We start from the raw sequence: 288,358 nt of genomic DNA on the forward strand, positions 1-288,358 counted from the left end.
GAAGCCCAGGCATCCTTCAGTGACTGATTGAGTTCTTCAATTCGGTTCATATAATCCTGCTGAGTCAAATTCAGTAGCTCCCTTTGGGATCCCTGTGAATAAATCATAGGGGAAATGTAACCAAGAATTACACCTAATTTAACCATCCAACAGAAAGAACATCAGTTCTAAGCTAAGCATCAGTTTCTAAACCTCTCTTTCTTTCCATTCCTATGTTCCCTTCCCATTAAATAGCATTTATTCTTAACCAACATGGCTTCTGTTTTCTTCAAAGAGCATGCTGAATTACACTGGTTATGTGAGTAAAACATGTGCTCAAAATAATAATACTACCACAAGACCAGAAGATGAACCTTGAGTAGGAAGTTCCTGAAATTGAAAAGGATGTTGGCATTCCTAACAATGGGGGTAGATAAGAAAAACTTCAAAAGTCTTCACTAGCCACTCAGGTTCTATTAAGCAGTGAGAATACAGTTACTATTAAATTCAGGCAGTTTAAAATAATTTAGCAATGAAATTACTACCTCATAGTAGAGCAAAGCTGTTGAATAAGCAATAGAAAGTAATGGATTTATCTAATAACATGTAATCTGGAAGCTTTCTGCAAGAACCTAATAAATGTTGCTTGCCTTCTTGATCTCAACTTGAGCAATGCAAGAAAAACTAGAGACTATGTAGTCTAACTTCTTAATTTCAAAGATAGGAGACTGTGGTCAGAAGGGCAAACAGAATTGCTTAAGACTATACTACATACTACCCAGGGGCACCAAGACTTAAAACTAGGTACTCAAGTACAAATACAGGGTTCTTTCCACTACACCCTGCTGCCCATATGCTAGTATGAGTCATCAGACACAGGAATTCCACGCCAGAAATCCTTGAGTATATTCTCTACAAAAAATGCCTTCCTTCCACATGGGTCTATCTTTAGTTTCTATGACATTGTAAGGTGACAAAGATGTTGTACATACAGTTTTAAAGGCAAGTAAAAGAGATGATTAACAAAGGGAAACAATACACAATAAAAAAAAATCAAACCACTAAGAGAAAAGTGGATTTAGGATGATTCACTCCATGAAAAAAATGTAAGATTAATTATTAGATCCTGTATCTATGATAGAACTTATATGTGAAAGTTACTAAAATATTTGTGCAGAACTTTATTGCCATTTAATGAATTGTGAACATTAAAACAAATGAAAGTTAACATGAACAAATACATTTTACTTGATATTGGGAAAGTATTATTAATAATATTTCTGTAATTTTTTTAACACTGATAACCCTGTATGCTAGGTTCTACAAATATTATCCACATTTTGCAGATGAGGAAACATTCGCAGAAGATAAGCTTGCTAAAAGTCAAGTTTCCACAGTAAATCTTGAAAGTCAAACTGCCCTGAGGTATAAAAACTAAGTTAAAGTCAGTTGACTAAGACAAATGATATGAAGATTCTCTTAAATGTACTCTACTAGACTTCTAATTTCTGTATTAGAATACGATACTACATTCTACTCTAAAGGCCATGTTTTGGATAATGGTAACTATAGATGTGGCCACATAAATGAGTGTGTCACTTCCATGGAAAATGGAAGGACTTCAACCAGAGTAACTTCCACCTAATTGCCAAAGTGATAGATGCCATTGATATCATTGCCAATGACAGATGTATCATTTCCAGATATATTACAAAGAAAAAGGTATACCATCATCAGAGCATACTCAAGTTAGAGGTCCCAGGAGCTTCTAAATGTAGCTCTGGCCCCTCCTTTACTGGTCAGCATCCATGACCACTTTATACAGAGTTCCTCAGATCAGAGATCAAGAAGAAATCAAAAAGATGAGGGGCAGCAAGGTGGCTCAGTGGAGAGAGAGCCAGGCCTAAAGATGGGAGGTTCTGGGTTCAAACTTGGTCTTACACATTTCCTAGTCGTGTGACTTTGGGAAGGCATTTAACCTCAATTGCTTAGCCCTTTTGCATTGGAACCAATACTTAGTATGGATTCAAAGACAGAAAGCAAGGATTAAAAAAAACAAAAACAAAAAACAGGGGGTAGCTAGATGGCTCAGTGGATTGAGAGTCAGGCCTAGAAACAGAAAGTCCTAGATTCAAATCTGGCCTCAGACACTTCCTAGCTATATGACCATGGACAAGATCACTTAACTCCCATTGCTTTGCCCTTTCCACTCTTCTGCCTTGGAACCAATACACAGTACTGATTCTAAGATGGAAGGTAAGGCTTTAAAAAATAAAAATAAATAACAAAAAATATTCTTCATTGGAAAGAATCACCAAAAATCTTTTTCTCTTCTCATTGCCAGCCCTTTAGAACCAGCTCACCTCCTCCAGATCATCCAGTTCCTCCAGCCTTGTCCTGACTTTCTCAGACACTGCAGATGAAGAGGTTGCAGTCTTGCCTAGACATACAGAGTTCAATGTTTTAGGACAGTAAGAATTTCATAAATTTTTATCATTTAGGATTTTTTCCTACTAAGATCATGCCTAAAACAGAAGAATGTCTGCTGCATTCTGAGTAAAGATACTGAAATTTCTAAATGTTTGTTTACAAAAAAAAAAAAATCAAGACTCTGGAGGCAATTTACCTAAGGAATCAATATTTCATGAGGAAAATTTGAATTTACTACCTACCAGTGACAGCATCGCTGAGTAGCCTCTAACAGAATAAGCAACTACTACCTGATTTCATTCCATTCAAACACTTTCACTGAATTGAATATTTATATAACATTGCACTCCATCATTTGCTCACTCATATGAAAAGGCCAAACTAAATGGTGATGCAAATTATACATTGGGTTACTCCCAGGAATCAAAGTAAACTGAAATGTCCCCTTTTAGTGCACACAAAAATTGCTGCCCTAGTGAAACTATTATTTCACTGATTGATTTATTCATTCAACAAGAACTTATTATGCTCCTTCTGCATGAGACAAAGTATATTCAGTTGTATTACTTAAAAATAGGAAGCAGGCTTTCAAACATCTTCAGTCCAACAATACTAGATCTAGGGGCTTTTAGTCTGTCAGCTTCCTTCCCCAAATGGTGAGAAGTGATATGGCTGCCATCTCAGCCCAAGGCAGAACTCCTCTTCAATGCCTCATCCCCCCTTTTTATTCTTTCCTAGAGCCCCCAACCTCTCCCTCAACTCAGGAGTTCAGTAGTCTCATCGAACCTGCCTTAACAAGTTTATCAGACTCTAGGAGGCAAACGATAAGTAAGGTCAATTAGAAAAGGGTTACTGGCATTTCTTAAAAGGAACAAAGTCTCAACCAAAAAGAATCTCCTTCCTCTCCCCTTGAGGTCAGTGGCTATGTTTCTATCCCTCAGGCCAACCAATGTGTCATCCAACCAATAGGTGCCCAATAAATGCTTGTAGAATTGAATTACATGGTAGAATTTCAGGTTTAAACAAGTAAATTGGAGAGCTATTCCTGCATGGGTATTCTATGAAATAATTTAGAACTAAATAGCATCTTATATTTTCTTTCTTTTTGCCTAGGGTTGAGAGTCATGGAAGAGAATGAAAACAAATGCTTGTTGTGACAGCTAAGTGGGTCAGTAAATAAAGAGCCAGGTCTAGGGATTAGAGGTCCTGAGTTCAAATCTAGTCTCACAAATCTCCTAGTTGTGTGTGACTCTGGGCAAGTCACTTAGCCCTAAGTGCCTAGCCCTTACCAGTCTTCTGCCTTGGAACCAATACTGAGGATTGATTCTAAAACAGAAGGTAATGGAGGAAGGGAGAAAGGGAGAGGTAAGAAGGAAGGGAGGAAGCAGTACTTGTTTATTTTTCAAAAATGAAATTTTATTTAAATTATTTGATGTCAACAACAAACATTTATTAAGCACCTAATCATTCATTCATTCAATAAATAATTACCATATGAATGTCTACTATACATATAATGATCTGACAAATTAAGAAAGCATACAAGTTAGGGGATAAGGATTATTTCTTTTGTAATAATATCCCCACTCCAACAGAATAGGGCATCAATCAAGAAATGAGTAACTAACTTACCTTTCTCAGATCCCATAAACAGATTCTGTAGAGAAATAACATCAGTTGTTATAATGAAAATCAGACATTTATGGAACTGTAGAATCTGAGTCAGAAGGGAGGTCTGAAGCCACATAGTGACAAAGTATCATCTTTACAATATCCTTAAGTAGACAATCACAAAAGACTGAAACCAATTAGAAAGCTAATTCTATGGAGCAGTTAGGTGGCTCAGTGGATTGAGAGCCCTGCCTAGAGATAGAAGGTCCTGAATTCAAGCTGTGTGACCTTGGGCAAGTCACTTAACCCCCACTGCCCAGCCCTTATTCCTCGTCTGCCTTTTTTTCATATTTAATTGATATTTATTTCAAGATATGCCATGTCAAAAAAAAGCTGGCCTTTAACAACAATAATGCATTATAAAAGCACTTTCCGTTCCAATTTTCTTTTTTTTTTTTAATTTTTAATATTTAGTTCCACAATACAAGCATTTGGGACCTATTTCCTAGTAATGGAAGTGGATCTGGGGAGGAAGGAAGTAGGTAGAGAGTTTCCCAGCTGGTTAGTTTTGAAGAACAAAGGACAGACTTGGATGATGTTTCACTGAAATTTCATCTTTACTATATTACTAAGTAATGTTTACAATGGATTCTGGAATTGTAACTGATTGTAATTGAATTGTAATTGATCTGCATTGTAACTCTCTTTCTACAGTGTATTTACAAACATGTTTATTGACTACTGGAAGGTAAGGGTTAAAAAAAGTAGTTGCAATATCACACGTCTAAAAAAAGTAATATTAACTGCATTAAGTTATGTTCTAATATACTAACATAATTATCTAATATATTGGCATATTAATTTCATATTAATATAACAAAAGTTAAATGAAATAATACTCTTAAAAAAATTTAACTGCCAAAAGAGTAAAGTTAGGGACAAATAAGTGGGAAAATGCTACATTACAAGTGTGTTCTTTACTCTGCCAAAGCTTTTTGATACCGAGGTTCTAGAAGACCTGACCAATCCTTTTTCTCCACAACTCTAACACTAATGACATAACAAACTTAGAGGAACTCAAACAAACTAAAGAGAAAGAAGGCTTAAATCCCAAGACTACATCAAGACAAAAAGGACAAGGCAACTTACAATAGAGAGTTTTTCTGTTGTTGTGTATCTGGCAAGGATATCGCCACGTTTGCATGACCAAGGTTCAAAATCAGGTCCCACTGTGGAATTATCATCTCTATCTCGTTTCTTTCTTGAGCTATCCTATGAGGAAAGGTATAAAAGGACTCAAAAGCAACAGATAAACTCAAAACAAAAAAAATCTTTCAAAAGTCCTACCAAAGAGGTAGTTCATTCCTTGTGCAAAAGAACTTATCTTAGACTTATCTGAGCTAACACAGACATGAGCAGAACTAGGAAAATAATGTACACAATAACAGCAATATTAGAATAATAATCAACTTGAAAGACTGTTCTGATCAATATAATGACCTAGGACTATTCCAAAGGACTCATGAGGAAAAAAACTATCCATCTCCAGAGAGAGCTTAATGAACTCTGGGTGCAGTGTAAAGCATATTTACACCCACTTCCTTTATTTTTGTCTTTTTTTTTTTGGCGTTTCTAATATGGCTAATCTGAAAAAGTCTTGCATGACTTCATATGTATAATGGATATTGTATTTCTTGCCTTCTCAACATAGGAGGGAGGTAAGGAAGGGAGGAAGAGAATTCAAAACTGAAAATTAAAATTTTTTTTAAGTGATTACTCTGAATAACAGAAAAATGTTCATTGGTTTACAACCTATTATTGATTGTTGTCCTGTGTATCTTTCTTTTTTTTTTAAACCTTACCTTCTTTCCTAGAATCAATACTACGTATTGGTTCCAAGGCAGAAGAGTGATAAGGGCTAAGCAATGGAGGTTAAGTGTTTTGCCCAGGGTCACACAGCTAGGAAGTGCCTGAGACCAAATCTGAACACAGGGCCTCCCATCTCTGGGCCTGGCTCTCAATCCACTGAGCCACCTAGCTGCCCCCTTGTGTAACTTTCAACAGATTAGCTTTAAAAATATAAAGAATATTCCTATTCATCTGCCACTGTACAGAGTTGGAGAAAAATTGTGAAAACATGTTAACTAGGTTCACTACAAATTTATATTTTATAATCTCAATTGAATCCCCACTGCAGCAAAGCAATCTTTTTATACCACCCTAATGTGATTCACTATCCCACTCACGATAGCAGCTATTCCAAACTTTTTCAACCTTTCTCAAACCTCTTACAACATCCTCTCTCCCATACTATTAGCTAAGAACCTCAATTCATACTTAATTGAAAAAATAAGGTCATTCATTGAGAATTCTCCATTACCCTCTCTCTCATCTCATATCATTATTGCACCTCCCTCAAGTGAAGATGTTGCCCTTATTTATCTTTGCCAAAGCTAACCCCACTCTACGTGCCCAAATTAATCCATTCCATCCTATTTTTTCCAGAAGATTGTCCCCTTCATCATTCCTACTCTAACCAATCTTCCATGTCTCCCTATCCCCTAGCTACTTCCTACAAACATATCCATTTCTCTCCTATACTTAAAAAAGGCCTCACTTGATCTATCCATCCCTGTTAGCTATCTTCCTATATCCTTCTCTTCCTATTTCTTTTTCTTCTATACTATCTTGATTAATGAACTCATCAGCTCCCCTAGATTCAATTATCATCTCTATACAGATAATTCCCAGATTTGTTTATCCAGTTCTAACCTTTGCTGGCCTTTTGTCTTGCATCTCCAACTATCTATTGGACAACTTCAGCTGGATGCCCCATAGACATCTCAAACTCGACATGTCCCAAAACCAAACTTGTTATCTTTCCTCCAAACTCTCCCCTCTTTAATTTCACTATTACTATTGAGGGTGCCACCATCTTCCCAATCACTCAAGCTTACAATGTAGGTTTATTGATAATAATTCCTTCTCATTTACCCCCTTATCCAATCCAACCCCAAAATTGTTTTTTTTTTATCTTCACAACACCTCTCCTACTCATCCCTTTCTCTCCATTGACACAGCTGCTTCCCTGACACAAGCCTTCATCACTTTACACCAGTACTACTTCAATAGTTTTCTGGTTGGTCTCACTGACTCCAGTCTCTCTGCCCTTCAATCCATCCTCAATTCTGCCGCCAAAACGATCTTCCTGAGAGGTGGGTCTGACTATGTCACTCTCCAGTAAACTCCAGTGGCCCCCTGTTAAGTAAAAATTGATCTGGAGGCTTATTACCAGATTTATAAAGCATTTATTAGTAAAGAGAGAGAGAGTGAGAGAGAAAAAGGGAAGACCATTCATTCAAAGGTGGAAGTGAAAAAAAAAAGGCCCTTCTCCTTCCTGTGCTCACTTTTTAAATTCCCTTTGCTCCTCCTTCTGCAAAGACATTGTACTAGCTCTGGCACATTGACGATCGGTATGCCCACACTGATGGGGAAGCCAGGAGTACAGCCTTCAGATGCCACATGACTTTCTGACTCCTATGTACTGTCACTAGGGTGTTCAAGACCCAAACCCTTAAATAATTACTTCACACAATCATTAAAAAGAAAATACTCAGATTTTTAAAGCTTCTCATAGCCTGACCCCTTCCTATCTTTTCCAAACTTCTTACACTGTAGGAGTTTCCCTATACTCCACAGTCCAGCAATAGTAGTCTCCTTGATGTTCCTGAACAGGTCACTCCATCTCCTCGCTATATTTCTTTTCACTAGCTGGCTTCATGCTAAGAATGTTCTTCCTCCTCTTCATCTCCAGCTCCTAGCTTCCCCATTTCCTTCAGGTCTCAGCTCAAATCTCACTTTCTATAAAAGGATTTTCCCAGGCTTCGTGCCTTCTTTCTCAGATGTTCTCCAATTTGCCTTCTCCATATCATGTATATCTGTCACTATTCACATACTATCATTCTCATTTGATATGAGCTCCTTGAGGGGAGGGACTGTGTTTTACCTCTCTTTTATCTACAGATTTAGCATAACGCCTGGCATCTAGTAGGTATTTAATAACTATTTGCCGACTTGTGTATTGACATTTACATGGTGCCTAAAGGTTAATAAAAGCACTTTCTCTGATTTGAAACCACAATGTTAAGGTTTTTTTCATATTACTTTTTTCATATAAAAATATTTCCTCAGGGGGCAGCTAGCTGGCTCAGTGGATAGAGAGCCAGGTCCAGAGATAAGAGGTCATAGGTTCAAATCTGGCCTCAGACACTTCCAATCTATGTGACTCTGGGCAAGTCACTTAACCCCCATTGCTTAGGCCTTACCACTTTTCTGCCTTGGAACCAATACATAGCATTGATTCTAAGATGGAAAGTAAGGGTTTAAAAAAAATAAATAAAAGTATTTCCTAAAAATGGAGAAATGCCAATGTAAAAGAACTCTTTCCTTCATTAAAAATAAAAAGAACATTCCATTACCATATTAGCTGTAGCTGTCATTGGATCTGCTGTTGCTGCAAACATGGAGAGTGGATCAGTACCATCAAGAACACTGCTCAAAGGGTCCACCATGGAGCTAGAGGAAGAGGAGGAAGTAGAAGAAGTACTTCCTTTCCTCCCCATTTTCTTGGTCTTTGATTCTGTGACCTGTGGGAAAAATTAGATTTTAACATTCTTACTAAAAGAACAATAAAATGATGATCATTTTCCCTTTTTTAAAGAATGTTTTATTTTCACTTATGAAATGAATAGATGACTCAGTTGTACTAGTTTACTACTTCTGTCTGAGCTTGTTAATTTTTGTTTAAAAAAATTTTTTTAAACCAAAAAAATCATTAAAAATTTAGCATTGTTGTTAATAATGAACATTCTGCTCTGAGTATACTAAACCAGCTATTTCCTTCAAAGTCATCTCATATTATGATCATATTCGCAGACATTTTTAAAGTAGTATGTAGACAAAGCCTGTCTACATGGGACAAACAATAGTGAAATTCCCTCTTAAAAACAGCTAGAGAAAAAGTTCCTTACTTGAGACAAGGCCTTAACCATGATCTTTCTTTTCTAATTGGAGAAACCAAGAAGAAACTAGATTCATCCCTCCTCCACCCCTGAAATAAATCAAATGTTCAAGTTAATTCTACTAATATGAAAGGAAATAATAAGCATAGGCAATGCAAGCAACAAAATAAAAGTCAAATAACACAGAGATGCAAGTGATGATCCAGGACCAACTCCCAATAATAAACAAGAAAAGACAAAGAAAGGTGGCAGCCAGTAATTTCAGTCAATGAGAATACTCATCACACATGACAAACTTACAGTTATAGGTTTCAGTGGATGATAATCTCCAAAATCCAGGGGTACCGGCTCTAACCTACATGATTCCAATTCAGTTTTGTAGTTTCTCTGCCTCGAATGCCTGTTAAAGATATGTATGCATAATCCAAGCAGTTAATAAAGCCCGGGTAAATAAACATATCTTGCTGGAGTTATTAGAATGTGAGGGTGTTACACCAGGAAGAGACCTGAGCAAACATCTATCTTAATCCCCTCATTTTTATAAGTAGGGAAAGTGAGGTTTGAGAAGGAATGCCCTCTTCATTATTAAAAAACTGATTATTGGCAGGGGGATTATTGTCTAGGACAGTACCTATCTTACAAGGTTTTTACGTCTCTTGCTTGAACTATCAAATGATCTTGTTCCTATTAGATTTCCATTTACCAAAAAAAATATAAAGAAGAGGGGTCAGCTAGGTAGTTCAGTGGATTGAGAGCCAAACCTAAAGAAAAGAGGTCCTGGGTTCAAATATGGGCATGGACACGTCCTAACTGTGTGACCCTGGGCAAGTCACTTAATCCCCCATTCACTTTTTTTCCCGTTTCCTTCCTGTTCTTCTACCTTGGAACTGGTACTTGTATCAATTCTAAGCAGAAGAGAGGAAGGAAGGATGAAAAGAATGGAGTGAGGAAAGAAGGAAGGAGAAAAAAAGCAATGCAGCAAATGAATTCCATAGATCAAAATATGTCACATCCTTAAATTTAAAAAAAATAGTTTATTTTTTTAAAGCTATAACAAGTTTCTAAGAATTGAAAGGTACTTTTCTGCACTTAACTGTAAAACAGAAAGCTCTTTCAGAGAATTTTCATAACATCAAACATTGCATTTAATAGTTATTAAAAATAAACTCAAAAGTAACAAACACACTGACACAAAAACATATAACCACAATCTCAAGTATTTTAATGCATGAAATTTGTCCATTAACACTTCTATTTTTTAAGCTAATTCATTCTATTTAATGAGGCAACATAGTGTGGTAGAGAGAATGCTGGACGGTGAAATCTAAATGCTATTTTTGAGTATCTCTCCTACCAACTTGATAATCTTTAAAATCAGAAACTATCATAAGATGCTTAATGGTTAAATGTCCAACCAAGTATAAAATTATACATAAATCCGAAATATTACTATAGTCACATAATCATCAGACATGGCAGAAATCTTGATAGGATCCCTATGGCTTTGACTTCAGGCTAATACCTAAGCCATTCTAGACAAAGAAGTCTATTTCTTTTCATCTAAATACTGAAGAGAAGCAAATTCTTCAGCCATAAGCTCTAGCATTTCACAACTGGAGATTTCCTGAGACACCTCAGGCCAGGGAAAGAGAATAAAACTCAATAGGCATACCAACCTGTCCTTTTTGTTTTCTTAATCTCCAATTTCCTGTTCTCTCTCACAAGCTGTAGTTCTTTGAATGTTATTATTGTCCATTCTCCCTCAATCTTTTTCACTGGTTAATTCATTAGCTTTTGTATGAACTACTCATAACTGAACTCTTTAAAAGGTCACAGTCATTGTTGTGCCCTTCATTATTTCATAGAAATTATGCCATTTGTAGTAATGAATGAAATGGAAGATAGAATAATTCCTTTACATAGCATATTTAAATGTTATTTTCTAAAGAAATTAATTTAAAAATCAGTTTCTAAAGAAAAGAGAGGGATAGTTACTGGTATAAGAAACTCTTTTTAAGACTTGAAAATGAACAGAACCAACCAGCATTGGTCAAAGGAAAGGTACTAAAATCACAGTCTGAAACATGTTTAAAAAACAACAACAACAAAAAAAAAACTTTTATCTTCTTAGAATCAATAGTATTGGTTGTGAGACAGACAAGTAGTGAGGATTAAGTGACTTGCCCAGTTTCACACAGCTAAGAAGTGTCTAAGGCCACATTTGAACCCAGGACTTCCCATCTCTAGGTCATCTAGCTGTCTCTATATGAAGCACTTTAAAAACAAGCTAGGAAAGGAAGAGTAAATGGGAGGATGTGAATGTCAAAAAGTTTGAGAGCCCTAAAACAGAGATGCACTACAGTGTATCAGAGTACAGCTGCTAGAGTAGAACTCAAACAAGAAAATCAGAACTTAGAATAGCAAGCACCAAAGCCAGGGGTGGGTAACAGACAATGCAAGATGCCTAAAAATAGAATGTAATTCAGTAGAGGAAAGGAAGTGTAAAGTGGTGGGCTAACTAATTGGACTTGGAATAAGAAGATCTGGGTTCAGATCCTACTTCAAAAACTTACTACCTATGTGACCCTGGATAAATCATTAAACTTCTCTGGGTCTGTTACTTTAAATACAAAATGAGGATAAAACTAGTACCTACCTTACAGGGTTATTGTGAAAATTAGGCATAGAGACCCACTCTGTGATTTTATTGGTATGGATCAGGAAACTCCTTCTAACAATGCAGGTCTTAAAGTTGCTTAAGGCAATGAGAAGCCAAGTGACTTGGCCAGAGTCACAGCCATTGCAAGGTAGAACTGGAATTCAGGTCTTCCTGGTCTTCAGGCCAGGCTCTCTATCCATAACATCAAACTGACTCTTTATGAGGATCAAATGAGATCATATATATGTAAAGTACTATATGAATGCGAGCTAATATTTGGTCACCATTAGCACATATTATTACACTTTGGAAAATGTCTAATCACTGATTATAGTTCCTTAGAATATTTTTATAGATGAAAAAATAATCCCCAAAGTTAGGGAAATATATTGAAATAATAGGTGGCTTTAACACATTGTTCTGCACACAGTAGGAGTGTTTAAAAGTTTCATCAAGCCTATCAACACAACAATTCAACAAAACATTTGGTGACAGATTTACAAATTTCCCCTAAAGGCTGACTTTTGACTACTTTTTAAAAAAAATGCTTTAATCTTATTTTCCTCAATTATATATAAAAACAATTTTTAACATTTTCCCCCTTAATTTTGGGAACTTAATTCTAACTACTTTTGAAGTATTGAGTGTATTCTTTGTTATTTCATCAATGAAGAGAATTGCTAATAAGAAACATCTCTTAGCAATGAAGAGTGTGCCCTTTTATGTGATTTCTCTAGCATCAGGGTGTTCCTTAGATCACTAAGCGGTGAGTTTGCCCTCAAAATCATGTAACTAATGTGTGAAACAGAAGGAAGGCACAGAGTCAGATTGTAGAAGGTCTTGAACAACAGACAGAAGAATCTGGCCTCTATATGGGAACTAATAGGAAATCACTGAATATGTGTAACATAAATGAATGGATGGATGAAGTATTTTTTACTTTGCTATGCACTGGGGAGACAAAAAGAAAAGTGAGACAGTCTCTGCTCTCAAGAATCTTACATTCAGGGGCAGCTGGGTAGCTCAGTGGAGTGAGAGTCAGGCCTAGAGACAGGAGGTCCTAGGTTCAAACCCAGCCTCAGCCACTTCCCAGCTGTGGGACCCTGGGCAAGTCACTTGACCCCCATTGCCCACCCTTACCAATCTTCCACCTATGAGACAATACACCGAAGTACAAGGGTTTTAAAAAAAAAACAAAACTTACATTCTAATGGGGAGACAATACATATGGAAGGTTTCAGCTAAAAGTCAGATGGAAGGGGGCATTGAACCAAGGTCTTTCTTGATTCTAAGTAAGATTCCAACAAGTAGCTCTCTATCTACTACCCCAACCTGCATTTCCAGACCACTAAAGGCTATATACAATACTCAGTGGGAATCTGGAAAGCAGAGTCAATAAAAGCAGAAGACATGTATGACCTAAAGTTAAATCTGTGTTCTTTTCTTCCTCATACAGTTGTCTTATGATCATCAACACCTGTGTAAACATTATATGAAAACAGCTGGACCGTATGGTGAGTGATTTTGCACACAATCTGTCATCCAAAATGAAATACAGATACTTCTCATCAGGAAAAAAATCACAATCTTCTATATCAACTTTCCCAAATCATCATAGCTACCTCTTGAATACATTTACTCCAACAAGCCTTTAAAGTTCTGTGTTCTTCTAAGAGACATAAAAGCTAAATTTCTTCTTTGAAAAAGAAAAAAGCCATGATTAAACTTACTAAAGTATTTTATGAAGTATTTCTTTTCTGGGAAAGATTTTTTAGAAATATAACGTGGTAGGCAATGTCTGCTTTATTTCTCATGTAAGAAACATGTTCTCCTTTCTGAGTTTTCATGCACACCTTTGCTGCTGCCTATCCTGTCTTCCACTATTTTCTCTGTTTTGCTCTACTAAGATAGTATTCCTAAGATTAGTAAATTTAAATATTTCTTACTATTGCGGAGGTTAACTTGCTTTTTGTAAGCTAAACATCACCCTCCACTGGGTAACTGAATACAGTATATAAAAATTTGCATAGCTGCCAAGCAGCTGATAAAAGATATGTTATTACAGCTTAATTATCAATGTTTCTTTTATTACAAAGATGACTTCCTATTTTAAATGCTATTTGAGTCAGAAACTACAATGTACATGTTCTATTGTGGTTTACTATTCTATTTCCTCAAAATTGAACTGTTTCAATCTACTAACAAATATTAATAGGAAAATGTCCCAAGTGATCTTTTTTCTCCATCCCCTTGTACTGTTGTTTTATTTTTAAAGACAGCTACATAACACTACCCTTAAAAGTCCTCTCTCTCTCTGTAGGAATGAGAAAAATAAATGTTGATAATTGAAAGGTATATAGTAAGGAACTGATGTTTGAGGTGAGCTTTGAAGAAAGCTCAGCATGCTATGGGAATAAAGAATTTTGAATAAATTTAAAATGAGCCTGTGCAAAAGCATGGAGATGGGATATCATGTTTGAGAAACTGCAAGAAGGTTAGTTGAGCTAGACCTTAAGAGTAGGTAAAAGTGGATAATTTGTAATAAACCTGAAATAAATTCTGGGACCATATTGTGAAGGGCTTTAAATGTCAAATGAGGTTTTATTGTATCTTAAGAGGTTAGGATTAGGAGCAACTGGAGTATACTGAACAGAGAGTGATGGTAAAACCTGTGTTTTAGGAATAACTATAAATATTAAAGCTATATTTATTTACAAGATAAATATAAAAATATTTATAAAATAAATATAAAAACCATATTCAGTTATGAGCTAAATAAAATTTAAAACTATAAGAAAATTAATTAAAAATAAATTTTTCTTCTTAAAAAAGTATATATTTACACACATATTTATGTACATGTAATATATAAAAAAATTTTTAAAGTCTGACTTTTCCCTAGTTTTTCCCTAATTGATTTCTTTGGGTTAATTATTGGACTACAGATGTTTTGGTAATGATGGATGAGCATTTCACCTGTAATTGTTGGGATCCAGGGTACATCTACTCCTGTATCATGTCATAATAACTAGTACTAATACCATATATACCAAGGCTTTCAAAGCAATTTACCTTTGATTGTCTCAACAATCCTGTGAGGCAGGTGCTATTATTGTACTCACTTCACATATAAAGAAACTGAGGCAAACAAGATAAATGACTTGTCTAAAGTAAGTTCCTGAGGGTCTTTTCAAACTCAAGTCTTCCTAACTCACCTCTCTACACACTGTGACAACTAAGGCAGACAAAAATATGCCAAAGTTTACTGCAGGATTAAAAAAAAGTAAGGGATAAATATTCTGGATCAGAAATCTCTTCACCTACACGTCATCATGTATCCTAATATGACAAACACTAGAATTGATTGGGCTGACCTTGGGCAGTGAAAGATAGTAATAGGAATGGGACCCTCATACTCTGAAGTCCTGCATTTCTCACTAGTTAGCATTGTTTAAATAACAAATGCAAAACCTGTAGTTTCACCATTAGTCAAGCATGATTTGCAGATTGATCAATTATCCACTCTGTACTATATCTATAATATTCTATACTGAGCATCAACTTTGTGGGTAATCTACTTTATTATTTACTCTTAGTAATAATTTAGTCCTTAGAACTGAAAGACATAATTAATTACCTATAGTGGTCCACAAAGTAGCACATTCCCCCCACGTTCTCATTGTAAAAGGGCAGCAAGATCTCTTCCATGATGACAAGGTGGACAAATGGGGGAACATGGAACCTGCACACTGGGCACTCTGGCATTCAAGAAGAATCCCCCAAACTTGCGCATGCTCCTTATTCCCTATGACAACAAAACCCCAAAACACATTTCCACCTGAATTTGGAAAAGGAGATGACAAGCTCCCAGACTCCAATAAATATGCCAACCCTGACTCACAGGCTGTGGAAGCTGTCACTCTACAGAGAAGCTGCTACTCCATACTATCAGCTCTAAGGAGGCTCTTCTACTAGTCCCTGAGCTTATCCATCCACCCTAAGGCTACCTGATTAGCCCCCAGACCAGTATTGGGCAACCTTTTGAGCTTGGTGTGTCAAAATTCGCCCAAAAAAAACGAGCATAACTCAGATGGTGTGTCACTTTGAGAAAAAAACCATAATTTCACAATATTTATAGTTTAAATAACAAAAATGTATAATTGTAATATATAACTGTATTTAATAAACCAAAATAGGTAAATTAATATAGGTAGAATTGTCATCTAGAGTGCAGAGTGTCTACACTACACTACAGCAAATGTTTCATCCTCGGCATGCAGCCCCGTACTTCTCTGTATGCGGCAGCGTGTCATTGAAAATGGCTACACATGCTGACACGTGTGTCATAGGTTTGCTATCACCGCCCCAGACTATTTCACCAGCTATTAGGCTATTATGCTGCCTTAAACTTCTTCAAATAAAATTCTTCTTTTACTTCTGGATTGAAGGAAGTTTGAGTCTCCCATTCTTGGGGGGAGACCCTGCTACAAATTTGGGTGTGTTTCTCCCACAACAGAATGAGCTACTCAATCCAAGCAGAGGGCTGCAGGAATTTTAACTCACAATGCCTCAAAAAAAAAACACCACCATTTAGCTTCAGATCAAAGGGAAAGAGCCATCCCCTCAAAAATACTATGGCCATTACTATTGACACATCTCCCGCCCAAGAGAAAAGTCAACAAGCATTTATTTAGTGCTTACTATGTCCCAGAAAATCAATCAACCAACGATTATTAAATGCCTGCTATGAAGAAGCACAGTTTTAAGAACCTAAGCTCTTTGAAGGGATGGGGCTATTACTAATGATGTTCCAGCAGTTAGGTGGTACAGTGGATATACTGCCAAGCTTGAAGTCTGGCCTCAGATACTCATTAACTGTGTGTCCCAGGGCAAGTCACTTAACCCTATTTGCTACAGTTTCCTCATCTGTAAAATGATCCCAGAGTTAGACACAACTGAACAATAATATTAGCACCTGTGTGACTTTCGGAACTAAATTTCCTTACAGTTCTTACATGCTATGATGAGAGAAGGGAGGGAGGGAGGGTAAGGAAGGAAGGAATAAACTTAGCCCTCCTAACAATACCAAATCCTCCAATCTAAGATGCTAGTTAACAACGTGTCCCTCTGGACAAGGGAGAAAGAGGTCCGTGTGATGTCACATTAGGGAAAAAAAAGGTTAGATTTGAAGGAGGGCCTGGGTTCAAATCCTAGCTCAGGCTCTTGCTAGCTGCGCATCCTTGGTCAATAGACCTCCATGGGTCTCACTTTCCTAATCTGTAAAATGGGGTGAGAGGTTGCCTTAGTTATCCTCCTCCGGTTTCTTCCGGCTGTAAAGTTCAGAGTTTAGGAAGGTCCAGAGGGGAGTGAGCAAAACGTAGGAGTGGGGAGGATTCTGTCGTGGTGGCAACGCACAGCGTCGCCTACACCTCGCGGCCGTTCTAGTCCCAGCTCTCCTCTGACCCCGCAACTTAAGACCCTCCCATCCTTATCCCCATATCTAGAGAACAAGAGGCAACCCGTTCATTCCAACCTCCCGACAGATCCGCCCGGGTGAGTTTCCAGCTTACCACGGAAAGGCAGCCATCTTCTCCCGTCACATGATCGCCTCCGCCCCGTGCGGCCTCTCCCTCTTTAACCCTTTCCTGGCGCCATCTTTGTGAAGGGCAGAGCCGTCACCCCGCTGGGCTGAAGCGTAAGAGGCGCCTCCCGGGCGGATGGCTGCGCCCTCTAGGGAACGGGAGAGGAATACTTCAGGAGAAAAATTAACAGTCCGAACCCAGGGAAATGGAGCGGAGAATTCAAATTATATATTGGCTTTGGCAAGAATTCATACAGAAGGGAAGGCTGTGCAGCGTAAACTGTGCTGTACTTAAGGATGGGAAAACCTGTGTTTATGCCTGATTTACCTGCCAGCTTGTGTGACCGTGGGCAAATCACTTAACCTCCCTCAGTCTGAGTTTCCACATCTGAAAAATGGACATAACAATAGCATCTACCACCCAGGGATGTTCTTAAGAGGAAACGAAATTACATAGGTATAGGACTTTGCAAATATCTTAAATCTACATAAATGCTAGCTTAGTTTAATTAGCGCGTTTAACAATATAATTAGTATGGGGGGCGGGGGGGGGGGGCGGAGGGGAGAGGAGCAGCCATGTGATTCAGTGGATAGAACATTGGGTCTGGAATCTGGGAGACCTGAGTTTGAATCCTACCTCAGGCACTTACTAGAGCTGTGTAACACTAAGCAAGTTACTTAACCCCTGTTTGCCTCAGTTTCCTTATCTATAAAATGGTAATAATAATAGTATTTACCTTCCAGAGTTGCTGTCTAAGAAATAAGAAATAATAATGTATGGAGCTTTGCAAATATCTTAAAGCCCTATCTAAAGACTAGCTCTAATTAAGTTGTGGAAGAGAAGAGATACCCAGATATTTAGGCTGGTAGGTGCTTAATTTAATTACTACTCTTAACAGTTTTAATTAGTATTCTTAACTCAGGGCAGCTGGATATTACAGTGGATAGAGCATTGGGGCTTCGAGTCAGGAAGACCTGAGTTTGAGTTCTGCCTCAGGAACTTAATAGCTATGACTGAGGATGACACTTAAATCATGTTTACCATGTTTTCCTCCTCTATAAAATAGGGATATTAATAGCATTTACCTCCCAGGATTGTTGTGAGGATGAAATGAGATATCTGTAAGACACTTAGCATAGTGCTTGATACTATATAACCATTAGCCATTATTTTTATTATTGTTGTTAATAATAATAAAATTGAATGTAAGTGGCAATTTATACTGAGAAGCCTAGACATAGGGGTCAGCAACTGGTTTCTATTGCTAGTATTTAGACAACTTAAAATAAATCACTTACCATTCTTTTGCCTTGGAACCACTATACAGTATTAATTCTAAGATAGAAAATAAAGCTTTAAATTTTTTGAAAAAACAAAACAAAACAAAACCTTAGATCTAGGCCCACCTAGAAAAATGAGTCCTAGGAAAGATAAATAACTTGTCCAAGTTTAAACAAGTAGGAAACATCTCAGGTAGAATTTGAACCCAGGGCTTCTGATTCTAGAACCAGTGACCTTTTCCATCGTTATACCAGTCAGAGAAATGCAACTCAATTTAAAAAAGCATGTATTAAGTGTCTGTTATGTGCTAGCCTCTGAGAATCCAAAACCCCAAAAGTCTCTGCCTTCAAGGACCTTAGATACTCCTTGGGGACAACCAACATGTAGTTCATCCTTCATTTTGAAGACAACCAATGACACTGAGGAGTGAGATCTTGACTTGGAATTGAATTGGATTCAAGTGAGGCAGAAATGAACAATCAACCTCACTCTCTCTTCCAGAGTCACCCAAGTCCAGTGACAAGTCCAAAGTCAGGGTGGCTAGAGATGGCCCAAGATGCAGTGACTGACCTTGGCATCTTCCATTTTCAACCAAACTCTAAGCGATTCCCAGCACCTGCTTCCACCACCTTCATGGCCTTTAGAATAAATTGTTCTCATCCTCCCACTTGGCCCAGGGAACCCTTCATATGTTTGGAGTGGACTTCCCCCTAGCTCACTGACTAGTGTGAAGCCCGTTTCTTCCCCTTGACCTGGGTTAGCCCATCTGCTGAGATAATTTCATTTATTTATTTTTAATTATATATTTAAATTTTTTATTTTATTCCAGTGACAAATTTACATGTGAGTTTTCCAAGGTTACATGATTCATGTTGTCTCCCTCCCCTCTTTCCTCCCCCACTCCCAGAATGACAAGCAACTCCACTGGGTTATACATGTATTATCACAGCTGAGATGATTTTACCAGGGTCTGGTGATTGTGCCTCCTCTAGTTCTTGGAGTCACAGGTGACAGCTGAATGAAAAAAGTGGATGAACAGTCTTGAACACTCCATACACCCCCATCATACTCGGGGGAAACCTCTAAATACAAACTAACGTAGGGGGGTAGGTGGAGACACTAACAACTGAGGGAATCGGGGAAAAGCCCCTTTTGAGGGGAACATTGGAGGTGAGCCTTGAAGTGATCAAGAGGTTTCCAAGAGAGAAGTGAACACAGAGAACATTAAAGGATGGAGATGGAAAGTTGTGGGGGCAATAGGAAGTATTGAATAGGAAGGAGAATTCTGCCTCACTTAAATCCAATTCACTTTAGCTGGGAGCATGTACAGGAAATATGGGAATCTATCTTGAAGGAAGACTAGCCACTGAGACAGGGCAGCTAGGTGTCCCAGTGGAGAGAGGACTGGGTCCTAGAGTCAAGAAGACCTGAATTCAAACTTGACCTCAGATACTGGAGCTGGAGAAGGAAATGACAAATTGTGTGTGTGTGTGTGTGTGTGTGTGTGTGTGTGTGTGTGTGTGTGTCTTGTCCCATGTGACTCCTAATGACCACAAGAATGGCCTCTGACATGGACTGAGGTTGTCTGTCCAACTAGGGAGACCCAGAAAAAGTGATGTCACTGTTATAAGTTATGGATCAAGAAAGTTTGCTGTCTCTTGGCTAGTGAAAAAAGGAGGTCAATGGCAAAGTCATATTAGCTAAGTGACATACCATATGATTATGTGTCTTTTTCTCTTCAACCTGCTTTCACTATTTAATATATAATTATAAATTAATATACAGAGAATTTTAATCCTAACATTTGTAGGCAGCTAAGTGGCTAAACAGATGGCATGCCAGGCCTGAAGTCAGGAAGTTGCATCTTCTTGAAATCACATCTGTCCTCAGACACTTATTAGCTGCGGCAAGTCAATTCTTTTTACCTTAGTTTTCTCATTTGCAAACAAGCTGGGGAAGGAAACGGGTAACCGCTCTGGTATATTTGCCAAGAAAACTCCAAAGGAAGGGGATGTGGCAAAAGAGGGACATTAATGCATTGCTGGTGGAATTGTGAATCGATCCAACCATTCTGGATGGCAATCTGGAATTATGCCCAAAGAGCACTAAAAGACAGCCTTGCCTGCCCTTTGATCTAGCCATACCACTGCTGGGTTTATACCCCAAAGAGATCATAAGGAAAAAGACTTGTACAAAAATATTTATAGTTGTGCTCTTTGTGGTGGCAAAAAACTGGAAAATGAGGGGATGCCCTTCAATTGGGGAATGGCTGAACAAATTGTGTTTTCTGTTGGTGATGGAATACTTTTGTGCTCAAAGGAATACTGAACTGGAGGAATTCCATGTGAACTGGAATGAACTCCAGGAATTGATGCAGAGTGAAAGGAGCAGATCCAGGAGAACATTGTACACAGAGACTAATACACTGTGGTAAAATCTAATGTAATGGATTTCTGTACTATCAACAATGCAATGATCCAGGACAACTATGAGGGATTTATGAGAAAAAACTGCTATCCATATTCAGGGGAAGAACTGTGGTAGTAGAAACACAGAAGAAAAACAACTGCCTGATCACATGGGTGGATGGGGGATATTGACTCAAATTGGGGATATTGACTCAAAAAGAGCACCCCAGGACAAATATCAATAATTGGAAATAGGTCTTGATCAATGACACATGTAAAACCCAGTGGAATTGTTCATTGGCTATGGAAGGGGGTTGGGGAGGGAGGGATAGAACATGAATCCTATAACCATGGGAAAATGCTCTAAATTAAATAAAATTTTTAAAAGAAAAAAAAAAAGAAAACTCCAAATGAGTTCCCAAAGAGTCAGACACAACTGAAACAAGCGAAAAACAGTCTCTAAGACATCCAGAAATTCACAGAGCAAAACACAGATTCAGTAATAAAACCATGGCTTCAAATGTCTGTACTCCAGCGTCCAAAGTTTATGCAATAAACAAGAACTAAAGGTCCTAATGCAAAAGAACAAATTTGACCTCATAGGTATCACTTTAAACTTGGTGTGTTAAAATCCATGATTACATCAGAGTTCTGGAAAGACCTATCTTATTCAAAAGAAATAGGGAGGATAAAAGGGGAGGAGAAGTAGCATTGTATATTAAGAAAATACATATGAGGAAATCTAGCAACCATGGGGGGGCACATGACAGATTTTGGGTAAAGGCTAAGGGAGACAGAAACAGACATGATTTGGGAAGTAGAATATTATATAGACCCCTTGGACAAAACTAGGAAATGAGGAGTTTTAAGAAACAGACCATAAGCCTAGCACAGGCATGATATAATAGTGATGAGAGATTTTAATCAACTAGACATCAGAACACTGCCAAAAGTAGAACAGCTAATTATTTCTTGCCTTTCCTTAGTGACAATTTCATCCTGCTAAAAGTGGAGGCACAAACAAAAGGAAATTATGCTCTGGATCTGACTCTCAAAAATAGGGAAAAGGGCAGCTAGATAGCACAATAGAGAGAGTACCAGGTCTGGAAAAAGAAATACTCCTCTCCCTAAATTCAAATCTTGCCTCGGACACTAATTGTATGACCCTGAGCAAGTCACTTAACTCTATTTGCCTCAGTTTCCTCATCTGTAAAATGAGCTGGAGAAAGAAATGGCAAACCACTCCTGTACTTTTGCCAAGAAATCCCCAAATGGGGTAACAAAGAGTCAGACACAACTGAAAATGACAATGGGGAGGAACTTTGCTAGGGAGGAAATGACCAGGCTATCCTAGTTTGTGATTGAGAAGAAATTATTCACTCCAGATTTCAGAAAATCCAATTTCAAGAGGTTTAGAGGAAAAGTAGGATCCAATGGAGCAAACACTTCATAGGAAGTCAGTCCAAAGATGGATGGGAGATGTTAGACTGTAAACAACTGAGGGCAGCTTGGATATTCCTAAACTGTGTATATCTCCTCTGTACTGAGCACAGTGCTTCTCCCAGTAAGAGTTTATTATAAATAAATGTTTGCTGCAGTTTGAAAGAAAAAACAAAAACAAAGATGAGTAGGAGAGATACAAGAGCGAAATTCTGATGGCACAAAGGGAAATAATTCCAAAAAGGAATAAAAATGAGATTTTTCTGAAGAGAGCAAGATGGGCACACAGGTAACTTACCAACCAAGGTAAATTTTTTGGAGAAAAATAGTACAGAAAATGGAAGCCAGATCAAGTTAACAGAATGAAAATGAATATAGCACTTTCTTTTAAAATAGCATCAGGTGCAACCATTCTGGATAGCAATATGGAACCATGCTCAAAGGGCCATAAAACTACGCATACCCTTTGACTCAGCAATACCACTTACTGGGTCTGTATCCCAAAGAAATCAGAAAGCAATTATGGCTACTGCATCAAGAATAGGTCATTCCAGAGTAGCAGCATGCTAGTAAATATTTAACAACTGGCTCTCTAGGAGAAAAAAATTATATGCACAACACACTTTTAAGTTTATTTTGAAATGTTAACATTTTTTTCCATTACTTCCTTAAGTCTTTACCATAAACAAAAAAATAAACCAAGCCCTGAGTTTGCAGATTTATGAGGTATAAATACTCATGCTTAAAATTTAAACACCAGCTCTCTGGTATGAGCTCACTCTTGCACTCTGTGCCACACTAACCTTTATTTTTTTGGAGGGGTGCTAGGATTACTGAACTAATGAAGAGAGATGTGGATATGGTTTACCTACATTCTACATTTTCGGAAACTTTTAATGATGGATCTCATACCATTCTTGCAGGTGATAGAGTTCTGAATAAGAACTGGGCATTTACTTCAGGAGGAGGTTGAGAGCTTGTAAATCTGGAAAGGGTGGAGTGTAAACTGAGGCAAAAATGAGTAGACAGGTATGGTTGCATGGGAGATAAGTCCTGTTTGGCTATTGCAGGGAGAATGGGATACAACCCATCTTTCCAACTTCCAGTTGGTTGATCACACACTCCTTGGGAACATGGTATGATCCTTCAGGGGTCTCACTAGACTAGATTTAAATTAAGTTAAATTTAAATTAAATTAAATTTAAAGTCCCATCCAAACCTAAACCTATGATCCTATCCTTCCCCACCCAATGAGCCTTCCTTTATAATAAATATGGAAATAAAAGTTTTGTAAAACCAACACATTGTCCACATATGACAATAATATGTAGCATTCACACTCATAGTCTCTCCTCATCTTCAGAGGTAAGAGATGTACTTCCTTATCTCTTCTCCAGGGCCAAGATCGGTGGTCATGATAATTATACAACATTCATCTTTATTTTGGTCTTTTTTTTTTTTTTTGGCACCATCTCTCATTTTCATTAGTCATTAGCTCTCCATTTTGCATTTGCTGCATTGCCAGGTTTCAACTCCACAGAACAAAATACCTAAATTTCCTGTCTTTGCCCTTCCCTTTACCCTGTTTCCCTTTTCTTATCTTCTCTTTAGATTGTAAACTTGGTAACTGAAAGAATTGTCTTTTTATTAAATCTAGCAAGTAATAAGTACTTAATAAATGTTAACTGGATTGGATTAGTTCTGTATTGGTAGTCATTGTTTTTATGGATAATCTAGTCATTGCTATAGTCTTTAGTTCTTTACTAGTTTACTTCATTGCATCAGTTCATTAGTTTTCCATTGTTTCTCTTAAATTTCTCATATTTATTGTTTCTTTGGTCATAATAAGATCCTATTATCTTCATGAGTTTATTCATTCCTCAATTAATGGGCACCCATTTTGTTTTTAGCTATTTACTACCAAAATAAGTGCTGCTATGAACATTTTTTGCATATAGTGGACTTATCTTTCCTTCTATTTCTTTGGAATAGTATAGCCAATTATTAAAAAACAAACAAACAAAAAAAAAACTCTTACCTTCCATCTTGGAATCTATACTGTATATTGGTTTATAAGGTAGAAGAGTGATAAGGGATAGATTGCTGACTTGCCCATGATCACATGGTTAGGAAGTATTGTAATGGAGGATTACCAGGGAAGTTAACTAAATTATCTGTGGGTTCACAATGGGGTGAGGGAGAAAGGAATGACAGATGGACAGGACCGAACAAGATTGGGAGACCAGGTTTTACTGCTGAGGAGGTGACTGCTACTGAAGTGGCAGTTGGGCCCAACTGCCACCCTGCAGTATCTAGTCTAGGCCTATGGAAACCAGCAAGTAAAAGGCAAAGGGTTTATAACAGTTTAATTGTGGGAAACAATCATAAAGGATGGGAATAAAGGATTCTACTCTTACAAGCTAAGAGCAAACCACAGGGTCAAGGGAGGGACTTATCTACACTAACTGAGACCTAAGTGGATATCCTCGCAGTAGAGTCCAGAGATGTTTTCAGGATGCCAGGAACCAACTCCTCCAGAACTGATGGTCCAAAGTAGCCCAGTAGGGAGAGGAAGTCTGCAAGCTGTCCACTAGATCACAGATTACTCCCTACTCAGTGCTGTCATGCAGGATAGATGTCCTCTGCTTCCAACCTTCACCACACTCCAGGATCCCAGGGAATCAGGGTGCAACTCCACTAGCTCTGAGGTCTCCCAGGGAATCAGTTACTACTTGTCCCAACCACCATGGAGTCCTTCTCAGAGAGTAAGAAGCACATTTCCTGCTTCTTCATTCCATCTTGGAATTCTCCAGCCCTTCCTGTTAGGACTAATACTAATACTAAGCTAATAACTAAATAATAATCCTCACAACAGTATCCACCTAACTACACTGAGTAAATTGTTTTCCAAGATTCATAACCATAAAACCATAAAGCATCACCAGGGAAACACTTGTGTATGTGTGTATGCATACGTGTCTGTTTGGAAACAGCTCAAAACTGTTAAAAGCATTAAGCATTAGGCAATTTCCTAAATGCAATCTAACCTACTATTTCTCTAGTTCCAACTAACGTGCAAAGGAGGGTCAAACAACAATCACTTCTTTCATTCTTTCTTCCTTTCTTTCTCTCCAGAAACCCTTACCTTCTGTCCTAGACTTGATACTAAGAATTGGTTCCAAGACAAAGGAATGGTAAGGGCTAGGCAATAGCATGGAATGGAAAATACTTGATAAAATAATTTAAACCATACGTAAAGATCTCTGTGGGCTTCAGTGACTTAAATTAAGTCTATGAGACCTGTTTTATAATATTGTTTGGAGCTATCATTCTCCTGTGACATTTTGATTTGTATTATATTTATTTGCATATGTGTTGTATCCTCTCTGCTAGGAGTTGGAACTTCATCATGGTATCCCCATGGCATGTATGTGACACACTTGTTTTTGCTGAATTAAAAAAAGCCAACAAACCAAAAAAACCCGACCCCATAACTTGGAAAATTAGAGATGGCTCAAAGAACAATGGAACAGAGAATGGTGGGTACAATTAGACTGAACCATATTAACAATCATGATTTAGATGTGATAAAAGGCATGAAAAGACATTATGGAAGATGTGACCAGAAAAGATGCTGAGAAGATAGAAGGGCAGCCCAAGATGTACACTGTGACAGGATATATACATGAACAAAAGGAAGGAAAATATATTAGGTCAATCTCTTATAAACCATTTGTGGAAAAACAAGAATATCATTGGACTAGACAGGATAAAGGGGTTAGACATCAAACAGTGTAGAGATTTTATCTAAGTTTATGAAATATGGGGCAGCTAGGTGGCTTGGTGGATAGAGAGCCAAGCCTAGCGATGAGATGCCCTGGGTTCAAATTTGGCCTCAGACACTACCTAGCTGGGTGACCTGGGGCAAGTCACTTAACCCAGTTTTGTTTTTTTTAATTTTATTCTTACCTCCATTTCTTTTCTCCTCAAAGTTATACTTCAAAAGATCTGTGATGAGTATACTTCTTCCATTAACACTGATTACAACCTCTTCACATTTTAATAAAATCTCTGTGGTTTAAAAAAAAACCCATCTGTTGGGTCAACCTTCTGATGATGACTTCTTCTCTCTAAATTTAATCAGATTGATAAATAAGAGCAAATTCAGCCCCTCTCTGAAGCTCCTTTGGCTTGTTGACTGTTTGCCTTGCCTTTGAGAACCAAGGATTCACTGCTAAACTATCATGACACACTTTAGCATGATAATATTCCTTAATGTTTCTCTTTCTGATTGGTTATAATTTTATGATGTGGGTGGGTAGTTTAACTGAGGAGACCACTAACAATTCCTAGGAAGTCCAATGAATCCTAGGAAGCTCAAATCCTCTTCCAAGTTTTGGCATAACTTCCAGCCAGCAAGGACTTCAGAGATCATCTAGTCTAACCTCCTCCTTTTATAGAGGTCAAAACTGAGGCCCAAAGAATTGAAGAGAGAAGCCCAAGGTAACACAAACAAGTAGCAGAGCCAGGAATGGAACCCAGATCTTTGGACTCTAAATCAAACACATGCTTTCATACTATGCAAGGCTGATTAAAAGAAAGTAATTTTCATTGGATATTTAATCCTATTTTTGAAAATTATATTTGTATTCTGATGATTTGAAAGGTTTTGACAAATATAAGTTTTTATACTAACCCCTTAAAGTGGCACTTCATTTTTCCCCTAGTAATAATTAAAAAACAATCTGGATTTTTAAGGATGAAAAGTTTATTTTGCTGCTTGCCTAGAAGCAAAGCTAGTGAATATTACTGCAAGTACAAAAATAAATATAATTTAAATCAATAGGCATTCCACTCGAAATAAAAAAACTGAATAAAAAATAGTATACATAAATAAAAATCCATCAAAAGCACAAAAAAGTATCTGGCACATTTTAAGAGGAAGATCCATGAAAATTAAAATTCATAGATAATAGTAATATAACACATAAACTTTTTAAAATTAAAAGATAATCAAGGTGTTCAGCTTTATTCTAAGACTACTTAAGTTTCTCTAAAACATATTGCTTATCTTGCTGCACACAAAACAATGAATTCATCTTTACCAATGGAGAGACCTACAATGATAAATAAGCAAATATCCTGAGGTTTTGATTTTTATAAAACAAGGTTTATCATATTTAAATAGTAAACAATTTGATATGTTTCACTTATTAATAAGAAATCTAACTAGGGCATTATGCTGGCTCTCCTGTAATTTTCTGGTTCACTTAGGCAATAAATTATGTAAAAATCCCAAGAATGATAATCAAGTTTATTCCCAGAGAAATTGTTTTCTGTCTACTGTTGGAGGCAAAAAGTGATTTTTAAATGGAGCAGAAAATTGGAGAAAACCAGGTTTCACTTAAATAGACTCTGCTTTCAAAACTACCAGTATTCTCTCTAAAACACAACACAACATCTCTCTAATTCTAATCTGAAAGATTAAATGTCCGCATTTACATATGAGAAAAGCACAAAGACTTTTCCTTGAGAGTCTAGAAAAAAGGCTTAATAAAGAACCAAAGAAATTCTCTCAAAAAAAAAAAATGTTTTCTTGGCTCCTGCTATTCTGGGTGATATTTATTTCAAAATTTTAAATTTTACTTGTATGTGTATAAACAAACACACAGTTATTTGTGTATATATAATAATGTGTGTATATATATGGACACGCACACATTAATTCATACATTAAAAATAAACCCCTATTTGAAAATTTGGATTTATTAGATACAGCCCTTCGTTCTCTCCAAAATTAAGCATCCTAGAAAAAGCAGAATGTCATAAAAGGAGCAAGATGGTTGGAAAAAAATAATTCTGCCCAAATAGAAAATATGCATGCAATAACTTGTATGTTTTTCCCCCTAAACTACAGTAGATTTTGTACATTCCTAAATATTATGTAGTCAAGAAGATTGTGCTATCTTCTCAAAAACTTCTTTTTCCATAAAGGGAAGTGACAATCCTATGAAAATGCTTTGAGAAGTATTAGTAATATATAGGGAAAAATTTAATATTTGTTACTGGCATACAGGTATCCATAAGAATAGCAATTAGGCATATGCGACCAAAAACAATATTCCAAAGTTTCATTCTATGTTTCATCCAATTTATGCTCTCTAAACCAGAGTTTCAGTTATGTGTGTTAGTCCACTGTAAAATTTACAATTTGGGACTCGACTGTAATGAAAATTGTTTTTAAAAGTTAAAAAACCCACAAAATATGCTTTTACATTATTCTCCCCTGGAACAAGGTATCATGAAATTTGTTTACCAAATATTGTACAGATAAGTTCCTTATACATAAAATGTGTGTGTTTTAAGGACTGATAAAAATTTTGCCACATCTTTTCAATCTCCTTCCACAAAAACAGTTCAAATATCCTTAAAATCTGGAAAATATACATCTTCTGCAAGCCTATACACATAAATATCAAAATTGGGATTACATAATTAAAGCATAGATATGAAGTATTTTTTCCTGGATTAAGTCTTTCCCTACCTAAACGTAATATTACTGGGAAAAAAAAAAGGATTTAGTGTAGGATTCCTTTGCATCACTGAACAGTTCTCAATCTTCTATTTCACTTTTTTAGGTAGAGAAAAGTACATGAGCATAACCAACATTGTTTTATCCTAGCGAATGCTGTCTTCTTAAATTGTCGCAACATTTGGCTGCTTTCTTTGGGTTTTTCCTGCATATGCTCCTAAAAATAAAGCAAAACCAGTTATTTTTTCTACAAATTATTGCTTTCTAAATTATACTTTATGTAAAAAACTATCAAGTTAAGTGTAAAAACTAAAAAAATTTCTTTGACAGCATTTTGAAATATTAGAAGAGTGGGAAAAACAGCTTGCCACGCTCATTAGAGTATTAGACTTGGAGACAGGAAGACCTGGGTTCAAATCCCACTTTGGACACTTAAATAGTTGTGTGACTATGGGAAAGTTATGTAATCTCTTTAGCTTAAATTCTCTATGACTGTAAGTTATCCATGGCTTGCAATCTGCAGGCATGGAGAGAATTTTCCCAATGGGAGTTTCCATTGTGATTAAATCACAAGTCTTTGATGTGTATGAAATTCTTTCTTTCTTTCTTTCTTCCTTCCTTTTTTTTTTTTAAACCCTTACCTTCCATCTTAGAACCAATACTGTGCATTGGTTCCAAGGCAGAAGAGCAGTAAAGGCTAGGCAAGGAGAGTGAAGTGACTTGCCCAGGGTCACACAGCTGGAAAGTGTTTGAGGGCAGGATTTGAATCTAGGACTTCCCATCTCTAAGCCTGACTCTCAATGCACTGAGCCACCCAGGTGCCCCTGAAATTACTGATTTCAAATGACTGATGAAGATCATTTAATGAGCCTACATAAGCCTCATAACTTTTACTACTACAGAGTTTACATTTTTCCATTTGGGATTTCTACTTCTGTTATTTTAGGAATATATTACAAACACAACACATAAAATTCTACAGTGACAAAAAAAAAAGCATACATTATCCAATATAGGACAATACTGCATGAATTAAAATAAAAATATGTAATTCAGAAAATAAAAATTAGAAATAGGGAAAGATTACCTTTTTAAAAGACCTATACGAACCCCAGTATAAATGAATTCAGATAATATATGAATCAAAAATAATCTAATATCATTGTTTATAGAACAGAATATTAAGAGTAAGGGAAATAGTTAAAATTAATTTTAATATGATTAGGTACATGACAATTTTATATCTCACGGTTGAAACTCATCTGTAATTCAGTCATAATACAAATATATATCATTGTAAACACTTCATGGTAGACAATAAGCTCAGTAACAAAAAATACATACACATATATATACATATGTCCAAATATATCTAAAAATACATATTATTGAGTACTGTCTGATATGCACTTAAGTAATTAGGTGGTATTAAATAAATGTAAATGCTACAAATATGATGAATCTAAAGTGACAGTCAAACATTTGGAAATGAAATGAGAAGGAAGATAATAACAACATGGGAAAAATGCATTGTGATCAACTAGAATATTTGATTGAAAAAAAAAAAAAGAAATGATATGCTAGAATCTGGAAGTACAACACTACACATCTCCCCGGACTTCCCTATTTCTAAGAACTTTCAATGGCTAGGAATTTGTTAAAATTTTTGCTTTTTATATCGTAGAAAGAACTATGCCACTGCCATTAAAAATAGCAGAAGCTGCATTAGTCATTTTGCGAAAATTTTCCTGATTTTGGCCATCATTTTAACTATCAGATTCTAACAGTACTTGAAGATAAAGTAATATTCAATATGAAATTCCCTTTAAAGTAACCCCACTTACTATAAATTACATGATTTTAAATGGCTCTGTTTTAAAATGGATTATGCTACATAAGCACCATTAAAGTTATACTCACAAGTATAAGTCAACAGACCTGGCTGGGTTTTGAGGCCTGGTGCTGCTACTAACTAACTGTGTAACTTTGGATAAGTCATTCCCCACCCCCTCTGCTCCTCAGTTTCCTCATCTGTAATATGAGGGGGGGTCAGATTAGACAATCTTTCTAAGATCTCTTCCAGATGTAATATTCGCTGATCAGTTAGATATACATAAATGTGGATTCATCTTGCAAAGTTCTCTCTTATTTAATGTTTAATGCATACTTATTAATATAACATAAAAAAACTTATATTGCTCATTTTTTCTTAATTGATAATAGACTTTATTCCTAAATAATGAAAATTTTGTGCCTAGGTCAAATTGTATGCTCGTTGGAGTATTAGTATTTATTCCACATTACATGTTAGAATTCACTTTAATGTATTAATAAAGTTATTTTCAATAGTAACATGTAAATTAATTTAGTGAACAGTTCCTAAATATTTTGTTAAGATCTAAATATGAAACAAAACTAAATTTTATAAGCTCTTTGGATTCATTTGAATATTGTATTTATCTTCTTGCCACCATTTAAAAAAGAGCTCTGAAACAAGCCCCCTATAATATATTTGAGAATAATTAATCGGAATTTCTTTGTTTTGTATAAGCAAGAAACCAAAAAAAACAAAAACAAAAACAAAAAAAACCCAACTCTTCCCAAATGATCTTACAGTTGGAGAAGATGGGAAGAGAAAAAACAATTATCTCCTTTTTAAACTACCAAACTATAAGCTCATATACTTCCCCACGTTGAAACAAGAGACATGCATAGATTTAGGACAGCTGAGGCATAGCACTGCCATCCACATTAAAAAATGTACTCATTTTTAAAAGGGGACAATATAATTCAGATTTCATGCTTTCTTCTGAACTAAAAGGTTTACATGATAGACTATGGATAGAGATGTTTCCAGAAACCAAGATTATAATCATGCATTTCCTTAATTCTTCACCACCCTCTCAACCCCACTAAATTGCAAATACATTCCTTTGATAAGGAATGATTTACTCTACATGCCAAAGTTATAGTGGCAAGAAAAAGAAAACAATATATTCCACTTTGATGACCTGGATTTGAACAACTTACTCACTTTTTTTCTAATAAATGAGATTCAGAAACTCATTTTCTACACACCTGAAACAGGCACTCTGTTAGGCATTCTGTTGTCTGAGGACTTCTCTCTACTTTGCTCAACCCCCTTCACTGATGTCTTAGGGGTTCTAATTGAATATAGAAAAGTTAATAAGCCACACATTAAAGTCTAAATGCTGCAACTTACAAAGAAAACAAGCATCACACTGTTCAGTAGAAATAGCTGAAAAAGGAACACAGTAGCAGTCAGAAACCCTGGAGGGAGCTATACTTGTTCTTGAATGAGAGCATATAATCCACACCCCACAACCATATAAAGTGATTGCTCATACATCACACATCACTTTGGTTATGCTGACTTATATACCCCAACTAGTCTTAATGCTGTTGAGATGGCTAATATTTCATTGTAGTTAATGAAACTAAAAGCTGTATGAAGTAAATGCAAAAAAAAATGGCAAAACATGATAGGGAAGACACAATACACAAACAGTATGTCCAATTTACTCTTAAATTGTTTTCTAAGATAAAAAAAAATCTAAAAAAATTTAAACATAATTGTTACAGAATAGTGATCACATTGCTAAAGTATTTGCATCCTTTATCATGAATATGTTGGAAATAGTTTCCTCTCATAGCTGTCTTATATTTTAAATATTTTCAAACACAAACAAAACAAATACATAGTGATCTTACCCTTGTCTACAGAGTGGCCTATGAATAGGAGCATTTTGTCCTTGACTTGGCTGAAGTACTCTGTTAAACAAGAAAATAAGACAGTTTACTAAAAATAAATTAAAAAAAAAATTAAACTTGGCTTTTTTACATCATCTTTCAAATGTCAAGCTTCTTAAAGGAAAAGAATAGGAGCTAATTGTGTAACAAGTTTTCCTTGGATATGTCCATATAGTTTCACTAAATTCATAAACGGGAGCACCTTTGTGAAATATGGCAGACCCTATCTACTAAAAGATTAGGCTTATAGTTAACTGTATGATAAAAAAGGATGCTTTCTAAAGTTAGCAATTGTCCCTTGCTCTTTTGGATGACTAATTCAGTGCTTAAAAAAAAAACTTCTCAAACCTGATAGAAAATGTTATTCTCAATTTATAATAAGGGAAAGCAAGTTAGAAATTTTAAATGACTTTCTCCAGGCCGTAAAAAAAAGGTCATATCAAAGCAAGCCTGGACCCTAGATTTAAGTCATGACATATCTGACTAAAATTTCCACCAGGAGCAGCATTTCCTAAAGACATCTTCACTATGTTCTCGCTATTACTTGGTAACTCTGATCGGTAGCTATGAACATATGATGCCATTCTTATGTAAACCAAATCTACAGTCCTTTATAAAAGTGGGTAATATTCTATTAATGGAAGCAGACAGAGAAGGAGATGAAGGAAGGAAAGAGGGGAGAAGGAGGGAGGAAGGAAGGAAAAGAAGAGATTCAGGAGAAAATAATTCCTTCTCACAGGAGAAAAAAAGCTTCTTAGAGGAATATCTTCAGTTACTTTTACTTACCTTGTTTCAGAAGGCTTTTGTCTGATAAGAATTTTTCTATTTGGCATTCCCATTTCAGCGACCCTAAAGAAGAAAATATAGGCACAGAGTTTATTTGAAGAAAAAAAAGCATACCCATAAATATCAAATAGGGCAGCTATGTAGCACTGTGGATACAATACCAGACCTGGAGTTGGGAGGACCTGGGTTCAGATATGACCGCAGACATTTCCTAGTTCTATGATCCCTGACAAGTCATTTAACCTTGTTTGCCTAGCCTTTGACCTTCTGTCTTAGAAAGCTTAATAGAACAGAAAGTAAGGGTTTAAAAAACATATATATCATAGATAAAGTTAAGAAAAAAACCCTTAACGAATCATTACTATCATTCTCAAAAAGCACCATTCAAAACCAATTACATTTCTTCATATCAAAACCATATAAGCTGAGACAATCTTCTTGTAAAAGAAAAAATTTTTAAAAAACCAGTAAGATTTTGATATTCATTTCCCTGAATGGCCTTTTCTCATTAACTTTTTTAAATTCTGGGAATCGGCAAACAGAATATCTAAAAGCTGGGGCATCCAATATAGGGACCAATCATTTACATACTAAGGTGATACTGAATACTAATACTAAAGTTTCAATCTCCCAAATTAGCTACATATGTAAAGTTATCAGGCAACTACTAGGAAAACCAAATAAACAGAAGCCAGAAGTAAATAATATAGTGCATGTAAAGTTGGATTCAGATTTCACAATCTTATTTTAATAGGCATGTCTTCTATGAATGGCTTTAGTCAGCTGGGGAAAATGATTGGTCCTTAATCCCCTAAATAGAAAGAACAAAGTGGAATAATGGCAGACCAAAAGTAAAGATTATTTCATTCAAATGGAAAAGAAAAAAAAAATGAGATTATGTCAATACTTACTTCATGTACTTCTTCCTATCCAGAGATTTCTGTGTTGCAGCTGAAAGAGATGCTCGTGGGTTCTTCATTTTATCCTTTATATTAAAAAAAATTTTGTGATAGGATCAATTCAGCATTTGTGTCCCTATACCTGGGAATTTATCAATTTTCACTGAAATAATTTTAAAAATAATTATTTAATCATTTACATGTAGCTGATATAATCTTTCTTGATGAATTAGTCTGCTGGTTAACTTATTTTGGGACATGATTTAAAAAATTTTTGTTTTCTATTAGCATGCATTCAGGTTTTGTTCACCTCTTGTCAGCCATCAGTAGACAAATTCATTCAGAATCAGACACTGAACTACTACTTAAAATTACTACCATTTTAGATTGACTTGGGTCAGACATTCTGCTCTGCTCTCCTAATTACCTGCAAGTATAAAAATTCCATGGCAAGTGATGATTAGAAAAATCAATTAAATTAGGCAGATTTTTCTAGGTGTCATAAAAGAAAGTCAATGAAAGTCAAGTTTAAAATCTCCTAATCCTGATAGGTAAGAGGATTATACTATATATCTCTTTACATCTGTATAGGTAGCAGTATACCTGGCATTCTTGACTGCAACCTATACCTGAAGGCCTTTGAGAAGAGCTCAGGTGCCATTCGATGAGAAATAATGTTAAAATTCAGTGTTTTCATTACATAAAAAAATTACATTAAACATACCATTTGCCTAAGCATTTTTTCTTTACGCACTTCTCGATCATGATGTAAAATAGACATTCTTTCTGTTGCATCCATTATGAAGAATATGTCATGAATATCAAATAAGGCAGCTCGAAGCTATTTGTGAAGCAAGAAAAAAATTGTATCATCTTAAATTTGAGCTAAAAAATAACTTAGTAGTATATGTTTTAAGAATTTTTAAAAGCATTTTCAGTTAGTGATATGTATTCTTGAATCATAGAAATAGTTCAAATAAAGATGTGAACTGAAATTCTAACTAATTCAACAAAGTAAATTCCAAAAAATAAGTAGAAGGAAAGGTAATTTCCCTTAACCAATGATTAGTTCCATGAAAACATTTGCAAGAGATATTTAAAGAGCTAAATTATAAGTGTAAGTTACATTCTTAGCAACTAGAATTTAGGTTTTAAAAGCTACAGAGACCTAAGGCAATGTAACCTTTGTAAAGGTAATAATTAATTCCCCTGCCTTATAACTTTCCTCTTTCCCCACTCCAGAAATTTTTTAAACCTGGCAAGCAGAACAGTATCTATGGCCTTCTGAATCACCAGTATCTGACTAGGAATCTGGAATCAAGGATAGAAGAGAGGGGAAAGGAGGGATTCCCGTAATGGTCTTTGAGCACCCTCCACCACCCTTAAACTTTACACGGTAGTGCTTACTAGTTCTCTCCTTTCCTTTAGGAGCAGGAGTCCCACAGGAGATTAGAGGGCAGGAAGCTCAAAGCTCCTGGGTGGCTGTTCTATGGTTCCAGTATTAGACTCAAGAAAAATGCTTCATGTTCCCACTAATTAGAGAAAAGCCAGGAGTTGTGTCTCCAGGAATCAGCTGCTACATTTTACTACATTATTGTGAGGTTTGGCAATAACATATTAGCCATGTTATTGCAAAACAACCGGGAAATGTTATATAGCCGTGAGATGAACCGATGGCACACAGAGACCTCTCCAAGGACAAGCACAGGCCCCTGGCTTGGCCAGCTGGGGGCATGGCCCCACCCCTGAATGCAGAGGGTAGGGCATTCTAGCCTCTCTCAGTTCCAGGTGTGGCTGTGCCCCTCTGCCCCACTCCCTAGCCTCCCCCAGCTGGGCAGCAGGAGCCCAAGGGGTGCAGTTGGTCTAGGGCTGGTAGCCTGGCTCTACCCCAGAAACACAAGGGAAGAGAATGGGGCACTGGAGCCTCCCCTGGGAGCTTGACCCCGCCCATGAATACAGGGGTGGGTGGGGCATGGCACACACTGGGGAGGAGGGTGGGTTCTGGGGTCCCTAAAAAGTCCCAAAAGGTTCTCTTATCACTGTTATAGGGGGCATACTTAGAAATGATTCCTATACATGTGTGTACGTGTACACACACACACACACACACACACACACACAATTACCTGAGCTAATACTCTTTCTTGTAGAGAAGCATCTTGTGCTGAAACAGATCCTCTTTTTAATGGTGCTTCTGACTGAAAACTTCTTATGAACTCCATTGTATCCTGTAAGAATTAAAGCCATTTTGGAAAAGAAATCTATGGATATTCACAGGATTTCTGAAGTTCCCCCTCCTATTTTCTTCCTATTTCTTCCATCTATAGTACTGAAATCACTCAGGTTTCATTTTACTATATGAAGAATTATACCCTGATCTACTCAAAATTAGTCACAAAAATGAGGTCAAATTATGTTTACCATGAAGAATGATAAAGAACAGAATGCATTATTTAATTTTAGATTGTAGAACCAATGAATTCTCTAAGCAACAATGCACAAATAGTTACCTATGAGACTTCATAAATTAAGTATTTCATCTGAATTCTAATCTTATCTTCCAATTTGCATAAGTCAAAAGATTAAGGGTAGAAAGAAGAAAAAAGGAAAAATACTTACATAAAAATAAAAAATATTTTACCAATGCCCTTACTTTTACTGTTTGCCGGAGATGTTTCACTTTTTCTGTCTGTAGGAGCCTACGGGTAAGAAATCCTTTTGCCACTGCAGTTATTTTGTCAAATTTTGCTTGTACTTCTAGACTAAAAACCTTTAAGAAATAAGGAGAAAATTTTTTAAGATTTTGTATTATAGAATTGTTTCTTAGCTTGTAGGGAGGTATTGAAACAAATTTTTTTGTTTTTTACATAGTTTCATAATGTTAAGCATTTTAAATTGGTACTATCAAACTATTCATGTTCATTTATAGATCCTAAAAGAATAATGTAGCTTCTGGGGCAGCTGGTGGCTCAGTGGATAGTCAGGCCTAGAGATAGGAGGGCATGAGTTCAAATGTAACCGCAGATACTTCCTTGCTTGTAACCCTGGCCAAGTCATTTAACTCCATAGCCTTATTACTCTTCTGTCTTGGAATCAGTACTTAGTATTGATTCTAAGAGAGAAGGTAAGGGTTAAAAAAAAAAAAAAAAAGAACAATGTAGCTTTTTTAAAAGTAGGTAACTAAATTTTACTAACCTGAGAACATCTATTTTTGCCCCTTCCCAGAGGCCTTGTTACTGCGATTTTGGGCAAACCACTAGTTGATGATCCCCAGAGGTAGAATGGTACTTCACTTGTAGAAGCAAAGCTATGTTGTAGGGTAGAATTTGTAAAAGCTAGATAAAAGGTAAAAAACAAGAGACTATATTCAAAACTACAGAAGTGCTATACATTTACCAGCACCAATCAGTATAGATACTGTGGGTGGAAATCACAGGTGTACAAGCTTTGCACTTGCCAAGAATAATAAGCCCCTAAATCCTGAACCACATGTAGGTTTTTCATTTGGATTCACTTTTAAGTTGACACAACAGATGGAACTTTAAAATATGCACACACACAAATAATAGCATCGCTTGAAAATAAAGACATGAGAAAGCAATCACAAGGGGACAGGGTGCTGGATATGGTACAATATAGTGTAAGAGTACTCTGAAGATGACAAATTTTGTTTTTATTTGCCATATGTCACCTGCCACATGAATGAACACAGGCTGGGAAACTTCCCTCACTAAAATGATTACTCTACATTCAAACCCCTACTTAGAAGGACCTGGACTGTTGCCAGCATTTCATTTCTCACTGGTTACCAAGCAGTTGGCAGATGGTGGTAACCTAGGAGAGATTTCATCTAATAATATTACTTTAAAGACCTTTCTACCACTTTCTGTATCATGTAAAGCAGGAGGAATTTAAAGAAAGGAAAAGGCTTTAAATATTTACCAGAATTATTTGAATTGGCAATATGGAGGGTGTCCACTTGCGACAACATTGTTTCTAGTAAGCCACTGTCACTTATTTTTCGCCATTCTAATTCCACAGCTTTGTTATGTTTCACTTCAGGTGTTTCTGCTGTAGTTTCCTTCTTCTCTTTTAGTATTCTCTCCTGTTCTTCTATTTCCTGCAGATTAATGATCTATTACAATATGCCAGACCTCATGTTCCATCACATTTCCTTTATAAATTAATCATTCTATCAATATAATGCAATCTATTTTTCCTCTGATACAGATTTAACGATTGCAGGATATTTAAAGTAAATTGAATCCAACAGGTATTTATTAGGCACTTATAATGCACTGTGTTAGGAGTAGGGGACACAAAGAAAAAACAAAATAATCCATTCACTCAAGAACCATACATTCTTTTGGTGCAATTGGGGTGGGGGGGGTGAATAAAAAAATGTACACAAGTCAGTAAATACAAAGTCATTTGAAGAGGGAAAAATACTAGAAACTAGGTATGAAGGGGGTCAGGAAAATCATGTTGAGAGAGGTACCTGAGCTGAGGCTTAAAAGAAAATAAGGACTCAGAGATAGAGATGAGAAGAAGTAAATATCTGCCTGTGCAGATTTACTAAGATAGAATGTTGAGGACTAGGAAAAGTCAAGAAGCAAGTAATATGAAATAAGGCCAGAAAGGTAGGTTCAAGTGGCAGATCGCAAATTCTAGGCTGAGAATCTTTTATTTTATACTAGAAAGAACAGGGAAACATTAAATGTTTTGGCATGAGGAGGTGACATAGTCATATTTGTCCCTTAGGAAGATTATCTTGGCAGTTGTGGGGACTAGAGAGATGTGGGAAACAAAGAGATCAGTTAAGATGTTATTATAATAGTTAGTGTGTGTGTGTGTGTGTGTGTGTGTGTGTGTGTGTACGTACGCACACAGGGCAGGGCATGGAGAACTAGGATGGTGGCTACAAAAAAAGAAAGATCTCAGAGATGATATAGAGGTAGAACTAGTTATGTGCATTTATTATCTCTCCTTCCTACTACCACCCCATAATTTAAAAAAATATAATAAACACATATAGTATACATAATAAAAACAAATAATTAAATTAAACAAAGTATATAATTATAATAATAAAATATACTTAATCATTTTAATAAGAACAAAACCCTCACAAAAATATGTATACTCAAGCAAAACAAATTCACATAATAGCCATGCTGCATTCTAGATTTTTAAGGTATGGAAGTAGAATTGATAGCACTTAGCAAGTGATTAGGTACAGGGGGGGTAAGAGGGGTAGGGGAAGGGAGGTGACAGAGAAGGAAGAAATTAGGGATAGCTATATAGATATAAGAGTTAATTGAACAGAAACAAAAATTAGACCCACACAAAAGAATAACTTAGTAGACGGTTTTGGAATTGACACAGCTAAAGCAATGTAATGTAAAATGTAATGTAATGTAAAGCAATGTAAAGTAATGTCTCTGACATTAGCTAATCCTGTGATGGTGAACCTATGGCACATGTCAAAGGTGGCACACAAAGACCTCTCTGTAGACATGTGTAGGTGCCTGGCCCCACCCCCAAATGTAGGAAGTGGGGTATTCTAGCTTCTCTCCACCACAGCTCAGCTCAGCCTTGGGGTATGGCCATGCCCCTCCACTCCAACCCCTAGCCTCTCCCAGCTGAGCAGCCATGCCCCTCAGGACCCGAAACCAAGCAGTTGTGTGGAACAACAGCATGAAGGCCACGCCCCTCCAGTCCTAGGAGCATGGGTGCAGCCAGCCCAGGGCTGGTAGCCTGGCCCTGACTCCCAAATGCAAGGGAAGGGAATGGGGCACTGGAGCTTCCTCATAGAGCTCAGCCCCTCCTCGAAATGCAGGGGTAGGTGGGGCACTGCACTCAGTCAGGAAGTGGGGCATGGCATGCAATGGGGATAGGCATGGCACTGGGTCCCAAAAAATCAAAAAAGGTTCTCTATCATTGAGCTAGGCTGTTTCCTGGATAACAGATATAATGTAAGAATCCTAGACCGAAAAGCTGCAATAGCTTATTCTCTACTAACAAAGCCTTTGCCATCCCAGGCTCACTTTCACACCACATGGAGGTATTGGAGACAAGGACTTTCCTTATTTAATAAAGGCAGAGGAACAGCTAAATGACTCAGTGGATAGCCAGGCCTAAAAACAGAAGGTTCCGGGTTCATGGAACAACCTCCAGGAATTGATGCAAAGTGAAAGGAGCAGAATCAGGAGAATCTTATACACAGAATCAGGCACACTGTGGCACAATCTAACATAATGGACTTCTGTGCTAGCAGCAATACAATGACCCAGGATAACTATGAGGGACTTCTGAGAAAGAATGCTATTCATGTTCAGAGGAAGAACAGTGGGCGGAGAAACACAGAAGAAAAACAACTGCTTGACCACATGGGTTGATGGGGAGATGATTGGGGATGTAGACTCTAAATGATCACCCCAGTGCAAATATCAATAATATAGAAATAGGTCTTGATCAATGACACATGTAAAACCCAGTGGAATTGAGCGTCAGCTATGGGAGGGCAGGAAAGAACATGAATCTTGTAACCATGGAAAAATGTTCTAAATTAATTAAAGAATTTCCAAAAACAAACAAAAAAATTAAAAAAAAAGTTAGAAAAAAAAGGTCCCAAGTTCAAATCTCACCTCAGACACTTACTATGTATGTGACCTGAGTAAGTCCTTAACTTCAGTTGCCTAACCCTTACTGCTCTTCTGCCTTGGAATTGATAGTATTTTTTCTATGTCAGAAGATAAGGATTTAAAAATAATAATAGCAGAAATAAGAGTTTAGATCAAGCATTAAGCAAACTATGCTTTTGACATATTCTACATTTCCCTTTAATTCTCAGATATCAAATCATTTGATATACAACTACTTTTTAAACCCGTACTTTCTTTCTTAGAATCAATACTGTATATTAGTTCTAAGGCAGAAGAGCAGTAAGGGCTAGGCAACTGAGGTTACTTGCCCAGGGCCACAAAGCTAGGAAGTGTCTGAGACCACATTTGAACTCAGGATCTCCCATCCCTAGATCTGACTCTCAGTCTACTAAGTCACCCAATTGTCCCTATACAATTTTCCCACAAAAATGCTACAAATGTGCCAAAATCAACCAGCACTTCTACCATTTACATTTTTAAATGCTAAAGGCTCTAAATATGCTAAAGTTCACTTAGCAACTCTACACACTTGTATTATGATTCTTCACCTTTTGTAATTTCTCTTGCTCTTTCTCCTGCTCAGCTATAAGTATTGATAACTGCTGAGCATGCTGTTCTTCAAGTCTCTTCCTCATTTCTTCAAAAGCCAACATCTTATTTTTTAGCATTTCTTCTCCCTCTGCAAAGAAACATACTCTCAACATTTTGAAAACATTGCATTCTTAAAATAGGACATTTCTTCAATGTCATTTCTATTTGTATCACAGCATCAAGTACTAGATCTTCTCAAATTACACAAAAGTACATGTCTCCTCACTTTCTACCACTTTGTATTTCGTCACTGCACTCCATTTTGATGCTACTTAATAAAGATCTATAACACTTTCTTACTTCTTTATCTGCTCATCTGATGGTTTCTACCAATGTCAGAATTAATGCAAAACATGTACTATCATAATTATGACAAATTAATCTACTAGAAGATACAGTCTCCATAAATGCATATGCACGAAAGGTGGAACCACATGAATTTATTCCCCTATCTCCTTTCTCTCTCGTTCTCCTCTGGGATTTGTTATTATTGTTGTTTTCAGTATATTACTTCAAAGGTTAAAGACTTCAGTTTGGGGTTCTACAGAAGAACATTAGACATTAAGTTCCAAATATGTGAAAACACAGAAGTGAATAAATAAATAAGAAACCTGAAGGTTAAACCCACAAAAATGTCAGGATCGTGACAGCTAGCTGGCTCAGTGGATAGTGACAAGCCTGGAGACAAGAGGTCCCGGGTTCAAATTGGACCTTAGACATTTTCTGATTGTGTGAACCTAGGCAAGTCACTTAATCCCAAATGCTTAACCCTTGTGGCTCTTCTGCCCTGGTACTGATACTTAGTATTGATTATAAGACAGAAGGTATAGGCTTTTATTTTTTTTTAAATGTCAGAATAATTATATGCTACTAAATTTAGATGCAAGATATATATATTGAATCTTTCCAAAGAAATATTCTTTTCTTACAGCAGAAAGATTTTCATTGCAGATAATTATCTATTAAACTAGCATAATGTTCTCTTATAACTTGTTCTGAATATGTCAGATGGCCTAATTTACTCTATTCCTATCGAGTTCCTTTGTTAGTGACGGCAATTATAAATGTCAAGCATCAAAACTTTGCTATAGTAAATCTTGTATAATAAGACTGAATAAAAAGAAAAGGGAAAAGAGTTCTAATACATAGGCCAGGATGGGAGAGAGAATACTAATTCTAATCAACAGAAAAGTCATTCTATTTAAAAATACATCATGAGGTATTTCTAGATGTATTACACACATTTCTATTTACAATTTCTTTGTCCAATAACTTGATGTCCAAGTGTTTACTGAAGTAGCCAAAGCTTTGAAAATCTACCAGTGAATATCACAGAAAACAAGGATAACAACCGTAGCCCAAATGGAAGATCATATGTCAGTGTTCCAGATTCAGATCAATAAGTGATGTTCTATGCAAGAGCTTTATTTTGTCATTAGGAAGATCTCATCTAAAGGGCATCTAAAGTTTTAAAATCTAAATAAGAAAGTCCATGTGAATAATGAAAAGCTCTTTAGATCAGTATGGTTAATCAGACTGTCCTTGCCAGGTGTATTCAACCCCACATATTATGATAACACAGATTAAAACAATTATTTCCTTCAAAACTTAAAAGATCTCTATAATAAAATTGCCTTTTGTTACGTGATTAGCACCAATTGCATGAAAATGTAGAGTTCCCTTACCTCTGGAACTCATTTCTAACAGTTCATTCTTGTTAATAAATACAGATCCCTTAGGATATCTTTTTTCCCGTATCCATCGTTTCTCCTGTTCAACTGTTCCAGTTGTTAGGACATAAGGGCTGCTTTCTTTTTGTAAGCCATCAACATCCAAATCAAGTCTCCGCTTAACCTTCTCAAAACTGTTTTCCACAAATTGTTCATTTCCGCAAGGCCCATTTGGTGTATCCATCTGTTGTCTTTTATTCTGGCTTTGCATCAGGAGTGGAGATGGATTTTGTACATCATAAGATTTATTCAGTTCCATTTGTGAATTACAGTTTTTTTCTAACACACTAGTTGGCTTGATTACATTCCTTATTCCACATTTTTGACTCACCATGCACTGACTGGCTACATATGGCTCATGCAATTCTGTAACTATTGTATAATTATTGTCTATTTTGTGTGGCTCTCTCCCATCAGATGCTATTTGACCCTCCACTGTACCAGTTACCTGAATGACTCTGTTTTCAAATTGGTTGGCTGAATGTTGATCCATTTCATTTGATTTACCTAAGTCTGATTCTTCATCTCCAGTTTCAGAAGTATTTTTGCTGACTATAGGAACTTTGCTGGAACAAACTTCAGTTAAGTCAATAGGAAATTTTGGCACAGACTCAGATATATTTGTTTTTTCATTAATATCTTGTATGATTAAATCCATGGCCCTTCCCTTTTCTTTAGGACTCAATTCATAAGCATTTACTGGATTATTTATAAATATGTGCCCTGTTGATGAAGACTTAGGTCGTCTCCGATGCATTTTAGGACTTACGCTTGGCTCTGGACTAGGTAACTTGGCATAGGAACCTGTAAAACTTTTGACAACGCTACTTTCAGGATCAAAAGTGGAGGTGACTTTAAAATCTTCATCTTCATCTGAATCTAAAAGAGTGGGTGTACCCATTCGCACAGGTAGATCCACTTTGGAGAAGCTAGCTAAAGCTAGTTGAGTCTGGGTGGTAGCACTTTGGAGAAGTATGTTTGATTTATTAAGGCTTGGCTTATCAAGTGAAAGTGAACCACAACTTTTGCTTATACATCTTGTGTTTTCTTTCCCAGAGTCACTCATCTTAACAGCATCATTCTCTTTGTCTGAGTGGCTCTCAGTGGTGCTCTTCTTTGAGTTATTTCTTATGCTACGTCGAATTTGTTCTCTTTCTATATATTCCTTTGATTTTTTCATAAGATTCTGAAGGCTCATTATATATGGATCTGAGGTGGCTTCCTCAACCCGGGAGGGCCCTAATTCTCCTTCTCTTTTGGGGATCTCATCTGCAATCAGAGTCTCTTGTGAAGTATCTGCAGATGTCTCTGGAGAAGTTTCTTTTCCCATCAGGTTAGGATTAGGGCTGTCACTTTGTTTGTCAGAAATGCATTCTCCTATTCCTTTACCTGAATCTGTCCCATTCAGTTTTACTTGGGCAGTGGTATCAGCAGGCAAAATTTCAATAGTCTCTTGAACCTTTGTTGAGGCAGAATGTTCAGGAAGACTTGGCAAACTATCCTTTGGAAGTATAGTGGGAACATCCAAGTTTTTGACTTCTGAATTACGGTAAACTGCCTCAGGTTCCCACTGATCAAAATCACTTATATTTGGTGCTTTTCTGACCTGCAAAGAAAAATTCAGGAATTGATTATTTCCAGTTATAGAATGCCATTTACATTTTATGAATGTCATCTATCTGTCACAGTGTTAGATGGTGGGATCACAGATAAAAAAATGAAATAATCCCTACTCACAAGAAACTTAAATTCTAGCAAAACAAAACAAAATAGTACATGTAAAAATGTATACAACATAAATATAATGGGAATAAATATAATTTATAAAATTTGCACCAGCAGGAGGGAGGATAGGAAAAAGCTTTATGCAGAAGATAAGAGCATAAGTTCCATCTCAAAGGAAGAGAGGGACTCTAGGAGGTAGAGATAAAGAGAAAGTACAATCTATGCAAGTCAAAAAATAGAGCATAATGGGAAAATATAAAAAAGGCTAGTTTGGCTGGAAACCAAAGTATGGATGTGGGAACAAGGTGCAAGGAGGCCGGAAAACCAGATAGGGGGCAAGGTTGTGTAAGGCTATTATAATAAACAGTGGAGTTTATATTTGATCCTAGAGGCAATAAGGAGCCAATGCAATTTTCTGAGTAGGAGAATGACACTGTCATATCTGGGGTAAAGGAAAATTACTTTGGCTACAGGACATAAGATGGTCTGAAGAGGGAGAGACTTGAGGCAGGAGACTTATTAATAAGAGGGACACCACAATATTTTAGGTGAGGGTCTGAACTAAGGAGGTAGTTATTTGAGTAGAGGAAAGAAGTAGGATGTGATAGATGTCCTAATGGTAGAAATGTCAAGATATGGTAAATGACTGGATGGGGTAAAGGAGAGTGAGAAGCCTAGGATAATACCATGGGTATGAACCTGGCAGACTGGAAGGATGGTGATGCCTCTGAAATAAAGAAAGTTCAGAAAAGGGGAAGGATTGGAGGGAAAGATAAAGAAGTCCAGTTTTAGGAATATTGTTTAACTGTCTCTGGGGCACAGAGTTTAAATGCCCAATAGATAGTGAGGGAGAACTAGAGCTAGAAAAAACATTGTAGCTGAATAAACAAATCAGGGATAGAGATGATAGTCAAACTCATATAAGCTGAGGAGGTAGATTATCAAGAGAGAGAAAGTGGAGAGGGAGAGTTCTGGGCAAAACTTTGGGGAAAACTCCCAGTTAAGAAGTGGGCCAGAGATTACCTGATGCACTTGAATCTTAAATCTCTAATACACAAGAGACTTAGGTTAGGTTCTTTAAAGAACAAGATAAAAGGCTTGTCAAAGGCCACTTAAATGTATATTATATGTCTATATTTTATGTACAATTAAGTTGTTTTTTATAAGGAAAAAAATGTTATCCTCAGCTATTTTTAGCAATGCAACAATCTGGGACAATTCTTTAAGACTTATGGTAGAGAATGCTATCCATCTCCAGGAAAAGAACTGTTGGAATTGGATGGATGAGGATAAGTATTATCATTCACATCAGCATATTTATGATTTTTATTTTGGGGTTTTATAGGGGTATGCTCTCACAATAATGACCAATATGAAAGTGTACTTTGCATGATAGTACATATATGGCCCACATCAAATTGCTTACTGTCTCTGAGTGGGTGGAGAGAAGGAGACGGTTTGGATCTTATAATTTTGGGAAATGTATGTTGAAAATTAAATTGGGAAAATAATGTATCTTTGAATTAAAAAAAATCAGTGCTATCAAAGAAATTTGCTGTTCACTAATCCCAAAAGAATGTCAATTTTATGATGGCTATGTTATACTTATATATCCTCTCATGATTACTATCATATTGAGATAATCAGAGTGTAACATAACTGAGTGGTCATATAAAATTATGCCCTATAAGAAACTCATATGTAAAGTAATTTGATGTCAAAAATTGGATCCCTAACTCCTTGTTCTTTACCACAAATTTGCCTATAAGCATTTTATAATTTGTGATTGATGTGGCTAGGAAATACAATAGAAACAGAGCACTAGACAAGCAGCCAGGACGACCTGAGTTCAAATTCTGTCACAACTGGGACCCTGGAGTAGAAAGTTTTCAGTTCCTATATATTAGAGAGAATTACTGTGTATTCCTGTGTCTAAAGATCATAGATCCTATCTAATCTGCTTTTTGCATTTTCTTTGTCCCTGGGAATCCCAAAGAATATCTTTCCTTTGAAAAGAATTTGGTTAATAAATGAAAGAGACAAGGACTCCTTTCCAGCTTAAGTGCAAACCTTCATCTGTCCACCTCTGGTGTGAGGAAGGGCTGGGGGTTTGATGGACCACCTCTTAATTAGTAGTTCACCACTTAGAAATGTCTAAGGATGTTCAAGGGAGGGACTGAATAATGAGCTCCTAAAATTCTATTTATTGAGCTGCCCGACCAAGGTTTGAGCTCTCTGGTTATTTGAGAGGGCCAAAGACCTCTATGTTAATTGGTTACAAAGCTGGCCTAACCAATAAAGGGATATAATAAAAAAAACTGATATTCTTACCCCCAAATCAGTCTCTTGAAGTAATTTAAATTGTAAAAGTATCTAAAGAAGTTGCTTAACCTATAACTGCCTCTAGTTTCCTCCTCTATAAAATGAAGCAACAACACTTCAACAGTGTTGTTGAAGATCAAATGAGATAATATTCTTAAAGCACAATATAATGTTTGCTAATGTTATCATTATCAGATAATATGTCAATATTAATGATTTAAAAGCACAAATTTATATAAGGCAAACTAGGCTAAGCAATAATCTAATGATGCTTAAAAACAACTTTTAAGACTGGGATTCTTAAGTTTTTTGGTGTCTTTTACCCCTATGACATTCTAGTGAAGTCTATGAATCCTTACAGAATGTTTCTAAATGTCTAATAAAATATATAGTTATATTTAAAAAAAAAGTTTATGGACCCCAAGTTAAGAACTGTTGTACTAAAGAAGATTGTGGATAAGGTGATTTGTAGAGATTGTATGCAAATAAAGAGTAAAGTATAATAAAAATGAGTAAAATAGAAAGAAAGAAGAAAAAAGAAAAAAATGAGTAAAATATGAATGCAAGAAAACTTTTATAGAACACAATAAAATAACATCTTACATGTAAATATTTCCCTTTGGGAAAAAAAAATGCACATGTACAATTGGTGAATGTAACTTGAATTACAATGTTTTCAGATACTAAGCTAGTTTGAATATAAAAAAAGTACTGCCACCCACATCTCCTAACTGCAAGGTGTTTAAAATAAGACAATACACACTCCCCTCTTATCTTACAAATCCCCAGACATAAAGGTTTCCAGGCACTAAGTAGTAAACAGTACAACAATACCACCTTGTTTCCATACGTAGAAAGGAAAATAACTCTATCCACACTTAGAACAAACAGAGCTAATACGGACTTGAGGAGAATCTTTAGTTTCACACCACTCCTCCCACCATTTTACAGATAAGAAAACTGATAGCCATAGCCATGAAGTGATTTTGTTCCAAGTCCCAAAGTTAAAGGCAAAAGTGAGCCCTGGAAACAACCCAGGTCTTCTGGCTCTCTGTCAAATCCACTCTGACTGCTCTATACCACAATAAAAGCAAGTTATCCACCTGCTCACTAAAGTCAAGGACTGATTTGTAGTTCTAAACAATATAGATTATTTTGACAGTGTTCACATTAGCCAATAGTTTTATTCCAAATGATGTTATTAAAGTTGACATGACCTTTTGATTATAGATAATATTTTAAAAAGCTGTATATTTTCTATAAAATATCTAGACCTGGATGTATAATTCATAAAAATAATCTGCAGTGCCATTATTTTAAAGGTTCTTTTAAAAGAGATTATTCTCTAAGTAATAATCCCTATTACTATTGTAGCATTTATTTTGTTAATCTTTTCAAAATAATATCATTCAATTCTCTTTTTAATTGTATAAAATATTAACTACGTAACCTACCTGGCAACATATTATTATAGGTATTATATTTTTAGAATTTATGGTGTACCCTGCCTGGGTAGAATACTAATGTTATGAAACTAAGCCTGGATAAACATCAATGAGTTTAGCAGTTACAGGGTAAAGTCTAATATCACCTAGAGTGAGCAATTACATAAGACCAACCACAAACCCTGGGGATTAAGAAAATAACAAACTACAAAACCAACAGCTATGGTATTGAATAAGCTGGCTACAGCTTGCTGGGGTTGTTTTTTTCAATTTGAGAGCCCTTATTTCATTTTTAGTACTTGTTTATATAGCCTTTCAAAAGAAACCCAATGCTATTCAAAGTTTTAAATGAGTTTTAAACACGTGAATAAATGCAAATGTTAAATAAAGCAAATAAAATAGCTCTCTCATACATCTATATAATTCCATCTTCTATTTCATTTATAGTAATGAAAACTGTCCATGGATATTTAAGAGCAGAATTTTACCGAAAATGAATTACTATAAATTTATCATATCAGAGAATGAAAATAAGATTATTGGTCATTCTAGCTAGCTAACTAATAAACACAAAATTAAACTTCAGTAAATAAAATCAGGAATTTGTAACTATAAATCCAGTGTTTTTAAATAGTAACAAAACCTAAACAATAGCTATTATATTCATGTGTGGGCCCCTTGTCTAAACAACCACCAATCTAAGTACTAGTCTTTAGTCATCACTTACAAAACAATCATGTTTCTTGTGTAGAACTGAAAAAAAAAAATGCAAACTGTGACTTCTCAACCAGAATGGCAAACTTAATGGATAGTTAACTATCTAGGAATTATAAATAAATGTTTTGGGGAATCAACTTCTTAATCAAGACTAATGGGCTTGACACACCTGAACATTTTCCAGAATCTCCTGAACACGATTCAGTAAGGCTTTCTTCCTACTAATCTGTTTGCGAGCTTCTACATCAAGTGCTTTCTGCTTCTCTTGCTGCATTTCTTTTCTTCTCTCAACACTGAGCTGTGAAGAGCAATGCAAATTATTTTTTTAGTAGTAAAACGCTATATGACCAACAAGACACTTTAAAACTAGTTAGTAATAAAGCCCACATGGATAATAAAAAACAAATAAATTTGTAAAAATCAATTTGCTTTTTATCATATACCTTTAAGTAAACTAGCTATTAGTCATTTTTCCATCATTGATATGGGGAAAGCATTGAAATGGCGATAATTTCCTATTCTCACCTTAAATTAATCAATTTTGCTTAAAAATAAGCTACAAATAGCCCTGATTTAAAAAAAAAAGATAAAAAGATCTTATTTGTCCCCATTCCAAGAGAAAGTATATTTCTAACTCCTTATCTTTGTACCCTTCAACAAAAGGCATAGGATCTGAAATAAAATTTAAAACTATAAATCTTCAAATTAAAACATCTCTGAGGCTTCACCAGGTACCCAGGGAATTAGCAATAACAAAAACACCCAGTAAATAGTCAGTGCTAGAAGGGAGGTAGAAAGAAAGGCACACTTTTGATGGAATTATAAATTAGCTCAACCACTCAAGAAAGCAATTTGTAATTACATTAAAAATAAAAGTTGTAAAATGTACAAATCGTTTAGCCCAGAGATCCTACCACTAAGGCATAAATCTCCAAGGAGGTCAAAGAAAGACAGCGAGATAGACACCGAAATATTTCACAGCAGTGTTATGTTTGTTTTTGTGATAGCAAAGAACTGGAAATTAAGTAGGCATCTTTCAACTGGACAATGGCTAAACAAACTGTAGTACATGAATGTAATGTAATATTATTAGGCAACAAGAAATGACAAATATGAAGTATTCAGAGATGTATGGGAAAATGCATATAAAACTGCAGAAATTATAATGTATATTACATAAAGTTTGTTACATATTGTTATTTTATATTAGGAATAATGTATAATATTATCATAGAAAAATGCAGAAGTAGGCAGAACAAGAAACAATGTAAACAGAATAAAACAAAAGAGAAAGCATTTATTTTGTGCTTACTAAGGCATAAAACACTAAGGTTACAATGACAAGCTTGGCCTCAGAGGAAAGCTTAGGAAATATACCTCCATCCTCCTTTATAGTAGGGCAGAAACTGCAGAGTATGAAATACTGGACATAGTGTCAGACACTGTCAATAAGAAAACTGGTTTAAAGGCCTAAAAATTCTCATAAAGGAAGACTTCATTTGATCCTAAACACAATAGGGTACCACGAAAATTTACTGGAACAAAGGAAAGAAAACAAAAAAAAAAACATTTAATAATTTTTTTAGGATTTACAAAATGATTTGCATACATTATCTCATTTGAACATGAGTCAGACTTTCTGCTTTAGGACTACCACTCTGGCTGCTGAGTGTAAAAATGAGACTTGAGGCTAGGATATCAATTAAGGGGCTATTGTAATAGTCCAGGCAAAAGGTGAAATGGTCCAAGCTAGGATACTATCACTTACTGGGAAGAAGGGAAGAGAGGCATGAGATGTTATTAAGGCAGAACTGACAAGTCCTGGCAACAGAATGAGCATGTGTGGTAAGGGTAATGAGAGGTGACTCTGAGGTTGCAAACTCATGTGACTGAAAGCAAAGTAGTATCCTTAATGTTAAGAAAAAAGTTTGGAAAAATAATAGGTTTAGGAAAGATGATAATTTCCTTCTGCCTTCCGATCCCTTAGCTATTTTTACTGTTCTTCATCTTCACTATGGTCTCTCATTCCTCCATCTCTCAGGTCTTTCCCAGGCTATAAACCTTGACCTGACTACCTTCTCTCTTCCCTATTTCAACTTCTGGATGAATCAGTTCAAATCTAGGCTATCCTCTACACTCAAATCCCTTGCCCCAATGACCTATTGCCAATCATTCCTTGCCAAACCCCAGTCTTCGAGGACTCTTATGGTTTGACACCTTTGCATTATTCCTGTGCTACTGAACTGAGCTGAAGAAAGTCACGAAACTGTGTTGATGGCATCCACCACAATTTCATGATCTTAAGTGGGCCCTCATTGTAGTAAAACAATCTTTTCATACTTCCCCAGTTCATTCATCTATACATGCTTCTACCCACTTACTACAGTAGCTATTCCAAACCTTCTCAGCCATTTCCAAACATCTCATGGCTCCCTTTTCCCCCAATACTATAGACTGAAAAACCTGCCTCAAAATAATTTGAAAAAATTGATTCATTCATGGAGAGGTGACTCTTCTTATCAAGATAAATCCCTTTACCTGCACATATGATCCCATTCCATTTTACCTTCTTTAGCAGATTTCCCCCCATCATACCTATTCTCTCAATAATCTCAATTTCTTCCCATCTACCGGCTATTACCCTGAGAACTAATATACCATGTTTCCTCCATCTTTAAAAAACCCTCAATTGATCTGACCATCCCTGCTAATTATCACCTTCTGCCTTTCCTCTCGTTAGTGGCTAAATGACATGGGAAACACATTTTTATACAATCTAAGCCTCTACTTTTTCTCCAGTTATTCTCATTTAAGCCCTCTACAATTCTAATTTTAACTTTATCATTTAACCGAAACTGCCTCCTCCAAAACTGCCAATGATTTCTTAACCATCACATTGACATTCCTCAATTCTTATCCTTTTTGACCACTCTATGGTCTTAAGACACTGGCTACCATTTTCTATTGCATACCCTCTCTTCTCTAAATTTTTCAAACTTCCCAGGGTTCTTACTCTTTACCTCCCTTTTCATTCAACCCCCAAAGCTTGTATCTTCCTTCTGAGAATAACTTCCATTTATTTTATTTATCTATGTATCTGCGTTGTATGTATACCTTCTTACACATTGTCTCCTACACTAGAATTCAAGCTTCTTGGGTAGGGAAGGTATTTTTGCCTTTCTTTATACCTCCAGTACTAAGTACAATGACTAGAACAAAATAAGAGTTTAACAAACACTTGCTGATTGACAACTGACTTAGCTGGTATGTGTCAAAGGCAGGAAATGAACCCAAGGTTTCCTGACTTCATGACTACCCATCTAAGTAAAATGTCAAACTGTCGCTACAAAATAAATCAACATGCTAAACAGTTTTCTCTGCCCCTGGTTGAGAAAAGGTAGAAATAATAGGAATAAATTACTGACGTAATCTGAAATATTAATGTTACCAACAGACATTTATATTAGTGGAAAAAATATAACCTAGCTATCAACTGGAAATAAAAAGAAATTTTACCAATGGAGAAAGCACCGCAACTCCATGGAAACGAATGAGTGAAATGTTCTCAAGGTGACCAGCTGGAAAAGTTTCTTTAGGCAGTGACTCTTCCTGGATTCTGGCAAGGCTTTTTTCAAAAAACTTCTCATATTCCTCCATTATCACACAATTAAGCTGCAAGAATGTAAATAACATTAATGATTTCTAAAAAGAAAAACTAGATGCACCTGAAAATATAAATTAAGTTACTTGCCAAGTAATTTTATATAAAATAAATATTTCCTTTTAAATTAGGGGAAAGTATTAAAAATAAAATTGTTTATTCAGAAAACTAAATATATAATTTTGACACTTAAATAGTAGCTAACTCAGATAGATGAAGGCACATTGACACACTATATAAATAAGCTTCACTTTTGTTTACCTGACTCATTTATGGGTATCCATATGTAAACTAAATTTTAAAAAAGTAAAGTGATTTTAGATTTTAAAAAATCTGGCAGCAAATGGAGGAAAAAAAACCAAAATCTCTCTTGATGTCCACATAATCAGACCTCTCAAATATGAAAGAGATTTATGATCTATCAAATCTGATGTTACATCTAATGACGCAAATTTTAACACATCCAAACACAAATCTTGTCCATGTTCCTACTCTTGAGTTAACCCAAAAGGATCCACCCAACATACTGAAGGCCTTCCTCAATTTCTCCAGATGTTGCAAGAATACTTTCTATTATCCATTTAATAAATTTAGATTTTAAGTTTATAGTATTAGGTTTCATAAATGGGGCACAATACTGCAAAAGAAAAATTATACCTAAGCAGGCCAATAAAAAACTTTTCCTCCTGAAAATAATGGCCAGAGAAGCTGAAATATCAAGGTTTTACTTATTTTGAAAACATGCTTTATTCCATGGCGCTGGTCAGGTTCTTTCCAATATATGAATGGAATAAAAGCAAATACTCTATGATTGTGTACTAATCATTTTTATTACTAAAAATTTTTATAATGACAAAAAATAGTACCTGTAGAAAAAAACAAGAAAAAACTAGCTATGGTATTAATTCACTTACACATCAACTAAGCAATGCCCATTAAGTGTGAAAAACTTTTTTAAAAGCATGCAAAATTAAGAATGTAAACATTAAAAAAGGTAAATATTCTCAGTATAGATATAATCCAGTATAAGGAAAACCCAATAAAACCATGTTTCTTTAAATAGATATTTACAATCTACTATTTAACAAAGAGACTCTGGACCAAGAAACTTTAAAATTGAAAGGAATTTTATAATTGGAAGAAATTTTGGTGATTATCTAGAAAGTCCCTCATTTTGTGGGTGAAAAAACAATGAGCCCAAAGAAGTAAAGTGACCTTTTACAAAGGTCAAATAGCTAGTTATTTAAAGCTAAAGTTTTGGGAGCTTTAGATAATTAATGATCATTTGGAAATAAAAATTAAAAATTCCTGAACTTAAAAAAAATTGCTGGGAAAAGATTATGTACTTTTCCTCTCATCTAAATTTCTCCCTTATTAATAATAATAATAATAATTTTCTGTCACTCTAGTTTTTTTTTTTTTTAATTTTTTTATAAACCCTTGTACTTCGGTGTATTGTCTCATAGGTGGAAGATTGGTAAGGGTGGGCAATGGGGGTCAAGTGATTTGCCCAGGGTCACACAGCTGGGAAGTGGCTGAGGCTGGGTTTGAACCTAGGACCTCCTGTCTCTAGGCCTGACTCTCATTCCACTGAGCTACGCCAGCTGCCCCCTGTCACTCTAGTTTTTAATGTGAATTTGACTTTGAAAATTTTCCTGAAAGTACTTCAAGTGATATAAAGAGTTGATGTAAATTTTTTTCAAAAAGTTTTGCTGCATTGATAAAATATGCATACTCATTCCAAAATGTACATTTTCAAGTTCTTATTAAAACATCAGGTAACAAGAGCTTTATAAAGTAAGTGCTTTAAGGTTTGCAAAATGCTTTTCATCCCATTTGAGTCTCACAACCCATGAGATGTTATGACCATTTTAGACATGAGGTAAGAGGTGCAAATTATTTTTTGCAAGTGACTTGCTCATGGTAACACAGCTAAGATAAGCAAGTAGAACACAGGGTTTCATTCTTTGAATTTCTATACCTGGCACAAGAAAACCAAGAAAACAAATAATTTTTATTTCAGTGTGGATATTGAAAAATAACTTTAACTTAATCCACAAAAGCATCTCCTTTTACAGATATTTTATTATGTACTATGTATTGAATAACTGTACCTCATAACACAATAAAACTATGATTATAAGTTTGTCTCATGAGAATCTTGGAAACAAAATGCCCTAGAATGGTCTAATAATACTAGATATCAAACATATAGTTTTGAGTTCTATTTACAGAGGCCCTCTTGCAAAATGCAAAGATGATTTAGAAACTTTGAAGCTATTAAGAGGGTAGTCAACTTGATTTGACTAAAGCATGGATCATGATTCCCATTTCTAAGCAAAGAAAAAAAACTTTAAACATTCATTCAGGAACCAAATAATTTAGAGAAGAGTAATTTCATTGTTAATCCTCCTCATGAGAAAATTGGTACCTCTAAATTACAATGCCAACCACTTTAAAAGTGAGTAATCTGTGTTACATATGATTAGCCAGGTGGAAGCTGAATTCCTCACGTCCTTTTATTTAAAAGGTTCCTCTGGCCACAAAGCCATCCCAACTGTAAGTCTTCTGAACCATGCATTCCCATCAAATATTCATCCCAACACAATTAAAAACTGAATACCCACTACAGATTTGAACATAATTGGGTGACCTGCTACATATCCATCCACAATAAGAGCAGAATCAGGCCTTGCCTAGAATTCCCTAAGTTTAGGACCTTAGTCATTATTAAGTAGCAGTCTAAAAAACGAATAGTCCTACTATAAATTTCAGAAAAGTCAAGAGAAGCAACTTTGGAAGATAAGATGGGGTTACTGTTGTAATGTCCTAGCAATAAAGACCTAAAGGATATTATTCTTTATTCATTTGGTTCACAACTTTGGAGACCTGAGTCTTTCTTATTCTTTTCTTTTTTATTTATTCCCTTACTCCCCAAAGCCAATCACTTGTCAAATCTCCTCAACTTCACTAGTTCCACAACAGCCCTTCACATCTGTCTCTTTACTTACTGAATCATAGTTCAGGACCTCATCACCTCTTACCAGAACTATTACAATAGCTTCCTAACTGGTTTCCATGATTTCAGTCCCTGCCAATTCATGTTCCACATAGCGTCTAATTTAATATCCCTAAAACTTAAATCCGATTACATCAATCTACTACATAAAAATCAATTGGCTCCCTATTGCCTCCAGAATCAAATATAAACTTCTCAGCTATTTTTAGACTTGAGCATTCCAATTCCTTTCAACCTGGGAAACCCTCCCTCCCCAACTCATCTACCATCCTTTTAATTCCGGTACCTATCGAGATCAACCCATTTGCCAATAGGATCTCTCCCTCCACAAATAATCAAGTATTTATCCATCTGTTTACAGATGGTTAGTACAACCCAGGAGAAAGTAAGCTCCAGGAAGGCAGGGCCACTTCTTTTGTGTCTTTGTCTAATGCCTAGCATAAAAAGCTTTGCAGCACCAGGGACTTAGCAAACACCAGCTAAGGGTAGCTAGCCGGAAAAGAGTTAACAGATAAACAGAGGTCCCTATGCCTTTTCTGAAAGATTAGCATTCTCCAGAAAAAGCAAAGGCGGGGTCAGGCAACCAACTCCTCCCAAAAATCATCAAAGGTATACAAGCAGTTCCCAGAATTAAAAAAGAAATGGGTGTTGGTTTTTTGTTTTGCCTTTTTTTTAATCAGGTGTGCACAGACTCCCCACCCGAAACCCATCCCATCCCCTACCCCGAAGGAGCATAAAGCTCCGGTCAGTCCATGCCTTTAGTTCCATCAACACCACATCAACATCATCATCAAAATCATCATCATCATCATCATCACTACCATCATACCACGACCTACCAGAACTGCACCCCAGCCTCCCCCACGGCCCCAAAATCAGGCAACGCAGTCGAGGGCCTTCTGGGGCTACAAGATGCCAGGGAAAGAAGCCCCTTCAACCTGGGCGCCGCCTCGTCCCGCCCCCCTACCCCAGAGCGAAGCCCCCAGCGTCCCCCTTGCACCCACTGGCTTCACTTCCGCAACTCCCAGTACCTCTTCGGACTCTTTCTATCGCTTTCTCTTTCTTCTTCCACGACCTCAAGAGGAGACAAAGGGATCAGGCTATCTCTGCAGAGCGCAGCCAGCTCCGCCGCCGTCTCCTCCTCCTCTTCCCAGCCATATTATGGGTCTCAAGGCGGCAACGCCGGCACCAGGCAACCGCCGCCACCTCCGCCGCGCCGCCTTCACTCCGCCTCCCAGGCAGGACACTTCCGGTGCCGGAAGGCGGGAGAAAGACGATTGCCTCCGCTCTAGACTTACCTAACGAGAAACTACAATTCCCGAAGGGACACACGTGCCATCTGCCTGGCCTCCAGGGTTGGATGAGGCGCATTGCATCTTGGGAGATGTGGTCCTTGTAAGTCAAGCAAAAAAAAAAAAAGTTTGGGAAAGGCGCGAAGGCTCAATTCTTAACTAAGACATCTGTTATAGAAGTTGTATATACCTGCAGAGCTGGGAAGGAACCTTTAGTGCTGTCTATCAAATTAATCTGGCCTGAAACATTTTGGGACCCTAAAAGCATTAACATAGCCTTGAATGCTTGTTCAAGGGGTCCGGGTTCGAACCGTTTCCCTGTTCTAAAAAGGTCCAGAGTGTTTAAGTGATCTATCCAAAGTCACATTGATATAAGTGACTTAGCTGAACGCAGTCATTTTACTAATAATGAATTACAGAGTTTAGTTTGATCAAGATTACACGCTGAATGAATGAGTAAAAAAGCTAGAACTAAGAAACCAAGTTCATTCCTTGAATGAATAAATGCATCAAAGTTCTCTTATATGCTCTTTTTCTCTACATATATACTCTTATCTCTAAGAATACGACTTCATATTCGTCAGGGTCGTTTCGCTATAAACAAACTGGTTTAAAGATAGCATTTCAAGTCTTAGAACATCCGTAGATTTTCATGGCAAAGGAGGATTTCATTAAAAAGTGGAAACAAGAAGCAGAGGAAGATGGCAAAGCAGCAGATTAGCTCTTCTGTAATGCCCTGCTTCTAGAGAACCTGTCTTTCAAAATTATTTCAATTCCTTCATTTCCCTATGAAGTTTAAGCGCCTATTTGTTGTGATTGCAGCGTCCACTTCCTTTAATCATAACAATTATATAGAACTCTTTAATATTTGCAAAATTGCCTTACAAATATTATCATATTTGATTTTCATAAAAATCCGGTGAGGTAGGTGCTATTACTATCATCCCTTTTTTTGCAGATGAGGAAACTGAGGCAGAACTCTGGTCTCTGAAAGCTGCATTTGAATTTCTGGGCCAGGTGCCTTAGCCACTGCGTCACCTAGTGGCGGCCCCTACATAATGCGTGTGAGTGTACCAAAAAGGTTAATAGACAGCGACAATCCCTGAGTCAGTTCTTCTCGAACTCGAGCCTCCAAACCAGTTCCTGTTGCTATAGCAGCGGCTCCGCCTTGAATGCCCTGGAGTTTCGAGGCGCTGATTGGTCGGCAGAGAGACTCCCTTTCCGGATGTGCCGGGACCAGCCATTGTGCGCGCCGGTGCCCTCTGCGGGTGACGGCTTCTTGAGCTCTGTGGTTCTCGCTGTCCCGCGCCTCTCTCTCTTCACGGAGCCCGGCGGGTCCCGGGCTCTGACTCGGAGGTTGCGGGTGCCGGCGCCGTCGTCGGCGCCGGCCCCGGGATGTGGCTCTGGGAGGAGCAGGGGGGCCTATTGGCCTCCTTCTCCTTCCTGTTCCTGGTGCTGCTGCTCCTGACCCGCAGCCCCTTCAACTCCTGCCTCTTCGCTTTTAGTTTCTACCTGCTGCTGCGCTTCTTCAGCTACGAGCCCGTGCCCAGCCGCCGGGCCCTGCAGGTGCTCAAGCCCCGCGGTCGCATCTCCGCCATCGCCCACCGCGGGGGCGGTCATGATGCGCCCGAGAACACGCTTGCCGCGATTCGCGAGGTAGGAAAGGGGGGCCCCTCCTGCACCTCTCGTGGTGCCCCTGTCCGCACAATTCCCCGCCCCCCCCCTCGCGCCTTTACTGCCCAGAGGAAATGGAATTTCTCTGTGCCCCTATCTAAACTTTTCTGAGCCTCAGTTTTCTCTGGAAAACAGAAGCGCGCGCGTGTGTGTGAGATGACCGTCCTCTGGTGAGGATCAATTATGATCACGTATAAGAAATGTGTTGCAAGTTTTATAGTGCTGTATCATATCAGTGTGCATTATTTCATTATCATTATTCCTTACTAAAAACAGCTAGGTGGCTCAGGGAATGAGACCTGAAGTCTGAAAGTTATGTGTCCTCAGGTCACTTATTAATTGTATGATTACAAGCAAATCACTCAAACTTAGTTTTCCCGTTTGTAAAATGAATATGGAAGCCCCACTTGTGTGGATCAAATATAAGGAACACTGCAAATTTTACAGTGCTATATCAATATGCATTATTATTATTATTTATTATGAAAAGCAGCTAGGTGGCTTAATGATGAGGACTGGCCCTGAGGTCTGGAAGACCAGAGTTCAGATGTGGCCCAGTTACTTATTAAATTGCATGACTACATGAGGCAAATCACTCAAACTCAGTTTTCCCATTTGTAAAATGAATATGAAAGCCTTACCTGTGAAGACTAAGTATCTTCTGTTAGGAACACTTTGCAAATCTTTCAGTACTAAATCACCATTATTATTAATTAATTAAAGGCAGCTTAGGTGACTTTGTGGGTAAGAGTGCTGGGCCTGGAGTCAGACCAGAATTCAAAAGTTCAGGCAAATCACTAAATCTCAGTTTCCTGTTTTGTAAAATGAGGGATGATAGGCCCTGTTCCACTGAGTAGCTATAAGCATCAAGTATGATGGTTAGGTTTTGTCGTTGTTCAACCATTTCCAGCCCTGCACAGCTCTTGCTGACCAGGTTTGGGGTTTTATTGGCAGAGATGTGGTTTGCCATTTCCTCCTCCAGCTCATTTTTCAGATGAGGAAACTGAGGCAAACAGAATTAAGTAACTTGCCCTAGTTCACACAGCTGAGACTAGATCTGAACTCGGGAAGATGAGTCTTTCTGACTCCAGACCCCTACCTGCCCCTATGAGGGTAGGTAACATTTTGCAAATCTTTCAGTGCTATATAATTGTAAATTATTACTATTAACTATTAAAGGCAGTTAGGTGGCTCATCTTATTAGACTTGGAGTCAGGAAGACCAGAATTCAAATGTAGTCTCATTTACTTTCTAATTGTATCACTGAGGGCAAATCTCTTGACCTCTGACTACCTCATTTCCCATTTGTAAAATGGGGGGGGGGGGTGGAGAATGATAGCCCCTGTATTATAGGGTAGCTGTGAGCATCATATGTGATTTTGTATAGATAACACTTCATAAACCTTATAGAACTATATAAATGTGAGCTATATATGTGTGTGTGTATTTTTTTTTAAACCCTTACCTTCCATCTTGGAGTTAATACTGTGTATTGGCTCCAAGGCAGAAGAGCGGTAAGGGCTAGGCAATGGGGGTTAAGTGACTTGCCCAGGGTCACACAGCTGGGAAGTGTCTGATGCCAGATTTGAACCTAGGACCTCTCATCTCTAGGCCTGGCTCTCAATCCACTGAGCTACCCAGCTAAGCTATATTAATAACCTGTTTTCATCCCCTAGCCCAAGTGCAGGTGTTCTTCCCTTTTTTGTGTCATGAATCCTTTTGGCATTCTGTTCTAATAACTCCCTTCTCGGGGGCAGTTTAATATTTAATTTTTTATGTTTTTACTAAATAACACATAGGAATGCAAAGGAAACCAATTATATTGAAGTTATCAAGATATTTGGGAGAAAAAAAAAAAAAACCTCTGCTCTAGACTAATAGCATGACCTCTGTGGTAATTCTCTGGCCATCCTAGTTCTCCTTTTCCCTGTGAGGAACTCTTGTGACCTTTGAAATTCTTTTTTTTTTTTTAAATTTTTTTCTGTTACTATGAAATTCCACAATTTGCCTCTAGATATCGTAAGTGAAATGTACTAGATAAGGTACTGGACTTTGGGGATTCATGTGATCTGGGACTCTGCCAGTCATTAGCTGTTTGTTCCTGGACAAATAATCACTTAAATATTCCAAGCCTTAGTTTTTTTGTTGTTGTTGTTTGTTTGTTTTTTTAAACATATATAATGAAAGATAATGGTTGACATTTATATAACTCTTTAAGGTTTGAAAAGTACTTTACAAATATTATCTCATTTTATTCTTACAAAAACCCTTGGAGGTAGGAGCTGTTATTATCTTGGTTTTACAGATAAGGAAACTGAGATAGACCTACGTTAGCTGACTTTCCCAGGGGCACAACTAATAGATGTCTGTGTTAGGATTTGAATAGGTCTTCCAGAGTATGAGTCCATCTGATAGTCTATGTTCCATAATTTCTAACCACGGGAGCATAAATGAAAAACAAAGTCTCCAAGCTATAAAGAATTAGGTTTATTGGGAGATGGCCAGTCTCACAATAAAGCTGGACTTCTGGTCAAGACCAAAAGACTCTGAGCACTGTGAGAGAACTTTTGTAATCCAAAGAATATCATAATTTAAGAAATAATCCAAGACAGTGATAAAAATAGAGAGATGTGGATTGGTTGAAGTAATCAAGAAATACTTCTCATTGGTAGAAAAAAATCACTGGGTGATGACTTGAAAGTGTGTAAATAGTGGATTTACTCAGGCTTTTACTTTTGTCCTTTTATTTCTTCTAATTCAAGTGATTATTAATAAATCTTATAAAATATAATACTTGGAGTTATTGGATATTAATTTTAATCTTACAAAAGTCACTGGATAGAAAAGGGGAGGAGTAGTGAAGCCTGGACTAGTGACCCAAAGATAAGAGTGGGTGGTGTTGGGTGGTATCAGGCTTCGAACCCCAAGTCAGGCCTATTTCAAGACCATGATTATTGCTGAGTATAGCAACATTAAAGGGTGAGGCTGACACCAAAGCCAATGCTAAGCAGTTATTTACTTAATTCAAAACCTTAATACTTATACTAGAATAATCACAAAAAGCCTACTAAAATCATGACTTATGCTCACTATCTTATAATTACAATTATGATTATCAAGACTATTGCTGACATTAAAATCCAATCCTCATATAAGAGGTAAGGGGATTTTTTTCTCACATCTACACCTGCTTGCCGCTTTCTATCCAATTTTATGTTTTTTCAACTCTCCTGTCCTTTTTTTCTTTCCATGAGGTACAGCAGTGATTCCAAGGACTTCAAGTTTGAAGTCAGGAGACAGGAAAGAGTAGAAGACAAGAATGGATATTAGTAGGTATTAGTGTTCATGAGCCAGGTTGAAACTCAACATTCTCCCTCCTCCCGCCACCCCCTTTTGTTTATATACCAGAGGTTTGAAGTCTTTTCAACTTCTTGTAACCTTCATATGACTTCTTTCTGCATCTTACGAAATAGATAATACTCATAAACTATCAATGATCTTAGAAGCATCAAAAAAAGTAAAGGAAAGAAAAATGATAGGACTTAATTTTCTTCTGGGTAGTTAGGTGTCAAGGTAGATAGAAGTGCTGGGCATGGAATCAGAAAGACTCATCTTCCTTGAGTTGAAATCTGACTCCAGACATTTATTAGATGTATGAGCACAAGGCAAATCACTATTTGCCTCAGTTTCCTCATCTTCAAAATGTACTGGAGAAGGAAATGGCAGGTCATTCTAGTATCTCTGCTAAGAAAACCTCAAATGGGGTCGTGAAGACTTAGACCCAACTTAACAAATTTTCTTCATGATAAATGCTATCAACAAATTTCATCTTCCAAATATCTAACAGACTATCTGAAAGTATAGCACAGTGCTAGATATTTAGTAAATACTTGTTGATTAATGTTCTGGTACATTCACACATGCACATCTATGTAGAATTGAGATTGTAAAATGTTAATGTTTAAGGACTTTTGTAAAATTGTTTTATGTACATGCTATTCATGTTTTCAAAACAGCCAAAAAAGCCCATTATTTGCTTTCTTTGATATTTTACACTAAGCAGTATGCTTTTCTAGCAGAAAACAAAATTCCATCTCTTTCTTAAATAACAATATTTGGTGCAGTCTTATAGATAGGAACAATAATTATTAGCACTTTAGCAACTTGAGTGTTACTCATAAGAAATGGTTGGCTTTTTGAAAAGCCATTTTATAGTGTAAAGTCTATAATTTAAAAAAAAAATTTTTTTTTGAGAACCAACACTAAAAGTCAGGAAGAGTACATAATTTATTCTCATTTTGATTTCCTTTTTTTCCATGTCTCCATTCCTGGTTTCTACTTATGATAGATAAAATCCTCAGCTCTTAACCATTTAGAACCAGGGAAGAAGTTTGGGAGGAGATACAATTTTAGAAAAATAATAAGCAAAACCAAGGAGGAGATAAGTTGACAGGAAGGATGTATCACAGAATAAGACATCATATTATAGACACTGCTGTGAAATCATACCTTTCAAACCTGAGTCATTAAGGTGTTTTTTTGGTTTGTTTGATTTTTTTGTGTGCATAAATACAAGATTTAAAAGAAAAAAGCAATTGTCTCTCCATACTAAGTTAGGTGTCATCAGTCTTTGATGATGAGTTTAAAAAAAATAAATTTGAAGCAGTTTTTAATAGAAGAAAATTAATCCAGTCCAGTTGTACTTATGAACACCAATTTCCTCCTTTTTTACCTTTTGCTCTTGAATAAGCATCTTCTTAGTACTAAACCCAAGTTCATAATCTTTTATCTTTTAGAACAATTGGAAATATATGCAAAGAGGAGTGTTTGTGTGTATTTTGTGTGTATGTGAGTAATTAAGAGTTGCCTTACATTAGTGCTTATATATTGAGCCTGGCATATCCCTCCTAGCAGGAGACATTTTTGGTGGGTGAGTATATCCATCGTTCTCTGTTGAAATTTTTACCTTCTTTCTTTATAAGATTTATTTGTTTGTTTGTTTTTTAGTTTAGGGTTGGTTTTTTTAGATTTAGATATTTATTTAGAAAGATTTTCATTAAAAGATTTTTAGAAATATTTAGACCACTGCATCCTGGAAAGCACCAGATATCTAACTCATTTGAGATGACCAACAAAGTATTTGAATAAAATGCCCAAAATAGAAGAGGGATGAACAACCAAAAATAATTCTGGAATATTTCAAAAGCTAGGGTAAACCTGTAATCTGGAAGACTTGTCAATCTAGTGTCACTTTTAAAAAAATTACTTTCAATTCAGTTTAATAAGTAGATTAAGTACTTCTATGAGAAGAGAGGACTTTACAATGAAAAATATCCTCCAGGAGCTACAACATGCAATTTAAATACATAAATAAGTAAATACAACATCCTTTAAGGAAGGAGAGAAGTACTAACAATTAGGAAAATTAGGCAAGCCCTCCAATAGGAGGTGGTGCCTGCCCTGAGTTCTTCCTGAAGGAAGCTAAGGATTCTAAAAGGTGATGAGTATAGCCATTTCAGGGTGGAGGAGACTGAGAGGTGGAGTTAGAATGCTGAGTTCAGGGAACAGACCAGATTGACTAGAATGTAGAGTCCGTGCAGTGGGGTGATCAGATAGGAATCTGTAAAGATAGACCAGAACTAAAAAAGGCTTTTAATGTCAAACAGGGTTTTTATCTTATCCTAAAGGTAATAAGATTTTTAAGTAAGAAGGTAGCTTGGGCAGACATGTACTGCATGGTAGCTTCAAATTGCATGTTAACTCCCATTCACAAGTCTAAATGAAAAGAGCAACAACAAAAGTGTACGATGTATTTTAAGGTTTTTTTTTTTCTCTTCAGAATTTTCAGGTAGTAAAGAGTTACCTGTACAATATTTTTCCTTCATTTGAAGATTTACTGAATTGTTACTATATATATATAGCACTGAACTAGTTTATGATGAGAAGAGCTTTTGAAAAGATATTTTTTTCTGTTACATCATAAGATGGAAGATAGTTATCATCCAGAAAGCACTGAATTTGAAGTCACAGTGCTTGGCTTCATTTCAAAACTTTGTCGCTTGCTACCTGTTCAACCTGAGATAGAGGTTACTTACTACCTATTCAGCCTCAGAGATAGGTTATTCTTCTCTCCAAAATGAGGAGTTGGACCATTCTCTAGTAAGGTGCCTTCCAGCTCTGAATCTGAGGTCTTTAGTTGGCCATAAAAATAGATATTATGACAGAACTGTTACTTGTATCACTCACTAGAGAAAAATAGATTGTAACATGTATGTAAAACATTTAACTTTTTGAAAGGCAGTAGGGGAGGAAAGAATTTCCTTTAAAAGTGCTAAGTTCAAATAATAAAAATGGTAATGAAATATGAATTAGGATTTATTGGTGCATCTCTTTGTTTCTTTAACTGGGTTCAGGTGCAGATAATTGGTTATTGCTATTGGTCTTATAAATTCTTAATGTTGGAACTTGGACTGTCACCTAGAAATAACTACTGGTTATTTTCTATGTTTGTAGATAATAAAATAAGATGACCTTAATGAGGAAAAATGAATAAAAATGCAATAACATCTCATAGTTTTGGCCTATCTTTCCAGATTCCTATCTGAAACCCCACTGCATGGGACTCTGCATTCTAGCCAATCTAGTCTGTTCCCTGAACTCAGCATTCTTACTCTGCTCCTGAGCCTCCTCCACCCTGAGATGAAGATCTATACTCATCACCTTTTAGAATCCTTAGCTAGGGGCAGCAGAGTAGCACAGTAAATTGAGAGCCAGGCCTAGAAACAGGAGGTCCTAGGTTCAAATCTCGCCTCAGATACTTCCCAGCTGTGTGACCCTGGGCAAGTCACTTAACCCCCATTGCCTAGCCCTGGAAGGTCCAAGAGTTTAAAAAAAAAAAAAAAGAATCCTTAACTTCCTTCAAGAAGAGCTCAGAACAGGCACCACCTTCTATTGGAGGTCTTGCCCAGTTCTCCTGGTATGCTATTGTGTGATAGATAACCAGGTAATAAGGATGATACCTGTTGAAACTATGTGCACAGGAGCTACAATTATACCCTCTGTTTAACTGATTGCCATCAAATAAAAATGACTCAGCAACTTTACAAGATGTACCTTTTAGGTGTGTTATTTGGAATTTTGGGGGTTCCTTTGAGGGTTATCTGGGGTGCATTTGAGTTTTAAATATTTAGATATATGACAAACTTCCTGTGGATGTTTGGGGGACTTGGAAACTACATTTCCCGTGATTCAACGGGTTTCCGATCTTACGTGATGACGTGAGCCAACGTAAAGCATAGCTTAAATAGAGAGGACTTGATTGGGACGTGCTCTTTTGGTACCAGGGAGCCAGGAGGGAGAAGGTATGGCAGGGAATTTGAATTAGATCTTAGCAAGCGTGTGGTCATCTTATATTTTACCAGCATGGCCTTAATTAAATATTTACTTAATCACATTTATTTATTTATGTGTTTATGTGTGTTTATATATACATATATATAATAAATATTTATTAAATAATAAAATATTACTTATTAAAAATTAATACTTCTATTGATATCCGTCTATATCAATTATAACATAGGGTAGCAAATTGATAATGACATCCCTTATACAGAATATTTTTAATAAAGTTTTAAATATATTTTTTGTTTTTGAGAAAAATGACTAGAAAAACTTTCGTCCTATAAAAGTTTTTAAGAAATAAATACAAGGGAGTAGAAACACAGAAGAAAAACAACTGCTTGATCACATGATTCATTGGGGATATGATTGAAGATGTAGACTCTAAATAATCACCCTAGTGAAAATATTAATAATATGGAAATAGGTCTTGATCAATGATACGTGTAAAACCCAGTGGAATTGCTTGTTGGTTATAGGGTGGGAGGAGGAGAGGGAAAGAACATGAATCATGTAACCATGGGAAAACATTCTTAATTAATTAATTAAACTTAAAAAAGAAAGAAAGAAATACAAGTTTAGTGTGGAAATCATGAGAAACAGACATCCAATTGGTGACTTAGTGGGGTTTGGCTTATGATGATGTTGAAGACTTCTCTTAAGACAATTAGCTATTATATTTATACAGTACCATCTTTAACTGAGCTATTGGCTAATAATTGGTACAACTAACAAAACAAAATTTAAAACTGTCACCTAGAAACATCAGGGAGTTAAAGGTAATGAGGTAAACAAATGAAAATTGGCTCATCCTGGATGTGCAAATAGAATGAACTGTCTAATTGTCAAACCTTGGGGATTAAGCAGAGCTACCACATTAAGCAAAGTGGATGGATAAACAGAACTGATACATAAATATTTTTGAGTTGTTAATAACAAATTCAGTGACCAGTTGTTTTCAAAGGATAATCAGAGACATTTTAAGACCTGTATGCTTTTCTATCTCCTTGTTACTTATTTGGTCTATAACTATTCTTGTCTACATTTCCATCATGTTGACTAGGGATGCCCCTATTTCTTTCCCTGTTAATACATTTGCTCTTTCCTTCCATATGATGATTAATCTTTTAAAATTTAAAACTACATTTGACTAAACTATTCTGCATTAGGCATGATAATATATCAGTTAATTTTTATTGTGAAGACTTCTTTTTAAAAAGATTTTTTTTCTTAATTACCAATCTCTTGTTTTTGAAATAAGGTTGACTATAATAAAACTTTGAATGAATCTAAATCTTCCATCTCTAAAAGATATGCCACTGTACTAAAGAGCCTGGTTTGACTTGCCCAGGGTCATACAAGTTGGAAATGACTGAGGCTAAATTTGAACCCATGGTCTCCCCTCTCTGGGCGTGGTCCTCTATCTAATGAGCCACCTCTTTGCCTCAAATGTTCCTTTTCAACTAATGCCTTGAGATCTTGCTAAAGAGTTGTCCTTTTAAGTAATGTCTAAAACTGATATCAATACTATTATAGGCTAAAAAATATCTACTTTTAATGTCAAATGAAAAGTTCTGGATTTAGTTCAACCAGTCCTTCCTTCTCCTGAGACTGTTGGGAAACAATTATTCTCATCTCACAGGAATTACCAGTCTGTTAGCCTACTATGGTAATCTTTATGTTTGTATTCATAAATAATAATGTTATTTCCTTACCACTACTACATATTATCATCAGAAAAATGCAAGCTTCTTTGTGTGTTCTTATTATAGTCTACACTGCATACAGCAAAAATCTCTAAGTATACTTTTAGTAACAAATGAGTTACCCCTGACAGCCTTTTTAGAAAAATGGGTATATATAAAAACAGATTTTATAGTTTTTAGAAGCAGCATCTTGAATGACTTGATTTTCTTTTGAACTTCATTACGTTTAATTACCAACACTGGCAAAGTAACTATTTCTCTTAACATTTCAACTTTTCATATTCCGCCTTTCCCCAATTGAATACCATAATTGCTAGTACTTTAGGGTAGGGTACAGAGGTACAAGGATAGAGAGAGATTGGTCTCTTAATGCTGACTAAGAAGTTATAGCATTTTGCACTGGCTAATAAGAAATTTTGTCTCCTTTTAAATAGATTTTTTTCAAGTGCTAAACTTATACTTTTTATTCAGGCCCACTAGACTAGGATCATAAAGATATGAAGTACAATTGCCCGTTTGGTTATGTGCCTCAGTTTCCATTTAGCTTCAAGACTGAAGAAAGGAGTAAAATGAGTAGGGGGCAGCTGGGTAGCTCAGTGGATTGAGAGCCAGGCCTAGAGATGGGAGGTCCTAGGTTCAAATCCAGCCTCAGACACTTCCCAGCTGTGTGACCCTGGGCAAGTCACTTGACCCCCATTGCCCACCCTTACCACTCTTCCACCTATGAGCTAATACACAGAAGTTAAGGTTTTAAAAACCAAAAAAAAAAAAAGAAAGAAAGAAAGGAGTACCTCTCTTCCCTGCTATTTAATCATAATTTGGTTTGACTAACCCCATTATGGTTGAACAGAACATTGTTTTATCATGAAATTTGCTTTGTCATGGCAGGATACAAGAAGGATTTTTTTCAGGTAGACATTTTCTTTGCTTAATATATTCTTTCTGTTTTTCAAAAATAAAGAAAGAATATATTGATTTTAAATTTTAAAAGATTATATTGATATAAAGAATACTGTGATTTGCCCAGGGTCATGCAACTAGAGTATCTGAGACCAGATTTGAATGGAGGTCCTCCCACCTCTAGGCCTGGTGCTCTATCCACTGAACCACTTAGCCTATCCCTCAATATATTTTTAATTGAGAGCCTACTATCTTGGGTCTGTGAGAGATTGTGGCAAGAATTCTCAGCCTGAAATTCAAAGAGACCTGGGTTCAAATCCCAACCTTGAATGCTATTTCCAAAAAAGTAGCATGGTGACTATAGATGGTGACAGCACTTGTGATCTGAATCTCTTTCACCCTCGATTTTGACATCTGTACAATAAGGATAATAATACTTACACATTACCTAACTCACCAGGATTATTTTGAGGAAAGCACTGTGTAAATCTTAAAGTGCTGTATAACTAAATTGTTATCATTGCCTCTTAAGGTCACTCATTCTACTTTTGGACAGTCTAGTTATTAGAAAATTTGTCCTTACACCTAGCCTAGATTGACACTTCTCCAACTTCCACATTTTTTTTTAACCCTTACCTTCTGTCTTAGAATCAATACTGTGTATTGGTTCCAAGGCAGGGGCGAGGTAAGAGCTAGCCAATGGGAGTCAAGTGCCTTACCTAGGACTCAGAGCTAGGAAGTATCTAGGGCCTGATTTGAACCCAGAAACTCCTGTTTCCAGGCCTATCCACTGAGCCACCTGTTTGCCCAAGCTTTCACCATGGGGTCAAACAGAAAAGACTTTACCTTTCTTCTAAATTATATATTTTCATATACTTTAAGATCTTATAATATCTATCTCTTAAGTTTTCCTTGAAACAGAATTCCTCCAACAAGGCAGTGAGCTTGTCAAATCCTTCCAAAGATGTGATGCCAAGAATTGAACCCAGTACTACCTACATCTCTTGTTGGCCCAAGGTCTTCATATTGGTTCAGGCCCTCAACTATCATGACCTGCTTTCCTTCAGTAATGCCTCACCCCTGCCGGGATAGCTGGGTGGCTCAGTAGATTGAGAGCCAGGCCTAGAGATGGGAGGTCCTAGGTTCAAATCTGGTCTCAGACATTTCCTTACTGTGTGACCCTGGGCAAGTCACTTAACTCCATTGCCTAGCCCTTACCATTCTTCTGCCTTGGAACCAATATGCTGTATTGATTCTAAGACAGAAGGTAAGGGTGTTTTGTGTGTGTGTGTGTGTGTGTGTGTGTGTGTGTGTGTGTGTGTGTGTGTGTGTGTATGTAGTTACCCAGTATCCCATCACCTCAGTCTTCTGTTTCCTCTTCCTCAAGCTGGTTAATCACACTAATATTTCAGAATGGGTTAGTGATTGAACTGAAAATAACATTTGTGGTCATTTGACAATAATATTGTTAATGTTTTTGTTAAGGCAGCTAAGAATGGAGCAACAGGTGTGGAGCTGGACATTGAATTTACTGCAGATGGTGTTCCTGTCCTAATGCATGATGAGACTGTAGATAGGACTACTGATGGCACAGGTCGTTTGAGTGAATTGACATTTGCTGATGTTAGAAAACTTAATCCAGCAGCAAACCACAGATTGAAGTAAGTACATCACCATTTCTTTAGCTGTTTTTTTCTTTGGTTTGGAAATTGATGGAAGATACGCTATGCTGAAGATAACTGCCATAAATTTGGAAGTGACCTTAAAAGTCTCTCTGGTATATGGACCTTGCTACTTCAGGAATATCAGCAAAGATGGAAGTGTAGGGTATAATAGCACTCAATTGTCTGTTCACCATCTTTTATGTAGTATAATTGCATCAGTTCCTTTAAATTTTATATATTTCCATTTCTCAACATTTTAATAATTTTAGTTTTTTAACTCTTATTTTGTAAAACCTCATAAAGTTATCAATATTTTTCAGGCTGAAAATTGAATCTAGGCCATTAACATATGCCATCTATAGTAGTATTGCTTCACTGAGGATCTTATATTAAATTTACTGTTGATGCTTAGTATATGACCCCTAGATTCTTTTCTGTTTCACTTGCACTAAGGCAATGATTTTTTTTTTTATTTGTGGAGGTTTTTACCTCCTTGATAATTACTTTGCACTGGTCTCAAATTAACAACATTGTATTTCTATCTCCTTATTTCTCCAAATAATAAAATATAAACAAAATTTATTTCTAAAGCATCACCTATTCTCCTTGACTAATCTTCATTGGCAAATTTAATAAGTGCACTTCATCAGTGATTTAATCATTCAAGTTAATATTCATGAAAATATTAAACAGACCTAGAGCCGAGTCTTCCTGTGTTCTATACCCAGGAATACCCTGAATATATATTCCTAGCATACAGTGAGCCCATTAACCCAGTTCCTTCAATACTCTAAGATGATTGTGACCTTATTTTCCCAGAGCACTTACAATAAAGGCACAAAAAGAATTTCAATAAGAATAGAAAATACAATTGCAATTCCTACACTGACTCCTTGTGTTCTCTGTTCTGACCATTGCTGCTTCCCAGAGTCAGCTATATTAGTGCTTTTGTTATGAGTGTGAAAAGGACTGAGAAACCCCTTAGGGATGAGCCTTTTGCTTTTTTTAAAAAATATATTAGAAAACCTGATTTTTTTTTCCTTTCTTAACTAAAGAAAGATAAGATAGTGTTTGGTCTTCATTTTCTTTATTAGTCTATCTCTGAAAGAAGTATTGTTGGCCTTCTACACTGAAGTCATACACATCTTGGCATAGAAGTGGGACTTTGTTCTCAAATGCCACAACTATAGAGAATAGTTTGGCCGAGTCATATCTAGCCTAAAAGATTTCAGTGTATAGACCAGGAGACGTACCACTTATCCTTCATCTGATGAGCAGACTAGCTAATTCTTTAAAAAATTATTTAATTAATTAGATTAGAGTGTTTTTCCATGGTGACGATTCATGTTTTTTTCCCTCCCCCACTCCTGGAGCCAACGATCAATTCCACTGGGTTATACATATATCATTGTTCAAAACCTATTTCTATATTATTAATATTTGCAATAGAGTGATCATTTAAAGTCAGCATCCCTAAATCATATACCCATTGAACCATGTGATCAATCATATGTTTGCCTTCTGAGTTTCTTCTCCCACAGTTCTTTCTTTGGATGTGGATAGCGTTCTTTCTCATAAGTCCCTCAGAATTCAGACTGGCTAGTTTTAAAGAGGCTCATCACCAGTTTGATTTCAATGATAAATTTGAGGGCCACAGTAATTCTTAAAGACGGTTCACTAAATATAGAGGAATTAAAGATTTTTCATTTGAACGAAGTATGTAATAAAATGATAAATTCTTAAAGAGTTGAAGTGTTGAAACAGTTTTTAGATAGTTGAAAGCTGCCTCTCAGCTTTTAAAAGTAACATCTCCTGCTTACTGGGACATTTGGTCAGTCCTAAAGTGTGTAGCTTTAGAATTCTTTGAAAATAACATATATATATATATATATACTACCCCTTTTTATAAGCTTACTAAACATAGATTTACTAATTTAGTGGAAGCTTCTGGTTTTCCTAAAAGTTAAATGATTTAACTTAGTTATATTCTGTTTAAGATGCTATACTCTATAGTTGTTGTTTGGTTCATATTACTTAAAAATTCTCTTTAATTGGACATGGTTGAACAAAATAAATAAGAGTTAATGCTATTTCCTATGGCTTGCAAGAGAGAAGAAATTTATTCAGCTAATTTTTCTTTTCCTGTGATCTTCTACCTTATTTCCTTCCATTTTATAGGAATAATTTCCCTGGTGAAAAAATACCTACTCTGAAGGAAGCCATTGTGGAATGCCTAAAGCACAACCTCACAATCTACTTTGATGTGAAGAGCCATGCAACTATGGTACAGTTTTTATGGCATAATGTGGGACTTCACTTTAAAAAAATTTTAAATTTAACCACCAATCATCTCCAAAATTAGTAAGAAAAAATGTGATTTTATCATAAATATATTTTTAATGCAGATACATCCTACTTTTAAAAATCCCACCATAAAGAGTTATAAATTCAAAAGATAATTAATACAGGAAATACACTGTATTTCATAGTTTTTAATTACTTCTTAGTGGGAAAACCCAGATATTCTGGCATATCGGGAAGAGTATGGAGGGGGAAAGTCAGAAAAGAATAGGCTATTTTTATTAGCAAAGGACTTACAAGGACTCGTGATTAGAGCTACATCTCTTAATGTAATTTTATCCAGAGACTTAGTTAAGCAAGACAGTTAAAGACTAGAAAAAAATTATTCAAATAAACTACTTTAAAAATAAAAAATGTAAGCTTCTGATGCCCACTGTGAGACCAATTGCTTTTGACCAATAAATTTAGGATTTCAGAACCCAGAATATTAAGGATATTCCTTCAGACAATTTACAGAGTATGTTTTCCTTTCATGTGAATATAGTCCCAAGAAAGCATGGTTTCTGGTACAGTATTTTTTTTTCACATACCTAAGAGGAAGTCACTCTATATTCTTTAAATATTTCTTTTTAAAAGATTTGGGACATTCCTAAGTTTTCTTTTTATTTCTTAGAAGTTTTCTTTTATCTCCTAGGACCAACATTTTTTTTTCCCCATGAAGGCACAAGTCCATTTTTATAATGAAAATCATTGGTGAAACATCACTCAGTTTGTTGCTTTATAGACAACTTTCAAGAGAATATCTATTTTTAGGGGCAATGTAGTGACTTAGTGGATTGAGAGCCAGGCCCAGGGGCAGGAGGTCCTGGATTCAAATCTGGTCTTGGAACTATCTCCCTGTTTGACCCTGGACAAGTCATGTAACACCCATTGCCTAGCCCTTACTACAATTCTGCTTTGGAACCAATACACAATATTGAGTCTAAGCTAAAAGATGAGGGTTGAGTATGTTTATTTTAAAAAATAAAATACATCCATACTTAAAGTGAGATTCAGGAATGATGGTTTTCCTCTTTTTTTTCCCCCTTCTTCATTTAAATGGAACAGGGAAGTACTTGTTCCATCTAAACAATGTTTTGTTTGCCCAGGGTAGAGATTGCTGATTATATTATATAACACAATATGTTTAGTTACTAGACAAACTCAGAGGACAGCCATTCTCATGTATTGGAGAGGCTCAGTTGCTTCTGTGAAGGGAGTGAGAATGGAAATAAGATTCCTGGTGAATTCCTAGAGCAATGAGAGTAGCAAGGTTTGGCCACCTATCCAGGATCCACATGGCTCTCTTCTTTATTCCTATGCCCTCAGGTATTCAGAGCTGTTAGGATACCTCTATTTTTAGTAATAACCACTAGAACAGTAATTTTAAGAGTTTAGTGTTTGAAGGTGTCTGGTGATTTTGTTTTTTAAAAGTTTTCAGACTAGTAAAAAATAAATAATAATATATCCATGTAGCAAGTTGTACCAAATCTATGTACCAAGGAGTACCAAATTTTATTTAAATGACTTGGGCATACATAAAAATTGAGTTATCAAAGGAAAATAAAACAGTATACAGAATTTAAACTCATGTACTATTGAGGGATTAAAAAAACCTTTTGTCTGTATAAAGGCAATTCTCATTCACTAGTGAAAGGAAGAAGAGGTTTGGATCATTTCTGAATCAATATATTATATTCTTATGGCTTATATTTGAATGTTCCATAAGTGACATTCTAAAAATTTCCCATATTTCAAATAAAATAATGAAACCATGTAGTACCTAGTGGGAAAGCTAAAGGACTACCCCATTCCCTCCCCTATTCATCTCTAATTCACTCAGTGCTGGAGACTCTTTATAGGATATTAGAACCAGAATAGACCTTACAGATAAAATTGAGTCTCTTCATTTTGTAGACGAAGAAAAGAGGCCCAGAGAGACGAGGTGATTTTCTCAAGGTCACTGAGCAGGAATTAGAGTCTGATTCCCCTGCCCCTGCCCTGTGCTATTTATGCCTTTGCTCACATGCTTGAACTTTGACCTAAGGAGAACTCTCTGACCTCTGATCCCCCCATTTTCCTAGCTGATGACTATCATGGAAATGTTTATCAATTATTTTGGCCTAAAGGTTAAACCAGGATATGGGGGAAGGAATTTCAAACCTTTCCTTCCAGGAGCCTCCCACCTGTACAATGAAGAGGTGAGACTATCAGCAAAGAAGTAGAAAACAAAGTAGCAATGCCACAGCTTCTATCCTTTGTGATGTGAGTTTAAACATTTGAGATTTTACTGTATTTCTTTCAACATCTCACCCTGGTGCCCTCCCTCCCACCCCATGTGATAACCTCTCTGAGTAATTTGGCAGTGCTATAGACAATGTGTAAGTAATGAATGCGTGTTGACTGACACATTTGGAATGGCTTTGTACAGATGAATCTCTCATTTTCTTCTCTATAGGCTGCCGATGCTCTAAAACATATGTATATGGAGTTTCCTAAGTTATACAACATCAGTATCGTCTGCTCTTTCATGCCAGAAGTTATCTATAAGGTGAAATGTAATGTTATTTTAAATAAGTTAGGATCTCTGTGGGTAAGGGGTCAGTATAGGTATTCAAAAAAATTTGCCCAGTCAAAGTGAAGTAGTGGCATTTGACAATCTGTATATGTCCTATCACTAACTACTCTGTCCCTCTTTGTGCTAAATAGTAGCCATTTTTCAAAATGAGTCAGGGGCTTAGTCTTTGATAATGGAATGGGGCATCACTAACCACAGCCTCTGGGGGGATTAACTGGCACGTTTTTTGTACTGAACTTTATGCAGATGAATCAATCATTCAGTGAATAAGGATTCATTAAAGACCACTGAGCCAGCCACTGTGCTAGGTGCTGGGGAGCCAATTATAATGATGTCAATAATTTTTACTTTTAAGAAGCTTGCACTCCAATAGGGAAAACAAGAGCACATATACGTTTATACAAAATAAATATAAAGAGCAAATGCAAATGAAAAGCTTCATGTTACAAAGTAGTCCTTGAGCTGAAAGAAGAGGGATTCTGTGAGATCAAGGTAAAGAATAAGTACATTCAAGACATAGGAGTAGCCAGGACAAGGGCATGTGTGAGTAACAGAAGGCTAGATAAAATTACAGGGTGCAGGAATGGAGTAATATCTATTGAGGTGATAAAATTAGGTCATAAGGCTGTGAGGTGACTGAGTGGAGAGAGAGCCAGGCCTGGAGATGGGATATCCTGCATTCAAATATGACCTCACACACTTCCTAGCTGTGTGATTCTGGGCAATTGCCTTTACTGCTCTTTTGCCTTGCAACTGATACTCAATATCGATTCTGAGACAGAAGCTAAGAGTTTAAATAAGTAAAACTAGATTAGGACCAGGTTTTGAAGGGCTTTTATTTTTGTATTTTTACCACAGGAGCAAAAGAAAGCCACCAGAATTTATTAAATATTGGATCAAAAGAGTCAGAGCTACACTTGAGGAAAAGCATTTCAAAATGGCAGAGGTGTGGACTAGTAAGGGAAAAGATTTAAGGGTTCAGAGAGCAATTAGTTCATGTCAGTAATCTAGTTGAAAGGTGATGAGAGCTTGAATGAAGGTAAGGTGACTGAGAGGAATAAAACGTGAGAAATGTTATGGAGGGAGAAAGAACAAGATTTGTCAACTAGAATGGATATATATGGTGGAGGTAGAGTGAAAAGCCAAGGATAACAGTGAGATGACGAATTGGGGAGACTGAAAGAATGGTGGGGTGCTTTTCATAGAAATAGGTAGGTGTGGATGCAGGTGGATTTTTGAAGAAGGAAAATTGAGTTCTACTTTGGACATGTTGAATTTGAGATGTTTCCATCTACCAGTTTGAAATGCCCAAAAGATGAAGTGGGACTAAAACTCAGGAGAGAGACCAGAGCTGAATATATTGAACTGAGCATCTTTTGCACAGACATGATAAATCCATAAGTGAACTGAAGTCTTTAAATCTTCTCTGCTGGTTTATCATTCATATTCCCCATAGTTCTCCAAGACTATTCTGGGCCCTCTTCTCTTTTACACACTCTTGTGAGAAGGAAACTGTTAGTTAGTTCTTAGTTTTACCTAACCCTCTTTGACTTCATATTATCATTACTAGCTATAGCCCCATATGAGATGTGGCACTTCCTGTCCACAGTAATGGAGTTTATCTCTGCTGTAGCTTTTCAGAATCTTCAAGAGCTGTCCCTGCTTGGCCTTAGATGGGGTAGGCAAATGACCACAAAGTTCTTAGATTAAAGCCAAGGGGTTTATTGATAAATGGGTATAGGTATAAGGGTATTGGAAAGAGGGTCAGGTAAAACTAAGAATTAACTAGCAGCTTCCTTCTCACAAGAGAGTGTGTAGGAAGGGAAGAGAAGAGAAGAGAAGAGAAGAGAAGAGAAGAGAAGAGGGCCCAGAATAGTCTTGGGGAACTATGGGGAATATGAATGATAAGCCAGCAAAGAAGACATAGGAGAATGATCATACAGATAGGAGGACAACCAGAAAGGAGTAATATCATGAAAACCCAGAGAGGAGAAAGTATCTAATAGGAGACAGTGGTCAATAGTGTCAAGTTCAGAAGATGCTAGGGGAGAGAATAAGCATTTATCAAATGCCTACCATGTGCCAGGCAATGCTAAGCACTTTGCAAATTATCTCATTTGATCATTAGTTGAGAATGATGAGAATGTTTAAAAAAAAAACCCTGTAGATTTGGCAATTAAGAGACTGCTAAGAATTTTGGAAAAAAAGTTTCATTTGACTTCTGAGTTTGAAAGGTAGCTTGCAAAGATTTGAGAAGAGTAACTAGAAATCTGAAGGTGAAGATGAGAAGAGATAGGTTCTTGGACACCTGTAGAGGGATTGGCCTTACTAAAGAGAAGAACCACTTCATCAGAGAGTGGGGAAAGATGTCAAAGTTTTGAAATGAGAATGGAAGACAAGAGTAGATCTCTCATCAAATGGCTTTAGTTTTGTCCATAAAAATAAAAAGTAAGATCTTCAGCTGAGGGAAGGGGAGGGGAGGAAGAGTTTGAGGCATGAGGAGAGAAGAGAGGTTTAGGATAGCTTCTCTTAGGAGATAGGAGTCTGGCTAGAATCTTCATTGATATACATTAACATTTTAATCTTCAGTATTACTAAAAATACTGTAACTTATAATTATTTGAAATTTTCTCTTTTATTTAAAGGAGTCTTTGTTAGTGGCTAGTATCATTTCATACAGTTTGCTGAAAAATTGTCAACCCCACATTCAAAGTACTCAAGCATAGATAGAAGGGATTTCTAAGCTCATCTGTCCTAGAGGTGTCAGACACACAGTCCACAACATTCCCCAGTGCAGCCCCAACCAGATAAATAAATAAAATATATTTGGGAAATATTTAACAAGATAAATAAAAATGGAATAAGACAGAAATAAACTAATTCAAGATGATCCACTGGGATCCTTATGTACAGTTTAATGACCCATTTCTTTAAATCTCACATCACTGGTGACCTCATTTTACATTGGAGAAACTGAGCTCTACATAAGTGAAAATGAGTTGTAAAGTCATAACACAACTAAGAATTTATAATTAACTTACCCCAAAGAAAAGGGGTGGGGAGAAGGAAAAAGAAGTGGGGATTAGGATGTTAACTAGGAAAACAGCCTACCACCTATAGGGTCTTATTGAAACTTGGGACTCTTCTGGGCAAAAAAAAAGAGTGGTAATCCATTGTTGACTTTGTAATATCATTTGGGTTGAATATATTCACCAAATCTAAAGGCATAATTAAAAATGTTTTCCTTTATGACAGCTCATTCTGCAAAATTCTCTTTCAGATGAGGCAGGCAGACCGTAATGTTGTAACAGCTTTAACCCATAGACCTTGGAGCCTTAGTTATTTTGGAGATGGGAAACGGCGCTTTGATTGTCTTTGGAAGCATTTTTCATATATGCTGCTGGACATTCTCCTAGATTGGAGTTTGCATAATATCTTGTGGTACCTGTGTGGAATTTCAGCCTTCCTCATGCAGAAGGATTTTGTATCTACGTAAGTTGAAATTTTTTATCATGTCCCATCACCCTACTCTGAGGCTTTGAAGGAATAAGAAAGATTTTTCTTATTGGAAGTTTTATCAACATGGCTATACACATGGCTTTATAGCTCTTTTTAAAAACTGGGGCAAAGTGAAGAGATTGCAGCTGTGAAACAGTGAAATGAGCTGTATCTTCCCTTCTTCTGTGTCCTTCCTCCCACTAAATCACAACTTTCCCCCAGGGAACCTTCTATTCTTGAATCCCTCAACCTCTGAATCATCCCTTTGACAGTTATGAAATTACATCTTTCTACTGATTACATGTTTGTAAGTCTTATTGCTCTTAATAGATTATAAACTCTTTGAAGGTATAGTGCATTTTATCTTTATTCCATTTTCCCAAGCATTCTTTACCCTATTTATTATAAGTAAATGCCTAGTAACTTCTCTAGCTATAAAAGATAGTTGGTCATATCCTAATAGGCTGTCTTTCTGTCTATGTGACTTCCCCTCCCTCTCTTTCAGGGCCTATTTGAAGAGGTGGTCAGCTAAAGGGATTCATGTTGTTGCTTGGACTGTGAATACCTATGATGAGAAAAAATTCTATGAAGATCATCTTCACTCCAGCTACATTACTGACAGCATGTTAGAAGACTGTTACCCTCATTTCTAGATTATTACCCTTTTTCAAGGACTCTGGTTTCAGAAACCTCTGCTATCCTTATTCAGGGAAATCTAAATACCTGGACGCAGCCCTGAGTTCTTGAGGATCAGGTGGCTCCCAGACACATTAGTCAGAAATTGTATTTTAACTTGAATCAGAGCCCAGTGGTGTGTCTACACCAAACTCTGTATTGTGCTTGAGTTCGTCATGGCTGATGTTGGGAAATTGGGTCTGTTGGGAGGTTTGCCACTGCTTACCCCTAATCCAACTGAGTTATATACAAATACTCAGTAGTGATAAGCACAGATTCGTGTAATTTGTATATGTAAAAATGACTGCAAATGAATGAGAAATGCATGTTAACTGTGACTGAACTTTTCTTACTTTTCACCCTTAACGTATTCTTCCACTATTTGTTTTTGGCCATGTTGAACGATGTATTATGGAAGTCAGACTTAGGAACCATACTAATAAAATTGTTAGAATGTATATTAAGCATACAGCACCCTACGTAATAAACAATTTGAGAAAGATACTGAATGTAACCTAGTGAACAGGGTTTACTTTTTCATGTTAATACAAGACCGCACCAAATGTATAAGCTTAGACATGTTAATTATTGACATGGCAATTTAAACATAAATTATACAAAAGTATTGAAACTTCTAGGTAAGATTGTTAAAAATCAGTTGTGAGGGAGCAGCTGGGTAGCTCAGTGGATTGAGAGTCAGGTCTAGAGATGGGAGGTCCTAGGTTCAAATCTGTCCTCAGACACTTCCCAGCTGTGTGAACCTGGGCAAGTCACTTAACCCCCATTGTCTAGCCCTTACCACTCTTCTGCCTTGGAGCCAATACACAGTATTGACTCCAAGACAAAAGATAAGGGTTTAAAAAAAAATCAGTTGTGAGATTTTATTTACATATATATAAACATAAACTTTACTACCTAATGGCCATAGCAAACGCCAATCTTTTTAGGCCTTCCTGATATCCTACCATTTATCTTCCATTGCTACTTAAAGTGAATTAAATTGTAATATCTATAGTAATTAAGAGTAAACATCTTGGAAGTTTTTTATAATGACCTTTTTTAGCCATAACACATAATCTCCCCTACCAAAAAAGGAAAAAAAAAAACCTAGAGAAAACCATTCTTTTCAAAAGCTTATTCCTGATTGAAGAATATAAGAAGATATCTCAGAATAATCTCCTTAAGCCACTTCTAATTGACCTAATGCCTACTGCATTGTTTCTAAGTCATTCCAGGGTTTTTCTTGGACTTCATTCTACATGTATGTCAGCCTTAGTTCTTGACACCATTTCTAGCACTTAAGTTGAGAACAGTTTTCTTTTGAGGGTCGTAGGCCTATGGAAAAAACCATTTGAGGACCACTTCCATATAGTAGGGATTTCATCTGTAGAATAGTCTTTCAAGTGATAGTGATCACAATTTTCTACACTTTACCAGATGGTTTTCATAAGTGACCTTGTCCAGAAGTATTCATCACATAGGGACCAAGCCTCTTGTGATCTTGTGATCAGCTTAGGTAGACTGGCTCCCAGACATTTGATAAACTATCTTCTGAGTTCAAATATCCAAAAGCCTTTCTAGCTTAGTTTGTTATTGCTTCACAGGTTTCTATAAGCAGGTTAATCTCTAGCCCTTGATGAGGCATTAGAGTAAAACTTTAGTAGTGAATAACATGAGAACAAAAAGTAAGAATTATTTTTGGCACCAATCCCTTCCTTCAGATAGGTTGGGAATCAACCTTTCCTTGCCTTCAGAGTTGTTCTGCGTCCAGCACCAATCTCACTTGTTCTAATCCAGCTTCTTTTCCTATTCTCTCTCCTGTTTCTTCAGTCATTTTCAGTCATGTCCAACTCTTTGTGATCCCATTTGCGATTTTCCTGGCCAAGATACTAGAGTATTTTTCCATTTCCTTCTCCGGTTCATTTTCTATATAAGGAAACTGAGGAAAATAAGATTCAGTGACTTCCAGCTAATAAGTGTCTGAGGCCAAATTTGAACTCAGGAAGATGAGAGTTTCTGACTCCAGGCCCGGCACTATCCATGTACCACCTAGCTGCCCTAGTCCTTCTGCCTCCTCTTGTAAGCATATCCAAGATTGTTTTGGCAGAATTCAAGTGTGGACGTTATAAAAATATCTGTGGATCATTTTTATTTCTATTTGTTGCCCTTCCATTTTCATCCTTAAGTGCCTACAGATAGATCTACTGTGATAGAAGTTAAAGCTCCCTATGGAAGGTGAGATCCTCCAGAGGTTCCCGTTTCTGGAACACATCCTGTTTGCATCAAGCTCCTGGAATATTAATTACAGAGCCTCCCAGAAAAGTCCCAGAATTACCTACACATTTGGTCTAACTTCCACATAGGAAAAAAACAAGTGAAGAATGAATATGTATGTATGTCCATGTATATAACATATGGTAGATGCTTAGCACAGTGCCTGGCACATAGTAAGCACTTAATGTTTATTATTTACTCACTAGAAGTGAATAAGTTGGGTCCTGAATTCAACAGAAGAGGCTAAATTGCTTTCAAGAAATCACAAAGCTCCTTTAATTATGCCAGATCTCTCTTCAACAATTGGAGAATGATTGAACCAATTGTGGCCAATAGGTAGCATCTCCTCTGAGCTATTCATTTATGAGTTAGGTCTCCAGAGTTCATTCATTGGGCATAGATGGGTACAAACTCCTACCTCATGAGCTCCTATAAATAGCTTCCCTTTAGGAATCAGCCAATAGACATATTTAGATCTAAGCAAAGGCATTTACTAGGATGGTGCAGTAATAATGTTAATAGCTTGTATTTATATAGCATGTTAAGTTTCAAGGCACTTTTTAACTATTATCTTGTCCTCACAACAACACTAAGAGGTTGGTGCTATTATTATTATCCTTATTCTACAAAATGAAGAAATAGGTTCAGTGACTTGCCTAGAGTTATACAGTCACTGTCTTATTGCAGGATTGGAATGTAAGTCTCCTTAATTCCATGACTACCACTGTGTCCTCTGTGCTATCTAGCTGCCTCCATAAAGTAAAAATGGAGTATTTGGGAGGACTAGCACTCTGGTATGGGGGCTTGCTGAGCCCTTTCCAGAGCTCTTCCTCCACCTTTGGTGTCCACCCTTCACCCAACTCACTCCTGAAATCCAAGAAGCTGTAGCATGAGCATTGACCACACACTGGCAGAACTGTCTAGGTCAGGGGTCAGCAACCTTTTTGGCCGTGAGAGCCATAAACGCCACATTTTTAAAAATAATTTCGTGAGAGCCGTACAGTGCTCACAGTGCGCACTCCCGTAACAGCACCTGAAAAAAAAATTGACTTTATGGCTCCCGCAGAAAGAGCCATACCTGGCCCTCAAAAGAGCCAGATATGGCTCGAGAGCCATATGTTGCCCACCCCTGGTCTAGGTACATGGGCCGGAGCGGCTTGAGGCTAACTAATGGGCCTCAAACCCATGGGTGAGGGAGGGAGGTGTCTAACCCAAGCCTGTGAAGACTTATCGTGGCATGGGGAATGGGCAGCTGAGAACAATTTGTTCTAATGGCTGTGAAGGCAACTAGTGCTGTGGAGCGCTTAGAGTTTGATCAGATGTTGAAGATGCTAAGTTGTCCTGGATTTTAATAACTGGAAGAGGGAGTGAGGCGATCACTTTGTGCAACTCCGCCTCCCTTAAATTCATGGACAAGTCAAGACCTCATCCCATGGCATCGTTGGTTCTGTCCTGTGGGAGAAATAAAATACTGACTGACTGACTGAATCCAAATACTTGTCCCATAAACCTAGGGGATATTCTTCCACAAATATACATGGTGCCTATGAGAAGACTAGAAATCCCTCCAGGAGGAGGAGCTCATTATGTTCTAGGATGTGTGCTGATCAGATCTTTTTCCTGAGGCTATTAGGGCTGCTTAAGATTACTGGATGGAGAAGGGAAGAACTGCTAAAAGTTGCAGTGGAAGTCCAATAGTAAGGTATCATCTACCAAAGACAGATTTTAAAGGATTTCATTCTTTGGCCAAGAGGCCATTCTTGTCACCAAGCCATAAAGGAATGTCTTAACTGAAGCAGAGTCCCCTCTAGAACAAGGGAAGGGACAACCTCAATGTCTTCTTCTCTGGACAGAGTCCATCTGGAACATTCTGTTCAGTGCTCCATGCCATATTTTAAGAAATAAACTCATAAATAAGAGAGTAGAGAGGAAAGTGATCAAGATGAGGGGTCCTGGGTTCAAATGTGACCTCACATTTCCTAGGTTGGTGATCCTGAGCAAATCACTTAACTCCAGTTGCTTAGCCCTTATTGCCCTGCCTTGAAACCAATATATAGTATTGATTCTAAGATGGAAGATAAAGGTTTAAAAAAAAATGTTAGGATAATCCAATTACTTCTGAAGAAGAAAAAGTTCAAATATAGCTGAAATAGGACTCATTTACATCTCATTTTCTCTGGTCTAGAGCAGATGTCTAAAAGGCCACACCCTCAAAAATGTATTAGAGGGGGCAGCTGGGTAGCTCAGTGGATTGAGAGCCAGGCCTGGAGATGGGAGGTCCTAGGTTCAAATCCGGCCTCAGACACTTCCCAGCTGTGTGACCCTGGGCAAGTCACTTGACCCCCATTGCCCACCCTTACCAATCTTCCACCTATAAGTCAATACACAGAAGTTAAAGGGTTTAAAATTAAAAAAAAAATGTATTAGAATAGCCAGTCTACTCACTATTCTATAATTACTGAAAAACTAGTGTTCATTTCCTGCTCAGAAACTAGTTGCTTAGCCTCAAGCAAATCACTTAAACTCAGTACCCCCTGGTAACCAAGACTAAAAATTACACTCAGCGGTAACACCATTGATTCAGATCTATGTAGATAGAAAGACTTCTTGATTTGGAGTTTGTGACAGAAGTAAAACTACTAGTCTTGACCCCCCCACCCCCCAAATTAAAAAAAACAAATGGAATAAAAAAAGAAGACAAAGAGCTATTAATTCTTATTAAGTAAGGCAGAATAAAAGTAGAATCAGAATATACACACTGACCATAGCTATAAACAACTAATTCTTTAAAAATACAGAAAAGAGCTATCAGGAGGAGGCATGGAAGCAGATGGGATAGCTTTTTATTTTAAGCTAATTATATGCATCTTTAATACATCATAAACAGTAGTTTATGGGGTTTTATTTTTTGTAGGAGGGCAAGTTTTGTATTGGGAGAGTGGATGCTGGTTCTTGCCCAAATCATTGCAGCTCAGACCCCTTCATCTTAAGACATGAAAGTGTTTATTCAAGATATTACAGAGAGCGAAACCAGGGCAATGGAAAAAAGCCTAAGGAGGATTCCAAGTTGTTAGATTTATTATGGGTCTGGGGGATTGCTCTTGGGAATTCTCTGCTGTCCCTCAGATTATTCCTCCCATGGCCATTCCAGAGGAAGGGGCAGGGAGGAGTTCAAAGATCCCCAGTTCCCTCCCATGTCCTATTTGTCAGACTTTCAAAGTTGTTTGGGTGCTTAGGTGTCCTTTCTCAGCCTTGCAAACTCTTATCAAAGGGAATAAAGTCATCATAAAGTCCTAACATAGCTCAGGTGCTCCCCTCTTCCTTCAGGCTTGACCTTGCAAGTTCTTATCAACTGGGAGTAGTTGGGAAAACACAGCGAGACATATACTTTTCTGCTAACTAGTAAAAAACTTAAAATCTAAAAACACCATTAAAGAAAAAGGATTTCAAAGCATTTAGAAGGTTTTAAAGCACCATTTACCACTGCCAACGCACATCAGTTTCACCTATGAATGTTTTTTATGTATATTTTCTTATTTTGTTTAGGTCATTAAGTTTTAAATATGTAACTTAGAAAAAGAAAATAAATGTGTGGTACTTTTATATTAAATTGAGAAGAAATATCATTTGAGGAGAGCTTTATTTCTAATATACTGAATTATTTCTTTTGCTGGGTTTTGAATTGAGGCTCAGATTAGCCCATAGGACATTCCTACTGACAACTTTGTTTTTTCTGTAACTCCCAGCTGGACTCTGTTCCCTGACAACCTATCTTCAAAAATTGACTCAGTCTAAACCGGCTGAATTGACTTGAATAGGTTTCACCTAGTTCCTGGAATTTGTACCACTGCCCACTGAATTTGTGAGAAGGTACTTAACTCTTAAGTACCTCTAGGATACAATCAAATCACCCTAGACAAGATTAGCTGATACTATCAAATTTTAAGTACCTTTTTGGTCTGTCTACTTAGTTTCTCTTATTGAATCTAGTCACCCCCACAAAAAAAAAAAATGTTGCTCTTTCCCATATCCCTCTACAGTATAGATAGGACCTCAAGTTCTTCAGTTGAGGGGAGATTCCCAGTAATTAGATTACTGTGTGTCTTTCTGGAGACATTGGTTGTCCTCTGGGGCCTCTCCCTGTGATGGCGATGGTGCCTCTTGTGAAATGTCATTGGTTAACATTTCTAATGGCCTTTCTGATGTTTATAATTATGTTAGAACATCAAGATTATGGAATGGTGACAAATACCTGGAAATAACTTTGTGATGCCCTGAACAGTGCCCAGGTTTTCATCTGTCTCATTAAAGTTGTATCCTGGTACATTCCAAAAGAGTTATAGTATATTTCTTATAACTGGGCAGAAGTTTTCCCACATTGCCCAGCCATCGAAATCATACCTCCCCCTTGTCTTGAAAGACTGTATAAGCCTGTATCCTCCTCTAATCTCTTGGGGAGAGGCCTTGGGTCTATCCACCCTCTTGCCCCTCATAGATGTTTCTGAATTCTCTAAATGGAAACAAACCTGCTACCGGACTATGCTCGTTTGGTTTTCAAGATTGACAGTGATGGTGCAGCAGTGAGATCAGAAAGAGAATGCTTCTCCTCCCTTTCAAGATCCAGGTGAGGTATGGTGGCCACAGAAGCCTTTGCCTCAGGTCAGTCTGGACACAAGAGACCAGTGAGTGATCTGTCCCTTTTCTGATTTCACTTCCTGAAGCTTTTATTTATTTTTTTTCCTTGTTGAGCTGTTTTTTGCTTTGGAGAGAATGAATTCTTGGTGTCACAACTGAAGAGGGATCTTTGCCTGGTTCTTCTTGGGGGAGCTCTTGGTTTAATTACTTTGATCATTTCCTTGGATTATGGGAAATTTGGTTAGCAATGAGAAGCCACCAAAGGAGCATGGTGGCAGGATATATGCACTGATTTATGGACCCACTAGAAGTGTCAGTGGGTAAGAGAACGTTCTATGATTTTTCGGTATAAAAATCCTTTTTAGTTTTAATGATAGGGAATTTAAAAAATCCCCATTATTATTGGTCACAAAAAAGGGGGATTTTTGATAAGGATGAAATTGTTTAAGTATTGAAATCTTACTGTAGGTTCCTAAATTGAACACACACACACACACACATTTTTTTTAAATCCTTACTTTCCATCTTGGAGTCAATACCGTGTATTGGCTCCAAAGCAGAAGAGTGTGAAGGGCTAGGCAATGAGGGTTAAGTGACTTGCCCAGGGTCACATAGCTAGGAAGTGTCTAAGACCAGATTTGAACCTAGAACCTCCCATCTCTAGGCCTGGCTCTTAATCCACTGAGTCACCCAGCTGCCCTCTTAAATTGAATATTTTTTTAAAAATTGATCCCAAAATTTAAAAAGCTGGAGTATTATATCTGTTCTATGTGTCTGTCTGTGTCTCTATGTGTAAGTTTATTTCAGCCTATAGAAATAGCCAATGAAACTTTTTAAAGTTAATATTATAGCATTCATTACAATAATGCTATGGGTTAAAAGAAACAGCAAAGAACCAAAGAATTAAAATGCAAGCTATGTAAAATCCCAACTAAAACCGGAATGTGCCTAATGTATTCATTAAGTAGCTAACTAAAGCCCAAGAAAGACAAGGCTCTCAGTATAACAAAGTACTGCACAACAATGGGTGATTTTCGGTTATCAAAATTGTGGGGTTTGTATTTTGTATCCTTTTCTCAATCAGGAAAAAAAATTCTTTTTGAATATTATATAACATATACATGAAGCAATAAAGAAAAATACATAATAAATTTGTAACAATGGCTGTAAATACATTATCTTACATGTTTCTCATAAGCAATAGGTACATACATAGAATGAAACTACTCAAATCATAAAGAATAGACAAAATATATGTCCGCTAAGTGGTAGCATACAAGCAAAACTCCCATCTACTGCTAAAAAAAAATGTACATAATTATACCCTCAGAAAAAAGTCTTAAAACTACATATTTTAATAAGAAATAAATTCAACAAAGAATGATAATAACTAAGAACCAAAGCATTCAGAAATTTCAAAAGTCATGTTTGTTTTACTTGTTCCAAAATTTTGTCAATTAAGTTTCAAAAGTTTGTGAATGAAACTTTTTCTGAGACAATAAATCAGGCAAATAGGACTTGGGAGAGTGTTAACTGTTTGATACTTGTCTTTGTAAATCTGTGTTTTGGTCTGTCTGTGCACACAAGCTAGGATTTTTTTAAAAACCATTATTATTTTTTTTTAAATCCGTCTTAGAATCAATGCTATGTATTGGTTCTCAAGCAGAAGAGCAGTAAGGACTAGGCAATGGAGGTTAAGTGACTTGCCCAGGGTCACACAGCTGGGAAGTGTCAGAGGCCAGATTTGAACTTGAGGGCCTGGCTAACTGAGCCACTTAGCTGCCCCCACGAGCCAGGATTTTAGCAAGCCTCTGTGTGTTTTTATGATCTGATTTTAGGAATTTTTCTATCTCTCCCACTTTGCCTTCCTGAATACTGAGGAGATTTGGAGGACAAGAGAGTGAAATGTAAGATATGGGGTTAAAAAAGACTTATGTGCAAAGCTATAATTCCCTAAATTGTCCTTTAAATGATTTTTGTAAAATTGGAGGTATCATGCAGTAAGCTTTGAGTTGGTATTCCTTAAACATTAAATTAAGAGAAATCAATTTAAGAGGAGAAATAGACTCCCTCAGAATGCTGGATTTCTTGATTTACTGGCCAAGAAAGCCAAAGTCATTCAACTGACTGAGTAGACTGACCCTGGAAGAAATATTCAAGAAAAGCTTCTGTAAATTGGTGATTAAAATTAAAGATAATTGTGCTAAAAGGAATAATGAACTGGAGGAATTTCATGTGAACTGGAACGACCTCTAGGAAGTGAGGCTGAGCGAAATCATCAGAACCAGGAGAACATTATACACAGAGACTGATACACTGTGGTACAATTGAATGTAATGGACTTCTCTACTAGAGCAATGCAATGATCCAGGACAATTCAGAGGGATTGATGAGAAAGAACACTATCCACATCCAGAGAAAGAACTGTGGGAGCAGAAACACAAGAAAAACAACTGCTTGATCACATGGTTCAGTGGGGATATGATTGGGGATGTAGACTGTAAACAATCACCCTAGTGCAAATATTAATAATATAGAAATAGGTCTTGATCAATGACACATGTAAAACCCGGTGGAATTGCTTGTTAGCTACGGGAGTGGGGTGAGAGGAGGGGAGGAAAAGAACATGATTCATGTAACCATGGAAAAACATTCTTAATTAAACTTATTAAAAAAATAGAAAGGGCACTGTCATTATAGATTTTATCTTTCAAAAAACTACATGGTGTAGTTACAGGGTAATATGCAATCTTCATTTTCTTTCCTTCCTTGTTTATGATGGCTGCCAAAACTGTAATTTTTAAAAGTTTAATAACCATGGAAAAATATTCTAAATTAATTAATTAAACTTAAAAAAACCCACAAAATTAAAGATAAATAAGTTATGATGACCCTTAATTAAACATTTCCAAAAACTTGAAGTGAAGTAGAAATCACAGCTGTATTAATCAGAAATTTTATTGTAAATTACATGACTGTTGTGTATTTAAATTCTTAGAATCATTTTTGTCTGTTTCCCTAAAAGGAAAGAAGCTTATTCAATAAAGAAACTGGAACTATATGTGATGTTTACTTTTTCTTTCTGTGATTTTCTAATCTGTTCTATTATTTTTTATATTGTTATTTTGTAAAATTCTTCCTGTTAGTCTCATTGATAAATTTTTAGAACTTAATTATTCTTTAAAGGATTTTTAGGTTTGCTAAAAAAAGGCATATTAAAGAATTTTTGGTGCTTCCATCTTTGTAGTGAATAACAGAACTGACAATAATTCAAAACTTCATAATTGTATGCTAGTAATTTAAGGAAGGAAATGAGCAAAATAAAGATTGGAGATATATCCATTTGAAATGCTATTGGAATAAATATTGAAAGGAGAATGTTTGATAGAAATTTTACCTTTGGGAAGTGTGGAATTTTATATGCTTACAGTATTGTGAACAATAGCACTAAAAATTACAGTGTGGTTCAAAGGTAATATAAAGTAGAAACTTGTAGTGAGAATTGCCCCAAAGGCATTGAGCTCTTTGTGAAAATCCGATTTTGATTAAATTTAATTATGTGCTCCTAAAAAATGGGCTAGTTGGGGTAGATTAAAACTTATTATATAACTGCCACTTTAGCAATTGTGAATTATTTAACACAGAACCAGGGATATGATAAGCATCATATATTTGCCTTGTTGTTTTATTGATTGGATGAAAAGTCTCATGCTGGATAATTTTGTATGAAGTTTTTCAATGGGATCAGGATAAAATGTATATCTCAGCAATTTTGTTAGTTATGTTATCATATGAAAAGTTATTTCATATTATCAAATTGTACTATGGGTAAAATTAATGCCCACCATGAATTTGATAAGGCTCTCTGTGGGAACTAGTTTTAAATGGTAAATTCTTTTAAAATTTGGATTCTTTTAGGTACTTGCATATATGTATATATATATATACATATATATATGTATGTATATGTAATTTTAAACCCTTACCTTCTCCCTTAGAATCAATACCATGTATTGGTTCCTAGGCAATGGGAGTTAAGTGACTTGCCCAGGGTCACACAGCTAGGAAGTATCTGAGACCAAATTTGAACCCAGGACCTCCTGGCTCTAGGCTTGGCTCCCAATCCACTGAGCTACCCAGCTGGCCCCAACACTGATATATTTTTAAATTTAAAGGAATGATGGAAATTGTTGAAACTATTCTTTTGAAAATGTAATGGACAATACTGTTTTTATTGTGAAGTTGCTTGAACTCTTAAAGATCTCTGTATCAAGAAATCTTGAAAGTGTTTAATTGAGCATAATTCAAAAGTAAAAATAATACTTAGTGAAATTTATTTGAATTATGTTGGTAAAAGCATATAACATAAGTTGAAAGAAGTGTTGGATCTGAATATGAAGGAAACAGTTTAAGAGATTTTAATCAAAGTTACTTTGAAAGTTTAGGGGCTTTTAATTAAAGTCAGTCAGGGAAATGTAATGAGTACATTTTTAGTTAAGTAGGAATGTGGGGAGTTAAGGCAAAAAGTTGTAATCTGCTTTGAGCAGTTGATTTGAAAATAAAAATTTCGAATGTTTTATAAAGATGAATAAGTTTTGAGTTAAGGTTAATTTGTAAACTCCTATCTATTTTGTGATTTGTTAATTGAGTTTTACAAACTGTCTTGTTTCTCCACTACAAAAAGAGAAACTTTTTAAGGGTAAAAGAGGGCAGGCCAAGCCCCCCATGAATTCCCAGATAGATAAATTGTAATAGTATGGGGAAAATCCTATCAGTTAGGTTCATTATTGAATGATGAAACTCAGTAAGGATGGGAAAAATATAGAGGAAGTTGTTAATTACTGTGTGGAAAAGCTAAACAGAAAAACTTTGCAGAATTCCTTTATGTGTAAGTTTTCAATCTGGGTGAACAAGGTCACCAGCCCTGTTTAAAGAGCTTGCTTGAGGGTGGAGAAATTTGGGGTTTTCTTGCCAAAGATACTGGAATGGTTTACCATTTCCTTCTCCAGCTCACTTTACAGATGAGGAAACTGAGACAAACAGGGTTAACTGACTTAGTTAGTTAGCTAATAAGTGTCTGAGGCTATATTTGAACTCAGGAAGATGAGTCTTCCTGACTCTAGATCTGGCACTCTGTCCGCTGTGCCACTTAGCTGCATACTCTTACATTTTTACAGCCAAACTCTTTTAAAAAATATTTTATTTTTTCTCCAATTACATGTAAAAAGACTTTTTTAACATTCACTTAAAAATTTTTTGAGTTCTAAATTCTTTTCCTCCTTCCCTCCCTCCCATCTCTCCAGCCTTCCTGAGATAATAAGCAATCTGATACAGATTTTACATGTATAATCAGGTAAAACATTTTTCCATAGTCATTTTGTAAAAGAGATCACAAATGAAAAAAAAAGTAGAAAGAAAGTAAAATATAGTATGTTTCAGACTGCATTCAGATTCCATCAGTTCTTCCTTGGAGGGCAGATGGCATTTTTCATCATGAGTTTCTGGGATTGTCTTGGATCTGTATTGCTGAGAATAACTAGGTCATTCATAGTTGTTTCTCAAAAAATATTGCTGTTACTATGTACAATGTTCTTCTGGTTCCACTCATTTCACTTTGCATCAGTTCATGTAAGTTTTTCCAGATTTTTCCAAAATCATCCTGCTTGTCATTTCTTATAGCACAATAATATTCCATCACACAATCCTATACCAACATTTGCTTAGCCATCCCCCAACTGATGAATAACCCCTAAATTTCCAAGTCTTTGTTGCCACAAAAAGAACTGCAATAAATATTTTTGCACAAATAGGTCCTTCCCTACCCTACCCCACCCCTTTAAAAAAATCTCTTTGGGAAATAGAACTAGTAATGGTACTGATGGATCAAAGGGTATTCATAGTTTTAGAGTCCTTTGAGAAGAGTTCTAAATTGTTCTCCAGAATAGTTGGAACAGATTGTAGCTCCAACAATATATTAGTGTCCCAGTTTTCCTGTATCCCCTCTAATATTTATTTTATTTTCTGTCATATTAACCAACTTAATAGGTGTGAGTTGATTTTATTTGGATTTCTCTAATTAAGGGTGATTTAGAGCATTTTTATATGCGTATAAACGACTCTGACTCTTCATCTGAAAACTGTTGTTTATCAATTACAGGATGACTTTTATTTTTATAAATTTGAGAAATTAGCCCTTTGTCACAGATTCTTGTAATAAAATTTCACCCTCTCTCGGCTTCCTGGTTTCCTTCTAATCTTGGTTGCATTTATTTTGTTTGTACAAAACCTTTTTTATTTGATATAATATAACCAAAATTATTCATTTCATATTTCATAACAGCCATACTCTTTTATTTAAGGGCAATAGGTGGCCCTAGATGAGCCTAGAGTCAAGAATACCCAAGATCAAATCTGACCTCAGCCAGATACTAGCTATGTGATTCTGTCATTTTACCTGTTTGCCTCAGTTTCTCCATTTGCAAAATGGGAATCATAATAACTACTTTTCATGACTGTGGTGAAGATCAAATTAGATATCTGTAAAACTCCTACAGTGCTTGGCACACAGTAGGCACTAAATAAATGGTAGCTATTATAATTATTACTATTATTAATATTTGATGAAATTTAGCTTTGTAATGAAAATTAGTTTGTTTTGCAAACTTTGCCCAGTGTTAGCCTTATAACCTCCTTATTGAGATGAATGGCCACTTGGACAGTTGTATACACTCAATATAGATAGCATTTTTTATAAATCTGAGCAACCTTTCCAATTCGTTAACCTTTATAATGCCCTTGAATGTTCTGAACTTCAACATCTATTCAAATGGGCGTGAAGTAAGTATTGTATTTCTGTCTCAGCTCTTTGAAAAGAGAAATCAAAATTCTCTTTTTGTGGGAAGAAGTACCATTTCCAAAGGCTAGAGAAAAGATGAGACTGGTGCCACCTTCTGCATGAGGCTTTATCTGGCTGCCCCCCCTCCCCCTTCCAGCTGCTTGTGTCTCCTTCTTGCAGTTTACTTTGTATTTGTTGGGTATTGTCTATAGATATGCTTCATTCCTTCCTCTTTTAGAATGCAAACTCGGTGAAATCAGAGACTTACTTTTGCTATGGTCTACCTAGGGACTAGACCTCAGGAAGCTTGATCAAATGGTGTGTGTGTGTGTGTGTGTTAGAAATGGGATTTGGGGGGGCAGAGAGAATTACTTTTTCAGAAAGGAGAAGGAAGAGTTGGTTCTTTTAAGGACCAATAATTGATGCTTATAGTTCCCATTGTTCTTTTGAAGGTCAGATACATAATTTTCAAGTTGTTTCATCACTTGATCTAAGGTACAAGTTTAAATATGACAATAGTCTTTATTAGAAAAGTAAAATATGGGAGTAGCTAAGTGTCTCAGTGGACTGAGAGCCAGGACAAGAGATGGGAGGTCCTGGGTTCAACTTTGGCCTCAAAGACCACCTAGCTGTGTGATCCTGGGCAAGTCACTTAACCCCAACTACCCAGCCCTTGGAACCAATACACAGTATTGATTCTAAGATGGAAGTGAAGAGAAAGAGAAGGAAAGAAGGAAGGAAGGAAGAAAAGAAGGAAGGAAGAAAGAAAGAAAGAGAAAAAGAGAGTAAGAAAGAAAGAGAGAAAAGAGGTGGGGAGGGAAGGAAGAAAGAAAGAAAGAGGGAGAGAAGGAGGGAAGGAAAGAGGGAAGGAAAAAAGAAAGAGAGAAAGAAAAGCAAAATATGCTTTGTCTCAGTTAAAAGTGAACAGACTCAAAAGAATTTGCAAGGAACTTTCCCATTTTACTTTGTTATTTTCATTGCTGACGATCCTCAGTTTTCCAACATGTATACTTCTGCAAATGGTTGATATCCTTCTTCTGGCAAAAAGCTCAGGAATTTGTGTGAATTGTAAACAATTTTATACTTCTTCATGTCTCCATTTCTGCCTGTTGTCTAGCCAACATGGCAAGGCTTAGGGCTTGAGATGTCTCTTCAGATGTTACTTCTTCTCTTGTGTCTGGGTTTGACAAAAGTAATATTAATTTTTATTTTCTTTTGACTATCTTATATTTTTACACCACTTTTGTTTTTCCTACACTGCTTCTCTCTCTCTCCCCACTATTTGAACCCTTCCCTGATAACAAAGAAAACGTTTAAGGAAAGCCAATGGACACTAGGGCAATGTCTGCCATTGTCAAGGGAGTTCCATTTTTGACAGCTGTTGCCAGCAGTGGTCTTGATTACTATACCAAAAGGAAGTGTGCTTCAACTTTACTTATCCAGGACCAAAGTTGTTCATTCCAATTCTACAGAGTTCAACTGCTTTTTAGTGCTATCGTTTATAGTTTTGCGATCATTGTAATCTTTCTTTACTCTGTATCACCTTATACAAGTCTTTCCGTGTTTCTCCAAAATTATAGTTTACAATAAAACTCCATCATATTCATAATCACAATTTGTTCAGCCCCAATCAATGTGTATCTGTTTTATTTCAGTTTTTTTCCTACCTCAAAAAGTGTTGCTAGGAACATTTATTTATTTGTGTGGATTATGTATATAAAATAAAAATATATATTTCTTTTTGTTATGGTGGCATGGCATAGTGGATAGAGAGATAGTCTTTTTTTTTTTTTTAAACCCTTGTACTTCGGTGTATTGTCTCATAGGTGGAAGATTGGTAAGGGTGGGCAATGGGGGTCAAGTGACTTGCCCAGGGTCACACAGCTGGGAAGTGGCTGAGGCCGGGTTTGAACCTAGGACCTCCTGTCTCTAGGCCTGACTCTCACTCCACTGAGCTACCCAGCTGCCCCTAGAGAGAAAGTCTTGAAAAGAGAAGATCTAGTTTCAAGTCTTGTCTCTAACATATACTGGCTATGTGATCCTGGACACATTCTCTCCCCCTCCTCCTCCCTCTCTCTCCTCCCTTCCCTCCCTTTCTCTTATTCCCTCTCTCACCCCTTTCTCCCTCTCCCCTCTCCCTGGGCTCCCTTCCTCTCTCCCACTCCTTGCCTCCTGTGTTAGAATCAATACTGTCAGTTCTAAGGTAGAAAAAAGGTAAGGGTTTAATGACTTGCCCAGGGTCTCATAGCCAGGATTGAATTCAGAACCTCTTGACTCTCTACCCACAGAGTCATCTAACTGTAACTGCCCTCTGGGCTCATCTCTTAATGTCTCAGTGTTGTGTGACCAATTCTAAGACTATAAATTGCAGAGGAGGTACTGATCTACATTGGTAGGGGGAGTTTTTTCCACTTGGTACTTTCCCTATGCTAGTGCATCGTTAGTCCAGTGATGGTCCCTGTCCCTATCTCTTTGTCACTGATCTCCTTGGGGCATATGCCCAGGAGTGGAAAGTCTAGGACCAAAAGTTACCAACAATTCAATATTTCTTCCATAATCACAAATTGTTTTCTGGAACATCTAGACCAATTTACAGTGTGTTGTTATGTCTGTCTTCCTATAATCCTTTCAAATCCATTTCCATTATTTTTTTTATCCTTTTTGTCAGTTTGATAGGTATAAGTGAAAACAACATTAACCTATTTCCCAATTAAGGAGACAGCTCAGTGGATAATGTGTCAGATCCAGAGTCTGGAGGACCTGGGTTCAAATGTGTCCCTGGATACTTCCTAGTTGTCTGAGGCTAGATTTGAACCCAGGACCTCCTGTCTCCAGGCCTGACTCTCAATCTACCAAGCCACCTAGTTGCCCCTAGCCCTTTGCTTATGACAGATTGGTAGTTCAGTTACTTACCATTGTTAAGGTAATTTTCTTCCATTAATTCCAAATTCTGCTTCTGAAAAGAAAATGAAAAGCAAGAATGTCACAATACTATTAGTTTTGTTGGAAGGAACAGAGCTTAGGCCCTTCTTTCTAGCGCATTATTTATATTTAATGTTTATTAAATGCTATTCCCACTTCCCAAATAAAACAAAACAAAAAAAATGGGAAGGATAATAGAGGATGTTATTAAAAATGTCTCCTAAAGATCTCAGGGACCACAATTCCATAGCTCCTGTTACACTAGTAAGAGAATTTGATAGCCTTGTACTATTAAATGTAATAGGTCTGGGGCTGCTAGGCAATTGGGTTGAAGTGATTTGACTGAGAGCCTGGCCTAGAGAGGAGAGGTCCGGGTCAAATCTGGCCTCAGATACCTCCTAACTTTGTGACTGTAAGCAAGTCACTTAACCTCATGCCTAGCCCTTACTGTTCTTCTGCCTTGGAACCAATGTGTTGATTCTAAGATGTTAAAGTAAGGGTTTAAAAAAAAAGTAATAGATCATATTTATATAATTGCCTTATAAGGTAGACAATGTAAATATTATACAGCCACAATGGGTTTAAAATGAGCCCCAAATCACACTCCTAGAGTAAGAAAGACTGATAGCAATCAAGCTAAAGACAAGCTCCTAGAACGTGGCTTCAGGCCATGTCATCTTGGACCTACTAAATGGGGCTGATGAGGCTGCATTTCTAAGACAGACTTCAAAACTCAAACTGGTCTTAAATATTCTAAGTCTCCCTTTCTGTTGAATCCTATATAAATGAGCTCTTTGGAGTTTTCATTCCTGTGTGGTCTGTTGTTAGCAACCTGATTTTGTCCCCAGGTTCAAGGATCTGGCGAGCCATACTTGTTAATATATATCACTGCTGAGTGTCTGATTGTATTTAGAAAAAAAGATGATTTTAAGAAAATTATCTGCTTCAATGTCTAAAGTCTCTCTCTCTATCCTAATCTTTCATTGGAACCTTGAATGAATCTAGCCTATAAATAGTCGGCAGAATCTGGCGATTTCCTGGCTTCTTAGGAAGAGGGATGATGGTAGTCGTGGGAAGGAAGAACTGGATGTTACAATTATATGGTACCCCAATACTGAGCTGGGAGCATTGCTATTAAAAAGCAGAGTCCTGAGCTGACGCCATTGGGGTTTAAAGGGAGATGGCGATCAGGGTGGTGGTGGTGGTGGTTGACCTGTATGGCACATAAGACCTTCTGTCTCTCCCTCTTGATACCTTGCTGTTTTCGCTAAACTCACTTGCATACCCTGTTAGTTGCAATTGGTTGACATTGGGTGAGAAGGACTAAGTCCTTCGCCATAGGAGTTCCTTCCTATCCAGGATGACAGATGTAAGGTTGGTCTGGGCGATGCAGTTAAGTCTCTTGTCTTTTTCTGCCTTTTGGTGGCAGTTGGTCAGCAGCTGTTGCTGATAGTGATAAGGAAATTGAACCCTTTCTTCTTCAAAATGATTTCTACCCTTGAAGATAGTTATGGGGCTGGGCTAGAAACAGGTCTAATGGCCAAGGAGACTCTGCTAATCTCAAGGCTGCTAATCTCAAGGTACTGGGGGGAGATGGTGGTCAAGATGATGATGGCACAGTAACTGCAATATTGTGGAACTATCAAATGTGATAGACTTTGTTATTAACGGCAAAACAATGATCCAGGATAATTCTGAGGGACCTATGACAAAGAATGCTATTCCCTCCAGAGGAAGAACTGCTGGAGTCAGAATGCCAATGGAAAAATATGATTTATCCATTGTTTATTTGGGTATATGTTTGGGGGTTTTGGTTTTATAAGATTATTCACTTTCAAAAAGAATAATATGGAAATATGTTTTGTGTAGTAATACATGTATAACCCAGATCAAATTGCTTATCAGCTTCAGGAGCGGGGAGGGAGGAAAGGAGGGAGACAATATGGATCATATAACTTTGGAAAACTCATTTGGAAATTTGTTACTAAAATAAAAAAATATGGTGGTGGTAGTTTGACTTGCTTGCCATATGCTGCCTCATTAGTCTACTCCAAGGGACCATGTTGGCTCACTTGCCCAGTGAATAGGAGTTAATTAATTGGAAGTAGGTAGGGTTGACACATCCCTTCCCTTTAGAAGTTTACTCCCAGGGTGATGGCTATATATATATATATATATATAGTCTATGAGTGCATCATTATGTTCCATTTCCAAGCCAGAAGCAGTAGACTAGCCTGAATTGACTGGCCTAGAACAATATCCCTTATGATATCTGACTTAGTGGTTCATCCGTGGACTCTCCAGGGAAATGAAAAAATATAAGCACCTGTGTGAGGCCTTTGATTCCTCCCTTGACAGAATAACCCAAAACCCTTCTGGCACTAATCAAGATAACTGACATGTATCCTGCAAATGTTCCTTATTCCTTGTTTTTTGCTTTCATCCCTAAAGCCAGTCAAGGTCTCCCCTTTTTTTCCTAATAACAATCTCATAAAGTGTCCATCTGAATCCAAATGATTTCACAGTATTAGGAGCTTCCTAAGAGACTCAGGGGGGGATTCTTCTTGACAAATCCAACTTCTGATATGCATAAAGTGGTTTCCTCACTAGCTGACCTTCTAAATAGTCAGTAGAGGATAAGAGGAGGACTCACCATATCTCTCTAAGAAAGAGATAAGAATGGTTTCTATTATCACCCGAATAACTTTTTATGTAGATAAGTGCCCCTGGAGGGTTTGGCCTGTGCATTCTTTGGAATAGACTGAACATTCCTATCTCCTCCTAGCAATTATTTGCCCTATCAAGTTGTTGCTGATTTTATAGTGGCTGACTAGAATTCACCTGGACACTTCCCAAAATACACACAAATTTCAAATTCATTGGATCTGAAGAAATGAATCTTTACTGTGGATCAGTATTTTTCTTTTAATTCAGGGTAAGATTTCAGTCCCTTCCAATCCTGGGATGCCACAAAAATGGACTCACCTCCTCCCCAAATGCTTCAGCTTCCTTTTCCTCTGCCAGGCCCACATCCTCAGCCCAGTCTGCTTTGTCATAAGATCCCCTAACAGGCTTGCTTTACCAGGATCTGTACCAAACTTCCCAAAGGTCCTTACACTGAATGTTAGATGCATCTGGAGAGAGCTGAGCTGGGCGTTCAAACTAGCCCTGCCATTCAACTATGCCGTGGCTTTGATTAAGAATCTTACTTTAAAAGAAATGTTGCTTTTTCTAGTACTACTGTCTAGTTATTTTAGAGTCCTTCTATAGGTATAAGAAAATGTGCCTTAGTCCTGCTGCTGCCCATCCATGAAACAGCTGCACCGCTGACTTGCTCTGTGACTTTGGGAAGGCATTTTACTCTGAAAAAGAAACCTGGCTTTTGTTTGGCGTGTTAGCCAGTCAGTCTAGGTCTCTCCTTGGATCTTTCTGTTTGGACGAATAAAGTCATATTGGAACTGGAAAAACCAGCCTGTGACCTCTGTCTCCTGACACCTAAATGCAACAGACTCAGCACTTACTTGCTCTGTAACTTAGGGCAAAAGTCCTCTCACACAAGACCTTTGAATGGAAAGGACTTCAGTGGCCATCCAGCCTAGGAGACCCCTTTACAACATCCATGAGTAGTCACTCAGCCTTTAACTTTTTTTTTTTTAACCCTTACCTTCTATCTTAGAATCAATACTAATCATTGGTTCTAATATAGAAGAGCAGTAAGGGTTAGGTAATTGGAGTTAAATGACTTCTCTGGGGTCACACAGCAAGGAAGTGTCTGAGGTCAGATTTGAACTCATGATCTTCCAACTCTTGGCTTAGTCACCAAGCTGCCTCCAGCTTTTCATTTTAATACATCAAATGCAGGGGAGCACCCTTGCAATTAGGTGGGTCACTGGATAAAGTACTAGGCCTGAAACCAGGAAGACCTAAGTTTAAATTTGGCTTCAGATACTGGTGGTTGGGACCCTGGGCAAATCACTTAACCTTGTCTTCCTCCATTGCTTTCAAATGAAAGATGAGATTCATAATAACACCCACAGTGCCTAGCACATAACAGTAGACTCTTAAAAAACACTTCTTTCCTTTTCTCCCTCCTGCTCCCCTTCCTTCCTTCCTTCCTTCCTTCCTTCCTTCCTTCCTTCCTTCCTTCCTTCCTTCCCTCCATCTTTCCCTTTTTTCCCTCCTGCCTTCCTACTCCACAAAGCAATCTATTGCACTTAAGGATAGTTCTGATTACTAGGAAGTTTCTCTTTACAACAAACCTAAATTTCTCTTTCTACAACTTCCACTAATTGCCCTTAGTCCTATGGTTTTATGTGCAATCAACTTATTCTGCTCTACTATACCTAGAAATGTCCATTTTATTTGGTATTTGTTAAATTCATAATAATAATATAATTAAAAAAAAGAATTAGCCCACTTGGACGGGTATGTGTAATTTTTCAGAGTATAGTGCTAAGAAAAAGTATTTTCTGTGAACTTATGGGCTCCTCCCAGGCCCTGTAGAAATCTTATCTCTATGAGCTCTGTTTAGACACACTGATCTCTTATAATAAAAGTTAACTTTTATTTATATGATAACTTTTAAAAATTTATTAATTGAATTAATTAACATAGATGATAATATAAATACAAATTAATAATTTAATAAAAATAATTACATTTGATCTTCAAGGTTAGATGCTATTATTATCTGTATTTTAGAATGAAGAAATTGAGGTAAACAGAGGTTAAATGACTTGCTCAGGATCACTTATGTCCTTAGTGTCTAAATCTAAATTTGAACTCAGGTCTTCCTGACTCCTGGACTCTACTACACTACCTAACTGCTCTCCCTTCCCCATCTTTTAAGAAGTGAGATATAGGTAGAGTGGCTTAAGCTTGGACATTCAGCCTCTTACCTGAAAATATCTGCTTCTTTCTGGTATATCTGCTGCCACCCTATCCAGGCTTGTACCAGATTCCCTCTGCATATAAAAGAATATTTTTGTTAGCTCCCAAATCATACAGCTTGGACCCTTGCCCTGTAACTGGGATCAAAAGTCTTATTTGAAAGAATTTCTGCTTCTGTGTAGTAGATCTATTGACTTGCTTAGGTTGATTCTTCCTTCCTTCCTTCCTTCCTTCCTTCCTTCCTTCCTTCCTTCCTTCCTTCCTTCCTTCCTTCCTTCCTTTAATGGAACTAGCCTATTAATTTTTTATTTTTTTTCACTGGATACATGTTGATACAATTTTTAATAGTAGTTTTTTGGCATTTTGCCATCCATGATCTTTCCCTCCCTCCCTGAGACAGCAGATATTATGATAGAGGTTGTAAATATGTTGTCAGACAACACATATTTTCCATGTTCATTATGATGTAAAAGAAGAGACATATTGCTTATGCTAGAGAAAAAATTAAGAAGGAAACAAAGTAAAGAATGATATGCTTCAACCTGTCAGTTTCTTCTATAGCAGTGGTTGGATAGCTTTTTTCATCATGAGTCCTTTGGAGTTGTCTTGGATTGCACTGCTGATAACAGTTGTCATTCATAGTTGATCTTCATACTTTATTGCTGTTAACTGTGTACAATATTCACATCATTCTGCTGACTTCATTTTGCATCACTTCAGATAAGTCTTTCTAAGTTTTTTGGTTTTTTTGGTGATCATCTTGTTTGTCATTTCTTATGACACAATAGTATTCCCTCACAATCATATACTGCAATTTGTTCAGCCATTCCCCAGTTGATGGACAACATTTCAGTTTCCAGTTCTTTGCCAACACCACAAAAGAGCTGCTATAAGTATTTTGGTATGAGAAAGACCTTTCCCCCATCTTTGATTTTTTTTTTTAAATACAGATTTAGTAGTGGTATTATTGGGTCAAAGGTTATGCCTGTTTTTGGCTTTTTTTTTTTTAACCCTTAACTTGTCTGTCTTAAAATCAATACTAAGTATTATCACAAGGCAGAGGACCAATAAGTGCAAGGCAATTAGGTTTAAGTGACTTGTCCAGGTTTATGTAGCTAGGAAGTGCCTGGGGTCAAATTTGAACCCAGGAACTCCTATCTCCAGGCTTGGCTTTCTACCCAATGAGCCACCAAGCTGCCCTAGCTCTTGACTTTTAAGAAACAATTTCATTTCCCAGTTTTGAGGGCAAGAACTCATTATTTGATTAAAAAAAAAACTTAAGGAAAACTAGAAAGCAGTTGGGCAGAAAACAGGTATTGATCAACATCACCCCACCATATACCAAGATGGATACATGATTTAGATATAATGGGTGGCATCAGAAGTAAACTAGGGGAGCATGGAATAGTTTACCATCAAATCTATGGATAAGGAAATTATTTATGATCAAACAAGAGCTATAGCATTGCCAAGTATAAAACAGATTATTTCGATAACATTAAATTTAAAAGATTTTGCACAAATAAAACTAGTATGGCCAAGATTAGAAGAAAAGAAAAATACAGGCAGTTTTCAGATAAAGAAATCAAAGCTATCAAAGAGTCATAAGAAAAAAAATGCTCTAAATCACTTTAAATTGATAGTTTTGATTTCTTTAGGATTTCTACAGGAGTGGAAACAGAAGAAAAACAACTGCTTGAACACACTGGTTGATGCAGACATGATTGGGGATGTAGACTTGAAACGGCTTCACCAATGTAACTATCAATAATACGGAAATAAGTCTTGATTGATGACACATGTTAAAACCAGTGGAAATGCACGACGGCTATGGGGGGAGGTGTTTCGGGGGGTGAAGAGGAAAGTAAGGACATGAATCATGTAACCATGGAAAATTTTTCTAAAAAAATAATTAAAAAAATTTTTAAATCACTATAAATTACAGAAATGCAGATTATAACAACTCTGAAGTACCATTTCACACCTATCATATTGGCCAATATGACAGAAAAGGAAAATGACAGATCCTGGAGGGGATCTGGCACCATATAAAATCTAAACTTACAAAAACCAAAAGCATTTTATATAGCAAATAAAATCCAGGAGAAAATAAAGTTCTATTCAAAATAACTACAAAATGCTTAGAATATCTGGGAGTCAATTTTACATCCACTGTCTTTTATATTCTATCATCTGTTTCTTTCCCTAGTCCTGGAGAGGGAGAAACCCTAACTTGGAAAGATGAGGGATATCTTTTTTCTGGGCCTTTCCCCTTCCTCTCCTAATTCCCAAAACTGATTTTGTACAAAATCAGAATCTGGCCATAGACTCTAAACGTCTACAATTTTAATATTCTGACAGGTGAAGTTGATTCTAAGGTTTTGTGCTTTTAAGTAACTCAAGGTTGCCAAGAGGTTTTGTTCTGGTTTTGGGGTCATTTTATTCTCTTACAGAATGCAGATGGTGCAGGCTGGCAAAATACTTTAGCATTGGTTTTAGCCTCCTCTTTAATCCAGTATATCCCTCATGGTTTTGAGGGAAAGACAGGCGAGGTAGTTACAGGGAGAGGGTAAGATGAGTAGACAGGAGAAGAGAAAAGAGAGATGGGGAACAAGGGTGGAATGAAGGGAGAGAAGAAAGGATGGAAGCCATGATGGTGAGAGAAAGGGGAGAAAGAGTAACAGAGACAAAGGAGACAGAGGAAGAAACTGAAGAGAAAGATAAAGTAGGAGTTAGAAAATAAAATGGGGGAGCAGTCAGAGAATGTAAAAGAATAAAGCAAGGGAGAAATGAAATTGAAGCACTTTAAAAAGTGAGATAATTAGGTGACCAATTCCTGGTATTTGAAGAATATAGTTTCCACAGTAGGGAAAATTAATATTGGGGCCCACTTGGAGATCACTGGTTCTTCCTTCATATCACCATAACCACATGTTCAGAAAATGTTCCCTGCTCTTTGGGAATTTTCAGAAATCAGTCTTGGGCATTGTTGTTTTAATTTCATTTAATTCATTATTTTAATTTGCATTTTTCTCATCTATAGAGATTTAGAGTATTTGTTCATATGACGATAGATAGCTTTCATTTTGGCAGCAGGAATCATATTAGTTCCCTACAAGACACTCTTTTGTGCGGCCTTTTTTAGTTTACAAAATATTTTTGTTACATAATTCTTATGTAATCCTTATGACAATTTTATGGGAAGTGACCTGTCCAAGATCACACAGCTGACAGAACTGGGATTAGATCTCAAATCTCCTATCTCTTGTTTGAGTGCTCCTTTTCCTACCCATATGATAGCAGCATGAAGTAGTGGTTAGGATGCTAGATTAAATCAAGATTATCCAGGTTTGAATTTTGCTTGTGACATTTAATAGCTGTGGGATGCTGGAGAAGTCACTTAATACCAGTTAATATTTATATAGCTTTTTGAGGTTTTGCAAGTCCAAATATTGTTTCATTTTATCCTCCCAACAGTTCTGTGAAACAGGTACTATTATTAACCCTATTTTACAAATGAGGAAACTGAGGCTCCAAGGATTCATAAAACTAGTAAGTGAGGGTGCAGCTGGGTAGCTCAGTGAATTAAGAGCCACACCTAGAGATGGGAGGTCCTGGGTTCAAATCTAACCTCAGATACTTCCCAGCTGTGTGACTCTGGACAAGTCACTTAACCCCCATTGCATACCCTTACCACTCTTCTGCCTTGGAGCCAATACACAGCATTGATTCCAAGATGGAAGGTAAGGGTTTAAAAGAAAAAACAAACTAGTAAGTGTCTGAGGTGAGTTTGGAACTCAGATCTTTCTGACTCCAAGTCTATCCACTGTGCCAGGCTACCCTTCTGAGTTATGGTGAGGATTAAAATGGCATCACTTATACAAAATTCTTTATAAACGTTTACAAAGTTGCCATACAAATGTTGGTTACTGTTAAATGAACGAATGGCTCCATTTATGGTTTCCACATCTCATATGCATTGGTCTCCTCTACTAGATTTTTTTTTTCTTGGACTGGACCTTTGATCTCATTGGTATTCAGAACACAGGTAAGAAACTCCATCTACCAGGGCAGACTGGCACCTTCTCTGAAATTTCTAGTCTTAGAAATCTGCTTGGGGACAATGATGGTCAAGTGAGTTGCCCAGGTACATGAAGTCAGTATTGGTCACTGGCAGGATTTGAATTGGGCTCTCAACTTCCAGGTCAGTTCTCTCTTAGCTTGGCTGCATGGCCACCTCTACTAAATTTAGCTGTTAAATTCTTAAGACCATTCTTTCTATTTCTTTTCTAACAAAAATTATCACCTAATTCCAACATATGTGGACTAGTGACTCCTCAGTTAATGAATGATTTTGATACACTGTTGAACCTTGAAAACAGATAAAGTTTGTTAGTGTATTGGATTATAAATCGTAAACACAGTTTCATTTTTTTATTTTCAGATATGATGCTTTTCAACATGATGAGAGTATAGACCAGCCCACTCCTAGATTAAGGAACTTGTGTTGTTTTTATTTTTTTTTCCATTTTTGTCCAAAGGATCAGATGTTTGGTTTTATGGTGTTTTGGGATTCCTTTCTGGCTATTGGTGGTCCTCTGGGATTTAGTCACTAAGTCGGGCAGTCCATCTTTTTATTCACCATCCTTGCTATTTAGACTTCCCCAGTTTCTCATTATAGGACAACTACCTCCTCACCGTTGGTGACCTGACAGGCATTCTCAAGAGCTCTTAATTCATTCTGTGATTCTCTTGTGCTTTCTACACAACCGTCTTACTTTGTGGGGTTCAAAAATGCAGCAAAATCCTGCCTTTCTTTATGGAAAAAAAAAATTAAACCCTTACCTTCTGTCTTAGAATTGATACTAAGTATGGGTTCCAAGGCAGAAGATCACTAAGTGTTAGGCAATTGGGGTTAAGTGACTTGCCCAGGGTCACAGGTAGGAAGTGGGAGGTCACATTTGAACTGAGGGCTTCCCATTTCCAGGCCTGGATTTCTATCCAGGAGACACTTAGTTGCCCTCCCTTCATCCTTTATTGTAGACTAACATTCTAATGTTTAAATTGCTGCAGGCAGCACTGGAATCTTCAACATTTCTGCCTTGATCTTTATGGGCATATCATATTGGCCAGCCTAATTAATTCAGTTCATCTTTTGTCTTCTGAGATACTATCCCTTCAAACCATCATATTTGTTGCAGGTCAATTAGTTTTGATTTTTTTTTCAACCTTTATCTTCCATCTTAGAATTGATACTGTGTATTGGTTCTAAGGCAGAAGAGCAGTAAGGACTAGGCAATGGGGGTTAAGTGACTTGCCCAGGGTCATACAACTAGGAAGTTTCCAAGCCAGATTTGAACCTAAAATCTCCTGTCTCTGGGCCTGGCTCTCAATCCACTGAGCCACCTAGCTGCTCCCTCAATTAGGTTTTATTAAAGCAATTAACATTTAAATTTTAAATTTAATTAAAATGTAAAATAAAAATTAAATAAGTAATTGGATTTAAATTTGATGACTAATAGTAATAACTAGCATTTACATAGCTTATGGAACTTTAAGGTTTGCAAAATATTTTGTATGGATAATTTAACGGATTTGCTCAGAGTGACACAGCTCAAAGTGTCTGAGGCCAGATTTGAGCTTACCATAACCACTGCACAACCTAGCTAAGGCATATCTGTGAAACTGGCCTCATTTTACAGATGGGGAATGTGTAAGGTTCCCAGATAGTAAGTAGTGGAGCCAGAACTCAATCTTGAGTCTCACTGACTCTAGAACCAAGTCCTTTGTGCTCTGCCCTTTTAGATTATATTGCAAAGTTGTGATGCAGTCAGTTGATTCTTTTTTGTCTGCTGAGATCTTCTTGTGTTCTGGGTTTTCCTAAAGCATGCTAGAATTGTAGTTAATTCTATTGCTGGGCACATGGAAAATGCCAAAGAGGAGGAGAGATCAAGGATAAGCACTTGAGTGAACTTTATTTCCATAAAGCAGGGGAAAAGCCAGCTGAAAGGGAATAATTAGAGATGAGAGAGCCAGCCAGACAGACAGAGACAGAGACAGAGACAGATGTTAGAGGGGATGTGGAAAAATTGGGACACTAATACACTGTTAGTGAAGTTGTGAACTGATCTAATCATTCTGGAGAGCAATTTGAAACCATGTCAAAAGGCTATAAAACTGCATACCCTTTGACCCAGCATCACAATTATTAGGTCTGTAAGCCCAAAGAAGTAAAAGATTGGAGAAAAAAGATCGACCTCTTCCAAAATATTTATAGCAGCCCTTTCTGTGGTAGCAAAAAACAGGAAACTGAAGGGATGTCCATCAGTTGGGGAATGCCTGAACAAGTTGTGGTATATGATTGTGAAGGAATACTATTATGCCTTAAGAAATGAAGAACAGTTAAAACCAGTGGAAATGCGCATTGGCTATGGGGGGGGTGGAGGAAGTGGGGGGGGATGAAGGGGAAAGTAAGAGCATGAATCATGTAACCATGTTAATGTTTCTAAAAAAATAAAAATTATTAAATGAAAAAAAAGAGAAATGAAGAACAAGGTGATCACCAAAAAAAACCAAACTCATATGAAATGATGCAAAGTGAAGTGAGCAGAACCAGAAGAACATTGTACATAGTAACTAGCAGCAACAAAGTACCATGGCTAGCTGTGAATGACTTTATTTTCAACAGTACAAGGATCCAGGACAAGTCCAGGGACTCATGATGAGAAAGACTCTCCACTGCCATAGAAGGAACTGACAGAGTTTGAATGTAGCCTGAAGCATGCCATTCTTCATTTCCTTATTTAGTTCCTCTTATTTATTTATTCTTATATCCTCTTATTTATTTCTCTATTCTTTATTTCCTCTATGAATTTTTCTCTAGTGTAAGCAGTATATGTCTTCTTTTACAATATGATAAATATGGAAACATGGATGAAAATACATGTGTAACCCATATAATATTACCTTCCACCTTAGGAAGGAGGAAGGGATGGGAGGGAAGGAGAGAACACCAATTGAAAAATGTTAGAAAAAAGATTATTGAAAATCGTATCAACATGTAATCTGGAAAAGAAAGTCTAAAACCTGATTGAGGACATAAGGCCCAGAGAGCATAAGTGTTTTGCCTCTCAGACCAGCCGGGCATTTGGTGCCCCAGCTGGGATTAGAATCCATGCCTTCCGATTCTTTGACCAGTGTTCTTTTCATTACCATTCCACATTCAAAGATTCAATGAGAATCCTGGATTCAGCACCAAGACTTGAGACTCACCTCAACTTCCCTTCTTTCTAGAGACAGTGAGAAAGGACTTGGTTTCTTCTGGGCCTCCTGGACCTTTAAAAGCTTCTCCACAAGAAATACCTTGTCTTTTCCCTCCTGTACAAAATAAAAATGGTATGACTGTGTGTGGAGTAGGTAGAAAAAGTGAGGGAAGACTCTTAGAAAGAGGAAGTGGTTTGGTTTTTGTCCCCTATTAACACATTCAGTTTAGAGAGAGGGTTAGAAGAGTTGATTACAGTGAGCTTAGCTTGTCAACTCCAGGAGGAGGGAGGGGAAAGAAGAAGGGAGACAACAAGAATCATGTAATCTTGGGGGAAAAGGATTTGGATAACCAACCTGTTTTTATTGATGTGAAATGGACTTGTTATAAATTTTAACTAAATCACTAATACCTCATTTTCTCTTCCTTCTCGAATGTGGTACACCTCTTTAAATCTAGAAAATGGAGGTACTTTTGGAATTGGTGATAGAAGTAGACATATTTCTTAGACATTTTTGGCAAAATAATGACAAACATAAAACAATATTACTCTTGCTTTTTTTTTTTATCCCTCTTAGCATCCTCCTCCCCCCCAATTCTGGTAGGAAATCCTAGCTCTGCCCTTCCTGACTCATTCTCATGCAATGCCCCTTCTCCAACCACTTACCCAAGATCTTGCCCTGATCTTGCATTGTCCTGTCCATTAAAATCAATCTAAGTGAAACAGGTAGGTGGCTCAGTGAATAGATAAGTCCTAGAGATGAGAAGTCCTGGCTTCAAATATGACTCCAGACACTTCTTACCTGTATGACCCTGAGCAAGTCACTTCACCTCTTCTACCTTGGAACCCATATTTAGTATTGATTCTAAGATAGAAGATAATGGTTTTAAATAAAATAAAATCATGCTAAGAAGCACAAGGTATCAACTAGTTATATTAATAAAGTAAACTGTGCCAAGAGAATAGGTCCAGGAAAACTTCTTCCAAGTATTAATATATGTGTATTTTAACTAAGACCTGGCCACAATGCCCTACCCAGGTGATCAGTGGCTCTCGGGTTGTATTTTTCAGGCCAAGAGACACTGTGGACAAGAGATACTCTTCGAGGATTGTTCTACCAAACAATGATTGAAGATGAGATTCATAATTCATGTATGGCTTGTACTGAGTAACCTTGGAGACCCTTTCAAATGTTAAGATTCTATGATTCTAAGCAGATATACCTACTCGTGCATGTGTGGGGCCAGCCCATGCTCCATTTCTGTCTGGAATAACCTAAATTCTTCTGAGTTTTATCACTCAGGTGATTTAGATTCAAGTCTTTTAGACTATGATTTACTAAAACCTCTCACTGTACATAGAAACGTATTCCCAGCAATGACAGCTGTATGATAATGCTGGCATGCATGATGGAAGAAATAAATCCATTTTACTATCAAACCCCAGTGCCTAACCATATCAATCAATAGGCCAATGAGTGACCTAACCATAACCTTATTACTATACAGAATTTTAGTCCAATGATAACCCCTATGACATTTATAATAAGGGAATCACATTTTTTTCCTCTGTCCCCACTAGAAACATTTATTATCTCTTTATATTTTTAGCACAGAAACTTCTTTCTTTCATGGACCCCTTTGGCTCCTTCTTTGGGTAATTTTTTAAATGCATAAAATACACGAGGTTATAAAAGAAACCAATTATCCTGAAATCCAGTTCATAAAAAAGGATGCCTGCTTTAGCAGGAGCCACATGAGACCCAGAGAAAACTTCTCTGACCATCTCAAGTTTAAAAGAGAAAAAGACAACAAGAACAGTAAGAAACTTGCATTGATGATCTGTTCATGTAGGAGTTTGATCATGATCTTTCTTCCTTCGATTATCTGCCAGTAAAGATATGTGATAATCCTTAAACAAAAGAAGAAAACAAAAACATGCAAATAATTCAGGCAGGGATCTGTGATATTTTGCTAACAAAGTCAAGAAGGAAGTACAATGAACCCTGGAGGCAGCTCCTACCTCTAAGGAGGACAATGCCCTCCCCCCACGCTGGAGTTGCCACTATATTGTACAGATGACCAGGGAAAAGCAGGACTTCTATAGGTATTCTTGTACTGTTGTTAGTCACTTCAGTTGTGTCTGACTCTTTGTGACCCCGTTTTGGGGTTTTCTTGGCAAAGATATTGGAATGGTTTGCCATTTCCTTCTCCAATTCAGTTGACAGATAAGAGAACCAAGGCAAACAGGGTTACGTTGCCCAAAGTCACACACTAGGAAGTGTCTGAGGCCAAATTCTAACCCAGGTCTTTCCAACTCCAAATCTGGCACTCTATCCACTGTACTGTCTAGTTTTCCCAATAACCCCCAACCTCTTTTTTTTTTTTTGCTTTTATACAGATATTTTATTTTACCAGTTACATGTAATAATTTTCTACATAAGTTTCTGAAGTTAGATGATCCAAATTATCTCCCTTCCTGGAGCCAATAAGCAATTTGATCTGGGTTATACATGTACTATCTTTTAAAACCAATAAAACACTTTTAAAAAAGCAATGGGCTCTTAAAGGGGACTCTATAGAAACTGAGTTCACTCTTGTATCAAAAAACAATAATCCTTCAAATTTATAATACTTGAAGGTTTGCAAAGTGCCTTACATATACTATCTGATTTGAATTGATCTAATACCAAGCCATAACAACACTTCATTAATAATAACAACAACAAGCAAAAAGAACCCTGGGACTTGTACAGCACGTTTAACTTTAACTTTTCAAAGCACTTTCCAGGAGTTCCAGGATCTCATTCTGTCCATCCTTTAAAGAGTCGGATAAGTTCAGCAGTATTACTTCCATTCCTCTTAAGTACAGATCTAGATGGATCAGTGGATAGAGAGCACTGGGCCTGGAGTAGGGGGGATCTAAGTTTAAATTTGGTTTCAGGCACTCACTAGCTGTGTGACCCTGGGCAAGTCACTTAGCCACTGCTTAGGAGGCAGCTAGGGAACTCAGTGGATCGAGTATTGAGTCTAGAGTAAAGAAAACCCTTACTCAAGTCTGGCCTCAGACACTAGCTGTGAACCTGGGCAAATCACTTCTCTTCTTTTTGTCTTAATCCACTGGAGAAGGAAATGGCCAACCACTCCAGTATCCTTGCCAAGAAAGCTCCATGGACAGTATTTGGTATGACTATGATCTATGATCATGAAGAGTTAGACACAACTGCACCACTAAACAATAAAAAAATAAAGAAGAAATGGGCAACATTTTCATTTCTGAAGCATAGAAATGTTCAATAGTTTGCTTATGGTCATAAAATTAACCAGGGGAATAGTTGAGATGAGAAGCCCCTTCTCCTGATGACTGGTCCTTTGCTTTCCCCACTAAACTCAAGGATGCCGGTGCCTTAAAGAATCCATCTCCAGTAAGCTGCTTCTTCTCCCCTCTGCCTCCCAGTCCTATCCCCCAAACCTTACATTTCTTCTCCTTGTCTCACTTTATTATTCCACTTACAGGACAATGACAGTGAGGATGAAGAAGAAATGCACACTTCCGATGAGATTCCGATAAATCCACACCACCCATAAGTAGCCAGGTTTGTTGCTGAGTATCTCAATCCATCCGTAGATGGCATGGATGATGGAAGGGAGACCTTGGAAAGGACCACAGTTATCCGAAGGCTTCAACCTGAGCAGAAAAGGAAAATGAGATAATTTTGGTTCTAAAATGACTATTTTCTCTTTGCTCTTACTTTTGTCATTATTATTTTGTCATTGTAATGTCATCATTATAGATAGTCATTTCACTTTTCAATGAAAGAGATTTCTCAGCCATGGACTCATACAAATAACAGCTACAAAAGTTGAGAATTCTCCTAATAAAACAAAAAAATTATTTTATTAATTAATTACATCTAATGATTAATTAATTAACTGATTATTTACATCTGATGATTAATTAATTAAGTAAAGATGATAAAATTAAATAAAAAACTAAAAACAAATAAAACAAAAGTTGAGAATTCACCTAATAAAAAGCTAATATTTATTTTAAACCCTTACCTTCCGTCTTGGAGTCAATAGTATGTATTGGCTCCAAGGCAGAAGAGTGATAAGGGTAGGCAATAGGGGTCAAGTGACTTGCCCAGGGTCCCACAAGTAGGAAGTGTCTGAGGCCAGATTTGAACCTAGGACCTCCCGTCTCTAGGCCTGGCTCTCAATCCACTGAGCTACCCAGCTGCCCCCTAAAAAGCTAATATTTAAAGCATTCCTCTCCTCTCAACTGAAACTGGCTACTGGGTCAGAGTCAAGAAGACCTAAGTTCAGATGTGACCCTGGACAAGTCCCTTAATCTCCAGCTGCTCAGTTTCCTCAACTGTAAAATGGAGATCGTAATAGGAGTCACTTTAAGTTTTTTTGTGTTTTTTTTTTTAAACCCGTACCTTCCATCTTGGAATCAATACTATATATGGGTTCCAAGGTAGAAGAGCAGTAAGGTCTAGGCCATAGGGGCAAAGTGACTTGCCCAAGGTCACACAGCTAAAGAAGTGTCTGAGATCAGATTTGAACCCAGCACCTCCTGTCTCTGGGCCTGGCTCTCAATCCACTGAGCCACCCAATTGCCCCTCACTTTAAGTTTTATTGATGTCTTTTGTTTTCCGATTATATATATTTACAGATTATTCCCCTTTTTATAACAAAGCAAAATAGGTAAGTAAAACTAATAGCATAGTGACCTCATCTGAAAGTACATGCAACATTCCATATCTATAGCTCCCCCATCTACTTTATCTCTTTATTATTATTTTTTAATTAACAGAAACCTATTTCCTTACTTTTCCATCTCCCAACCTGCTCGGAGTGGGGTAGAAGGAAGAAAAAAACTCAAAAAACAAATTTCTTATAATGAATATTTATGGTCAAGCAAAATAAATTCCCCCAAAGGCTGTACCTCAAAATATTTATAGCTCAATTCCCATCCTAAACCCATTGCCTTTTTTTGGTAATAGATAGTATGCTTCATCATTAGTCCTCTGGAATCACGGATAGTCACTACAATGATCATAACTCTTACAGCATTCAAAGTGCTTTTTTTTATAGCATTGTTCTTATTGTGTAAATTATTCCCCTAGCTTTGCTTATTTCATTCTTCCTTAGTTTATAAAAGTCCACAAAAAGGGGGCAGCTGGGTAGCTCAGTGGATTGAGAGCCAGGCCTAGAGACAGGAGGTCCTAGGTTCAAATCTGGCCTCAGACACTTCCCAGCTGTGTGACCCTGGGCAAGTCACTTGACCCCCATTGCCTACCCTTACCAATCTTCCACCTATAAGTCAATACACAGAAGTTAAGGGTTTAAAATTAAAAAAAAAAAAGTCCACAAAAAGTTCATTTTTATAATATTGATGTTAGTATAAATTGTTCTGCTCACACTTTTGGTGTAATCTGTTGAGAGTAAAAATACTGATATGCCCTGAGGCCTAAGTGCATTTCCTATAGTATTCCACTCCCTCAGCTTCTTTTTATCAAATTATGAGAAATCAGTGTGAATAAACTCTTGGAGCTTGACTGAAAGAAATTTAATTCTAAGACTGCCCATTATCCTAGAGTCACAAAACTGATCTTTCCTTCTTTCAATTTTATTATTATTATCATTACTAATTTGTTGTATTCAGTCATGGCAGTTGTGATCAACTCTTTACGATCCCCTTTGGGGTTTTCTTGGCAAAAATAATGGAGTGGTTTGCCATTTTCTTCTCCAGCTCATTTTTATAGATGAAGAAACTAAGGCAAATGGAGTTATGTGACTTGCCCAGAATCACATAGCCATGAAGTATCTGAGTCCTGATTTGAACTCAGGTCTTTCTGACTTTGGGTCTGTACTTTATCTACAATGCTACCTTGCTGCCCTTATTTTATCATTAATTATTAGTAATATTATTACTGAAACTCACATGTATATAGTACTTTATAGGTAAAAAGCACTTGCTTCACAATATTATGAGGTAGGTAGTAATACGAATATTATCCTCATTTTATAGATGAAGTAATGGAGGGCCAGGGAAGTAAATAAAGTAACTTGCTTAAGTTAGCTAGTAGGCTAGTAAGCTAGATTTATATCTATTCTGATCCATTGGCCTTTTTCTTGAGTATATTCCACTCATTCTTAGAAGCCCAGAAAAGAAAGAATATAAGACATGACTTCACATGGCAACAGTGAATAGATAAAAATTCTGATACCATCTGGGCTATAAAGTTCTTAAAACTTTGGTGCTGAAAGTTTCTGCAGGTCATTTAAATTTTTAATTAATTAAATGAAATTAAATTAATTTCAAAATTTAATTAGTAGATGAGGGGTATCTAGGTGGCCAGTGCTTAGAGCTCTGGGTCTTGAAGTCAACATGAGTTCAAACTAGACTCAGACACTATCTGTGTGACCCTGGGCAACTCACTTCATCCTGTTTGCCTCAGTTTTCTCATCTGTAAAATGAGCTGGAGAAGGATATGGCAAAGCACTCCAGTGTCTTTGTCAAGAAAATCCCAAATGGGGTCATGAAGAGTCGGATATGACTGAAAGAACAAAAAAAAAATTTATCTTTTCTTCCTTAGCCTTGAAAAATTTGTTATGAGGGGAAGCTTGATATAGTGTGTAGAGAATTGGCCTCAGAGTCAGGAAAACCTGGGTTTAAATCTTGCTTCTGACACATCCTGGCAAATCACTTAATTTCTTACTGTTCCAGACTGTTCTCTAAGATTGCAAGTTGAAATGTGGAGGCAGGTTGAAGTTGACTCACTAAGAGTTCCCTAAACAAATGAAATCATGAATGTGATTTAAAAAAAATTTTAAATAAAAATACTGTTTGTTTCCTAATATCAATTCTAAGACAGAAGAGTGGTAAGGATCAGGCAATTGAGTTTAAGTGATTTTCCCAAGGTCACACAGCTAGAAAATGTCTGAGGTTAGATTTGAACCCAGGTCCTCCTTACTCCAGGTTTGGTGCTATTTCTACTATGCTACCCAGCTGGCCTTTAAGCCTGATTAAAAAAAAAATATATATATATATATATATATCCCCCCACCCGGGGGCAGTTGGGTGGCTCAGTGGATTGAGAACTAGACCTTGAGATGAGAAGTCCTATGTTCAAATCTGGCCTTAGACACTTCCTAGCTGTATGACCCTGGCAAGTCACTTAACCCCCATTGCCTAGCCCTTACCGCTCTTCTGTCTTGGAGTCAATACACAGTATTGACTCCAAGACGGAAGGTAAGGGTTTAAAAAAATTTTTTTAAATATATTTTTCCATGTTTACATGATTAATTTTCTTTCCCTCCTCTCTTCCCTCTCCTTTCCCAGATCCAATAATCCCTTCCATTGGATTATACAAATGTTATCACTTATGCCTTTTTCCATATTATTCATTTTTGCAATAAAGCAATCTTTTAAAACCAAAACCCCAAATCATATACCCATATAAACAAATGATAAGTCATATGTTTTTCTTCTGTGTTTCTATTCCCACAGTTCTTTCTCTTGATGAGCCTGATTTAAAAAAAAAAAACTTACATACCCAATTATTACTGAAATATTTAAATTTTAGTTAATAAGGCCACAGTAGCATTACTTAGATTCTTTCCCCTCACTCCCAACCTAACTCTTCCCCAAATGGCATTAAACATCCATAATCACAAAGTCAGCTCTTACCTCCAGACAGTGATGGCTAGGACACAAAGCACCCCAGTAAAAGACGGGAAAAAGAGCAGGAAGATAAAAAGAGTCATCATCTGAGAGGCACGCCAGGCTTTGCTTGGAGGCTGACAGTTCATCATTAAGCTAATCTGAAGGAAGAGTAATCCAATTGCCCATCAATTCCTCTGTGTATCTTTTGAGCCTCAACCTTTGGTGCCCCATGACGTCTCCTTCCCTCCACCCTCTTCTCTCCAACACTCAAATAGATGTAGTTTTGGGAGATGCCTTTGCCTCCTTCTTCAACCACAATACTAAACCAGGCTTGCTTTCACTGGTGGGTTCCAACATATTACTACTCACTTTTTTTATATGAAACATGATGAAGAGGGTGATCATGTGAATGAAAGGCAGTAGAGGGGAGAAGAATATGCCAATCCTGCAAAGAGATAATCACTGCTTTCACATAGCATATCCCATAATAGTATATTTATAATAGTATAATATAGTGCTTTAGGGTTTACAAAATGTTTTATGTATATTATCTCATTTGAGCCTCATAATAATCTACTAGGTGCTATTATTATCTCCATTTAAAAAATAAAATTATAAGTTTATAATTTTATATCTTATTATATTACATAAATATAAATTATAATTTAGAAAATTAGAAAATTATAAACATAAACAGAATCAGAGAGTTTAAATGACTTGTCCAGGATTATGCATCTACATTAGATTTTTTTTAACATTTATTAATAATCATTTTTAACATGGTTACATGATTCATGCTCCTACTTTCCCCTTCACCCCCCGTCTACATTAGATTTTAAACCAGTCTTCCTAACTTTCTCAAGACTGGAAACCAAATCAGAAAACAATTCCCATTTAGTAGAAAGTACCTAAAATACCATTTTTGTTTAGTCATTTTTTAGTTGAGTAGGCCTCTCTTCCTGACCACTTTCAGGGTTTTCTTAGCTAAGATACTGGAGTGGTTTGCCATTTCCTTCTCCAGCTCATTTGACAGTTGAGGAAACTGAAGCCAATAGGGTTGACTTGCCCAGGATTTCATGGCTACTAAGTGTCTAAGGCTGGTATTGAATTCAGGTCTTCCTGACTCCAGACCTGTAGCTCTATCCACTATGCCACCCATCTTCCCACCAAAATACCATGTTGAGGTTAAAAGCAATTAAAAACAGCAGGGGAAAGTGATCCATAAAATGGTTCTCAATATCTAGTAGCAATTCCACTTCATCTAGGAGCCAAAAAAGTCACCTCAATTGTCAAAAATTAGAATGTATGGGAAGTCTAGAGATGAGAAGATTTAGGGGGAACCTGCTATCTGTCATCTTCAAGGAGGTGAAAACTGTCATATGGAAGAAGGACAATATTTATGTCTAGCATAATATCTAGCTTATAGTAGGTATTTAATTAATTCCTGTGGATTGATTTTTTTTTTCATCCGGCCTCAGAAGGTAAGACTAGGAAGAATAAATGGAAAGTTGCTAAAAGGCAGACCCTGGTTTGGCATGAGGAAAAAAATTTCAACAATGAGCAGACCCAAAATGGAATGCAGCTATCTTGAGAAATAATTTAACTTCGGGAGATATTCCAAAAGAGATTGGTTGAACATTTGTCAGAAATGCTACAAACAAAATTCCAACTTCAGGCTATATTAGATGACCTCTAAGTTCCCTTCCAACTCTGAGAAGTTACTCATTGGTGATGCCATGATCAATTTTTTTTTTAAATCCTTAGCTACCATCCTAGAATCAATACTATGTTCCAGGGCAGAAGAGGGGTAAGGGCTAGGCAATGGGGGGTGTTAAGTGACTTGGGAGTTCCAAGATCTCCCATCTCCACGTCTGGCTCTCTATCTATTGTGTGATCTAGCTGTCCTCACGTGGTCCAATTTTGACATCACATTCCTCTAAGGTATATATGTTGAGGGTCTGATAAAGAATGGGAATTGCTCTTGGTCTAAAGATGCTTCATTCAACCTTACCCTCCTCCTTATACTTACCACAGCAGGGTCTGTGTGTAGATCAGCTCCAAAACATTCCTGGCAATGTCAAACTCTGGTACACCAAGGCTTTTAATTAGTTTAGTCCCAATGATTCTGCAAAATGAGAAAATTAAGAATCTACAAGGATCCAGAACTTCCAAGAAAAAAAAAAAAGAAAGTGAACCCATGGACACCAGCCATCTATACAGGATCACATCAACTAGTTTGGAATAAAGGCAGAAAATCCTGTGTAAATTAGTTAAACATGTATGATGGGATATGTGGAAGATATCTAATTTTGCTGTTTTCTAATGTTAGAGGCAATATAGCGATAGAGTGCTGGACTTAAAAGTCAAGAAAACCTGTGTTCAAATCCTGCCTCAGACAGATTCCATGATCTCAGCAGCTAGGCAGTACAGTGGATAGCATTGCAGGGTCTGGAGGCAGGAAGATCTGAGTTCAAATCCCACCTTAGACACTTAATAGCTGTATGACCTCGGGCAAGTCACTTAACCTCTGTTTCTCTCAACTACAAAATGAGGATAATAATATCACCTACCTCCCGGGGTTGTTGTGTGGATCAAATGAGATAATATTTATAAAGCACTTAGCACAGTGCCTGGCACATAGTAGGGGCTTAATAAATGTTTATTTCCTTCCTTTCTTTCCTGGAAAAGTCACTTAAATTTCTCTCTGCCTCAGTTTCCTTATCTGTAAAGTGAGGGAATTGGTTTAGATGGCCTCTTGTTGTGTCTCTCCAAGCTCTAAAACTTTGATGCTAGGTTTATAAACACAGTAAAAGTGTGGCATTTTAAGGAACAGACCTTCTAAATTGTCAAGGCAAAGTGCTAAATAAAATGCTTTAAAAAATACTAAAAGGTCCATTTTCCTAAGCAGGCTAAATATTCTTCCTATTTACTTAGACATTCTTCCTCCCATTCCCAAAGTTCCAGTCCAGCAATGGGACACTTTTTCATAACTTCAGAGTTAGCAGCATTTGCTTCCATAGAGTTTCCCTACATTTCCTACATTTCCTACACCCTACATTTTAAAACTGGTTACCAAACCCCTTAAAGAATCAGAGTTTAAAATCTGGTAAAAATTTGTACACTGAAAGCAAGATAGATTTCTATCTTTTTAATGAAGTTCTGGGTTTCCTGGAGAAGGACAAAGATCTATCATGATACCTTTGTACTATGCACTGTGTACTTTTCACTTAATGAACATTTAATAAAAAGTGTCAACAGAAACATTTTGTCTGAACTTCATATACATAATGGATCAATGTACAAAAAAGACATAGGTGTGGGTAGAACCAGATGAAGTCACTCATACCAAGATTATACATAACATATGTTTGTATATATAATTTATACATATAACATTACATTTGTGTGTATATTTCTTTATTTTTTTAAACCCTTAACTTCCGTGTATTGGCTCATAGGTGGAAGAGTGGTAAGGGTGGCCAATGGGGGGTCAAGTGACTTGCCCAGGGTCACACAGCTGGGAAAGTGTCTGAGGCCGGATTTGAACCTAGGACCTCCCGTGTCTCTAGTCTAGGACCTCCAGTCTCCTGGCTCTCAATCCACTGAGCTACCCAGCTGCCCTGTATATGTCTTTAAAGAGTTATACCTTATTAGAATTGATACTAAGACAGAAGACAGAATTTTAAAAAAGTCATACTTTTCTATTGTGAGAAAATTGATGGGATTAGGCTAGCAAGTGGTTAATTGAGGCAACTGAGTGAACCATGCTGACTCTTCTTGTGACTCAATTCTGGAGCTAGCTTGGTTCCCTCTCTATTCAATTATGGATCTAGCTCAGGTTCTATCCTGTAAGAAAATTTTATTCAATTGTTGGAATTTGGAGAAAACTTTTTTGTATTGTTTGAACAAGCCTCGTATGGCTGGGAAACTGTATCTGCTGTTCAGAGACCCTTAGCCAAGGACCTAGGTTAATGATGACCAGAAACGCAGTCAGATCCTAAGACTGAGGAAAGTTTTTTTCATAATTGTACATGTCAAGCAATCTATGTCTTATCTGAAAACTGGCCCCATGCTGATCAATCAGTTATTGTTTCCATGTTCCTTTGATTATTTGCAGATACTTGGGGAGGGATGGGACAATCTTTTTTCTTGAATTTAGGGAATCGTACCTATTCATTGTCCCCATCCCAGCTTAAGTCCTTAATCCTTCCTCTAACTAGAAATCAGATTGTCAATTGTTGTTTTCTTTCCTTTTTATTAACTGGTCTTATTTAATTAATTATTTTCAATGTAGAACAATCCATCTTCCCTTGTATTTGGGTTCCAGCCCTAAGCTGAGGAAGGGACCTGGTCCCAATTTCTTAGGCAATTGGAATGCATTGTTTAATAAATGTATTTACTCAGAAGATTGAACTTTTGTTTCCTCAGTCATATCTTCAATTTGTTCAATTTGTTCATTATACTATCTTATCCTATTAACAAATTAATCTCCTTTGAAAATGGGCATGTTAATTTTTTCCCCTTTTACAAAGTTGGGACCACCACCTTATACTTTTAGAATAATTTCAGAGTTCTCTCTATCTAAACTCTTATTTTTGTCTCATGCCAAATCTATGAGGTAGGCAGGATGGACAGTAGTATTTCCCATCAAGCCTAGAGGTAAAATCTGGATCTCCTAACTGCAAAACCAGGGCTGCTTCCTTCCCTCTCTCCCCATAGTTCCACATTCTAGATTGGGGTATTATTCTTTTTTTATCATAAGCAGATGGACAAGTGACCTCTCATGACTCTTTTCAGATATAAAATAAATCCAACATCTGGCCTCCTAAGGTTGTCTTGCCCAGAAGTATCAGACATACTTGGTAATACTCCTGAGTTGGGCCACACTGGATTAAAATGTAATTGAAAAATATTTAACAAAGTAAATAAAAATGCAATAGAATATTTCTGTTAAGACATTTTTCAGTTGTGTCCAACTTTCCATGACCCTATTTGGTACTTTCTTGGCAGAGATATTGGGATGGTTTACCATTGCTTTCTCCAGCTCATTTTATAGATGAGGAAACTGAGGCAAACAGAGTTAAATGTCTTGTCCAGAATCACACAACTAGTGTGATCTGAGACTGGATTTGAATTCATGAAGACAAGTCTTCCTGACTCCAGACCCAGCACTTAATCCAATGAGTCACTTAGCTGCCCAGGTAATAGAACATAGATAATGTTAATAGGTGGTTTTCTAAATTAATATACAGTTTACAGAGATCCTTATGTAAATGGCCCCCATTTCTATTTGAGTTTGCCAACACTGGATTAGGTCGACCCTTTATGGTTAAGCTCTAGGCCCTCTGTAGCTGTACATCTTGGCTGAACTACAGCATGTCTAGGAAGGGAGACAGTTCATAATCTCTAAACTACAAACTTATTTACAGACGGAGATAAAGCATTGATTCTGATTTCAAATCCCATCTATGATGATTACAAATTATGTAGTCTTGGGCAAGTCAGTTTGCTTCCTATGGCCTTAGTTTCCTCACCAGAATGCTCCTGAGGTTGCTGCCAACTCTATATCTATAATTCAGTAAGATTGAAACCAGGGTAAAAAATTAACAACCAGGTTTTTCTTGGAAAAGAAAACAAAGAGAATATATATGAACATATACATTCAAATATGATCTTCATATCAACATATCCTTAAGGCTGGAAATCAACCACACAGTAAGTCAAACACCAACTTGTAGCAACCACTGATTTCTGAACTGTAAAAATATTCACGTTGCTCCACTGCCTTGGAACCAAAACACAATTCTAGACTCCGAGACAGAAAGGTTTTTAAAAGATATTCACACTGAAAAATTAATAATTGGAACTGAAAATCCATTAGAAACAGGCAAATTACTTAACCTCCTTGCCTGGCCCTTATCCTTCTTCTGACTCAGAAATGATACACAGTGTTGATTCTAATGAAAGAAGGGAGGAAGAAAGAAAGAAAGAAAGAAAGAAAGAAAGAAAGAAAGAAAGAAAGAAAGGAAGAAAGAAAGAAAGAAAGAAAGAAAGAAAGGGAAAGGAAGGAAGGAAGGAAGAAAGAAGGGAAAGGAAGGAGGGAAGGGAGGAAGGGAGGAAGGGAAGAAGGGAGGAAGGGGGAGAGAGAGAGAGAGAGAGAAAGCATGTAAGTACACCCATGACTGAAACAAACTTCTCGTGATGATGCAATTTACAGTATCAGGATTACTAAATAGATTGAGTAAGAACAAATAAGCAAATGTATTTAATTAACAAAGGAGGGGAAAGAAAACAAAAGAGAAATATAAAGATTTCATTGTGTGCTTTTAGGAGTATAAAGAAGCATTTATTTTATGATTCATTTCCGTTGTCCACTAGGTTTCTGTTTCCATCCCTCATTTCCAACAATAGACACAGATTTACCTTCTCAAAAACTCCCCGCAAAAGGAATCAAATAAAGTAAACACAAAATTCATCATAAGGAGTCGGTAGATATCCTGGCCAACAAGTGTTTCCCAGCACTAAAAAGCAAACAGAAAAATGTTTTTATTACAAAATTACAAGATAAATCCAATAGCTGGCCCTCTGCAGTTGTCTTGGCCAGAGGTATCAGACACTGGGCAACATTCCCAAGTTGGGTCGGCCTGGATTAAAATATAACTGAGAAATATGTGTTTATTAATTTTCTTCCAAAGTGCTGTTTTCTGACACAAATGGAAACCATTAAGTACAGTATTCATAGCCCCACAGTACTCCAATCTTCAGGAAAATTGAGGAAAAAGCAGAGTTTCTCTTCAGTGACTTTCCACTCTCCTCTAGTCTTTCCTCTTTCCAACACTCCAGGTACTGTCACTCCCCAACTCAGGCCTGTCCTCCTCAGCAGCAGTCTGCGCTCCAAAATTATCTCTGTTCAACTCTGCTCTAAGTCATATATACATTAGCTTGTCTATTCCATTTGGGTCTTGCTTTCTGTGACTAAACGGAGGTAAGGTGTGTAGGTAGAAGCTCCTACATTTTTATTTTTGATATAAGGCCTCTGTCTCATTAACTTAGGTAAGGAGAGAAGGCTTTCCAGGATGTTTCCATCCATCCCCTTCCTGCTTGCCTTCTCTGTCCTTAAGACTATCCAAGAAACGAAGGCTTCTCTTCTTTTGAGATGATATAACAAAGAGGACTGTCCCTTTTGCAATGGTTAACTTGAGAGGTCATGCACTTATACATGAGGAATAGATATAGAAAAAGGCACTTCCTTAGAACTTGTTTTGAGAGCCTGTGGCAAATCTTTTGAAGAATCTTCAATCCTGGCAAATCTGTTCCTTTAAGGTTGAATTTTTTTTCCTAGCCAAAAACTGTCAGGAGCAAAATCTGGTTTAAAAAAAAAAGGGCAGTGGAGTCTGTCAGGACTCAACCTGGCTTATGCTCTGGAAAAGAGGTGAGAAGCTATATAGAGTTTACTACTGCAGCACACAGAATATTCTATGAGGCTAACACTGCTCTGTCCTATACATTTTGCATTTAGCCAGTTTGCCTTGGACGCAGTTTTGGTTCGTAGGTAAAAACAACTCTCTTACTTCCCTGTGATTTCAGGCACTGGTTCCTTTTGCATTTCAGTACCCATTTTTCCACTTGTTGGCCTAAGTTCTCAGATGATCATCATCTCACCCCCTCCCCTTCTTTACCCCTCCCACCTCCATTCTTGGACAGGCGATCAAGATAAGAAAATATGTTTCTAGTCTTAAATGAAGCATTATTCTGCATTAATGAAACATCTCCTAGAAAGACTTATAAAATAGTCCTAGAAGCAGTTCCAAACAAGCTCTAAAGACGTTTTTGAACATAGTAGTTTTGTCTGGGTGATCGTATAATCTATCTATCTATCTATAGAGCTATCTATGTCTGTTGGTCTGTGTCTCTCTTTCATCTATCTATCTATCTATCTATCTATCTATCTATCTATCTATCTATCTATCTATCTATCTATCTATCTATCGAGTTGTGAGGGTTTATTTAGCAATTAATTAAGTATTAGTGTTGGACCTAGCAGGAAGGGCTGGAGGATTCCAAGATGGAATGAAGGAGCAGGAAGTGGGCTTGTGCTCTGAGAGAGACTCCATTAGTGGTTGGACATAACTGTTGCTAACCCTGGGAGATCTCAGAGTTAGGGAAAAACTGCATCCTGATTTCCTGGGATCCTGAGAGGTGAAGGCTTTCAGCAAGTGGACAAGACCTGCAGAGCTGCACCAAGTGGGGAAGTGGTTTGGGATCTGGTGGACAGCATTTCAAATTCACTCTCCCTACCTGGGTACCTTGGATCACCTGGCAAAGTTGGCTCTTGGCATCCTGTGACCATCCTTGGATTACCGTGAAACCCCAATTGCCCTTTAGCTGTGCTGACCAAACCTGGCTGGAACCAGGTTTGAAGGAGCCTTCCCTGTGACTCCAGTACTGCTCCTTTGGGCCCTGCCTGGCTTAGGTCAATTAGGATAGAGTAGTTAAGTCCTTCCCTGCCCCCTGTGTTTTGCCGTTAGGTTTTCAAGTGTAGAAATCCCCTAACCCATCCTTTATTTAGTTTCCCTCAAATAGACTGCATAAACTTTACCTTTGCCTGCTGGTTCCATAGACCCTGGCCTAGGGTGAGCTGGGTGTCTGTTGGGCCAACTGCCATTCTTGTGTCAGTTAAAACAGTGAACCCTGGTCTCCCTATCCTGGTTGGTCCTGTCTCTCCTTCAACCCAGTGTGTACCCACAAACCATTTAGGTTATATTTTAACATCCCTGGTGCCCCACTATTACAATAGCTATCTATCTATTTAAATCTGTCAGTCTATCTGTCTGTCTATCTATCTATCTATCTATCTATCTATCTATCTATCTATCTATCTTGGTCTGTCTATCTACCTGTCCATCAATCTGTCTGTCTCTCTACCACCTATTAATTTCTATATCTGTCTATCTAGCTGTCTCTGTCTGTCTGCCTGTCTGCCTGTCTATCTATCTATCTATCTATCTATCTATCTATCTATCTATCTATCCTATCTATGTATCTACCATTTATCTGTCTTTCCATCTGTCTGTCTGTCTATCTATCTATCTATCTATCTATCTATCTATCTATCTATCTATCATCTCTCCGTTTGTCTATCTATTTATATACACTTCACATTCTGAGATGAGGAAAAAGACAGAGGAAGAAGGCACTTGATAAACCAGTTTCAAGGACATAGTTCATTATAGGGAGCTCCTAAATGACTTAGGGCTGATTATGTACTTCATCAAATTATACAGGTCCCTGAGCTCCCTTTCTTCCCCAAGATGGGCCAAAATGCCTGACTCATTAAAACCTCCTCTAGAAGACAATGAAGGGGAACGAAAGATGAAACTCCAAACAATTGTGAGCAGGTGTAGAAAGAATATCATTGAATTAGTTAAGTAATCAAAATAAATTTAGAGGTTTATACATAAATTATCTATGCTATTTTAACTCTAGTTAGGGTAGATCACTGAAAAGTGATGGCAATCAATTGAGAAAAACCTAAACAAAAATAATTCCTTGAGTTGACTTGAAATGAGGAAGATTAGAGGAAAGTAAGAGAACAAAGTGCCCTTTCAATGGGATGATCATCTTATCAGGGCTGTAGTTTAGGCAGCTGATCATCTTCTTAAAACTATGCTGACCCATCCAGTCACCTTCTACACTATCTATTCTTTTCTCTGATTATGTTACAATTGCTTCTAGAAACTCATTGTTAAGGAGAAGACTAAGAAATATAACTGCACATTGTCTCTCTCTTTTTATTCATGATCCTCTCCTGACTTCCCTGGCTTCAAGTTTCAGCTAAAGTTCCAACTGCTACAAGACATATTTCTCTATTCCCCTTAATGTTAATGACTCCATTCCCTCTCAGATGATCTCTAATTTATCCTGTGTATAATTTGTTTGTACATATCTTCTTCTCCATTAGACTGTGAGCTCCTTGAGAGCACGGACTGTTTTTTTCTTACTTTGTATTCCTATCATTTAACATAGTGCCTGCTTAATAAATGCTTTTTAATTTATGTAAATGCTGGAAGGCTCATTTTCTGCCTAGTCACCAAAGGCCCAAGAGTAGGACACAAAATCAGCCATGAGAATTTGAAGTCTTACCTCTTTCTTGGAAATTGCCACAGCATTGAGCCAATAATAACAAAGAATCCCAATGATGGATATTTTCAGAAAAATATTCCTAAATTGCAAAAGAGAAAATAATCATTTACCCTCTTTTGAAGTCTAAGTACTAGTTCTAAAGCAGAAGAGGAAGGCAACTTGAGTTAAGTGACAACGTGCCCAGGGTCACACAGCTAGGAAGTATCTGAGGCCATATTTGAACCCAGGACCTCCTTTCTGGCCCTGGCTCTCTATCCGCTGAGTCACATAGCTGTTGTTCTATTGACCCCACCAATTCAGATATTCTCTCTAATTATAAAGTTTACACAATACCTTGCACATAGTGATTGCTTAATCATTGTTACTTGACTATTAGGCTAAAACATATAACACCCAGGACTCTCATCTTTCAACAAATAATATATTATAAATCTATAAAGTGTGTAAAATCAGTCACAATAATTCTTTTGTGATCTTTGGCTTAACTGTCTTATAGAAGCATTTTGCTTGTGTGTTGCTATTTGTCTGCCGTGTTAAAATAAAACTTACTGAAGAAATAATGTTCTTAATTGAAGGAATAATATGGATAGATGGTGTTATCCACACTAAGGAACTGGTTTGGATACTTATTTGACTGTTGATAAGTATCACAATTCCCTTTTGGTGAAAGGAAACAAAGTTCACTTCCCTCCACTTGACCAGTGTGCATAAAAGCCTTGGAGACTATGTTATAAGAAAACAGTATCTATATTTATTAGAAATCAAGGTAGACTGTGAGGATTAAACAAAAGGATACCCTGACTCTAATTTCTTGTACTTTACCCAACCAATTTAAGCCCATCTCAAGACAGACGCTTCTGTTCTTCTGGCTACACTACCAGCTACCTGTTTCTAGCTAGGATTTCCCCAAAAGCTCACTAAACTACCTGGCTATAATCTTCAGTCTTTAGTTTAGTTATTTCTCTAAGAATTTGTCTCTAAAATCTACTAAGAGTGGCCTCAAAATGGCTGAGTTTACCCAAAGCTGGGTCTGACCCTGAGATAAAAACTGCAGAGCCCAACAGACAGGATCCTCAGATAAAACTTCAACAAGTTGGTAAACACAGCAGGTATGACTAGATATTCCTTAAGATGCTCTCCAGTTGAAAAGGAACCTCCAAACTTCCACAAACAGGATAAGGTAAGGTAGCCCAAGAAAGCTGCACCTTACTCTTCTAGCTCAGGAACAGGAAGTGGAAGTTTCTCCCTCAAACTCCTTCCTCCTCAGCTCTCTGCATTCCAGAATTCTCTCTGGGGTTCCTGGTTTGAGCCTAGCACTTTGGAGATAATTTCCAATCCTCTCAGACTTGCTCTTATCAAAATTCAATTCTCTATAATCCCATTCCTACATTACCAATAAAAATTTGTTGTCTTAAAAAAATAGAAAAAGAGAGAATTCTGAGAACTTTGCAAAAAGGGGCATCTTTCCAAATTGTTTTTGACCTAAGGGAGCTATTGAATTTGGCAGACAGCTAACAGAGGAGGAACATGAAAGTAAACTAAAGGAACCAAACCTTTGGTCATGTCCATTATTTTCCCTAAGTACACCAAATTTGAATGCTCCATTCTCCCACAGTTCAAAAAGGACAAAGGCCATTGTATGTACTTATGACCTGAACTAGTTAGTCATTTTAAGAAGCCAGTACTAACAAGACTGGGTAGTTTCTAGTTCCCCTGACCTTGGAGAAATGAAAGGGACAAGTAACCTGGGTCTTATGGGGAAGAAAGAAAGGTTATACAATCTGAAAACCATCAAAATGCCTAAAACAGATTCAAGAAGATGTGGACTTAAGCTCAATATCTGACACTTAGTGGCTGAGACCCCTGGCAACTCAACCTCTCAGGGTTTGGGCAATTCTCTAACACTAACACTATATAAGTTGAAGAGTAGATGTTGGTTTTTACTGATTGTAGAAGCAATTAATATCTATAGGACTAGCATAGTGGCTACAAAGCTGTTTCCAAAACCAGAAAGATAGGAGTTCAAGTCCCACTTCTGACATTTATATTTCTTCATTTTGTATTCTTTATTATTTCTTATAAAATTATCCTTATTTTTTATTATTATTGATCAGACAGCTATGTAGCACAGTGAGTAGAGAGCTGGGCTTAGAGTCAGAAGGAACTGGGTTCAAATCTGGCCCCAGCCTCCCCTAGCTGTATGACCTTGAGCAATTCACTTAGCCCTAATTACTTAGCCCTTACTACTCTTCTGCCTTAGAATTGATACTAAGACAGAAAGTTAGGGTTTAAAAAACAAAACAAGTTCCATATAACATGAAAATAACAGGTCTGGTAAAAAAAATGATGGAACAATTGTGAAACTTTTTTTAATTTTATTTTTTATTATGTTCTTTTTAAATTGTTTTTATTATCATGCAAGACACACTTCCATATTGATCATTGTTGTAAGACCACTCTCATAGAAAAGCAAAACCCCCAAATAAAACCATAAATACACTGATGTAAAAGATAGGACGCTTTTATCTGCATCTATCCAACTATAACAGTTCTTTCTCTGGCAGTGGATAGCATTCCCCATTTTAATCATGAAACTTTAATGGGCAAGAAGACAGGAGAAAAGTCCTGGGACTTCTTAATTTCCACTCTGATGATCAGTTCTTAAAAGCCATGGTCTAGATGGGCTTGTGCTTGATTCAAGGCAAATTAATCTTAGTGATACCTACAGCTAGATAATAATAATAATAGCTCATCAGGGTCTCTCAGTGCCACCACTACTCCGTAACCCCCAGGAAACTCTTCATTTTCTTTCTATTAGGAAGAAAGGGAAGAAGTACTTTTTAAAAATAAATTCTGTTTGATCCTCGCAACTCTGGGAGGTAGGTGCTATTATGATTACAGTAGCACAGTGATTCCCAAAGTGGGTGCCACCGCCCCCTGGTGGGTGCTGCAGCAATCCAGGGAGGTGGTGATGGCCACAGATGCATTTATCTTTCCTATTAATTGCTATTAAAATTTAAAAACATTAATTTCCAGGGGGCTAAGTAATATTTTTTCTGGAAAGGGAGTAGTAGGCCAAAAAAGTTTGGGAACCACTGCAGTAGAGGAAACTAAAGCAGATAAAGGCTAAGTGACTTAACCAGTTCATATAAGTATTGAAGTTGGATTTGAATTCTGTTCTCCTTGACTCCAGGACCAGCCTTTCATACTTCATTTAGAGATTTAACTCAGGTGTTTGGGTAGTTAACCTCTTCTGTACTGAAGGAGAGGCCAAATATCTCTATAGCCTGATGAATCTAGGCCAGTGATGGTGAACCTTTTAGAGACTGAGTACCCAAACTGCAACCCTCATGCTGCATGTGAGCCCCCCCACCTTATCCCAGGCAGAGGAAGAAGGAAATGCTCCCATTGGGCTGCTGGGGAGAGGGACAGTCATGTGAGAAATATCCTCAGGTGCCTGTGGAGAGGGGGAGGGAGCATCCCCCTCTAGCACGTGTGCCATAGGTTCACCAACATTGGTCTAAAGACATACTGTAGAAAAGTAGGGTGGTAGTGGGATTCATTACAGTGTTTTGTTTTGTTTTGTTTTGTTTATTTTTAAATTATTTTTCAATTGATAGAAATAATTTTTTAAAACCCCATACCTTCCATCTTAGAACCAATATTACATATTGGTTCCAGTGGAGAAGAATGGTAAAGGCTAAGCAATTAGGGTTAAGTGAATTGCCCAGGATCACACATTTAGGAAGTGTCTGAGGCCAGATTTAAACCCTGGCTTTCTATCCACCTAATTGCCTATGGCAATTGTTTGACATTTTACAATTCAGATTCCCTCCTTCCTTCCCTTCCCTTCCTTTCCTCTCCCAGACCAGAGGTAAATAATCTGATATAGGTTATACTATTGCTTTTGGGCAACACATAAAGGCTCTTTTCTCCTTCCTGTTCCTTCAAGAAAAGGAAGATTATAGTGGATAATGGACCTGATGTCCCATAATCCCTTCCTCCACCTCTGCTCAATGTAAACCACACTTTTAAGCAGGGAAGAAAAGAGTTGTGGCATTACCTGGTAATGATAACGAAGACCTGATGTCGAGGAATTTCAAACTTTTCCACCAATCCAAAAGAGGAGTAAAATAATGGTACAAAGAGATTGATGCAGCATACCATGAAAGGTAGCAATAAAGTGGCTGCCTGATTCTTGTGGTCTGTCAGAAACTGGGGTCAGAGGAGAACGAGGAAGAAAATCAAGAAATGTTATGCAGAGATACACTTAGTTGAGTCTCATTATGGCAAAACAACAAGAAAAAGCAGCCCAGTCAATCTTTTCAACCCTCTCTCTACCACCCAGTCTTTGACCTGGATTAAGAAAGTCCCCCAGTAGAGTGTATAAATAGAAATTTTGTGCCTTTGAACTACATCTCCCAGTATCCCTTTCCTTTTTCATCCCCACTTTGCCTGCTTATGTATTGTTTATAAGTTGTGTGTAACCCTGCTCTCTCTCTCTCCTTTAGTGACTGTGGCTGGATTTAATCCCTTTTTCTTCTAGATTTTTATTTTCTTTTACTTCAAATTATTATTAATAAATTTTATAAAATATAATGCTTGGAGTATTTGGACATTAATTTTTAATCTTACAAGAGAAATCTTAGGAAATAGCTAGCAAATGCCATTTGCTCTACACAATTGCTTTAAGGTTTCCAAAGCTCTGAATTTACCTTCTCTCATTTGATTCTCATGACAACCTTAGGTGGTAGGAGCTATAACTATTCTTAGTCTTACAGATGAGGAAACTGAGGCAAATATTAGACTTCTTTCTTTCTTCTTTCTACACCAGAGCTTCAAGGAAAGTATAGGGAGAAGAGAGAAGGTTAGGAGGAGGAAAACTGGGGCTGGGGAGCACCTTAGCCCCTGGAAAGATCTGAATCACAGGATGCCTCACTACTAGGAGATGGTGTAGACTACTCCTGGAGTAGACCATCTAAGTGTACCTGAACATACACTAGATACATACTTATGATAATACTTATTGGAACAATTAATACCTAAAAGACCAGTATAGTGGCTAGAAAGCTGGTTCCCCAACCAGAAAGATATGAGTTCAAGTCCCACTTCTGTTACATACTCACTAGCTAGGAGACCTTAGACAAGTGCCCAAGGCAATTCTCAAAAATGTATGTCACAAAGATGCTGACCTGAATTGATAGAGGTTGGATTCTTCACCTGGAGGTATTCACAGATCCAATCCCTATTTCACCTAATTCACATAGCTGTCCTCAGGATCAAAAAAGATGAAATCACTCTAAGAATCTTAAAAGTATTATAAATCATCAGTTATTAGAATTATTTTACTCTTAGCCTCTTTGTTGTGTCCAATTCTTTGGGACCCCAATGAGGGGTTTTCTTGGCAAAGATACTGGAGTGGTTTGCCATTTCCTTCTCCAGCTCATTTTACAGATGAGGAAACTGAGGCTCATAGGATTAAGTGATTTGTCCAGGGTCACATAACCTGTATTTGAGGCTGGGTTTGAACTCAATAAGTACTACAGCCTCTCAAAATGACTTCTGCTCTTCTGGGTAAGTTGTATCCTGCTGTTTTATTGTCCCCAAAATGGGATAGTTAAGAAAGGCTGAAGAGAAGGTAGGCAGGGCGGGTAGGGATGGAGGCACCCTGCACAGGTCTTCCTGAAATTCTCACCTTATTCTATGTTAGTGTAGCAAAAGCCTCAAAAATGTATGTGTGGGAGCTTTTATCATCAGGCAAGGATGCTGGATGCTACGGTGATAGAGTGCTATGATAATGGGTGCTGAGGCTGGGGTTAGGGAGACTCATCTTCCTTAGTTCAATTTGGCCTTAGACATTTACTAGCTGTGTAACCCTGGTCAAGTCACTTCACCCTTTGCTTCAGTTTACTCATCTGTAAAATGAGGGTAAAACACTCCAATATCTTTGCCAAGAAAACCCCAAATGAGGTCATGAAGAGTCAGGCATGACTGAACAACAACAATATCTTCACCCAGGACAATAAGATGGTGAAGTAGATAGAATCCTGGGCCTGGAGCCAGTAAGACCTCAGTTCAAATCCCCTGGCTCAGACACTTATTAGCTGTGTAACCCTGGGCAGGTCACTTAACTTCTGTATTCCTCAGTCTCCTCAACTGTAAAATGGGGTTCATAAAAGCACTTCTTAGGGTTGTCATGAGAAGCAAATAAGGTAATAGTTATTAAAATGAGTCAATATTTATAATAATAAAGTGCTTAGGACAGTTATAAGAAGCAAATAAGATGTTTATTAAAATGAGATAATATTTATAATAATATGGTGCTTATGATAGTTGTGAGAAGCAAATAGGGTAATGTTTATTAAAATGAGTCAATATTTATAATAATAAAGTGCTTAGGATAGTGACTGACACATTTTTTAGTCTTGCCATGACTGACATCACTCTATGGATCAAAGCTATCCATGGAATTTTCTTGACAAGGATACTAAAAGTGATTTGCCATTTCTTTCTCTATTGGATCTAGTGGAACCCTTTTGTCAGAGGTTAAGTGGCTTGCCTATGGTCACACAGTTAGGAAGTGTGTGAGGTTAGATTCGAGCTCAGGTCTTCCTGACTCTAGACCCAGCACTCTTAACCACTGAATCACAGCTGCCTGACACATGGCAGGCATTATTTAAATGCTTGTTTCCTTCCCTTCCCCTCTCTTCAAAAATAGTCATGACTTACCAGTGGCCAGCTCCAATAAGAGGAGGAACAAGCTTCTCCTCTCTTTCTCTGACACTCTCACCCTTTACAGAGCATAATGTTACAGAACATGCTTTCTTTTAGTCCAACTAAAGAATACTCTCAGCTTTCCTGTCACCATGTTCCCACAATTCATATGTTGTACAGTGAGTGAGGAGATAGCTACAGAATCCATTTATGTTTAGGCTAAAATGCAGGTAACTGCTTAAAGCTCCCTATCCGAGGAGTCCTTCTCCTCCGAGTACATCAGTTTGTAAAATCAATTTCACTTCTCTAATCTCTGATTCTCCCACACAATAAAAAGTTAGAAATTCAACTAGCTGGAAACTATTGGCAAAGAATTTCATCTTTTTACCCTAAAGAAGCTATATCTCACAATGTTTTATGGTATTATGTGTGTAGTTGAGAACACAGGCAGGTCTCATGAAATTAAACTGTGTATCATACTAGAAATGAGTAAAAAACTGCTCAGGTCATTAAAAAAAAGGCTGTGTCTTTTTAAAAGCTACTAGAAAGGATCTGAATGAATCCACTTTTTAAAAATCCTTACCTTCTTTTTAAAAAAATGCCTACCTTCCATTTTATTTATTTATTTAAACCCTAACATCTTTTTTTATATACATCCTTCTATATTAATTTTATTTGTTACAGGGCTAGGCAATGGGGGTTAGGTGACTTACCCAGGGTCACATAGCTAGGAAGTGTCTGAGGCCAGATTTGAAACTAGACCTCCTGTCTCTAGGCCTGGCTCTCAATCCACTGAGCCATCCAGCTGCCCCCTCTACCTTCCATTTTAGAATCGATACTGTATATTGGTTCTAAGGCAGAAGAGCAGTAAGGACTAGCCAATGGGGGTTAAGTGACTTGTCCAGGATCACTTTGCTAGGAAGTATCTAAAACAAGACTGAACTCAGGACTTCCCATCTCTAAAGCCTGGCTCTCAATTCACTGAGCATTTAAGCTACTGCCTCTCCCTTCACTCTATTCATCTTCCTCTCACTGATACCTGAGTTTTTTCTTATGAGACAACTTCCATGGCCATCCTTTTGGGCAATGGTTACATTTTTCAACCTTTCCCTTACTCATTGATTGAGGTAAGGAAGTTGAAATATGCCTTGCCTCCCCATTGTCACTTCCATGTGTTTCCTCTTCCCTTCATCACTCAGTAAGCACGTCTCCTTTGAGGTTTACTCAGCCCATATCTGGTTGGTTGTTTTCCTTCATTCTCTAGGAGGACTAATGGCATCACCAATGACATCACAGGATGATGTCTTGACTTGCACACAAATTGGATTTAAGTGAGGCAGAGTTGCACAAATTTCTCAGTCTCACTTTTTCTTCCTGAATCATTAACGTTCAGTGGCAAGACAAAAGTCAAGACTACTGGGGATGGCTTGGGATGCAATGGATGACCTTGGCTTTTTCAGTGTAACCAAGTTCTAAGCACTCCACAGTGCCCACTTCCACTGCCTTCAAGAATGTTGTAACAAATTGTTCTCATCTACCCATTCCACTGATGGAAATCTTCACAGGCCTGGAGCAGACATCCTCTTAACTCACCATCAGGTCTGAGGTCCACTGGCTACCCTCAACTTGGTTTATCCCATCTTCTGAGACAGTTTATTTGAGTAAGTCACTTAACTTATGCATGCTGACAAAAGGTTCCACTGTATCCAATGGAGAAGGAAAACGACAAATCCCTCTGATTGGCCATAGTTAGTTGCTCAGTTGATTGAGAGTCAGGTCTAGAGAGAGGAGGTCCTGGGAAATCTGGCTTTAGACACTTCCTAGCTGTGTGACAAGTCACTTAATCTCCATTGCCTACGTGCATCAGCTTGTTGAAGCCATAGGTGAGAACTGAGTGACTGGTAGATATCCAAAGAGGAATGTAGTACTGAAAAGGGCTCTACAAGCCCTCATACCAGTTACTAGCCTTCCCTACATAACCCTTATACCCAATCTATATCTACTACCCAAACAAAATCCTGGTAACTATTGTCCATGGACCTCCAAGACATTCCCCTTCTTTCTTCAATGAGTTCAATGAGGCTCCTTTCATACTAGGAACTTGAACATACGTTAGTAATACTACTTCAATCCCCTAACTTGGGGGGCAGCTAAGTGGCAGCTAGGTGGCTCAGTGAATAGAGAGCCAGACCTGGAGATGAGAGGTTCTGGGTTCAAATCTGGATTAAATACTCAGCTGTGTGACCCTGGGGTTAAGTCACTTAATGCCCTTTGCCTAGCTCTTATCAATCTTCTGTCTTGGAACCAATACTTAATATTGATGTTAAGATGGAAGGTAAGGGTTTACCAAAAAAACAAAACACCCACTTGATCTGTCCATGATGAGCTCTCTCATCCCATAGCTCTCTTCCATTTTGTGGCCAAGCTCCTTGAGAAGGAGATCTACAACAGGTTTATCCATTTTTGTTCATCTTACTCTCTTCAGGATGGCAAACTTATCATTCATCTAAACTGTCTCTCCAATATTGCCAAATCTAATGTCTATCTTTCTTTACTATCTTTCATCCCTCATATCCAACCTTTTGCCAAAGCCTGTCAATTTTACCTTTTCAACCTCTCTTATATATTCCCCCTTCTCTCCTTTGACACTTTCACCATGCTAATATAGGCCCTCATATATGAATATTGTAATAGCCGTCTGGGTGGTTTTCCTGCCACAAGTCTCTCCTCATTCCAGTCTATCCTCTACTCAGCTGCCAAAATGATCTTCCTAAAATCTAGGAATATGAATGTATTAAGACCCTACTGTTATAAACAAAAAGAGCCTAGGGAGATATAGACATACAGTGATGTGAATGTATCTATCTATATTCTCCCTAGCTGCAGATGCTCTGATTAGTCTTGGATCATGTCTGGTATCTGACTGCGTTTGCTCCCTCCCCAAGGGTCATGATATAAAGACCATTCAGGAAGGTACTTATTAAACACTCTTTATCTATAATCTATAATCAGGGAAAGGATAAACAGGATAAGGAATGGAGATTGGAGACCCTGTCAATCTAATATCTATAACTAATTGACAATCAAGACCGGAGGCTATTAATTTAGTAGAAGCCGGAGCTTTATTCTCCACTAGCCCTCTGGCCCAGCCTGGTTACAGCCAAGCCAGAGAATAGGGATTGCTGTTGATGCAGCTGTGTTGGTGATCTTATTCTCTCAGCTTTCTCACTACCAGTGTTTGGTGATGCACTACCTCTCACAGTCTTCAGGAAATATTCAGATTCTTCCTACCCTCTTCTTCATAGGACCTCCCTTCACCATCCAGAGATCTAGAGACCTAAAGAGACCTAGAAAGACCAAGAGACCTAAAGACCTAAAAAGACCTAGAGACCTCAAGACCCCCCACCCCAGTGGCTGTCAGGGTTATTTATACTGTCAAGCCAACCAACGTTTGCCCCTGGCTCATGGAACCTGGGAACATTCCATGTCTTCCAACTGCCTTCCCTGTCATTCAAGGTGGCATCCATCATTTCCGAAGTTATGAATATAACACTATTCAACAGACTCCATCCAGTATTTCCCTATTACTTCCAGGATCAACTATAAACCTTCTATTTTTGATGTTCAAAGCCCTTCATAACTTAGTCCTTTTTTACCTTTCCAATCTTTTTATATCTTACAACCCACCTTAACCCTCCCACCCCCAAAACCTTCACTCCTTGCTGTTCCTTGAACATGATGTATTTCTTGGCACCAAATCTTTTCTCTGATTGTTTCCCAGGCTAGAATGCTGTCCATCCTCATCTGTACTTCCTGGCTTCCTTGGCCTCCTATAGATCCCAGCTAAAATCTCTCTTTTTATAGGAGTCTTTCCCAATTTCTCTTAAAGCTAGTACCTTCCCTATGTTGATCAGTAAGGGGTAAATGGAAACTCTATAAAACTTTTTTCTCCATAACAACAGTCCATCACCTGGAATGGAGGCAGTTCCAAGAACTTGGAGATTTATAAGTTTTCTCATCTTCAGAAGTACAGGGGTGGGGATAGTCTTTAGTAATAATTATAATCTTCTAAATTATTAGGGCTTTATACTTTTCATCATGGGTTCACATTCCCTAAAGACCACAGGGCCTTTCCCAATGACTCTTCTGAAATCTCCTACATATCATATCTCCCTCATTAGAAATGTGAACTCCTTAAGAGTAGGGCCTGTGTATCTTACTTTTCTATTTGTATTCCCAATACTTAATGGAGCAATTATTATACAGCAAGCACTTGCTACTTTTTCATTCATCTATTCATATTCTCTCTCTTGCTCCCTCTCCCTCCCTTGTCCCTTCCTCTCTCTTTCCCTCCCTCCATTTCCCTCCCTCCGTCTTTCTCTCCCTCTCCTTCTCTCTCTCTCCCTCTCCCTTTCTCCCTCTCTCTTTTTCCCTCCCTCTTTCTCTCCCTCTCCTCGTTTTTTCTCTCTCTCTCTCCCTCTCCTCCTCTCTCCCTCTCTCCCTATCTCCCCAATCTCTTTCTCCTACTGGATCTTTACAATAGTTCTATGAATCTGGTAGGTCAGGTACTATTACTGTTGTTATTATTTTTTAAACTCTTACTTTCTGTCTTAGAATTGCAAAAGAGTAGTACGGAATAGGCAGCCGGGGTCAAGTGATTTGCCCAGGGTCATATAATTAGGAAATGTTCAAGGCCAAATTGAACCTAGGACCTCCCACCTCCAGGCCTGGCTGTCTATTCCCTGAGCCACCTAGCTGCCCTAAGTTATTGTTTTAATTAATTCCATTTGACTGGTTTGATTGATTTGTTTTTGAGAGTGGGTCTACCTATTTTAACCATGTTGGAAGTATAGCAGCTATTCACTGATTTACCTCACTGCTGATCCAAGGAAGCTTTGAACCCTCCTTAGGCAGTCAGGTACCCTTCCCTCCTCCACTTTAAGAAGACCACCACATTTGTTTAATGTAGACACCCAATTGGCTTAGCCCACTGTAGCTCAGAACTCCTGAGCTCATGAAATCCCTCATTCTTGGTCCTACTGTGAACAGGGATTACAGATGTGTGCTACCATGCCCAAACCTATTATCCTCATTTTATAAACCAGGAAACTGAAACCCAAAGAAATTAAGAGACTTGCCAAAGCTCACTTAGCTAGATAGTAACAGACTCAGGATTAGACCCTGAATGTCCTTCTCCCTAGCCTGGTACTCCTCCCCATATTTTGTGTTGCCTTTTCCCTCTCTCAAGATTTACCTTTAGGTTGTAAAAAGAGAGGTAATAAACAGCCACACAGGAGGCAATAGCTACCCCTGTGGAAACAATCCAGGCCCCCAGGTGGATGCCAAGATGATTCATTCTCTGCTTGAGAGGTGCGATCACATTCTCATGCCGGATTTCTGACAGAGTCTCCTGCAACCAGAAGAAATTTACAGGTGATCCATAGATGCTTTTCTAATGTTAGCAGCAAGCATCACTCCCACCCTGCCACCCCCAGAGACAAGTTATCCCCAAATCCTAAGGAGGGACGAGACAGAACAGTTTCCCAGGAACCAAATAAACTAAGGGGAATGAGTCAGATGTTGGAATTATGGAATTAAAAAAAATTGGAAAGGAATGGTCACATTATAGAGGAGGACAGAAGGTTAAATGAAATTTTAAAAAATGATTACTTTTTTAAAAGGTTTAAAAAAATTTAAGTAACTAAAAAAATCAATCTACCCATTGAAGTTCCTCTTCCCTCCCCATTAAATTTTTTAAATTTTATTTTATTTTTAAAAGCCTTCCTTTAGTCTTAGAATCAATACTAAGTATCAGTTGTAAGGACTAGGCAATTGGGATTAAGTGACTTCCCCAGGGTCACATAGCTAGGAAGTGTCTGAGATCAGATTCGAACCCAATACCTCCTATCTCCAAGCCTGGCTCTTCACTCAGCCACCTATCAGGCCCTCCTCATTAAATTTAGAAAAGAATTCCTTAATATCTACATAATTTGATAAAATAAATTCTCACATAGCTATGCTGAAAAATGTTCGCAAAAACAAACGAAAAAGATATTTGGGAGAACTATGATGACATAAAAAATGGAAAAATATCAAAAACTCATTTTAAGAAATGAAATCACATTATGAAGTATGGGGCTTGAAGATATTGTGCCAAGTTCAGGGAAGAAGAAAAAGAAAAAGAAAAAATCAAGACAGGCCTCCTGATAGAGAGGTGATGGACAAAAATAGCGGAATAAGACACTCATTTTTATTTTTATTTATTTTTAATTGTATTGTTTAAATTTTGAATATTTTCCCATAGTTACATGTTTCATGTTCTTTCCCTCTCCCCCAACCCTCCCCCCCCCCCCGTAGCCGACGCACAATCCCACTGGGTTTTACACGTATCATTGATCAAGACATAATTCCATATTATTGACTAGAGTTATCATTTAGTGTCTACAGACCCAATAATATCCCCATCAGCCCATGTGTTCAAGCAATTGCTTTTCTTCTGTGTTTCTACTCCCTCAGTTCTTCCTCTGAATGAAGATGCTCATTTTTAAATACAGCTGATGTGGACTTTGACTTGTCAGAAGGACAAAGTAAAGAGGAATATAGACCTCTCCACAGATGGAATGAATTACTGATGATGAAAGGACTGCTTGGGCAGCATATGCAGATATGAAACAAGATGAACAAATGAAAGGATGGTCTCTGTATAAGATTTGCATGGGAAATTTACAGTATAGACTCATTCCATGCCCAGATTCTTTTGGATTATCCTTCAAAGAGATATCTCTCTTACTGTCATCCCCTGCCTCTGAATTTAATGAACAGATAAGTAAAGCATTTCTAAATGTAAAGTCTGAATCAAATGTGAAGATGCTACGGCTATGTTTCACTTTATAGAGTCAATACATATACAGAATTTCACAATCATTTTCTAAATCTCTTGTCTTAATCCATAGTAGCCGGTTACAGCCTTTTATGGATAAGCTATTTTTCTTCTACAGTTTGGTTAGGCAAGCATGGATGTATTTGCTACCTGTTTAGTGGGGGAAGATGCATCGAAACGAGCATTATTTATATAATTGAGTATTTGAGACCTTGCCAGAAGATAGAATAGACATCTTAAATAATGTAAATTTTTGTCTTCCTGATCCTCAAAAAATGAATTGGCAGCTGTCTGGGCCTTAACTACTATCATTCAAAGGCAGTATAGAGAATTAATGGTGTTTTAAACAAGAAATACTTAGCCACTTTGATATAAGTCAACCAAAAATTATAAGAATGAATCAGATTGGTCGTAAAAGCTATTGGCAAGGGACAACTTGATGGCTCAGTAGATTGACAGCCAAGCCTAGAGATGGAAAATCCTGGGTTCAAATCTGGCCTCAAACTCTTCCTAGTTGTGTGACCTTAGGCAAGTCACTTAACCCCCATGGCCTAGCCTTTAATGCTCTTCTACCTTGGAATCAAGAGACAGTATTGATTCTAAGATGGAAGGTAAAAGTTTTTTTTAAAACCTACTGGTAATTGAACAGCACTGTGAACCAGAGTGTGACAGATGATAGATGGAATTAGGGAAGATATATTTAGATATATAAGACTTCACTATACCTTGATCTCAGTGGTAAGGTTTCTTTGCTTTAGCTTCACAGCTTTCTCATTAGTGATGGTGAAGTCCCAGGAAAAGACAACCTTAGCAGTCCCTCTGGAGTAGATGTGGGGGTTAATGAAGTTATTCCGGAAAGAACAAGCCATGCTACAAGAGGCAAAACCAAGAACATACTCAGTGCCATTTCAACCAAAATGCTGGAGAGTAATTCAGTTGGAGGAAAAGGGTATACACATGGAAAAAAAACAACAAAGCAAAACACATCAATAAAGGGGTAAGGAAATGTGAAGAAGTTCCTTCCAATTCCCTCACCTTGAACAGAATAACAATATTTCTTTAATGACTCTCTCACCTTAGTGAGTTATCGAATTCTAAAAGATTCCTTGGAAAGCCACTTTGACTTGCAGGACCCCAGGGTAATTGCTATACTTACATAGGTGGAGTCCTAGAATAGATGTGGAATAGACAATTGTGCCTCTATTAGGACAAAAAAAAGCATTCCAACTGACATTACATTTTGTTTTGATCCAACTGGATATTCACTGAAAATCTATGTACAAACCCCTGTTCTAGAAGCCAAGGTCTTGCAATAATGAATAAATCACAGTTCCTGCCCTCAAGGAGCTTACCATCTAATAAGTGAGATGACAGGCAACATGGGCAACTATACTACAAAGCAGAGGGTATCTAAGTACATCAGGGATATAAGCGAAATACCGTGAAAATTCAGAAGAGATATCTCTGGTACTGGATTACTCTAAGAATTTTCATTTATAAAGTCTATCTTATGTGTGAGAGAAGAGGACAGATGAACCCCAGAGACTGATTTTAGCAAATTTCCTGAGATCAGCAGCTTTCAGGGAGCCCCCTTCCTTTAATATCTTTTCCCAAACCCTCTGGTATTGCACCATGAACTTTCCTGATATATCTGTGTAGCACATAGACCCTCCTCTCCTTAGAAAAAAAGCCCTGTGTGGATGTTTTCAGAAAAGGCTGGAAAGATCTGCATGAACTGATGCAGAGTGAAATAAACAGAACCAGGAAAACATTGTACACAGTAACAGCAATACTGTACAATGATCAACTGTGAAAGACTTAACTAATCACAGCAATACAATGAATTTGGGACAATTCTGAGGACTTATGGCAAAGGAAGTCACTTCCAATAAAGAAATGTTGGCGTGAGATGCAGTTCAAATCATACTTTCTACTGCATACGGTTATTTATAGTTTTATTTTGGGATTTTGTTTTTAAATGAGTTTTCTCTTACAATAAAGACCAATATGGAAGCATGCTTTGTGTGATAAGTATATAATCCAGATCAAATTGCTTACCATCTCTGATAGGGGGGTAGAAAGGAGAGGAAGGGAAACAATTTGGATCTTATAATTTTGGAAAACATATATTGAAAATTGTGATTATCTGTAATTGGGAAAATAACATATCTTTGGGAAAAAAACCTCAAGTATGGGGAAATGACTTACAAAGAGGAAACAAAAGTGAGCCTTGCTCATTTGGAACTACCCCCAAAAGGCTTTAAAACTGTGTGTACCCTTTGAATCAACAGTAGGTCTATATTACAAAGATATTTTTAAAAGGGGGGAGGAAGGACTGAATTGTACAAAAATATTTATAGCAGATCTTTTTGTGGTAGCAAAGAATTGGAAATTGAGGAGATGCCCACCAACTGGCGAACTGATCAAGTTGTGACATATAGTTGCAATGGAATACTATTGTGCTATAAGAAATGATGAAGGGGGTTGCAACTGGGTAGATTGAGAGCCAGGCCAAGATGTGGGAGGTCCTGGGTTCAAATCTGGACTCAGATAAGTATCTGTGACCCTGGACAAGTCACTTGACCCCCACTGCCTAACCCTTTACCACTCTTCTGCCTTGGAACCAATACACAGTATTGATTCTAAGATGGAAGGCAAGGGTTTTGGAGAAAAAAAAAGAAATGATGAAGGGGATGATTCCCAAAAAACCTGGAAAGACATATGAACTGATGTAAAGTGAAGTAGCAGAACTAGGAGAAAACCACACAAAGTAATAGCAATCCTATAGCAAGAATCCACTGTGAAAGACTTAGCTAGCAACTCTAGTCAATAACATGACTTACAACAATTCTAAAGGACTCATGATAAAAAACACTAACTATAGGTGGAGAAATTATGGACTCTTGAGTAAGGGTTGAAGCATATTTTCTTTCATTTTAGTTATTTTTCAGACTTTTAGGGGTTTTTTTGCAACATAGCTAATGAGGAAATGTGTTTTGCATGACTTCATATGCATAATGGATATTATATTTCTTTTCTTCCTAATGGATAGGGGAGGGCTGGTGGAAGGGACAGAATTTGGGACTGAAAATAAAAAGGAAAAACTAAGAAGAAAAACCAAGAGGTTAAATTTGATAGAGAAATAAGTAGAATAAGAAACACTTTGGAAGCAGTTAAATGGCTCAGTGGCTAGCATGCCAGGCTTAGAGACAGGAAGTCTCAGGTTCAAATCCAGCTTCAGCCACTTTCTAGCTATATGACTCTTGGCAAGTTATGTTACTCCAATTAGTATCAATTCTAAGGCAAAAGAGAAGTATTTAAAAAGAAACACTTTAGAAGTAACCAATAATAGGAACTTATTTGGCTTGACTAAGTTCATGTGATGCAAAGGTTCTACATTTCTTTCTTCCCAATTTTTTTCTTTTCCATCTGATGGCAGGAAATTGAATTTAAAAAATCCTTGAAAACTACTGGTTAGTTTTTCTGTGCTGATTTTTTTTCTTTTAAAAAAATGTGGGGCGAATATATTAAAGACAAGTAAAATGTAAAAAAAAAAATTCCAAAGGGTATTAAAGTAATAATAAAATGTGAAAAACAGTGGAGCCTTTTATTTTTTTACTCTGAATTTTTTTATTTTAAGTTCTAGGCTATTGAAAGTGTCATAGCATACATCTTGGACATCCTAGTTAATGAAGAACTGTTGAATTTTCTCCAAGTTTGAGAGGAAGCCTTGAACATAAAGTTACAGACACTCCATACCTGTAGAGTAAGCAAAAGAAGCAGATGACCAAGTACAGTCCAATGGTGAAAATATATGCCAGCTGCATGTTGTAAGAACTGCTGATTCCTTTGTGCATGATAGTTGAATTGGTATAAAAGCCATAGTACAACACTGTTTGTTGAAAATAACCCTGAAATGAAAGAAAAAAATCTCAAAATGATCCAGTGAACCCTGAGATAAATCACTTTTCTGGAGAGTAAACAAGTGAACTAAATAGTTTGAATCAGTTACTTTTCAAATAGGCAGGAAATTGGGCAACTGAATTTTTTCAACATCCAGGCTGCTTCCAAATCTAGAGAAACCTTTGTCACCATAAGACCTTGGCTAGAAAGGAATCTAGTTATCTCTGGGAGATGACAGTCATTATCTGGGAGATAAAAACCCATAGACCTGTAATGGTGAACAAACCTTGAAAACTTGATCTTCCCCTGACCTCAGTCCACAAAAGTCAAATCTAATCAAGTTAAGCCAAACACCCCTTAGACCATGACCTCCTTGATATTATGGCCTGGTTTTTGCCTTTTGTTTCCTCCCCAAAATTTAGTACAGCGCCTGGCATACAGCAGGCACTTCATAAATGTATGTTGACTTGACCTGACTAAGGACTAAGTTAGAGAATAGGCTAAGAAATTCTTCCCTACCAAATTTGGAGTGCAGTGAACTTTCATTTTGTTCTTATTAGTTACAAAGCTCTGGCCTCAGACCCTTCCCAGCTGTGTGACCCTGGACAAGTCATTTAATGCCCACTGCCTACCCCTTACTTCTTTTCTGCCTAAGAACCAATACACAGTATCAATTTTAAGATGGAAAGTAAGGGTTTAAAAAAAAAACCTTTCTAATTACTCATACCTTATCCCAGCACTTCTGTATTAAGCCTGGGACTTGCTTTTTAAAAATGACTCAATGTTGAAAAACTAGAAGCTAATGATTTCACAAGACATCAAGATTTTATAAAACAAAATCAAAAGAATTAAAAATAGAGAAAATCAGAAACACCTTATTGAAAAAAATGACGGACATGGAAAATAGATCCAGGAGAACCAATTTAAGACTTATTGGACTACCTGAAGGTCATGATCAGAAAAAAAAAAGCCTTGACATCATACTACAGGAAATTATTCAAGAGAACTATCCTGAAATCCTTGAATGAGAGGGTAAAATAGATATTGAAAGATTCCACAGATCACCTCCTGCATTAAATCCCCAATTGACAACTCCCAGGAACATTATAGCCAAGTTCAAGAGCTCTTAGATCAAGGAGAAAATACTATAAGCAGATAGGAAGAAACAATTCAGATATCAAGGAGCCCCAGTCAGGATTACGCAGGATCTGGCAGCCTCCACACTAAAGGACCACAAGGCTTGGAAAATGATATTCAAGAAGGCAAGGGAACTGGGTCTACAACTAAGAATCAACTACCCAGCAAAACTGACTATACTCTTTCAGGAGAAAGTATGGTCACTTAATAAAATAGAAGACTTTCAAGAATTCCTGAAGAAAAGACCAGACTTTAATAGAAGATTTGAGGCCAAAATACAAAATCCAAGGAAGAAAAGGTAAAATAAAAAGAGGAAAAATTTAATGGCTTCAATAAGGTTAAAGAGTTTATATTCCTATATGGAATGATGGTATATGTAACTCTAAAAATTTTTTTATCATTGTCATAGTTAAACTATGTCATAGTTATTGTCACAGTTAATTGTCATTAATTGTCATAGTTAAAATAAAATAAAATCACATAAAGAAATGCAGGGGTGGGTGGGTGGGAGACCAATGGAAGGGAGAAAGAGGTTGGTGATAGGTAATACTTAAACCATACTCTCTTTGGAATTGGCACAGAGAGAGAACAGCCAGACTCTTTGGGGTATAGAATTGTATGTACCTTATAGAAAAGTAGAAGGGGAATAAGAAACAGGGTGGTGGGGAGGGGAGAAATGCAAGGGAGGGAGAAGCTGGGAGGGGGGGTGTCCAAAAAGCCCAATAGTAAGAGGGAAGTAAGAAAGGAAGGGGAATAAGGAGAGCAATATAATGGGAGGGGAAAGGGAGGAGACTAACTAAAAGCAAAACACTGGAGGGAAGGGAAAGAATAGAAGGAGTAAGGTTAGGATTAAAGAAGGAAGCTAAAATGGATGGGAATACATAGATGGTAATCATAACTGCGAATGTGAATGGGATGAACTCACTCATAAAACTCAAGGGGGTAGCAGAGTGGATTAAACACAAGAATCCTAGTATATGTTGTCGACAAGTAACACACAAGGCAGATAGACATACACAGGGTGAAGGTAAGAGGCTGGAGCAAAATCTATTGGGCTTCAATTAAGGCAAAGAAGGCTGGAGTAGTGATCATAATCTCAGACAAAGCTAAAGTAAAAATATATTAGATTAAAAAAGAGACAAGGAAGGAAACTACATCTTGATAAAAGGTAACATAAACAATGAAGAAATATCAGTACTTGACATATATGCACCAAATGGTACAGCTTCTAAGATTTTTTTAAAGCAGAAATTGGAGGAGCTCAAGGAGGAAATAGTAAAACCATACTAGTGGGGAACCTTAACTTTCCCCTATCAGAACTAGACAAATTGAACCAAAAAATAAATTAAAAAGAAGTAGGGGAAGACAATGAAATATTAGAAAAATTAGAGCTTAATACATGTTTGGAGAAAACTGAATAGAGATAAAAAGGAATATACTTTCTTTTCTTTAGCATATGGTACATGTACAAAAGATTGACCATGTACTAGGGTATAAAAACATAGCAAACAAATGCATAAAAGCAGAAATAATAAACACAACTTTCTTATATCATAATGTGATAAAAATAATAATTAATAAGGGTTCCTGGAGAGGCAAATTTAAAAGCAATTGGAAATTAAATAATCTAATTCTTCAAAACTGATGGGTCAAAGAACAAATCAAATAAACAATTACTAATTTCATTCAAAAGAATGACAATGAGGAGACAACATATCAAAATCTATGGGTATCAGCAAAAACAGTATTCAGGGGAAAATTCATATCCTTGGGTGCCTACATTAATAAAATAGAAAGGGAGGAGAGTAATGAATTGGGCACGCAATTAAAAAAACTAGAAAAAAAACAAATTAAAAAACCCAGATAAAATCTAAATTGAAAATCATTAAAATTAAAGGAGAAATTAATAAAATTGAAAATAGAAGAACCATTGAACTAATAAATAAGACTAGAAGCTGGTTCTTTGAAAAAACAACTAAAATAGATAAAGGTCTGGTTAACTAAAATTAAAAAAAAAAGAAAGAAGAGAATCAAATTAACAGTATCAAAAATAAAAAGGGCAATATCACCTCCAAGAAAGAAGAAATTAGAGCAATTATTAAGAGTTATTTTTGCCCAATTATGTGACAAGAAATATGACCATCTAGGACAAATGGATGAATATTTATAAAAATATAAATTTCCCAGATTAACATAAAAGGAAATAGAATACTTAATCCCATATCAGAAAAAGAAATTGAACAAGCTATTAAGGAACTCCCTAAGAAAAAATCCCCAAGGCCAGATGGATTCACAAGTGAATTCTATCAGACATTTAAAGAACAAAAAAATCCCAATATTATACAAACTATTTGGCAAAATAAGCAAAGTAGGAGTCTTACCAAATTCTTTTTATGACACAAATATATTGATTCCCAAGCCAGGAAGACCAAAAACAGAGAAAGAAAACTATAGACCAATCTTCCTAATGAACATAAATGCAAAAATCTTAAATAGAATACTAACAAAGAGACTATAGCAAGTTATCACAAAGATTATTCACTAAGACCAAGTGTGATTATACCAGGAATTCAGGGATGGTTTAATATTAGGAAAACCATCTGCATAATTGACCATATCAACAATCAAACTAATAAAAATCACACAATTATCTCAATAGATGCAGGAAAAGCCTTTGACAAAACAGAATACCCATTATTCCTATTGAAAATGCTAGAAAGTATAGGAATAGAAGGGATTTTTCTCAAAAGAATAAGCAATATATATTTAAACCCATCAGCAATCATCATCTGTAATGGGGAGAAGTTAGACACCTTCACAATAAAATCAGGAGTGAAGCAAGGATGCCCATTATCACCTCTGTTATTTAATATTGCACTAGAAATGCCAGCAGTAGTAATTAGATAAGAAAATGAAATTGAAGGGATTGAAATAGGCAATGAGGAAACTAAACTATCACTTTTTGTAGATGACAGGATGGTATACTTAAAGAATCCTAGAAAATCAACTAAAAAGCTAGTGGAAATAAATTAACAATGTTAGCAAAGTTGTAGGGTACAAAATAAATCCACATAAATCATCAGCATTTCTCTATATTTCCAACAAAACTCAACAGCAAGAGTTAGAAAGAGAAACTCCTTTTAAAATCACTCTAGATAATATAAAATGTTTATGAATCTATTTGCCAAGACAAACACAAGAACTATATGAACACAACTACAAAGCACCTTTCACACAATTAAAACTAGATCTAATTAACTGGAAAAACATTAATTGCTCATGGGTAGGATGAGTTAATATAATAAAAATCACAATCCTGCCCAAATTATGTATTTAGTGCCATACCTATCAAACTCCTAAGAAACTTTTTCAAAGAATTACAAAAAACTATAACAAAGTTCATCTGGAAGAACAAAAGATCAAGAATATCAAGGGAAATAATGAAAAAAAATGTGAAAGACAGTGGCCTAACAGTGCCAGATCTTAAACTGTACTATAAAACAGTGGTCATTAAAATTGACTCTATGATTTCCATGTTTTATTCTAACCTTAGATTTTATTGTTGTTCAATCATTTTGGTTGTGTCCAATGATCTTGACCTCATTTAGGTTTTTTTTGGCAAAGATGCTGGAGTGGTTTGCAATTTCCTTCTCCAGCTCATTTGATAGCCGAGGAAACCGAGGCAAACAGGGTTAATTAAGTGACTTGCTCAGGGTCCTCCAGCTAGAAAGTATCTTCCTGACTCTAGTCTGGGTACTTTATCCACTATGCCACTTATTTACCCTTAACCTCAAGGTAGGCAAAACCAACCAGAACTCATATTCTCTACTCTTCTTCATGTGCATTTCGCTGGGGAGTTACTCATTCGTTTCATCCCGAATCAGAAATGATTCATCTCATTTGTTACGGTTTAAGCTCACAGGACAAAAATGTATAATGCATAGATTTGACTGCCCCACCAAACACAATAGCTTGGAAATCAGAATGCTGACAAATACGTACTGCTCCAGTGAGAAGCTCCAGACTGCTGAAGGAAAGATTGTTTGGTTTTGACTCCATGAGCTGAGGGATGGTGATGAAGCTAAAGTTCACTATAAATGAGAGAATGTTAAACTTAAGGAGCCATGTCAGAAAACTGAAGTACGAGAGAACACTTGTTCCAAATTTGCCACCAATGATCTTGAGGGTCCTCTGCCACACCTGCATCGATTGGAAAAATTCTGACATTGTGCCTCTAAAACGCCGAAAATGCTATAATGAAAAAAAAGCCAAAAAAAAGAGAAAATCAAGTGATAAAATAGCTAGATAATGATTTATCTAGAAGAGAATTAGGGGTTTGGTAGACTATATACTCAACATGGATCAACACTGATATATAGTGGTCAGAAAAGTCATCGTGATCCTGGGCTTCATTGAAAGAGAAGCCCAAGACTTAAAACTTGGCAAGGGATAATCCACCACACTTTCTGCTCCAAGGAGACCAAAATCCTGATTCTGCCACCCATTACTTATCAGATTTTGGACAAGCCTCTGTGGACCTCAGCTTCTTCATCTACAGAATGAGATTTGGACTCAATGATTTCTAAGGGCTCTTCTTAATCCAAATCATATGATTTCTAAAGTCTTTTTGAGTGCTGTGATTTTTAGGGTTCAAGTTACATCTCTAAAATTATGTTCTAGTCTCAGTTCTTCCATTTACCATTTTTGTGTAACTTTAAACAAATCATAATTTATCTGGGGCTCAGCTTCCTACTCTGTAAAATTGGGAATACTAATGCCTTTTGGAACCCTCCCTTTCAGGGATAGTTTGGGGAACAAATGAGATATCTTATGTTGAAGGTTCTTTGTAAAAATAAAGCACAGGGTTATATAGTTAGCTATGCACAATAAAAGCCTGTCAAGTAGCTAGAAAATACAGAGCTGTGGAGAGGTGGTAAATTCTTAATAATGATGATACTACTAGTAGTAATAATAATAACAAACATTTCTACAGTGCCTCATTGAGGGAGTAAATTCTTAATAATGATAATGATGATAATAGATAACATTTATATAGTACTTACTATGTGCCTAGTACTCTGCTAAGTGCTTTATGGTTATTATACCATTTTATCCCCACATCAACTTTGGGAGGTAGGTGCTAATATTATCCCCATTTTATAGATGAAGAAATGTAGGCAAGAAGAAGTTAAATGACTTGCCCAATGTTATACAGCTAGTAAGTGTCTCAAGCTGGATTTGAACGCAGGTCTTTCTGACTCAAGCCTCAGACCTTTATTCACTGTGTAACCTTGCTGCCCCATTAAATTCTTAGTCAGTCATAACTTAGAGGAAATAATGGGAAACAAAATACAAAAATTCAATTGCATAATTAAAATAACTTTTCATTTGAAATAAACTCAGACTTTAGGGGGATACTGATGTTCTAAACAACTCCTGTTTTCCTATCCTTATGCTCCTAAATTGGGAAATAATGGATTTCTGTCACCAGGCAACATTATGTAATTACATTGAGCTTTACAGAGAACCTTGTGTACATCATTTCATTTGATCTTCTTTGATAAATCTGACTTGAGTAATATGGTCAGTAGATACTGATACTCTAGATGTTATGCTCCCATTTTGTAGATGATGAAACTGAGGCTCAGGGATATTAAGTGACTTGCCCAGAGTCACTCAGCTGGTAAATATTAGAGGCAAAATTTGAACCTAGGTCTTATCACTCTAAATGGCTGCTCTTTCTGCTATGGTCCACTGACTCTCCAAGATCAGTCAGGAGAGTTTTCTTTTGGCATCTCTCCAATTCCTATTTGGCACCCCCATCCAGTTATCCCTTTTATTTATCTGCCCCCTCCCCTCCTTCTCCTAAACTCTCTCTCTTCCTCAATAAATAGACTCGCGAGACAAAAGCTGACTTACCAGGAATATTGTACTCAGGCACTTGGTACAACAATTTAACTGAACTGAAAATCTGATTGATCGCTGTTTCTCCAAATTGACATTTTCCCTGTGTGGAATGGAAGAAGAGAGTGACAAACATAGCCATCATCTACATTCTGGCTTGTTTGCCATAGTAGTACCTCTTTTCTCCTAGTACCATGAGGTGTAGTATCAATATCTCAGTGCTTTGGGTAAACTTTCCTTTGGGCAAGAGAACTTTGTCATTTGTCTTTTACTAGAACAGATCTGAACAGCGACATTACCAAAATCCTTTAAAGATGAAGCAAAAATTGAGGCCAACAGAGATAAAGTGACTTGCCCAATATCTTACAATTAATTAATTGTTAGACCTGGAACCAGAACCCAATTTTCCTGAATCTAAATTCAGCAACCTTTCCACCACTGCCTCTTTGTTCTCATTTCTTTATTGCTCTTTCTCTAGGTAGTGAATATCCCCCCAGCAGCAAGATCATTAATTTTCTTCTTTTAACAACTTGCTCAGAATTAGTTAGGCTGTCTTTGGCCAAGCCATTCAGCCTCTATAGTTGCCTCGTCTATAAAATGAGACTGAGTTTTTGCCCTTCCCTGTATCCCTAGCCTGGGTACAAGGTAGGTGCTTCTTACATGCTTACTGATTGTTTGTTAAAAATAAGATTAACTGCTTGGAATCAAGGGATGAGACCAGATGAGCTAAAGAGGTTATACCATCTCTAAGATCTATAATTCTAGCATATTGATTCCAAGCTTTAGATGAAATGATTATTTTTTATAGATATGTTGACTTTCTACTATTTTGCTAAATTCATTATTTAATGGATGAGGATCAATCCATTCTTTTTTTTTAAGCCCTTGCCTTCTATCTTAGAATCAATGGATTCTTTTTGATTATAAATATTTTGGATATCTTTTTATGCCACTTCTTACATGCAACTCCTTTTTTGGTTATAAAATGAAATCAGTTAAATGAAATCCATCATGAATTAGCTCCACAAAGGAAATGTTAAAATAATAATAATAATATAATAATAATAATAATAATATTAAAATGTTGGCAATTCTATTATTTGCTTACTTGTCACATTTCTCCCAATATCATTTATAAATGTTCTTGGAACAATCCAGCTAAGCTAAGTCTCATACCAAGCTTTTTGAAGACACTGTTTCCCCCTCCAAAGCTCTTCATGTGTTTGTGAAGTGATATTGACTGTTATCTTCAATTGTCTTTTTCTGTAACATTTTTATTATGATTTTAAACATCTGACAATTAAGTTTACATTATAAAGTAATATTGCCTTTAGCTGTCATGTCTTTCCACTTTGCAAAGAGATCAAATATTTTCTAGCTGAGATAATGGAAAATTTGTCTCCTCCTAGACATTTTCTAGTCTTATATCAGTTAAATTTCCATAAGAAATTGTGATAATTAGAATCAATGTCTTTTTCTTTCTCTACTTCCTATTTGGTAGTATCAATCATTTATTTGAATAAGGAGGGTTGAAGCTACTATAACTTCCTACTGTCATCTTCTTATCTTTATCCATTCTTCTAGTTTTGGAGTGGATTTTGATTTTTGCTCTAATTGGTTCTTGGTTTGACTCTAAGCCAGCAACTAATTATCACATTGGTAACCCATAATTTCCAACCTAATAATATATTAAAATACTATTAATATTAATATACTGTTAACATATATGGGGGTTAAGTGACTTGTCCAGAGCCACACAGCTAGGAAGTATCTGAGGCCAAATCCAAATCTGTCTCTCAATCCACCGAGCCACCTAGCTGTTCCACCTGCTCACTAATTCAAATGATCAATGCTGAAAATAAGGCCATGACAGATGAACTGAGAGTCAATGTAATGTCCAATATTGCTTCCAGAGGACAGCTGATGCAACATACTTATATCTTTTTGGTAAAGAGTTTTGCATACACTAATAGATACCTTTAGGATGCTGGTTGGTTTGCATAAACTAAAGATGCTTTCATCGTTCTGGTTGGATTGAATGAATTGTTTTCCTTTGTTACTAGGGAACATTCTACTCTGGGGGCAAGAAGGTGGCAGTTTATCATTAAGTAATGACTATAGCAAAAAAAGCATCTGGAACAATCGAGTTAAAGAAAAAAAAATCAGACTATGAAAAAGTTGCCACCCAACAGTTTATTGATGCCTCAACACCTGACAGTTCCAGGTAAGATGCAATACAATTTCCAGCCCAAATAGATGGGAGCTTTACCTTCTCCCAGCCCCATGATATACACCACCATATATATTCTAAGGAGGGAGAATCCTGCAGCTACACCATGTCTTCATCCAAAAAAACAGAAATAAAAAATAAATCCAATCAGTCTTTTTGAATTGTATCTCTAATCTCAGTACTAAACTTCGAAAGGAACTTGTGTCAATTGGGATTTGTCCAAAAAAAAGGTATAAAAATGTAAAATTCTATGATCTACTTTTTAACCTACAAAAACACCACAGAAAGAGTTCATGCTGACAGTGCTCTGAATATCTCTGGGAACCTGAAACTAAAAGCCTTGCTCATCCCAGTGATGTGATCTTGTTGCAGCAATGAATGGAATTTCAGACATTAAAAGAACTTGAGAAATTCTCTCATTCATCCTTTTTACTTTAAAGATGAAGAGAACAAGGCCAAGAAAAAATGAAATCATTTATACTAGGTCACAAAGTAGCAGAGGCTTGACTTTGAAGTCAGGTCTCTTAAAGTCCATAATGGACACCAAACATAAGAAAATAATATGGCCCCAAACATGAGAATTTCAGTGTAAAATATAGACATCTTTTTCTTTCTTCCTTTTCTTCTTTCTTCCTCCTTCTTCTTCTTCTTTCTTTGTCCTCCTCCTCCTCCTCCTCCTCCTCCTCCTCCTCCTCCTTCTCCTTCNCTTCTTCTTCTTCTTCTTCTTCTTCTTCTTCTTCTTCTTCTTCTTCTTCTTCTTCTTCTTCTTCTTCTTCTTCTTCTTCTTCTTCTTCTTCTTCTTCTTCTTCTTCTTCTTCTTCTTCTTCTTCTTCTTCTTCTTCTTCTTCTTCTTCTTCTTCTTCTTCTTCTTCTTCTTCTTCTTCTTCTTCTTCTTCTTCTTCTTCTTCTTCTTCTTCTTCTTCTTCTTCTTCTTCTTCTTCTTCTTCTTCTTCTTCTTCTTCTTCTTCTTCTTCTTCTTCTTCTTCTTCTTCTTCTTCTTCTTCTTCTTCTTCTTCTTCTTCTTCTTCTTCTTCTTCTTCTTCTTCTTCTTCTTCTTCTTCTTCTTCTTCTTCTTCTTCTTCTTCTTCTTCTTCTTCTTCTTCTTCTTCTTCTTCTTCTTCTTCTTCTTCTTCTTCTTCTTCTTCTTCTTCTTCTTCTTCTTCTTCTTCTTCTTCTTCTTCTTTTTTAAAAAAACCCTCACTTTCTGCTTTAGAATCAATACTATGTATCAGTTTCAAGGCAGAGGAGGGCTAAGGAATAGGCAATTGGGGTTGAGTGACTTGCCCAGGGTCATCCAGCTATAAAGTATCTGAGGCCACATTTGAACGTGGATCCTCCCAAATCCAAGCCTGGCCCCCTTGTCACTGAACCACCTAGCTGTACCCCTTCTCCTTTTTTTTTAACTTTAATTTTTTGCCTAAGCATAACATTAATTTTTAAATAATATTTTATTCTCTCCTCTTACATGTAAAAGCAATTTATAACATTCATTTTAAAAAAAAAGTTTTAAGTTTCAAATTCTCTCCCTTCTTCTCATCCTTACTCACTCCTGCCCTTCCCACTCCCAAAGACAATAAGCAATCTAATATAGATTTTACATGAGCAATCATGTGAATCATTTTTCCATATTACTTATTTTGTGGGAGAGATCTTAAATTAAAAAAAAAAAAAGAAAAGAAGAAAGAAAATGACATAATGTTTCAGTCTGCATTGAGCCTCTATCGGTTCTTTTTTGGAGGCCAGATTACTGCCGCTTTCTATTTGTTTCTTATGGAACTCTTCCACTAGGAGGGTCATTTGCCCTCTGAAGAGGCATCTGAAATAGACTATGGGAATTAATATTCAGCTCATAATAGAAGAAAAAGTCTTAATACTTACTTAATTTTCCTCTTTTCCTGCATGGTCAGTGGCTGTTCCCGGATGATTTTGTTTGCATCTCCACTTGTTAAGTTTATAAGAGATACAACCAATCTTTCCTCTGCATAAAGGTCACACACACACACAAAAGAAATGAAACGACTTACAAAAGCAGCAAAAAATCTTCTATAAAACAATAACAACAACTAGAAGAACCACATCATAGGTGAGCTGCTAGAAATGAGAATGGCTCCTAAGGGACTGGAGACAAATACTTAAGCAGAACACAAAGCTATACAACGAAATGAAATATAGTCAGTGACTGAACCCAGAAACTGAACTTAATATTAACTTCAAGCTCAGAGCATTGCATTCACACTCCTCTCAAGTAGTTAGCACATTTCAAAATGCATTAAATTATTTGCATACAATCTTGTCCTTCTAAGCTTTATGACAGTGGTTAATGAGTCTTATTCTTCTCTGTATTCCTTCTAGCCCCTAACTGTGTAAAATGGGTATATAAAATGTCTGTATAATTAATGTGGGGTGAATGGAGTGTTCAAGGAAGACTAATACCCTTGCTAGGAGAAGTTACAGGACCCAACACAGGGCCATTTTCCTCCGTTAGTATCTACCTGCCACCCTGCTTTCACCTGGGACTCCAAGAAGCTATAGCTTGGGCAAACCCTGGTAAACTGCCTTGGCAGATGGGCTAAACCAGGTTGAGGGTAACTGCAAGCCTCCAACCCATCAGTGAGTTATGGGAGTGTCTACCCCAGGCATGTGTAGACCACCCCCTCACTCCTCTAATAATGAGAACAATTTGTTCAATGGCCATAAAGACAAAGGAAGTGGGCACTGTGGAGCACTTAGAACTCAGTTGGATATTGAAGGAACCAAAGTAATCTACTGCATCCCAAGCCATAACCAGCCACCATGACTTGAATGACTCTGTCTCACTTAGAGCCAATTTATTCTTGAGGCAAAATACATCACCAGCAATATGCCACGTTAGTCCTTGTGGAGGACAACAACCACCATAAATAATGTATCAATTTTTTAAAAACAGCCCTTACTTTCCGTCTTAGAACTGATACTAAATATTTATTTCAAGGCAGAAGAGTGAAAAAAGGCCACGCAATTGGGGTTGAGTAACTTGCCCACGGTCACACAGGTAGGAGGTCAGATCTGAACCCAGGACCTTGCATCACCAGGCCTGGTTCTCTATCCACTGAGCCACCTAACTGCCCATATTAATTTTGATTTTTTTTTTACTAAATTGCAAATTTAAAATTATTCTTCTACACAAAAAAAAATCTATTTGAATAATCTGACCTGAAACTAAATTTATATCATTTCAGAAAATATTGAACTGGAACAGCAAAATATTTCTCCAAATTGACTTGAGGTAACCTTATATTTTGTTGAGTTGAAATCTCCAAGAAGAGCATAAATGGGCAATTTGGAGGGTTAAATTTCTCATTCTTATCATTTTTTGCCTTCCACTAGTTATATTCTCTTTTTTAAAGAAAATTTTCTAAACCCTTACCTTCTGTCTTAGAATCAATATCATATATTGGTTCCAAGGCAGAAGAGCAGTAAGAGCTAGGCAATGTGGGTTAAGTGACTTGTCCAGGGTCACACACTAGGAAGTATCTCAGGCCAGATTGGAACCGAGGACCTCCTGTCTCTAGGACTGGCTCTCAACCCAAAGAGCTACCCAGCTGCTACCTGAGTTATAGTCTCTTAGGAAAAGTCACATGCCACAAGATTGGAAGAGGCATAGCAAAGTCACTTATTTTATCCAACAGAGCCATGTCTAGGAATTAGCACCAAGGAAAATCTATAGAGGATAACACTGAAAATGATAATTTTAAAGGATCATGCAAAATTTGCTAACAAATATTTATATTTTGATAGCACCTTTCCATCTTCAGTAGCTAGAAACAACTGAACCTAGCACCTAGTAGACAAGACTATTTCAGCAGCTAGATAGCAGAGTGGATAAGAGCATTCTAGGACCAGAAGTCAGGAAGGATCTTCTTTATAGATTCAAACCCAGCCTCAAACACTATCTGTGTGACCCTGGGCAAGTCACTTAATCCTGGCTGCCTCAGTTTCCTCATCTATTAAATGAGCTGGAGAAGGAAATGGCAAACCGCTCCAGTATCTTTGCCAAGAAATCCCCAAAGAGGTGTATAATCAGAAATCTTGAACCCTTGGACTTCATCCCCCAGAAGTCCTTCAGTATTTCCCAGAATTCCCTTTAATCTCTCTACCACATTGTGTGGTCCTGTTTTGTATATAGTTGTGGGTAACTCCACCTCTCTCTCTCTTTTTCTGCGTGCACAGCTGGGAAAGGAGACACCTTTACTCTAGCTTTTTTTTACCTTAGTTATTATTAATAAATCTTATTAAATATAATATTTTGAGATATTGTATATTGATTTTAATCTTTACAGACATCATGAAGCATCAGACATGACTGAAAAAAATTGAGCAAAAGACAAGGATAAGGAGCAGAACTAACAGACTACCAGATACCCTTGTCTGCTTCCTCCTTGGAAGGGCCACATAATTGGTAAGTTTTTCTCCAGACTGGCTCTCCCCACCCCACTCCTAGGGGATAAGATTCTTAGAGATGACTTCAGAATTTCTTTGGGGCTCTCTCTTATGAGATAGAATCCAATAGTTGGTATCTGCCTCACAGATTGGGGGTTGGTGTTTTCCATCTTCCTACCTGATCAATAGAATTGATCTTAATTACTTTTGTGTTATTTTCACATCCTGAATTACAAAACTGATTTTAGGGTACTCAGGTTGCTTGCCTTGGACTTGTTTCATGATATTTACTCCAGTCATCAAAATTGCTAGTTATGACTCTGCCAGGCAACCCTTTAAATCAAGATCATTGAATCAATCATCTAGTATTAAGCACCTACTAAGTGCCAGGGATTATATCATCATAAAACCTATCCAAGTATGTCTTTCCTAGCATACAAAGATATTTGTTGTTGTAATTGTTTCGGTTGGATCTGATTCTTTGTAATCCCATTTAGGGATTTTCTTGGCAAAGATACTGGAATAGTTTGCTGTTTCCTTCTCCAGCTCATTTTGCAAATGAGGAAACTGAGCAGGGTTAAGTGACTTGCCCAGAGCCACCTAGCTAGTGAATGGATGAGGCTAGGATTTGAACTCAGGTCTTCCTGACTCTAAGCTCAGAGCTCTATCCACTGAATTATCTAGTTGCCCATCCAAAGACAGAGATACCATAAATTCTAGGGGCAAGCTGGACTTCTAGACCAATGGACTGACCTCTAATGTCATCAACAAGATGGCACTTGGAACAATATGAATCCAAAAATGCCTTTCTCAGGGGCATCTGGGTGGCTCAGTGGATGGAAAGTCAGGCCTAGAGACGGGAGGTCCCTGGGTTCAAATCTGGCCTTAGACACTTCCTAACTGTGTGACCCTGGGCGAGTCACTTACCTCCCATTGCCTACACCTTACTGCTCTTCTGCCTTAGAACCAATATATAGTATTGATTCTAAGACAGAAGGTAAGGGTTTTTAAAAAATGCTTTACTCCAGCATCTAGCCTGGGTCTAGAGTATAATTACCTCAGAAAGACCAGTCAGAGACTATCCTGACAATAAACTTATATAATTCAGATATTTGGGTTTTAATGGTAAGTCCTTTGATTTAGAAAAGGTTTCCCAGGAGAAAGTGTCTTTCAAAACTTTGATATATCGTTCATGAAATGATTTTCTAAATGCCTCCTTTTCTCTACCCCCTAATAAATCACACAAAAACCTACCTTGCTTTGTTTTTTCAGCAGCATACAGTAAAGTAAGATCTTCATCAAACCAGTTCCTTTTCCCTCCAACATAATTAACTGTAAAAAAAAGTGTAAAACTGTAAAAATCAAACAAACTATCTTGATACAATTAGTACTACAATTAGCAAACAGCTTGTTGTCAGGTTTGATGCGTTTCAATTTAATATTGTATTACTTTTTATATTATTAAGTGCTATAGTTTTATTAATAGAAAAATAAAAGCCCCATTTAAAAAAACCTTCTAATTTGTTCAACATTTTAGATTTGTTAAACCAAAAAAAAAACAATTAATAGTAATGTGATGAAATTACTTTTCTTAAAACATGAGTTTTGAGGGGATAGGTTGCACAGCTAGGCCTGGAATTGGAATGACAGGTTCAAATCTGTCTTCAGATACTTCCTAGTTGTGTGACCCTGGGCAAGTCACTTAACCTCAATTACCCAGCCTTTTACCGTTTTTAGTATCGATTCTAAAAGTCAGAAGGTAAGGGTTTAAAAAAACCCAACTTATAGATTTTGTACATATGAATGCTACCAACAAAGGACTGTCTACCTGGATATGCCTGGAGTTAATAGATTTTGAAGAACTAGAAAAGAGGGAGAATCATAGTGTAAACTTGGTCCATCCAGTCCTTTTCTTCTTTCCTCATCCCAGCTGACCCTCAAATGCTCTTCCAAATTTATTTCTATAATTCTTTCTGCTCTTGTTTCAAATCCTTACTCCATTCTATACTCCTTTTGATTGACTCTGAGTGACTTTTTTTTAATAACCTTTACTTTCTGTCTTAAAATTGATAATAAGTATATATTCTAAGGCAGAGGTGAAGTAAGAGCTAGGCGACTGGGGCTAAGTGACTTCCTAGAGTCACATAGGAAGTGTCTGAGACCAAATTTGAACCCAAGACCTTCTGTCTCTAGGCCTGGCTCTCTATCCATTGAGCCACCTAGCTGCCCCTTTGAGATACTCTTTTAAAAAATTGTGACCCAAGGCTCTGTTTCCTTTCCAGAAAAGAGGCTACTACCCAAAAGGGAATCCCAAACCATTCCTCAAGACTCCATGCTGATACAAATGTCACTGGCCCCAATATGGCCCCAGATAGAACTCGTAACATCTAGGGCAGGAGTCGGCAACCTTTTTGGCCGTGAGAGCCATAAACGCCACATTTTTAAAAATGTAATTTCGTGAGAGCTGTACAGTGCTCACAGGGCGCGCTCCTGTAACAACGCCTGAAAAAAAATTGACTTTATGGCTCCTGCAGAAAGAGCCATATCTGGCCCTCAAAAGAGCCAGATATGGCTCGAGAGCCATACATTGCCAACCCCGATCTAGGGGAATATTTTTTAGGAAACGGGCTTATATTAGTGGAGCCGGTCTACTAACAGAGCTCATCCCTCTCCAAGTCATCAACTAAACTTTGTTTTATAGGTTATTACTTGAATAACTTGGTCATAGGTTCACAGAATGTTAGAGCTAGAGCAAACCTTGGAAAAATATTCTCTTCCAATCTGCTCATTTGACAAAGATTCAAAGGCCTAGAGAGATTCAAGTTCTTGCTCCAGGGAGTCACAGATACAGAATGGTGGAACCAGGAGCAGAACTCAAGGCCTTTTGACTTCCAGACCATTGGTCTTCTCTTTCACCCTACTGCCTCCACATTTGCCTAGTTTTCTGAAATTAAGGATGGATCTCTATGGCAGTGGAGGTTTGGAGTTTAGCAACTGCTAGTTCAGCTGTGGAATAAACAAAGCAAAAACACTCAGCCCTGAAATAAAGAAAATAGATGTGCATGTGCATACAAGCTGAATTCAATTATAAATGAAACCTAAAAAATTCACATGGCATATATACATTTTCCTCTAGAGAGCTTATCTAAAAAAATCAAGTTCCATTTTGCTAATAATTTTAAAAATTAGATGTAACAATATATGGGATTTATATTTTGTATCTATGTACACACATAAATATTCCATATTTTTCATCTGCTTTTAAAACTGAAGTAAATTTTAATTAATTTTGATTTGAGATTTTAAAAAGTCCTAGGCTATGCCTTGAAATAAGTCAAAATAGCCTAGGGTACGTAGATACATGCATAGACACATATAATATTTATGTATGTTTATCTATGTATACGGGTGCATTTCTATTTATAGATATGTTTATATCTCTAGAGATCTATAGACATATAGATATGTTTCCATACAGATATAACACGTTTCTATACAGATAGAATACTTTCATATATTTGTTTGTTTAGATAAATGTTTGTTTCTATAGAATGCCAGACAGACATATATAAACATATATGGCCAGCCACACACACACACGCATATGTAGAGAGAGAGACAGACAGATAGACAGAGACAGAGGGAGGGAGAGAAGATAGATTCGGTGAATCAGAGATAGATTCAGAGAAAGAAAGAAACAGAGTCAGAGAGGAGGGATAGATAGATTCAGAGAGCTGGGGGGAGAAAGAGGGAGAGAGCAAGAGAGAGACAGAGATAGAGAGGGAGAAACAGCAAGCGCACAAAAGAGAGTAAAAGACAGAGAGAGAAAGAGAGAAGAAGAGGGAGAGAGAGAGAGAGAGAGAGAGAGAGAGAGAGAGAGAGAGAGAGAGAGAATCAGGTGAGGAATTAGGATCATAGATTGGAATCAGGAAGGCTTCTTGGAGATCATTTAGTCTCATTATATAAATGAAAAAAATGAGGGCTTAAAATTGCCAGGATTTAAACACAGGTTCTCTTACCCTAAATCCAATGATCGTTCTATTGCACTACAAAAAAGAAAAGTAATGATTGTACCCATACTTATCAAGAACCTTTCCTCCTCCTCTTATTTTCTATTCTTTTTTGAGCGTTCTAATGGGATTCACAAGTATATGGTCTCATGAAATTGTATAAACCAAAGGAAGTGTAACACCCTTACAGCCCAGGCCCCTTAGGAGAAGGATGTTTTGCAGCATTACCTATTACATTTGAATAAGTCCCAGAGAACTTAGTTGAGTAATCACGGTTGTGAAAAGCCTGAGAGAAAGTTATGGAGATGGAATTTGAAAACCTGCTTAATCGACTCTCCTTTTTGGAGGCTGGATCCTTAGCAGGCTCATCCTCTGTCATTTCAATTTCTATATCCGGTGAAATTTTGTCAAGGTTAATAACACTTTTCTGCCCTTTGTTTTGGGATGAACTAGGCCACAGAGACCTTGGCATTTTGGAAATGGGGATGTTCAACATTTATGAGGCTTTCTTTTCTTAGGTCTTTGCTCTCTATTCTCCTTTCTCTTTCTGAAAACTTTAGCAAACATTGGTTTTTTTCTGGGTTCTGATCATCTGTTTTATCAAGGATGGTACTCAGTTCTTATGATTTTATTCTTAGTCAAAGCTAGAGTGTCAAGGAAGTTAAATTGTCTATATTTTCCCAAACACAGAAAAATAATTTTAAAAGCAATTTAAAAATTAAGTCCAACATCCATGAGCTGGCGTGCTTTCCAAGAGGATAGATGGCTCTCTAATGGTATCTAGGTAAGAAAGCTGAAACAGAATTCTTCATTATAGACTAAAGGATTCTAGAAACAGAAGGTAGAGCTTCTAAAGTATTCCTAATAGTCAGCTTGCATCTATTAAGTGCCGACCACATGCCTGGCACTGTGCTAAGAGATGTGGATATAAAGTAAGATAAAAAGAAAGTCTTGGCTCCAAAAGAGCTCACTGTCCGGGGGGGAAAACAACATACCAACAGCTATGTATAAATAGGATACGTACAAGGTAAATTGGAAATAATCACAAGGGAAAGCATTCAGATTAAAAATGTGAGGAAGGGGATGGATCAGTGGTTCAGTAGATAGAGAGTCAGGCCAAGAGATGGGAAGTCCTGGGTTCAAATAGCTTTAGATACTTCCCAGCTGAAAGATCTGGGCAAGTCACTTGACCCCAGCTGCCTAGCCCTTATTTGCTCTTCTGCCTTGGAACCAATACTTAGAAATAATTCTAAGAGAGAAATTAAAGGTTTAAAAAAAAATCAGAGACATGGATAATGTGGAAATATGTCTTGCATTACTTCATATGTTTCCAGCTGGATAGAGAAAGAATGGGGGGAGGTAGGGGATTTAGAATCTAAAATAAAGATCAAATTGAAAAATAAAGGGGCAGCTGGGTAGCTCAGTGGATTGAGAGTCAGGCCTAGAGACGGGAGGTCTTAGGTTCAAATCTGGCTTCAGACACTTCCTAGCTGTGTGACCCTGGGCAAGTCACTTAACCCCCATTGCCTAGCCCTTACCACTCTTCTGCCTTGGAGCCAATACACAGTATTGATTCCAAGGTGGAAGGTAAGGGTTTTTGATAAACAAACAAATGAATGAATGAATGCATGAGTGAATAAACAAATAGATAAATGAAAAATAAATAGCTAAATGAATGAATGAATGAATTGAAAAATAAGCAGCCTGAGAAAGGCTTCTTGTAGAAGGTGAGACTTCAGGTGAGATTTGAGGGAAGCTAGGCAATAAGTATAAAGGTTACATTATGAAAAAAAAAAGATATATTAAAAGTTATGCTATCTGAAGTAAGACTTAAAGACATATAATGGTAGTTAAAAAAATAAACCCTTACCTTCTATCTTAGATTCAATATTGTGTGTTGGTTGGTAAAGGGCTAGGCAATGGGGTTAAGTGACTTGCCCAGGGTCACATAGCTAGGAAGTATCTGAGGCCAGATTCAAACCCAGGATATTCCATCTTTTGCCCAGGGTCACACAGCAAGGAAATGTCTGACAATCAGATTTGAACCCAGAAACCCCTGTCTCTGAGCCTGGCTTTCAATCTACTGAGCCATAATGAGAGTTTTACAGGGAAATATTGATGCATTTTGGTCAGATTCTGCCTCCATCCCTATATGGAAGAAGAGACAGGTAGATAGGAATTATTAGAATGACTGATAGATCCATTAGCCCAAAGGAAGTCCACCATCCCGTGTAGTTGTCTTATCCTTATCTGTCTTTCTCATAAATGCCATATTCAAAAGATGCTTGGGAGTTGTGGGTTCATTTAAAAAAAGGTTTATTTCCTTCTCTTTCCCCAAGTCTAAAACATGACTGCTTGTAACCACTGCTCATGCTTAACACTAGCCTGCAGTTCTTATCAGGGAGAGCTTTTTTCCTGGATCAATGATGGACACTGCTATACCTCCCAGTAGCAGGACAGAGAGCTGAGCAATTGGCTAGCCAGTGAAACTGACTGGCACGATGCAGCGACGCTGGTCTCCTCGCTCCTCTCCTCTGGCACTCAATGTCCCAACACCATTCCCTTCCACTAACTATTTCCCCAGATGCTTAGCACAGAGCCTGGCACATAGTCAGACGCTTAATAAATGCTTATCAGTCGTCTTTATTCCCCCTTTCTGCTCCCACCAAAACTTATCTCTGATAGATTGTGTTTGAAAGAATTTATCAGATAACGTTTTATGATGATTAACTAATAATCTTTTCTGGGTAATATGATGCTTTAACTCTATTAAAAATCTCTAGCCTACTGGATATGATTCTTAAGGGATAAGGCGGACAGATAAGATGTTTTTGGCCATCTCGAGTCATTCAACCAAGAATTATGTTATGATGACCAATTTTTATGGTCTTAGGTTTATGAATCTATGACCAGTTCATAAGGCCAATATCCCCATCAGCACATCCCTTCTCTTCATTCTTTGCCACCTTATCTAGGCCTGTCTTTGAGGCTCAATATTCCCTCCTCATTGATCCTCTGTCTTCTATTTAAAAGACCCTGAGCTGAACTGAGTGTTAGCGTCCTGCACCTCTCCAGTGGCTTGAGATAAGTTTAAAATTCAACTCCGTGAGGCGGTCAGGTGGCTGACTGAATTGAGAGCCAGGCCAGATCAAGGGGATGTCCATGAATTGGGGAATGGCTAAACAAATTGTGGTATATGATTACGGTGGAATACCACCAAGCCATAAGAAACGATGAGCAAATTCATTTTTATTTTTTTATTTTTATTTTTTTGCAAATTCATTTTTAAAAAGCTTAGAAAGAGTGAGATAATGAAGAGTGAAAAGTAGAATCAAGAAAATATTATATACAGCTACTTTTAAAAAAATGAAATGTTTAATTTAATTAATTTAATATTTGAAGAATTTCATTTTTTAATATTTGGAGAATAACTTGTGGATGTTCATTTCTGGAGAATGAACTGAGAAGTGGAAACATGAAAGACATAATCTATATGTGTTCCTGGAAAATGCTTTCTATGATATGGGGAGAAGAGGAAGGAGCTAGACAAAAAGAATAAATAAACAATATTAAAAAAAAGAAAAAAGAAAAGAAAGCCAAGCCTAAAGAGAGGAGGTGCTGAGTTCAAATTCAGTCTCAAACACTTAGCTCTTTGACTCGGGGCATGTCACTTAACTCCAATTGCCTAGCTTTTACTGCTCTTTTGCATTGGAACTAATACTTAGCATTGAGTCTAAGACAGAAGGGAAGAGTTTTTAAAAAATAAAATAAAATTCAACTTCAGTTTTCAGTTCTTTGGTCATTAAAAAAAATCTTACCTGTATCTCCCATATACTCATCTTCTCTTCCCAAGTACTGGTTTCCATAAGCTCCATCTAGTCTGCTTTCATCCTCATAGGCACTGTTTCCTATTAATACAGAGAATAAAGAAAAATAGAAGGGAGGAAAGGCACTTTCAATCAACTGAATAATATGTATGGAGATAAAAACATACTTTTCTAGGCACTCTTCTATTTAAAAAGTTATTGATGTTAAGGGGTAATGGGACAAAAGTAAAAACCTATTGATATTAAACATAAAAATATGTCCTTGACCTCAAGGAGTTCACAGTCTAATGAGAAAAGGTAAGGGTTTAAAAAAAATAAGGGTTATAAAAAAATTACTTTAAAAAAGAGAGGAAGAGAAGGGGGCAACTGGGAGGCTCTGTGGATTGAGAACCAGGCCTAGTGACAGGAGGCCCTGGGTTCAAATCTGGCCTCAGATACTTCCTGGCCGTGTGACCCTGGACAAGTCACTTAACCCCCATTGCCTAGTCCTTACCATTCTTCTGCCTTGGAACCAATACACAGTATTAATTCTAAAATGGAAAGTAAGAGTTTTAAAAAAATAAAATAAAATAAAATAAAAAGAAAAGAAATACTTTTTTCTCTCACTTCCTTACTGTTCCTTGTATCTCCTTCACTTTCTTCAAATGCTTACATTATTCAGTCAACAATCAGTTATTCAATTGTGATTATTCTATATTTCCAGGTCTTAAGGTTAGACTGAGTTCTGATACCATGCTTCCTTTATGTGGACTTCCCTGACTAGGCCAGACCAACAGGAACTTTCCTCCTTTCTGAAGAAAGTCCTGCTCTGAGGGGCTCCTGTTCTGGGCATCCTGTACTTGCCTCAGGGGGCAGCTATTTTTGTTTCAGCACATAGATATCTTATCTCCTTGACTCAACTATAAGTTTTAAAAGAGAAAAGACTGTTGGCACACTTTTCTCTCCTCTTCCTCAAGGTCTCCACAGTGCTTTGGGCATAGTAGAGGCTTGCTATGAATTGACAAGAAAGAGAAAATGACATATTCTGCTCTTTTGCAATTAATTGGCCAAACATTTTGTTAACTAAAATCACTGCAATTCTTGTAAATGTTATTGGCTCTTTTTTCAGGTGTCTCTGTTTCATCTTCCCAGCTAGCCTATCTAAATTAGCATTTATATAGTGCTTTATGTGACAGTCCTCAATTTTTTTCCTCTCAATGCTCCTAAAATTATTCAGTGCCCCAAAAAACTTTTGTTTATTTGGATGGTATCTATCACCATTTATTGTTTTAAAAATTAAAGTTGATGAGCTTTAAAAAAAAATAAACCTATTACATATTAGCATAAATCGCATTTTAAGGAAAAATAAATTTTCTAAAATAAAAAATTCAGTGAGGAGTGACATTGTTTTATTTTTATTTTTTGTAAATCTCAGATGTCTGGAAGACAACTGGAATCTCATATCTGCATTTGTACTTAATTTGTTGGTGATGTGTTACAATATGTTGTTTTGGTTGAAGCTTATCAAGAAAATCTGGCCTCACACAGGCATGTTGTTGAAGAAGGAAGTATTTTAATAGGCAAATAGCATCTTAGTATTATTATGAGAATATTTTTAATCTTATGGACCCTTGGTTGGAATTACTGCTTTAAGTTTTGCAGTACACCTTGCAAAAATTCTCACTTTATCTTTCCAATAACTCTGGGAGGTAGAGAAGCTGTTATTATTGTATTTTTCCTTTTTTGCTTTTTATTATTCCCATTTTACAGATGAGAAAACCGAGGCAGAGTAAGCTTCAGTGATTTTCCCAGGGTTTTAAAGCTAGTAAATATCTAAGGTCAAAGTTGAACTCATTTCTCTGATGCCAGTTCTGGCATTCTATCCTTGTATAACACAACTACCTTTTAAACTCCTAGAGGAGAAGGACTAGGTCTTACATCATTTGTAGTTGCAGAAAATACTGAATAATACATGTTTCCTGGCTGTCTAAATCCCACTAAATTGAGTTAAACTAAGATGATGAAAATAATAATGCATTTTTTATTTACTAATACTCAACAGTATACTCTTTCTGAGAATATGTTTAATTTCTTGGGAGGTCACAATCCTATGAAATTGGTCTTGGGAAACACTTAACTGTATCCGCCATCTGGATCTGATCCAGGGTGTTGGATGTACTGAGACGCAGGCTGTCTTGTGGTCATTTGGAAGGATTCTGGGTAATCTTGACTCCTTCTCCCAGGGGAACCTGAGGTCCTGTCATGAGGATGATGGAAAGAAGGGCGCCTCTGAAGGACTCTATTGCGCAACCTGGGAGAAAAGTCCAGAAGGATAACTTTTGTTACTCACCCTATAGTATGATTTGACAAAATTAATAAAGTTTCATACACTTTGTAAACAGCGGAATCTGTTGAACAAGGCTTTCTTCAGAAGCACATTTACTTCTTGGGTGGTGGTGGGGGTCTTGGGACTCGGGCAGATAGAACTACATCATTGATGATAAATTTTAGATGTTCTATCTAGGGGAAAGAGCCCTGATCCCAATTTAGGTCCATTTTGTGGGAACAAAAGTGGCCACAACATATAACCATATACGTAGATGTATTTGACCCAAGTCAAATAATTTTGATTAATCCCACAGTCTATATTGTCAGGTTTTTTGTTTATTTGTTTTTTTGCAAGGTTAAAGCAAAAATCTAATTCAAATCCAGGACAATTCTGAGGAACTTATGAGAAAGAATGCTATCCACATTCAGAGAAAGAACTGTGGGAATAGAAACACAGAAGAAAAACAACTGCTTGATTATATGGATAGATGGGCATATGATTGGGGATGTAGACTCTAAACAATCATCCTAGTGCAAATCATAATGATATGGAAATGGGTCTTGATCAATGACACATGTAAAACCCAGTGGAATTGCTAGTTGGCTATGAGAGGGGGATGGGAGGATGGGAGGGAAAGAACATGAATCATGCAACCATGGAAAATATTCTAAAATAATTAAGTAAAAATTTTCAAATCACACACAAAAAAAATCTAATTCAATTCAACACAGAATGTAAAGACAAAAGAGAAAACAGTTCTTGTCCTCAAGAAGCTTACATTCTATTGGGGAAATACCACATGTAGATAAAGAAGTAAATACAAAATTATTAGAGGAAGGTCCAAATGCAGAGAAAGAGGAGGATATTGTCAGTTTTATTGGCATATAGGGGGCAAAATTGCTCCTGATAATTGCTTTCATTTCTTTTTCATTTATTCTAAATTAAATTTTTTCATTTTTGATACTGGTAACTTGATATTCTTTCTATTTTCTTCTTTTTTTTTCTTAAAACCCTTACCTTCCGTCTTGGAGTCAATACTGTGTATTGGCTCCAAGGCAGAAGAGTGGTAAGGGCTAGGCAATGGGGGTTAAGTGACTTGCCCAGGGTCACACAACTGGGAAGTGTCTGAGGACAGATTTGAACCTAGGACCTCCCATCTCTAGGTCTGGCTTTCAATCCACTGAGATACTCAGCTGCATCCTCTTTCTATTTTCTAAATCAAATTAACAAACAGTTTATATATTTTATTGTCTTTTTTCATCAAAAACTAGCTTTTAGTTTTATTAGTTAATTTTTTAAATTTTAAAATTTTCCTCATAAGATCTTTGGTTTGGGGGGGTTTCTTTTTGGGGGGGTATTTAATTGGAAGTTTTTGATTTGTTGTTTTTCTAGGGTTTTTTAGTTGCATATCAAATTAATTGATTTAATCCTTCATTTTTATTTGTATAAGTCAGTGATGGTGAACCTTTTAGAGATGGAGTGCCAGGCCTTCCCCCCATTACACCCCCCCAGACCAAGTGCTGTTCCCATCCCCCACAACTTCACCACCCCCTTACCCCACAAAAGGGAGGGAGGAAGCTCCCATGGGCTATTAGGTAGAGGGGCAGGGGAAGTGAGGAAAGTCCTCAGGTACATGAAAAGAGGAAGAGGAACAGCTCCACTCCAAGTCCCTCTGGCTTTCTAGTAACAAACTCTGGTAGGTGACTTTAGGTATGCCCACAGAGAGGGCTCTGCATGCCCTTTTGGGCACATGTGCCATAGGTTCGCCATCACTGATATAAGTGCTTCCCACTGACTTTACAGTCTAATGACTAGCCTCTACCCTATTGCTATCAGGCTCTTAACACTTACCCTCTGCCCATTTCTGGGTTTTCTGGAAAGGAGTAATCATGACTGTTCTTACTTCCTTGGTAATATGCACTCCCCCAATTATCTGGAGAGTCCAGGTCGTTTTTAGCATCTGGATAGTCTGAAATTCCCAGTGAATCTGGATAGCTCTGATTATTTCTGGTTCTTAAAAAGTCTGGATTGTTTCTGGAGCCTACATAGTCCTTGGCACTTCTGTAATCTGAAGTGCCCAGGGAATTTAAGCGATCTGGATAGTTCTTGGAATTTGAACTAGAAGCATGGCTCCCAACACGTTGATAATTTGTACTCTCTCTGAAGTTTCCAAAGTCCTTGGCCCCAGAATAATCTGGAGTCATTGGGAAGTCCAGGGAGTCTGGGTTATGCCTGGACCTTGAATGATGGGAACTATCCCTAGAATATAAGTAGTCAGGAGTATTCTGGGATCTTGAAAAGTTCGTATTTGGATATGAATCTGGATATTCCTCATGATTCCTAGATCTTAGATTGTATGGATAGTCCTGGCCCCCAGAATAATCTGGACTGTTCATGTCATTAGGATAGTCCGGATAATTGTGAGTGTTTGAATACTTTGCATTGTTCTGGGGCTTCTGGTTATCTGCATTTTTCCTGGAATATGAATAGTCTGGAGTGTTCCGAGAACCTAGATTTTCTCTGGAATTGGGGAAGTCTGGGTAATCAGGATCTTCTTCATATCCTCGGTTCCTATAGAAGGAAGTCATGTTGGAGAAGATTCTTCAGAATGATGTATTAACACTTCTCTTAACCCAAGATCTTTCCTCAGTCAGCAGTTCCTCCTTCTTAGCCTGAAAAATGAGAGACAAAGAAACAAAGACAGAGAGAGAAAGAGAAAGTAGCTTAGTTTCTTCTCACTGGCAAGAGGCTATGCATGAGTCAGATGAGCCAAAGTGTTCTCTTCAAAGTAGGAAATCATTCATGAGTCCCATTAGAAGGGTCACTATATCAAAATACCAGCTAAAAAAACCAACACTTACAAGAAGAATCAGAAGTTAATGTTGCCTCACAGACATAGCGGATGGATTCATTTCTATACTACGATTATTCAGTGAGAACTTTAATTTTTTCCTTCCTTTTAAAAAAAAGTTTGCAAAGCACTTTATAAATATTTCATTTGGGAGGAAAACCTCAGTTTACTGGTGAAGAAACTGAGGCAGACAGAAGTTATGTGTTTTGCGCAGAGTTACACAGTAGCTAAGGCAAGATTTCAACTTGGGTCTTCCTGGCTCAAGGTCCATCCTTCCACACTTTGAATTTCTTTCTGTGTGTATCTCCCACTGCTGTCACACCTGCCTAGAATGTTCTCTCCTACACTCTGCCTCTTAGAATCCTTAGCTTCCTTTTAAGACCCACCTTGGGCACCATCCCCTCCACTCAACCTTTTCTGGAACTCTTTCCTCTTCCCCCAGTTGTCTCTCTCCTCATACTACCTTGTATTTGTGTGTGCACACTTTTCTCCACAAAACCCTACTTTAGAGGAATCTACTCCACAAAGTCCTGGATTGTAGAGGCAATCCTGGTTTCTGGAAGGTTATGACAGAGAAGCATAAATTCTTTTTTTTTTTTTTTTAAACCCTTACCTTCTGTCTTGGAGTCAATACTGTGTATTGGCTCCAAGGCAGAAGAGTGGTAAGGGTAGACAATGGGGGTCAAGTGACTTGCCCAGGGTCACATAGCTGGGAAGTATCTGAGGCCAGACTTGAACCTAGGACATCCCGTCTCTAGGCCTGGCTCTCAATCCACTGAGCTACCCAGCTGCCCCCAAAAGCATAAATTCTAGTAGATTTTATTATGTTAGAAAATGTTTGAGAATAATCCCAGCTGCAAACTACATCTGCTTTCCAAGGTCTAGCCCAGGACTGATGGATTCCTTGACCATGGAAACCCCAAGAAACAAAGAAAAAGACAAAATGCACTTGAGTCCTACTTGCCTCCTTTTTGATTTTTCTGATAGCATGAAGGGTGGTGGGAAAAGAGGCATAGAGTGCTAGAAATCACAGCTCTTAGAGTAGTCATATCAATCATGTTTGACTCTTCATGACCCCATTTGGGGTTTTCTTGACAAAGAAACTTGGAGCAGTTTGCTATTTCCTTCTCCAGCTCATTTTCAAGATGAGGAAACTGAGGCAAATAGGATTCAGTGACTTGCCCAGGGTCATATAACTAATAAGTATCTGAGACCTGATTTGAACTCAGATCTTTCTGACTCAAGGCTGGGCACTCTAACCATTGGACCACCTAACTCCCCTTAGATTAGCTATATATACATTAATGTGACTGCTTCTATTCTACCTATGTAATCCATTTCCAGTACTCTAGGAAGTGAATTCTATCAATCTTGACATTCTCACCTCCAAATGAAACCAAAAGACAAAGTTGCTTTTATTAACAAAAGAATAATTCGTAAGTGCTCATTGAAGAGGTAGATATAAAGGAGTTGGTAGAGTTAGCTTTATCCCAAAGTAACCAAAACATTGTTTAAAAAGTAACAAAAGGGGGCAGCTGGGTGGCTCAGTGAATTGAGAGCCAGGCCCAGAGATAGGATGTCCTGAGTTCAAATTTGGCCTTAGATACTTCCTAGCTGTGTGACCCTGGGCAAGCCACTTACCCCCAGTTGCCTTGCCCTTACTGCTCTTCTGCCTTAGAACCAATATAGAGTTTTGATGCTAAGACAGGAGGTAAGGGTTTAAAAAAAAAGGTAACAAAAAAATTATTTAAAAGGATATTTGGTCATCTCATGATTACTTGCAAAAAGAACATGCTAATATAGTAATTGCAGCTTTGGGGCCAATATTTGTTACAGAGGATGATGGGATGGAAACTTTCTATAATGAACTCAATGTAAGCTTCCAAATTAAATCAATGAATACTTAACCTGTGTGACTTCAAAGCAAAGTGAACATAGGTGAGGGGTGGTTTAAAAAAATGTTGGAAAATATGGTTCACAACAGAACAATTTATAGGATAAAACCAGCCCTATAAAAACAAACAACCTGGAAAGACTCGAAAACTCTGATCATCCCAGTGATTCCCCATGAATCCAGAGGACTGACAATGAAGCATGTGGCCCATACTCTGTGACAGAGAGGAATCAAGAAGCAGAATGAGATACACATTTCTGGACTTATTGGATGAGGGAATTCCTTTTGTTTATACTTTTTAAAATTATATTTAGTTGTTTAAAGGATTTTTTTCTTTTCAATGTAGTAGGTAAAAGAGAAAAAAATAGATTTTTATTGAAAAAATAACTACTGAGAAAAAAGAAAAAGAAAATGTGGTTCAACAGTAAAAAATGAGAGTGAGAAAAAACTTGTAGAGACTATAGAGAAGATTCATGCCTAGATATAACAAGTATGTTCTTCAAGAAGAGAGCCAGGATGTTGGTATAGGTGGTACAAGGACGACAAGGACTTGGAGTTAGAAAGTCCTGAATTCAAATCCTGTCTCAGACACTAGCTATGCAATTTTGGATGTCACTTTACCTCTCTCATCTGTAATATGGGGATAATATTTGTATCTACCCCCCAGGGTGGTTGTGAGAAATGAGATGGCATATATAATGCATTTTGCAAATTTTAAAGCTCTCTAGAAATGTTTTATTACTATTATATGTTGTAGTTTCTGATATTGTTATTATGGTGACCCAGTTCCCAGAATGATTATCAGTCACAACAGGACTCCTGAAAAACCAAAGCCTCAGCAAGCTGAAGAGTTCGGGCTCCACAGCATCCCTAAGAGCAGAAATGAGGCACAGGAGAAAGATTTCTCCTTCTCCATCTCCTCACCCTTGTTTCCAACAACAACAAATCATGTGGAGCTCAAGTACAAAAAGTTCAAGAACTAGGATAATGTATACTCGGTTGGGGACTGAGAGAAAAATAAATATTTTCTTTAAAAAGGACAGCACCGAAAATCAAGGAGAAAGAAAGGGTGCAAATTTGGGGGGCTAGCTCTTCTCTTCTAAGAACAAAAGAAATGGTTCCATGATACATTTCTCAGCACTCAACAACTGCATATTAAGATGGAACTGCAGATCCATTGGGGGGCAAGACAGTGAACAGAATGCATATTTAAGAAAGGAAGAGAAAATAAATTTTCCCCGCTGCTAAACTTTGCTAAATCCAGAAAAAATAATTTTGTTAATTCAGAGGGGGAAAAGAGAAAAAGAGAGAGGGACCGTGGAGGCAATAGATGTGAACTTATTAGAATATAATCAACTTTGCCAAATCAAATCTCCTGATCTTGAATATTAGCATCCAGAGAAGCAAAATTGTAAACAACTTGAAGGGAGGGTTTGTTTCTTCTTTAGCTTAATAGTTCCCATCCTGTTGCCTGCTTCAACACCCAACACACTCAAGAAGAAGCCCCCCACCTCCTGCTCCTCTCCTAATAGAAATTCATCTCCCTTGGTGAAGGCTAGATGGGAGATATTCTAAAGATAACTATCTATTAATGTCTCTCTGTGAACCACATCTAGGCAGATCCGTGGGGACATACAAGGGCAAAACACAGCACCACTCCCCTTACTTTCGTTAAAACAATGTTATTTGATGAAAATAAATAATCAATAATATGGAATTAGGTCTTAATCAATGATACATGTAAAACCCAGTGGAATTGTGCGTCTACTATGGGGGAGTGGGGATTTGGGGGAGAGGGAAAGAACATGAAATATATAACCATGGGAAAATATTCAAAATAAAATTTTTTAAAAGGGGAAAAAATAAATAAAATTTAACAAAAAAGAGAATGTCAAGCACACAAGAGTCAGCACTAATCTGGAAAGAGAGAGGGAAATACTGAGGAAGGAAGAATTTACAACTGCTCCTGATGGGAAGAGGATCTGCAGCTAGTAAAATACATGCCCAAGCATTCCAGGCAGTATGGGGGCAGGAGGAGATTGGCTCCAAACTCACTACGAGGTGACCTGAAGTGTAAAAGAGATCAAACCTTTGAGAATAAACTAGAGTGAAACACATGCTCTATCAGCCACGTAAAGATATCCTTTATATAAAGATGGGCCCTTGGGACTGGTGTATAAACAGCAGAAGGTTTATATAGTCTGGCAAGACCATAACTAGGGTGAGGCAAAAAACGCTTTGCCCTCAAGTGCTGAATTTCAAGAGCACTGAGAGCCTTTCAGCAACTTTTTTTGGCAAAGAAGGTCCTCTGTTCCTCCTTAGAACTGAGCTGATTCTTTATAACTGGCCTCTTAAAGCCAGCCACAAAAATTTCTGTAGCCCAGAGGCACTCAATGCCCTGCAACATATAAGGGCTGTGAAACCCATACCTAAGCTCCCCATATCATTTTTCTCTTGTCCAGTGGCTTGAAATCTAGTAATTAGCACCATCTGCTGGAGAAGAATCAAGCAGCAGAGTAGCCACATGGAGCAAAGCATAGTTTTGGGAGCTTCAAGCTTGCTTGGGCACAGAAGACAATCAACATTTATTAAGTGCCAACTATGCCCCCTATGAGCCAGGCACTGTACTAAATCCCCTTACAAAGACCAGGCAAAAGACAATTCCAGGGGACAGCTAGGTGGTTTGGTGGATTGAGAGCCAGGCCTGGAGATGGGAGGTCCTGGGTTCAAAAATGGCCTCAGATTCTTCCTTAGTTCTATGACTCTGGGCAAGTCATTTAACCTCTGCTTAGCCCTTACCACTCTTCTGCCTTAGACCTAATCCATAATATTGATTTCAAGATGGAAGATAAGGGTTTAAAAAGGAAACAAAAAGACAATTTCTGCCTTCAAGAAGCTCACTGCCTATCTAAACAATCACCCTAGTGCAAATAATAATAATATGGAAATAGGTCTTGATCAATGACAAATGTAAAATCTAGTGGAATTGCTCGTTAGCTACAGGAGGGGGGTGGGAGGAGGGGAGGAAAAGAATATGATTCATGTAACTATGGAAAAATAGTCTAAATGAATTCATTAAATAAATAAACTTAAAAGTTAAAAAAAGATTTTAAAAAAGAAGTTTGCTGTCTAATAAGTAATAAAGACAAATATGTATAAATAAGCTTAGGAAAAAAACTAAGATGCGGAAAGTCCTAGAATTGAGAAGGCTTGGGGAAGGCTTTATGTAGAAGATGTGATTTTAGTTCGGATTTAAAGGAAACAAGAGACAAGTTGGCATGGAGGAGTGAGCCTCAGCCCTTCTCCTTGCTGAGGCCCCACTCAGGGAAGAACCGAAAGTCATAGTGACTAAATAGGTAGGTGGTGGAGCTCAAATGGATGGATGAGTATCTTTTGACTCTATGGAACTGGATGAGAATCCTGTCTGTATCCTTTATCATTTAAATAAAATCATTCTAAGCATGGAAGCCTTGTGAGTCAGAATACTTGTAAAAGTGCTTAGATACTCTTGAGGATGTCAGATACTGAAATTCTCAGGTTTCACCCAGATGAGGGCAATGAGCCAGAGAAGTGGGATGAGAGAACCTCTAGCACCAGATTTAGAACCTCTAGTACCATGAGAGAGTTAAAAGAAGGGAGAAATTACAGTGTATTGAGGAAAGCATTGCAATTATTGTGGGACTCTGAGCAAGGCATGTCACCTGAGCCTCGGCTTCTTTATGTATAAAATAGAGGTAATAGTAGATACGGTATCTACCTCAAGGTTAGAAGGATCACTAAACCAATCAATAAGCATTTACCAAGAACCTAATACCAGGAATTGTACAAGGAACTGGATATACAAAGGCGAAATAGTCCCTGACATCAAGAAGCCTACAAAATAAAAATGTATCTTAAGTTCCTTATAAATCTTAATTAATCATTGTTGTTCAGTCATACCTAACTCCTTGTGACTCCATTTGGGATTTTTTTGGCAAAGGTGCTAGGGTGGTTTGCCATTTCTTTCTCCAGTTTATTTATTTTGTTACTTATTTATCTATTAAACCCTTACCTTTTCTCTTAGAATCAATACTAAATATTGATTCTAAGGCTGAAGAGCAGTAAGGGCTAGGTAATTAGAGATGGGAGACTTAGCCAGGCTCTCACAGCTATGAAGTCTCCAAGGCTGGATTTGAACCCAACTACTCTTACTCCTACCAACTACAGCTCTTCAGGGTGATGTCTAGACTTGCCTGTGAATTGAATTTAAGTGAGACAGAGGGGCACAAAAGTAGTCAGCCTCCCTCTTTCAGAGACATCCAAGTCCAGCATTAAGACAACAGGCAGAGGAGCTGCAGATGACTCTGGATTCAGGGGGTGACCTTGACTTCTTCAATGTCAGACCAATCTCCAACTACTCCACAGTGCCTGCTTCAGCTGGCCTTCATGGATGTTGTTCTAATCCACCTATTCCTGGGAGAGAAGTCTTTCCATGCTTGGGGTGGTCATCCCCCCAACTTACTGATGGATTTGGGGACCTTTCTGTTATCCTCAGCCTAAATTGGCCTGTCTGCTAAGATAGTTTTACCCAGGGGAGTCAGGGGGTGGCTGCAGGGTTTGATGCAGCTTCTTGGAACTAGAAGTGAGTTGGGTAAAAGGTGGGCACCAAAGGTAGATGAATAGCCCTGAAAAGAACCAAGAAAACCCTTAAACTGGAGGTGCTAGTCCTTCCTGTATACCTCAAATGCCCCTACTGCTACTATTATTGCTGCTGTTCCTGCTACTACTACTACGAATATTACTACCATAATTACTACTACTACTACTACTACTACTGCTGCTGCTGCTGCTGCTGCTGCTGCTGCTGCTGCTGCTACTACTACTACTACTATTACATTTCTCTCAGGAGATTAGGAAAGGCTACATTAGAAAGATGACATTTGAGTTGAGTCTTGAAAGGAAAAATGGAATTGATGAGGTAGAGCTTTGGAGTAAAGAGAATTCAAGGGGAAAAGACAATATGAGGAAGGAACTTAACAGAGTGCTTAACAGGCAGCCGGGTAGTCACTTTTCCTCAGGTGCCCACATGAGAGTGGTACCTTTCTCATCCCAGCTTTCTTCTCATTGCAGTCACAAGACTTTCCTGTAGCCATGGGGAATGCTCCTCTCCTCCTACATCCTCTTTCCCCAGTGGTGATGGAGGCAAAGTAGACCTTAGGAGCAGAAGAAAAGGAAGCAAGGATGCAGGCTGGCAGAGTACTGTGGTGGTGGTGGTGGTGGTGGGGGGGGAATGGTCATCCTCAACTCTGCTGACTCACTGCCAGGGAGAGATAAGGAACATGTATGGATGAAATACTCTAAGGGTCTTGCCCTGCTTTGGGAACCCCAGGTGTAATGTAGCACCCTTCCCTCCCTAGACCATTCCCAGGTGGTCCATTCCCAGAGTTCCCCATTCAATGAAATGCCCTGTTTCTTCAGGCAATACCTTTGATCATGAAAAGCCAGAGAAACATGAGCTTTGTTCCTTGGGGCCCTTTCATGGCCTTCTCTCCTCAGGATTAACATGACTCATAAAAGTGCATCTCAGTTCAACCTCCATCCCCAAAGGATCCCAACCCAAAGTGTCCTCCTAACTTTGCCTCTGCTACCCCTGTCCTCCAGACTGTCCTTTCTCTGTCACAAACTCTCCTCCCAAAAAGACAAAATAAAACAAAAAAACTCAAACATCTATTTTTTCCTTAAGTGGAAAAATTAAACCTAAATATGTTTCAAATCCACTCAGGTCATGTTCAGGAAATAAGTCAGTTTAATACTATTTGGCAAAGGGCTGCTAGATGATGAAGTGGATAGAGCACCAGGTCCATCAGACACTAGCAATGCAACCCTGGACAAGTCACTTAGCCCTGTTTCCCGTCAGTTTCCTCATCTGTAATAATGGGCTAGAGGAGGAAATGGAAAACCCTTCCAGTATCTTTGCCAAGAAAACCCCAAATGGAGTCACAAGGAGTCAGATATGACTGAAAAGACTCAACAACAACAAAATGTTTGGCTGGAACAAAGGTTGCATATCTTGTTCCCCCAAAAAACACGGGGAGGAAAACATAATAGGGTCTCATATAGACCCCAATTTTTGAGAGAACAAATTTCAAAGAATTCAGGGAAGGCACCAGAGGGATAATGCAGTGGTCTAAAAATTCTATGGGCAAAGACAGTCTAAGAAACACAGAAAGTTCCCAGAATTATAACATTTGAAAGTTGAAATGGATTTTGAAGGCATCAGATCCAGTTCATACACAAAAGGCTCTATGCTCACATCCAACAAGTAGTCTTCTGGGCTCCTACTTGAAGGCCTCCTAGGAAGGGAAACCCGACACCTGGGAAACCAGCCCAAACTCCAATAGTTCTGTTGTTTCTGTTGTCATTCAATTATTTCAGTCCTGTCTGACTCTTTGTGACCCCATTTGGGATTTTCAGGGCAAAGATATCAGAATGGTTTACCATTTTCTTCTCCAGCTCATTTTTACAGATAAGGAAACTGAGGCAAACAGGGTTAAGGGACTTGCCCAGGGTCACACAGCTAGTGTCTGAGGTTAGAGTTGAACTTTAGAAGATGAGTCTTCCTGTCTCCAGTCTTAGCACTCTATCCACTGTACCATCTAGCTGTCCTAACTCTAACTCTTAGGAAATTTTTCCTGATATCTAGCCTCAATTTACCTCTTTGCAATATCCACCCATTGCTTCCGGTTTTTCCCTCTGGAGTCAAACAGAACAATTCTAATCCCTTCTCCACCTGATAGCCCTTCAAATACTGGAACGCAGCCATCACGCCCGGAGAAGAGTCTTCTCTTCTCCAGACCAAACATTCCTAGTTCCTTCAACCAATCATCATAAGACGTAGACTGAAGGCCCTTTGCATCCTCATTTCTCTCTTTTGACCTTCTCCTTCTTACCAGTTTTTCTTAAAATGTGACACCCAGAACTAAAATCAATATTCTAGATTAAGTCTGATGAAGGCAGAGTACAGTGGGATCACCACCTCTCTTTTATGCCTTTCTTAGCAGATTCCAAGATTTTGTGACTGCCACAGCATACTGCTATGGCATATTAACCCTTCAGTTTACAAAAACCCCAGATCTTTACCAAACAAACCACTTATGCCTTCCCCATCTTGTACTGGGAAAGTTGACCTTTTTGCAGCCAAGTCTAAGACTTAAAATGTATTTCTATTGAATTTCATCTTACTAGATTTGCAAATTCAGTGGACATGACTTTGATGCCTTTATCCAAGTCAATGACAAAAATGGGTTTTATATCCCATCTTCCTCTCAGTCTTCTTATCTCACCCAGGCTGGAAATGCAGTGGCTACTTAACAGGCTGGATCTTACTACTAATTAGCAAGGAAGCATTGACCTGCTCCATTCCCACCTTGGGTTCACTGTCTCCTTAGGCAATATGGTGGTGCCTCATTCCTGGGGACTCCTCCTATCAGTGATGGACTTAATCCTGGCTTAGTAGCTCAGGATTCCAGAACTCACAGAGAACTGCTAGCTTCAACCTTCCTCCTAATAAGGATTACAGGCACAGGCCATGATACCTTTCCATCAACAAATAAATAGCACAGGGCCAAGAACTTGGGGTAGGTACTCCATTGGATTCCCCCTGACCCTGATACACTTAAAAAAACCAATTCTTACCTTTTCTGTTTTAGATTGACACCAAGTATTAGTTCCGAGGCAGAAGAGTGGTAAGGGTTAGGCAATGGGGTTCAAGTGATTTGCTCAGGGTCACATAGCTATGAAGTGTTTGAGGCTAAATTTGAACCCAGGTCTTCTCAACTCCAAATTTGGCTCTCCATCCATCCATTAGCTGCCCCACATTTGAACTATTAACAACAACTAAGCCAAGCCATCCAACTGGTTCTGAATTTCTCTAATTGGATTATTGTCTAGTTTACAGTTCTCCACCTTCTGTAAACAATAATATGGAAAACTTTACCAAAAGATAATCTCCAAGGAAATAAATTCCAAGGACATAAATAAATAAAAACCCAGTATACCTAGATAGTAATAAAAATATAAACTGAAAATGAAAGAAAGTAGATAATGGAAGATGAATACAATAAATATATAACATGATCCAATAAATACAGTATTGAGGGTGATAAACGTATAATAAGCTGATACTGAGGTAGATTGCTAAGGCCAATTAAAAAAAAAGTATGGCATGATATAGTGAGGTTTTTGGTTTGTTGGTTTGTTTTTTAAAAGATAGCCACTTGAACATATTTATAGGTAGCAGGGAAGGCACCAGTTGATAGGGAGAGACTGAAAGTGTGTGTGTGTGTGTAAGAGTGAGAGAGAGACAGAGACAGAGAGAGACACACAGAGACACAGAGAGACACAGAGACAAAGGCAGAAAAACAGAAACAGATAGGGCAGGAAGAGAGAGAGAGAGAAAATAATGGAAAGAAAAAAAACTTTAAATACCCAAATCCAGAGGAATGGTCAAATAGGTTACTGCACATTAATGTAAAGGCAATCTATAATACAATGAAAATTGAGAATTTTTTACAGTTATGAAAGGAATGGTAACAAGGTATTAATTAAAAAGGTTTGACTTTAGGTTAAAATTAAATTCTCTTAGGCACTTTATCATTAAAATAAAAATTCTCAGTGTCAAAGAAAAAATTATTTAGTCTTTCTTAAGGAAAAAGATATCAAGAAAGTGCCAATCAGGCTGACATAAGATTTTTTTTTAATGAAAACTAGAAACTACTAGAGAAATAAGAATATGGCATATAGCATTAAAAAAAGATGGGTAACAATTGTTTGGAGAATGTCAAATAAGTTGTGATTTATGAATGAATCAGAATAATACTGTGCTATTAGAAATGACAAATGTGAGGAATCTAGAGAAACACGAAATGAAAGAATGGAATGAAGAATGAATGAAAATGAATGGACAGTGGAAAGAGATAAATGAACAGATGCAGAGTGAATTAAGCAGACTCAAGAACACAATATACATAGTGACTACAGCAATGCAAATGGAAAAAAACAAAAACAGACTCATTCACACCCTCCCAAAATCATATCCAAGGCATTTATCAATATGCAAATGGTTAAAAGATATCAACTAGTAATTCTGAAAGAAGGAAATGCAAGCTATCAATAAGCACATGAAAAAAGTTCCAAATCACTCAAAATAAGAATTAACTATTAATAAAATATAATCATTAAATTATATGAGACATTAAAATGGATACAATTCTGAGTCAGGTGAGTAAAGATGACGAAGGAAAATGACAATTGTTGGAGGATCTGTAGGAAACCTGGCAAACCAACATATTTATTGTTGGTGAAGTTGTTGAGTGGTCCAACCATTCTGGAAATAATTAGAAATTTGGAAAGTAACTTTGGCCCAGTTTTACTACTTGTCTCATACACTGAAGAAATAAAAAGGAGAAAAAACCCATATATACAAAAATATATAGCAGCATTTTTTGTCACTTCAAAAAACTAGAAACAAAATAATTACCTATCAATTAGAGGATCACTGAACAAATTGTGGTACATCAACGTAATGGAATATTATTGTACTCTAAGAAATGATGAAAGGAATGGATTCAGAGAAACTTGGGATCCAGAAAACTATTTATAATGACTAACACTATAAAAGACAACAACTTTGAAGAGCTAAAAATTCTGATCAATTCAAGAACCAATTCCACTTCCAGATACTAAAGATTAAATGTGTTTTCCATTTCTGGGCAGGATATAGAAATGGAATGTGCCAATACAACACATTTTTTTTTTGTCTTAAAGAAATTCATTATGAGGAGGGGGCATTTATTTCGGAAGAGGGGAGTTCTGTGCAAGGGATTACAGAGGAAGTGGTAGTGATGGAAAAAAGAAGAAAAAAAGATATATCAAAGAAACATTTTAAAAAATACATAAAGAAGTTCAGAAGGGGACACAAATAAGAAAGGCAGTGGGTGCTGGGTTTATACCCCAAAGAGATAATAAGGAAAAAAATTGCACAAAAATATTTATAGCTGCACTCTTTGTGGTGGCAAAAAATTGGAAAATTTGAGTGGGGAATGGCTGAATAAATTGTGGTATCGGTTGGTGATGGAATACTATTGTACTAAAAGAAATAATGAACTGGAAGAATTTCATTTGAACTGGAATGATCTCCAGGAATTGATGCAGAATGAAAGGAGCAGAACCAGGAGAACATTATACACAGAGACAGATACACTGTGGCACAATTGAATATAATGGACTTCTCTACTAGCAGCAATCAAAGATCCTCTACAATTCTGAGGGACTTATGAATTGAAGAATTTTGTTTAATTAATTAATTTAGAATATTTTCCCATGGTTACATGATTCATGTTCTTTCCCTCTCCTCCTACCTCTCTCCTCCCCCCGCCCCCACTGTAGCCAATGAGTAAATCCACTGGGTTTTAAATTTGTCATTGATCAAGATCTATTTCCATATTCTTAATATTTGCATTAGGGTGATTATTTAGAGTCTACATCCCCAATCATGTCCCCATCAACCCATGTGATCAAGCAGTTTTTTTTCTTCTGTGTTTCTGCTTCCTCAGTTCTTTCTCTCGATGTGAATGGCGTTCACATATAGAGAGGGAAATAACATGAATCATGTAACCATGGGAAAATATTCTAAATTAAATAAACAAACAAACAAATAAATAAATAAATGAGCTTATTTAAAAAAAGGCACTGTCATGATAAGCTTTATCTTTCAAAAAGCTGTACATGGTGTAGTTACAAGGTAATATGCAATCTTCATTTTCTTTCCTTCTTTGTTTATGATGGCTGCCAAACCTGTAATTTTTAAAAGTTTAATAAAGAAACACTGAAATTTTTTTCAAAAAGACAAGATTAAGAATTATAACATTAAACATAATAAAACTGAAATCCCCAATTTAAAAAAAAAGATTGTAAAATGGATTAAAAATAGAATTCAACATACTAGTATCTAGTTTTTAAGGCAGAAAATTTGATATAGATATAACCTGAAAGCATGGGGATTAGGTGGTTGCTCTTTCAGATTTTTGCAGGATGAGAACACTAGGAAATGCCAGAAAATCACTTGGGGGGTCTCAGAAAGAAGATGCCAGAGATTATACTTGCAGAAAGCTTGCTGAAACATCAGACCAGATAGTCTATGCCTCACTTGCTGAATATGAGTAAGATACCTGTAACAATAACTCATAAGCTTTCTCTGCTCTTTCCCACCACTATGTGGTTATCTTGGCTACTTACTTCAGCCAGAAGGCAAGATTAATTTGAATCAATAGCATTTGATGAAATGCCATAGTAGAAGCAGAAAAAAATTTCTTATGAATCTGGAGCATGTTCTCCTGCAAATACCTATACTTTCTTTTTTTAAAACCTTAAAAGTTTTTTCAAATCTATTATTTACTTTTAACATTAATTCCTTTTGAAATTTTGAGTTCTAAATTCTCTCCTCCCTTTCATCCCTCCCCCATGCACTGAGAAAACAAGCAATTTGATATCAATAATACATGTCAAGTCACAAATGCATATACTTGCATATATATGTGTGTGTATATATATATATATATATATACATATACAAAATATTGGTTCCAAGGCAGAAAAGGGGTAAGAGTTAGGCAATAGGGGTTAAGTGACTTGCCCAGGATCACATAGCTTGGAAGTATCTGAGGCTATACTTGAAGTCAGGACCTCTCATCTCTGGGCCTGGCTTCAATCCACTGAGCTACCTTACTGCCCCCAATGCATATACTTTTTTTTTTATTTTAATTTTTTTTTATTTTAAACCCTTAACTTCTGTGTATTGACTTATAGGTGGAAGAGTGGTAAGGGTAGGCAATGGGGGTCAAGTGACTTGCTCAGGGTCACACAGCTGGGAAGTGTCTGAGGCTGGATTTGAACCTAGGACCTCCCGTCTCTAGGCCTGGCTCTCCAATGCATATACTTTTGATGGGAAACTTCCCACTTTTTATATATGGTTTTTTAAATTGGTGAACTGGAGAATATTTTCCTAAGGAAAACATCTCCAAAACTAGGGAAAACTAAGGGAAAACATCATGCTTCAAAGACTAGTCAAAGGAAGTTGAGATTTCAAACTTTAGAAAGAATGGGGATATGCTGGTACCTGTGAATTTTAAAGCTCTTATTGATAATATGTTGTTTTTCACTATGCTCTAGGAGACTTGGGATATTGGATGATGCCTAGACACAGTCTTGTTGCTCTAGACCTCTAATTCTATGCTGTTACTGTTGCCTTGTTTCAGTACCATCTCCATTTAAGATTTTCTTGGCAAAAAGTGGTTTGCCATTTCTTTCTCTAGCCCATTTGACACACTTCCCCAAGTTCTCAAGGAACATTCCTCAGCAATAACCGTAGAGAACCTCAGATATATTGTATTAGACAAAATCTTCAGCACTGTTTATAAAAATATAAAATTATAAAATTCTTAAGTGCTGTTCTCTCTGCATAAGTATACACCGTGTCTATGCGTGTTAAAGCGATGTGGGGAACAGCATTAGCAGTTAAACCAGAAGCCTTAAAGTACTGCAAATATTTGCATCTAGTAAATGTTTTAAAAAAAAAGATAGAAGGGCAGAATTGGAGGAATAATTGGCAAATAAGAGATTTAAATATCTATTTGCAGATGGCAAAGATATATACAATGGAGACATGATTCTGACAAAGCAACAATACTGCCTTTAGGTCCCTTTAGGAGGATCTAGTCTCTCTGAATCTGTTTCTCTGTCTCTGTCTCTCTCTCTCATAGGATTATATATATATATATATATATAATATACTAATATGTTATTAATATATTTTATTATTTATCATATGCTATACATATATTATGTTACTATATATTATTAATATGTAAATATATAATAGATAGAACAGGATTAAGTAACTGGCCCAGAGTCACAGAGCTGGGAAGTGTCTGGGGACAGATTTGACCCCAAGTCCTCCCAACTCTATCCTTGTCATTTTATCCACTATGCAACCTAGCTGCCATGTACATTCTATTTTGTAGCTTTTTTGAAGTTTGTAGGGACCGGGAGTGGGGTTGATAGGAGACTGAAAGACCAACAGAATAAATGAAAAAGCATTTTATCAAGTGTTTACAATGTTCTTAGCACTTAGATAAGCTTGAAGTGTACAAATAGAAAAAAATAAGACAATCCACGAATTTAAGCAGTTTAAAGGATATCATACGTATTAAAGGATATCATACATATTTTTTGTTCAGTCACGTCCAACTCTTGATGGCACCATGGTTCATAGCTGTGCATGGGGTTTTCTTGGCAAAGATCATGAGAGGTTACTGGATTTGTGCCCCAAAAAAGATAATGAAAAATGTTTGTACAAAAACATTTATAGCTGTGCTTTTTGTGGTGGCAAAAAAAAAAACAACTGGAAAACGAGGGGGTGTCTATCAATTGGGGAATGGCTGAACAAATTGTGATATGTGATGGCGATGGAATACTATTGTGCTATAAGGAATGATGAACTGCTTGATTTCTAAATGAACTGGAAAAACTTGCATGAACTGATTTGAAATGAAATGAGCAGTACCAGGAGAACATTGTACACAGTAACTGAAACATTGTGGAACAATCAAATGTAATAGACTTTGCTACTAATAGCAATACAGTGACCTAGTGTGAAGTAATCCCTACACTAGGACAATTCTGAGGGATTTCTGAGAAAGAACGCCATCCACATCCAGAGAAAGAACTGTGGGAGTAGAAACTCAGAAGAAAAACATACAATTTATCACTTGATTCTATGCGTATTTGATTGGGGGTTTGGGTTTTAAAAGATTATTACAAAAATGAATAACATGGAAATAGGTTTTGAGCAATAATACATGTATAACCCAGTGGAATTGCTTGTCAACTCTGGAAGAGGAGAAGGAAGAAAGGAGGAAAGAACATGAATCATGGGGGAAATTTCTAAACATTACTTATTTAATTATTTTTTTAAAAAGACAAAAGAGTGGTATTTCCCTCTTTAGGGAATCAGACAATCAGAAAGAGATAAGGGTCTTGTCCAGGGTCACACACCTAGGAAATTTGAATAAAGTTTTCCTGACTCCATGTCCAGCACTCTATTTACTGGGCCACCTGATACCATATACATACACATACACATACACATGTATACATGCATGTATACACATGTATACATACATATTCTATACACATATATGTACATATATATACAATCAAATATATGGTGCAATTTGGTTGTACCACTTAGATGAGCTAAATATCAAGTTCAAGTAAATTTTTAAAAATTGTATTTTTATTGTCATGCAAAGTACACTTCCCTATTGATCATTGTTATAGAGCACACTCATAAATAACCAAAACCCCAAAATAAAGCCACGAATACATTGATGTGAAAGATGTCTCCAACAGCTCTTTCTCTGGAGGTGGATAGCATTCCCTGTCATAAGTCTTTCAGGATTGACCCAGATCATTGCATTGCTGAGAGTAGTCAAGTTTTTACAGATAATCATAGGATATAATTTTTATCAAAGAATGCCGTCTGTGGAAAGCAAGTTCTGGGCATAGCTAAGAGTCTAGTTTGATTGCTCTGTAGTGTTTGAAAGTAAGAAACATGAAATAAAACCTGTAGAGTGGGTGTAATCTAAATTGTAGAGAACCTTAAATTTCACGTTAAGGACTCTTTATCTTAGAAGCATTAGAGAACCTTCAAAAGTTTTTCATCAGGGGAGGTACATAGCTGGACCTGGGCATTAGGAAGCTTATCAGGCAGTTATATGGAGGAGAGAGGAAAGAGTAGAAAGATGAAGACCAATTAGAAGGCTATTACAATGGTCTAGAAGTGAGATGATGAGTATTTGAACCAGGAGAGTAGTGCTAGAAATAAAAAAAGCATGGCTATAACAGAGGCTGTGAAGGCAGATTCAATAGAATTTAGCAACAAGTTAGACTTGGAGAATAGTTAAGGGAAAAGGAAGATCTAGGATGACTTCAAGATAACGAACCTTGGTGTGCTTAAGATGATTCCCTCAGCAGAAACAAGGATGACTGGAAGAAGGGAAGGTTTAGGGGACAAAAAGAGGAATTCAATTTTAAAGCTAACAGAGATTGAAAGAAAGGAGTCCAAGGTTTCAAATCTGATAGAGTAAGAAGATAGTGGTACCATTGTGTAGAGTCAGAAAAGTCAAAGAGAATATTATCAATTAATGTCTCAAAAAAGAAGGTTCCCATATGTATGAACATATTTATCACAGAAATTTTTGTGGAAGCCAATAAGTAAATTAATAAAATTTTATTACATATTTAGATAATGTTGTAGGAAATGATGACTATGATGAGTACAGAGAAGATTGAAAATATATGTTAGCTAATACAAAATAGTGTGGCAGCTAGGTGGCACAGTGAACAAAGCACTGGGTTAGGAATCAAGAAGACTAGTATTCATGAGTTCAAATCCGGTCTCAGCCACTAGCTATGGGACCCTGGGCACTTAGTCATTTAACCCTATTGCCTCAGGTTCTTCATCTATTATGAGATGAGCTAGAGAAAAAAATAGAAAACCATTGGGTTATGAAGAGTCAAACATGACTGAAAGACTCAACAACAACAACAAAAAAAAATAAAGTAAGCAGAATCAGGAAAACAATATATACAATGACCAGAACAATGTAAATAGGAATTGAATACTGTAAAATTTTAATAACCAAAGAAGAGATATGAGATGCCTCTCCTGTTTCTTTGCAGAAGTGGGAAATCATGGGTGTGGAATGCTGCATATTAATTCAGATCCTTTTTTTTTAAACAAAACAAAACAACAACAACAAAAAAAACCTTTACCTTCTGTCTTAGAATCAATGCTCTGTATTGGTTCCAAGGCAGAAGAGCAGTAAGGGCAAGGCAATGGGGGTTAAGTGACTTGCCCAGGGTCACACAGCTAGGAAATGTCTGAGACCAGATTTGAACCCAGGACCTCCCATTTGTAGGCCTGGCTCTCAATCCCCTGAGCCATCCAGCTGTCCCCTAACTCAGACCTTTTTGATACATTTGCCAATTCTATGTACCTTTTTCTTCTTTATTCCTATTAAAAAAATAGATGGATGGATAGATAGATAGATAGATAGATAGATAGATAGATAGATAGATAGATTATGGTAAGTNGATAGATAGATAGATAGATAGATAGATAGATAGATAGATAGATAGATAGATTATGGTAAGTAATGACCCAGGAAGGAGAGAGAGAAGGATATTAGGAAATGTAGGTGATATAAAAACAAAATATATCAATAAAATACATTTTAAATTTTAAAAACTCTTTTAAATCTTATTTTTTAAAATTAAGTTTCTTTTTATATGTTAATTTGTTCATTTTTGAAGTTCTTTAACTGTTTCTCCAACTTGTTTCTCTTTTTTAATCTCGCTAACAATCTATGCTATAATATACCTTTGTCTAATTCCTTTCTGTGTTAAATCCAAATTTCACACTTTTTATCAGCAATCCATTTGTAAGAAACTAAATGAATACAGTTGGGATTTTAATTAAGAACCTTAGAGGGGGCAGTTGGGTGGCTCAGTGGATTGAGAGTCAGGCCTAGAGATGGGAGGTCCTGGGTTCAAATATGATCTCAGATACTTCCTAGCTCTGTGACCCTGGGCAAGTCACTTAACCCCCATTGCCTAGCCCTTACCACACTTCTGCCTTGGAACCAATTGGTTCCAAGACAGAAGGTGAGGGTTTAAAAAAAGAACCTTAGAAACGGGAGCAGCTAGGTGACTCACTGGATAGAGTACCAGGCCTGCAGTTGGGATGATCTGAGGTTCAAATTTCGCCTCAGATACTTCTTAGCTGTGTGACCCTGGGCAAGTTATTTAATCCCAATTGCCTAGCCGTTATTGCTCTTCTGCCTTGGAACCAATACTTGTATTGATTCTAAGACAAAAGGCTAGGGTTTTTAAGAAAAAGCAACCCTGGAAACAAAAATTCTGCCTTGATATTGGCATGCTGCCATTTCTTTTAATCTTGAGATGCTTACTTGCAAAACTGGATTTCATGTTCCTATGTATGGCTGTGAGAGCTGAACTATAAGGAAAACTGAACATTGTAAAACATTTGAAAAAAGCTTTCAAATACTGGAGAAGACTTTTGAGAGTTCCTTGGACAGCATAGAGATTGTATCTGTCAATACTTCAAGAAATTCATTCAGACCATTCAGTGGAAGGTCAAATACTGAAGCTGAAGCTTCATAATGAAAAGACAGGACTCACTGGAAAAGACCTTACTGTTGGGAATAATGGAAGGCAAAAGGAGAAAGGGATGGAAGAGAAGAGATGAGAGTATAATGGAAGCAATGAATATTAGCTTGGACAGACTTCGAGAGGTGGTGGAAGAGAGAAGATCCTGGTGTGCTATGATCCATGGGGTCATGAAGAGTTGGGCACGACTGAATGATTAAACAACAACAAAAATAAATCTCTTAAACAGGGATACTAGTGCCTTCTATTCCTGAGTGCCATGGAGAGTGATTAAATGAGAAAGAAGAACCAATTACGTTCCAACTTACGTTACACAATAGAGAAATAAAGCCCAGTCTCTTTCTTAAGTTACAGCTCAAACCACAACTGCAGCAAGGAAATAAAACTTTTCATCTTTAAAGGATGGATTAGAAATTAATACACTTAGGAGACTTTGAGATCCCCCCTCAAACTGAGCTATCAATTCATGCTCCCTGATAGACCCTGAATTCAAAATTGCTGTACTCAGGAAAACTAAAATCAGTCATCTGAAGAAGTACCCATAGCATAAGCAAACAACAATACTTTCTAAAGGACATGAGAAAATGAAACTCTTTGCTCCCCAGTCTCTCATTTTCTTACAAATTTATCAACACTGAAGCTAAGCAGTAGGAGCTGCATGAAGATGTAGAAGGTACCTTGAACCCTTCCAGGATATCAGGGTCTAGGCATATCTACATACAAGGAGGCAATAACCGCTGACGAAGAAGGGAAGTTTCAGGGTGCTCTTTCCCAGAACTGTAGGAACTAGACTTCCTAAGAAGCGCTAAAGGAGATGATTTAACAAGTGGGGATCATTCAGTGATTTTAAGTAATGGAGTCTCAAAGGACAACTAGATCAAGTATTTGGTCCTTAGGGAAATCTGTTGTTGGTGTTCAGTTGTTTCAGCCACACCCAACTCTTCATGATCCCATTTAAGGTTTTCTTGGCTAAGATTCTGGAGTGGTTAGCCATTTCCTTCTCCAGTTTATTTGACAACTAAGGAAACGGAGGCAAACAGGGTCAAGTGATTTGCCCAGAGTCACACAGATTTGGATTTCAACTCAGGTCTTCCTAACTGCAGCCCCAGCACTCTATCTACTGCAAGTTGTATGCATCCTGGTTATATGCTATATCAGTGACAATAAACCTTTTAGAGATGGAGTGCCAGGTCCCAACCCCCAGACTGAGTGCCATGTCTGTCTCCCCCCCCCCCAGAGACCATGTGATGTGCTCCTACCCCCTCCACTGAGTGCCAGGAGTGCCTCACCGCATCCCTTTACCCCACACAGGGGAGGGAGAAAGTACTCCCATTGGGCTGCTGGGCAGAGTGGTGGGTGATGTGAAAAAATGTCATCAGGTACACTGAAGAGAGGGAAGGGAACAGCTCCACCAGAGTCCCTCTGCCTTTCTAGCAACAGACTCAGGGAGGGGCAGGAGGAGCATGGCCATATGCCCACAGAGAGAACTCTGCATGCCATCTTTGGCACCTGAGCCATAGGTTTGCCATCACTGTGCTATATTAACCATTTCAGCCTTCATTTTGCAGACTGTCAAATTTATTGTCAGTGTTCAGGTTTTATAACTCTTTTCATGGTTATTCTAATAGGCACAAACTAGCTGCCAAAGGAATCTCTTACTTAATATTATTTCTTTTGATTGACTTCACAATCTTTTGTCTGTAAGATCCAGATATAGTCTTTTGCCTGTCATTTATCATTAGTGATATGGCCCCACCTTCTCTTTGAACAAGACCACAAAAATAGCTAAAGTTTATATAATACTCTGTGCATCAGGCTCATCTAACTGATTGAGGGCTGGGGAGGTAAAGGAGCTCTGTGGGTATAACTTATTACCACTTGCTTCATAACAAATATTCCAACAAAGTAAAGAAACCCAACACCCTGGTTAGAAGAAAGTTAGAGATTATAAGGCAAAAAGAGAGAGAAAAACCAACAAAGAAATGTCCTAAAGGAAGGAGAATGATCTACCCAGACCATGAGCTTTGGTCTCTGATAGCACAACAGGATTAAATATCAGGTGCTTATAAAAGAATCAGTATTTTGGGTTCTTTCCTGGGGCAAAAGTATTAAACTAAGAGGTTTTTTTTCTCTTTAACTGTACCTGCTTAATGAGAAAACTTGTGTTTTCCTTTAGTAACTGCTCTAAGAATTAGAATTCTTCTTTTGATGGCCAGGTTAAGGTTACCCAGTTCCTTATACGTATCGTCACCAAACAAGTTTCCCAAGTAGTTAAATTTGATATCTTCTAAATCTATTCATCAAAGAATATAAATGGAATCAACAACAAAACTGAATTTTATTGTAAAATTTGTTTGAATAATTTGTTTGAATTGGTTTGCAAATTTATTGAGTTTTACTCTGGGTAAAAGGCAGCTAAATGGCACAGTGGATAAAGCACAGAGTCTGGAGTCAGGAAGACTCATCTCCCTGAGCTCAAATCTGGCCACAGACACTTACTAGCTGTGTGACCCTGGGCAAGTACTTCATCCTGTTTGCCTTAGTTCCTCATCTGTCAAATGTACTGGAGAAGGAAGTGGCAAATCACTCTAGTTATCTTTGCCAAGAAAACCCCAAATGTATAACCTTCACCATACTGGGAAAACTTGTGAGCAGATGATCTCCTATGCAAACTTGTGTCCAGAATGGGACTAACTCCCATTTGTACATTCTTTCTTTTAGCACAAGCCCTTATGAATTCTCCAAAGGCATATGACATCTTCTCTCTCTTCCTTAAGCAAAACATCAGCAGCATGAGCTGAATGTCATGTAGAGAGATAGTTGTTCACACATAAAGAAGTCCTGGGATAGACATAATGTTGATTAGGCTCAAGAAAGGAGAAATGTCAAAATCTAACAAGTAGTCCTGCTACAAATGTCCCAAGGAGGCTTGGACAGTAGTCTCTCAACTGACCTTTCTATGATGCTTTCCTGCTGAGCTTTCTGTGTGAAATTAAAACTATCCATTCTATACTTGACTCACATTCTGAGTACTTTTTGTACTATTTCTCTCTTGCTTGAGAGAATCTCTTAGATTAAAGCCAAAAATAGAATTGTTCCTCTGGAATCTTAAGTGGATATGAAAATAGAGCCATAAAATTCAATCCTAAAGTAATGAAACCTAGAGCAAACTGTGAAGCAATGGGATATGTCAGCTAGATTCTACTGGCTTTCCAAAGAGGTAGTGTAAAATTTTTTTCTCTATGAGAATTTACTTCAGAAATGGACCAACTTCCCAAATCAGGATCTGATTTATTGTTTTGACTATTGTCTAGACTTAAGAAAGTGATGGATAAAACATTAATAGTGCAAACTAAACTTAAAAATAGGGTGGGAAGAGCAGAGCCAAAATGGCAGAGCAGAGGCACGGAAAGCTTGAACCTCTCTGAGACTCCTCTCTAACCAAGTTTAAAATAATACTTCAAAACAAATACTGGAGTGGCAGAACCAACAAAGGGATAGAGTAAAGCAATTTTACTTCAGAAAACAAAATGGAAGGTAAACAGAGAGGGTTTACTATACTGGGGCAAGAAGGGAGTGCAGCCCACAGTAAAGTCACACTAAGAAGCACCAGTGCAAGCCAACAGCAAAATCCCCCTCTCCTATCCCTACTACTGAACCCAAGCCAACATCAAGACTCTGAGACCTTTGCCTAAACCAACAGCAGAGAACCCCCATACCCAATCCTTGAGGTTACAAACCACAGCACAAACCTGCAGTGAGGTCCCAAGCCCTAGCACAAGGCAGTCTACAGAGTAGCAGTCTCTAGCAAACCCAAGGTGAAGTTCAGGGCCCCTGCCCAAACCTGCAGTAAGGACCTGAACCTCAGTGCCAGGCACTCCACAGTTTGCCTAACCTGTATAGCACAGAGTGAAGTTCAGAGCCCCTACTCGAGTCCACAGTAAGGTCCCAAGCTCTAGCATGAGGTAACTCACAGTGTTCTTGACCCTGCAAGCTATCAGCAGTCCCTGGAAGAGACTGAATCACCAGAGCTCAAAGCCCACAGGATATCATACCACCATGGAAGAAATGAAAATGGCAAAAACCCAGAACTAGAGCTGTGGGTAGTAGCAAGAAAAACAGAAGTTTAAGAATGTCCCCTCTACCCTGAGAATAGAGATCATTTTTAAGCTAAAAAGAAAAGTCAAGAAAAAGACTGGAAAAATGAGCAAACATTAAAAAAACAAAAACCCAGACACTTGACTATAGAAAAAGATTGCACAAACAAAGAACAGCAAGGCACGAGCTCAGAAGGGGGCAGTGAGAGCAAAGCAGCCACATATAAAACTGGAAAATGAAGGGATGCCCTTCAGTTGGGGAATGGCTGAACAAATTGTGGTCTCTGTAGGTGATGGAATACTATTGTGCTTAAGGAATAATAAGCTGGAGGAATTCCATGTGAACTGGAAAGACCTCCAGGAATTGATGCAGAGTGAAAGGAGCAGAACCAGGAGAACATTGTACACAGAGGCTTATACACTGTGGTAAAATAGAATGTAATAGACTTCTGTACTAGCAGCAATGCAACGATCCAGGACAGTTCTGAGGGATTTATGGAAAAGAATGCTACCCACATTCAGAGGAAGAACTGCAGGAGTGGAAACACAGAAGAAAAGCAACTACTTGAACACATGGGTTGAGGCAGACACGACTGGGGATGTAGACTCAAAACTACCACACCAATGCAACTATCAACAATTTGGAAATAGGTCTTGATCAATGACACATGTTAAAACCAGTGGAAATGCGCATTGGCTATTGGGGGGGGGGAGTGAAGGGGAAGGTAAGAGCATGAATCATGTAACCATGTTAACTTTTCTAAAAAATAAAAATTATTAAATGTTAAAAAAAAAAAGTAGAATTGGCCAAATGGAAAAAGAAGTTCAAAAGCTCATTGGGGAAATTATATCCAGGAGAGACAATTTAAGTATTGGTCTATCTGAAAGCCATAATTTAAAAATAATCCTAGACATCATATTACAAGAAATTAGGAAGAAAATTACCCTGATATTCTTAAACAAGACAGTAAAGTAGAAATTGAAAGAATCTACTAATCACTCCTGAAATAAATCCCCAAATGACAAGTCCCAGGAATATTATAGCCAAATTCTACAATTCCTAGGCCAAGGAGAAAATAGTGCGAGGAGCTGGAAAAAAGAATAGTTCATATATCACAGTCAGAATCACATAGGACTTAGTAGCTTCTACATCAAAGGATCAGAAGACTTGAATATAATATTACAGAAAGCAAGGGAACTAGATTTACAACTAAGAACACCTACCCAGTAAAACTGAGTATATTCTTTCAGGGAGGAAAAAGGTCATTTAATAAAGCAGAAGATTTTCAAGCATTCCTGATGAAAAGACTAGACCAGAAAAATAAGATTTGATGTTCAAATACCAAAAATAATAAATGCTTCCTTTTCATATCATAATACAATAAAAATTATAATAAATAAAGGTTCATTGAAAGACAAATAAAAATTAATTGAAAATAAATGATCAGATTCTAAAAAAAGGGGTGAGTCAAAGGAAAATTATAGAAACAATAATTTTGTTAAGGAGAACAACAATGAGGAGACAACACATCAAAATTTATGGAATACAGCTAAAGCAGAACTTAGGGGGAAATTTATATCTCTAAATGCTTACATCAATAAAATAAAGAAAAAAGTAGACCATTTATATGGACATGCAGCAACAACGACAACAAAAAAAAACTAGAAAAAGAACAAATTACAAATTCCCAATTAAAGACCAAAATGAAAATCCTAAAAATCAAATGAGAAATTAATAAAATTGAAAGTAGGGGCAGCTGGGTAGCTCAGTGCATTGAGAGCCAGGCCTAGAGACAGGAGGTTCTAGGTTCAAATCCGGCCTCAGACACTTCCCAGCTGTGTGACCCTGGGCAAGTCACTTGACCCCCATTGCCTACCCTTACCAATCTTCCACCTATAAGTCAATACACAGAAGTCAAGGGTTTAAAATTTAAAAAAAAAATGGTGTTTCCTTTCCTTCTGTGTGTTTCCCAGATTAACAAAAGAGGAAATAGGATGTTTAAATAACCCCATTTCAAAAAAAGAAATTGAACAAGTATCAATGAACCCTCTAAGAAAAAATCCTTAGAGTCAGATGGATTTATAAGTAAATACTATCAAACATTTAAAGAACAATTAATTGTGATACTATATAAACTATTTGGGAAAAGAGGCAAAGAAGAAGTCTCAGCAATTTCCTTTTATGACACAAATATGATGCTAATACTTAAGGCAAGGAGAGCAAAAACAGAGAAAGAAAAGTGTAGGCCAATATCCTTAATGAACACAAATGCAGAAATCTTAAATAAAATACTAGCAAGGAGACTACAGCAATATATTGTAAGGATCATTCACTAGGACCAGGTGGGATTTATACTAGGAATGGAGAGTTAGTTTAATATTAGGAAAATTGTCAGCATAATTGACCATATCAATAACAAAACTAAGACAAGTCATGTGACTATCTCAATAGATGCAGAAAAATCCTTCAAAATACAATATCCATTCCTATTAAAAACACCAGAAAGTATAGGAATAAATGGACTTTTCCTTAAAATAATAAGTAATATCTATCTAAAATCATCAGCAACTGTCATCTTTGATGGAATAAGCTAGAAACTTTCCCAACAAGATCAGGAGTGAAGTAAGTATGCCCATCATCACCACTATTATTTAAGATTGTACAGATTGTAAGACTGTAGTACATTAGCAATAAGAAAAGGCAATTGAAGGAATTAAAATAGGCAATGAGGAAATTATATTATCACTCTTTGAAGATGATATAATGGTATATTTAGAGAATCCTAGTTAATCAACTAAAAACTAGTCGAAATAATTAATAACTTTAACCAAGTTTCACCTCATAGAATATGCATCATCTTCAAGCTCCTCCAGCATGCAGAAGGAAAACTAGAGACATAGTGAAAGAAATAAAAACTAAATGATGATAGGATGAGGCACACCATCCAAGTCATCCCATCTTTGACTAGAGCTATGCTAAATATGCTTTTCACTGAGCCTTTGCAAAGTGAATTTACATCCAAATACTTTTGTTCAGTTATAAAAAGTGGTGTTTTTTTTCTAGCCACACTATGGAGCACTGACTATAAAAGACCAAAAGCAAGATATCAGCATTTCTCTCTGAATTATCAAACTTAGATGAGAATAAGATTATAATAATAATAACAGCAACAATGTCATTATTAATATATTATTATAGATTATATTTGTATATATACCATTATATATTATTCATCATACTGTTATGTTATCCATCATACTCTCTGATAAAGCTTATGAACCCCTCTTAGAATAATTTTCAAATATATAGAATTAAAATGCATAAGATTATAAAAAAATAATTCTACTGAAAAACAGTTATAAGATTATTTTTTGAAAATTCATGAACATGGTGGCAAAGAACTGGAAATTGAGGGAATGCCTTCCAGTTAGGGAAATGGATAAACAAATTGTGGTATACAATTGTGATGGAATACTACTGTGCCATAATAAACAACAAGCAGACTAATTTTTAAAAAACTTGGAAAGAACTACATGTAATAATGAAGAGTGAAATGAGTAGAACAAAGACAACATAATATACAGCTATAGATTCAAAACTTGAAGAATAACGTGTGAATGTTACCTCCAGAGAAATTAAACAAAAATTGGAAACATGAAGACATAATCTTTATATAATATCTGTTTGCTTGATGATGTATTGGGAAGGGGCTGAGATATTTGTAAATGAATTCTATAAATTAAAAGAAATATCACAAGATAATTTAAATCCATCCCCAAACTTTTGGAACGGGGTGTCTGTGGACCCCAGGAGAAGAATCCCTTTTATACTATGCCTTTACTATCCATTCCCATACCTCCTCTTCCAAGTTCCCATCCTTAAAGAAGGAAAGACTGAACCTGATTTTGGATTAAACAGACTAGTGTTAAGAGAGAGGAAAGTATGTTTCAATCCTGCTTCTAATTATTGAACTGGGTGATAATGTCTTACCTGGTGAAAGACTTACTCATGTGTTAAAGATTTGGATAAGGTCCTTTACGGATTTTTTTTTTATTATTTATGATTCTCTGACTTCTTTGGGGCACAGGGACAAAAGATTTAAAAAGAATAAATCCAATAGAAAGGGACTTCTATTAATCTTATGCATACCAATGACTAACTCTTAAGTATCCACTTCTAGAAGAGTCCAATCATTTTCTTAGAATCTGGTCTCAGAAAACTAGGAATAATAAAGTCTTCATGGACTCTGCCCCCTTTCTGCTGATTCTAACACATACGCATAAGTCCTTCTTGGTTAGAACCAAACAGTTCTAACTTTTGACTATGAAAATAAAGTATATGTGAGGTCACTTTAATTTTATTGTTTTTAGTGGTTTATGCCTGTAATTTTGGCTTAATTATTACCCAAGTTGTCATTTGTCTTTCATGATAAATGGATGAGTGGAGAGATCTTTAACTGACAGGGAAATGAAACAAATCCCAAGCTTTAAAAGAATAAAGACAGTAATTCCGAAGCAGCCAAATTTCCCCATGTTTCGTAATATGTACTCATTTATGATTAATGAGAAAGAAGGAAATGAACATTAAAAAATTCAGCCAAGCAAATTCTAGTGCTATGTCGTTCAAAAAATTAGAAAGTATGTGCTATACTAAAACTAGACATTGGAAGTCCAGATATGAGCCAGGTCCTTTAACTGAGGCTAGGTGACATAGTGGAGGGCACTGGACCTGGAGTCAAGAAGGTCTGAGTTCAAATCCAGCCTCAGACACTTATTAGCTGTGCACCCCTGGGCAAGATACTTACTCTTTGCCTTGGTTTCCTCACCTGTAAAATGTGGATAAGAACAAAATCTACCTCCTAGGGTTGTTGTAAGGATCAACTGAGATAATAATTCTAAAGTGCTTAAAACAATGACACATAACATAGGCTATATAAATGTTAGCTATTATATTTATATTAATATTATTATTATTATTAATCTTTCTTTTAATCAGAGCTAAGTTGCACAGTGGATAGAATTCTGGGTCTGGACTCAGGAAGACCTGATTTTAAACCTGGCTTCAGACTCTTACAAGTGTCTTACTTGGGGCAGCTATATGGCTCAGTAGACAAAGAGGCAGACTTAGAGATGGGAGGCTCTGGGTTCAAATCCACCCTTAGACACTTCCCGGCTGTGTGATCTTGGACAAGATTTCCCAGTGTGCCACATTGCTTGGGAATATATGGGGTGAAAACGAGAAAGAAAGAACATTCTGGACACAGGGGGAAACAACCTGTGCAAAGTCACAATGGTGGGAGAAAGAATGCCTTGTGTAGGAAACAGCACGGACATTTTGGCTAGAATACAGTGTGTGACTGTTGTTCAGTCTTTTCAGTTGTGTCTGATTCTTTTTGACCCCATTTGGAGTTTTCTCGGTGGATATTGGATGGGTTTGCCATTTCCTTCTCCAGTTTATTTTACAGATGAGAAAACTGAGGCAAATAGCGTTAAATGACTTGGCAAGGGTCAAAGAGAGCTAGTAAGTGTCTGAGGCTAGATTTGAACTCAGAACACTTGTCCTCCTGACTCCAGACCCTGAACTCTGTCCAATAATTTGTAATATGGAAAGTCAGAGTATAGCCAGGTTGTGAAGGGCTTTAAATGTCAGATAGAGGAATTGGTACTTTATATCCTAGAGACAAAAAGGAGGTAGTGAAGCTTCTTGGTTAGAGGTGGGACATGGTTAAATCTGTGTTTTAGGAATATCAGTTCGACAACTGTGTAGAGAATGGTCTAGAAGGAAGAAGAACAGTTACAAAACTATTGTAATAGTACAGATGAGAGGTGAGCCTGAACTATGATAGTGATTGTCAGTAAGTCAGTCGATAAATATTTATGTGTAAGGCACTGTGCTAAGTACTAGTGATTTAAAAAGTCAAAATCCTAGCCTTCTAGGAGATCGCAGTCTAATGAAGATTGGAGGGGACAGCCACAAGCAGTGAGCCGTGGGTATAGCATGGACAAGACTTAGATATTGTTTATATCTGGTGGGGAAAGAGATACGGATGATGCTGAGGTGGACATCCAAAGGCTCAGGGATGTTTCCTCTCCATAAGAATGATGAGCTAATAGCAATTACTCCCCTACGCTAGGCTATGGACAGAGAAGAATGCCATCTTAAACCCAAGATCAAAGTCTCTAAAGTAAGTAATAGAAAGTCCAAGGTAAACATATTTTCTGATCTTGAGTGCCACGTGTTATACTATATGTGAACAGATGCTCAAATAACCAACTGTTTATTAGTGTTTGTTCTATGTAAAGACAATGCTATAAAATCATAAGTTCTACAAAGATGAAACTATAAATTGCAGCTACTAAATATTAGGAAATACTGTTATCTATATAACTTTCCAGGACCCAAAATAACTTAGATTGAAAAGGTTACCCTTTAAGATTTTTAATTAAAATATTTTTATTAATGGGGTAATAATGGCTATGTGCCAGTCATTTAACGTTTTTTTATTCGAAGATATTTTTCCTCAGTTACATGTAATAATAATTTTTGGCATATGTTTTCTGAAATTATAAGATCCAAGTTGTTTCCCTCCATCCCTTCCCTCCCTCCTCTCAGAGATTATAAGCAATTCTATACATATATTATGCAAAACATACTTTCATATGGGTCATTGTTGTAAGAGAATACTCATATCAAACCAAAACCCCAGATAAAACCACAAATAAACTAACGTGAAAAATAGTCTGTTTTGATCTGTGTCTGATTTCAAAGATTCTTTCTCTGGAGGTGAACAGCATTCTTTGTCATATATCCTTCAGAATTGTTCCAAATAATTTATTCCTGAGAATTCACTTAACTCTTAATGCCCCAGATAATCCTCTAAATCTATAATCCAGAGGTGTCAAACAAGTATAAATGTGACCACTAGCCCTTACATGAGGATTGATATTGATAGCAAATTTACTTAGAAAACCACATGTTAACATTATCTATCTTTTGTTGTAATTTGTCAAATATTTGTCAACTAAAAAAATTTTAACCCTTACCTTCTGTCTTTGTTTCGATTCTAAAACAGAAGAGTGGCAAGGATTAGGCAATCAGGGTTAAGGAACTTGCCCAGGTCACCCAGCTAGGAAGTGTTTGAGGTCATGTTTGAATCCAGGACCTCCCATTTCCAGGCTTCTGTCCACTGTGCCAATTACATTTTAATCTGATTCTGACCTACCCAGGAGTTTGTGAATCACATGAAACATTCAGTAGTTGCTGTATTCTACACCTCTCTATGGTTACAAACAAGTTGTTACCATCTGGGAATCTGCATCAGTGTTGGGACGTTGTTAATTGTTCTTCACACCAGTGAAATCACAGGTCCAGACTCACTCCCCATTTAAAAAAGAAAAAAAAAGGAGCCTTCCAGAAATAAAATTATGGTGCTTACTTACTATCAATAATAAAAATTGTACTTTAAGTTGGTATTCCAGGAATGGAGATACAGAACATAGGTCAGGAGTCCAAAGACTTGGGTTTAAATTCTGACCCTATCACTCGATAGATATGTGACTTATTTATCAGTACCTCAGATTCTTCCTGCAAAATGGCAACAGGGCATAGCTCAGTCCCTGGTTTTACCTGGTAATTAGGGCAGGAGTTGATGGTGGGGATGGGATAGAGAGGAAAGGGAGCAAGTACTTATTAAGCACCTAATATGTTCCAGGCATTATGCTAAATGCTTTACAAAATATCTCATTTGATTTTCACAACAAACCTAGTAAGTAGGTAGCTGTTCTTTTCCCCAACTTACAATTAAGGAAAGCCAGGCTAACAGGGGTTAAATGACTTGCTCAAGGTCACAAAGCTAGTAGGTGTCTGAGGCAGAATTTGAACTCGGGTAGGATATATTAAATGTATTCAACCCTCAGAGGTCTGGTTAGATTTGCTGGAAGGGAAGTGGGGGAGTTGGGGTGATTGAACTGGATTCAATTTGGTGAGTCAGTCAATAAGCATTTATTGAATGGTCACTCTCTGCCAGGCAATGTGCTCAAAATTGGAGATTCAGAGAAAGACAAAAAAATATAGCTCCACAATTTGGAATTATCTTCAAAAGGGTACAAAAGAATGCATACCTTTTGATCTAGTAATACCACTACTAGGTCTGTATCCAAAAGAGATTTTTTAAATGGGAAAGGAGCTGTTTGTACAAAAATATTTATAGCTGTGCTTTTTGTGGTGGCAAAAAATTGGAAATTAAAGGGTCGTCCCTCAATTGTGGAATGACTGAAAAAATTGTGATATATGATGGTGATGGAATACTATTGTGCTGTAAGAAATAATGAACAGGATGATTTCAGAAAAAGTTGGAAAGACCTTCATGAACTGATGCAGAGTAACATCAAAGATCACAGATCATCATAACAGACATACTAATGATGGGAAAAGTTTGAAATATTGCAAGAATTACTAAGATGTGACACAGAGACACAATATGAGCACATATGGTTGGGAAAATGGTGCTAATACAGGGCAGCTGGGTGAATAGAAAGCCAGGTCTAGAGACAGGAGGTCCTGGGTTTAAATATGACCTCAGATACTTCCTAGTTGTGTGACCCTGGACAAGTCACTTAACCCTAATTGCCTAACCCTTCGTGCTTGCTCTTCTGCCTTGGAATCAAGCAGTTTTAAAAAAACCCAATTATGGACTTGCTTGAACCAGGGTTGCCACAAATCTTCAATTTGTAAAAAAAACACAATATCTACGAAGAACCATAAAAAAATGAGACATGCCTGAACCTACAAAAGAAATGCAAAATAATTTTCAAAGGGACTTCAAAAAGAGAAGGGAGCAGAAAGGGCCTTATGAAGGTGGTAGCAGTACCTGAAGGTTGAAGGAAATAAGAAACTTAAGAGGGAGGAAGAATCAGTAAGGGGAGAGGTCAAAGGAGAGCTTCGAAGAGGAGACAGTATCTGTGCTGAGCATCTGAAGGAAGATGAGGATTTTGTATGTAGAACTGAAGGAGTGCATCCTGAGTGAAGGGGGAAGCTTGCAAGCACACACATGTGGAAGGTGGAAATATCTCTGATGTCTTTTTTAGTTCTAAATTCTACAATACTTTAATTCTTCCCCATCTGGGTTTTCCTTTCTTCTCCTCCTCCTTTCCCCAAGTATGTATGGCAAGTATCCTGAATTAGTAACCCATTCCATGGTCACAGAGCACAAAGAACTTGACCTCCCATTCAGAGAGCTCTATCTATGCTATTTTCATTATTTAGACAAAAGGACAATGTTTTGCCAGTGTAGCACATAATTAATGAACTGGTAGCAATTTACCTTAAGTTGCTGGTATTTTTAATCCAGTTCTAACTCCACAAAACAAAAATAAAAACAAACAAACGAAAAAAAACCTTACTTTCTGTCTTAGTGACATCTCTAAGACAAAAGGTCAAGGGCTAGACAAATAGGGTTAAGTGATTTTTACAGGGCCTCACAGCTAAGAAGTGTCTGAGGCCAGATTCAGACCCAGGTTCTCCTGACTCCAGCCCTGGTGCTCCACCACTGTGCCACTTAGGGGCCCCTCTCCTTCACTTTTTCACTGCAGACTAAATTAGCTAAAAAAAAACTGGAAGAATTTCAGGGGCCTCTGCACTTTGCAAATCACTGAGAAGCAAACAGCAATAACATCCCGAAGCTTTTTGACTCATAACCAACTAGAGAACTCAGAGTAGATAATGTGGGGATTATTATTATCCCTTTTTCCAGATGGAAAAACTGAGACCCAGAAGAAGGAAGTGATGACTTTTCAAGGTCGTTTTCCCCCTTTAACCGACTAAGTCATCCCTTACAAAGCAGCCAGATAAACCATTGATTGATCAACTGCGTGATCACCATTAACCACCAGTTATTTTTCATTGACTGTGTTAATGAATAATATTGACCAGCTATCAGGCGTATCAGCGCAAGCTTTAATGGCTGACAACTGAGAGAGGCAAGAGAGCCATCAAATATTATCCTATACCAGATACTAATTATCTCAACTTTCCTCTTTTTTTCCTCCCACCATTCCTCATCGGAGACAACACAAGGAGCCTTTCCTGTTTATAGTGGAGTAAGGTGGTTCAGTGGATTCCGAAGTCAGAAAAAAACGAATTCAAATCTAGCCTGAAATTTAAAAATATATGACCCTCCCTGGGCAACTCATTTAACCTCCGAATACCTGTAAAATGGGGCTAATAAAAGTACTCACTTTCCAGGGTTAATCGGCTGAGAATTAGCACAATGCCTGGCAGTAGGTACATAATAAATGGTTATTTCCTTCCTCAAACTTCTATCCCTGGAAAGCATTTACAGAGAAACTACTCCCCATTAGCTAGGACACAATGAACACCTCTTTACTTAGGGAGGATTTTATTCAATTACCAAGCATGGCACTTGGAGGCTCTAATTTGGCTTTTTCCCGGGCAGCGGTTTAAAAAGGGTGGGAAAAAAAAAATCTACATCCACAACAGTAAAACCCTTGCTACTTACGTGGCAGGAAACTTGTGAAACGTCCAGGAGTATTCAATAGCTAAGGTGATGAAAAGCACTTTTTCAAAACAAAGAATTTCTGATACACCCACAGAACGCTGTTGCCATCTTTAAAATGAGGAAAGTGACAGATCTATTTCAGCTATAATAGCAAAGGGAATGGACTTTGTGGTCTCTGAAAAATGAGGGGGAGAAAATCATCTTACTGAGAATTCTTGCTCCAGGCATTGCTTTCTACTGGCGTCGCGGCTCAATACTCCGCGGGCCCAGGGTTCACCTGCTTGCCCAGGTCCCTCAGCCTCCTTCCAGCCCAGGTTGGGTAGCTCAGCCCTCTGCAGGTTCCCGGGGAGCAGGAGCTCCTCGCAGTCTGTATCCCGCACTCAGTTCCGCCTGGAGGAGGACCTACTTCGGGGTCCCAAGGGTTCCTCATACAGGAGAATCCTCAGAGGACTGAGAAAGAGGAGGAGGAGGAGAGAGGTAGTGCGGAGGAGGGCGGAGACCTTGGCTCCTAGGAGGAGTGGCTGGAGGCTGTGCCGGGGACCGAAAGATCCCAGAGGCGAGTGGGAGGTGAGGCAGGCAGCTCTCTCCGCTCTCCATCCTCTTCTTCAGACCCTAACACCCGAGGAGCAGCTTGTGCGGGGTTGTGCAGGGTGGAAGACGTATCAAGGACCTCATTCTAAGACCTATAGGACGTTGAGCGCTAGCAAATTCCCTGGGACGGGTCTCAGAGGGAAGGAAGAAGCGGTTTCAGCTCCCTGGCTGGTTTTGCCTTTGCTTCTTAAGCAACGGCGCCCAACCTTCTTTTGGTCCCTGAACCCCTTGGCTTTTAGCAAACCTTCCGATACCCCCATTCAGTTGAAAAGGTAATAAATTCTAGTTTGCCATACACGTGTACATTAAGAAATAATGGATTGATTTCTTTCAAAAGGACAATAGTTTCCCAAATATTCCCGTCCCTCCTTGACAAACTTCCCGTTCTCTTAAATTGGGAATCGCTGCTTTAAGGGAAAGGGAGGCTGACAGGTTGCGCGTAGTGGAGAGAGCACGTGAATTCGAATCCCGTCTGCTCTACTTATTAAGTATGTGATTTCAGGGAAGTCGTTTCTCTTCTGGAGGTCTCAGTTTCCACCTCTGCAAATAAAAAGGGTTGGACCCAATGTGTGTCCTTTCCAGCTTAAACGTGTAATAAGTACCCGGAGGACTGGTCCATCGGGATGGGGAGAGCTAGATATTCCGCTAAGAGCGATTGACAAGTCTCAGAAACTGGATTTGGCTTTCGGTTGGTTATATCCAAGCCTCTGGTGGTGAGTACACTAGAAATCCGAAGAGGATTGCAACGGGTTAAAATTTTAAATACAAAAACAAGAGGCGATCATCACAGCCCTCTTTTCTCTCCTAAAGCCTCTAAAGATTAAAGTTTCGATTGCTCTCTAAGCCAACCAAAGGAAGTAGATGGCCCAGGGGAGAATGGTAATAGCCACGGGGTAATGGGGTGCAGTGCAGGTGGGAACCCGGAAGCCATGCCCCAGGAACTAGGGAGGAGGAAGAGAATATTACTTTGCTCTTCACTCATACTCATTCCATCGTGCAGAGGCAGTAAATGGATGTGGGAAGAATTCCAGACTGGGAGTTCAGAGAGACCTCATTTCGAGTCTTAGGCACTTAGCTTCCGAATCTCAATTTCGTCATCTGTAAAATGGGAACAATAACATCTGTAGTAACTAGTTCGCTATGAGATCGAGAAGATCAAAGGAAATTATGTAAAGTATTTCCCAATCTTAAAGCTCAACATAAATATAATCTACTATAACGAGTTAATTCAGCACCCACTGTGTTTGGTGGGGAGGGGTGCTAAGATGAGGATGGTAATGAGGACATTAGGAAAGACTTTGGCATTTTTTAAAAAAATCCTTACCTTCCATTTTAGAATCAATACTGTGTATTGGTTCTAAGGCAGAAGAGAGTTAAGGGCTAGGCAATGGGGATCAAGTGACTTGCCCAGGGTCACACAGTTGGGAAGTGTCTGAGGTCAAATTTGAACAGAGGACCTCTAAGTCTGGCTCTCAATCCATTGAACTACCCAGCTGCCCCCCTTTGGCACTTTTCTAAAGCACTTCATGCACTATACTGTAGCTATCTGTTTATGCCTCTACTAGACCTTGAGCTCCCCTTCTTATCTAAGATCCACACCTCATGTTGTCTTAATGCTTTGCTCAGAGAAAAGGAATCAGGAAGGACTTTCTAATCACCTTTTAGGGCACTTTGTACCCTAAATCACCTGACTCCTTTATGGCCATCTCCCCTGTACTAGCCACTCTATTCTTTTCCCCATTTTGTCCCCTTGGTAAACCATTTTGACTTTACATTGTCTTCTTAGAGTTCCCCAGTACCCTTATCATTTCACGGATGGCCCCTGCCAAGTCTAAGCCATGGATCACTCCCACCTTCTAGAAACCTTCTATCCTACACACAGCGCTAACAAACAAAGGTGAAGAAAATCAAGCAACTACTTTGACTGGGTCCACTACAAATTTATGTTACATCATCTCAACTGAGCCCTCACTACTGCTATGTAATCTTGTTCCATCTCCCTCATTAGCTCACTGTCTTACTTTCCACAAAAGCCTTTTCAAACTTTTTCATTCCTCCTTAAACCTCTGAGGCTTCCCCTTCCCCCACCTTCTCAGCTGAGAATCTTGCTTCATATTTCCCATAAAAAATTTGTGCCTATTTTCTGTGAGTTTCCTCTTCTCGTCTCATTCATATATCTTCTGTCAGCCACTCTGTCCTCCTTCATGCCTCTCATATGAAGAGGTGGCCTTGTTCCTCACCAAGGCTAACTCTTCTACCATTCTACCTTGTCTCCTTCAACAGATTGCCTCCTGTGACATCACCACTCTCTCACTTATTTTCAGTTTCGGTAAAGTACTTAGCAGAGTGGCTGGCGCATGATAAGCACTATATAAATATTATTGTGTTGTTGCTGTTCAGTTGTGTCTCCCTCTTAATGACCTCATGGAATTTGTCCATGGGATTTTCTTGGTAAAGATACTGGAGTGGTTTGCCATTTTTTTCTCTAGTGTATCCTCACTTTACAGATGAGAAACTGAGGCAAATAGGGGTTAAGTGACTTGCCCAAGGTCATACTGTACATGTCTGAGGTCAAATTTGAACTCAGATCCTCCTGACTTCAGGCCTGCTGCTGTATACACTGTATTCCCTAGCTTCTCCATAGATATACTAGTTATTATTATTTTTTTATTATTATTAGCTCATTTTCAACTGCTTACAAATAAGCCCAGGTCTCTCTTATCCTAAAAAACAAACAAAAAAAAACCCCACAAAAAAAAAACCAACAAAAAAAAACCCTACAAAACTCTCACTTGATCCTTCCATGCCTTCTAACTAATTTCCTATGTCTCTTCTACCCTTTGGGGTTAAACTCTTTGAAAAACTGTCTACGAGAATTTCTCAGTGGCTATGGGAGGGGGGAGAGAAGAGGGGAGGCAAAGAACATGAATCATGTAACCATGGAAAAATATTCTAAATTAATTAAATAAAATTTTTCAAATTAAAAACAAAAAGGATTGATAAAAAACTAACAAAATTTTAAAAAAGAAAAGTTATCTATGATAAATGCCTCAACTTTTTTTCCTCTGCCTCTTTTTTAAACCTTTATAATATGGCTTCTGATCTCATCATTCCATCAAATCTGCTATTTCCAAAGTTATTAATGACTTTCTAATTGTCAAATCCAATGACCTTTTCTCAGTCTTCTTTCTCTTCAAACTCTATGAAGTCTTGGAAACTGTTGATCACCCTGTCTTTTTTGATATTCTCTTCTCTCTAGGATTCCAGGATACCTCTCACTCCTGGTTCTCCTCTTACCTATCAGACTGATCTTTCTCAGTCTCCCTTGCTGAATCCTCATCCAGATCATATCCTCTAATTGCAAGCATCCCTCTGGCTTCAGTTCTGGCCCTTCTTCTCTGCTTTTTCTATACTACTTTATTCAGTGATCTCATAGACTCTTATGGATTTAATTATCATTTTTATGCTGAAGATTCTCATATTTACCTGTCCTGCCCCCATCTCTCTACTCACTTCCAATTTCACATCTCCATTTGTCTTTAAGACATTTCAAATTGGATGCCCAGAAGACATCTTAAAGTCAACATGTCCATGGCCAATATAGCAGCAAAGGAAAGTGATAAATGTTGGAGATGTGCCAAAATTGGAACACTAATACACTGCTGGTGGAGTTGTGAATTGGTCCTACCATTCTGGAGGGCAATTTGGAACTATGCCCTAAGGGCTTTAAAAGACTGTCTGCCCTATGATCCAGCCATACCACTGTTGGGTTTGTACCCTAAAGAGATAATAAGGGAAAAGACTTGGACAAAAATATTTATAGCCACGCTCTTTGTGGTAGCAAAAATCTGGAAAATGAGAGGGTGTTCATTGATTGGGGAATGGTTGAACAAATTGTGGTATGGTGATGGAATATTATTGTATTGAAAGGAATGATGAACTGGAGGAATTCCATGTGAAATGGAAAGTCTTCCAGGAATTGATGCAGAGCGAAAGGAGCAGAACCAGAAGAACATTGTACACAGACAGATACATTGTGTCATGGACATAATAACAGCAATGCAGGGATCCAAGACATTTTTGAGGGACTTATGAGAAAGAACCCTATCCACATCCAGAGAAAGAACTGTAGGAGCAGAAATGCAGAAGAAAAACATATGATTGATCATGTGGTTCCATGGGAATATTATTGGAATTTGGGTGTTAAAGATCACTCTACTGCAAATATGAAAACATGGAAATGGGTTTTGAACATGTATAACCCAGTGGAACTGCTTGTCAGCTTCGGGAAGGAGAAGAAAGGGGGGATGATGAATCATATAACCATGAAAAATATTATGAATTGAAAAGTCAACATGTCCAAAACAACAGAAATCATTATCTTTCCTACTAAACTCTTCTTCCTTCCCTATTACTATAAAGGTCATCACCAGCCCCTCAGTCCCTCAGGCTCACAATCCAGGTGTCATCTTGGATACTTCACTATCTCTCTCCCCACCCCCACATCCAATCTATTGACAAGACCTGCCAATTTCAGCTTTGCAACATCTCCCCAATATCCCTCTTCTCTCCCCTGACAGTGTCAAGTGCAAGTTAAAGTATAAGTCCAATTATTTCATCTCCATTCCTTACACTCTCCCACCTCAAAAAACACTGGTATCTCCTTATCACTTCCTAAATCAAATATTAAATGCTCTATTTGTCATTCCAAACACTTAATAACCTACATACCATAGCACCCCTCCCCACCAAACACAGTGGGTGCTGAATTAACTTGTTATAGATACATACATATCTTTCCAGTTCTCTTATATCTACTTTCCTAGCCATGAATGCTTCGATCCAATGACTCCTTCCTGGCCATTCCACAAACAAGGCACTCCATCACTCAGCTCCAGACATTTTCTCTGACAGTTTCCATCCCTCTGCCTGTTCAGCTCTATCAATTCCCAACTACAAGTCCCAACTCCAGGAAGCCTTCCCTAACTCTCTTATTTCTGGTGCCTTTCCTCTGTTAATTATTTTCTATTTATCCTCTATATAGCGTGTTTGTACATATTTGTCTGAACATTGTCTCTCCCATTAGATTATGACCTGAGTTTGGGCCAACAGGCTTCATGACACTGGCCAAGGGGAACCATGACACACAAAAAAGTCAAAGATCAGAAAATCTCATAAGCCCCTTAGAGCTCTGGGTCCTAGAATTTTATGCTGTTAAGGGAATTTGATGAATAGTCCAGGAGTCAGGAAGATCTGTGTTCAAATCCTCCACAGCCTTCGAATAATTATCCCTTAATCTCAAATCATTTAATCTAGTCTGCTACTGTTTCCTGATCTATAAAATGGGGATAATAATAGCACCTGTCTCCCAAGATTTGTGGTAAGGATCAAATGAGATAATCGACACAGATGACAGTTCCTGGACCATAATAGGCACTATATAAATGCTTATTCTCTCCATCACCTCCCTTCCCTGGGGGAGGTAGAGGTGGGGTGTGTGTGATGGAGAAAAGGAAGAAAGGAAAGAAAAGATGGCTGGAATTTACCCACATGAAAAAAGTACCTACTAAATTAAAAGGAAGCAATAAGAGGGAGATTACAGGAGCACAAGACTGACTTTTTCTTTCCCAAGCATTCTACTATAATAGAAAAGATTCAAGGAGGCAGGCAGTGTGGAGTCATAGTAAGGATGCTGAACGGTAGCATCTTCATCTACATTCAGGTGTGAAGCACTTACTGTTAGTATGGGCAATTAACTATCTCTCTCAACCTCAACTTTTTTGGAATCACACAAATTATTCATTTTCTTTTTATTAAATTTTAGATTAAATTTATTTCATTTTCCCCAATTATATGTAACAACAGTTTCCAACATTTTTTTTAAACCCTTAATTTCGGTGTATTGTCTCATAGGTGGAAGAGTGGTAAGGGTGGGCAATGGGGGTCAAGTGACTTGCCCAGGGTCACACAGCTGGGAAGTGGCTGAGGCCGGGTTTGAACCTAGGACCTCCTGTCTCTAGGCCTGACTCTCACTCCACTGAGCTACCCAGCTGCCCCCTCCAACATTTTTCAAAGAATATTGAGTCTCAAATTTTCTCCCTTCCTCTTTCCTACCTCCAATCCTCCTGCCCATGTTGAGATGGTAAAAAATCTTATGTAGACTTTACATATGCAATCATGTAAAACATTTCTCCATATTAATCCTTTTGTGGAAGGAAACACATTTAAAAAATGAATAAGAAAGTGAAAAAAGTTTGCTTTGGTCTGGATTTAGACTCTATCAGTTCTTTTTCTCTGGAAGCAGATGACATTTTTTTATCATGTGTCCCTTGGGATAGTTTTGGATCATTGTATTGCTGAGAATAACTTATTCATAGTTTTTCACTGTGTTCAGTGTTCTGGTTCTCCTTATTTCACACCGTTTTAGTTCATGGAAGACTTTCCAGGTTTTTCTGAGACCCTCCTCATTTTCATTTCTTACAGCACAATAGTATTCAATTACAATAATATACCATAAATTACTCAGATATCACCTCACTTTCCAATTCTTTGCCCTCCCTCAAAAGAATTGCTTTAAATATTTTTATACATATAGGTCTTTCCCCTTTTTGTTTTTTATTTCTTTTTTTGTAGCCCCTTGAGTATAGGTTCAAGTTGCTCTTCCAAATGATTGAATAGGTTCACAACTCCCCCAAGAGGGCATTAGCATTTCGACTTTTCCATAATCCCTCTGTCATTTTCTTTTTTGGTCATAATAGCCAATATGATATGTGTGAGGTGGTACCTCAGAGTTGTTTTGATTTGCATTTCTATAATTAATAGTGATTTAGAAGATTTTTTTGCATGGCTATAGAGAACTTTAATTATTTTGTCTGAGAACTGCCTTTTCATATCCTTTGACCATTTATCAATTGGAGAAGGACTTATAGTTTTATACATTCAACTCATTTCTTTATGTATTTGAGAGACTTAATTTTTGTTTTTGTTTTTGTTTTTTAAACCCTTAACTTCTGTGTATTGGTTCCTAGGTGGAAGAGTGGTAAGGGTGACTTGCCCAGGGTCACACAGCTGGGAAGTGGCTGAGGCCGGATTTAAACCTAGGACCTCCCGTCTCTAGGCCTGACTCTCAATCCACTGAGCTATCCAGTTGCCCCCTTGAGAGCCTTTATTGAGAGATGTTTGTAAAAAAAATTTTGCACCATTATGATTACTGTGTATTCCTCTCCATCCTATTTACCTCTGTTTAGGTTCTGATTTCCACTTCCCCTAAATTACCCTCATTTCTGTCAGCCCCTTCACCCTTCTCTTGTCCTCTTCCCTTCATTTCCTGTAGGGGAAAATAGCTTTCTCTAAATCCAATTGATTGTGTGTGTTCTTCCCTCACTGAACCAATTCCAATGAGAGTAAGGTTCACATGAAACCCTCCCTACAGCCTCCACCTTCTCCTCTGCTGTAAAAGCTCTTTCGTGCCTCTTTTATTTGCAATAATTTACTCCATTTTATTTTCTCCTTCCTTCTCCTCTCAATGCAATCGTCTTTCTCATGCCTTAAGTTCATTTTCTTATATCATCTCAACATATTCAACTCACACCTTTGCCTTCTATCTATGTATATTCCTTCTACTTGCCCTAATAATAATAAAGTTTTTTGGAGTTATGAGAACCATCTCCCCATGTAGAGATGCATATGGTTTAACTTTACTGAATGCCTTTGATTTCTCAATCCTGTTTACCTTTTTATTTTTCTCTTGAGTATTGAATTTAAGAGTCAAATTTTCCATTCATCTCTGGTTTTCATCAGAGATGTTTGAAGGTCCTCTATTTCATTGAATATCCATATTTTCCCCCTGAAGGATTATGCTCAGTTTTGCTGGGTAAGTGATTCTTGGTTGAAGTCCTAGCTCTTTTGTCTTCTGGAATATCATATTCCAGATCCTCTGATCCTTTCATGTAGAAGCTGCTCAATCATGTGTTATTCTGTCTGTGGCTCCACAATATTTGAATTATTTCTTTTTTGCTGCTTGCACTTTTTCTCCTTGACATAAGAGTAATGGAATTTGGCTATAATATTCCTGGAAGTTATCTTTTTGGAATCTCTTTCAGGAGTTGATCAGTGGACTCTTTCTATTTCTGTGTTGCCCTCTGGTTCTAGAATTCTAGGCAGCTTTCCTTGATGATTTCTTGAAAAATGATGTCTAAGCTCTTTTTTTTGATCATAGATTTCATGTAGTACAATAATTCTTAGATTATCTCTTTTGGATTTATTTTCCAGATCAGTCATTTTTCCAATGAGAAATTTCACATTTCTTCTATCTTTTTCTTTGATTGTTTCTTGATGTCTCGTAGAGTCATTAACTTCCACTTGCCCAGTTCTAATTTTTAAAGCATGACTTTTATTGTGTGAGCTTTTGTACTGCCTTTTCTATTTGGTCTTTTCTGCTTTGTAAAAAGTTCTTTTTCCTCAGTGAATTTTTGCACTTTTTTCCATTGGGCCAAGTCTGCTTTTTTAAAGAAGTTCTTCTCTTTGTTATACTTTTTAAAAAAATCAATTGACCTATTCTGTTTTTAAGGTTAAACTTTTTATTAAACTCATTTTGTTTTTTAAATCCTTTTAGACCTCCATTAATTCTTTTTAGGCTTGAGAGAGATGCAGCAGTATTGGTTTTGCTGTCTTTTGAATTAATATTTTGTTCTTCTCTGTCTCCAAAATAACTTTCTATGATGAGTTTCTTTTTTCTGCTATTTGCTCATTTTCCAGCCTTTTTCTTTTCTTCTAATTGAAAAAATTGTTAAAGTTGTGCTCTGTACCGGTGGTGAACAAAGCACTATTCATTGCAGCTACCTTCAGAGGTAGCTCTGAATATGTCCTCTTTTGATCCTCCCAAGGTGGTATAATATAAGGAGAGGTGTGTTTAATACTCTCCTGGACTGTGCTTTGGTCTGCAAGTAATCACAAGCACTTTTCCCCCCTTAGAAACTGTGATCAGGGTCCTCTGCTGTTATATTCAAATCCTGAGAAATGTTGGCTGTCACCTTTGACAAGGGAGACAGTTGGAGAGATTGGAATGCTACCAGATGCCATGAGCCAGGGACAAAAGTCTGTTGGCCTGGGGCTATAAATAACCCTAACAGCCACCTGGAGGGGTCTTTGGTCTTTGGTTTTGGATTTTGGTCCCTTAGATCTTTAGGTCTCTGAATCTTCCTATCTCTTTAGGTCTCTGGGTCCCTGGATGGTGAAGGGAGGATGGGAGGTCTATGAAGAAGAGGGTTGATACGATCTGAGTATTTCTGAAGGCTGTGAGAGCTAGTACATCACCAAACACTGATAGTGAGAAAGCTGAGAGAATAAGATCACCAACACAGCTGATTGAAGAGCAGACCATTCTCTGGCTTGGCATTGGCCAGGCTGAGCCAGAGGGATTGTGAAGAACAAAGCTCCAGCTTCTCCTAAATCAACAGCCTCCAGTCCTAAGTGATTATAGATTATAGATATTAGATTGACAGGGTCTCCAATCCCCAATCCTTATCCTGATTATCCTTTCCCTAATTATAGATTATAGATAAAGAGTGTTTTACAAGTACCTTCCTGAGTGGTCTTTATATCACGACCCTTGGGGAGGGAGCAAACATAGTCAGATCTCAGAGCCCAATATTAATAATTTATCCAACCCCAGGTTGGACTTGAAAGGGTTACCCATCCACCTAACCTTTCGGGGTCCTCCCTGGGTAACTGTTATTGAAAGAGGGAATTATAACAATTAGCAAGGGTGGATGGGGTTGGTGTTCCCCCATCACCAGCACCTAGGGAGAATACAGAGATACATCCATCACTAGATATCTATATTTCCTTAGGACCCTCTCTTCATAACACTACTCCTCTGTGGTACTAAGCACTGGTGTTTGCTATTACTCCTTCTCACCCTGAGATCATGCCCCATGACTGAGACCTGGTTCTTTGTATGGGCAAAAATGTGACAAGAGTCTTGTACCCAGAGCCAGCAAAGAGATCCCTGTAACCTCCTTCTGATCAATTGTCTAACACCCCGTCCCCACATCTGTGACTGAAAACTCCAGAAACCTTTGCTTCTGTTTCAGCTGCACCCTGTGCAATAGATCTGTTTTGCTGGCTTCCAAGTTGCTTTATACTGGAAAATAATTTTACCTTGTCTTTTTGTGGATTATGCTGCTCCAGAATATATTCTAAGGCATTATATCATAAATTTTTTTGGATAGTAATTTGGTAGAGATCAGATGAGGATCTGCACCTCCACCGTTTACAAATTATTCTTTTCTTCACAGTACTGTTATGAAAAAACTGCTTAGGAAATCAGTGATGTAAAAGCTCGGTAGACAAAAAAGCAAGAATGACTAATGAAAATTTCAGAGGTGTGTATCCATTCCCCCAAGGCTTTTATTGCTAATAAGTAAAATAATTTAATTCTTAGAGTAATGCTCCCTTAATACCTACCTTTCCACCTCATATCATCCCCACTAATCAGTTGGGTCTCCAGAGGAGTAATTGCTACTATTTTAGGTTTCTAGGGGTGACCCCAACTTTCTAAGAGCTACTTTATGAGTCCCTTTTGGTAAGCTTTCCCTTAACAATCAGGTAGTAAGTAGAATGGAGCAGCTAGTTGATGTAATGGATCAAGTGCTAGACCTGAAGTTGGGAAGTCTCATCTTCCTGAGTTTGAAGCTGACCTCAGACTCTTACTAGCTGTGTGACCCTGGACAAGTCACTTAACTCTCCCTCCATTCCTCATCTGCAAAATGGGCTAAGGAAGGAACTGCCAAATCACTCCAATATCTTTGCCAAGAAAATACCAAATGGGATCATGAAGAGTTAGGAACAACTAAAAATGACTGGACAATAAGAAGTAAGTGGAATTAGTTCTTTAGTAAAGGCATTTACTTAAAAGACAGAAAGAACATTAATTACAAACCATCACCTTCCCCCCCCCCACCCCCTACACCAGGGATACTCTCCTACAAATATGCCCAGAATCCAGGATCTGGGAAGAGCCAGCTGGGTGATACTTTGTACTCTTAAACTGGAATGTTACCACTCTCTTTTCAGAGTGCTACAAAGTTCTTTCATCTAGGGCAATTATCTCTTAATTTAGGATCAGTAGAAACTTCTTCCCTTTGATTTTCTTAGGGCCTCAGCTCTGAGGTTATTTATCATCTATATATGCAAGAGGTGGAGGAAGGCTTGCCTCTCCTCTTAGCAAAGTCTTCTGGACTCAAAAAATCCTTCCTTCTATAGGCCACCTCATAGCACCCTAAAATGATTGGTTTCTATCCAGTCACTTTTATTTCCCAGATTCTTTTGAAAATCTTATGTAGATGAATGGCTAGAGGCAAAAAAAACATATAGCCTCTGGACTGGTGATTAAAGTATTTTCTTCCTTCCTGGGGTGAAGGATGCTTATTCTGGAGTTAAAGATTCTCCTTTAACTTTCCCCTATCCCTGGAAGAAGATCTTTAGTTTTTGCTGAAAGCTTGTTGTCCCCTTAAATTAGAATCCCCAAATGTAAGAGCCTGAAGGAACTTAAAGATCATCTGGTTCAACTTTCTCTGGTCACAGATTAAAACTGTGAGGCAGAAAGGGAGTCACAAAAGTACCAAGATTTGAACATGCACTTTCTGACTTCAAATCTAGCCTTCTCCTTTTTTTAAATATTAAACTATGCTGTCTTCTCCTATGCCATGTAACTAAACTCACATATTTTACAGATGAGGATAGCGAGACTTGGCAAAATTAAATTAATTGCCCTAAGTCATACAGTTAATTAATGGCAGAGCCTAGATTGAAATATAACTTTTCCACTCCTCCACTAGCCTTAGCTCTTATACTTTTAATACTCTAATAATCTGTATTCTTATGGGTATGAGTATTCCCTCCAAAAGTCCATATATGAGAAACATCCATGCCTGTTCATGGTTCTCTGAGAGGCAGCACTGTGTGGTGGAAAGAGGGGGTGATTGGTACCAGAGTCTCTGAGAACAGACCCTATGACTGCTCTTTACTGTCTCTGTGACCCTGGGAAAGGTACATTTTCTTCAAGTCTCAATTTCCACAGCTGACAAATAAGAGAGTCGGACAAGATGACTTCCAATATCTCTTCCAACTTTCAATCTGTTATACTATGATGTACTCATAAGATGTCCAGTAATCCATCCAACATAATCCGTTATAATGCCAATAAATGCTAAGTACAATTTGTATGGGGCAGCTAGGTGGCCAAGTGGATAGAGTACTGGTCTGGAGTCTGGAAGATTCCTCTTTCTGAGTTCAAATCCAATCTCAGACATTTATTAGCCATGTGACCCTGGGCAAATTGCTTAACCTTATTTGCTTCAGTTTCCTCATCTGTAAAATGAGCTGGAGAAGGAAATGGCAAGCTATTCCAGTATCTCTTGCCAAAAAACTCCAAATGGGGTGATAAAGACTTGGATATGACTGAAAAATGACTGAACAAGGAACTCAGTGAATTGAGAGCCAGGCCTAGAGACAGGAGGTCCTAGGTTCAAAATCTGACCTCAGTCACTTCCCAGCTGTGTGACCCTGGGCAAGTCACTTAAACCCCATTGCCTAGCCCTTACCACTCTTCTACCTTGGAACCAATACACAGTACTGACTACAAGACAGAAGGTAAGGGTTTAAAAAAATAATTTTTTTTCAATAGTTTCTTGGATTTCAGTAGTTCTTGAGATTTCATTTTTTGAATGTTTCTAACAAAAATAATAGCTAGCATTTATAAATAAATGTTGGGAGTGGGGCTGAGTCAAGACACTTATTTATCTTTTGTATACAGAAAATTAGGAGGAAATGGGAATTAAGGGAAGCCAGCTTTATTGAATTTTTCCCTTTCAGGTTTGGTTGGGGAAAGCTGCTTTTAGGACATGAAGGAGACAAGGTGAAATTCCATAACTTTAAACCTAAATCTTCCAACAGTGATCCAGCCATTTCAACTGAACTCATAACTTTTTTCTTATTGTCCCACCATTTTTTCTAAGTAATATTCCCAAGCTAAGCAGCTTTAAAGTTACATTTGGAAACGATACTGTCTGAATTGTTTTTCTTTTAACTCTGGAAAGATGGACAGACATGCAATGAAGAATTTTAAGGGTAGCCAAGCAATTTACAAATATTATCTCATTTTCTCTTGACATCAATCCTGCAAAGTGAAAGCTAGTTGGCTTAGTGGATATAGTGCCAGGCCTGGAATCCAGAGGATCTGGATTCAAATCTGATCTCAGACACTTCCAATGTGTGTGACCCAGCTGCCTAGCCCTTACTTTTCTGTTTTTGAGTTATTACAAAGACAGAAAGTAAGAATTTAAAAAAAACAAACCACTGTGAACTAGCTGCTATTATTCCCTTTTTATAGACAAGAAAACTAAGGCAGCAGAGCCTATGTTTTTAATTTTTACTCCTTCATTTTCCTTGTTGTTCTTCTGAAGAATAAATCATAAATCTCTGGGGAGCTTTTGGGGAGCACATAGATGTGCTAACATAAAAGTTCACTATTTTGTGTCCAAGTACCATACCCTCACAGTGCCTATTACTACTGTTATAAACAAAAGGGCCTAGGGAGATATACAGTGATGTGAGTGTATCTATGTATTCTCCCTAGATGCAGATGATGGAGGAACACCAACCCCGATCACCCTTGATAGTTGTTATAATTTCCCCTTTTCTCTAACAGTTGCCCAGGGAGGACCCCGAAAGGTTAGGTGGATGGGTAACCCTTTCAGGTCCCACCTAGGGTTGGATAAATTAATATAGGGCTCTGATTAGCCTTGGACACGTCTGGTATCTGACTGCGTTTGCTCCCTCCCCAAGGGTCATGATATAAAGACCACTCAGGAAGGTATTTATTAAACACTCTTTATCTATAATCTATAATCAGGGAAAGGATAAGCAGGATAAGGAATAGGGATTGGAGACCCTGTCAATCTAATATCTATAACTAATTGACAATCAAGACTGGAGGCTATTAATTTAGTAGAAGCTGGAGCTTTATTCTCCACTAACTCTCTGGCCTAGCCTGATCACAGCCAAGCCAGAGAATAGGGATTGCTGTTGATGCAGCTGTGTTGGTGATCTTATTCTCTCAGCTTTCTCACTATCAGTGTTTGGTGATACACTAGCTCTCATAGTCTTCAGGAAATATTCAGATTCTTCCTACCCTTTTCTTCATAGACCTCCCAGCCTCCCTTCACCACCCAGAGCCCAAAGACCAAAAGGACCAAAGCCCCAAAAGCCCTTCCAAGTGGCTGTCAGGGTTATTTATACTGCCAGGCCAACCAACATTTGCCCCTGGCTCATGGCATCTGGGAACATTCTATGTCTTCCAACTGCCTCCCCTGTCATTCAAGGTGGCATCCATCATTTCCCAGCATATGAACATAACACTACACAGCACAAAACAGATGTTGCTTAAGACTTGTTGGATCAATTAATTAATTGATAAAAGCCTTAGTATAGAGCACTTGAGTTATTTCCAAAACTGGTGAAGTATTTTCTGTGTTTCATGATTTCTGTTTTCTCATTTCATCCTTTTGTATTTTTTTGTGATCAATTACACACATCTCTTTTAATCAATAGCCAAGATTAGGGGCTTTATTCTCTTTGGTTCCCCTTCCCCTCTTCTCAGTCAATCTTCACTCTTCAAAATCTGTCTTGGATTTCATGGCATAACTGCAATTATTTTCTCCAAAGTTACCAATGAATTTTCTCTCTCCCCTTTCTTTACTTTTATTATTTTAAACATTTTACTGATAATTTTCATTCATACATCATATTCATTTCTGGATTTATCTTGCTTCCATTCTCTCTCCAGAAAGTCATACCTTGTAACAAAGAAAAAATGGAGAAGGGGGAAAAAGAAGTTGAGTAAAACTAATCATTTTGACTACATCTGCAATGTTCTGCACCTATAATTAGAAAATTCCTTTTTCTCATTTCTTTCTTGAATTTCAAGAACCTTTTAGACGGTTTCTACAGGGGTACATAAGACCCACACTTTATCAAACTGGGATTCTAAGTTAACCAAGAATAGTCTATGCTGGACAAAAAAGATCCTTTGAGTAGTTACTTGTAACACAAATCTTTATTCACAATGGATCTGAAAACCTTTTTTATGATGATGAAACATCATTTAATTCTTGTCTTCCTCCTATTTTTTCTTTGCTCTTTTTAGTGTTGAAGTTACTGTATATATTGTTTCTTGTTTCTTTTCTTTTTTAAATTGATTAAGAAAATTTTTCCATGGATACATGATTCCTGTTCTTTTCCTTTCCTCCTTCCACCACCCTCCCATAGCCAAAGTGCAATTCCATTGGGTTTTACATGAGTCACTGATCAAGACCTATTTCCATGTTATTGATATTTGCACTAGGGTCATTGTTTAGCGTCTACATCCCCAATCATATCCCCATTGACCCATATGATCAAGAAGTTGTTTTTCTTCTGTATTTCTACTCCCACAGTTCTTTCTCTGGATGTGGATACTTTCTCATAAGTTCCTCAGACATGTCTTGGATCATTGTATTGCTGCTGGTAGAGAATTCCATTACATTCAATTGGGCCACAGTGTGTCTGTCTCTGTGTATAAGATTCTCCTAGTTCTGCTCCTTTCACTCTACAGCAATTCCTGGAGGTTGTTCCAGTTCACGTGGAATTCCTCCAGATTATTATTCCTTTTAGCACAATAGTATTCCATCACCAACAAACACCACAGTTTGTTCAGACATTCCCCAATCGAAGGACATCCCCTCATTTTCCATTTTCTTGCCACCACAAAAAGTGTTACTACAATATATTTTTGTACAAGTCTTTTTCCTTATTATCTCCTTGGGCTATAAACTCAGCAGTGGTATGGCTGGATCAAAGACTAAGCAGTCTTTTAAAGCCCTTTGAGCATAATTCCAAATTGCCATTCAGAATGGTTGGATCAATTCACAACTCCACCAGCAATACATTAATGTCCCAATTTTGACTCACCCTCTCCAACATTTATTACTTTCCTTTGCTGTCATGTTAGCCAATCTGCTAGGTGTGAGGTGGACTTCAGAGTTGTTTTGATTTGCATTTCTCTAATTATAAGAGATTTAGAACACTGTTTAATTATCATGAACAAGCTTGTCCCCTATTTATATACAAATGCTTACATATTTTGCAAAGCATCAAACAATACTAATATCTTTGCTACGTGACCAGATGCGATTAGTCCTGTCTTACAAGTCACTATTATGTGACCCATCACAACTCCAGAGGACTTATGATAAATACTCTCCACTTCCAGATAGAGAACTTATAGTCTTAGAGTGCAAATAAATGCATATCCCTCCCCTCCCCTTTCTTTAGTTTCCTTTCTTTTGGGCAAAGGGAGGTCTGGTTAATATAATTAATATTTGGATGATTTTACATATATAATGAGTGTCATATTTCTTGCCTTCTTAATGGTGAGGGATGGGGGCAGGGAGGGAGAGAATTTGAAACTGAAAATCAAAATGATATTTTTAAACATTTTAAAGATAAATGTTTAAGAATTGACTTTTGGGGGGAAGAGGGCAGCGAGATGGCTCAGTGGATTGAGAATCAGGCTTAGAGATGGGAGATCCTGAATTCAAATGTGGCCTTAGATACTTTCTAGTTGTGTGACCCTGGACAAGTCACTTTACCCCATTTGTCTAGTCCTTACCACTCTTTTGTTTTGGGGCCATTACACAGTGTGATTCTAAGATGGAAAGTAAGAGTTAAAAAAAAAAAAAGAATAGACTGTTTGGAGCTTTGTGGTTCGCAAAACCGTTATAACATTCTAGAGTCCTTTAAATGATATGTAACTGATACTCGTTATCTAACACTACAAATATCCCTTACTTGTCTTTCCTTCAGTTAAACATTCTGTTAATAATTGAAAACTTTAATACAACCCTTGTGGTGTGAGAGAATTTCTAGAACCTTCTAGAAGGTTTTTTCAAGGGCACATAAAGTCCACATTTCAGCAAACTGGTATTCTTGGCTAACCAAGAATAATCTATGATGGACAAAAAGTCCTTTGAGTTACTTGTAACAAATTTGTACTCTAATGGATCCGACTACCAAACATAATATTGAATTTTTCAGTTTATTTACTTTCATAGGACTTATATTTAGCACTAGAATGCATCTGAAGTGCTGTCAAATCTGGCACCCTTATTTTATAATGAGGAAACTGAGACACAGGCAGGCTAATTGAATTGCTTAAGATGATACAGATTGAGTATGAGAGGCAGGATTTGAGTCCAGGTCTTCCTCCTTATCTCTTTTCTTGGATTTCATCCAGGTCATACCTGTTAACCATGGGTGTCTCACAGGATGCAGTCCTGGGCTCTCTTCTCTTTCTCTTTATATTATTTTATTTGGTGAGCTCATGAACTACTATGGATTGAATTATCTTGTCCATGCCAGTGATTCTCAAATCTACTTGTTCAGCCCATACTTCTCTACTGAACACTATTCTTCCATCTTTACCTGACTGTTGGATGTGTCAAACTGGATGTTCAGTAGACATCTTAAATGCAACAGGTTTGAAACTGAACTCATCTTTCCATCCAAAACTTTCCCTCTTCTTAAATTCTCTATTATTTGTGTGTGTGTGTGTGTGGGGGGGGTGGTGGTGGTGGTACCACCATCTTCTCAGTTATTCAGGCTTTCAACTAAGCACCATCTTCCAATCCTCACTCTTTCTCACTCTCTATATCCAGTCTTTGGCAATATCCAAGGTCTGTCAATTTTACCTTTGCATAGTCACCCTCTAACTCCTCTAACATTGCCTAATGCAGGTCCTTGCCACTCCACTGGTGGACTCTTGCTTCAAGCTTTCCCCACACTACATCATCTTCCACCCCTCTTTTAAAGTGATATTAAAGCATAATTTTAACCATGTCATGCACCTATCGTCAACTCTAGTGACTCCCTTTCACCTCCAGTATCAAATATATAAGAAATATTTTTTCAACCCTTACCTACCATCTTAGAATCAATACCAGGTATCATTTCCAAGCCAGAAGAGCAGTAAGGGCTAGGCAAAGGGTGTTAAGTGACTTACCCAGAGCCACACAGCTAGGAAGTCTGAGGTCAGACAGATTTGAACCCGGGATCTCCTATCTCTTAGCCTTTCAATCCACTGAGCCACCTAGCTGCCCCATCAAATATATCTTCTATTCAGTATTTAAGCCCCTTCATAATCTAGCCCTGCTCTCACCTTCCCAGTCTCACCTTTCCAGTTTTTTTTACACCTTACATCTTTTCTCCTTCCTTCCCCAAAGTATATTTTGATCCAGAGACTGACCTCCTTGATATTTCTCCCAAAGTACATTCTATTTCTAGACTATGCATTTTCATTGGCTATTCCTCATGCCCATAAAGCTTTCCTTCCTCGTTTCTGTCTCCTGGAGCTTCCTTCAAAAGTTCTACTTTCTACAGGGAATCTTTCCATTACCCTCTGCTGGTTATTTCCAATTTATCCTGTATATATCCTGTTTATAAACAGGTATATATATTTTCATGTTGTCTTCCTTGTTAGACTGTGAGCTCCTTGACAGCAGGGACTGTCTCACTTGTCTTTCTCTCCAGCCCTAACACAGTACTTGGCACAAAGTAGTTGGTTAATAAATGTTTATTTATTGACTGACTCCAAGCCCTGTGCCTAATCTACCATATCAAGTATTTCCTTATATTCATGACTACAGTTATTTTAGCTATTCCTTAGTCTGTAGGCATCTACTTTGTAAAGTTCTTTACCATTACAAGTGTTGCTATAAATATTTTAGCGTATGTGGGTTCCTTCTGTCATTGGCCTTCTTGGGACACCAGGGAATATCTGAGTAAAAAAAGATGGACATTTTAGCCATTTTTTAAAAGCATATCTCCAAATACGTTTTTTAGAATGGTTGGTCTTATTCCCAGCTCTACCAAGTGTATTAGTGTGCCTTGATTTCAGCTGTTCTTCCATGGGGGCATTCTGGAGCTGACTTGAATTGGCTCACATCATTGTGAGCATTTACAGTTCAGGAACTTGCAAATGCCATAAATCAGGGCTCTCTTTATTGTTTTTTTGATTGTCTAGACAAGGGATAGAGAAAATGTTAATGCAAAGTAAACTTAAAAGTGTGTTGTAGATACTTTTTTTTTTCTTTCTGAGTTGCATTTACTAAACATTGTTATAAAGAAAAAGATCCTAGGGAGTGTGTGTTGAAAGTGAAGGGATGAAGGTGGGATGGGAGAATGGATGGGAGAAAGGAGAGAGGAAGGTAGAGGAAGGGAAAGGAAGGTAGGGGTCCCAGCCCCAGCAGGGGGAAATTGACCAGAGCCCTCAAATGAATGATCAGAGAGCAACTTTAGGGTTTGAATAGCTAGGCTTTATTTTAATTAGGAAAGGGAAGGTCTAGGGAAACTAGGAGGTAGACAGAAAGGGGAAAAGGCGCTGAGAGAGATCAGGGTTCAGGGTAGAGAGAGCTAGCAGGGTGGAGAGAGCAGACCCTCCTGGGTAGAGAAAGAGCAGAGTTCAGGGTCAAGAGAGCCCAGCCAGCCTCCAAGGTCGAGAGAGGGAAAAGGCACCAAACTTTCCCTTTTATACTTTCCCTGACACCTCCCACAAAGGAAGTAGGAGCTGTCAGGGGAAGTTGTAGCAGAGAGAGTCCTGGGAGTTGTAGTCTCCCAGGGCTTATAATAATTCCAAATGACACAGGAGATATAGATATGCAGTGATGTGGATGTATCTCTGTATTCTCCTTAGGTACAGATGATGGGGAACACCAACCCCAATCACCCTTGCTAGATGTTAATTTCCCCTTTCAATAACAGTTGCCCAGGGAGGACCCTGAAAGGTTAGGTGGATGGGTAACCCTTTCAGGTTCAACCTGGGGTTGGATAAATTAATATAGGGCTCTGATTAGCCTTGGATCTGGTATCTGACTGCGTTTGCTCCCTCCCCAAGGGTCATGATATAAAGACCACTCAGGAAGGTACTTATTAAACATTCTTTATCTATAATCTATAATTAGGGAAAGGATAAACAGGATAAGGACTGGGGATTTGAGATATGATAATTAGATTAAGTCTACACTGCCCATCTTTAGATTTAATCACCAAAGGTGAGTACACCTCTAATTCTGGGAGGTCCATAACCCATGTGAGCTAGAGTGGGTGACAAATCAGAATAAACTGACTACCCCCTAGGAAGCACTATGAGAATTGTCTATTGTGATTGGACGTGAAAATTAGGAGGGAGGCACAGGAAGTGACACATAAGTGACCCCTTTAAAAAGAGGGAGTTGAGTGAGAGGTCTTTGGTGGAAGAGAGTGTCTGGTGATAGACCTTTTCTGGTTCATGGAGTGTTGGAATTCCGAGACCCTGGTGAGACTGCTTTAAATATCTTCTTTGAATTCCATGTGGAGAGTTTAAAGACTGACTGAATCTTCCTGAACTTCTCTTAAGAAATTTCTTTTAGTAGACTCTGTGAATGAAATTTACTCCACTCACCTCTGGGCCTCTGGCCCTCTAACTCTTGGCTGAAGGTTAAGAACTACCTGGATTAATTAGAGGATCATAATAAATTATCTACTGGGTTAGATTCTTATTTATTTTCCTCTTGCTTCTTAATTGTAAATAAACTTCCATAAAAGTCAATTTTGACTTGAGATTATTCTTAATTAAGGATTGATAATAGTTCAATCCTCTGGCAACCATCTTTTAATATATTGAACCAAAAAATCCCCTTTTTCCCCCTTACAGAGACCCTGTCAATCTAATACCTATAATCAATTAACCCTTAGGACTGGAGGCTATTGATTTAGTAGAAGCTGGAGCTTTGTTCTTCACAACCCCTCTGGCCCAGTCTGGCCACTGCCAAACCAGAGAAAGTGTCTGCTCTTGATGCAGCTGTGTTGGTGATCTTATTTCTCTCAGCTTTCTCACTATTAGTGTTTGGTGATGTACTAGCTCTCACAGTCTTCAGAAATATTCAGATTCTACCAACCCTCTTCATCTTTAGACCTCCCAGCCTCCCTTCACCATCCAGGGCCCCAAGCCCAAAGGAAGACAGAAAATTCAAAAGCCAAAGACCCCTTCCAGGTGGCTGTTAGAGTTATTTATATCCCCCAGGCCAACTGACTTTTGCCCCTGGCTCAAGGGATCTGGGAACATTCCAATCTCTCCAACTGTCTCCCTTGTCAATCAAAGGTGGCATCCATCATTTCCCAGGATGTGAATATAACAACATCTGACATCATAGCATTGAGTCTATTCCCATCTTTTGTTATCTCTACCAGTTTGTTGATTATGAGGTGAAAACTTGTCTTGATTTTTATATTGATTATTTCTAGGGCTCTGGAGCAGTCTTTCATATGCTTCTTAATATTTTACAATTATTTTTCAATTTTTGTTAATTACTTTTGGTTTTGAATCTTCTAAATTTCTTCCAGTATTTCTCTCTCTCCTCTTCTTCTTCCCCTTCCCAGAGAGCCATCTCTTTTAACAAAGAATTTTTTTTAATCTATCAAAAGTATTTATTTATTTATATTTGTTATTTTTTTTTAAACCCTTGTACTTCGGTGTATTGTCTCATAGGTGGAAGAGTGGTAAGGGTGGGCAATGGGGGTCAAGTGACTTGCCCAGGGTCACACAGCTGGAAGTGGCTGAGGCCGGGTTTGAACCTAGGACCTCCTGTCTCTAGGCCTGACTCTCACTCCACTGAGCTACCCAGCTGCCCCCTAAAAGTATTTATTTTTAAAAACATTCTTAGAATATAAATTCTTCTGGTTCTGGTTCTGTCAATGTTATATTACATCAGTTCATACAAGTCTTCTCATGTTTTTCTGAACTTATACCCTTCATATATATATATATATATATATATATATATATATATATATATATATATATATATATAATCTCTGTACAGTAGTATTCCATTACATTCACATATGAAAATGTGTGCACCTATTCTCCGGTTGATGGATCTCCCCTTTGTTTCCAGTTTTTGTTAGTATCTTTTCTTCAATATATTTTAATTTCATTAAATATTCCCCAATTACATGTATGACATATTTTTTAGATCCTTACTTTTTATCGGCCAGAGAGTGATAAGGACTGGGCAATTAGGATTAAGTGACTTGCCTAGGGTCATGTAGCTAAGAAGTATCTAGGTCATATTTGAATCCAAAACTTCCCATCTCCAGACCTGGTTCTCTATCCAATGAGCCACCTCCGTGCCCCATGTAAGACATTTTAAACATTTGTTTTTAAAAATTTTGAGTCTAAATGCTTTCCCTCCCTCCTTGAGAACACAAGGAATTTGGTGTTGATTATATTTGTGAAGACACACAAAACATATTTCCATATTAGCCATATTGCAAAAGAAAACACAGACCAAAAAATCCAGGAAAAAATAAAGAAAAATTTAAAAAGTATGCTTCAATCTGCATTCAGATTTCATCAATTCTCTTTCTGGAGGTGGATAGCATTTTTCATTTTGGGTCCTTTGCAATGATCTTGGGTCATCGTCTTGATCGGAGTAGTTAAATCTTTCAAAGCTGCTCATCCTTAGAATATTGCTGTTCTCCTGGCTCTGCTGATTTAAATTTTTATGAGTTCATATGTCTTCCCAGGTTTTGTTGAAGACATCCCCTTCATGGTTTCTTTTAGCACAATAATGTTCCTTTACAACCAACCCAGAGAAAAAGAATCATCAGAACTTACACAGTTACGTACAAAGAAAACTGAGAATTTAAAATGAAAAATTTCTATTAAAACAAAAACATTAAAATGAACATATGTCAAATCAAGACCTTAAACAACCATTTCAGAAAAAGAAATTCAACTAGCTTCAAATGAATTATCAAAATAAATACTTCCTGGTTTGGATACATTTACTAAAACATTCTTTCTATCAAAAATTTAATACCTATATTATACAAATGATTCTTTAAAATTTTATTTTTAGAAAATGAATGTAAAATTGCATTTAATGTTTTTGTCCTAATGCAAAGACTGGGGTCTTTTGAGTAAATCAATTACTTTACCCCTTTAAAATAGAGTAAGTGACAGGATGGTATACATTGATACCTTAGGTGGGGAAGAAAAATGAATTAATCCAAGGTATATATAAAGTGGACCAAGACCTGTACTTCTCTGCTGAGTTAATCAATCATAAGCCAAGGTGTGCTTAGATTTGTTGTGGGCTAGGACGTGCTTATTTTAAGCCCCAAGCAAATTGATCTGGGATCCAGTTGTGAGGCCCATTGGGCATGTTGTTTTTTGATCATTTTCATTCATGTCCAACTTTTTGGGACCTCCTTTTTTCTTGCCAGAGGTACTGAAATGATTTGCCATTTCCTTCTCCATCTCATTTGACAGATGAGGAAACTGAGGCAAACAGTGTTAAGTGACTTGTCCAGCATCATATAGCTAATGTCTGATGCTAGATTAGAACTCAGGTCTTCCTGACAGAACTGTGTCACCTAGCTTTTCAATTCATTTAGCAGAGGGTCACTGGAGAAGAGGAATATTAAAGTAGTTTTTGAAACTTTGTAGGGGAGCTCCTGAGATCCCTTGGGATCCTCCTTGCTAGTGGCTTTTATTTGCTTTTATTTTCTGGCTGCTTTCTAACTACTGGTTTCTTCAAACCCTCTGGCTAAGAGTAATTCACTGTGCCGGATGCAGGATAATTTGTATAAACTAGTAGACCAGTTTGGAACCTGGAAGTTCAAGCTTCTGGAAGCTTGTGGGGGAGGGGGAGGTCTATGATCAAGCTCCTGAAAATAACTTGTTTGGAGTGGAAAAGAACTCCTTGGTCTCAGCTTCAGATTTTCATCCTGGTCTACTGCCCACTCCCCTTGAACAGAGGAGGACCTTGCGTACTCCAACAGGGCTCATGGATTTTGGACATCTTACCATCATCCTTTGAAGCGCCCCCAGAAGAGCAATATATCTGCAAAAGGGGAGCCACCGAAACACCAGATGAAATGGAGAAAGACAGAAGTACAGCCCAGATTAATTGTGCTTTAAGCATGTGCCTTTTCTCCTGGCCTTTGTATGGACTGTGGGAGAGTATGTCACAGACTTTCAGAAGGATGTTTTATACCAATGATTCTTACCATTCCACCCTCTTAAATACCATATCCTAATGGCTAATGAAGTCTGGCTAGCCAAATGATACCCATGAATAATCAATGGGTAAAGCTCAGTGGTGAGAATAATAGCATTAGAAAGTCATCTTGGACCCTTTAGAGCTGCTCTTTCGAAATGAAGTAGCCCAGTGGTGTGGATCCCAAAATATAGATTGGGAGAGTAGCTTGGGGGCATGTGCTACATTAAAAAACCAGATTTGCTTGCTTTGTTGTCTCTCCCTTTAGACTTTAAGTAAGGGCAGGCTGACTATCATTTGTTTCTTTTTTGGTATCTCCAGCACTTACCACAGTTACCTGGTAGGCACTTTGATAAGTGTTTCTTAAGCAATTGATTGGTTGCTTGCTTCTCTTGCCCTGCTTAATAACAACAAAGAATTGGGTTTGAAAGAGAATCCAGGGGGCAGCTGGGTAGTTCAGTGGACTGAGAACCAGGCCTAGAGATGGGAGGTCCTAGGTTCAAATCTGGCCTCAGATACTTCCTAGCTGTGTGACCCTGGGCAAGTCACTTAACCTCAGTTTCCTAGCCCTTATTGTTCTTCGGCCTTGGAACCAATAAAGTATTGATTCCAAGATGGAAAGGAAGGAAGGAAGGAAGGAAGGAAGGAAGGAAGGAAGGAAGGAAGGAAGAAAAAGAAAGAAAGAAAGAAAGAAAGAAAGAAAGAAAGAAAGAAAGAAAGAAAGAAAGAAAGGAAGGAAGGAAGGAAGGAAGGAAGGAAGGAAGAAAGGAAGGAAGGAAGGAAGGAAGGAAGGAAGAGAATCCAGGTGGGCAGCTACATGAGTCAATGGCTAGAGAGTAAGTCCTTGAGATGGGAGCTCAAATCTGAGTTCAACACTGGTATTGGATACTTCCCAGCTGTGTGATCCTGGGCATGTCACTTAAATCCAATTGCCTGGCCCTTATGGCTATTCTGCCTTGGAAATGATACTTAATACCATTTTTAAGACAGAAGGTAAAGATTAAAAAAAAAAAAAAAAAAGAAAGTGAATCCAGGTGTCCAGATCAAACATATGCTTTTGGTTGCCTAAAACTATTTCTAGTCAATATAAATTGTGTGTTTTCAGTTTTTTACTGCCTGGCCCTTAGCCTGGGAACATTAAAACACACACACACACACACACACACACACACACACACACACACACACACACACACACACAAAGAGCCATAAAAATTCTAGTCTGGAACTAATTCTATTTTTGTTATCAGCATCATAGTCACCATCTGAGTCACTTTTTTTTTTTTTTCCTGAGCAAGAGCAACAACTGTCCTGGGTCTCCTGCAGAAGAAAAAGGGCTGATGGCTCTCTTCCAGCTTCTGTCAACTGCTATTTTGGGTGTACTAATCCTGCCCTTGATCAGTCTTCTGGGCAATAATGTTCAAATGACTTTTTCTAACACTCACAGAAAGTACTTTGACGTTCTAGTTCACTAATCTAGTTCAGAAAGTATTCTGGTAGAAGAGAGCTTTCAATGTCGAGTTGATCAAAAACTCAACTATGTTCAACTTGACTCAATTTTTTACTATGATAAGAGTTGAAAAAGACTGACTTCAAAGTTCTTAAGTGAAATGAAAGGCTTCTGGAGGTAACTAGGAAGCATCAAACCCAGAGTGTAGAGGTCTAAATCTGGCCTCAGACACTTCCTAGCTGTGTGACCCTGGGAAAATCACTTAATCCCAATTGCCTAGCCCTTGCCACTCTTCTGTCTTAGAATTGATATTAAGACAAAAGGTAAGGGTTTTTAAAAGGTAAAAAAATTCATTTCACTAAATTATTAAAATATTAAAAATCATTAGCATAAAACATACTGATATTATCACTTATTATTTTGTATTTACTTACATATGTACATGTTATTATTGTCATCATTCCACCACTAACCTTCCCCCCATTAGAATGAAATTCTTCAAGGTTGATGACTTCGTTTTTTCCCTTCTTTTTACACTAAAACTTTACGTACTCTTCTTACTACATCTAGAACAATGCTTAGAGGGAAAATTACTTTAATTTATAGATTCATAGGTTCGTAGAATTATAGAATTAAGAGACCTTAAAGATTTATGAGTCCAACCCCATCATTTTACATAGGAGAAAACTAAGGACCAGTCACTTAAGTGACTTGCCCGAGGCTACTAGTTTTTAATGATAGAGCCATGGCTAGAATCTCCTTAGTGGCTACATCTCCCTATCTAGCCTGTTCCACACCTGAAAAAGAATCCATAGCACAACACAGCTTTGCTTGAAGAACACACAACATAAGTTTGGTATGAGAAAACATGATAGTAATAATAATAATAACTGACATTTATAAATTGCTTACTATATGCCAATAACGAGCATCTAGGTGTGCAGTGGATAGAGTGTTGAGCCTGGAGTCAAGAAGATTCACCTTCCGGAATTCAAACCTGATCTCAGACACTTATTAGCTGTATGATCTTAGGCAAATCACACTTAGCCCTGTCTGCCTCAGTTTCTTCATCTATCAAATGAGCTGGAGAAGGAAATGGTAAATCAGTCCGGTATCTTTGCCAAAAAAACCCTCAAAAATCGTCACAAAGAGTGTGACGTAACTGAAATGACTGAACAACAACAAATGTGTCAATATGCGCTTTACAATTATCTCATTTGATCCTCACGACCTTGGAAGGTAGGTACCATTATCCCCATTTGACATGTGAGGAAACTGAGGCACAAAAAGGTCAAATGACTTGCCCAGTGTCACCCAGCTTGTAAGTGTTGGAGGACAGATTCGAACTCAGGAAGATGAGTCTTTCTGATTCCAGGGTTGGTGTTCTATCCATAGAGTACCCTAACTGTCCCTATAATACATATATATATATAGAGAGAGACATTATATCTATCTAATATCTATATATACAATAATGTACACACATATATGCTAGGGGGAACAATGGATAGAGCAACTGTCCTCCAAAGCCAACTGGCTGTGTGAGCCTGGGCAAGTCACTTAACCCTATTTGCTTTAGTTTTCTCATCTGTAAAATAAGTTGGAGAAGGAAATGGCAAGTATTTCAGTATCTTTTCAAAGATAACCCCAAATGAATTCATGAAGATTCAGACAAGAAAAAAATGACAGAACACCACCATCACACATACATAGACATATATTATATATGTGTGTGTAACGTATATATGTGAAGAGAGAGAAAGAGAACAAGAGGAAGGGGGGGGGGGGGGAGACAGAGAGAGAGATGGAGAGGCGGAGGCCAGAACTTGGAGCAATAGGTGGAAGTTGCCAAGAGATAAATTTAGGATTAAACTTAAAAAAGCAAACAAACTTCCTAATGATAACAGCAGATGGAGAAGATAGCTGATAAGATTGTTCCTAACTTTGAAATTCTGTGATTCTAAGTTTGTTGTGTGTGGTTTTTTTTTTTTTGTTTGTTTTTTTTTTGGTTAGGAGCATCTTATTGATATTTTACTATTGCTCCAATGTTCTCTTCTCCCTTTCTCACCATAAGCTTCTTGAAGGAAGGGACAGTCTTTTTTGGTTTGCTTTCATATTTTGTTATGTAATTTGATAAATAATTGTTTCTTGAGTTGGAGTTTGAGGTTATAATATGATAAATTTATTAAACACTTAAGATATGTCAGGCACTGTGCTAAGCACTAGAGATACAAATAAGAAAAACAGTCTCTACTCTTGAGGAGCTTGGGAAAGATTTGGACTGAGGGCTAGGTAAAAGATTGAGGAGGGAATTGAATTGCTTCTATCCTTTGCTATTGCATGCTCAGAGCTCCAGGAAGGGCATTATACACACTAGGACACCTTTCCCTATCTCCCTTGATTATTTCTAATTTATCCTTGGTATAGCTTGTTTGGATGGGCTGTTCTCCTCATCACAGGCTCCTGGAGAGCACCAATTGCCTTTTACCTTTCTCTATCTCCTTTAATTCTGGTGCCTTCCCTCTTTTGATTGTTTTAAATTTACCCTTGGTATATTCGTACAGACTGTTTCCCTGTTCTCTTCCCCACTCCAGCATTAGCTTCTCTTCCCCACTCCAGCATTAGCTCCTCGAGAGCCCCCATTGTCATTTACCTTCATCTTCAGCGCTTAGCCCAGTGCCTGGCCCATAGAAGAGGTTTTTTTTTTTTTTTTTTTTTTTTTTTTTAAATCCTGGGACTCCATTCTAGGAGCATAGGGCCACAACCAGTAGGCAATGGGACACACAGTCGCTCAGGGTCACCCAGCTGGGAAGTGTCTGAGCCCGGACTTGAACCTAGGACCTTTCGTCTCTAGGCCTGGCTCTCAATCCACTGAGCTAACCCAGCTGCCCCTACTTTAGGTTGCAGTTTCTTTAGCAGATGTAGTTTTTACAGGGTGGGGTTGCTAGCCCCACGCCCAACCCTCCTCCTTTTTCATCCGGGCTAGGGACCGTCCTTGGCCCAGGAGTGGTAAGGGTGGGAAGTAGGGGTCAAGTGACTTGCCCAAGGTCACACAGCTGGAAGTGTCCGAGGCCGGACTTGAACCGAAAATTTGACCATCTAGTAGGCCCTTATGAATGTTTGTTGTCTGGTTAACCTCTACCACAGGGATTCTAAAATTTGTCCTTCAGAGCTTTTCTACCTTCCTTCTCTATATGTCACCTCTCATCTCCATGCCAGAGGAGTCCTTTACCCTCCAAGGCCCCTGGCCTCTCACCCCTCTCCTCATACTGATAACTTGCTCTAACAACTCTCCGTGTGGGCCGGATTTCCTACACCTGGATGTCTTCTGGAATCAAGCTCCTGCTCCTCCTGCTCGTCCATGCGGGCCCCCCCTGAACTTCGAGCCAGCCAGAATTTGGCCCCGGAGTGCAGGCCCTCCTCCGAATTCACGGAGCCAGGGCCCCTCCCATTTATCTCTGTGACGTCACCGGCCGGAACCTGGAATCCCCGTGGCTGGGAGGCCGAGCTGGGCCGCAGCCGGAGCAGAGGTGTCCTCCTTTTCCTCTTAATTCTCCTTCTTCTCTCTGCTCCAGCACTTCCTTCTTCCAGTCGCGCAGCCATGGATGAGTCTATACCCACCTACTATACCCACCTGACAGTGCCCAGAGATGAAGGTAAGGGCGATAGGAGAGAGCGGGGGCTGCAACTACAAGAGAAAGAGAGAGCGTCTTGGGCGATGTCGGGGCCGGACTTGAAAAAATGGGCCAACCCTTCGCCCACAACAACTGGGTCCCGGGCCCGGGAGGAGGCACCGGGAAGTGGGGAGCCCTCGCGGAGGTCATTCCTTGAGTTCGGGACGCTGGAGTTTCTCTCTCCAGCTCGTAGGTTTGCCTCTCGTGAATTTAGGAAGGGAAGGAGGGAATTTTTCTGGATTCTTTACTGGCATTGGGAAGTTGGGGATTAGATTTGCAGCTGAGCTGCTCCCTCCTTCTCGCGGCACTTATCGCCTGAAAAGCTAGTTGTATGAAAGTATCCACGCTCAACTTGGAGCTTGGAGGCAAGCATTAATTGAATGGGCTAATTAAAAAAGAAATTGAACTGGGAATCTGGAGAACTAAGTTCTCTAGTCGTGGCTTCCACATGAACCTAAGCGTATAATCTCACACGAGTCACTTAACTAACTGGACCTGTTTGTCAGTCCTGAAAATCTTCATTTCTCTAGTAGAGCCTTGAACTTTAAAGTGCTTTTTCCAAGTAAGAGGGCTGGGTAAGAATGATCGGAGGTGGCTAAGCAGTCCACAGAATCATGTTTCCATTTCAGAGGCATATTCTACTAATACAAAATTTGGATATTTACTGAAAATTTTGGGGAGGTTTTTGGGTAACCACTTAGTATTTTATAATCCCCGTAGCCAAAAATATTTACAAGAAATAGAGTATCTTGCTTCAGTTTAAATTTTGTAACTTTGGCTCTATTTACCTAACTGACAAATTCACACCCTTCCTTCCCCCACATGAACTACTTATTCATAATGACTAAAGATTGGTGTTAATGGCTAGCAATTCTGGGCAATTAAAAAAATAGATCCATTAGTAAATGTCAGAGAAGTCGGTCAACAAACATTTATTAAAGTACTTAATAATTAATTAAACATTTATTAAATCTGCCAGACTCTATGCTAAACTCTGGAGATACAAAGAAAGCAAGAAAACAGTCCCACCCTGCTCCCAAGGAATTCTGATGAGGGAGATTATGGATAACTATTTATTCATACAAGCTATATCTGAAGTGCATCACTTTTCAGAGGGGTAGAGGTTAGCAGCAGGGGAGGGGGAAAGGTCACTTGCAGAAGGTAACATCTTACCTAAAACATAAAGGAAGCCCAGTGGATGCCAAAGCCTTGAGATCCCATTGAGCTTTGCATATTTAGCCTGTGTACTAGATGGGTTGCAGCCCTCTAGGATTTAAAGGTTTCAGTAAACCATTTTGAGCTTCTATTAACTTTTATTATTTCTGTTAATGTTGAGGAAAATTCGCTAATTTTACTAGTAAAAGTGATTATATTTTGTTTCTGTTCTGGCATTTCCCATGCATTTTTTGAAAAAAGAAGTATTCAGCACAAATTTAAAGGTGATATTTAGAACGTATTCGGATAGTGGTCTGCCAAAACTTTTTACCTTTCATGTATTTTTATGGATGGAACATTGACTCTGGTCATTTACTGGCTGTGAGATCATGGGCAAGTCACTTCTTTAGAGGCTCAGGTTTTTCATCTTTAAAATGGAGATAATAATATATTAGCTGCTTCTGAGATTTGGTAAAGGAAGGGTAATGGAAGAGTTTTGTTAATATTAAAGCACTATGCTGATATGATATTGTTATTACAAAAATGTTGGCAACCCTAGAACTAAATTATCTCTTACATCTTTGAAACTATTATTTTATAAGGGAATTATTGATTAACTATAAAGCTTAACTATTGTCAAATATACAGTCATCACTATGTGTGGGCGTGGTTGTTTTTTAATATGGTTCACTGGTGTATTTTAGAAAGAGGATTACCTATCTGATCAGATGTAGTATTCACCCAGAATGTTTTGGTTAGGCATCCCATATGTTTCCTGGCACTTAAGATTACTAGGAGGACTTGTATTCCTGCAGAACAAGGGTCCCCGATTTGATTTAGATATCTGGTTAGAGATTATCTTTCAGCTTCTCAAAAAAGAAACAAGAGAAGTGGGCAAGAACTTGTCTGCAGGACTAGGCACCAAAAGAATATTTGGCAGTCCCCGATGGCTAAATGCAAGCACAGGTCATTAATTTAGACTTGGAAAATATTTTAGATACTAGGTTCTCAAATCCGTTCCTCTCATTTTTTCTCAATGAAGGTTCAGAGAGTTTAAATGCTCTCAAAGGTTGGATTGGAACACAGCTCCTTTGGCCCCACATCCATGTCTCTTTTCTGCTATGTTAAACTGCCCCATATTTTCCTCTGCTTGGGTCACAAGAGGTTGAGATCCTTGGATTGAAATTAATAGGATGTAATAAAAAATAATTTTCATTGATGGTTTTTATTTCATATCATCTCATCTTCCCAGAAAGCCATATCACACAAATCAAAATATAAAAAGAGGGAACAAATAGTTAATTTAAATATCTTATTTATTTATTTTAAAAATATTTTCCCATGTTTCCATGATTCATTTTCTTTCCCTCTCTTTTTCCCTCCCCATTCCTGGAGCTGACCAGCAATTCCACTGCCTTGTACAAATGTTATCACTTAATACCGATTTCCAAGGGAACAAATAGTTCAGCAAAACTAACCATCATTTCAGAAAAGGCTGCCATTATATCTAGTCTTTCACCTCATCAAAGAAGCATGGAGGATGGGGGCAGCTGGGTGACTCAGTGGATTGAGAGCCAAACCTAGAGACAGGAGGTCCTAGGTTCAAATCTGGCCCCAGATATTACTACCTATGTGACCCTGGGCAAGTCACTTAAACCCCATTGCCTAGCCCTTACCTCTCTTCTGTCTTAGAACCAATGCACAATGTTGATTCTAAGATGGAATTTGAGGGTTTTTCAAATAAAATAAGCATAGAGATGTACCTTATAACCATTCTTTGAGGCCAGGCTTTATTATAATTTGGAAGCATTCTATATTGTTGTTATTTTTTCCACTTACATTGTTGCAATTGTATATATAGTTTTCCAGGTTGTACTTTTCAGGAATGAGTTCACAGGAGTCTTCTTATGCTGTTCTGTTTTCATCATAATCATCTTTTCATATGACCTAGTCATATTTTGTTGCATGCTTTCTGTACTACAATTTGTTTAGCCATTCTGAGTAGATGGATCATAGGATGAAATTTAAGAGAATAATGTGAACTTCTCTTGAGAGGTTTCAAACTAGGTTCCAAAATCAATGATAGGAATAGAAGGTCAAGTACAGAGCAGGGGAGAACTGCAAGTTCTATGTGACCACCACATAGGAAGAAAATTCAGCCCCAGAAACATTTACTAGCTGGATGACCCTGAGCAAATGATTTAACTTCACTTTGCTTCACTTTCTTCAGCTGTAAAATAGGGATGATAATAGCATCCAACCCACAGCATAGTTGTGAGCATCAAATAAGATATTTGTAAAACATCTAGCACAGTGTCTGGTGCATGGTGAGCTCCCTATAAATGCTAGCCATGAGGATGGTGGTGAGTTTGAGTGGGCTGGACTTGTTGAAACATGTGCCCTATTAGGAGAAGACCTGGGCACTGAGGTGTTTTGAGAATAGCAAGTTCCATATAAACCAAGAGGGTAACATGGCTGCCCCCAAATCCAGTGCAGTTTTAGGTTGTTTTAATAGATATACAATGTCCAGAACAAGAAAAACTATCATGTTATTGTACCCTATACTACTCCAGCCTCTTCTATAATGTTATGCTCTATTCTGGATATCCCACATTTAGAGGAACACTAATTAAATGAAGCCTGTCCAGAGAATAGTGACCAAGAGGATCAAATGTTAGGGGTCTTAAAATGTTGGAGAGGTTATCAAATGGTAGATTCTGGCAAAACTATGATTAGTAAAAAGTTGCCAGGAGTCAGATAATGACTCAGGATGAGTTAAATCTTTTTTTTTTTTTTTTTTAATAATTAAACATTTTCTTCCCAGCTGTGTGACCCTGGGCAAGTCACTTGACCCCCATTGCCTTCCCTTACCACTCTTCCACCTATAAGTCAATACACAGAAATTAAGGGTTTAAAATAAAAAAATTAAAAAAAAGAAAAAATAATTAAACATTTTTTTCTTATTCTGTATTAAAATAACAATTAACAATTATTTATTCACTCAGAGATGAACAATTAAAATAAAAATCTCTAAATACAGTTGGATGGTGCAGTGGATAGAGCACTGGACTTGGAATCAGGAAAATTTGACAGACATTTGCTAGTGGTATGACCTGGGCAAGTCATTTAGGCTCTTAATTGCCTCCATCGGTAGAATGGGGATAATAGCACCTTCTTCCCAGAATTGTTGTGAGAATCAAATGAGAATTAGTTGCAGATCTCAAATGTAAGCTATTAAATACTTCCAACTGTTGACAGCTTACTTTTTTTAAAAGTAAGAACTTTCTTTTTTTTTATTAACATATTTATTTCAATTTTGTTTTCAGTTCCAAATTCTCTCCCTCCTCTCTCCACTGAGAAGGCAGGAAAAAAAACTCTTTATAGATATGTGTGAACACATAAAACAAATTTCTGCCTTAACTTGTGTTCTAAGAACAAAAAATAAGCAAAAAGAAAATAGAAAAAATATAAGAAAATATGCTGCAGTCTGCACTTAGAATCCATCAGCTTGCTTTCTGGAGGCAGATATATGTTTCATTATGAGTCCTTTGGAATTATGGTAGGTCTCTGTGTTGACCAGAATGCCTAAGTCTTTAAAAGTTGATTATCTTTACAATACTGCTGTTATTGTGTAAAACATTCTGGATCTGCTCACTTCCGTTTGCATCAGTTTATATGACTCTTTTCAGGTTTTTCTGAAATCATCCTGCTTTCATTTTTGACTGGCTTAAGTATCAAGAATATATTTTGTGTTATAGAAGGAATTTGGTACAGTCCTTTACAAATTTTTTCAAACAGTTCAAGGAGTATTGGAATTGATTCTTTAAATGTTTAGTAGAATTATAAATCCATCTCTTCATCATGGATTTTTTCTTTCTTAGGAAGTTCATTTATGACTTGCTCAACATCTTTTTAAAGAGCTATGTTTAGAATGTGCAGAACTGAAATGGGCCACCTACGTTAGGTATTAAGCTCCTTGTCATTAAAAAGGTTTAAGCAGTTTGGAAGACCAGAGAATAAAAGATACTGTCAGGGAATTTATGCCTTGGGTAGGAAGTTGGATTGGATGCCAGAGAATCTCAGCCATCTCTTAAAAAATATTCTCTTATTATTCTAAGTGGCTTTCCTCTAAGTGGTTGAGAGTTGGACTTGATTGCTTCCTCACTAAGGAAAACTAGTAGGGCAGCTGGTTGTACTGTGGGTAAAGTGCTGGTCTTGGAGTCAGAAAGATCCAAGTTCAAATCCAGCCTCAGCCACTTATTAGCTATGTGACCCTGGGTAAGTCATTTAACCTTATTTGCCTAAACAACAACAACAACAACAACAACAAAACCCCACCAGCAAAAAAGAATCTCATCCATGGGAACTAGTCAGTTCAGTTCTAGGAGATCCCTGAATAGTACTTATTTGATTTCTATTTGAAAATTTGTCTTTTTGCTTATTGTTTCCTTTTATTAGAATGGAAGTTGCTGGAGGGCAGAGATTCTTACATTTACATTTGAACTAAGTGGCTGTGTGGATTAAGAATGCTGGGGGTTTAGTGACTTGTCCAGGGTCACATAGCAGCTAGGAAGTGTCTGAGGCCAGATTTAAATATAGGACCTCCTATTTCTAGGCCTCATTCTCAATCCACTGAGCTACCTAGCTGCCCCCTGCAGTAGAATATTTTAAATCTAGTAAATGTGAATTATTAAAAAGAAAAGTAAATGAAGTAACTCTTCTGGCTGCAAGGGTGGCTTAGTAGAAAGGAAGAATTGGAATCTTGGCTTTATAAGAGTTGTGAAGGTTTATGCCACTGGTAAGGAATGAGGCTTAAAGTCTTTCCAGTTTCTGGATCTCTGGTTGCTAAGGTTGATAAGATATTCTGTCCTTTGTCCTATAGATTAAATCCATGCCCTATGGTATAGCTATGTTAAACAAGGCTAAATCTGTACTCATATTAAAAACTTGTTTTTGCCTTGAAGCTGTGTGATTTTTCATGCATACCTGCTATCTCCACCCATCTGAGTCAGTTTTCATTCTTGAAGCCTTTAATCTCCCTCTCTGGGAATCTAGGCATTTTTCTCCCTTTTGTAACCACATTCTGCTGGCTATTTAAACTCTCAACCAGATGGATGCCAATCCCACCATTTTCCCACATAAGGGAGATGAATTTTTTTTTCTGACTAGGTTCAGGGTTAATTGTTTTTCCCCAAATCTTCTGTTTTAGAATCAATACTAAGTATTGGTTCCAAAGAAGAAGAAATATAAAGACTAGCTAGACAATTGGGGTTAAGTGATTTGCTCAGGGTTACCAGATAGGAAGTGTCTGAGGTCACATTTGAACCCAGGACCTCCTGTCTCTCTAGGTCTGGCTCTCTATCCAGTGAACCACCTACCTGCCTTCAGAGTCAGCCTTACAACTGCTATGTGACCTTTTTCCTTTTGCCCTGAACAGTAGCTTCCAAAGAGGGTAGAAGGTAGAGTTAGAAATTAATTTTGTTTAGTAAAAGGGACTCAGATTAACCTCTGCAAATTCTCCTTTTCTTTTTGTTTACTTTTTTTCAGGAAGTGAGTAGCCACAGTATCAAAGGGAGGAAATGACTTTTTAATGTTGTAACCTTGGTTGCAATCTAGTTGCTTTTTACAGACCATTGTTTTTATCTGAGGCCATTCTAACCTTGAGCAAAAACCCAATTAGCATGAGATTGCATTCTAAAATTAACTCTGAGACAGTATCCTGACTTTATAAAAGTGGTACTTAAGTCTAATGATGTAATCTACGAAATGAAGATGCCCATGTAAGTTACTGATGATAATCCCTTATTTGACACTAGTTGTTGAATTGGATGTAGGAGAAAGGAGAGTGGGTTGGAGAAGATCAGGGTTTCAAAATCAGATCCAGAGAATATAGGAGATGGAGAGAGCAGGGAAAGGAGAAGAAAAATCTGCTTTATTCTCCCCATTCTCTCCACTTAATTACTCATTGCCATTCCACCAAGTAGTCCTGCATCTTTCATAGCTATTTAATTCTTCAAATTGCTTACAGCTTGCCTCTTTTTTTAAAAGTAAAAATTTTCAGGGGGCAGCTGGGTAGCTCAGTGGAGTGAGAGTCAGGCCTAGAGACAGGAGGTCCTAGGTTCAAACCCGGCCTCAGCCACTTCCCAGCTGTGTGACCCTGGGCAAGTCACTTGACCCCCATTGCCCACCCTTACCAATCTTCCACCCATGAGACAATACACCGAAGTACAAGGGTTAAAAAAAAAAGAAAAAAAAATATTAAAAAAAAAGTAAAAATTTTCAGTTATCAATCAATAAACATCTATTAAGCATCTACTGTGTGCCAGATGCTGTGCTAAGTGCTGGGGATACAAAAGAGAGACAAAAGACAGTCTTTGCCCTCAAGGAGTTTATAACTTTTTTTATTACCACTTAAAAATTATATTTTCCCCTTAATTGCATACAGAAAATTTTAACATTTGTTTTCTGACTTTTTGTAATCCAAATTCTCTCCTTCTCTCCCTCCTTGAGGTGGCAAGCAATATGATATGTTATAAGTGTGCTATCATACAATACATATTTCCATATTCTCATGTTGTGAAAGAAGACACATCACAGGTTCTGGAAGAAAATCATGAAGGAAATAAGTGGAAAATGATATTCTTTAATCTACATTCAGACACCATCACTTCCTTCTATGGTGGTGGATAGCCTTTTTCATTATGAACCTCTTGGGGTTGTTTTGCATTCTCGTATTGTTGATAATAGTTAAATCATTCACAGTTAATTATCATACAGTTTTGATTGTTACTGTAGGCAATATTCTCCTCATTATACTTACTCTCCTATGTATCAGTTCATATAAATCTTTCCAGGTTTTTCTGAAATCATCTTATTTGTCATTTCTGATGGTACAATAGTATTCTATCACAATCTTATACCACAACTTGTTTGTCGATTCCCCAATTAACAGACATCCCCTCAGTTAAAGAGTTTATAATCTAATGGGGGAGATAGCATAGTGTCAACTCCTGGAAACTCTGGACTCTGACCAGCAGTTTCTAACTGCCTCTGTTCCCCGATAGTGATTTAGTTCAAAGAACATTTCTGTGACCTTGTTTTTGTAATCCCTCAACAGCTTCAACACTCCCTTCCTGTAGTTCAGCTGTTGTGTTTGGAGACTATGTACCTTCCTGCTGTTTCCCACAACTGTGCCCCTTAAGAGCCCTGTACTCTCTTTCCTCTCTAATATCCCTGCTTGAATAAGGCAGAGCATTGTCCAGAATTGCAATTCCTTGACCAAACATAAATGCTTCACTTTATTTACTGATCATCTAGTTGATCTGAGCTCTTCCCCCAACTGGTTGACAATGTAAAGAACTATATACAGAGTGAGCTGTATATACAGGATAAATAGGAAATAATTGACAAGGAAGGCACTCAAATTAAGTGTTGGGAAAGCTTCCTGTAGAAGATGAGATTTTATTTGGGGCTTACAGGAACCTAGAGCTGAAGAAAGAGAGCATTCCTGACATGAGAGATAGTAAGAGAAAATATCCAGAGTTGGGAGATGGAGTGACTTGTTTGTGGAATAGCCAGTGTTGATAGATCATAGAATATAAGTTGGGGAGTAAGGTGTAAGAAGACTGGAAAGTTTGGAGAACAATGGGTTATCAAGGGTTTCGAATACCAAATGCAGCATTTTGTATTTGCTCCTGAATGGAAGGAAGGAGGAAGGGAGGGGGAGAAGAAGGAAGGAAGGAAGGATGGATGGATGGATGGATGAACGGATGGATGGGTGGATAGAAGGAAGAAAGGAAGGAAGGAAGGGAGAGAGGAAGAGAGGAAGAGAGGAAGAGGGAAGGAGGAAGGGAGAGAGAGAGTGAGACAGACACACACACACAAAGACAGACAGATACAGAGAGAGATACACAGAGAGAGGAAAAGGGAGAGGGGGGTGGGGGGAAGAGAGAGGAGTTGAGTCAGTGAGTGTCAGAGTCTGCCCCAGACTTTCCCTAACCTTCTACTCAGTTCTCAAATTCTTGCCATCTATCTTCAGGGGTCATTTAGTGAATCTAGTGAAATGACATTTCAGTAACTCTGAGGATATCCTAACTGCTGAATCCATTCATTCAATAAACACCTGCCAAATGCAAGAGATTAGGTTTTGTAGATCCAAAGAAAAAAATAATCCAGTGGCTTTTTCTTTCCACTTACAGGGGCAGACATGTATTATAGTTGAAAGAATGGTGAATTCAGAATCAGAGACTGTCTTTTAAGTCCCCTTTTTTGCTAATTACTGCCTGTACAATATTGGTAAAGTCACTCAAGCTGAGTCTAGATTTCTTTATTCTTTTTCTTTTTAAATTAAACGTTCATTTTAATAGATGATTTCCTAGAAGGCAGAGGAAGGAGGCAGTACATTCAGTGAGCAGCTTATGGGTAGCTAACAAAATGACACTGGCTGTATCAGCAGGACAGGTGGTTCCTAGGAGAGGAACTCATCTGGAAGCATTAGTGAAAATGACTGGAGAAATGAGATCTGGGACTCAAAATTCCCCCAATCTGCTTACCTGGACATCTCCTGAGTTCACAGTTTCTTGAACATAACAAGTACTTACTAAAGACACCTTGAACTGAATAGTATTAAAGGAGAGAAGCTTTGGCACTGTATCTTGGACAATAGATCTAAGTGTTTATGAGTAGAATAAGACTTATCTGAGAATCAATGACTAGGCTAGGGTTTGGAGATCTAGGTATCATTGTGCCTCTTAGCTCCTCTACAGCATCATATGTGTGTGTGTATGTGTGTGTGTGTGTGTGTGTACATTCAATGTATTGAATGTACACACACTCACACACTGAATGGGTAGGTTGATAACTTGACTGGCCAGCAAGGGAGAGAAAACAGTAGTAAAAGTCCTAGGCATCTGGGAGTGGAGAAGATGACTCCTAAATGTGGGCAGTAGTAAGAAGGCTAGGTCAAGATCCAGGAATTGGGAGTGATATTGGTAAAAGGCATCTAAGGCTTGTAACTCTAGAGAAGATGGTGGAACCAAACTTAATGCTAAAATTATTGCCACTGCTAAAGCTTCCCCTCAGGCATTGACCACTGCTAGCACTGAAGCCAGAACTCCCCAACCCCTGGCCTAAGCTGTGCCAACCAATCCCGAAGACTCCCAGGCCAGAGATGCTGACACCATAGCCTCTGGACGTAGTGGAGGTGACCACAGAGATATTAACTGGAACAACTCCCAGATCGAAAGTTTTTGGACTAGATGCCTTTTGAGTTAGATCCCTTTCAAAGACTCGCATCGAGTTATGAGTCTAAGATCCTATGATGTCTAAGAATGAGTGTTAGTATTCATATATTCCAGAGCATTCATTCTGTGGGTGATCTATGGCCAACTTTTCATTATAATAGCTTAGAAAGAACACTAACCCAGCAGTCAGGAGACTTGGATTCTAGTCTTGGCTCTGCTACCATCCCATTGTAGGATCTTGGATTTGACCCCCTCTGGGCCTCAGTTTCTTCATCTGTCAATCAGGGATAACAATATTGGCTTTATCTTTAACTCAATAATCCTATTGTTTGGGAATATGTTCTGACATTGTGATAAAAAATTAAAGAGTGAGCTCTCTGTTGAAAGATTTTCAAAGTTGAATTATTTATGATTTAAAAAAATACAAAAACTGAAAGCTATTTAAATGTCCAACAATGGAGGAATGGTTTAATAAACTGTGTTACATTCATGTATAATGTAATTTAGACCAACAAGTGTGAGTAATATAAAGAAATTCTGAAAGAACTTTAAGAAATAATGATGTGAATAAAAGAAGAATCTTTATAACAGTACATATAAATTATAGATATGTAAAGGAAAAGTGAATAAGAACGATTGAATAAGAGCATCCTGATGGAGACTTTTTTGTTGCTCAGTTTAGTCCTGTTCAACTCTTTGTTAGGGTTTGCTTGGCTGAGATACTGGTGTGGTTTGCCATTTCCTTCTCCAGCTTATTTTACAGATGAGGAAATCAAGACAAACAGGGTTAAGTGATTTGCCCAGGATCACCTAGTTAGTAAGTGTCAGAGGCCAGATTTGAACATAGGAAGATGAATTTTCTTGACTCCAGGCCCAAGACTCCATTCACTGCACTACCTCATTGCACTGATGGAGACTTAGAGGGTTGGGAAAATGATGATATACTCTACGTTGAAATTAATTTAAGTACAGAAGGTCCCAAAAGACTTAATGCAGTTTTAAATTTTAACAGCTTAAAATTAAACTAAAACTTGGGATACCCTATATATGTAGTTATAAACCATATTTAATTTTATTGACATTCAATATTATAATAAAGCATTAAAAGTAATATACGCAAAACTCTTGTACTTGTGAGGATAAAATGAGGAAGTAAGACAATAGATGTAAAAGCTAAGAGCAGAACCTCAGAGTCCATCTGGTGGTCCATACACCTCATCTTTAAATGTGGAAATAAGCGAGACTAATGATTTGCCCAGTGTCTTGTCATTATTGTTATTATCCTCTTCATCATTGTTCAGTCATGTGTGACTTTTGGTGACCCTATTTGACGTTTTCCTAGCAAAGATACTGGAGCAGCTTACCATTTCTCCAGTTCATTTTACAGATGAGGAAATTGAGGCATATAGGACTGAGTGACTTGTCCAGAGTCACACAGCTAGGATCTGAGGCCAAATTTGAACTCAGAGCTTCCTGACTTTAGGGCTGGTCCTCTATCCTTTGAACCACTTAGCTGCCCAATGTCTCATAACTCTAAAGCTAGGGCATAAAGCCATATTCTCTGACCTTTAATCAGTGTTTGCTTTCCATAGTACTATCCTTTTAGATGTATAGAATTTGAAACAAATATAAAATATTATGACTTTAAAAATTGTTATAGCTATTGTTTACCCCACGTTAGCTTTAGGAATCTCTTCTTCCTTTGTCTTACCAAATAGGTGTTCAGGAAAATGAAAAATCTCTTTAATAATAGCTTGAAACATGAGGAAGGTAAATTTGTTGTCAAAATGTCATTTCATGCATTTTCAAAGGCAAAAATAAACTTTTAGCAAGTGCTTACTGAGTGCTCAGTACTGAGCTTCTTGTTCATTGTGTTGATCACAGTTCTTAATTCCTTCAGATTTGTTTTTCTTTACAGAGTTTACAATGTAACAGCTATCATAGATATTGTTTTTCTGGTTCTGCTTGCTTTCCTCTAAATCAATTTCATTTATACAAGTCTTTTCAGGCTTTTCTGAATCCATCTCTTTTGCTCTTTTTAAAAATAATATTTTTTCCTTTAATTACATAAAAAAACTATTTTTTGAACCTTCAGGTTTTTTTAAAGTTTGAACCAAATTCTCACCTTCTCTCCATCCTTTCTGTCCCTCGTTCCTGAAATGACAACCAATCTGATATAGATTTTATATATATAATAGTGTAAAACAGCTTTCCATTTTAGTCATTTCGTGAAAGAGAACTCAAACAAAGAAAAAGTGAAGAAATAAAGTGAAATGTAGTGTGTCTTGGTCTGCATTCAGACTCCATCAGTTCTTTCTCTAGAGGCAGATGGCATTTTTCAGCATAAGTCCTTGAAGATTGTCTTGGATCACTGTATTACTAAGAAATAGCTATGCCATTCACAAATGTTCATCATATAATATTGCCATTACGGTGTACAACGTTCTGGTTCTATTCACTTCATTTTGCATCAGTTCATATAGGTCTTTCCAGGTTTTTCTTAAATCTTCCTTCTCATGATTTTTTTTTAAACCCTTAAATTCCATCTTAGAGTCAATACTGTGTATTGGTTCCAAGGTTGAAGACCAATAATGGCTAGGCAAATGGGGGTTACGTGATTTGCCCAGGGCACACAGCTGTCTGATGTCAAATTTGAACCCAGAACTTCCTGTTTCTCAATCTGGCTCTCAAACCACTGAGCCACTTAGCTGCCTACACCCCAAATTCTTTCTTATAATAGTATTCCATTACAATCATATACCACAACTTGTTTAGCTATTTCCCAATTGATGGACACCATTCAGTTTCTAATTCTTTGTCACAACAAAAACAGTTGTCATAAATATTTTTGTACAGCTGCTTTTCACCCTTTTCCTTTTGTTGTTTCTTATAAAGCAAAATAATTTTTCATTACATTCATATAATATGTATTTCTTCATCCATTCCTCAATTGATGGATGCCCTCTTTATTTCTAATGCTTTGCTATAATGAATAGATGCTCCTAGAGGTACTTTTGTATGCATGGGTCCTTCTCGCCATTCTTTTGATCTCCTTGGGGTATAAGTCTAGTTGTGGTACCATTGGATCACAGTTAAATGACTTTTTTTTTTAAACCCTTGTACTTCGGTGTATTGTCTCATAGGTGGAAGAGTGGTAAGGGTGGGCAATGGGGGTCAAGTGACTTGCCCAGGGTCACACAGCTGGGAAGTGGCTGAGGCCGGGTTTGAACCTAGGATTTCCCGTCTCTAGACCTGACTCTCACTCCACTGAGCTACCCAGCTGCCCCCCTAAATGACTTTTTGAATAGAACTCCAAATTGCTTTCCAGAATGGATAAGCAAATTCATAGTTGTACCAACAATGCATTAGTGACCTGTCCTTTCATAGGCTCTCCAACAGTTTTCATTTTCCTTTTTTGGCTATCTTTGAAATCTTTTTCGATCTGATGTTTATAAGATAGAACTTCAGAGTTAATTCACATTTTTCCTATTAATTTTAATTAAATTTAATTAAAACATTTTTTCATGCTGATACCGTGTGTGTGTGTGTGTGTGTGTGTGTGTGTGTGTGTGTGTATTTAAAACTGCCTTCATATTCTTTGCCTATTTATCTTTTGTGGAATGGCCTCAAAGGATTTTGTCATTGTTAAAGTTCACCTTGATTTTCAGTTCTCTACTTTTGGGAGAGAAGGGATGGTCATGGTGTTGGAGATCATATGAGAATGTAATATCAGAAACCAAGCAACATGAATCAACTCCAAAAAAGGTTATTGGTGTAGCTAAAAGGTTTGGACATAGTGTTAGATGATCTGGGTCATAATTTCAGCATTATGACTAACTTAAAAAAAATAGGTACATTGATATATTTTCTTTCAACATATATATACTTCCAGTACACACCCTGGGTAAGTTATTTAAGCACTCTGGCTTCTGGGGTCCTCATATGAAAAATCAGGATAATCAATTAATTAACGTTTATTAAATACTTACTGTGTGTCAGGAACTGTGCTAAATGCCTCAACGAAAGGCATACTGTATTCAAGGAGATCCCAGTTTGATGGGGGAGATGACATACAAACAATTATGTACAAACAAGCTATATAATCAGCAGAGGGAAGACACAAACACTAGCATTAAAGAGACCAAGAAAAGCTTCTTCTAGAAGGGAAAGCACTTTTCCTTTTCTAACTGTTGACTTTGCCTTTCGCAGTGAAATTTAGATAGGGAAAGCTATTTACATGTCTCTGATGGAGAAAATGAGCAGCATGACTGTTGAGTAGCTCCTGCTTACTATAGAAAAGACTTTTCTTCTTTGTTAATAAAGCTCTTTTGTATCCTGAGATCTAGGGAAATGACTGCTTGTGCTTAGAGCATGGCCTTATTATGGAGCAAGCCCAAGTCCCTTTTTTGGTTGCAAAAGGACCAGGCAGAGCACAATTCACTTTTGTGGGTATGTCATGCTGGGCAACAGTGCCAGCTGGGAAATATGACTTATGTCCCAATGTGCCAGCTACGAGAAAGTTAAATGCAAAATTGTCAGAAAAAATACCCAAGTCCATGGTTGATCCATGGTTGTGATTCTAAATTGTAATAATAATAATAGCCAGCGGCATGTATTTATCTAGCTCTTTTTGCTTTCCAAAGCTGTGCCATGTAAATTATCTCAATTCATCTTATTGGAAAAAAAAAAAAAAGAGGGAGGGCAGCTGGGTGGCTCAGTGGATTGAGAGCCTGGTCTAGAGACGGGAGGTCCTAGGTTCAAATCTGACTTCAAACACTTCCCAGATGTGTGACCCTGAGCAAGTCACTTAACCCCCATTGTCTAGCCCTTACTGCTCTTCTGCCTTGGAGCCAATACACAATATTGACTTACTGGAAGGTAAGGATTTAAAAAAAAAAGTTTTGGTTTTTTTAAAACTACTTTAACATCCAAGAAACACTTCTCCCAACAACCTTTTGCTCTCTCCCCCAAAAGAATCTTCTTTATAACAAAGAAGTATTATTAGATAAACAAACTGACCTAGAGTCTGCCCAAATATGCCTCATTTTGAACATATAGTCCACCACCTGTCTACTAAGAGGAAAGAAGAAGGATTTCATCGTCCATCTTCTGGAGTAAAGATGGGTCAATGCATTGATCTAGGTTTTGATTTTTAGTATTACTTTCTTTTACATCTATGAGGTCATTGTGTCAGTTATAGTCTTAATTCTGTTTATTCTTCATCAGTCATCAACTCATATAAGTCTTTCCAAGGAGCACATAGGTGGCAATAACAGAGAGCCAGACCTAGAGACAAGAGGTCATGGGTTCAAGTGTGACCTCAGACACTTCCTAACCGGGTGATTTCTGGGCAAGTCACTTAATCTCAATTGCCTAACCTTTACCATTGTTCTGCCTGGGAACCAGTGCTTAGAGTAACCCAGATCATCTAATACCCACGTCCAAACCTTAGATAGTGTTTTCCCCTAAGATAAAGGGCAAAATAAACAGAACTGGGAGAACATAATAAGCTAAGGGTTTTTTAAAAAGTCTTTGCAAGTTTCTCAGAAATCAGTAAACAGAATTAATTATCTTTATTTGACAGATGAGAAATAAATGAGGTTAAGTGCTTTGCCCAGAGTTACACAGTCAAAGAACCCAAATACTGCATGAAATCTTGTAGGAGCTCATGTGGCTTAGATAGCTTTGTTCTTTGGAGATGTAGGTTTGAAACATTCCTCAAGACCATTAGCTATATTATTGTGATCAAGGCATTTATCTTTCAGAATCTTAATTTCTTACTGAAATGGGAATAATAATATTTTTACAACCCCTCTCACGAGATGTTTAAGAAAAACATTTAGCATAAAGCAGTAATCATCAAAAGAGTTTGGTACTTACTAAGAAATAGAATGGTAGATCAGTAGAATAGAATAGATACACAATATCCAAGGATAAATGACTGTAGCAACCTAGTGTCTGATAAAGCCAAAGATCTCAGCTTTTGAAATAAGAAGTCATTATTTAACAAAAAATGCTGGGAAAATTGGAAAACAGTATGGCAGAAACTAGGTATAGAACAATATCTATATCAGGATAAGGTCAAAATGAGTTATATTATTTAGATATAAAGAGTGATACCATAAGTAAATTAGGGGAACATAGAGTGGTTTACCTGGGAGATCTATGGAGAAGGGAAAAATTTATGACCAAACAAGAGACAGCATTACAGGATGTAAAATGAATAATTTTGATTACATTAAATAAAAAACTTTTGTTCAAACAAAATAAATATAACCAAAATTAGAGGAGAAACAACAAGCTGGGAAAATTTTTATAACAATTTTCTCTAATAAAAACCCAATTTCTCAAATCTATAGAGAGCCAAGTCAAATTTATAAGAATACAAGTCAATCCCCAATTGATAAATGATCAAAGGATATGAATAGGCAGTTTTCAGATGAAGAAATCAAAGCTATCAATAATTGTGGGAAAAATGTTCTAAATCACTATCAATCATAGAAATGCAAACTAAAACAACTCCAAGGCACCACTTCACACCTATCAGATTAGCTAATATGACAGTAACAGAAAATGATAAATGTTGGAGGGGATGTGGCAGAATTGGAACACTAATGCATTGTTGGTAGAGTTGGGAACTGATCCAACAGTTCTGAAAGGCAGTTTGGAAATATCCCCAAAGGGCCATAAAGCTGTTCATACTCTTTGATCCTGTAATACTTCTTACTGGATCTGTATCCCAAAGAGAACATAAAAAGGAGGAAAGGACCTACTTGTACAAAAATATTTATAGCAGATTTTTTTGTGATGGCAAAGAATTGGAAACTGAAGGGATATCCATCAGTTGGGGAATGGCTGAACAAATTGTGGTATATGTTGGTGATTGAATACTCTTATGGTATAAGAAATGATAAATAGGATGATTTTGGAAAAAGCTGGAAAGATCTACATGAACTGATGCAGAGTAAAATAAGCAGAACTGGAAGAATATTGTACACAGTAACAGCAATACTGTAAAATGATCAACTGTGAAAGACCCAGCTACTCTCAGCAGGGCAATGATTTCGGACAATTCTGAAAGACTTGGGACTTCCCCACCATGTTATCCACCTCCAGAGAAAGAATTGTTGGAGTCAGACACAGATCAAAGCATACTATTTTTCACATCAGTTTATTTATGGTTATATTTTGGGGTTCTGGTATGAGTGTACTCTTACAACATGATCAATTTGGAAGTGTGTTTTGCATGATAATACATGTATGGCCCAGATTAAATTGCTTACTATCTCTGAGTGGGAGGAGGGAAGCCGGGGAGGGATACAACTGGGATCTTATAATTTTAGAAACCATATGTTGAAAATTATTATATGTAATTGGGAAAATAAAATCTTTAAATTAAAAAACTTAGCAAGCTTTAAATTTTTTATTTTTTTTGGAGGGGGAAGCTTTGCATGTCTTTAATTGTTTGTCCTCTGTTTTCTGAGGTTTTTTTTTTTGTGCAGAAGTTATCAAGTGTTAGAGCTTTTATCTTGGTCTTTTTGGTGTTTATTTCTTGGGCACATTATGCTTTCTCAGCCAGAAGTCTGAGTAAGGCAAGCTGATTCTCTTTGTATGGAGCTAAGGAGCAGTTTTTGCTTGAGGCTACTTTGTGAGTCTCCTGGCTTCCACTGTCTTTGAGGCCTCTGCCAATGAGGCTCCTCTCAGCCTCAGGGTCAAGCCCCCATGGTCCTAGCTGGCTGCCCAGAGCCTGGAAATTGGCTCATGCTTGCTCCTCCACCTGAGGTTTTCCCCTGAGTCTCAGTGGGCTGAGCTGCTTCCACTGTCCACCGCTTCTCTCAGCCCCACTCCCTGTGCCCAAGGTCTGCGCTCTCCAGCCTCCTGGGGTCTCAAGTCTTGCTGCTCTCAGGGGCAAGCTCCTAGTGGAGCCAGGTAGCTGCCAAGGAGCTAGATTTTGCGCCCCCCACCCAACTCTGGTGCACAGCCTCTGACTCTGGTACTGTGGGTGGGGTGGGGGATGGTTGATCAGCTCGCATTTTGATTCCGCCCCCCCCCCTTATAGTGTGGAAATGCCCAAATCCCATGTACCTTCAATACTGCACCCTATTGTGGGATCCCTTCTTTCATCTGGATTTTGTTTTTTTGTCCTTTGGAGGTATGTCATATGGGTTCTGTGAGGAGAGTAAAGCACCCTGTTTCTACTCTGCAGCCATCTTAACCCAGAAGTCCCCTTAAAGAAAAAAAGCTGTAAAATGTTTTACAAAATCACAAAATGAGTTATTAGTCTTTTGTCATTATGGTTATTTTATTATTGTTGTTGTTCAGTTTTGTCCCACTCTTTGTGTCACAAGTTTATCATATATGAAATTCAAACTCCCTTTCACCCAAAAGCACAAAGAAAGATTTATGGCTGTGCAGAAATGCCATTACAACTTAGACAATACAAAGAGGCTTCAGAAGCTTCAAGGTGGAGATAAGAACCAGACTGGACTTTCAGCTACCTGATTATCAGAAAGCTAAGTCTGGGGATACTTTTCTCAGGGGTGAAATGCTCCTGCTAAACTGAGGTTTTGACCTTGGCTGGCCAAGCAGCTGTATTCCTGACCAAAGAGGAAGAGGTTTTTTTGACTGCTGGTTTGCTAAGAGCTTAAAGCTTTCCAATAAGGCTATATTGCTTTCTAATAAGAAAAGGTGTGGATCATAAAAAGGAGTTAAAAGAGGAATCTCAGATTTTTATCTTAGATAGCTCAATCCAGTCTCACTCTGACTCCCAGAGTAGAAGGGTTAACACACGGCTCTGCCGGATTGTTTTGACCTTTTGATAGGGTCCCAATAAAAATATCTATTCAAGATTCTGTTTCTCTTAATGGCTTCCCACATATTTACCCTTTTCTGTTAAATTGAAGTGATTTATTGCACAACAAAACTTTTATTAATGAGAGGAGTCATAAAGTAGTTATAACCATCAGCTATACCTGGATCTGATGGGATCTACAGATGATACTGTTTCTTTATGGCTCACCACAATCCCATTTGGGGTTTTCTTGACAAAAACATTGAAGTGATTTGCCTTTTCCTTCACCAGCTCATTTGACATTTGAGGAAACTAAGGCAAAGAAGATTAAGTGATTTGTCCAGGGTCACCCAACTAGTAAATGTCAGAGGCCAGATTTGAACTCAGGAAGATGAGTTTTCCTGATTGCAAGTCCAGTGTTCTACCCATTGTCTCAACTATCTACCCCATTATTTTATTGTAATGATGCCATAGCTGTTGCTTATCTTTTGTTGCTGATGTTTTCTTTTTCATTGTGTTTTCATTGATGCTTTCTCAGAACACAGCCACTTAAACATGACCTTCCTTCAAGAACTGCCCAGCTACAGGTCCATTGTTCGGAGGAGGGCCTCCATCCTTGGGAGGGATAAAACTCGAGGCAGTTTGCTGAAGCCAGCCAGCTCTGACCACAAGGCCCATTTGGAAATAGGAAAATTGGAGAAAGAACATGTTGGGAGTCAATCCATCAGGAAATATGCATTGGATATCTCTGAGAAGAGGAGATTGAGGTTTGCTCCATGGTGGCTTTTCAAGTTTATACAGAACATGTTGAGAGATGGTGTCATGGGGTATAAAAGATTCATTTAAAAAATATTAATTGAGCTCCTACCATTTATGCTAGGGGCTCCAGAGATTACCAAAGTATTATGCATAATCAACCAGTCAGCATTTATTAAGGCCAAGCTCTATCCAGTGCTTAGCAGAATGAAAATTCCTTGAGGGTGAGGACTTATTGTTTTTTTTCTCTTGGTTTTTAGTAAACGCTTAATAAATACTTGTTTTCTTGATGGACAATTAGTACCAGGGTTACAAATTTTAGCACTTTAAGGTTGCCAAACACTTTATAAATATTTTATCATATAGGGCAGTTAGTTGTCTCAGTGGATTCAGGTGGGAAATGAGAGATCCTAGTTTTAAATTTGGTCTCAGACACTTCCTAGCTGTGCAATCCTGGGCAAGTCTCTTAAGCCTTATTGCTTAGCCCGTATTACTCTTCTGTCTTAGATCTGAGATTTGGTATCAATTTTAGGACAGAAGGTAAAGGGTTTTTACATATATTTCATTTCATCTTCCTAACAATTTTGGGAGGTAGATGCTATTATTATTCTTATTTTACAGATGAGGAAACTGAGGCAGATAGGTTAAGGGAATTGACCCAGAGTTACACAGCTATTAAGTGTCTGAGGCCACAGATTTGAACTCTAGTCTTCCTGATTCCAAGTGGCTCTCTATCCACTATGCCATCTAGTTCCTCAGGGTAGCATTATTATTTAAACCCTTACCTTTTGTCTTAGAATCTAGAAACCATTCCATATCTTTGCCAAGAAAATCCCAAAAGGCATTACAAAGAGTTGGACACAACTGAATAAGACTTCCAGTGTACCACACTTCCTCTTTTCTGTCTATATGTCTCTACATATATTGTTCTTTTGTCTAAAATGGCTCCTTTTACCACTTCTGGCTGCTGAACCTTTGCTCATTATTTAAATTCCAATTCTATAATTGTGATTGTAATAATGATAACAGCAGTATTTCAATAGTTATTTTTAGATTTTTAGAACTCTTTACATTTATCCTGATGATAACCTTGTGCAATAGGTAATATTATTTTCCCCATTTTATAGTTGAGGAAACTGGGGCAGACAGTGGTTAAATGACTTTCCCAGGTTTATACAGCTAAAAAAGTATCAGAGAAGGGATTTGAATTCAGGTCTTTGACCAGCACCACCTCGCTCCCTTGTTCTGGAAGCTTTCCAGAACTCTCAGTCTAGTAACCATTTTTTCTCTTTGGACTTCACAGCACATTTTTGCTTGTGCTTTTCTATGTACTTTTCATGTATTTTTTGTTCTATAATTATTGGTGGATGTTACCTGCTCCACACAGGATGTAAACACTATGAGGATAGCATCTTACTAAAATTTTGTATCTGATCTAGCACGATACAGGCGGAAGATGGCACATTGACTTGAAGGGCTTCTTCCTATTATTGAATAATAAATTTTTTTAAGGCCACTTAGTGGCATAGTAGATAAAGCACTGGGCTTGGAGACTGGAAGTTAATACTAGCTGCTTGACCGTGGGCAAATCACTTAATCTCTGTTTGCTTCCCTTTTCCTCATCTATAAAATGGAGGTAATAATGGCACCTGCATCACAGGGTAGTTGTGAGGCTTAAACAAGATAATATTTGTAAAAATATTAGCACAGTGCCTGACACATAGTAGGCACTATATAAATGTTTATTCCCTTCCCTTTTGAAAAGATTCCATTTGGTAATGTGGCCAAGGAAATCTTGCTAGACAAGTTTGAAATGGGAAAATGCTGCCTAACTGCTGCTGGCATCTCTGGTAATGGGCAAGATGGTGGTGGTGGTCCCTCTGTCCCTCTTGATTTTCCCCAGCTTTAGCATCCTAGCCCAGCTTGAGATAAAATTTCTTTAAATGTCAAGAGTATGCTTTGATGTCAGTATATTTGGAGTTTTTTGTTTTTTTGTTTAAATTTTACCCTCATACCCTTCCTACCTCTTAAGTTCCTCCTAATGGAGGGCAAGAATTCTGAGAAATTCTTTTCATTTATTTTTATGGTACTTGGGTTTGAAAAAAATCCAGATAGCCAAAGTTATGTAGTATCTTTAATATAGCTATTGGGCCTATATGCATCATGGTAGATTTGGATTCTTTAAAAGTTTAAATGAATGAACTATAAATAGATATACCTTTGTACTTTTAGTATGTACATCCTATCATGTTGTATTTGGGTACCAATCAATGTTTAATCCTTGTAACCTGGGATCATCTTTCAGCTTTAATACCTAAGAGGATGGAGGTAAAGTTAATTCACTTCATATGCTTAAAGATCACTTATAGAAATGATCCAGCCTTGCATCCTCAGTTAGCTGTTAACAAATTGGCAGTTTTTGGAGAGTTGTGGAAGGAGGTTGTTTAATTCTAAACCAGTGTGGGGAATCTCTGCCCCACAGTCTGGATTTGGTCCCTAGCTTAATTCCTTGAGGGAATTACCAGGAGATAATCTGTTTTATGCCTATAATTGTGAAAATCCAACAAGGCTTTAAAAGGCTTTGGTGGCATTAGCTGAAAAAAACAAATTGGCTTTAATTGTTCAGTCTCTCTTTCTCTCTCCCTCTCCCCCACTCCTCTTTCTCCTTTTCCCTCTCCTCTCTGTCCCACTCTCCTTCTCTCTCTCTCTCCCTCTTCCCCCCCTCTCCCTCTCTCCCTGCCTCCCCCCTTCACTCTCTGTCTTCCTCCCCACCTCCCTCTCTCAGCTAATAGCCTTCATTCTTTTTGCGTGTCACTCTGTATGTCAGGTTCTATAGGTCTTTCTGAGTTCTTTTCTGTATCTCTGTTTACCTCTTTTATTTTATTTTCCATTCTTTTTTCTTTTTTTTTGTCTCCATGAGTTTTGTTCTCTGTCTTGGTGTGTTTATCTCTGAGAATTAGAATGAGCTTCATTAGTAAACAAATTTCTTTGTTGATAGCGTATCATCAAACGCTTAGGTAGATTTAGCTGTTTAGTTTTACTGACAAACTAAGGATGTGAAGTAATGAATATTAATAAAGCTTAGTTAGTCATCTATCATATAGATAGGTGCCTTATACTTTCTTACAAAGGAGTTTCCTTTAATGCAAAGTAAAAGGGACTAGTCTAGGTAGAGAGAGAATTGGGCCTGGAATTGGAAATACCTGGGCTCAGATCTGATCTTAGACACTTACTATGTGAGCCTGGACAAGTAACTAAACCTCAGTTATTTGCTCTTTTTTTCCTCCTTCACTTTATTTATTTAAAATATTTATTTTTTTTTCCTCATGGTTACATGATTCATGTTGTCTTCCAACCCCTCTCCCAGAGCTGACAAGCAATCCCACTAGTTTATACATGTCTTATCACTCAAAACCTGTTTTCATATTATTTGTTTTTGTAATAGGGTAATCTTTTAAAACCAAAACCTCAAATTTTATACCCATATAAACAAGTGATAAATCACATGTTTTCTTCTGCATTTCTGCTACAACAGTTCTTTCTCTAGCTGTGGATAGCATTCTTTGTCATAAGTCTCTCAGAATTGTCCTGGATCATTATATTGCTATCAGTAGCAAAGTCTATCACCTTTGATCATTCCACAGTGTTTCATTTTCTGTGTACAGTGTTCTCCTGGTTCTGCTCATTTCACTCCACATCAGTTCATGGAAGTCTTTCCAGTTCTTATGGAGTCCATTTTATTCATCATTCCTTATTGTACAATAGTATTCCATCTCCATCATATACCACAATTTCATTCATTCATTCAGTCATTCCCCAATCGAGGGATACCCCCTCATTTCCCAAGTTTTTGCCACCACAAAAAGCACAGCTATAAATATTTTTGTACAAATATATCCATCCCCATTTTTTAAAAAATTAAAACCCTTACCTTTCATCTTGTCGTCAATACTCTGTATTGGCTCCAAGGCAAAAGAATGGTTAGGGCTAGGCAATGGGGGTTATAAGTGACTTGCCTGGGGTTACACAGATAGGAAGTGTCTGAGGCTAGATTTGAACCTAGGACTTCCCATCTCTAGGTCTAGCTCTCAATCCACTGAGCTACCCAGCTACCCCCTCCATCTCCATTTAAAAAAAAAAAAAGCTTTGTAGAGTACAAACCTAGTAGAGATATGGCTGGATCAAAGGGTAGGCATTCTTTTAAAGCCCTTTGGGCATAATTCTAAATTGCCTTTCAAAATGTTTGGATCAGTTCACAAATCTACCAGCAATGCATTAGTATCTCAATTTTGCCACATACCCTCCAACACTTATTTTCCTTTCCTGTCATATTGGTGGTACCTCAGAGTTATTTTGATTAGCATTTCTCTAATCAGGAGGGATTTAGAACCTTTTTTCATATGATTATTGATAGTTTTGATTTCTTCATCTGAAAACTGCCCTTGATCATTTGTCAATTGGGGAATATCTTGGTTTCTTATAAATTTGACTTAGTTCTTTATATATTTGAGAAATTAGACTTTTGTCAGAGAAATTTGTCATAAAATGTTTTTCCCCAGTTTGTTCCTTCCCTTCTAATCTTGGTTACTTTGGTTTTGTTTGTACAACAACTTTTTAATTTAATATAATCAAAATTATCCATTCTGTATCTTGTAATGTTCTCTGTCTGTTGTTTGGTCTTCTTCCCCTCTCCATAGATCTGACAGGTATACTATTCTATGTTCACCTAATTTACTTATAATATCCCTCTTTATGTTTAAGTAATATATCCATTTTGAACTTATCTTGATATAGGATGTGAGATGTTGATCTAAACCTAATTTTTCCCATACTGTTTTCTAATTTTTCCCAGCAGTTTTTGTCAAATAGTGAGTTCTTGTCCCAAAAGCTTGGATCTTTGGGTTTATCAAACACTAGATTGCTGAGGTCTTTTACCCCAAGTCTATTCTATTGATCCTCCCTTCTATCTCTTAGCCAGTACCATGATTGTTTTGATAATCACTGCTTTATAGTACAATTTAAAATCTGGTACTGCTGGGCTACTACCATCCATCACATTTTTTTCATTAGTTCCCTTGATATTCTTGATCTTTTGTTCTTCCAGATTACCAGTTACTTATTCTTGCTATTCTTCTGTCTTAAAATTCATACTGACAGAAGGCAAGAGTTAAAAAAAAAAGCAATGTAAGAGCATGCATTTATGAAATATAAAGCCAAGATTGAAAGAAGGCATTGGAATATAAAAGCACAGGAGTTTTTAACCTGAGGTTTGTGAAGTTAAAAAATTTTTTTTTAGTTCAGTAATATTTTATTTTCTTCCAATTACATATAAAAATAAAATTTGAATATTCATTTTCTTTTTTCTTTTCTTTTCTCCTCTTTCCTTAAAACAACAACAACAACAACAAAAAGCCTTACTTTCTGTCTTAGAATCAGTACTGTGTATTGGTTCTAAGGCAGAAGAATAGTATGGGTTAGGCAATGGGGGTTTAGCGACTTGCCCAGGGTCACACAGCTAGGAAGTATGTGAGGCCAGATGGGAACCTCAGACCTCCTGTCTCTAGGTCTGGCTCTCAATCCACCTAGTCACTTAGCTGCCCCCTTACCATTCATTTCCTAACATTTTGAGTTCCAAATTCTCTGTTCTTTCCTCCCTCCCTGAGATGGTAAACAATTTGATATAAGTTGCAAAGTTGCTATCATATAAAGCATGTTTCCTTTTTCATTATATTGTGGAAGACACATAAAAAAAAAAAGGAAAATAAAATGAAAAATGATATGCTTTGATCTGCATTCAAACTCTGTTACTTATTTCTTTGGGGATGGATAACATTTTTCATCCTGAGTCCTTTGAAGATGTCTTGGGTCATTGTATTGTCTAGAATAACTAAGTCATTCACAGTTTATCATCATATTTACTGTGTACAATGATGATCTGGTTCTGCTCATTTCACTATGCATTAGTTCATATGTTTTTCTGAAATCATCCTATTTGCCATTTGTTATATCACAATAGTATTCCATTCCAATCATATACCACAATTTGTTCAGCCATTCCCCAATTGATAGATGTCCCCTCGGTTTCCAATTCTTTTTTTTTTTAAAGTTTAATTAATTTAGAATATTTTTCTATGGTTGCATGATTCATGTTCTTTCCCTTCCCTCCTTCCATCCCCCTCCCATAGCCAATGCGCAATTTTACGTGTTTTACATGTATCATTGATCCAGACCGATTTCCATAATTATTAATATTTGCACTAGGGTGATTGTTTAGAGCAATGATTCCCAAAGTGGGCACTAACACCCCCTGGTAGGTGCTGCAGTGATCCAGGGAGGCAGTGATGGCCACTGGTGCATTTATCTTTCCTATTAATTACTATTAAAATTTTAAAAAAATTACTTTCCAGGAGGCTAAGTAATATTTTTTCTGCAAAGGGGGCAGTAGGCCAAAAAAATTTGGGAACCACTGGTTTAGAGTTTATATTCCCAATCATATCTCCATTGACCCATGTGATCAAGAAGTTTTTCTTCTGTGTTTCTGCTCCCACAGTTCTTTCTCTGGATGTGGATAGTGTTCTTTCTCATAAGTCCCTCAGAATTGTCCTGGATCATTGCATTCCTGCTAGTAGAGAATTCCATTACATTTGATTGTGCCACAGTGTGTCCATCACTGTGTATAATGTTCTCCTGGTTCTGCTCCTTTTACTCTGCATCAATTCCTGGAGGTTGTTCCAGTTCACATGGAATTCCTCAAGTTCTTTATTCCTTTTAGCACAATAGTAGTCCATCACCAACAGATACCACAATTTGTTCAGCCATTCTACAATTGAAGGGCATCCTCTCCTTTTCCAATTTTTTGCCACCACAAAGAGTGAGACTATAAATATTTTTTCCAAGTATTTTTCCTTATTATCTCTTTGGGCTATAAATCCAGTAGTGATATGGCTGGATCAAAGGGTAAGCAGTCTTTTAAAGCCATTTGGGCATAGTTTCAAATTGCCATCCAGAATGGTTGGATCAATTCACAACTCCACCAGCAATGCATTAGTGTCCCAATTTTGCCACGTCCCCTCCAACATTTATCACTTTCCTTTGCTGTCTTGTCAGCCAATCTGATAGGTGTGAGTTGGTACCTCAGAGCTGTTTTGATTTGCATTTCTCTAATTATAAGAGATTTAGAACACTTTTTCATGTGCTTATTGATAGATTTGATTTCTTTATCTGAAAATTGCCTATTCATGTCCCTTGCCCATTTATCAATTGGGGAATGGCTTGACCTTTTGTACAATTGATTTAGCTCCTTGTAAATTTGAGAAATTAGACCTTTGTCAGAGGTTTTTGTTATAAAGATTCCCCCCACACACACACACCGATTTCCTGCTTCCCTTCTGATTTTTAGTTATATTGTTTTTGTTTGTACAAAAACTTTTTTATTTAATGTAATCAAAATTATTTATTTTATATTTTGTAATTTTTTCTAACTCTTGTTTGGTTTTAAAATCTTTCCCAGAGATTTGACAAGTATACTATTCTGTGTTCACCTGATTTTCTTATAGTTTCCTTCTTTATATTCAATTCATTCACCCATTCTGAATTTAACTTGATGTAGGGTGTGAGATGTTGATACTAATCTCTCCCATACTGTTTTCCAATTTTCCCAGCAATTTTTGTCAAATAGTGGGTTTTTGTCCCAAAAGCTGGGATCTTTGGATTTATCGTATACTATCTTGCTGAGGTCATTTACCCCAAGTCTATTCCACTGATCCTCCTTTTTTGTCTCTTAGCCAGTACCATATTGTTTTGATGACCACAGCTTTATAGTACAATTTAAGATCTGGGGCTGATAGGCCCCCATCCTTCACAATTTTTTTTCATTATTTTTCTTGATATTCTTGATCTTTTGTTCTTCCAAATGAACTTTGTTAAAATTTTTTCTAATGCAGTAAAAAAGTTTCTTGGTAGTTTGATAGGTATGGCACTGAATAAGTAAGCTAATTTGGGTAGGATTTTCATTTTTATTATGTTATCTCATCCTACCCATGAACAATTAATGTTTTTCCAATTGTTTACATCTAGTTTTAATTGTGTGGAAAATGTTTTGTAGTTGTGTTCATATAATTCCTGTGTTTGTCTTGGTAAATAGATTCTTAAATATTTCATATTGTCTAGGGTAATTTTAAATGGAATTTCTCTTTCTAACTCTTGCTGGCTGAGATGTGTTGGAAATATATAGAAATGCTGATGATTTATGTGGGTTTATTTTGTATCCTGCAACTTAGATAAAGTTGTCTATTATTTCCACTAGCTTTTTAGTTGATTCTCTAGGATTCTTTAAGTAGACCATCATATCATCTGCAAAGAGTGATAGTTTAATCTCCTCATTGCCTATTTTAATCCCTTCAATTTCTTTTTCTCTAATTGCTTCTGCTAGTGTTTCTAGTAGAATGTTAAATAATAGAAGTGATAATGGGCATCCTTGTTTCACTCCTGATCTTAAAAGGCTTCTAATTTATCCCCATTGCAGATGATGCTTGCTGATAGTTTTAAATATGTAGTTTATTATTTTTAGGAAATGCCCTTCCATTTCCATACCTTCTAGTGTTTTCAATAGGAATGAGTGTTATTTTATGTCAAAGGATTTTTCTGTATCTATTGAGATAATCATGTGATTTCTCTTGGTTTGGTTGTTGATAATGGTCAGTTATGTGGATGGTTTTCCTAATAATAACCATCCTTGCATTCCTGGTATAAATCCCACCTGACCATAGTGAATAATCCTCATGATCACTCGCTGGGGTCTTTTTGCTAGTATTCTATTTAAGATTTTTGCATCTATGTTCATTAAGGAGATTGGTCTGTAGTTTTCTTTCTCTGTTTTTGATCTGGCTAGCTTTGGAATCAGTACCATATTAGTGTCATATAAGGAATTTGGTAAGATTTCTTTTTTGCTTATTTTGTCAAATAGTTTGTATAGTATCAGGATTAGTTGTTCTTTAAATGTTTGATAGAATTCACTTGTGAATCCATCTGGCTCTGGGGATTTTTTCTTAGGGAGTTCTTTGATGGCTTGTTCAATTTCTATTTCTGATATGGGATTATTTAAGTTTTCTATTTCCTCTTCTGTTATCTAGGCAGTTTATATTTTTGTAAATATTCTTCCATATCACCTAGATTGCTGTATTTGTTGCCATATAATTGAGTAAAATAGTTCTTAATAATTACCTTAATTTCCTCTTCCTAGGAGGTGAGGTCACCCTTTTCATCTTTGATACTGTTAATTTAGCTTTCTTCTTTCTTTTTTTTATTAGATTAACCAGTACTTTATTTTATTTGTGTTTTCTTCAAAGTACCAGCTCCTAGTCTTATTTATTAATTCAATAATTCTTTTACTTTCAATTTTATTAATTTCTCTTTTAATTTTTAGAATTTCCAATTTAGTTTTTATCTGGGGATTTTTAATTTGTTCTCTTTCTAGTTTTTAAATTTGCATGCCCAATTCATTGACCTCTAGATTTGTTGATATATGCACTCAGGGATATAAAATTTCCCCTGAGTACTATTTTGGCTGCATCCCATAGATTTTAATTTACAATTCTTTGCCACCACCAAAAGAGCTGCTATAAATATTTTTTAACAGGTCCTTCCCCTGCCCCCAATTTTTTTGATGACTATTTAAATACATTTGGTTTCTTTTGTAATCTTGGGAATTTTATGCATTTAAAAGCATTATTCTGAAAAGAGGTCCATAGACTTTGCCAGACTACAAAAAAAGGGAGCCATCACACACACTTACACTCTCTCTCTCTCTCTTTCTCTCTCTCTCTCTCCCCCTCTCTCCACCCACACCCACAGATTAAGAATGTCTAGATTCTTATCATAAATTATGATGGCTTATCTCTTGGGTTGGCTCCCAAGTCCCATCCTAATTTTTTGATTCTCAAGTTTCCTTTTCCCACCACTTTTTTTTAAAAGAAATATGAGGTCAGCCTGAGGATCAAAGTTGATCTTTTTAAGTCTTTTATCCCAAACTCCAGCTTTATTTTCCTTACAAGAATACAAGCTTATGCATTGTCTTTTAAGTGTTTATATTCCCATATACAATTTGTTTATAGTAGGCGTTAAATGAATGGATAAAAGAAAATTTCCACTCTTATCCCTACACTCATTACCCAGAAGCTTCTGACATTATATCATTTCTATAGGGTTTTAGATACCCTGGTTTCCAGTGCCTCAATTTTTGTCAATACTGCCTTACCAGTGGAAAAGAGGTTGATCTATAATCTTGCATAATAATACCATCTTACCTGTAAATAGTGTTCTTGGAGGAGGGAGGGGGGGAATAACAATTACAGAGTTATGTGTCTTCTAACTATTCCTTAAGTATAGATATTAGCTCAAAAATCAATAATCTTGCTGTTAAATTGTTATTGTTTTTATTAACATAGGGAAATCCAGGAGGCCCAGATCAAATATTTATCTGATTGGGACCAGTGGAAACAGTACAGCACCAAGTCATGGAAAAAATTTATTGAAGAGACCAAAGAGTTGGCTTCCCATTTGGAACTGTGGAGAAATGACCTCCGAAGCATAGAGGGTATTGATATATCATATATTGTTGAATAGTAATGACATGGAATTCTTATTCAGAAAGTAATGTTGGGAGTTGGAGGGCAGGTTCTCATTAGGAATTGTTTTTTGGGGGGGATCTGCTTCTTTCTTCAAAATAAATAATGAATAAATGAATATATATATGTGTGTGTGTGTATATATACACACACATATATATACACACACACACACACACACACACACACACATATATATATATATATATATATATATATATATATTTGTTGTTCAGTCATGTTGACTCTTCATGACCCCTTGATTGAGGTAGAGGGGTCTTGGCAAAGATATTGGAGTGGTTTGCCATTTTTTTCTCCAGCTCATTTTACACATGAGGAACCTGAGGCAAACAAAATTAAGTGACTTTCCTAGGGTCACATAGTAAGTATCTCAGTCCCGATTTGAACTCAAGAGGATGTGTCTTCCTACCCTACCTAGCTGTAATTAGATGCATATACATATAATATGTCCGTACACTGGTGTGTCTTCTCCACTCACTCACCCATCTATCCACCTATTTATTTTCTCAAGAATTTCTCTCTCTCTTCTATTTCCTCTCTTCCATAAGAAAGAAGAAAACCTTCATCATAAATATACATAGTTCAGCAAAATAAATTCCTACATTGTCTATGTCCATAAATAACATCTCATTCTGCATTTTAAGTACAGCATTTTTTTATTTTCTTATTTAAAAAGTTTTCATTTTCAGTTCCAAATTTTCTCTTCCTCTCACTCTGTCCCTACTCATTGAGAAGGCAAGAAATACAATAACCATTATACATATGAAATCATGCAAAACATATTTCCACATTAGCCATGTTGCTCTTCTCCCCTAACCCCTCAAAAAAGCTGGAAAAAAAAGTGGAAAAAACGTACATTATGCTTTAAGCTACACTGAGTCCATCAGTTCTCTTTCTGGAGGTGGACAGCATTCATCATAAGTCCTTTGAAATTTTCTTGGATCATTGTATCGATCAATTTCTGGGTCTTTCAAAATTGATGATAATTATAATATTGCTGTTACTGTGTATGTTATTCTCCTGGTTCTGCTCACTTCACTTTTATCAGTTCATATAAATCTTCCCTAGTTTCTCTGAAACCATCTTCTTTATTTCTTAGAGTACAATAGTATTCCATCACAGTAATATACCATAACTTGTTCAGCTATCCATCAATTTGCCTCATATTCCGCTGGAGAAGATAATGGCAAATCATTCTGTTAACTCTGGTGAGAAAACTCCAAATGGGGTCAGAGTCAAATATAGTTGAAATGACTCATCAGTAACAATAACCTTCTCTACTTATCCCTCCCTCATCTTATTTCTCTCCCAACTTAAAATCTTGGATGGCAATGACAAGTGGAAAGGAAGGATGGTATCCAAATTGAAACTTTATTTTCCTTCTAAGTACTTATATAAGATATAAGCACTTTGAGGGATGAGATTGTTTTGCCTTTGTTTCTTTATTTTCTTGCATAGAGTCTGGCACTTACTAGTCATTCAATAAATGCTTAACATTAATTTTTTTAAAGGGAGGGTGGTATTTAGGAAGGAAATTAAAGCATTTAAAAGAAAAGAAAAACAAAATGGTAATTCTTTCCCCCTAGCTCCTTGCTTTTCCCATCACCTTGACCTTCAGCTGTGGCCATTTCTTGGGATAATAAATCACCATTGGTCCATTTGGCTAATATTACTGCTAAATGGGGTTTACTTTTCTGTTTTCCAGGGAAATTTGGCACAGGGATTCAGGCCTATTTTGCCTTCCTTCGGTTCCTGGTGATCTTGAACTTGGTGATATTTATTATCATTTTTTTGTTTATTTTGTTACCAATCATCCTTACCAAGTACAAGATTACTGACAGCACCTTCCTGATTATCCCTTCCAGCGAAATAGGTGAGTCTTCTAACAGACAATTTGTTCATTTCTTACCTATGCCTTGTTTCCCAAGGTTATTCATGTGCCCATGAAAAGACCATCTTAGAGAAGATGGCAGGAAATTTTGTCACTCTCTTTCCCCCAAGAAGTAATTTTTACTTTTTTTTTTTTAATCAGATATTCGATGCAAAGTGTACACAATGAATAGCACTGGACTCATTTACTTCTATACTTACATGATAGATTTGCTTTCGGGTACTGTAAGTATTTAGGTTAAATTTACTATTTGTGGGGTTAAAGTCAAGTAGGCAGTAATTTCATTTGGAGAATCATTTCCTAGATTTTTGGCAAAAGGATGCTTATGTTAATCACCAGCAACTAAAAATAAAATTCAGCAAATAAGGTTTTTTTTGTGAACTTCAAGCTGAGTACCTGGGGCACTCGGTTACAAGAAAGAGGTAATGGTTCAAGTGCTTTGGGGTGCAGAATGGACAGTCAATGAGATGAGGTTGAGATAGAAGTGATAATGATATCTAACATTAATATAGTATTTACTGTGTGCCAGACAGTTATATCATTTTAGTCTTGACATAATCCTAGTAGGTAGTTGCTATTATTATCCTCATTTTACAGATGAGGAAATTGAGGCAAACAGAAGTGACTTGCCCAGGGTCACATAGCTTATAGGCTATTGAGGAAGCATTTGATATTATATTTCCCCCCAAAAGTCAGTCAGTAAACATTTATTATGCACTTAGTATGGGCCAGGTAGTATGCTAAGTGTTGGAGATTCAAAAAGAGGTGGTTCTGCCTTCAAGGAGGACACAGTCTAAATAAAATCCTCTGTGTGGTTTTCCACAACCTGACCACTTGATACTTTCCCATTGTTCTTAGGCTAGATGGCACCATGAGTTGCATCTTGCTTTTCAGCAAAGGAGAGACAACATGCAAACAAATATATACAAACAAGCTATGTACAAGATGAATAGAAGATAATTAATAGAAAGAAGACACTAGAATTAAGAGGGCTAGGGAAGACTTTCTGTAGAAGATGACATTTTAATTGGGACTTGAAGGAAGCCAGGGAAGGTGGAGTTGAAATGGCAGAGGGATGGGAACTGTCAGAGAAAATGCCTGGAGCTGAAGTATAGAGTATCTTGTTTATGGAAAAGCTAGGAAGGAAGCTAGTGCTACTGATCAAACAGTATGTAGTGCAGAAGAAGACTTACCCACTGTGACATCTAGCCCAAGAACACTGAAAAAGTACCAAGTAGTCGGCTTTTGGAATGCCACACAGAGAATTTTTTATTTGATCCTAGTTATAACACAGAGCCACTGGAATTTATGGAGTTGAGAGTAAGGGGTGATACGGTTACAGCTTTATGTTAGGAAGATCAATTTGGCAACTGACAGGAGGGTGGACTGGAGTGAGAAGAAACTTGAAGCAAGCAGATCAACCAGTAGGCTATTATAATAGGGAGGGAGAGATGAAGGCTTGCTCCAGGGTCATGACTATGACCAAAAAGCTTTATAGTTAAATTCATTAGTTTGGAAATGATTACCAATCTGTCAAGGCCAGAAATAACTACTCCCCTTTCCCAGTAAATGAATTCCATTGCCTTATCCACCAGTCCAATCAGAGGCAGAACTCCTTGAATTTTGTTTAGTAGGTTTGGAGCTTCTGACTAAACACTAGAGACCCATTACACTTGGGTGTAATTAACCTTTCTTCCAAAGTTCTCTTATATATTATGCTACTTCCAATCAGAGAATGTCCTTCCTTCCTTCTTTCCTTCCCTCCCTCCCTCTAGTGATTTGTGCCATTCATCTGTTATGTCTTACTCATGCTATTTTCAAATCATACCTACCATTCTCTTTCCATTGTTCTTTTGCAGATGGAGATAGGTAGGTAGAGAATCATATATAGATCATTTATGAAGTGCTTACTAGGAGTCAGTCAAGTGCTAGTTGCCTACTAATTTAATTCTTCAGAGAATGAGATACCATGTTCAAAACCATTAAAAAGTGGGCTTTTGTGCCAAAGAAGAGCTTGGAATTGTTCCTAACTCAAGTAATTATCCATATGCAATCCAGCCCATTCTCCTGTTCATTTCTAGATTTAACATCTGCAATGCCCTAAGATATTGTTACTGTTCAATTATTTTAGGTGTGTCCAATTCTCCCTGACCCCATTTGGGATTTTCTTGGCAAAGATACTGGAGTAATTTTTGCCACTTCTTTCTCTAGCTCATTTTGCATCAACTCTTAGTATTGATTCTAAGATAGAAAGTAAAGATTTAAGAATAAATAAAATTAAATTAAGGGATCAAAGTAGGTGCTCTCTTGTGGTTGTTTTCAGCTATAAATCTGTTAGCCTATGCTGTCGAAGTACAAATAAGATTGGGCAGAGAATTGGAGAATGGGGGAGTAATTGATTAGATGCTGAGAGAGAGAAAGGAGAGTCAAGGATGATTCCAAGGTTTTGAACTTCAGTGACTAGAAGGATAGTGCTGTCACTGGAAATAGGAAAGTTTGAAGGAGGAAGGAGCTTGAGGTGATGGTGGAAGAGAGAAATATTTTGCCATCTATACCAATTTGGTGGATTAAAGTGTGGTAACATAGCTGTTTTAATTTGTATTTTATGGGGTGTTCAAGGAGGAATTGCACCTCTGATGTGAGAGCTTGCTGAGCCCTTTTCAGGACTGCTCATTCACCTTTGGTGTCCATCTTTCACTCAACTCTTACATGTGGCTCCAAGAAGCTGTACCATGGTCAGGGGCCACACCCTGGTAAAATTATCTCACCAGGCAACCTAAATCAGCTTGCGAATAACCCATAGCCTTAAATCCTTCAGTGAGTGAAGAAGATACCTACCTTAAGCTTTTGAAGAAGTTCCCCTATTGAAATGGGCAGATGAGAACATTGATCTAATGACCATGCAGGTGACTGAAACAGGCTTTGTGGAGCAGTTAGAGGTTGGTCAGACATTGAAGAAGCCAAGGTCATCCACTGCATTCCAGGCTATTGCCAGTCATCCAAACTTTTTTCTTACCACTGGATTGTGAATGACTCTGGAAAAGAGAGTGAATCTGACAGCTTTGGACAACTCTGCCTCACTTAAATCCAGTTCACATCACCCCATGATGTCATTGGTCCTCTTTGAAGACAAAGGATGAACAGCAATTCATATTTAATACTCTTTTTGTGATTGTTGATAGCTGGGGGTTTCCTTCACAAACTACCTCTTCACATCTTTTGATAATTCTCTTTTGGAGAACAGTTCTTAATTTTGTAAATTTGTGCCAGAAATTACTCCTATTTCATGAGGAGATGAGAACCCTAGTATAGTTCCAGTTCTGGGGTAGACTAAATTAAATTCAGACCAAACCCTCTCTCTCAGGGTATAGCAACTAATCTGCCTTTCCATCTTCCAAAAAAACCCAAGAGACTTCATTGCTCCCCAGCTTTCTTTTCCCTTGGATAAACTTAAAGCTTCCAGCTTATACTAAGATACTGCCAAAGGGGCAGTTAGTTGGCTGAGTAGATAGTCAGACCTGGAGATGGAGGTCCTGGATTCAAATGTGGCCTCAGAAACTTCTTAGCTATATGACACTGGGAAAGTCACTTAACTCAAGTTTCCTAGCCCTTAATAGATCTTCTACCTTGGAAACCATACTTAGTATCAATTCTAAGACAGAAAGTGAGGGTTAAAAGGAAAGAAAGAAAGAAAGAAAGAAAGAAAGAAAGAAAGAAAGAAAGAAAGAAAGAAAGAAAGGAAAGAAAAGAAAGAAAGGCAGACTTAGAAGAATAAATGACTATCCTATCTTTTTTTTTCATTGAGATTTTCTTAGATTTTTATAGCACCTACCCCCAGGGTGGTTGTAATACTAAAATTTGTAAGTAATTTGAAAATCTTAAAGTGCCATACAAATGCTGCTGTTGATATTGTTATTAATAAAAATCGTTACATGATGATGATGATGATTATTATACTCTTAATATTAAGTCCAAAGTTTGAGAGAATTTTTTTTGCCTTTATGTCTCCAGAACTTAGCATAGTGCCCAGCACATAGTAGGTGCCAAATACATGCTTGTTGACTGACTAACCTCAAAGCAATTAACTTCTTAAAATCAGAAGGAACCTTAGACATCATCTGTTCTAATCTCATTTCACTAAGAAATAAACAAGTCCAGAGGTTTGAAGTGATGTCTGCAAGGTCACAAAGCTAGCTAATGCCAGAGTGGGGCTAGAACTCAGGAATGCTTTCTCCTAAATCAGTTCACCTTCTAGCATGTTTCCTTTCTGACTGTGGATGAAAAAAATGGGAAGCTCAGTTCTCTCCCCAGGAATATGGGGAATTGGAATCTTTTGGCAAAGCTTAATAGGAGGAGCTTTTCTGGATCAGAATAGCTCAGGTTACTAAGCAGCTCTTTTCTAACCCTTTAGGGAGATAAGAATCTCACACTTTTTTCTTTGCCCTTTTTTATTCAGGGTTTTTTGGAATGGACCAGCTTGTTTTATGGCCATTATACTGTAGATGGGATAAAATTCAAAACCTTCACATATGATTTGCCTCTTGCCTATTTGCTGAGCACAATTGCTTATATGTCATTGAGTCTCCTCTGGATTGTGAAAAGGTAAAGTCTACTTTGTTATTCCTTGTTTATTGTTCAACACCGCTATACTTTGAAGCCAAAGCCTTAGTCATTAGGTTCCACTAACTCAGGGTCAGTGTGGGCGTGTCAAAGAAATATGAGTATCTGTCTAGGAAAGTATTAGAATCTGGAATCTGGTGAACTGAATCACTAGGGGAAATGATGAAGCTGTTTGGCTTGTTTCATCATCCCTTTAAGGAGCCTAATAATTATCAAAGGATATGCTACCTGACTCTGAATTACCTTCTCTGCCAACTGTGAACCTCCCGGTTCCTACCTTGTCCTTTCTAACTATCTGGGAAGAGGAAAAGGTTAGAAGAAATCCTCTTTCCAAGCCAGAGATCTCAGCAGGAGTTAGTTAGGCAGTCTATCAACAATTGGTGAAATGATTCAATTAGTGAATGTCCTCCCTGGTTAGAGAAGACTAATGAGAACAAGGTCAGGGTGGGTAGGATCCATTTAGGTTCAGTCTCTTTTGGGGCCATTAACTGCACTCTTTTTAAAAAATGTAGACATTTTCATATTTTACTTTTTTTAAACAACATGTAAAAACAGTTTTTTACATTTTAAAAAAATGTTGAGTTCCAAATTCTCTCCCTTTTCTTCCCTCTCCCTCAGAAGACAAGTAATTTGATAGAGATTATATTAAATTATATATGTGTGGTCATATAAAACACATTTCCATGTTGGCCATGTTGCAAAAGACAACACAGACCAAATCTCCTCCTGTTCCAAAATAAGAAAAATAGTGTTTTTAAAAAGTATACTTCAATTTTCATACAGACTCCACCTTTTTCTGGAGATGGATAGTACTTTTCATCATAAGTCTTTTGAAATTGTCTTGGATCATTATATTGCTGAGAATAAATCATTCATGGTTGATTTGTCCAATATTGCTGTTACTGTGTCCAATGTCCTCCTGGTTCTGCTGACTCCATTTTGTATCAATTCATGTAAGTCTTTCCAGTTTTTTTTGAAAGCATCTCACTCATTTCACAGTATTCCATCATACTCATATACCACTTGTTCGATTATTCCTCAATTGATGGATATCCTCTCAATTTCCAATTCATTGCCACCACAAAAAAAAATGCTATAGATATTTTTGTACCTATAGATCATTTTCCTTTTTCTTTGATCTTTTTGGGAGAGTACTGATATTGCTAGTTTCAAAGTGTAAGCATAGTTTTATAGCCCTTTGGGCATAGCTCCAAATTGTTTTTCAGAATGATCATATCAGTTATCAACTCTACCAACAATACATTAATGCCCCAATTTTTTCATATCCCCTCCAGGATTTGTTATTTTCCATTTCTTTCAAATTAGACAGTCCAATAGGTGTGAGGTGTTACTTCAGTTATTTTCATTTTCATTTCTCTAATCAAGAGTGATTTAGAGCATTTTTATATGACTATAGATAGCTTTGATTTCTTCTGAAAACTATTCATTCATATCCTTTAGCCATATATGAACTGGAGAATGACTTGTATTCTGATAAATTCAACTCAGTTCTCTATTTGAGAAATGAAACTTTTATCAGAGAAACTTACTGTAAAATTTTCCTGGTTTTGCTTTCCTTCTAATTTTGGCTGCATTGGTTCTGTTTGTGCATAACCTTTGTTAGATTTAAGTTAATAACTCCAGGTTCTTATTTTCCATAGAGTTTATTAATAATCAATTGAAATAAAGAAAGCAAATAGAAGTTTAAAGCCTATTTTCTAACCTATGTCTGATCACGTGTTGATCCTCCTGCATGATTCTCTGTCCCCCTCTTGTGCCATGTTCAGGGAAGTAGAGGCCCCTTGGATCACACCCACACTCTTTTATTCATGTTCATGAATGCAATGCTGGCACGCAAAATGGGATGAACCAGGTCGACAATCCAGTAGGGGAAGGAAATGAAATTCCCTTTACACACTTTTTAAATTTAATATTATCAAAATTATCCCTTTTAAATCCCATAACATTCTCTATCTCTTGTTTGATCATAAATTCTTTCATTACCTATATGTCTGACAAGTAAACTATTCAATGCTCTTCTTATTTGCTTATGTTATCACCCTTTATGTCTAAATCATGTATCCATTTTGAATATTTCTGGTGTGAGATGTTGAGCCATACTTAATTTCTGCCATTCTGCTTGCCAATTTTCCCAGCAATTTTTGTCAAATAGTGAGTTCTTCTCCCCAAAGCTTGAGTCTTTGGGTTTATCTAACACTTGATTATTTATTTGATCATTTACCATTTTGTATTGTGTACATAATCTATGCCTTTAACCCTCCACTCTATTCTTAGCCAATATTCAATTGTTTTGATCATCTTTGCTGTGCAGTGTATGATGTTAATGCTAAATATAGTAATAAAAATGTATTTTTTTAAAAAAGAGAAAATGCGATTGCATATAAAGGAAAAAACATTGGTAAGGGCTAAAAATAATATATTATTTGTACATTAAGAAAAAAAAATCAGAAAGCAATGAGATTGTCACAAGGCATGGATTCACAGGCCTGGGGGCCAGCAAGAGGGGTGCCAAGAGTTGAGTTGAGCATACCTATATCTGGGAATAGACATTATAGGAGACTGAGTCAACCGTTAGTCAGTTCTTTATAATAGAATACATATTGATATTTCTTTTTTTTTTAAATCAGGTCTGTGGAAGGATTCAAACAAAACTTGGTCCGAAGTGAAGAACAGTATCAGAGCTACTGTAATAAAATCTTTGCTGGCTGGGATTTCTGTATCACAGACCAGACAACTGCCCGGCTCAAGCATAGCAGTATATTGTATGAGCTTAAAGTGAGTCCTGGAGATTTTGACTGTCATTATGGGTTCCTGAAAGGTTAAATCAATTTCAGATTTCAGATGGGAGTAGTGGGAGGGTGTTGGGAGGGGCAGAAGGAACAAGGGCCAGTGTTTTTCACAGTAATTATTCTAGGTACAGCAAACCAAAACACTGGATTGAGGGAGGAAACATATAGGAAAAAGAAGTGATGCTAGCTATACAAAACACTGCCACCACCACCACCCATGGCAAAACAAAACAGCCAACAACACTTAAGAGGCTTAAGTACTAACTATTCAAAGCCCCAACCAGATACTAGAACATGCAAGTAAGACCAATATAGCATAGTGTTATATTTATAATCTAGGAAGTGATGGATGCTACCTTGACTGACAAGAATGGCAATTGGAAGACTCAGGATGCTCCCAGGTGCTGTGAGCCAGGGGCAAACATCAGTTGGTATTTATAATCACAGTATAAATACCCCTGACAACCACTTTGAAAGAGGTCTCTCTCTGGAGGTCTCTGGACATGAGTCTCTGGACTGGGAAATCTCTGAGTGGGTGATGAAGGGTGGCAGGGAGGTCTATGAAGAAGAGGGCAGGAATAACTCTGAATATTTTCTGATAGACTGTGAGAGCTAGTGCATCACCAACACTGGTAGTGAGAAAGCTGAGAGAATAAGATCATCAATACAGCTGCATCAGTAGCTTCCCTATTCTCTGGCTTGGCTGTGGCCAGAGGTAGGGGAGTGAGCAAATCTCCAGCTTCCACCTGATCAATAGCCTCCAGTCCTGATTGTCAACTAGTTTATAGATAATAGATCAATAGGGTCTCCGATCCCCAATCCTTGTCCTTGTTATCCTTTCCCTGAGTATAGATAAAGAGATTTCAACAACAAGAGCTGTCCTAAGTAGTCTTTAAATCACAGGCTTTGGGAAGGGAGTCAAACGCAGTCAGATCCTAAACATTATCCAAGGCAAATCAATAGCCCAGTACTAATCTATCCAACCCCAGGTTGGACCTGGATAAATTAACCATCTATCTAACCTCTCAAGGGTCCTTCCTGGGCAACTGTTAGAGAGAAAGGGATAAATTACAGCAGCAGTCAAGGGTGATCGGAGTTGGTGTTCCTCCATCAACTGCAGCTGAGGAGAGTACAGATAGATACATCAACATCATTGTACATCTATACATCTCCTTTGGACCCCTTTTATTTATAACAATAGCTGCCCTGCCTTCCTTCCTTTCCTTCCTCCTTTTCTTTTCTCTCTCTGTCTCTCTTCCCCCCTTTCCTTTTCCTCCTCCCTCCTTTCTTTCTCTCTGCAAAACTACCCTTGTTAATATTTAGAATGATTTCATCAAGATTAAAGCATGCAGTGGTATGTCCACACTGTGTGACTGTTCAAATGCTTCAACACTCCCCTCTCTGCCATGAGCCTCCTATTTCCTATATACCAGTGATAGTGAACCTTTTAGAGACCATGTGCCATGCCCAATCCCAGCACCCCAGACTGCATGTTGTGCCCCACACACCCAGAGTCTGAGTGCCAAATCCACCCCCCCCCAGACAAGTGGGAAAAAGAGAGAGGAGTGACTCCAGCACTCTGCTCAGGAGGGAGTAAGTGCTTCAAATGGGCTGCTGGGAGAGGGGAAGGGAGCAGCTCTGCCTGAGTCACTGTCTTTCTAATAAGTAACTCTGGTGCAAGTGCCCAGAGAGGTCTCTACATGCTATAGGTTCACCTTCATAGCTATATACTACTTAGAAAGTGTGAGACAAGAAGCACAAAATGGGATGCACAAAACCATCCTGAAAGGAGGGAGAAATATTCTTCTGGAATATTCTTTTAAATTCTAGAATGGGAATGTTGTATTTTCATTTTGGATAGAGTTCTTAACTTGTGGTTAAAATTTCAGAGGGGAGGGGGCAGCTGGGTAGCTCAGTGGATTGAGAGCCAGGCCTAGAGAGGGGAGGTCCTAGGTTCAAATCTGGCCTCAGACACTTCCCAGTTGTGTGACCCTGGGCAAGTCACATGACCCCTATTGCCTACCCTTACCACTCTTCTGCCTTGGAACCAATACACAGTATTGACTCCAAGACCGAAGGTAAGGGTTTAAAAAAAAAAGATTTCAGAGGGGATCTGTGAATTTGGATGGGAAATAATATTGAATTTTTCTTTTTTTTTTTAGAATAAATATATTTTTAATTCCTTTTCTTATCTTTAAAGTAAATAACTCATTTAAATCATCAAGTCAGTTTGGAGCATCTGTAATTGCTCAGAGTGTCTTCATCTCATATTTGTCCTTGTATTTTTTTTTTAGTAATTTTGACCTTTGCTTGAGACAATTGTCTCACAATAATAGATTGCTAGTTCCCATATTGATGATGAATTTTTATTTTCACTGATCTCTAAGTGAAATTCAGAATTTCCTATAATTGAGATTTTTAAAATTTCTGAGAAGAGATTCACAGGTTTAACCAGATTTCAGAGTGGATCAGTAATACACAGAGGTAAGAACATCCATTTCTAGTTAGAGTCTGTTCTGTAAATGTAAGAGGCAACTAGATGATGGCACAGTGGATAGAGTGTAAGGCTTAAAGTCAGGAAGGCTTATCTTCCTGAGTTCAAATCTGGCCTCAAATTCTTCCTTGCTGTGTGGCCACTGGCAAATTACTTAATCCTGATTGTTTCAGTTTCCTCAAATGCCAAATGAGGAGGGAATGGCCAACCACTCCAGAATCTTTGCCAAGAAAACCCCAAATGGAGTCACCAAGAGTTGGACATGACTGAAAATGATTGAACGACAACGTAAATGTAAATTCTGAGTCTCCTTTCTAGACTGTTGCCTGAAGAAATATCTTAGTCATACAAACTAGGGGAGAAACTAGAAGGGAGAGCTAACTTCTTTGAGCTTTTATATTCTAGAAGCTTCTTGGGAGTAGCTTTGCCTCTGGCTGTGTTCTCATATTATTAGTGTTCCAGAGATCTAATTCAGAGGTAGGTAGCCTTTTCTCCTCTTCATCCATGCAATTGAGTTCCCTGGGTGTTGCATAGCCTCACTAGTGGCACTCAGAGCCAAAGAATTACCTGATTATTACATTATAACTCATCCCTTTCTCATTCATCTTCCTTGGGTTTATGCTCTCTACTCTTCATTGAAATAAAAGTATGAGATACTCTTTTCTTTGCTTCCTTCCTTCCACATCATGTAGACACTTAGAAATATCCAGCCTGGAGCAGATAGTTGACTCAGTGGATAGAAAGCAGACTTGGAGATAGGAGGTTCTAGGGTTAAATCTGACTTCAGACACTTCTTCACTGTGTGACCCTGAGCAAGTCATTTAATCTCTTTTGCCTAGCCCTTATTGCTCTTCTGCCTGAAAAAAAGAAAAGAAAATTCAGCCAGCCAATAACTGGAGCCTCTCTATCAGATATCCCATAATTCACTTCTTTAGCCTTCCCTTTACACTCCTCCATCCAAACTTTAGATAATCTAAGAATAACATTGATTGTGCATGGATTGTGAGTGGAGAGTACTTGACTCCATGAAGAAGGAAGCTTCAAAAAAAGAAGATACCAGGTTCAAGACTTCGAGGAGCTCAGATTCTAATGAGGAGACAAACTTTGTATCTAACACGAGGAATAAGGATATTAGTATGTGCAAAATTACTTAGAGTTACATAAATACATATCTGGACCCTCAATGCAAGCACTGACTCCTGTAGGCTCATGAATTATGATTTTGTTAACATATTTATGCTGACTAATTTTGGAATAAATATAGGATTCAGCTTTGACTAAGGCTATTCGTGGTCATTAGAGAGTGGTGGGAGTCATGGAGTTGATACGTCATTTAGTCACTCTCTTGTTTTTCTTATACTGTATACTGGTTCCAAGGCAGAAAAGTAGTAAGGATTAGGCAGTGGGGGTTAAGTGACTTGCTCAGAGTCACGCAGCTAAGAAGTATATGAGGTCAGATTTGAACTCAGATCCTCCTATCTCCAGACCTGGCTCTCAATCCGTGAGCCACCTATCTGCCCCCATTAAGTCATTCTTTAAGGAAGGAAGTTGTATGGTTTGGACTCTCCATATAAAATGTTTCTTATTGTGAATCCAATATTCTTAAGAACGAATTTCTTTTGGTCCTTAGACAGACTTGGAGGAAGAAAGAATAAGGCAAAAAATAGCTGAGAGGACTCCAGAGGAAACCTTAAGGATTTATTCTCTCAGGCTGCTTTTGAATACTGTGGTTGTAGCTTTCCTGGCATCCTGCTTTTATTCAATTTATGTAGCAACTGTATTTTCCCAAGAACACATGAAAAAAGTAAGTAACTTTCTTTTCTCTAAATTTAAAGCATAATCCAAAGAATTCAAGTAACAGGACTTGGACTTTTAAAAAAATCTTTATTTTCTCTATCCACTGAGCTCCCTAGATGCCTCTGAGGAACCATCCATAGATGAGGGGATTTTTACTATGTGAATTCCCAGGCTGCTGTGAGACTTGAGCTGGGGCATAGGTAGATATCTGGAGCACTTCCAGAAGAGAGGAATAAGATAAATAATGAGATTATATCATGCAAAATGAAAAGCTTTCAATATATGGTACATTAGGCAAACAGACCCTTTGTAAAAATGAATGGAGGGGGGAGCTGGGTAGCTCAGTGGTTTGAGAGTCAGGCCTAGAGACAGGAGGTCCTAGGTTCAAATCTAGCCTCAGACACTTCCTAGCTGTGTGACCCTGGGCAAGTCACTTGACCCCCATTGCCTACCCTTGCCACTCTTCTACCTTGGAGCCAATACACAGAATTGACTCCAAGATGGAAGGTAAGGGTTTAAAAAAAAATGGAAAGTAGAAGACGTCTCAGAATTCTTTTTGGTCCAGTGATACCTGTGATGTGGAAATCTGGGTCACTAGAAACAGTTTCATGTGTATAGAGAGCAGTTCATTAGTGAAGCCTAAATGGGTGGCTGGGTGACTTGGGGCACCACTATGAGCCTCAGTTTCCTTATAATATTAAAACATTGAACTAAATGCTATTTAAAGTCTCTCTGGCTCAGGCTTTCATTAATTCTGTGACTACACTAATTTTTTTGTTTGTTTTTGAACCCTTACTAAAGAAAGTTAGAATTTTAACACAGAAGGGCAAAAGGCTAGGCAAATGGGGGTTAAGTGACTTGTCCAAGGTCACCCAGCTAGGAAGCGTCTGAGGCTAGATCTGAACCCAGATCTTCCTGAAACCCAGCCTGGTACTTTTCCCCCAGTATCATCTACCTGTCTCTGTAACCATACTGTTTTGCAGTCATTCATTGACAAAATTGGAATCTTTTGCCTTCCTAGGAGATTAACAAAATGGTCTTTGGAGAGAATCTTCTCATCCTTTATCTTCCCTCCATTGTGATTACAATGGCCAACTTTATCACCCCCATCATCTTCTCCAGGATCATTCACTATGAAGATTATTCACCAGCCTTTGAGATCAGATTAACTCTTCTTAGGTAAGGGATAACTTAGTTGAGCCACTTCTTTGCTAGCCTTTAGGTGCTACCTAAATCACTCTGATTGTCCATTTTATTCAAAGACCATTTGTCAAGCACTTACCCCAATGGGCAGGCTACTGTACTATGTGATGTTTTGCTGGAGCTGGAGGGGAAAGAAAATACAGAGGTGGCTAAAAAAAATAACTAAGACTCAGTTTTTGCCCTTAAGGAGTTTACAGTTCGTGGATATGATTGCTTTCTTTTTCTTTCTATTTCTGTTTGCTGCTCTGAGCATCATGATGGAGGGGAAGGAATGGAAAAGGAAGAAATTAAACCCTCGACTTTTTCTTTCAGAGACCTGGAGGATGGCCTACCATCTCCCTATAGCAGTAGTTAGCAGTAGCACACTTGGGGCCAGACTTCTTTAAAAAACAAAAAAAGCCAACCCATACTTCTGTGTTAGAATTGATACTAAATATTGTCCCCAACACAGAAAAGCAGCAAAGGCCAAGCAGTGGAGGTTAAGTGATTTGTCCAGGGTCACATAGCTAGGAAGTGTCCGAGGACAGATTTGAATCCAGGACCTCCTGTTTCCAGACCTGGCTCTCTGACCACTGAACCACCTCACTGCCCTCTTGGGGCCAGACATCTTAGAGGCACAGGACCCAAATTCATTTCAACAAGTACTTAGTAAGCATCTGCTATTTGTGACACACTATGCTAGGCTCTGATAATGCAAAGACAAAAAACTAAATAATACTGCCCTCAGAGGGCAGATACATGTGTGCGCGTACACACACACACACACACACACACACACACACAAATGGATACAAAATAGTTTTTTAAAGAGTATATTGTAATATGTATCTTTTTATTATTTTTTAAACACTTACTTCTATCTTAGAATTAATACTATGTATTGGTTCCAAAGCAGAAGAGCAGTAAGGGCTAAGCAGTGAGGGTTAAGTGACTTGCCCAGGGTCACACAGTTAGTAAGAGGCCAGATTTGAATTCAGGACCTCCCATCTCTAAGCCTGGCTCTCAATCCACTGAGCCACCTAGTTACCCTGATATGTTTCTTTTATCATGAGACAAGTAGTATAGAAATATGTATTGTGTGAAAGTGCTGGTATAACCTATATCAGACTATTTGCTGCTTTAGAGAGAGGGAGAAGGAAGAGAGGGAGAAACTGAATCCTAAAATATCAGACAACAGTTGTCAAGGAGGCAGCTAGGTTGCTCAGTGGATAGAGAGCCAGGGCCTGGAGCCAGGATGGCCTTGGCTCAGATCTGGCTTCTTTCTAGCTGTGTGACCCTGGGCAAGTCACTTAATTCTAATTGCCTAGCCCTTACCATTCTTCTGCCTTGGTACTGATATCAATTCTAAGACAGAAGTGAAAGGTTTAAAAAAAAGAGTAGCCAGAGGGCAGTTAGGTGGTCTAACAGAGTGCCAGTCCTAGAGTTGGAAGGTCCTGGGTTCCAATTTGGCCTCAGATACTCCCTAGCTTTGTGATTCTGGTCAAGTCACTTAACTCTGATTGCCTAGCCTTTAGTACACTTCTGTGTTAGAATTGTTACTAAAAGATAAGGTAGAGGTGAGGTTTTAGAACAAAGAAAAAAAAATTTTTTTTAATTCAAGTACACAAATATCTTTCTGTTGCTCTTTTATCAGAAAAGAATCATTTTATTAATTATGTGTGTGCAGGCATGAACATATATTTATAATTCAGTATATTAGCAAACAAGTACCTATGTTTCATATATACATTTTAATATATATATCCCTACAGGTGCATATCTCTTGCTATAACTATCTCTACATCTTACATTTTCCCAGGAATCATAATGTTTGGCACATTTGGAGATAAAGACTTCTTAAAATGGGAATTTTGAGAGAGGGATATGTTTGATATTTTTCCAATTTTTCCCCTTTTTGTGGGAAAAGCAACAGAGTTATTTGAGGAAAGCATATTTCTCCCTCTCCCCCTTTTTTGTCTATTATACCTTTAGCTGTAAGTACTAACAAATTGCATGGGCAAAATATATCCTGATCGATTATCCCTCTTCCTCCTCTCTTTCTTCTTCTTTTTCATCCTACATAGGTGTGTCTTCATGCGATTGGCTACCATTTGTGTGCTTGTGCTTACCTTGGGGTCCAAAATAACCTATTGTGACAATGAGGATTGCCGAATCTGTGGCTATAACCACAAACTCTATCCGGTAAGTCCAGTTGACTATTCAAATGTTTTTGAGACATATCAGTTGTTTGCCAACCCAACAGGATCTGTATAAGAGAGTGATGGTGAACCTTTTAGAGACAGAGTTTTGGGCCCTGCCCCCACCCCACCCCCAGAGTGAGTGCCATGCCCAGCCCCCCAGAGACGGAGTGTTGTCCCCCACCCCTCTCACCTAGACCCCTACCTGCCTCCCTTACCCCAGACAGGAAAAAGAGGAAGTACTCCCATTGGGTTGCTAGGCAGAGGAGCATGTGGAAAGGAAGAGAATGACCCCAGCACTCTGCTCCTCTTCAGCTGTGCTCCCCTCCAACTATGTCCCCCACTATGAGCTATGCTCCCCTTAAACTTAGCTCCTCTCCCACCCTACCCCAGGATTCAACAAACTGCCATCTGCACTGTACCCTCATGCAGAATGTGAGCCAAGCCCTCCATCCCAGCACTTTACCCCAGATGGGAGGGGGGAAGCACTCTCATTGGGCTACTGGGCAGAGGGGCAGGTGAAGTGAGGAATGGAGAGGGGAAGGAGAACAGCTCCACCTGAATTCCTCTGACTTTCTAGTAATGAACTCTCGTGGGCAACTGCAGGCATGCCCACAGTGAGGGCTCTGTGTACCCTTTTTGACATGTGTGCCACAAATTTGCCATCACTGGTATAAGATCTATTTTGAATTTAGATTAAGCTGGCTGACCTCATTTCATTACTGCGCTGGGTAAACTGTGGATTCCACAGTGATAGATTTATGGATAAGGCTAAATGAAGTGGGGATGCTTTTAAGTATATCACCTCAAGCAAGGATAGATTTATTTCAAGGTTTCAAGGAACTGTACCCACAGAAATCCAGCTATCTTCTCCTCTTCCCATTCCTACCACCTAAAAACTAGAGTTCAAGCCTAACCTTCAGCCTGACTGAAGCAGTAGCTTCCATTCATTCCCCCAGACCCCTCCTAGATCAAAAGAAATTTATGTTGAAGTTTCCACTGTTTAAAAGCATCAAAAAACCTCTATTGATTTAAAGGATTGCTTGGATAGATTTTTCAGGTGATAGTAGTTTCTGGTGTATATCTTGGGGTATATTGGGTCAGGCCTCTATCCTGGAATCATTTCCTCATTGCTTCTGAAATATGAAAATTTGCAATAATGTAATGAGTCATTTGATGATTAATAGGATTTTTCAGCCTTAATTTATTACTCAGTGGGTTCTTTTCCATGGAACTGTGATTGACTCAGGGATTCATTTCTTTTTAGCCCTTTATTGTATCCTATCTACATACTAGTTTTCTGTATTTAAGAGCTTAATCTGGGAGTAGGCAGATGGCTCAGTAGATTGGAAGCCAGGCTCAAAGACAGGATGTCCTGGGTTCAAATCTGGGCTCAAACACTTCCTAGCTGTGTGACCCTGGGCAAGTCACTTAACCTCCATTGCCTAGCCCTTACCTCTCTTCTGCCTTAGAACCAATACACAGTATTGCTTCTAAGACAGAAGGTATGGGTTTAAAAAATTAAAGCATTTAATCTCACAAACAAATGACATTGGCAGTGAAGGAGGTTGGGTTTTGGGACAATTCTCGCAGAACTACAAACTACAGAGCCTTCATTAGATGGTTCTCTAAAGTTGTCATATGAGGACTTGGGAGACCACACAGGACAGGGTTGGACAGGACTTTGGTGCTCAGATTGACAGGAGGATGCCTGGCAGGTACTCTTAACTTGGGGAAGTCGGTGGTCAAAACCAGAGCAGAGGACTAGATATCAGCCTAGGCACAGAAGATAAAGAAGTGTAGATGTAGACAGCTAATAATAACATTTATGTATCACTGTAAGGTTTATAGAATGCTTTCTTCACCTTTCTTGCAACTTGAAGCCTTAGACAATTGGTTTAGAAGAGTACTAAGAGATTAAGTGACTTGTCTAGGATCACACATAGCCAGGATGTGTCAGAGAAAGAACTTGAACCCAAGACTTCCTGGCATTGAGACTGGCTTTCTATCCACTATGCCATGATGTCTCTTTTACAGTAAATTTAAAGTAAAGCTTTACATTAGTACAGTAAATCTTCACCAACTAGGAATAAAATTAGCTCTCTCTCTTCTACTCTACACCGCTTCTTAATCTGCCCTTCACTTCCCAATCCAACTATTCTACTCAGTGGCAATTATCAATCTATCCTTGATCTCTGATCTTTCATATTATTCTGCCAAGTTGGTTCCCTCGGTACTTCCCAGCCCTCATAATACCCCCTTGGTGGAGGGAAACCACAATACATCCATCTTTTCCCTTTCTGGCACTCAGATAAATGGCACAGGTATTATCAACTTTATTTTATAAAAGTGTAATAAAGAAATGAAATCCAGAAGTCTAATTGATTATTCATGGTTATATAACTATTGTGTCTGAAGCAAGTCCAGAATCTGAAAGGGTTAGGGAACACAGAGAAAGGAACCCTGGGTAGAAGGTGATGGAATCAAAATACCAGGCACAAGACCAGAAGAAAAGAATGAATATCATTGCTGAGCTAAAAGCTTTGCAGGCCATTGGCTATTTGTTATAACGACTACCAAAGACCAGAATAGGTCTCATAAATGGAGACAAGAATGTGTGTACCCAGAAGGAGTAAGTAGTGAAGCAGCACCCAATAAAACTGTGTAGAGGGGCTGAAAATGCCTAGTATGTGGTCAGGATAACTCTGTATAAGTAGGGAGTGCCTTTAACAGAGTAGGTGGAGCAGGATATTGCAAGACTCAAGATCTGGATTTTGTGACCCAATAAGAATGGGATTTTTTTTTTTATTCTTTTTGGTTTCAGTGCTGGGAAAATCAAGTTGGACAGGAAATGTATAAGCTGATGATCTTTGATCTGATCATCAATCTTGCCGTGACTATATTCATTGAATTTCCTAGAAAGTAAGTATGAGTAATGTTCTTACCCAAAACTGTAGCTTTTGTCATCTACTCATTTATACTTCAAACATTTTGTTTCTTGTTATCTATGACTAAAAATATGTGTCTCATTCTGTACCCAGAGGCCATCACTTCTCTGTTAGGAGGTAAGAGCCTGCTTCATCATTGGGGTTCTCTGGAATCCCAATTGCTCATTTTATTGATTAGGGTTCTTAATTCTTTAAAATTTGTTTTGAACAAACATGTATTAAGCACTTTCTCTTTTGCAATCTATGTGCATGTATCTATGTATATATGCTAGATGTCAAGGAAGATTAAAGAGATAAGATACAACTAGCTCAAGAATCTTATAATCTAGTGGTGGCAATGAGACAAGCAAATAAAATTAGGGTCCATCAGGATCATGTTAGCAAGGTTTCAATTGCTACAGTGTAAGTACTCTTTTCCAATAGTCAACTTTATATAGATTGTATCAAAATATATTTCTTATATGGTGTTATAGTTATATTTTTATATGTAATATATTTTTCTTATTGTTATATTTATATTGACAAAAATATTTATTATGTTATATAGAGTTATATTTCAATGTAATAGTGTATATTTTCTTACATATTGTTTCATATCCATATAAAATATACTTTATATATTATGTACATAATATATATGCAGCTTATATATTATATATTATATTTCTATACAATTGTACTTATTATATTCTTGTTATATTTATATATTTCTATATAGTTTTATGTTTATTATATTTATAAACTATCAAAATTTATTTCCTATAAATGATTATATGCAGTTATTTCTATATAACCTATTTTCTTACATATAGTTATATTTATATAGACTATATTTATTTCATGTATTATATAGTTATATTTCCTTATATAATATTAGAATTACATGGTCTTTATAAAATATATATTTCTTTTTAACGATGTTTTCTTATTATTATATTTCTATACATATAATTGTTTTATTCATGTAGACTATATCCAAACATTTCTCATATATTATTATGTTATTATTTCTATATATTCGTATATGTTATATTTATTTTGAATATATTTCATATATTTACATAATAGCATATATTTTTTCAAATATTATTATATTTCTCTGGCTGTGGTAACATTTCTTATATGTAAAAATATGTATGTTGTTCCTATAAAGGTACATTTCAAAGATGCCATCTAAGTGAGGATGACATCAAAGACATTATCAGAGACGTGTAGAGCCAGACATAATGGTAGGACTGGTTAGATAGTGAGACCAAGGGATTGTAGATAGCTTGAGACTTGCATTGTTAGCCACTATTTTATCTACTGTCTAATTATTTATCCCACTAACATTTTATCCAACATAAAATTTTTATTTTATCCTATTTTTTATTAATAGAATTTACTTCCAAATATCTCATCCCCTCTCTCTGCTCCCAGCACCATAGAAAAGCAAACAGATCTTTATATATAGATTATGTCTTTCATGTTTTCACTTTTCAATTCATTCTCTGGAGGTGAAAGTTCACAAATTATTCTTCAGATATTTAATCTGTAGCTTTATATAATGTTCTTTTGTTTCTACTCATTTCACTTTTCATTATCTCATGTAGTCCCTTCCAGGTTTTAAAAAAGATTAATCTGGTCATCATTTCTTATGGGGAAGTAGTATTCTATCAAAGTCATATGCCACAGTTTGTTTAACCATTCCTAGTTGATGGGCAGCCCCTCAATTTCTAGTTCTTTACCTTCATAAAGAGAACTGCTATAAATATTTTGAAGCATATAGGTTCTTTTCCTTTTTCCCCTGATCTCCATGGGAAATAGACCCAGCAATTGTAATGCTGGGTCTAAGGGGATACACAGTTTTAGAACTCTCTGGGTGTAATTCCAAATCATTCTCCAAATGGTTGGATCACTTCACAGTTCTACCAACAATGTATTAGTGTCTCCATTTTTCCACATTCCCTCCAAAATTTGTCATGTTGCCCTTTTATCATTTTAGTCAGTCTGATGTTTGTGAGATTCTCAGAGTTATTTTGATTTTCATTTCTTTAATCAGTAGTGACTTAGAGCATTTTTTCATATACTTATATATGGCTTTGATTTCATCATCTGAAAACTGTCAGTTCATATCCAACACAAAATATCAAAATAAGCAGAGCTGGGTGGGGGGGCAGCTAGGTAGCTCAGTGAATTGAGAGACAGGCCTAGAGACAGGAAGACAGGAGGTCCTAGGTTCAAATCTAGCCTCAGACACTTCCCAGCTGTGTGACTCTGGGCAAGTCACTTGACCCCCATTGCCTACCCTTACCACTCTTCTGCCTTGGAGCCAAACACAGTATTGACTCCAAGACGGAAGGTAAGGGTTTAAAAAAAAAAAAAAGCAGAAGATGATCTCTAGTCTCTATCTTTCAGAGCAGGGGCTCTTGACTTTTTTTTTTTTTAATTTTGTGGATGACTAGTGAAGCCTATTGACTGCTCTTCAGAATGTTTTTAAATTCATAAAATAAAATGCACAGGATTACAAAGCAAATCAATTATATTGAAATACATTTATTAAAATATTTTAAAACACAAATTCATGGACCCCAGGTTAAGATCCCTTCCTCTAGAGGATTTATATAAATATTTGGACAGGTAGAGCATTAATAAAGCATTTGCTCTGTGCCACACATTGTGCTAAGTGCTAAGGAATACAAATAAAAACAGACAACAATCTCTGCCTTCCAGAAGTTTCTCTTCTAATGGAGGAAGAGAATGTAGAGAGGGGTGTGAAAACAGCCAAGAAATACAGAGAAGGCCAATTTGGTAAGATAAAGCAAAATAATGCCTTTCACCTTCCACGGAACTACGGTAGAGTACAATTTTCCAGTGAGAAGACCTATTCGGCTGGAAAGTGAAGGATAGAATGAGAAATAGCAGTACAGTATAATGATTAGAAAGCTGGACTAAAAGCCAGGAATACCTGGGTTCAAGGCCTACCCTGCCTACATACTCATTGTGTGACTTTGTGAAGGTCATTTAACTTTTCAGTGTCCTAGGCAATTGCAGAGATGGTGCTGGCCTGCATTGGTAGAGGGAGTTTCTTTATCTGGGAGTTCTTTGTACCAATGAATTCACAGGGCTATATATCCCTAAGGATAAAATCATAGAAGAGAAGATATGGCCTTTGATTGATGGAGAAATCAACCAAATGGAATATGCCATGGATCCATAAAACTATCAAAAATATTAAATATATATAAATATAAATATGTGCATATGTATATAAAGATAGGAATGTGTGTGTATATATACACTTATTTGTGGAGGAATATATGTGTCAATGTATATAGAGATAGCTAAGGGACACAGTGGTTAGAGAATTGAGATTG

At 37.5% G+C, this 288,358-nt stretch overlaps 5 protein-coding genes across 9 annotated transcripts in view; 2 read left to right on the forward strand and 3 right to left on the reverse strand.

The window, feature by feature from the left end:
* Positions 1-17,303, reverse strand: part of VPS35L (VPS35 endosomal protein sorting factor like) — a 112,307-nt gene extending 95,004 nt beyond the window's left edge. For 3 of the 4 annotated variants that reach the window (XM_044660391.1, XM_044660383.1, XM_044660377.1), the window contains exons 1-7: positions 17,271-17,287; positions 9,342-9,441; positions 8,499-8,666; positions 5,170-5,292; positions 4,042-4,066; positions 2,343-2,419; positions 1-92 (exon numbers count right to left, since the gene is read on the reverse strand). The exon at positions 1-92 is cut by the window's left edge and continues 37 nt beyond it. In XM_044660391.1, the coding sequence (XP_044516326.1) occupies positions 1-92; positions 2,343-2,419; positions 4,042-4,066; positions 5,170-5,292; positions 8,499-8,666; positions 9,342-9,441; positions 17,271-17,287 (602 nt within the window). Of the gene's footprint in view, positions 93-2,342; positions 2,420-4,041; positions 4,067-5,169; positions 5,293-8,498; positions 8,667-9,341; positions 9,442-17,270 lie in introns of all 4 variants that reach the window. The other variant, XM_044660399.1, reaches the window with a different exon arrangement.
* An 11,757-nt stretch (positions 17,304-29,060) lies between these two features.
* CCP110 (centriolar coiled-coil protein 110) lies at positions 29,061-57,480 on the reverse strand. The gene is made up of 15 exons (XM_044657464.1): positions 57,306-57,480; positions 53,111-53,266; positions 49,764-49,892; positions 43,341-44,991; positions 41,613-41,743; positions 38,342-38,519; positions 37,595-37,734; positions 37,053-37,169; positions 36,526-36,627; positions 35,124-35,240; positions 34,412-34,485; positions 33,501-33,563; positions 32,676-32,735; positions 32,022-32,107; positions 29,061-29,160 (listed from the first exon to the last, which is right to left on the reverse strand). Exons 2-15 carry the CDS (start codon positions 53,249-53,251, stop codon positions 29,108-29,110), a joined length of 3,042 nt encoding a protein of 1,013 aa, XP_044513399.1. The 5' UTR covers positions 53,252-53,266; positions 57,306-57,480; the 3' UTR covers positions 29,061-29,107.
* A 1,347-nt stretch (positions 57,481-58,827) lies between these two features.
* On the forward strand, positions 58,828-80,516 carry GDE1 (glycerophosphodiester phosphodiesterase 1). Of its 2 annotated transcripts, XM_044660407.1 has the most exons (6): positions 58,828-59,222; positions 70,733-70,908; positions 73,090-73,195; positions 75,710-75,802; positions 79,110-79,321; positions 79,833-80,516. In XM_044660407.1, the coding sequence occupies exons 1-6, from the start codon at positions 58,962-58,964 to the stop codon at positions 79,978-79,980; spliced, it is 996 nt and encodes a 331-aa protein (XP_044516342.1). In that variant the 5' UTR covers positions 58,828-58,961; the 3' UTR covers positions 79,981-80,516. The 2 variants fall into 2 exon arrangements, with proteins under 2 accessions (XP_044516342.1, XP_044516351.1); XM_044660416.1 differs by lacking the exon at positions 75,710-75,802.
* Positions 80,517-94,834: 14,318 nt separating this feature from the next.
* On the reverse strand, positions 94,835-170,557 carry TMC5 (transmembrane channel like 5). Its single transcript, XM_044657465.1, has 22 exons — positions 169,821-170,557; positions 167,779-167,963; positions 165,653-165,742; positions 159,079-159,156; positions 155,284-155,383; positions 151,191-151,278; positions 149,274-149,522; positions 143,991-144,142; positions 140,957-141,101; positions 138,606-138,761; positions 130,701-130,852; positions 126,638-126,716; positions 122,918-123,015; positions 118,524-118,619; positions 116,864-116,939; positions 116,519-116,652; positions 112,334-112,507; positions 110,653-110,731; positions 108,831-108,935; positions 101,567-101,632; positions 96,660-96,702; positions 94,835-94,923 (listed from the first exon to the last, which is right to left on the reverse strand). The coding sequence occupies exons 1-22, from the start codon at positions 170,555-170,557 to the stop codon at positions 94,835-94,837; spliced, it is 3,171 nt and encodes a 1,056-aa protein (XP_044513400.1).
* A 63,959-nt stretch (positions 170,558-234,516) lies between these two features.
* TMC7 (transmembrane channel like 7) overlaps positions 234,517-288,358 on the forward strand; it is a 74,696-nt gene continuing 20,854 nt past the window's right edge. The window contains exons 1-11 of the mRNA XM_044679063.1: positions 234,517-234,661; positions 254,199-254,427; positions 264,862-265,010; positions 266,768-266,935; positions 267,095-267,177; positions 271,410-271,555; positions 274,222-274,369; positions 278,508-278,681; positions 279,696-279,853; positions 281,941-282,058; positions 284,879-284,976. Coding sequence (XP_044534998.1) covers positions 234,517-234,661; positions 254,199-254,427; positions 264,862-265,010; positions 266,768-266,935; positions 267,095-267,177; positions 271,410-271,555; positions 274,222-274,369; positions 278,508-278,681; positions 279,696-279,853; positions 281,941-282,058; positions 284,879-284,976 — 1,616 coding nt within the window. The remainder of the gene's footprint in view (positions 234,662-254,198; positions 254,428-264,861; positions 265,011-266,767; positions 266,936-267,094; positions 267,178-271,409; positions 271,556-274,221; positions 274,370-278,507; positions 278,682-279,695; positions 279,854-281,940; positions 282,059-284,878; positions 284,977-288,358) is intronic.

This window comes from Gracilinanus agilis, chromosome 1 (genome assembly GCF_016433145.1).
Source record: "Gracilinanus agilis isolate LMUSP501 chromosome 1, AgileGrace, whole genome shotgun sequence".
NCBI lineage: Eukaryota > Metazoa > Chordata > Mammalia > Didelphimorphia > Didelphidae > Gracilinanus > Gracilinanus agilis.

Coding starts and splice junctions, on each gene's coding strand:
- CCP110 (XM_044657464.1), bottom strand. CDS start 53,251: ATGGAGGAATATGAGAAGTTTTTTGAAAAAAGCCTTGCCAGAATCCAG. Junction 32,108..32,675: donor AGGCCACTCTGTAGACAAGG/GTAAGATCACTA, acceptor ATATTCAATTAG/AACCCCTAAGACATCAGTGA. Junction 29,161..32,021: donor TAACAGAGTGCCTGTTTCAG/GTGTGTAGAAAA, acceptor CTTTATTTTTAG/GAGCATATGCAGGAAAAACC.
- GDE1 (XM_044660407.1), top strand. CDS start 58,962: ATGTGGCTCTGGGAGGAGCAGGGGGGCCTATTGGCCTCCTTCTCCTTC. Junction 70,909..73,089: donor GCAGCAAACCACAGATTGAA/GTAAGTACATCA, acceptor TCCATTTTATAG/GAATAATTTCCCTGGTGAAA. Junction 73,196..75,709: donor TGAAGAGCCATGCAACTATG/GTACAGTTTTTA, acceptor TCTTCTCTATAG/GCTGCCGATGCTCTAAAACA.
- TMC5 (XM_044657465.1), bottom strand. CDS start 170,557: ATGACTTCCTTCTATAGGAACCGAGGATATGAAGAAGATCCTGATTAC. Junction 155,384..159,078: donor TGCTGAAAAAACAAAGCAAG/GTAGGTTTTTGT, acceptor ACCTTTATGCAG/AGGAAAGATTGGTTGTATCT. Junction 123,016..126,637: donor TGGCAATTTCCAAGAAAGAG/GTAAGACTTCAA, acceptor TTTGCTTTTTAG/TGCTGGGAAACACTTGTTGG.